The 206,107-nt window shown below is 41.5% G+C and overlaps 5 protein-coding genes, 2 long non-coding RNA genes and 1 pseudogene across 15 annotated transcripts; 6 read left to right on the plus strand and 2 right to left on the minus strand.

Moving 5' to 3' along the window:
* The first annotated feature begins 4,560 nt into the window (after positions 1–4,560).
* RASA2 (RAS p21 protein activator 2) lies at positions 4,561–48,902 on the plus strand. Of its 3 annotated transcripts, none has more exons than XM_053390149.1 (24): positions 4,561–4,816; positions 11,711–11,828; positions 15,466–15,569; positions 16,606–16,700; positions 19,422–19,498; positions 21,287–21,370; positions 22,115–22,187; positions 25,379–25,455; positions 26,578–26,676; positions 27,381–27,537; positions 28,100–28,248; positions 29,586–29,700; positions 30,650–30,724; positions 32,100–32,223; positions 33,806–33,912; positions 36,951–37,037; positions 37,123–37,200; positions 37,926–37,999; positions 39,901–40,007; positions 40,575–40,657; positions 42,729–42,937; positions 44,697–44,800; positions 45,087–45,272; positions 46,082–48,902. In XM_053390149.1, exons 1-24 carry the CDS (start codon positions 4,753–4,755, stop codon positions 46,189–46,191), a joined length of 2,556 nt encoding a protein of 851 aa, XP_053246124.1. In that variant the 5' UTR covers positions 4,561–4,752; the 3' UTR covers positions 46,192–48,902. The 3 variants fall into 3 exon arrangements, with proteins under 3 accessions (XP_053246124.1, XP_053246122.1, XP_053246123.1); XM_053390147.1 differs by having other exon boundaries at positions 4,562–4,816; positions 45,087–45,276; XM_053390148.1 differs by lacking the exon at positions 21,287–21,370 and having other exon boundaries at positions 4,562–4,816; positions 45,087–45,276.
* On the plus strand, positions 24,232–24,290 carry LOC128414972 (uncharacterized; annotated as a pseudogene).
* Positions 48,903–55,257: 6,355 nt separating the features above from the next.
* LOC128414607 (uncharacterized) lies at positions 55,258–70,371 on the plus strand. 5 transcript variants are annotated; one of them, XM_053390151.1, is made up of 11 exons: positions 55,259–55,385; positions 60,425–60,638; positions 61,961–62,113; positions 63,418–63,566; positions 64,475–64,615; positions 64,912–65,036; positions 66,549–66,656; positions 66,893–67,025; positions 67,127–67,233; positions 68,631–68,737; positions 69,477–70,241. In XM_053390151.1, exons 2-11 carry the CDS (start codon positions 60,468–60,470, stop codon positions 69,513–69,515), a joined length of 1,233 nt encoding a protein of 410 aa, XP_053246126.1. In that variant the 5' UTR covers positions 55,259–55,385; positions 60,425–60,467; the 3' UTR covers positions 69,516–70,241. The 5 variants fall into 5 exon arrangements, with proteins under 5 accessions (XP_053246129.1, XP_053246126.1, XP_053246125.1 ...); XM_053390150.1 differs by having other exon boundaries at positions 55,261–55,385; positions 66,546–66,656; XM_053390153.1 differs by lacking the exon at positions 69,477–70,241 and adding an exon at positions 69,345–69,462 and having other exon boundaries at positions 55,262–55,385; positions 66,546–66,656.
* On the minus strand, positions 65,635–66,617 carry LOC128414608 (uncharacterized). The gene is made up of 2 exons (XR_008330691.1): positions 66,529–66,617; positions 65,635–66,172 (listed from the first exon to the last, which is right to left on the minus strand). It is a non-coding gene; the product is annotated as an uncharacterized LOC128414608 (long non-coding RNA).
* A 1,119-nt stretch (positions 70,372–71,490) lies between the features above and the next one.
* Positions 71,491–77,161, plus strand: RNF7 (ring finger protein 7). 2 transcript variants are annotated; one of them, XM_053390157.1, is made up of 3 exons: positions 71,491–71,797; positions 73,747–73,794; positions 77,029–77,085. In XM_053390157.1, exons 1-3 carry the CDS (start codon positions 71,627–71,629, stop codon positions 77,083–77,085), a joined length of 276 nt encoding a protein of 91 aa, XP_053246132.1. In that variant the 5' UTR covers positions 71,491–71,626. The 2 variants fall into 2 exon arrangements, with proteins under 2 accessions (XP_053246132.1, XP_053246131.1); XM_053390156.1 differs by having other exon boundaries at positions 71,521–71,804; positions 77,029–77,161.
* Positions 77,162–77,281: 120 nt separating this feature from the next.
* GRK7 (G protein-coupled receptor kinase 7) lies at positions 77,282–129,722 on the plus strand. Of its 2 annotated transcripts, XM_053390159.1 has the most exons (6): positions 77,282–77,895; positions 78,044–81,233; positions 81,888–82,325; positions 117,972–118,243; positions 126,168–126,256; positions 128,209–128,297. In XM_053390159.1, the coding sequence occupies exons 2-5, from the start codon at positions 80,631–80,633 to the stop codon at positions 126,244–126,246; spliced, it is 1,392 nt and encodes a 463-aa protein (XP_053246134.1). In that variant the 5' UTR covers positions 77,282–77,895; positions 78,044–80,630; the 3' UTR covers positions 126,247–126,256; positions 128,209–128,297. The 2 variants fall into 2 exon arrangements, with proteins under 2 accessions (XP_053246134.1, XP_053246133.1); XM_053390158.1 differs by lacking the exon at positions 126,168–126,256 and having other exon boundaries at positions 128,209–129,722.
* A 20,457-nt stretch (positions 129,723–150,179) lies between these two features.
* On the minus strand, positions 150,180–151,417 carry LOC128413448 (uncharacterized). The gene is made up of 2 exons (XR_008330349.1): positions 151,252–151,417; positions 150,180–150,689 (listed from the first exon to the last, which is right to left on the minus strand). It is a non-coding gene; the product is annotated as an uncharacterized LOC128413448 (long non-coding RNA).
* A 365-nt stretch (positions 151,418–151,782) lies between these two features.
* On the plus strand, positions 151,783–191,267 carry ATP1B3 (ATPase Na+/K+ transporting subunit beta 3). Its single transcript, XM_053390160.1, has 7 exons — positions 151,783–152,084; positions 168,115–168,243; positions 170,460–170,567; positions 176,377–176,564; positions 177,966–178,016; positions 189,341–189,427; positions 190,198–191,267. Exons 1-7 carry the CDS (start codon positions 151,976–151,978, stop codon positions 190,366–190,368), a joined length of 843 nt encoding a protein of 280 aa, XP_053246135.1. The 5' UTR covers positions 151,783–151,975; the 3' UTR covers positions 190,369–191,267.
* Positions 191,268–206,107: the final 14,840 nt, after the last annotated feature.

The following is a 206,107-nucleotide window of genomic DNA, read 5'->3' on the forward strand; positions in this document are numbered from 1 at the left end:
TTGTTCTATAATAATTGTGATGTTATGCAGATGTACTAATAATGACCTGCTAAGGCTGCAGTCGTTGCTATACTTACCTGGAAGTAAACCTCACTAACCTCAGTGATACTCAGTTCTGGGTAGATGTGCATAAAATTGCACTGTAAATGTTGTTTCACCTATTATTATTAATCACTTTCATGAATAACAGATGACACAGTCTATTAATCCAAGCCATGTTTCATCCTTTTTACATAATATGGATAACCATCTGGTTTTTCCCCTTGCAGATAGCTCCTCTGATTCAGAATTAAACTGTGATCACTGTGACTTTTCCTTCTCTTTTAGGAACCAATCCTTCATGATACTGTCATCTTGCAAAGGAAATTAGTGTCATAGAGATATTCATCTCCTAAACAATAAATAATAAGATAACTGGATGCCTAAAATAAATAATGGGTTGGAATCTGGAAGAGGCCTAAGAAACCAAAGCTCAGTTCAAACAAGATGAGAGTACTGTGGGAGGGTGATTCACCTATGGCGTTGGTGTTCAACTAATTCTGGATGGGGAAGCACTCCCTTTTAAGGATCAAGTTTATGGCTTCAGCATATTTCTAGATGCAGATCTGCGTATAGAGACTGAGCTATTGTCTACAGCATGAAGTATCTTTACCATCTTTGGAATGCTTGCCAACTTTGCACCATTCTGGAAGAAGGTGGTCTAGTCATAGTCACTCCTGCTTTGCTAACTAATTCAGACTTCACTATTGCATTGGGTGGTACAGGGGCTGTTCTTGAAAAGTGTTCAGAAACTTAACGGGCAAGACTTCTGACTGCAGCTTTATGTTGCAATTTCATGTCATCAATATTGAGAGTGTCTTTGGCTCCATTTGTTTCTATGGGCAATTCAAGGTGTTGGTTTTTACCTTTAAGACTGAACCACCAAGCTAAAGGCTTATGAACCCGCCCATTAAGATCAGAAAGTAAACTCGAACCCACTGTCAGGTGGGTGACTACGAAAGGGAGTTTTTCTGCTTTGTTATTCTCTCCCAAGAAAAGTTTTGCCTGATGCCATCAGATTTGTCATTTATTTTATTTTTAATTCATAAAATTCGTATGACTTATATACTGCTTGAATGTAAAGAAAAGCCTCACAGTAGTTTACAAAACCTAAACAATGGAACGACCATCCTTTCCCCCCATCTTTTAATATGGCTTTAATGTACCTTTATGATCAGTTTATTTATTCCCTGCCACCCTTTTGCTTTACACTGTATATTGTGCTTGTTTTTAAAAACTGTAAGTCACTTTGTGGATATTTTTAAAAGCTAGAATATGGGAATAGATGGAATACAGTATCAGCCTGTGAAGCACATGTGGAGAACCTTTGGCTCTCCAGATGCCGATGAACTATGAATCCTCTCAGTTCCAGCAAGCATGGACAATGGCTACAGCAAAGTCAAAAATTTAATATCTAGGCTAGGGTGGCATGCAGCCCCTGAGACCTTCGCTGGTGGCCCTTGGCAATATTTGATACCCCCGCAGCCCTCGCACCACCACCTTCTCAAACCTAATTCTCCAATCTCTCTTTCTCGTGGGAGCTGCTGATATTAGTCCACACAGAAAGGAAAAATGACACATGTATTAGCTCTCCGCTTTCTGATTCCCATCTCCTGTTCTTTCCTCATGTTCTTTTTGATTTTCAGATGTGATGTGACAGAGGAAATTAACCAAAATGATTTGTGATCAGCATTTCTACTTGTGTACAGCATACACAGGATCAGGCAGTAGGATCCCAGCATCACTACCAGCCCTCATGTTTTAAGTAGAGTAGAACTGCAAAGGTGTTCAAGGCTATGATAAGTGATTTATGTTAAGTGATCTTTATTTTGTACTCCTAGAGACAGATGGCTGCCACAATGGGACCAAATCCACCAAAATATGAAGTATACAAAAGCCCTTACCTCACTAGTTTTGTAGTGTAAAATATGAAAGCTTGAGATTGCCTTTAAAGACTGAATAGAGGGAATGAATTCTAGGAGTCATATAATAATACCAAAATTTGCTGATACAGCTCCAAATATGCCCCTGTTCTTCCGCTATACCCATCCCATTGAAATGGAATCTATTCTTGCTAATGTTATATTTCTACTGTGAGGCAGCAGCATCTAACAGTTATATATCCATCTGCACTCAGTGTTCTCAAAGCTTCTGCTTATATCCTCCTACTCCTATCCTGCTAAAAATATATCTTTCAAAAACATGTGGTGTGGTGTTTTTTCTTACACCATATTAACTTGGATTCATATGCTACACTTGCAGCTCACCCAAAACAGCCATTAGATTTATTAAAGCATCTTCCTGGACGATCTTCCTATGATCTTCCTATCATAGCCGATTGCAAGCCACTAGGAAGCCGAATTAAAAATCATATTGTCGTATATATTTTGGCTGGTTTTTCGCAACTACAGCTTGACACATAGGCTTATGCAGTGTAGGCTAGACCTGGTGGAAATCATAGTGAGACTGATTAGGCCTGCACATACCTGCCTGGGCAACTGCCTTCATGGTAGAATCTACTGACCTCTGAAGAACTGGATTTTCATTCTGGAGAGCTGGGTTTTCATTCATGGCTCTGTTTGTGTCTGGGTCAGGGTCAGGAACCTCAGGATTGAGGGCTGAAAGTGGCCCTCAGGACTCATCCCAATCCACACATCTGCATCCCTAGGTTTTGCAAACAAAAAGGGGAGAGAAGTCTTCTCTCAACCATTTGTCTGCACTGGCATCAGAATATTTTTTCAGTAAAAACAACCAGGTCTTACCAAAGCTAAAGATTAGCAGCATGAAATCTGATGAACTGGGCTCTATTTTATGCTACAATAAACCTATGAATTTTTCATTACTTTTCCTTGCAGAAACTAAATGACCACTCTTTGGCATATATTTTCTGTTTTGAGTTTCAGGAGCTGCCAGGAATTGGAAAACTTGCTTGGGACACAAATTATGCAGTTTACCCTCTGCTGTTTACCCTAAAAGTTATGGCTCTACTAGTCAGATTAACAGCAGACTGGAGCTCTGGAAAGCATCACACAAATGGATTTGAGGATCAAGTTTTGTAACCCAAACTGAATTGCAGTGTAACCCAGGGTAGTTAAACGTCCCAAAGCAAAGCCCATTTTTGTATTTGAAGCAGGCCATCCGTCATCTCTTGATCAATTTTTGTATGTGCCATTTCTTTAAATCCTTTTTCAAACTGACTGGGAAAAAGACCTCAGTAGCAAAGATCAATATATGGGGGGGGGGACACGTTGGAAGGGAGCTATCTCATGCACTCTGTCTCTAATACAGTGGTACCTCAGGTTACATACGCTTCAGGTTACAGACGCCGCTAACCCATAAATAATACCTCAGGTTAAGAACTTTGCTTCACGATGAGAACAGAAATCGTGCTCCGGTGGTACGGCAGCAGCAGGATGCCTCATTAGATAAAGTGGTGCTTCAGGTTAAGAACAGTTTCAGGTTAAGTACGGACCTCCGGAATGAATTACTTAACCCGAGGTACCACTGTATAAGCATTTAAACCTGCATCAATAGATCAGTTTGGGTTGGGTTTTTTTTATAATTAAAACAAACCCTGGCTAGGTCTAAAAGCACCTGTCAGCCAGGTAAAATTCAACTGGCTACCTTAGGGTCTGCTTTTGATTTGTTTACTTTTTGTATGCTGAGAGGAAACCTTGAACGGTAAGCGGCTGAAGCCTGGCGACAACATTTACTGCTGTGTGACCATGAACATATCCTAGGAAGCTGGAGTTTATAGAATCTTAAGAGTTGGAAGGGACCCCAAGGGTCATCTAGATTCTAGTCCAACCCCCTGCAATGCAGGAATCACAACTAAAGCATCCATGACAGATGGCCACCCAAACTGTGCTTCAAAACTTCCAAGGAAGGAGAGTCCACCACATCTCATGGGAGTCTGTTCCACGGCCTAACAGCTCATAAAGGTTTTTCCGAATGTTTAGGCGGAAACTCCTTTCTTGCACCTTGAAGCCGCTGGTTCGAGCCCTACCCTCCAGAGCAGGAGAAAACAAGCTTGCTCTCTCCTCCATGTGACAGCTCTTAAGATATCTGGGGATGGCTATCATATCTCTTCTCCGTCTCCTTTTTTCCAGGTTAAACATAACCAGCTCCTTCAAGCTGTTCCTCATAAGGAGGCTTACGCTTCTACGTATGGCCGGCAAACACAAAAACAAACACGAAAAGTGCACCAGGAGGGCACTCCCTAGAGCTGAACTGGGTTCTTGGCCACGATTATGGTGATGATGATTCCGACCGGCCCAGCCTTCCTCTTAGTCACGCCTAGCCGGGCGGGGCCGGCGACTGAGCAGCCAACACAACCTCCTGCCACACAGAAGGAACGCTCTCTCTCTCTTATTTTTTTTTACCTCAGAGAGGACGAGGCGGCGACAGGGCGCCTGCGCGCGCCCCCTTCCCCGCCCCTCTTCAGCCGCGCTAACCAATGGCAAGAGCGTGGGTGGGCGTGGCTGAGCTAATCGGGTCTCTTCCCCCCCCCGCCTGTTGTCACCGGGAAGGGGAGGGGGGAGAAGGAACAGCTTCATCAGTCAGCGCGCGCAGTTGGGCGAGCGGTAGTAGCGCGTGCGGGAGACGTTTGGCCTCTCCCATCCCACCCACCCCCTCCACCCACCCCCACCCCAATCCTCGGCCGCGCGCTGTGTGCAGAAGGCGCTCTGTCCTCCCCTCAGCCCGCTCCCGGCCATGGCCGCCGGCGAAGGGAGCGAAGAAGAGGTGCGAGTGCTGCAGACCCTCCGCGGGAAGATTTGTAAGTCGTCGCGGGAAGAGGGAGGGGAGGGGGGCGGTCGAAGGGAACCCCCCGTTTGTCTCTCTGTCCGTGTGGAAGGGCGGACACGGAAAAAGGCGAGATATTGGGACGGGGCGGCAAGGGGAAGGCAGAGCCGGAAGGAAGACGGCCTTTGCCTCGGGGCGGCCTCCCTGACTCACCCGCAGCCTCAGTCGTCCAGCCCCCGCTGTTGCCCGGGCTCCTTGGAGACGTTGCTGTGCCGCTTCCCTTACCTCAAGGGAGGGGAGGGCTGGCCTTCCTCCCTCCAGGCGGGGTGGGGAGGAGGAAGGTGGTCCCTGCATGGAGGTGCAGAGTCTCCTGTGGGATGCGCACACCTGTGGGCGGCCGTGATGAGGGAAAGAAAGAGAGAAGCTGAGGGTGGGTTGGGTTGGGGGGGGTGGCGGAAGCGAGAGACAAAAGCATACAGGCTGCTTCCAGAAGGGGGGCTCTGCTGGGTAGGCGGTGGGGCGTGGGCAGGGCGACGCTGTTATAGTAGCAAAAAACCCAAAAACTCAAACGGATAGAGCATCCGTGCAAAGGGGAATAGTGATAGTGTGAACTGGGCATCTTGCACTGCAGCGAGCGCAAGCCACTGTCTTCCACTCCTTGCGTTGGTTGGGCGAAACGACCTCAGCCCCCCTGGCCTCCTAAGTTACCTCACTTGACAGAGAGACACCCGCCTGCCCCGTGCACCCAATCCTGGTTTCCCGTGGGTCTCTATGAGTGTAAGGGTTTGCAAATGTCTGCTTGTTGGGATTGCATTTTATATTTTTAGGTGTGCATGCTACATATTTTAAGCTGCATGCCTTATTTATTGTTACTTATTAAATTTGTTAGTCGCGTTACCCCAAAGTGACTTGCAGCCTAAGGCGAGTTATGTGTGAAGAAGCCCTTGGAAATAAGTCTTCCTAGTTAATAGCTGCCATTTGGATGGTACTTCATAAGGCACGTATTTCATCTCAATATTTTGAAAGCTTTTATAATACGCAGGCCATGACAATATTAAGGACATAAACTGACATAAACTGAATTTTGTGTAAAGGAGGATGGTGTAGTATTCCCCCCCACACACCAATAGTAGTAGCAAACTGGCTTGTGGTGCCAAGACTAATAAAGCTTTCAGGGACTTAAGGCCAGTTTGTCAAAGGTAGCCCACAGAAGCTTATGCCATAGTAAATTTTTTGGTGCCACAAGACTTGATAGCCATTTTATTCTGTTGTAGGAAAAACTATTTTTTTTAAAAAAAATTAAGGATGTGGAAAGCAAGGACAGAATAAAGTTTATAGAGCGTATGATGCATAGAAAGCAATAATAGAAATTCATTCAGTAAGATACGGTCCCTGGGACAGATGGACCTGGCAGATAGAAGAATATTTGCAGTATAAGGGAATAGGATATGAAGTTATTGGAGCATTTAAAGGGTTGGTTTCTGAACAAGCAGGTTGCAGGTCCAAACATATTTGCTGGATGAAGTAGGGAAGAGAGCAGAAATAGCATCATGCTAGATAGTTACCTGGTATTTAATCAGGAATGTACTGTGGTCAACAATATCCTAAAGGGAGTTGAAACCTAGCCATGGTAATTGTGTGCTACGTGGGTGATGTGAAAGCGATCTACAGTTCCTGGCACATATTCTAGGGATCTGTTCTTCCTGTGTGTGTTTGCAAGGCCTTGTCATGCTGAAGTAGTACTACACACCTGAAGTCCCAAGTGTAGTTTTGATGGAAGTTTGGTGATGGCACCAGTGACACTTTGGTTCTCTAATCCATGTTATGATAGGGTAGAAATAGCAAGCATGAGAGATGCTTGTAAGTGTGTAAGCTAGTAGACTGGGCTGTACCTAGCAAAATACTTGGGGAAGTGCATTCCTTGCAGCTAGGGGAAGATGTAATAACTTCATGGGAAGGCCTGGCTTTAGCTGAAATGGAAAATATTTAGTTTTGAGAGCCATTAGACATTACTTGAAAAAAGTGACATCCTTAGAAGTTACACTCTGCATTCAATCTTTTAAAGGTATTTCATCTTGTCAGAAAAATGCAACACATGGGATTCTTGTGAAATGTGATGTAGGGGGAAGCTTGTACAGGATGTTTTGAAGTAGTCACTTAGAACTCTTTTGGATACCTTAATGGGATTGTGGGGTAATAGGATCCATGTTAGCCAGACCAAATGTGGCAAAGAAAATTTTAAACTTGAAGGCAGAAAACCTTCTGATAAATTATAAGGGGCAAGAAAATGATAATGTTATGGGGCTGACGTAGATTTTAGGGCAGCTAGGACAAACAGGATGTAGTGGTTTTCCGATGGTGGGAGGGATCGAAGTACATTCATGTAAGTCAAACGTAACCCACTTCCTTTCTCACGCCTTTATTCAGTCTTGTAGAGAATGACTTGCAAGCATGCTTAGCTTCCATTTTGATGCGGAACTAGATTTCATAATGTTTCAGTAGAACAGCATTGACGAGAGAAGCGTTCTTATGAGGTTAAATGTGCATATTCAGCATCAAATCAACTCTCAGATTAACGACCCATAATTTTTTGTAGAAAAAATATTTTCTGTGAAAACTTATATTTTGAAAGATTCCATGTGTTAAAAATAGCATATGCTACTTGATTTTGTTTTATGTTTTTTTAATAAAAACCCATTTATTAAACTAGTATATTATCACCCTTTGGAACAGTTGCCTTAGAAATTTTAAATTGATGAATCTAATTAAAGTTTAGTACATTTGCATCTTAAGAGACGTGGGTGGCGCTGTGGTCTAAACCACAGAGCCTAGGGCTTGCCAATCAGAAGGTTGGTGGTTCGAATCCCCACAATGGAGTGAGCTCCCATTGCTCGGTCCCTGCTCCTGTCAACCTAGCAGTTCGAAAGCACGTCAAAGTTCAAGTAGATAAATAGGAATCGCTTCAGCGGGAAGGTAAGCGGCGTTTCCGTGCGCTGCTCTGGTTCGCCAGAAGCGGCTTAGTCATGATGGCCACATGACCCGGAAGCTGTACACCGGCTCACTTGGCCAATAAAGCGAGATAAGCGCCGCAACCCCAGAGTCATCTGTGACTGGACCTAATGTTTAGGGGTCCCTTTACCTTTACCTTACATTTGCATCTTACTAAAATCTCTGCCATCTTTACAAATATTGAAGGAACTTATTTATAAATAAATAAATAAATATCCTTACCTGTCATTAAAGGGAACTGCCATCTTTTAATATTTCTTTCTCATTTCCTATTGCAGTAATGCAGCAGAAGCATAATAATCTAAAATAGATGGACCTTCACACACTTGATTAATCAGTTAAAGCTCTGGTTGACTGATTTATTGTTTGGCAATTGAAGCAAGGGGTAATAATTACATGAATGCTACAAAGCACATTTTAATGCCATTGTTGCATTTCATTCTGCATGCTTATTTTGATAAACAGATGGAAGCATTGCAGTTCATACTTGTGAAGTAGGTATTTGGAAATACGACACAGACATTTCAGGCATCTATAGTACATTGGTTTATCAAGGCATCTATAATGGGCAGCTGGCCACAAGCATACCTGACATCCTAGTGCCTTAAACTTACTTTTTAATTTTATCTTTTGTTACCTGATGTGGTTATATTTAGTATTTTATAAGTGCTTTTACTAATTGATCAAAGCACTTAACACATATTATCTGAATTCTTACAACATCTCTGTATAATACATCAGTTTTATCTGAAATTTGGGATGGAAATGGCTGAAGTTGAGAGAGATTAGTTTGTGTAATGTGCAATCTTATGAACACTTAAATTGAGAGTAAATCCTACTGATCTCAGTGGCAGTTGAATGCAGTGGCATATCCATAGGATGGGGCTGTGTGGCTAAGCTAAGATAGGAAGCCCCTGGCTGAAAATGTGTAGCTAACTTTATCTGCCAATACATTCTGTACTTTAACAGCTGTTTGCTATGACAAATTAGCTTTGACTTAAATGATTAAGCCTATTATTACCATCATTATTTGTTAATTTATATAACACATATATGCTAAAATGCCCACTTCACATACATACCCATCCTCTTTTAAGAGAAAACTAGCAGTGTTCCCCATGGGAATTTGTTTGACCATGGAAAGTACCGGTAGTATCTACAGCAATTAAAAGTGATAGTGATGTGTTTCAAAAATTTAACATAGAAAAGAAGGGCCTGATCCACATGATACACTTCATAACTAGGAAATGCAGGTACATACCTACATGTGTGCTTCTTTTCTCACCCCCTCACCCCAGAACACAACACTTGAGCGTTTATGCTGATCTTCGACTAGCAACTAGTGTGGAGGTGCAAAAAGGCTTTCTTGTGCTAATGAAGCAGTTTCCTCCAACTGCCAAAATGTCTTCTTCCAACTGCCAAATTGCTGTGTGTACTACAGGCAAGAGTAACTAGCACACTTGGCTGACCGCAATTTGGAACAGCAGAGGAAGCATGCCCAGCTGCATCAGCGTACAAGTGGAATATATTGCATATCAAGGGAGGCTTGCACACATGTAGGTTATGTGATCTCTAGGCCATGCTGATTTTCACACTTTGTATCCATAGCATATTGCATTTTAAATCTTGGACTGCCTCCTCTCCCTTACGTGTATTGATAGTATGTGCTATATAGTGTCTTGAGGGCTAGAGATAGCTTTGAACAGTTACAATTAATAATTTTATGTAAAATGATGGTTTTCATCCTCGTTCCTTCAGGGAGCTCTCTCTATGTTAGCTTGTTTTCCAAGGGATTCCAGTGCATTGCAGAGGAATTCAGGGCTTGTTTTATATTAGGAATGGGGACTACCTCTCCCCATATGAACCAATCTGGACACTGCAGTCATCATCTGAGGGCTTTACTTGAGTGCCTCCTCCATATGAGGAACAGAGGGTGGCAACACAAGAAGCCTTTTCTGCAATGGCTTCCTGCTTGTGGAATGCTTTCCTCAGGGAGATTTGCCTGGCACCTTTATTACTTACCTTGAGGCGGTGCCGGACAAAAACTTTGGCTGATCATCATTCTATGGCCTTTTAAATGTGTTTGTGGGAGGGAGGTTATTGATTTTTATGTCTTGTGCTTTCATTTTGTACTCTTATGTTGTGAATGCCCTGTGATCTTCAGATAAAGGGTGTTATACAGTACAAGTTTAATAAGTAAATAAAAAAGGAATAAAACCTGTGGCCCTTCAGATGTTCCTGGACTCTATTCAGCCCCAGCCAGCTTAGCCAATATTTAGGGATGATGGAAGCTCAGTTCACAGTATCTTGAGAGTCAGGTGTTTCCCATTCCTGCTCTAGAGGTTGCACCCAGTTTATGTAAGACAGTCATCAAATCTGTTAGGTTTCCCTGTTGCCCAACTTGAATTGAGAGTATGATCTCAAATACACTCAGTACTCTGTTGCAGCTGCACTTTGCAAAGGAAGTTTGTCCACCATTACTGGTTATTTCATTGAAAATGCTGGATAAACTAGGCTTTTCCAGTTTGAAAAACCAGTAATATAAAATGGTTTACTGTTCCATACTAATCCTTGAAATCACTTAGTAAATGGAAATCAGCAAACCTTTGTGTTTAGGACAATTCTATGTTAGTTCTAGGGCTTTAACAATGAAGGAGTAGTCACTTGGAAAAGCTGATTGCTTGGAACTGGTAGGAAATTTGCAGACAAAGGTCAGTGCCATAAAGTACTAACACATTGGTGTTGAGATTTCATAAGTGAACTTACCTAAATGTACTTCATTTTGCAAAATGCTGCTGTAGAAATAAGGCTCCAAAATGGGGTGAGGAGTATGGTCAGCAGAGGTCTCAACTTGAATAAATTAATAGGGGGGGGCTGCCCCACATAATCAATAATAAGACACACTATTTGAATGTTGATGCCCATCAACTTGGTGGGCGGCCACCTCAAATATTTTATTGGGGGGTTGATGGGACCTCAGGCCCCTAGGAGTTGGCTCCTATTATGGCCAGTGAATCAAATTTGGTGGGCCTCATTTTCCCCATCCCTGCTTTAAAATGTATGTTTGAGTTTGGACAGCTCTGTTGTTTAAACAGAATGATATCCTTAGAAGCACCATTAAGGGTAGTGATAGATGTAATTTATCTTTAAGGAAAATTGATATCCCTGACTGCTTTCAAAATGATACTTTGTTTTATTTTATAAGGAAATTAGAACATTCTCCGGGCAAACTGTCTTAAACTAACTAGACTAACTTTATTCTAAGTATTGTGTATTTTGCTTGGAGCAGGGAGGAAGTTACATTGTGTTAATATTTTGGTAGCAAGTACTATGATTTTCCAATGTGATAGTAACTCAAAAGTCTGGTTGTTTACTTGATATAGTTCAAACAATTTTTTTCCAGGGTAAACATAATAACTTTATAATGGACTACTAAATACAAAATTTGTTTGTTGAAAAAATACTATACTCTGTTTGTGTTATGACTTGCGGCCATATTGCTTTCAGTTGCAATCATTAACCAGCCATGTCAGGCTTAACCGGTTACCCAGATGGAATTCGAAGGAAAGTGCAAGTGTTGCAGGAAGTGATGTTAATAAAGCCTTCACTTTTAAGCCAGTAGTGACCCTGTTCTTATCAGGTGATGCTATTCTAGAGGAAGTGGCTTCTGCCTTTTAAATGACAAAGCCAAGGTCCTGGCTATGAAGAAATATTGTATTCAATTTCCGTTTTTAATACCCAAACTTCCTTTTCTTCTTTTGTGCTTCTTTTGGTCACTTAATTCAGACAAGGATACATTACAGAGTGTGTAATATTTTGTTGCTTTCCATTCTGAATTACAACTCCATACTTTGGCTATAGAAAACCTTATAATTATTTTCTCCATGTTTGTTCAAAACTAATTTAATCTTGTCACTAGGTCAAGCCAAAAACTTAGTGCCATACTCTGGACAAAACAAGATGAGAGACTGCTTTTGTACAATCAATTTGGATCAAGAAGAGGTTTTTCGCACTCAGGTAGTAGAGAAATGTTTAAGGTAAGAGTTTTATCACAATGGCAGGCTTAGCTAGGATGAGAATATATCTTTGATTAAAATGGAATATTAACCAGTTCCTTAATATGTAAAAAAAATCAGCTGGTCTGTAATCTTATTCCCCTCCCCCCATTGCTTGTCCATTTTGGCTTAGTTTCTGATTTTTTTTAATGTATGGGTTGCAGAAACAGCTTAATAAATTAAACATTAATAATGCTGTGAAAGACTGACTGTGTTCAGATGTAATGCTGAACCATGCCTTAGTGTTAGAAGAATGAGACCTGGTGCCCCTCAAGCTCACAAGCTCTCTCTTCTGCCATGGCTCCAAGGAGACAAAGTTTCTTTTTCTGTTTTGGATTGACTGTGGCTAGCAATGTTCCACACAAACTATGGCTAATCTTAATTACTGCTAGCTGAAACAGGCAAATAATGTATAGTTGGAAGTTGGTCTATTTCAATGAACTCCTCTGTGATCATACCGGAGAGTGGGGGAACACGCCAGTCCAAAGCTTTCTTCTAAGGCCTGTTTTATAATGTTACTTTGTTTAGTTTCTCATCTGAACAAGGACTTGGAACACTGCTCCAAACTGGACTAAACTTGCAAAACTTTTACGTTCTTTAGCAATATGGGAAAAAATATGAATAACAATAGTCAGGGCTAATTGTGATAACCTGTGGTGTTTACATGATAACTTCTTGAAATGACCCCATGGATAATTGTAACTAGACAACTTAGTAGTATGTGTTACTCCTGCATGCACATTTTTTTCATGTGGAAGGTTTTATGAATTAATTCATTCTAGTGTTACCACCTTCATGCATGGAAGGGTTTATCTTCAGAAAATTATGTGAACAGCACGGACATTGATTTTGACAATCTTCTCCTACTTTTCTTGTAATTCCTTCTGTGAACTGGAGATATATTGAATATATTTTGTGTAGGCTCTCTAAATATAAAACCTGATACAAAAGATAAAATTTGAGCTAAAATACATATGTATATCCCTATATATGTTGTGCTATACCCATTGCAAAATGGTTACCGTTCAGTTTCTGAGCTCAGTTCAACATGCTGGTTTTCTCTAAAAGCCCTTCATTGATTATGACTGGGGTACTAGAAGAGTTATCTAGCTATATGTGTGTACCTGTCTTAAGAACTTCAATTGATCTTCCTGAACCAAACCAACTCCCAGAGGGATGGGAATCCCAGGAGTGGTGCCCCATTAATGGAATGTTCTCAGAGAGGTCCGCCTGGCACACCTACTTAATTGTCCTTCCAGTGCTAACTTTTTCTACACATCTGTTTGGCAGAAGCCACTTCCAGAGAGAGGGCTTACAAGCAAACATTGCACACAGGAGGCAGAGGGTATAAAGAGGAGCTACTGAATTTACTGTATTTTTCGCCCTATAGGATGCACTTTTTCCCCTCCAAAAATGAAGTGGAAATGTGTGTGCGTCCTATGGGGCGAGTGCAGGCTTTCGCTGAAGCCTGGAGAGCGAGAGGCGTCGGTGCGCACCGACCCCTCTCACTCTCCAGGCTTCAGGAAGCTATCTGCAAGCCTTGCGCGCCCGGCGGGAGGTCCCGCCAGGCGCGCCAGGCTTGCGGCCGGGAGCCTGCAGCACGGGGCGCGCTGCGGAGCACGCCCCGTGCTTCGGGCAGATGTCCACAAGACTTGCGCGCCCGGTGGGAGGTCCCGCTGGGCTCGAAAGGCTTGCAGGCGGCAGCCTGTTCTGGGGTCAGGGGAAGCTCGGGCTTCCCCCGCCCCAACCCTGCGGCTGGTGGGGGGAATTTTTTTTTTATTTCCCCCCCCAAAAAAACTAGGTGCGTCCTATGGGCCAGTGCGCCTCATAGGACGAAAAATACGGTAACTTTCTTGTCCTCCAGTCAGGCTCCAATCACAATGAAATTTAGCATGACTAAGTGACAAAATAATTACATTATCTTTTGGTTTTATTTCTTGAGTAAAAACAACAATGAAACACTTACTGATCTGAAAACAAGATAGCTTAGTATCTTTTTCTACTTCTAGAACAGGTTTGTTTGTTTTTTTGCAAGCGTGCGATCATTATTCTTTGGGCATCAAATAGCAATTTATTTGTGTAGAAAAAAGAAAATTTATTAATCTTTTTAAAGGTGTTAAGAATTCTGATGTAAGTATCTAAGTGGTGATGTGTGTTAAAGATTTAGGCTTGGACCTAAATTTTTGCTCTGTGGAAGGAGAATTGCACTCACATAAATGGTCCTTTATTCAAAAACCTAGAATCAGAGTTTTATTAAACTTAGACACTGTTCTTATATGAGGCTTGTGGTGGTTCTCCAAGGGACTGGCCAGGACAACTTCTGTTTAGTTTCAGCATTATTGTACACTCTGGGCCCTGAAGCCAAAGTTAAAGCAGAACTTACTCTTACATTTTGAATGCATTGGCCGTAAACTTGTAAGGAAACAATTTTTTTTAAAAATGATCCACAAACTGAATAAGGTAAACAAGAAAATTCCATCAGATAATGTGGCTGGTGTGAATATAAATAATAGTAAACAAAGCCTTTTGATTTCTTCGGTTTACATAAAATGCTAGTACCTATTGACTTCCTAAAAACATTTCACCATTTATTTATTTATCCAATCATTTATTTACTTGAAAATTTTTATCTTCCGCTTCCATTGCATTCTGATTGCTCAGAGAGACTTGACAACAAACCAAAATAAATCAGTGCTGTAGACTCTCATCCAAGCACTATTACCATATTATTTTGGCCACTTCTGCCCAGTGTTTCCAGGGGTTTTTTTATCAGCTCCTGAAAACATACGTGTTTAGGCGAGCCTACTTATTATTATTATTATTATTATTATTATTATTATTATTATTTATTAGTAGCATGTATTAAGTTTGTATGCCGCCCTTAATTCGTAGATCTCAGGGCAATTCACAACATAAAAATACAAGATAAAAAACCACACAAAATCTGTAATAAAAACAAAAGCAAACCAATAATCCCCTTCCCTTGTGTAAACTTGTCATATATTTTAATATCTAATTGTATTTTATTGTGTGAGTTGTTTGTGTGGGTATATAAACATGACTCTTGAAAATGTTTTGTACTGTTTAGCATTTTGGGAGAAATAACTACCGTATTGGCCTGAATATAAGCCTCACTTTTCTGACCATGAAAAGTTAAAGTGCGGCTTATATTCGTGACCTTACAGTATGCAGCCAGGAGTGTGGGGCAAACAGTACCAGGAGTGCAGCAGAGCGGTGCCCGTCCTGCACATAGTCCCCCATCCTTTCCCCCAAGGCCGGGAAGCGAAAGAGAGAGGAAGCAGAAAGGTTGCCGGCAGTGCATCATGGCTCCCCCCACCAAGTATGCAGCCAGGAGCAGTGAGGAATGGAGCGGCTTATATTCAGGAATTTTTTCTTTTTTTCTCTCCCCCCCCCCCAAGTTTTAAAGGTGCGGCTTATATTCGGGCACGGCTTATATTCGGGCCAATACGGTAATTCCTTGCAAGAGGCTTACATTCAAGAGGAGAATCCAGTTATAAAAGTTACATAAAATAGGATTCTACAGCAAGTTACAATGGTGGTGAAACATTGTAAAATATTCAGTTAATTTGCTAAGAACCTGTTTGATTTCTTTCCCCAGCCCATTTTTTGGAGAAGAGTTCTACTTTGAAATACCAAGGACATTCCAGTGTTTATCATTTTATATTTATGAGAAAAGTGTTTTACAGAGGGATCTGCGTATAGGTAAGTATAGAATCATAGAATTGTTGGGTTGAATGGGACCACAAGGGTCATCTACGCCCCTGCAGTGCAGAAATCCTTTGCCCAACATGGGGCTTAAACCCACGATACTGAGATTAAGCATCTCATATTCTGCTGACTAAGCTATGAATTGAAGTTAGGATGGTAGCCACCTAAGTCATAATCTGTGTAGACCCACTGAAATTGGTTTGTCATGTCAACTCATTTCAGTGGGTCAACTTAGAGTTTGATATGCCTCTTAATCTTCAGTGGTGGGTTTGTTTTATTAAAGGTAAAACTGTAGACAGGTATCTTATTATTTTCAAATGTATGTGTTTATTTTTATGGATTGTATCCAACGATGGCATTAGGCAAACATGTTCACATAAAGTAGGGCATCCAGTTTTCACTGATCCTCCTACCTAATGCAATCTGCTGCATCATATCTTTTATTCTGGAGGACCCCTCCAACCCTTGGGAGAAGCTGTACATTGGATAAGAGAATTAGTGAAAATCAGGGGTCGAGCTTTGCACAAGTGGAAGTTCTTACACTTGCCTTATGCCACCATTAATTGTAATTCAACACTTTACAGTGGAACCTCGGTTGTCGAACGTAATCCATTACAGAAGACCATTCGACTTCTGAGGCATGTTTGAAAATGGAAGCCGAGATGTTCGAAAACTGTTCCACTTATTACATAGTGTCTCTGGTAGTTTTCTCTCTAAATGATTGAGCAGACCAACGCTCACCCAGTAGCCATCAATCTTGCCACAACATGTGTTCCCAGTTGACCTACAGGCCCCACAGGGAGGCACTTTATTTTAAAACGTTTTTCATTTAGTTTCAAACAGTGCCAATAAATACTCCCACCCCCAACACCTGCTGCTACTGGACATCTTTGCTTAGGACACACTGTATGATGATTATTTTAAAATCTTCTCTAGAGCTATGTTAGATGCTAAAATTAAAAATAGCATTTCTACCCAACACTAAATAACATGTACTGTCAAATAGGTAATTTTATTTTCCTCCTCTTAGGCAAAGTAGCTATCAAAAAAGAAGATTTGAGCAAATACTCTGGCAAGGAAACATGGTTTATGCTTCAACCTGTTGATTCTAATTCAGAGGTTCAGGTAAAATTGAATAGATGTAAAAGTTAATGTTGTATTGTATCAATGAAAGTCTTTCTTCTCCACCCCCATGTTTATTTGTAATTTTACTTAAGATTCCCCATGCCGCATGAAATGAATGCAGTTTTTGTGCTGCATTGTTCCTAGTCCATCTGAAAAAGGGCCTGTCTGCAATGTGTCCACAAAAATCAGTCTTAAAAACTAGCATGGGACAATTGAAAACTGGACATGTATATCTTTAATTTCTTGTGTGCCAGTTCAAAATATTTCAGTTTAGATTTCATGTTCCTTCTCTTAGGGCACTTCAAAAGTTCTGAATGTGAATTAAATATATTTTACAAAAATAGCCTATAACATTTTTCAAACTACAGCAAATGTATGTATAGTTTAAAAATGCTCCATATTGTAAGACATTCTGAATCTCTTCTGTGATTACAGAGGGAAGAGGGAAGTTATATAGGAAGCCTGTGTGTGCCTCCTATTCCCTGGAATGGTGTGATTCACTAACAGTAGGCACCAAAGTTGAGTGGGGGTAATAGGGCTCGACTATGTCCTGTGTGGATCCCTCAGTTACACTTTGTCTTGCTGCAAATCATTTCTATTTTTCTGTACTCCTCCCAGAGAAAGCTACAGTACTTTACAGTCAGCGGGAGGGGTGAAGATGTGAAGGCTCAGGGAAAAAATGATTTTTGGGGGGGGGATCACTGTTTCTGATATTTTTCTTTTCATGGACCTTCACATCTTGGGGGTGGGCACACATTTCAATCCCTTTTCATAGTATAGTTGAAAAAGAAAATTCTAACTTATCAATGATGAAACAGTTTATAATTCTCTTTTGCAAGTGTTGATTGTTTTCCTGTGCATGGTAATGTATCTGTGTATATTTCTTTCTCTTTATCTGTGGTATATTGGAGGTGCTCTAATTCCAACTTAATTGTTTTAGAAATAGCATATACAGCTCTTATGAAATAAGACAGCTGCTTCTTGATTAAACAGCAGTTTTAGTTGTCCTGAAAATAGTTTAGGTATATGTGAATCATGCAGTAATGTGTATGATAACAATGGCAAATGTACAGCTGAATGTTGGAATTTCCAAGTAAATATTTTGGGCTTGGTTACAGGCAAAGCAAACTACATGGCATTGTGACATAGGTGTCATGCTGGAGGAAATGTCCCTGCTAGATTAACCTCTAATAATAGACATTGCTCACCATTCCTGAGACATGCTGGGGTTTGCCTCAGTATATATGTGCATTGCAATATCTAAAGCAAAATTTTGGTGATAATTAGATTGATAGAGGAGTCATGGAGGTTTGTTTGGAAAAATGGTATAGTAACTGTATACAATATGAATCTGGGATAGTACTGACACTAATCCAGAAAATGTATTCATTGTTTTGTTTTTTCTGGACCTTCACCATACATGTTTATTCTTTCCCCTGAACTTTTCTTTTTAAAAAGAGTAGAAATTTGCTTGCACCAAATCATTTAATTATGCAGTGGCCCCACGGAATACATGTTGTCTGGCGTATTACTCCTGTGTCAGTACAACTGTGTAAACATGGGCAGTGAAGCAGCTATATATTTTTTAAGCTTGAGTATCAACCCAGTTTGGTAGAAAAAGTGTGACCCACCAAGCTAGGCCTTTACAAGGCATGTTGACTTGACAAAGTTAAGCATGTGCTTAATTTTGACTGGATTGTGTGTCATTTTATTGCCAGGAAGATTCCCCTATGTATTATGCTTGTCATTCATTGTGTTTTGCTTTCAGGGGAACTGCTTCAGACAACTGTCACTTGATAGCCTTCACAGGTTGAATACCTAAGCACTTTAGAAAGAATCTTTAGTACACTAATAGCAGTTAATTATAGAGGTGCTCAGTGTCTGAGTCCGGAAGTGTTCTGTCAGTGACTTTTTTATTGCTTCCAAAATAACAAGCCTACCTTGTTTAGGGTGTGTTCATATAGGCACAAAGTACTACTAGCAGTTCATTTTCAAGGTGGAGTGTCTGTCTGTGTGTGTGTGTGTGTGTGTGTGTGTGTGCGCGCACACACACACACACACACACTGCCATTTTTAAAGGTGATATTATGAATATTGCATCATAGCCTAGTCTTCTTTACCTGAAGCTATTCTGAAATGATTAAGATTTGGATCTCTACAAAATGTAGAACAGGTGTGGGGACCTTTGGCCCTTCAGATGTTGCTGAACTGCAACTCCCATTATCAGTGGTCATTGACTATGCTTGCAGGGGCTGATGGGTGCTGTAGTTCAGCAACATCTGGAGGGTGAAAGGTTCCCCTCACCTGATGTAGATGATCGTGTCCTTCTTGAAGATTTTGTAAGAGCTCTTAAAATAGTGATAATTTTCATTTTTTTAAAAAAGTGCTGTCATATACAAGGAATCATAACTCTTAAAATTCAGATAATGTAATTATCTTATATTGGAAACACTGAGTAGGAAAAATTATTTACAAGTAATACCAAAATAGTATTCTAAGTTGATATCAATTTTCTGCATTAAAAAAATATAAAATACAGTGTCTAATACTTGCCTGACACCTTCTCACATACACCTTATTCAGTCAATCACATATTTCATGCTAGTGATGCTAAAGAGCCTGTCAGCTCTTGTCTTGCTCCTATTAAGCAGGTGCTAGGTTATTTTATAAATTCAACACACAGGCTCTTGCAACTGAAACTTCTTCTTTTTTAATTGACAGGGAAAAGTTCACCTCGAATTAAAGCTGAATGAGTTGATTACAGATAATGGATCAGTCTGCCAGCAGCTAGTAGTACAGTAAGAACATTTATCAATTCTTATTCTTGTTTTGCTTGCTAATGAACATTAACAGGGTAATTCAAGTCAGCTTTCAGTATTATAAAACACATGAAAACACAATTAAAAAATAGACGCTTAAAGGTTTAAGTACAGCAAACTTAGCCAATTCAGGTTGAACAAATGTGTTTTCAAAGATTCCACTTCAGCATAAAATGAACTGCCTGCCTTCCTGCTGAAGGTAAAACCACCACCAAGTACTGGACATGTGGAAGAGACTCTTGTAGACCTTTTTGGTTCTATAGTGTTGCTGAATGCTTGCAGCAATGTAATCAGTGGTGTTTTTTATACACTTTTTGTTATCATTGGTGTCATGATTAGTGTGTCTCAAGTTATACAAAGGAGTAATGGGAAAGGAAGTTGGCAATGTGTCCCATAAGATGTGAATGGACTTCACAGCTGAGGCACAAACAAGATGGTCCATCTTTTCTGCCACTGTCTTTCCTCACTGCACATGCACTGGTGCACCTCTGCCTGTGATAGGGACAAGGACTTGCACAAAGATGCATTCAAGATGAAGATACCAATGTTGTCTGACTTCTCCCTCTACTGCTTACATCAGTGGAAGATGTTCCAAGGTTTACAGCAGGTCTGCAAGGATGTTGGCTTGCATGTTGTGGGACTTCCAAGGGCCATTTCATAGAGTGATGGATATAGATATATCTTTAATAGTACAATTGAAAGCTGACATGGTAATGAAGGGAAAAGGAAATGCAACTGTTCCACCACTAACTTTCTCAAATAATAAAATATGATAATTACTTTTCAACAACACCCCCTGAATTACAGTGGCTAATAAATAACTTTTTCTTTGACACACTGTTTTCCCCATGATAGTTATAACTAATCAGTTCTACTCATGTGCTACTGTATATTCCAGGTTTTGTTCTGGCAGTTGTTAATTACCAAGTTTCTGAGCCAATTTCTGACTTTCACTAGTCTTGTTCTAGGAGCAGTCAGAAACACTAGGCTGCTAATGTAGAACAGTAGTGAATCTACTTAGATTAAAAGACAAGGCACACTCTAACCCCCAAAAGTTCTCTTTTCTCTAGTATACCATCTCCACAGTCTGCCTTTTAATAGACAAAACCAGTTTAACTGGAAGAGGAAGGGACCAAACATGCTTTGGATGTGAGCCAAAACGCTGTTGGCTAGCTTGCCGGAGGAAAGGCTTCCACGAACATTAGGAGATGACCATTCAAAGAGACAATGTAATTAAGCTTTGTGAAGTGCTGAGCAGTCACAGCTGGTTTTGCAAGATTTCAGACATTCTCTTCTGTATTCACAGGTCACACACAGGAAGGAGGCAACACCTCTTGTAGAATCCAAGAATTAATTAGCATGGTTAACTTAGTATAAAAGTGGTGAGGAAACGACTGATCTTAGACAAATAGATGGTTTCCTGGAGAGTACCTAGACCTCCAATGTAGACTAAATTGACTAAAGTTTAAACATGCAGTTGAATTCTGCAGAAGAAATAACAGGATCCCACTCCCTTTTTCCTTGTTTTAATGAAGGTAGCCACAAGAGTGATCAAGGCCAATTCAGTCCCAAAACTAAGCCTTAACCCAGAGTCTAGATAATCAGTATCTCCCAAGAGTGCCCGAAGCTGAACCAACAGTATCTTCTTGAGCACCTTATTAAAAGAGAAATTTATGACCAGGCAGTAGTGGTCATACATGGTCAGTGTGTCTTTATCCATTAGACTTGAAACTGCAACTGAATTAATTTGCATTTTTAAAATTCTAGCTTGAAGGAATGTCATGGACTTCCTCTTATTAATGGACAAAATTGTGATCCTTATGCTACAGTGTCTGTTGTGGGTCCTTCAAGGTAATACTTTTAACATACATTCACACTGTCTTAAATAAAATAGGAAAATTAGACCTACACAAATTTAGTGATGTTGAAAAGGAAATGAATTATTGCTCCAATTTTCAGTTGATTAATGTAGAGAAGCTTAATGTTATTAACACAATTGTGGAAAATTTAATCAATTTCTTGACAACTTTTGACAAAGTAGTTATGTTTGCCAAAGGACTTCCATTTGTGCAATAGGACTTCTCTCCCAGGGTGTCCCCTCTCCCAAGTCTGTTCTGGGAAAATAACTGAGGATATCAGCAGTGTGTGGAAAGACATTGTATGGGTGCCAGGTCCACCTGTAGATAGATAGCTGGTCTACCGACAGAGAAGCAACAGTAAGGTAGACCTGCAGTACAAATTTCTCAGGACAGACCCACCCTCTCCACCAGAAATGGCCACCACTCCGTGACCAGATCTTTCAGAAATGGCAGGCATATTATCTGATACTAGTTACATATGTTCCTTATTTATTTGGAATATATACTCCTCCCACATGTATGTACACCTATGTGTAACGCTCATATTGGCTTCAGTAGGGCTACACAAATTCAAGTTATCAGTAATGCATCCAGTTTACAAAGAATGGCTTTCCTGTTTGAAGATAGGCTTTTCATAAACATAGTTTAACTGCATGGTTCATTCATATCAATACAGTGTTTTTATAATTGTATGTTTTTAAGTTCTGTATGGTAAAACTGTACCATATTGGAATAGGAATGACCAAAAGAAGACAAAAGTAAAGAAGAAAACAAGCAATCCACAATTTAATGAAACATTTTATTTTGAGGTAAGTAATCTATCAAAATAAGCTTTTGGTGTGTTGTCTGTGCATTTATGCTATCGTCTCCTTTGTTAGCTGACTTAATACGGGAGGTCACCAGAGAGATAGGCAGAGTTTTAGTCAAAGGGTCAGATTTTACACAAAACAAAATAATAGAGAATGAAAACATAAATCAGAACTATTCTTGGCTAACATAGTCTTGTTTGCACATACCACTAAGCCAGCGGTTCTCAACCTGTGGGTCCCCAGATGTTGTTGGACTACAACTCCCATCATCCCTGAGCTCTGGCCTTGCTAGCTAGGGGTGATGGGAGTTGTAGCTCAACAACATCTGGGGACCCACAGGTTGAGAAAGGCTTCACTAAGCCATACTATGGCTTGGTGCAAATGCATAGACTCTGGGAATAGCTCTTTCCAGACTAACCCTGAGCTGTGTAAGCTAGGTTTGTCCTGTGCTGTGCAGATTGTCATCAAACTATAGCTTAACAGCATGCAGGAGCAGAGCAGCTGGGGAGTAGAAAAGTGGCTGCAATCTCCTCTCTGGCACATTTGCATTGAACAATGGTTTTGCTTAGCAGGAAGTACAGATTGGGCTAATGAATTTTAATAATGTTAGCAGATAAGGAGAATGATAGAGGAGGGGGAAGCTTGGAAGAAAAGATATATAGTCTAGTCTTAGACATATTGAGTTTGAGAAAGTGATAGAAAATCTCCAAATGCATATATTGAATAAGTAGGCAAAGATGGATTAGACAGGGTGGGAGACATAGAAGTAAAGCTGGATGTCAACAGAATATAGGTGGTATTGAAAACCATGAAGTTTGAGGTCTTTTAAGAAGGAGGAACTGCTGGGGACCAAGAGCATCATGCTGAAGCCTTACCCACTTCACCCAAAAGAAAGGAGGAACTGAGGAGGCATTTCCCAGTGGAAATATTGAACATGTGATTTGACAGATAATGAAGATCAATCAGAGAAAATCTGTAGTGGAGGATTTCAAGGAAGAAAAGTTAGTTGTATAAAAGGTAGCAGGCTATGAAGGACACAGGCAGAGATCTTTGGATTGGTCTGAGTTTAGTAAGAGCATTCAATGTAGACCAGAAGAAAATTGCTAGGAAGTCAAGAACAGTGGGAATGAACAGTAAGCTTCAGGAGTTTGGAGGCAAATATGTGGACTGTAAGTTGTGCACAAATCTTAGGTAGCCATTTTTGAGGCTATTTCAAATATGTGTAGCTCAAAGGATGGTTTGAATTTTCCTGCTATGAGCTCATGCAGCTCAAAATATGAGCTGCTTTATTCATCTTTTTGTAATAAAGCTTCATTTCTTCCCAATCGCTGATCAGTTTTTTGCTTCAAAAATCTTGGGCACAATATTTGTTCATAGATGTTCTCCATTATGATTTCTGCTGTATGTGGCTAGAAATGCCGTCTTTGCTTTACATATCAGTGGCTTGAATGGAAGGCTTCTTCACAGCCTAACTCTGTGGTTTGACTTTCCCCGGAATGCTTCTGTTAATGGTTGTAACTTAGTGAAGCACATTTTACAAGGTTAAAAAAAATCTGATCACCTGCCAAATCTGATTTAGCAGCAAGTGTTGCAAAGCTACATATTCAAAACAATTGATTTGTTTTTTAAAAATAATTTAGTTATGTGAATGTTGAACTATAGATTAAATCTAGTTTATAGTGTTAAAATTTAATTGTGATATTCAGTTCTGAAAGTATCCACAAATCATGGTAAGTCTTCTGCCTTTAAGGTCATCAGCTTAATCCTTCTGCAGAATAGAAAGCAGAAAATCATTGTTGCTGTGGTTGTGAATTATACTTGACTGATAACTGTACAATATTGACACTATTGTGTTTATGAAATAATATGCAGCTTGTAAAATATCCAGGAATGGCTTATAACATTCCTCTTGCTCACATGGTCAGCTGTGGTATGCATGTCTGTAATTTTTGTCTACCACACTTGACATTTCTTCATATGGGAGGAGCCCTGGAAATTGCTGGGGGAGAGGAGGAGAAAAGGAAGATGGAACAGAGTTTTCTCCATGCTCTCTTCGGCAGCACATATACTAAAATTGGAATGATACAGAGAAGATTAGCATGGAACAGAGTTTTCTCCCCTCTTTCTTCCCATCAGTTCTCAAATCCCAGCTGCTAACCAGCAATTTGGGCCCTCCGTCCCCAAAGCCAAAACAGTTCAGTTAGAAGATCAGTTTGTGACAAACAGACATGGGTTGTTTGGGAGGAAAAGGAAGGGGTTAGCTTTCTTTCACCTTCAAAGCTTCTGTTGAGTGGAGGCACTAGCTCCACAACAAGCCCCCCTTTCTTCAGAGCTAATGCCTGCAAGTTATCTACTGTTGTATGCACCACATATTGCTAGAGCTGGGTTTTGGTGGGTGGAGGAGGCAGTGATCATTCCCACCCATATTTTAAATCCTCAGCATGTCAGCACAAACATAAGGTTGTATCCAGTGTTAGCCCTGGACTCATTGAAATGAATGAATATGACTAACTTAGGTCCATTAATTTTAGCGGGTCTACTTAGTTGGATACAGCCCATAAATTATGTAGACCCACAGAGGAAATTTTGATTTATTTCTTACCCGGTGACAGAGGAAGGTGAAAGTGGCATGCATTCCAGATTATGGGGACCTGAATCACTTGAAGATTCAGGAACTCTCCAGCCTTAGCATTTCTAGTGGATCAGTTTTGAGAACTAGCTATTCTCATCCTGTTGAAAAATGGTAACTATGACAACATACAATGCAACCCTTTGCTTTTCTGCTTTCATGCTTCTTCAGTTTGATGTCTGTGCAGTTATTCTGCCATTTAGAATTCTGGGCAAGGGGAGAAAGAGTTCTTTGAGTGCAAAGTAAACACCCTTAGGCATCAAGACTTGGCAGCCTTCAAAACAGTATTGCTGATGGTAATTTATATGGTAGCTGATGGAAGGATGTGATCCTTTACTACCTTCTCGACCTTTAGTTTAATCCTTGGTGCCTTATTTCGCCAGATCCAAATTGTAGATAAGGGCAATTACAATTATAACCCTCTAAATATATTAAGAGTTTCCTCACTCAGTTTTGGGATATATTAGAATAACTTTTATTCTTTTTGTAGTAAATGTGTGGTATTGGTAGACTTCAAAATGCAAAAGGAGAAATAACTTACTTACATGAGTTTTACTTGCAGGTAACAAGGTCCAGTAGTTACACCAAAAAATCACAGTTTCAGGTGGAAGAAGAAGATATTGAGAAGCTGGAAGTCAGGTATATTCCTTAGTACATTAAAACCGATTATTCATTTTTATACAAAACTGTCAATGGTTTTTATGATGGAGATAAAAACAGTACTCAAGTACTACAGAAAGCTGTCCAGATAAATAATATCCAACTTTGGCTGGAGGCAGGGTGGGTGTAAGTCTAAAGACTTAGAGAGCTCATGATAATTACTTTCATAACTTGAACAGTTAATTTAGCAGAACATCTGACTACCTGTTTTATATAGCAAATGTGGTATATTCAGTATTACTTAACTAAAACAAGTCTTATTTCTTTGTATGCTGTAGCTGGCATTGGGCTCCCCTGCTCTCTTTGCTATGGGAAAAAGTTATCTCTTAGCTCAGTGCTTTCCCCTGGTTGGGAGGGGAGCAGGAAGGGAGTGGAAACACCCGAGTCCCTGTCTTCATCTTGACTCCACTTGAAACCCAAGGAGAAAGAATTATCATCTGAAAAGCTGAGGATAGGAATAGTTTATTTCTTAACTTGCTTGAACTATATAGGTAGGGTAATTTGGAACATCTGAGTGAAAATCACAATAGGCAACTCATTTAGGGAGGCAAGGGAACATCAATCATGCCACAACACAATGGATTTTATTTCTTTTCTTCTTAATATATGTGCTGTCTTAACAGAAATGTCAGTGAGGTAAGACTCAACAACCCACATAGAGTGCATGCCTTTGGGAGTCTTACAGCTTTTTAGGTTGTAAGAGCTTGAACTAAAAAATAAAAACCAGTGCATGTGTCATTGAAGTGTTACAGTTTAGTCAGAAAGAGCAAAAAGTAGGAATATTAATAAATGCAAACAGAACTGCAAATGCTTGAGAAGAAAATGGTAATGTCACTCTTTTCTCTTTTTTTTTAGTGCCTCAGTTCATCCAATATTGCTTTTATCTTATTGATAAAGCCACACTTTTAACCAATATGCTGACATGGTTGCCTTTTATAGAAATAGGACACTTTTTGTCTAACTTAAACTATTGCGTGTGAGGTTATAAACTTGTTTGTGTGCATGCTGAATTGGTGTGGTTCTCTATGTGATGATAATGACTCTTACAGTTATATGAAAAATGATTATGACAAAAATGGTTAACTATTATTTAACTTTCAGGATTGATTTATGGAACAATGGTAACTTGGTACAAGACCTTTTCCTAGGAGAAATCAAGATTCCTGTCAAGGTGTTAGGAAGTGATTCCTTCCAAGCATGGTAAGAAAACTAGGCAAAAGGCAGCTTGTGACATAGTTAAAACAAAAGGATAGGTTTGTTATCTGTATGACTGTATGAAAGTGTTTGTAACTGGAAACAAACAGTTGTGCTACAGTTGTTTCCTGCAGAATTGTACTTTATTCTTCTAGGCATTGCACTGCCTCACAGCATTCTACTAGGCCAAATTTAAATTTCACTATTGGTATAGAAGCCCCTGTACAAGCTTGGGATCAGTTTACCTGAGAGACCACCTCCTTTATCCCTTATCTTTTTTTCCTTATCCATTGCTAGTATTGTGATAATCTGAATATTGTTTTTTTGTTATATATTTCCTTTTTCTGCACACACTTTTGATAGCAGGATGTTTAAAAAACATGCAAGTAAATAAATGCCAGTTAAGCATATATATTTCAAATATATTAATACATTTATTTCTTGACTTGCTTACATCAAGCACAAACTCCACATCTAAAAGTGGTAACCCTTACAATAATAGTTGATGCACATAAATGCTTGGTGTACTTCAATATTAATTTAAAAAGTCAAAAATTTATCTTAATAATCAAATTTAAGTTAGCTAAAATAAAAAGAAAGGAGGAAAGGGCAAGGTTATTGCTGCTTCTTTATTCTAGACCTAACTTTACTTGGTGAACTATAAATAAAATGCAAAATGAATCTCTGTCACTTGGATTTTCTTTTTTAAGGTACCTTCTACAGCCAAGAGACAATGGAAATAAGTCGTCCAAAACGGATGATCATGGATCACTTAGACTGAATATATGTTATGCTGAAGACTATGTGCTTCCATCACAGTACTATGCTTCCCTCAGAAACTTGCTGCTAAAGTCATCAGAAGTTGAGGTAACCTGCTTTGGGGACTGTTTAACCATTTAAGAGCAAGTTATACCATATCATATTTGCCTCTTGGCCGGTATCACAATTCTACCTTGCATGGCTTTAAAAGGATACCCAGATTTGTCACTGCAGTCATAATAATAATTACAGATGGATAGATAGATAGATAGATAGATATAGATATATAGATATATGAAAAACAATACTGTTACTTATAAGTATTTATAATTCATTTACTTATATTAGTATGTGTAGTTATAGGTAACACTCTTACTTTTTAAAAATAGTTAAATGCTCTTGTAGAGGTACACTGTACAACATGAGAGTATTTAACTATTTTTTAAAAAGCCACTCCGTATGTCATGAAAAGGTGGCATTTCAAAAGCTACTTGATGTGACTGGCTTGAGAATTGCAGTTCAAAGAAAATGTTCTAGGCATGCATAATCCAGGGTGAATTTAGAACATTATATGTCTACATTTTGGAATTGATTCAAATTCTGGTGGTTCTGTTGTCTTTCCATTTGGTACAACTGGTACTTATTTCAGTTATATTTCCCCCTTTTATAGCCTATTTCTGCTTCTTCTGCTTACATTTTGGCTGAAGTATGTCGAGATAAATATGATGCCATTTTGCCTCTTGTAAGGTTGTTGATACATCATCATAAACTAGTACAATTTATCACTGCAGTGGCAGAGTTAGAATTGACGGATACCCAGTAAGTATTTCATTTCCCCTCTTTTCTCCCTCCTCCCAGTATTGGTGTCCATGACAAGTGCATATTTCTGTAATTTTAAGATGTTTTAAATGGTTTTAAATAATGTGTTTTAATTGTTGTAACCTGCCCCTGGGACCTTGGGTGAAGGGCAGGTATAAATTGTAATAACAGTAAGCGTGTAAAACTTGTAAAATTTGCTGCTTCAAACTACCTTAGCAAAAGGTATCAAACAAGTTGCTTGATGGTAATGCAAAATGTATGCTTGACAGGGATCCACAAATGAACCTGCCTCTACTATACATCGATCCCCAATATCCTAAGAAATATTGTAAACCACTTTGAGGTTTTCTATATTCTATAATCAAGCAGTATAAATTTTATGAAATAAATAAGTAAACTTAAATAAGAACTATAGTAGAACTAAACTGAACTAAAAGTCTGGCAAGGTCCATTGATCTCCTGAACCTGAGGAAGGGCAGGGAGTGTCTGCCAGACACTGTTCCCCCTCACTGCCCTATCAGTGTGGAGCACTTGGGAGACTTCTCTGAAGATCAGTATGGCCTCAAAAATAATACGTCACCCCTCTCCTGGTCTCAGGGTGAACACAGTGAATTTTACTGGTTACTAAGGTTAGCCATAGTTTGTGGACCTCTTATAGTGGAACTCAGGTGGCAGACTAAACTTAGTTGTGTGTCTGTGTGATCCCGTTACTGTGGATAACGTGCTGAACCTTCATTATTAGTTGGCTATATTGCTAGCTCTGCTTTGACTCTGAATAAATATCTAATGATACAGCACAACATTCTACTTGTAGATAGAACCAGAAGAAAGGACAGTTCATCCTTTTGTCAAATAGGAATGTACTTGTGTAAAGGAGTTGACATTTTCAGATGTGTTTTTGAAGATAGGTTTAGGGATGTTTAATTGACAGTTCACTACCAATACTACCAAACTGGTAGAAAAAGAGGTACCTAGGATGATAGGTTTGTGTCTTCTACATTTTAAAAGTTGTTAGCTTTAATCATTGAAGATATCTTTCCTAGTCTTGATTTCTGTCAGTTTGAAGTAGGATAGGTGTCTGCTTAGGGCAGATTTTTCTTTACAGCTCTATAAGGATGACTTAAAGTTTATAACTAGTTCGGCTTCCAGTAGGCATAGACACCTATTTAATCTTAGTTAGCTAAATATATCGCAGATATTGCAGGTTTTTTAAACTCTGGTTTCTGAATACCATCTGTATATGAGCTAGATTGCTAGAAACGTTTCACAGAAAACTTAGGTTATGATTTATATATTCCTTCCATCTTGAATTCTTAATGATTCATATTGCTTTGCAGGGAAGCAAATACAATCTTCAGAGGGAATTCTTTAGCTACTCGATGCCTAGATGAAATGATGAAAATAGTGGGAAAGCACTACCTGAAAGTTACATTAAAACCAATTCTTGATGAGGTACTGTAACATTATGCATTAAAGTTTACAAAGCTGGTTGGTTAAATATTATTTTTTTGGCACTGCTTCCAGCTTTATTAACCAGTGACTCAGTGCAGAGTTGTTTCTTAGATATCAGCCAGTGAGCACCACAACAAAACTGCACTTTATTACTAAGGACGACATAATACAGTTCCTACTTGCTACAAAACATCTGCATGGCGAGTTATCGTGACTCTTGTAAAGTGTAGAAGGGTCCCACTACACATATTATGGAAAATCTCTGCAGCTTCCAGACAAGTGTGGTGGCTTTCCATATGATTGTAATCTGCCTGCTGTGCCCCTTAAATACATACAGTATGCAGGCATGTTTCTCAACAGCAAGAATACTACTGGTATAGGAATGAAGTTGCCAAAGACAACTCATACCTAAATGTACTTGAAGTGATCTCTTCAGTATCATCCATCTATGTGTACGTGAAGCTGTGCCTATGTAGTTCTGATCCTATTCATATAAGTCAGTTACAGGAAGGAAACAGCTCATGTCTGTTCTTAACAATTTATATACATACAACTTCTTCATCTGGGCAGCCTGAAATCCAATCTCCAGGATCATTGGGGGGGTGGGTAATAAAACACTTATCCACAATGTTGCCATTAACTTACTAGATTGCTACTGTGGGTGCACCTTTTCAGCATATTAAGGAAGATTGAAAGAAAAGAAAATGAGGGAAATCAAGGTACCTTCCTCCTTGAAGATGCATGGTTTTGAGGTGTCAGTGCGGTCCCTAGAAACTTAAACATGCAGTGGCCATCTTTTTTTCAAAAGTTTGCAGTATGCCTACAGGCAGCTTCTGGGGAACATTGATGGGTTTTGCCCCTCTTCTTACCTCTGGCTCAGTAAAGGAGAACAGACCTGAATAATGCCCTGTCCTGATATAACTGACTAAAATTTTACTCTTGTTTTCAGATATGTGATAATCCCAAACCTTGCGAAATTGATCCTTTGAAACTGAAAGAAGCTGATAATGTTGAAATACACCAGGTGTGTTTAAGTGATTTTGTTCAGCTTATATTCAAGGACCTAGTGCAGAGGTGGGGAACCTCAGGCCTGGCCCTGAGGCAGCACTCTAAGCCTCTCTGTCTCAACCTCTGGACTCTTCTCGGCTACACCCCTATTGGCCCTGCTTAGTGCTCTCTTTGAGTGTTTTTGCCTGGCTGGAATGTGTTATTGAACTTTGATAATGCCTCTTGCTTTTCTTAATGAAGGACAGAGGTGTGTAAACCAGCCTACTGTATAAAGGTAAAATTTACATTAATTGATTTGTCCATTTTTGCCTCCAGTGTCTCCTACCACTGGCATATGGGACCTAGAAGGTTGCCAGAATGCAGCCTTGGGCTGCAAAAGGTTCCCCACCCCTGAGCTAGTGTATAATCAATTTTTGAAGTGATAATTGTTAGCCGTGCTAAATTTCAACATCAAGCAAAATTACTTAGAATCTGAGTGTAATTCTTCCACTTGTGTTGGCTTCCAGTTACCAATGTTCTCTGTATAACTTCAATTATGTAGACCTCAGTATAAATAAGTACTACTGTAAATTAGTTCATAATTCAGTTCATAATACTGAACATGCACCTTACATTGTTGGGTTCAAAACCTGGACCCATTATGGTAGCCTTGAGAGTTGTTGCTATTAAGTATCAGGTTACTCTTTGTTCAAATAAAAGTATTAGTGAGCTGCAATAAAGATAGAATTTGTAAGCCACTTTGTACCATAAAAATGCTGTTTCTAATTATTAACAGTAAGCATTGGTAGTGATATATGGATTGTCTTTTGGCTAGCTTGTACCATTGGCAGCAGTGAAAGTAGAAGATGTCAGTGCACTTTTCTATTGTGTAACTATGTATACAGGTAACTCGCAACTTATGTGTGTTTTACATGCATAATTTGAACTTTATGTGCTTGGCCGAAAAAAATAAATCAAAAGGGGTGAGCATCTGGCGGGGGGGGGGGGGACATAGGCAATCGCACCTTGGAGATCATGCAGAGGTAGAGTACAAGTTGCCTTGGGAGAGCATGGGAGGGGAGAGAGTAAGAGTGGCCTTGGAGAACGTGTGCTGTGCTTTTTATGGGGGGGCATTTCCAAGTTTCCACAGGGTTGTTTTGACTATACTCTATTTTGGCTTTACACTCTATATCTCTAGAACGTAACCCTCACATAAGATGTGATTAACCTGTACATATGCCAGTGTGTTTTATTGACCTTTAAAGTATATGATCTACATTTGCCTCTGTTCCCAAAAGATTGCCATTGTTATGCTAGAATGGAGAACTTGTATGTAAAATTTTGTATTAGATTTTTCTTTGACAATAGAATAAAACAGTATGGATTTCTGAAATAATTTGTTTGCCTTCTAGGAAAATCTGCGCTTCTATGTTGACAAAGTATTCAGTACAGTTGTACAGTCAAGTATAAGTTGCCCTAAATTAATGTGTGATGTGTTCTGTTCTCTGAGGCGCTTGGCTGCTGAAAGATTTTCTAGTAAGTGTATTTTTTTAATTAGAAACTTATGTAAGACCTCTTAAAGTCCATGGAAGTGTTCTCAAAGAGTTGTCCAGTAGCATTCATAAGGAAACTGAAATGACTAAATTTGCAACTTTACATTTTCAATAGACTTTAAAAATGTTTATTGTAAACATGATCCGCTTTCTGTAAGCTGTGTACGGAGTATATGTATTTGTTAATCTATACTATTTGGCATCAGCAGAACTGCATGCTTGTTATACCAAAGCATCAGTATGAAAAGAGCACAAGATAAGAGACATACAGTACAGTGGTGCCCCGCAAGACGAACGCCTCGCAAGACGGAAAACCCGCTAGACGAAAGGGTTTTCCATTTTGGAGGCGCTTCACAAAATGAATTTCCCTATGGGGTTGCTTCGCAAGACGAAAAAATCTTGCGTCCCCCCGCGGGTTTTTTTCACTTTTTTCGCCCTTTTCCTAAGCCGCTAAGCCACTTATCAGCTGTTCCGCTGATAAGCCGCTTAACAGCTGATCGCTGAAAGCCGCTTGACAGCTGTAGCGCTAATCCGCTAAGCTGTCAATGGGCTTGCTTCGCAAGACGAAAAAACCGCTAGACGAAGAGAATCGCGAAACGGATTCTTTTCGTCTAGCGAGGCACCACTGTATAAGAGAAAAATACAAACACAGATCGTGTTTTAAAATGTTGCATTAGACAACATTTTGAAATACAGCCATGCATCTGTTAGTGTTACTTATTGGTTAAAATATGTGAAGCTTTGAATAGCAAGTTTAATAGTACATTGTTATACGTATTCTATATTGAACATACATATACTATACAACATCTCCCCCAACATAAAAAGGGGGAAATAGCCTTCTTGGTATAGAGTAAAATATGTGTTCTCTGAAAACTATTAGAATGTATAGTTTATCTGATATAAAATATAAATAGTTGCTTCAATTGTACATAATGATAAACGATGGTTTACATAAGGGATGGGGAACCTGTTCCCTCCAGAATAAGTTGAACTCCTAACTGTAAATGTCTCTTACCATTGGTCATACTGGCTGGGGCTGATTGGTTTACATTAAAGGGCCTTGCGTTTATGAGCTCCCCATTCCCTTTTCTCCAGCACAGCTGTGAAGCAAACCAAAGTCTTAACTATGGTTTAAGTAAACAAGCCAACTTCAAATCCTGGCTTGTTTCCATAAAACATAGAGAAGAATTGGTATAGTTTTTAGTTCAGACACAATAATAAGCCATGATTAACTGAAAACAGAAGCAAACCCTTCCAGTTTCCTCTCTGCAATAGTGCTGGAGGAGGGGAGATGGAGCTCACAAGCTCAAGGTTTGTGTACATGACTAAATCATAGTTTAGGTACAACCAGATGTGTTACAGTTCTTATTTGTGCCCTATAACAAATGGCAAAAGCATCTTGCATCATAACCACACTTTCATTTCATCCTACTTGCTAGTTCTTTATTCTGCCAAAGAACAGTACTTCTTTTTCTAATGACATTATCCTGCTAAAGTTTTTCATTGTCTTCATTTCCTACCAACTTGTAATACATCTTACATTTCATGGTTTTTCTCTGCAGATGACCCTCATGTACAATATTCTGCAGTGAGCAGCTTTATATTTCTTCGTTTCTTTGCTGTAGCTGTAGTATCGCCTCATACTTTCCATTTACGACCTCATCATCCCGTAAGTTTTAATAATGTTCTGTCCAAACTCTCTAGGCAAGGTTTGTTAGGAAGATAAATATAGAAATAAGCCTAGCGTTTGCAATGTGAATGGAGAGTTGAACTGTGAGTTTATAGGCCTCCTGGATATAATTTAAATAAACTCTAGGTAACTACATAGTCCCTAAGTCCCCTACGGTCTGAGCAATTATCCTGCCTGAATATTAATAATAATAATAATTTGAAAATTGATATGAGTAGGTAGCTGGCACCCTGATCTCTTGTATGGTATATGGTTGCATTTCCTATTGACTTCAAAGTAATCTCAAACAGTGACAGAAAGCCCTAAAAGAGAAGTCTTGGTTATCTTGAAGGGGTGTATAGAAAGCTATATTGTTAATATTCTGGCAATATGTAGAGAATGTTGTTCAGGATGTCAAATGGGACAGTTATATGTGAAACATACTATGTAATCTTTCCTGCACAGAGATGTTTTCATTGTAGTAAGAACATAGCATAGAAAGTGCCCCCAAAAGCATTGTGCACTGCTCATCTCAAAAAAAGAAAATATTCCACAATAATAGCTTTCTTTTCTTGGGTTATTGATGTTCATTTATAGATTGTCTTATAAGAACTTAAAAAGAGCCCTGCTGGTTCAGGCCAAAGGCCCATCTAGATCAATGTCCTGTTCTAACAGATGCATATGGGAAGCCCATGACAACCCTCTTTTCCCATTTGTGAGTCCCAGCAACAGTATTCAAAGGCATCAGTTTTGCAACATTGCTTATGAAGTAGTAGTGGAGTGAACTACTTGGATATAAGATGTTAAACATATGGAAAAGCTATTATAAATCAATATACTCTTTATGGCCAGGGGCCGGCAAGGTTTACCTTGCCTGGGCTGGTGCACTCCAGTGGAGATCCTTCCGTGGGCCGGATTGCATGTGTGTATGAGCACATGAGCCTGCAATTTCCAGCATCTGCGCAGATGCGATTTCTGGTGCCGCAGAAGCGAGTCCCCGTGCTGCGCCAGTTTAGCACAGCACCCAGGGACTCACCAAGTGAGCGGCTCAGTTTGGGGGCGGCTTGGGGGCTGGTTAAATGACCCCTGTGGGCTGCTTGTGGCCCATGGGCCTTAGGTTGCCTCCCCCTGTTTTATGGCAGTGTTCTTTCTTAATTGGAGGATACTGAATAGTACTACTGTAGCTGCTGTTCATGTAATCAGTGACATGTGTTTTCTGGAAAACTTTGAATTGGAAGTTTTTCCTATTCACGTTGCATAGGCTAATGTGCATCAGAAACATTTTCTGATGCTCCAAAGAGTGATCTAATTTATTGTGTTTGCTTCACTTGCAATTTAGTAAACAGAGCAAAAAAAGTTAACATTCCCCCCCCCCCATATGCCACAAAGCATTTGACCACAAATATTTGAGGGGAGAAATTAATGCACACTTAATATCTATTGTTATGTAGACATTTTTCTTGCAATACTTAAAAAGATTTAAAGACTGTTAGAGTTAATTACCTGTAAAACATTATTTACAACTTTGAACCTGCCAAGCATGCCTAATACTGTGTTTGCAATTGGCATCCATTCAGTGTTACTAATGAACTTATGACACAAAACATTTTTCCAAAACATTTTCTGCACCACTGCATGTAGTTCCTGGTTCCATGTTCTTGGAGCAATGTCCTTTCTATGCTCCCCACTTCTTACCAGCACACCATGTATCCACTGTACTCATTTTCGCCTGTCACTCCTCCCCCTCACTCATTCCTCCTCTTAGGATTCTGATCCTTGTTAGCAAAAGAGGAGAGACTTAATGTCATAGAAGTGGCACCGCTCTGTCCTTAGGTAACTATGTGGTTTGGTGAGGTCGAAATACATTCCTTCATGTAGCATCCAGTCGTTATATTGGGGACCATATATCACAATTTCAGAAGGAGCATTAATAGAAGTGTCAGATTTAATTCAAGATGCTATTCTGCTACAAAATAAATATTCAGCTAGTTACATGAATTGGAGCAAAACGATATTGCTCAGTCTCTGATTCAAATATTATGTTAGGGCATAGCCTTTAAATATTCAAATAAGTGAAATTGTTTCAGTGTCTGATTATATAGGTCTGTGTATTGTAAAGTTAGCACAAATGTTTAACATCTTAAATATGGATATTTATATAAAACACTTAAAGGTTTTATTGCAGTGAACTGGTATATACATCTTTTAAATGCATTTTGATAAATGAAGTAGAATTTCTCTATGAAACCTTGGCTCCTTTTAAGCAATAAAGTACAGCTCTTTTTGTCTGGTGGAGACATATCAAACTATAGAACCAGAATCTATAATGTAAGATGTTTCATCTACTAATTGATTGAAACAGTACCTCTCATGAGGGGACTTCTGCTCACTGAAATAACTCTCATTGCCCAGTAACAGAGGGGGGACATTTTCACCTGCTCCTCATGCCCTCCCAAACAAATCCACTCTGAATGATTGAAGACCTTCCAGAACAGTATGGGAGATGCACAAGGAGCTGCAGGAGCACTGGCAAAAATTATATCCTTCCCCCATGGTGTGCCACTTCTATTAATAGGGGCTTCTGCTTGTATCAAAGGCCCTTGTGCTCATGAAAATTTGTTGGAGTCTGCAAAACACTGCTTCATGCTGTGTCCATCTCCATTATTTTTATATGAAAGCTGCCATGTGGCAGCTGTGCAGTAAAGTACTTGGTAGATGTTCTTTCATTGTAATACTATTAGTTATTTAACAAGATTTATATACAATTTAATCATCAAGTTTCTAAGTGCTTTACATAAAATATAAATTAAAAATAATAGAATCAGATATTAAAAGCAAGGTGACCCAAGATTCAAAATTTAAATCGAATCAATTTAAAAAATGTTTACATTATAAAATCACATATTAAAATACACTTCACGTGTGCATGTCTGGGTTGGCTTGCCTGAAAAAAAAAGCAGTTTTTAGCAGGGGCCTAAAACAATACTATGACACCAGTAAAATGGCAACTTTACCTGTTTCTTATATGTTTCTTTTAGGATGCACAGACATCTAGAACATTAACCCTTATATCAAAAGCCATTCAGACACTGGGGAGCTGGGGAAGTTTGTCCAAAAGCAAGCTAGTAAGTACCTGATGATTTATTCTTTTGTTTTGCTTCTGGTATCATAATTGCTAAGGTTTACTCACTTCAATTTTCTCTCTTTTAGTCAAGCTTCAAGGAAACATTTATGTGTGAATTTTTCAAAATGTTTCAGGAAGAGGCATATATTGAAGCTGTTAAAAAGGTATTTTTTATATATATACACATTCTTTTAGTTAAAGTATGCGTCCATTTTTTTTCTTGCATTCCTCCAAGGATGTCAGGAACTGTACTTGGAGGCTATCCCTTTTGATACACACAACAGCACTGTGAGGTAGGTTAGATCAATAGATGGACAAATCAGTTGCTTACAGCTGGCTAGTGGTTTGAACCCAGATCTTCCTGGTACAAGTCTAATCCTCTGTTTACTGCACAATGCCACCCTGTACCCCTCACGTGCACACTTGTTTTGCTAAAGTACAATGGCAGAAATGTTTTTAAGATGCAATATTTTAGATCAAATGTGAAGGTAAAAGGCAGAAACAACATCTTAGAACTGTAAATTAACTTTGGTTAGCTTAGACTTCATGTATATTGATTTTTTAAAAAACTTTTACAAAAGTTTCTACAGTTAAGAATGGAAAACAATTCACATTATTTTAACAAGGTCTCCATGTTCTACTTTTTTCTATTTGAAAGTAGAAGAACTTAGCTTAACAAAAGATCAGTGAAAGCTGGGGAGAAACGATCTGATCTGTTAGGCCGGAGAGAAAAGCCTGAGGGGACTGTGCCTGCCTCCCAGAGTTCTTTTTTCTCCTCCCTCCGTCATCAGCAACTGCCCTCAAATTTCATGTATATTGGTGTTTTTTTAAAGCTTCTACAGTTATGTATGGAAAACAATTCACATTATTTTAACATGTTCTCTTTTAGTTTTTAGATGAGGTATCATCTACTGAAACTAAAGAGCCAAGTGTCATGAGCGAGTCGATTCATCTAAAAGAAGGGTAACTGAAGTACAAAGTACTGTATACTGACGAGTGTTTTGCTTGAATACATTATTTTTGTCATCTCTTTGAACTAGTTCCAGCCTAGAACCTTTGCTTCCCTGACTACTTATGTGCCAACTCTCTCTAAGGCAGTAGCCTACTTACATATGTGCACAATTTCTTGCTCACATTACCATTGTATACAAAATACCCCTTTTTATCAGTACAAGATTCCTGCAAGGAGACGATAGTTTGTTATTGTAGTTAATCACCCTGTAGCATTCTTACCTTAAATTGAGGGTGGAAAGAACTTGCAGAGCTGCAACTACCAACTTGCATTTTCTTTTTAAAGTGGAATGGTGTGAGCAAGTCTGGGAAAGAGAAATAATAAAAATGTTCTCTTCATATTACTTTGAGGATAAGTGAAAATTATTTTTAAAATACTACTATAACAACTATACATAAACGTGCCCTTTATACCATTATAAATATTTCCATATTTTTAATCATATTTATTCCTAATAGTTCTGGGTTTTTTAAATTTAACTTTGTATCCTACTAAAGTCTCATATTCAACTATAAATTGTTCAATTTCTGACAAAGAAATGGTGGTCCACTTAGTGTTATAACTATATAACAGACAGGTTGAATCCTGACAAGACAGAAGTACTGTTTTTAGGGGGACAGGGGACGGGCTGGTGTGCGGGACTCCCTGGTCCTGAATGAACCAGGTGCACAACCTGGGAGTCATTTTGGACTCACAGCTGTCCTTGGAGGCTCAGGTCAATTCTGTGTCCAGGGCAACTGTCTACCAGCTCCACCTGGTACACCGGCTGATACCATACCTGCCTGCAGATTGTCTTGCCAGAGTGATGCATACTCTGGTTATCTCCTGCTTGGACTACTACAATGCGCTCTACGTGGGGCTACCTTTGAAGTCGACTCAGAAACTACAACTAATCCAGAATGCGGAAGCTAGACTGGTGGCTGACTGGGAGTGGCCACAGGGACCATATAACACTGGTCCTAAAGGATCTTCATTGGCTCCCAGTGTGTTTCTGAACACAATTCAAAGTGTTGCTGCTGACCTTTAAAGCCCTAAACGGCCCCCCATTGTTCAGCCCAGACACTGAGGTCCTCCTCTGAAGGTCTTCTGCTGGTTCCCTCACTGCAAGAAGTGAAGTTACAGGGAACCAGGCAGAGGGCCTTCTTGGTAGTGGTGCCCTCCTTGTTGAACACCCTCCCTGTCAAGGAGACAAGAACTACATAACTTTTAGAATACATCTGAAGGCAGCCCAGTAACCGGAAGTTTTACTGTTTGATGTTTTCTTATGTTTTGATATATGCCATAAGCCACCCAGAGAGGCTGGTGAGACCCAGGCAGTTGGGTGTGGTATAAATAACAAAATTATTATTATTATTTTATTATTATTATTATTTATTATATTGCTTGTAAGGACACGCAAGTCCCCTTACCAAACACAATGCATTCCCTGGAAATTGTTAGGTGAGCGTTTGTTTAAGGAGTCCACAATTTCCATTGATTCCTGTGGGAACATTTCTAATTGGAGGATTTGTCCCAACTCTTCCTGAAATTGCTGCAGCCTACCAATAAAAGACAGACAAAGGAAAAACTGATTAGTTCAGTCTCTCCTGCTCCCTGATTTGTCTGAGATTGCTTCCTGCATGGTTTCTGCTCCCAAATGGCTACTGGCCACCAAAGCACAAAGTAAGGAAGTTGGCAAACTCTGGGTGTTTGGATATCTGAATCTGTGTAGTGGTTTGAGCATAATTGGATAAGTATTTTTTTTTCATAATGAGTAGGCAGATTGAAGGACCTGTGTGTAAGTGCAACAGGGAACTCTATGGGAAGCATTTTGAAGCATTATTTTTAATAATCCTTTGTATTCTATTCACAGGGAAATGTATAAAAGAGCACAAGGAAGAACGCGTATTGGGAAAAAGAATTTCAAAAAGCGTTGGTTCTGTTTGACAGATAGAGAGCTCACTTATCATAAGCAACAAGGTATTAGTGCTGTTTATTTGCAACTTCAGCATTTTAAGTTACAGGATGTGGTCTATTTATAGTGCAGACTTTGTTCTTTCGTTAGGGTAATTAAATGAATTCATTAAAACAGAATCCTGTTTTTGTTCAAAGTGGTATAAAGTAGTAAAAATATGTTGTCTTCTATATTCTATATTTTTTAAATTCCAGCTCGTATTTCCAAACCCAGTGCTAGTCTAGAAAAAGAGGTGCCAGAACTCACCATGAACGCCTCCCTTGTTGTCTTATGATGGCAATGGTGCCCTCCTGAGAGGTGCCAGAACTGCGTTCTTGTGAGTTCTGGCTGAAAAAAAGCCCTATCCAAGCCTGCTTACTTTCTTACCTAACAGAGGCACTTGCATATATGTGTTAACCATAATAGAGTTGGCAGCCATATGTTTTTTCTACTGCTCTTGCTCCATAGGAAATGAAAAATGGAATGCTAGAGTTCAATTCCAAATTCTACTAAGATTTTGTCTCCAGCATTATCCTAATCAATAGTTTTCTTTTCTATAGTTTGTACCAATTTACTCATTCTTATTTACACAGATAAAGATCCTATTTACACCATTCCAATCAAAAACATCCTTGCAGTGGAAAAGCTTGATGAGAATGCCTTTAACAGGAAAAACGTAAGCTGGATTTAGTTTTGAAATATTAGTTAAGAATACACTTAGTTTTTAAGCTAACTGCTCCACAGGGCATTTGTTCTTGGAAAATAACATTATATAATTATCATGTTTACTTGCAATGCCCCCATCTTTTTGAAACATTTATCAACCATATTGTAGATCAGAGCTGAGCAACCTAAACTGGCTGGCAGGCCAAATTCTTATCTCCCCTATCTCTCATTGGCCAAATTTGAGAGCTCCACAGAGCTGCCATCCTGTCAATTAAATGAAATAACAATGACATCAGATGATGATTGTGCAATGCTTTGACACCCTACTGATGAACAGACTCAAAATTATCATCTTTCTGCTGATGTTGGGGGGGGGCATAATATCTGGCCTGCTTTCTGCAGGGATCAGCTGCATGATCAACTTTCCACACAGAAATCCAGTTGTGGGGCAGCTGAACATGGTTTGAGGAAACTGGCTAAATTGGGACCCATACCACGTCAAATTTAGCCTGGACAGCCCAGAGGTTCTCCACTCTTGTAGATGGAACTTAACATATAATTGAGGGAAATACCGTGAAAAGTATCCTGAGTTAATAGATTTAGGACAGGCTTCCTCAACCTCGGCCCTCCAGATGTTTTTGGCCTACAACTCCCATGATCCCTAGCTAGCAGGACCAGTGGTCAGGGATGATGGGAATTGTAATCTCAAAACATCTGGAGGGCCGAGGTTGAGGAAGCCTGATTTAGGAGGTCTAAATAGGAAACACTGGTTAAGTTGTCTAAGCAGGCAATGTGCATCTACTAAACTATGAATTGAAACTCATGAAACTCTATAACATTTGTTATCCCGCAGATAACAAAATTTCTGCTCAAATACCTATCCACCAACTATACACACACATACACATGGGGATGGATACATATATCCATATCACGGCCTAGCCAATTGTCCTGGATCCATACTGGACAACATCAAGCTTATAAATAAACTAAAGAACTGGCTTACGTGAAATAGATAATTGTTAAAGCCTCGATTAAAAATAGACTTCTAATTTGGAGGGCAAAGGTCCCTTAAAGGTAAATGCTTAATTGCAAAATAGTTGAAAAACATTACCCACAAATACTTCGTTCATATATGCAGTCAATACATTACAACTTAACAATGTCCTTATATAGCAAAAGAGTTACCTTAGCTGCTGATAACTTGATACTGTGACAGTAAAATGTATATGCAAATATCATACAACAATGGCAAGGAAATTAATACAGGCAACGGCCATTTTACCCTTGTCCAATATGTGCGCAACCACACAAACATATCCACAACCCAGAAGAGGCCAGAAAAGTGAGTGGGGGTCAAGAATGTAACCCCACCCAAAATGGTTTTTGTCTGTATAGCAAAAAGTGACCAGTTTATACATTTTTGGAGTCCTGTACTACTTTTATAGCTGCCATCCAACTAATGTCATCCTTAAGCCCACAAGGCATTAATAAACACAAGGCAGGTTCAATTTGGGGTGCACTTTCTTTCATTTTAAGGTTTTTGGTTGAGAATACTGTTTTGATTCTTCCTATTAATGATTATTTTCCAGAAGGAGCTGCTGCTTGAAATATAAGGGGCAGGGTCCCACATAATGTTAGCGCAAGAAGCAGGAGAGTTGCTGTTGTGCAAGCCATTTTGTTATGAAAGCAGGGTATATGATATATTAACACTGTTCAAGCTCTTCTGCCCACCCAAGGCGCCTGTTAGATCCAGCTGTTGCAGTACATGAGGAATGGGGCTTCTGTTAGTCACACGACTGTTGTGCTAGTAGCTGCCACAGTTGAGTCTGTTTCTTGGTTTATGATGTAAGATACGATGGACAAGGAGAAGGATGTCATGATAAGTAACAATGTGGCTGCCGAGAGAACTAAGCTGATGAAGGGTGTAGCATTGCAGTCCTGCTACTAAGCAATAGAACAGAAATTTCACAAAATTGCTAAATAAAACATCAAATGAAGAGAATTTTGTGCTGCTTGTCATTTGGAGTCCTGTGAATAAACTGTGGGTTGCTGAATAAAAAGGATATTTTCTTTCTCAGATGTTTCAAGTGATACATGCTGAAAAGCCACTCTACGTGCAAGCAAATAATTGTGTGGAGGCTAGTGAGTGGATAGAAGCTCTCTGTAGGAAGAGCAGATACAACGAAAGCAGATTGAGTGTTTATCATCCATCTGCTTTTTTGAATGGAAACTGGCTTTGCTGTAAGGCTACATCAGAGAACTCAGAAGGTTGCACACCATGCACTGTGTAAGTAACATCTGCAAAGAAAGATGTATACTTGTTTGGAAATAGAAATAAGATTGGTCTCTGCCTGTTTTTGCTGGGATTTCAGTCAGTCCCTGGCATGTTTGTTGCCCAAAGGGGCCTCATAGCAGAATAGTGTGTGTATGTTTAAGGCCACTTGTCATAATTCTTGACTGGAAATCATTAGAACATGACATTAGAGTTAAACACCCACTACCTATCGGACGCGGGTGGCGCTGTGGGTAAAAGCCTCAGCGCCTAGGGCTTGCCGATCGAAAGGTCGGCGGTTCGAATCCCCGTGGCGGGGTGCGCTCCCGCTGCTCGGTCCCAGCGCCTGCCAACCTAGCAGTTCGAAAGCACCCCCGGGTGCAAGTAGATAAAAAGGGACCGCTTACTGGCGGGAAGGTAAACGGCGTTTCCGTGTGCTGCGCTGGCTCGCCAGATGCAGCTTTGTCACACTGGCCACGTGACCCGGAAGTGTCTGCGGACAGCGCTGGCCCCCGGCCTCTTGAGTGAGAGATGGGCGCACAACCCCAGAGTCTGTCAAGACTGGCCCGTACAGGCAGGGGTACCTTTACCTTTACCTATCGGATCTGGCTACCCAAACTGCATGGGTCATAGTCCCTGCAATGTATAAATTGGTTTTGGGGCTGCCATTTGGCTATGGTAACTTGTAACCGTCAAATACCCAGCATTTTCCTTGCCAGCAGCAGGGAGCTTGAAACACTGTTGCCATTTTTGAGAGCAGCCCTGTGATATACAAAGGAAAAGGTTTCTTCTCCTCATTTCAGATGATTACCTGTACAAGTACAGTTGTACCTTGGATCCTGAATGCCTTGGTACTCAGACGTTTTGGTTCCCGAACGCTGTAAACCCGGAAGTGAGTGTTGGGTTTGCAAGCGTTCTTTGGAACCCGAACGTCCAACGGGGTTTCCACAGCTTCTGATTGGCTGCAGGAGCTTCCTGCAGCCAATCAGAAGCTGCACTTTGGTTTCCAAACATTTTGGAAGTTGAACAGACTTCCGGAATGGATTCGGTTCGACTTCCAAGGTACAACTGTAATCTGATATAGCTGCTACAGCACATCAATCTCTCCCTTGGTTCCTGCTAATCTGGAAGACATTTGAAGGCTGATTTTGGATCTTAAACCATAGAATGAAGCTGCATTATCAAGCAGAAGTGCGCCTAGGACCTACACACTCCCCTTTCCCCTCTTCTCCAGCAATGGCTCCAAAGAGGAGATTGGAAACACCCACTTCTTGTTTTAAACTAAAAGTAGCTTCCTGTCTTCTGATGTAACAATAAACTTGTAACTTTAAAAGAGGGAGTGTGGGTGCTTCTAGTCTCCTCCTCGTGGCCACACTGTCGAGAGAGAGAGAAAGGAGCATACAGAAGTGAAGCATGCTCACATAGTGCTACACTTCAGATGAACAAAAGTTCCAAAACAGGCAATAAGCAGCTGGAATCCTTTCTCAGTTTCTGGCCCAGGCCTTCTCTAGAACACAACTGAGAGTGTCAACCTGTGCAGTTAACCTAGGATTTGTAGCTAGAGAGATGTGTGCTTCTTATATGATATATTCCAGTCCTTTAGTTCACACATAGCAGGTGGAAGGAACAGGCAACATTGTAATCGGGAAAATTGATACCATTGATGGCGGGAGCCAGTTGCATGTGTTAAACTGCTTTAGATAATCGTTTGTAACGTACAGTGAAGGCTGGAGATGAATGTATATGTATATAGTTTATAAACTTTTAATTGCAGGGGTGTGCCTAATGACATCCAAATAGAGATTGATGGGGATCGAGAAGCAGAGAGAATCTACTCCCTTTTTGCTATCAACATGCCAAAGCTGCAGAAGATGGAAGGTACAGATATACTAATTCAAGTAGTGCTGACTTCTTAGAAATAGTAGTGTTGGAGGAAAAAAACATTATTTAGTAAATTGTTAAGTTTATGAGAATTGGTTATAGAACAAGTGGCAAATAGATTTCTTTTGTGTCCAGTAAAGTAGTTTTCTTTCTTAATTATTTTTTTAAAAAAACATTTTCTGTTACATATGCTTCTGCTTCTGAACACGTAGAAGAATACAGGTTTTGTTTAATAAAAATTAAGGCCTCCCTAATACTGTTGTTTGTACGTACTTATTTTTAGAGGCTTGTGAAAGTATAGCAGTCTATCAAGGTCCGCGGAAGGAACCGGATGACTATTCTAATTTCAAAATTGAGGACTCAGTAGCAACTTTTCAAACACTTAAGCAAATAATATCTGTTGTAGAAAAGTTGGATGAGCATCATGACCGACATGGGAAGAAAAGATCATCTAGTGCTAAATATGGCAGTGAGTAAGTATTGTAGGTACTTCTACCTTTAGGGTTGATCTGTCTCCTGACAAACCAAATGTACTCTGAAATATCACCCAACTTTTTTTCTCAAGGTAAACCATGCAAATTAGCTCTGCTTCTGAGAAATAGTTGACTCAAACCCAGACACATTACTATTACACATCTCCATATTTAGCATAAATAAGCTGTATCAATTATGCTATTCTTGGTTACTGTAGAAACAGTAAAATGTGGACTGGCCAAGGTAATTGTTAGGTGGATTTGTGGCTGGCTCGCTGACCGACCAAACCAAGAGTGCTCACTAACGGTTCCTCATCCTGGAAAAAAGTGACAAATGGAAGGGTTCCATCCTGGGCCTGTTGTTGTTCAATGTCTTTATAAATGACTTGGATAAAGGAATTGATGGGATGCTCATCAGATTTGCTGAAGACACTAAGCTGGAATGCCACAGAAGACAAAATCAGGATTCAATATGATCTTAACAGATTGGAGAACTGAGCCAAAACTAACAAAATATAAATAGGAACAAATGTAAGATTTTAATCTTAGGCAGCAAGAACCAGCTGCACAAATATAAGATACGACACTCTTCAAGCACATTTAATCAGTAATACACATCATTTTGCACCATTCAATATTTCCCTCTTCAGTGGTCCATTTTATATGTATTAAATAGGTATTTCCCACTAGTATGTTATCCTAAACGGACTGCAGCAAAGAGAGCGGTTGAGCTAGCATGCTTTCATATTTTTAAGCTACTTTTATCACCTAATAGACATGGTTTCTTTTTCCTCTTTTTTTCCAGAGAAAATCCAATTGTTGGGAAAATTTCTTAACCAAAGACACACTGCAACAAATGGATTTCGAAGAAACTGGAGTAGTTTTCACTTTTTAAAAATCCTGATTGTATGCTGATTCAGAGTATTTAAGAATGTACATTGCCTGGATATTAGCTGTGTACAGACAATATATTTATTATTTAATAGGGAAAAGACTTGCTTGGGAATCTGATTGTTTTGCAGGGTGAGGAACATCAGTTCCATTTCGCTTAAAGAACTAAAAGTGCCAGAAGATGAAAGTAAACAAATTTTCTAGCGCTGGAAGGAACTACTAAAGGAATAAGCTTTCTAAGGGAGGAAATTAACTACCACTGCAGAAGGGACTTTGGGTGTGCCAAGATAATAATCAATTTCATTTATGAACCATCGGTACCTATTCTGTGGACAATGAGTCTTGGCAAAAGAAATCCCAACAGGTAACAAAAGGAATTGAAGCTTTATATACAGCGCACGGCCACTTTTAAAATGGTCCTTTCTTAATCCACAATAGACATTTGTAAAGAAACAAAGTGGTACTTTTTAAATGTGCATTCATAATTAGCAATGTTATGTTATTTAAGTGATATTACTGAAGCAGGACAAGTCAGGGAGTCTATGCATCTTGTTTACAATTGGAGTGAGCAGTGAATGGAGTGACATGGGACCACTGTCTGAATTTTGTTTTTGTTTTTTTAAATAGCCAATTACTAGTACTTTATTTAGCAATCAGGGCTTTTTGGGAAGTACTGTGTAAGAACTTTGTGCTGTTGGGAAACTATTATGGGTGCATACCAAGCAACATCGACCTGCCAATCAAAACAATCGCCCTAAAGATAGGTATTACACATTGGAAATATGTCACATCCAATTGCGACTAGTTGTTTTCGAAAACCACTCCAAGCACTTTAAATATCTGGATTGCCCCCAGATTATATTTAAAGATACTTTTTAGTATCTAATCATTATGATCAGTTGAATGATCACTATTGTGGCTTAAAACAATGCTTTTGTGAACATTTTTATATCTAGTTTTTTACTTGCCAGTTGAAGTTTTGGACTCAGATTTGCATTTAGAAACTCTTAATCTTGCCTTCTTGATATATTTTTAATCATAGGCTGATAAAAATGTATGTAATGAACAGAAACATGGTATCCCACTAAGGCATAGGCTGGACCCATTGACATCAATACACTTAACTCCATTGATTTCAGTGGGTCTGCTCTAAGTATGACTAATGCTTGATATCACCCCAGGCTTCCTTTCATCAGTATTATTGAATGTGGTACTAGGAAACCTCATATTGGGAGCAATTTTCTGAGCACTGTAAAAATTGATATATTGCCACATATTTGTATATTGTTGTTCTAGTTTACTTTTCTACACTTGTTTTTCTTCTTTTTGGCTGCTATTTGCCACTGTTGTGGTTAATATTTGTTTTAATTGATAGAAATTGGGAAGAATGGATACAAGCTGCTTAAAATACTACATGAATTACTAACAGTATGGCATTGCCTAAGAAAAAATTCAAAGATCTTGCTGTAGGATTCAGCAGCCAGATTACAAGGCTTTCTGCACCAGCAAATAAATGCTTATAATCTACTCAGCTACTTTAGGCATGCTCAAAAGGGTTGCATGCAGCCAGTGGAAGTCATTTTGGAACAGCCGATACCCATGCCTTATCACTAACTGCTTTGGATAGGTCTTTTGAGTTTCAGAAATAGTTTGCCATAAACATGGGGACTATTGTTGAAGTCCTCTGGGCCCATGGGCTTAGCTGTGTAGTGCTTTGGATCATGGATCTGAGTGGATTAGCAGAATGAATGGCGCAGAAGTTATGTAAGAAGAACACTATAGAGGTACAAACAAATCTAAGAAAATTACAACTGAATCAATAATTGGGAGGTAGAAAGCTATTTTATATATGTATTTCAAGTGCAGTGACTCCTGAATCAGAGGTGTTCTTCTTTCTATGCTCTGCATTCAGCAATGGACAAAGCCAGAAGTACTGACGGAAATTATTTCCTCTAGATAAGGCTCTCCATCAGAATACCCTGTTCAGGCCTGCGTATTCTACAATCTACTATCGTCTGATAACATTTTTTAAAAATTGTACATGGCACATTTATCCACCCTAGGTTTAAACAAAAAGATTGAACTAAAATATTGGAGATGTGATTGTGCATTGCAATTTGTTTGTTCGGGGACTTGTTTCAGTGGGTTTTACTGTTTTTGATAGGCAAATGCTATTAATTCAATCATTGGTTCATCACCTGGGTGAAAGCTACATACTATATCAGTTGTAGTAGTGGGATCATGTCATATGTCACTCTTTTAATCTTTATTTAATTCAATTGGTGAAAAATAAAGATGCAAATAAATGCAAATAGTACAATCAATACAAAATAATAGTTATATTTATATTAGTTCTTAATCATGTACATAGTTTTAAACAGTGGCCTAATTTGCTCATCAAGGTAAGTCATTGCTTATCATTCCATCTTTACCACTCCTGTAGCATGAGGGAAAACGAGCCACAATCCCTGATTTAAAAGTATATCCAAATCAAAATTGCCGTTTGTTGTGCTGAAACAAACTGCAGTTGAAAAGCCAAGAACTTTGGGTTTACATCATTGTTTGCTTGAAACAAAATAAGCCACAATTTCTGGTTTGGATATAACACTAAATTGGGGATTATGGTTTGTTCCTCCAAGGGAAGGACTGAAGTGGGGGTGTTCTGCATTTTCATGGTGAGCCATTGACTATGCTTTCCCTTGAAATCTGAGCACTTAAGGTGTCCTGAGACAATCTTTCATCTCAATAATGAATTAATAAAGTTATTCCCAAGTAGTTGAATAGCATTGGCAGCGCAGTACAGCCAACAGCTTTTACTTAACGATAACACTCCCTGTTTTACATACGTGCTTTTAGATATGATATATACATTATATAAAATCATGTTGTAATATCTGACTATGACCATGAGAGCCCATACCAAAGAAGTAATAAACAATATGGGAAGGATGTCCAACTAACAATTTTAATATTCATATTTGTAAATACCATGCACAGTGAAGTTTGCCTTTTCATTAATACAGTAATGTATTACAGGAATAGTGCAAAGTATTATTTTATTTTTGAAATAATTCAGCCTAGCCACAGGGTTATCTTAAAAATCATGAGGTTGGTAAATATGACCGTACAATCCAAATCCATGGGCCTCCTGATCTATATTATATTCTGAATTACAGTCTTAAGACTAGTACCCGACTTTATTCTTACATCGCCTTATTTTTAACAGTTTCCCTCACCCCACTCTGTTTACAGCAGAATATGGTATACCTCATTTCGCATCCCAAAAAGATGTGTTATAGGAAAAATTACATTTTAATTTTAAAAGTAGGTATATAAATCAAAAACTTGTGTTAAATATTCAACCCACATTAGCAGTCTGTATGTAATAATTTACACTGGTGGTTTTTTTCTTTTGTAGAGGGGGAATTGCTCTGTTTGGAGAAACCCACTTCCTCCAGTTCCTTTAGCTGCACTAGGGAGTTCCCAATAGTGTAGCCAGATGCTCCCTGTCAGAATCATTCAGCTGAGTGGCACTGATGGGGAACCCCACTTGCAAAATAATTGGGAGCCCACTTTAAGCAGTTTCATCCGTACCTGCCCCACTCTTGCTCCATACCTGTCACATATGTCAGCTGTGGGGCAGGTGGGGATGATTTGTGGGGAACTGCCTTGCAGGCCTAATTAGGCTCACAAGCAGGGAGTTCTCCATCCCTGGAGCTGGAGTGCACCTGAAAGATGATTTGAAGTAACCCGCAGTGGCCATCCCTAGAACATAAGCAAATTGGCATGGAGTTCTTTCTGAGGTTTGAGTGTTAAAAATGTTAAAGGTATTGTGCCATCATTTTTTGTTGATAGGCAAAGTAACTTTAAAATGTATTATGCACTTGTATTCATCACAAATAGTGATACTGTCTGTAACTTTTCATGGAATCTAGATGCTTTACTTGATTAGGAGATTGCAACATGATTATTTGATTCATCAAAAAAAAAAAAAGATGAATAAGGTCTCTTAAAACAGGCAAAGTAATAAACCACCTTAAAAGACCAGTGTTCCTGACCTACTGTTAAGTGATTTTGCTGTTTGGTGTTCCTAAGCTACATGCTTAGTATTCAAGAATCTTGCTGAGATTTGACATTGGTATCATGCATCACTTTTGGATTCCTTTACATATCACACAAATGTGACCTACAACAAAATGTTGCAGGGTGAAGTGCTTCAATTCATCTTTCCAGCCACTGCATTCCATTTCCTCTTCCTGGTTTTTCATTTCCCACTTGGTTAGACAGCCAACATTTCCTGCTCACATAGCATATTGGGCTATTTGGTGGGGGGTGGGTCTTCCGTTTTGATGTTTTCCCTCTTCTTAGGGGTGTGAGGTGGCCACACTGGTGCCCAGCTCCAGCTACCTTACAATCTTGGATTTTCCCATTGATTTGCATGTGTAGTTCGCACTTCATCACTGGGACATTTTAATCATAGCTTCTCCGTGTGAACCTCAAAATTACTTATCCTGACAATCTCAACCTTATATTTCTGTCTTCTTCCATCATCTTTTACTAATTCTTACTCTGTTCTTGCTTTCACACAAATCTCTGCCTTCTTCCTGGGGGCACTAAGCATATTCAGTCTTCATTGGACTGTTTCAGTGAATCTTGTGCATTACTTTTGCTAACTTTTTTGTAATCTGCAAACTTCGGAGTTCCCATGAATCTACTGATACCTTCCTCTTCTGCTGGTGCCATTTTGGCTGTATGAGCAGTGGCATCTGTGCTGAGCATCTGAAAATATAGGGGATGGTGGACTTAAACAATCATCTGGGGCTTTTCAGTATGTTGATACTCAGTCAAGATGATTGAATTACAGTGTTAACTCTTTGCATCATAACTGTGTCATTCTACTTTGGCATTTGATGAAGCCATTTACCCTACTAAACATGTTGGTCTGTAAGGTGCTTCAAACTTTTTGTAATGCTTCTGTTAATCGTTTTGGTTCCAGTTCACATTATTTCTAAAATAATTCGCTCCTTTTTATTTTTGGAAGTGTATGCCATGATTGCACCAGAACCATGCCAATGCATAATATTTATTACTGAGGGTCATTACTCTGCAAACAGTTCTGTTGAAAGGATGTAAACTTAAATTGGGATAGTTAATATTAAGAAAACTGGGGTCACCTATTAATCAGTTCTGTCTGTATATCATATCTTCACGAAGTAACGTTTGAGTAACTTTGTTTCTGCCTTATTCTAAAAGAGCATGGTTAATTTCTGATCCTTGTGCAAGCATAGTTCTGTGGATGGAGAGGTTCAGAATAGTGCTTAATAAAGCCCCCATTCCCCTGCCTCATTGACCTTTTACTATACATAGATAGCAGCAAACCGCCCACTGTTTACCAGGAATGGCTAGTACACATCTCCCATATTAGTAATTAATCTATTCAGTTGCTGTTGCTAGAGTTATACTGGATTGCTGTGCAGAAGGAACACATTGACCTGATGATGTGAGTCATGACTGGCATTCTGTGTATTCATCAAAACATGGAGATGGACAGAGGGCTCTCAAGCAAATAAAGCTCATCATCCTCCAAATTACATTTATACCAAATTAAACCTGAGCTCTTCAAAACTATTATGGGGAATAAATGCACTTTCAAAAGTTAAGGTACAACATTGCGTAAAGTACAAGGCAGTTAATAATAAAGCAGCACTGAAAAATATTTCATGTTCCAATGAAGCGGTATCGATGTTTTCAGCATGTGGCCAAGTGCCAAAGATCTTCCTAGCCCTGACCATGCAATGCTTTTTGTCAGTGTTATATTTCAAATGCAGTAGATAACCCAGAATTAAGTTTTGTATGAACTAGGTAGTAAATATTGAAAAGGGTTTCTGTTTGGATTAGCCTAGAGATTTTTTTAAAAAGACTGCTTGCTTAATTAGCTGTGGTTGACATGTATATTTTGCAGTGTATTTTTAATTTGTCAAGATGATACGTTGAATGTATTTTTATTTAAAGATTATTTTCTTAACACAAGTATTAAAGTTTGAACCTTGCATGTTGCAGCCACTTTTAATATGTTGATTGATCATTTTAAATACTTAATACACACATAAAGGTTTTCTCAAAGAGTGGATGCTAAAAAGATATTGATCAATTGCTTATTGTTCCATCTTATGAAATAGGCAGGAAATATTAGGATTATGAATGAATTGTGCCCTTGACTGAAAGAAACATCGGTGGTTAACATACAATATAACTTCTGCAGAAAACCTGTGAAACAGGGTATGACTATGACTGTAACATAAACAAATTACATGTCAAGTACAGATAACCTTAAAAGTCAACTCAAAGAAACCAAGCAACCATATCATGACATTTATATTAATCAAGATAAACAGAATCCCTTTAAAATAATTGTGTGGTTTTATATAAAAATGCAAGGTGTGCTAGTATAGCCTAAATGAAACATTTATTTCCTTGGAAGAATAGATATCAAAAAATTTTATTCCTAAATGTTCCAGTTAGTACACCAGAAGAAAGGTTATGAGAATTTTAAAATGTGCCTTTCATATGGAATTTTAACAAAATTAAGAGGTAAACTCAAAATACCTTTGGATTAAAGGAGCTATCGGGTATCGCATATAATATATGGCTCATAGCCCTACTAGTATCTTAGCATATTTAAACACTTCAAATAGAATCCTAAACAATTTTATTCAGAAGTAAGACCCATTGAATTCAATGGAACTTGCTTTCAGTTAAGTGTATATAGAATCACAGCCTTTAATAAGATGATGATAGGGTGAGAAAAACACAAAGCTTTTAAAAATTGTTGTGAATGTAATAAAAATTTGGGACTGCAGGTGTAAAATAGCTTTGATACAGTCAGTGGCTTCAATCATAAATGAATTCAATGTAGATGAACATTTGAGAGTGTTTAGATTCTAAAGATTTAAATGTGGATATAGCACAGAATGTTAGATCTGTTTTTAAAAATGGGCAGTTTCCTTCTTAGTCATTGTATCACCTTCAAGATCTTGGGGTAGGGAGGAACTTTGTCTTAATAAGGGAAGGTACTCAAAACTACAAAATGTTGAACTTGCAGCATAAAACGTATCTTATTTTTCTGTATCCATGCTAGGCAAACTGAAGTATTGCAAAAGCGTGTGCATATTTTCATGTTCTCCAGAACATTTTGTCAGTCTAGATAGAGAGTGAACAAATTTGATGGTAGAGTGTGGGGTGAGGTAGAAGATGTTCAAATGAGGCTCTGGCAGGTGAGTATCTTCTGGGAAGCAGCAGCATATACAATGGTTTATAAGAATATTAGAAAATATAGAATCTAGCTGTTACCCAGATGGGTCTCCGTCCTTGGACAAAACATATCAGTTTCTTAGTAGGTAGAAATACAGGCAGGGTTTTAAAATAAACAAATCTGAAAGGTTAATTTCAGGCAGCGAGGTAGGTTTTTAAAAAAATAAAATTAAAAAGTAGGAGTCAAAGTGAGTTACTTCACCTAACGGCCCCTTTGGAATGGGTTGCATCCAACACAGCCCATGCATGAGCAGTACTGGTTTCTGCAATTGGGCTTCACCGTCCTCACCTCCACCCTCATGCATGCCCTCAAAATCTATTTCCAAAGGGTTGAGGGATCTTCTGAAACAGATTTTGGGGTACATGGGAGGCTGGGGGTGGGGAGGAAAGTGAAGTCTACCCACCTGATGTTGGATCCTGCCCAGTCCCCTTCCACATTGCATCTTAAGACTCAGTAAATGCAAGGTCTATCCTTGGCTCAAGCATCAGACATTTTTCTTCCACATCCTTTGTTTTCTTTGCCAGTTCATCTGATGAAGAGTCAGGGCTCTTTTTTTTTTTAAGGAAAAACCGGTGCTGGTATTCAGTGTGAAGTTGTTACAGTAAGTGCCACACTTTTAACATGGGGGTACAGAAAGTGCCAGTACTATGTACCCTTGATTACCCTTAGGGGGGAAAGCACTGAAGAACTCAAAAAATGCACACTCTTTTGTAAGATGTTGGTTGGTCTGGGATATATACTGCCCTAATGGGTGTGTGTGAATAAAATAATTTATTATGGGCCAACATGGCTACCATATATGAGAAGGTGGAATTAAGAAATATAATGATACGTATCATCATGGAAATTGCATATGATATATACAACTGATAACAGTAGATGTCTAAGGAGATTCAATCACCACATCATAAGATTATCTAGGAGATTAAGGCACTATGTTGTGATTATGCAGCTAAATTCAAAAGTTTTGGGAATCAGTCTAGATATTTGTGGCTTGGATATTACCCGATGCTTTATTATATTCTGATGTGACAATGCTGTCACTATCAAATATTCTGATATCCTTCCTTATTACATATAATTGCCAGATTGAGTTTGGCTGGACATCAGAAAATGAGGTTTCCTCATCTCCAACAGACTGGCTTAACTGGGTCTGTGTGATGTTTACTTCAAACAGACAGACAACAAATCATCAATACAATATCAAGCTGTAACTGATGTTGGGTTGTCAGTGAGGTTAATTTTCTTCTGCATGCTAATTATTATAATTGGTTATGAGGAATGTTTTCCTGTAAAAGTTGATTTTTACACATACAAATAAAGAAATTGAGATTTACAAATGTAATGTTCAATGTTAACATACATCTTTCAAATACATACTTCTGTATAATTTGATAGTTTAGCTAGGGCACATAAACTAAGGCACAAGGGAGACAATTTGGTTATGAATGTAACTTGATGGCATTTCAGTTTTTTGTTTTTTTTTTTAGTGTTCTGCAAGATCGGGGTAAAAAAAAAAAAGGTACAAAATAATAATAAAAATTATTCATATAAAATTATAAATCCTTTCCTTTCTCTGCACACTCTCAATCTCGTCTCACTTTATATTATTAAGACATCCCTGATTAAATTGACAAGAATAAGGGTTATATGAGCAGAAATGCAGGATAATCCTGGCTCTTTAAATAAAACAAGCTTTCTCTGTTCCTCAGTCATGTCACAAGGTTGCTAGGTGACCTGAAAACACTCCAGTTGTAGGAAGCGCAGGAGAAATTCAGAGAGAAATTCCAAAGGGTAAACGGGATGGGTGGGAGGGGCACTGTACCCACTCTTCCGAGAATTAACAAAGCCTACAAATTGCCAGACTTCAACTCCTTTGCAATATTTGGTGTGTTTACCAAAGTGGGTAAGTACAATTCCTTCCTCCAACTGGGCAAACTAAGCCAAGCTTTCCCCATCTTCCTTCTGAGGACTGACCGGCAGAATCCAACCAAAAATAAAACCCTGCCAGTGCACTTATTGTCAGATGCTATGGCTTCCATATTCTCCTGGGATAATGGCCATTCCAATAGCTAAATAGGGACTGGAGCAAATTTGTGCCCATTCCTGAGCTGCCTGTGTGCAGTATAGCTGTCTATACTGTGTGCAGTATAGCTGTCTATACTGTGTGCAGTATAGCAGGAACCCTACTTCCCTCATGGCAGAACTAGAGTTGTGCCCCAGCAATCTTAGAAAGTTATCGAGTGCAAGTCCTGGCCAGCCATGGTACCCAAGCAGCAGGTCCTAGGAGCTGAAATGGTTTGCATGCCTTCTTATGTCATGTAGCAGTAATGATGAATAAAGCCCGAGGGGCAAATGTAAGGAAGATGGTCTGTCAGTATGTGTGTGTGTCTTCTCCCTGTCCCAGTTTAGGGCTTTTCAGTGATTTGTTATTTCAACAGTAAATCTTGGGCACACACATTACAGAGTTAGTGACACAAATTAATAATGAGTTAGAAATGTCTCTGTGCTTTAGAACATGTGAATATGCAATTCTTATAGCTGATTTTATCAGGCGTTTTAGAGAGAGAGCCCATTTCCATGGTTTACTTAGTGTATTTTATCTTCCATTAAATCAGCCACTAGAGTCTTCCAGCAGCTGCTTTTACTAGAGTTTTATAGAGTTCCAGTCTATTGTGACTTTGAAAAACAGAGGTTTCGTCAGATCTATAAAATTATGAGGGACGCGGGTGGCGCTGTGGGTAAAACCTCAGTGCCTAGGACTTGCCGATCGTATGGTCAGCAGTTCGAATCCCCGTGGCGGGGTGTGCTCCCGTCTTTCGGTCCCAGCTCCTGCCCACCTAGCAGTTCGAAAGCACACCTAAGTGCAAGTAGATAAATAGGTACCGCTTTATAGCGGGAAGGTAAACGGCGTTTCCGTGTGCTGTGCTGGTGCTAGCTCGCCAGAGCAGCTTCGTCACGCTGGCCACGTGACCCGGAAGTGTCTCCGGACAGCGCTGGCCCCCGGCCTCTTAAGTGAGATGGGCGCACAACCCTAGAGTCGGACACGACTGGCCCGTATGGGCAGGGGTACCTTTACCTTTACCTTTATAAAATTATGGGGATAAGACTAAGGCTCTGTTCTACTAAGGCTCTGTGGCTACTAAGGTTCTGTTCTGCCTCTACTGTCAGAGGCTGTGCACCAGTTGCTGGGAATCACAAATGGGGTTTTCCCCTCAGATCCTGCTTGTGAGCTTGTGAAGATGCAGAGCTCTTCATATTGTTGCACACCATCCCTATCTTCAAGTGGTGCGCGAATCCAGGAGTCGTAGGCTCTTATCGAGCGTTCATGTTTCCTTTGGAATGAAGGCCAGCAGAGACTGCATTATCTCTATGATATATGGTTTATTTACACATATATACAACCTGAGCCCACGATGAATGGGTTCACAGCATTAACACCCCAAGAGGGTCTTGCTTCTTCACTCATAGCCACAGCCTTGGATGCAAGCAGAAATCAGGCATGTCTCTCCCTTCTACTTCTAACTTACACAAACACACAACTCACCTCTGGGTTGTGTCTTTTTTCTAACTGCCAGCAAGTTGAGGAGGTTGTCCAACCTATTTGCTGTCTGGCACAGAGGCACTTCTTTTGTTACATATTTAGATCCCCTCCCCCTCTTTCCTTTTTCCTTTTTCCTTATGTGATGGAACTCCTATTTGGGGACTTGCCTGGCTTTTTTCTGGCCCACATAGGCCCAGTCTCGATAGTTGGCCTTGGTGAAGACTTGACGTTTTCATCCCCCAAAAAGTTTTTGATTTGAGTTCCTACTGAAATGAGGCTGTATTTTCATATTTTAATGTTGTATTTTAATCTTGTTTTTAAGTTGTATTTCAATCAATTGTTTTTATACCTGGTGTCAGCCGCCCTGAGCCCGGTCTTGGCTGGGGAGGGCGGGGTATAAATAAAATTATTATTATTATTATTATTATTATTATTATTATTATTATTATTATTGAGGGCCATTATCAAGAGGTTTGCTCGTCAACCTGGGAAGGTAGCCCATCTAGGAGAAGGAACACCCTGATCCTAAACCTCTGCTGCTGCTTTGCAGGATATCTTCAAGAGAAGGAAAGGTTAAGGCGTAAATCCTACACAAAGTGGGGTGATGCCTTGTACGCCTCCTTCCAGCAACTCCTGCACCTAAACTGGTGCCAAACGTATTGCTCTGCTTTCTTTTGGACCACATCAGCAAGGCTGAGTGGTGTGTGTCTCTTGTCATTTGGGCAGCCCAGGGACTCCATACACACTGCCCAGGCTTGCATCCCAGGGAGGTCACTTCAGTGCCAGTAACGCAGCAGTTTGACTTCGTCCCCAGAGGTGCACTCCATTGCCTCTCAAGACAGGTGGATGCCAACAACACTGTCTGGCTGTTTCAACCATTTGAATCCTTGCTGGATCCATGAATCAGAACGGTATCAGCATACTGCCATTCCTCTCTCCCCCCCCCCCAACTCATAGCACTATGTTAACAACTGGCTTCCCATGTTTTCTTATATAATGAAGTTGAATTTATGACCAAGATGCATAAAAGCTTTGCAAAAAAATGAATTAGCAAACCGATATTGCCAGTCAAACACTCAAATACTAAAAACCAAGTGTCCAGCACCATGCAGAGAAGTATACAGTGGTACCTCAGGTTAAGTACTTAATTCGTTCCGGAGGTCAGTACTTAACCTGAAAATGTTCTTAACCTGAAGCACCACTTTAGCTAATGGGGCCTCCTTCTGCTGCCGCGCCGCCGGAGCACGATTTCTGTTCTCATCCTGAAACAAAGTTCTTAACCTAAAGCAATATCTCTTGGTTAGCGGAGTCTGTAACCTGAAGCGTATGTAACCTGAAGCGTATGTAACCCGAGGTACCACTGTATGTACAAGTCACAGCCACGTAGCTCTTCCCAATGTTCATCTCTCTCTCCACCAAGTGGATGGAGTCAGGGCAAAATATGAGCATTGAAAGGATGAAACAGGGATTTTGCTATCATTTCACCTCCAACATTTCCCTCCCCCTGCTCAAAATCAAGCCCCTGCTCGAAATCACCCTACATACAATGAAAATCAGCTTAAGGGGAGATTTTGAATGGGTAAGTGGCCTGAGTTGAAAGTTTTAATCAACCATTTACCCCCACCCCCACCCCAATCTTATGTTGAAGACTGCAGCCTTCTCAGCTGTGTATGAGTATGCAGTAGGGGAGAGAAAAAAACCACGGGGAGATGCATGTAACTTAATTCAGCATGTAATTTCAGCCTTGCACCATTGATTTCAGTGGCCTTAAGCACACTTACCTCTGTATTGGGTTGTGATTGGGGCTCCTTTGTTTGGTCCATTGTTCACAAAGGCAAGCAGAGCTTGTTCTGTGTAGCAGAATTATGTGCTCTGGTCTGTTGACAGAGGCAGTTACAGTAGTCCTAACATCCTACTCACAGACTGTTTGGATTCAGGGCTGGTATTGCTATGGCAACCAGTGCTGCTGTATAGAATAAATCTGCCTGGTTGGTGTATTGTGCTAATAAATCCAAATGGCAGCTGAAACGCTTGTGGGTTGCTTCAGTTTTCTGTGTGCAGTAAACTGAGTTTGGGAATTTAATGTGTTGGATAAATTTAAAGGGGGGTTCCCAGACTGGAGGTTACCCTCACATAAACCCAAAGGAAAAGGATGCAGGCTCCAAGTGAAAAGATAGGCCTTTATGGAGATACAAATGTACACAGGGACAGCCTCAAAAATAAGGTGAAGGCTGCAAAGAACCACATCTGATGCAATGTTTTTTATACACTTCCAGACAACACACGTCATTTAATTTCACTGATCAATGGATCACACCAATTTTAATAGTTCCAAGCCAATGCCATCATCCTGAAACAATCAAAATCATTTGGCTCTTCAGATCAGCCCTCATCATAATATCATGTGATTACATATAATCATTTTCAAGTGCCTTTCTTTATTAAGACTTTGACTAATTTTCCTGTACATTAAATGTCTTCCAATGTCCTCTTTCATCAGTCTACAAAACAATTCAAGATTAATCACAACTGCCATGCCTAGCTGATTCTCTTTTCATGCATACAATGCCCACCATAGATTCTAACAGTTTATTCTTTCAGTGTTCTGGAACAGACATTCACTATGTACAGTACCTAAAAGCAGCTAGTTCTGTACTGTAAAAGACAGGTATAGGCCCTTTTAGCTTAGCTAGGCCATAGACTCAAAAGAAAACAGAATAATCAAAACACAGTTTGATTAAATTATTATTTTCTCCAAAAGAATAACAATAACACAGGATCTGTTTATGAAGGCTATTGCTTCCTACTATTATATCTGTGTAAAAGTTTTGGGGTGTTTGCTGTGTGGGAACCCTCTTCAATGTCAGAGGTGTGCCCCTGCTCCTATTGGTCAAGGCACCTATCACACCATGAGGTGAAGCTGGTGGATCATCTTCCTCCCTTATTCCTATTGGTGGGCAAGGGGTGGAACACCTTGAAAGGACTAAACACATTGGAGAATTTTGAACACTAGCTTGGATGACAAAGGGACTACATTGACAGAGGAGCTCTCCATACATCCCCATAGAGGGATAAAACCCAAAGATTTAGGATTAGCACCTACACCTTCGAATTAGACTATGGGGACTCAAAAATCTGCTTCATCAGATCACTAGTATGGAGATCAATCACATGATACCCTAAAACAAACTTTTGCAGTACACACATATATAATTTATATCAAATGTGTACACAGCCTCATACCAGGACAGATGACTTGTTATTTTTTTCTTGAATCTAGCTCCTTTCCCTGATTTTGGTATAGAAGCCTAATCTATTTAAGAACAATGGATTTCTTTAAGGAAGGCCTGCAAGTTACAACCTCTTGCCTTTGCTCCTCAAACCTACTATTCTTTTTTCAGAGTCCACATTCTGTGGCAACTGAAAACATCAAGGAAAGAAGTCATGCCAAAGCTAAAAGGCAAACCAAAACCTAAAGCCGGCTTAGCTATGAATATCCTTGAAAAGTTCCTGCAAACTTATGAAAAGCATTGCACGGCATCCCAAAGTTGTGTCAGTCCAACTATCAAACAGGATTTACAGCAATGTGTAACAAATGATATGTTCATTACTAAGGTAAGAATGGATTATAAATAAAAAATTGACGTGCCTTTGTGAACTAGAACCAAATGATGTTGGGGATTATACCCCAACTGTATTTTTTAATCATCAACAACAAATTATTCCTTTAGAGGGAAGCATGGTTCTAGCTGATTAGCAACTCTATTGCCCTCTCTCCTGAGGTAGGTTAACCAGAAGTTATCTTCTCTCTTTGTATATTTGCAATTTGCTAAGGTAAAGGTACCCCTTACCGTTAGGTCCAGTCGTGGACAATTCTGGGGTTGCGCGCTCCTCTCACTCTATAGGCCGAGGGAGCTGGCGTTTGTCTGCAGACAGCTTCCGGGTCATGTGGCCAGCATGACTAAGCCGCTTCTGGCGAATCAGAGCAGCGCACGGAAATGCCGTTTACCTTCCTGCTGGAGCAGTACCTACCGTATTTGTCGCTCTATAAGATGCACTTTTTCCCTCCTATGGAGCGAATGCAGGCTGCGCAGCTATCCCAGAAGCCAGAACAGCGAGAGGGATCACTGCGCAGTGCTCCCTCTCGCTGTTCTAGCTTCGCTGTGCGAAGCCTCTTCAGGGAAGGGGGAGCCTTCATCCCGCTGCCCTAAAGAGGCTGTGCGCGGCTATCCCAGAAGCGAGAACAGCGAGAGGGATCTGGCTCCTGGGATTCAGAATATTTTTTTTCTTGTTTTCCTCCTCCAAAAACTAGGTGCATCTTATGGTCTGGTGAGTCTTATAGAGCGAAAAATAGTATTTATCTACTTGCACTTGACATGCTTTTGAACTGCTAGGTGGGCAGGAGCTGGGACTGAACAATGGGAGCTCACCCCCATCGCGGGGATTCAAACTGCCAACCTTCTGATCGGCAAGCCCTAGGCTCTGTGGTTTAGACCACAGCGCCACCCGCGTCCCTGCAATTTGCTAAAAAGTCCATTAAATTAAACCATGGAAATTGAACATCTGATGGCTCCTTTATTATGAAAGAGCACCAAAGACACACTAGTGCAGTGTGAGTAATTATATATTACATGATGCCTATGCCAAAGATGTACCCTCCAACATTTCTCGATGAAAATAAGGACATCCCATTCCATAATGATATAGAATAGAAGCTATTTACTTTAAACAAAAGGCAAGGTTGATAATTAACAGTATTGTTACAGAAAACATTGAGATTATGAAGGGCACAAGGCAGGGATGCCCTCTGTTACCTCTACTATTTATATTAATGCTGGAAGTTCTGTTGAGGAAATTGAGGGAAGAGGAAAAAATAAAAGGAATCAGTAAAGTTTTCGTGGCAGGATTGTTATCAAGCTTTTCTTTTTCTTCTCTAGTTTGTGCTTACAAATGTAGAGAGCTTATCAAGAAATGTGCATCCAGTTTATCTCACTCCTTTACTGAGGACTATCCGAGATGAACGATATCGGCGAGGGAAGGAGCTCTGTATCTGTGGAATTAACCTATATCCTCAAGATATTGCAAACCTTGTAAGTTTGAACACAAGCCATTGGTAAAGGAACCTGAGACTTTCACAACCAACTCAAAAAATAAAATAAATACAGTCTGGACATCAGCTTCTCACAGTCATTGTAGGAGAGAGCCAGTGTATTATTGAGGGTGGGAGAAATGAGACTCAGAGTCCCTGCCATCACAGCTTCTCCCCTCTTCCCACAAAGCATACAGTACCTGCCACTGGCTACAACCACAAAAAGCCTTGCTTGAATGCTGCAACACCTGTAACCCAGGTGCCAGGGACCTTGTGAAATGTAGTTCTCCAGAATGCCCGAGCCCTTTTTATGGATGCCATATTCCATCTTACACTTGGGATGATCTTTTAAGTGGGGAACAATTTGCTGTTGCTGAACTTATTCACCATCAAGCTGACAAGAGTTCACTTGTTACTAGCTCTGGACCTGGAAGCAGCTAAATTAAATTTTTTTGCAAGGAACAAAGGCACTTGAACAGTGTTTTTTGGACCCCAGAGAAACCAATGGCATTTTTCTAGCCCTGGCCCAATATGCAAGTGTGAGTAGGTTAGAGTGGGTCTAGAGGACAGTGTTGCCAGCAAATTTGAAGACTCAACCAGACACCTGTGAGTATGCACATCTGCTTACCACCAAGCATGGGACCTCAATGTGTCACAGATCGTAGAATCATAGAATTGTATAGTTGGAAGGGACCTAAGGGTCATCTGGTCCAACCCCCTGCAATACAGGAATCTCAGCTAAAGCATCCATGACAGATGGCCATGACAGATGATCTATAGCAGGCCCATCCAACTCCAAAGAGACTGCGATCTACTCACAGCATAAAAAAACTGGCAGTGATCTACCCGTTGTCACTGGAGGATTGACCAGAGTAGTTGAGCTTTTTGGGGGGAGCCAAAGTTTTTGAGCTGTTGGACAGGCCTGATATATAGCCATCTGACTTGTCAGTCTAATCCTCTTCCCTGACTAGAGTGTTGGCCACCATCTAGGGAAGTACAAGTGGAGAAATAACTGTTATTCCATGGTAGCTATTTGTAAACTATAGAGAGAGTGTATGTTAACATTTTTAGCACTGGAGAAAGGTAGAATGAATGTACATCAGGGTGAAAAATATTACATCAAATCGTATTCATACCATGTAGTTAAATACAGAACTATGGTGTCCAGGAATATTGAATGTTATGCTTTTAGTGTGGCAGGACTAAGCTAAATAGAAACACTTTCAAAGCATGCAAAGAATTCAAATTAGAAGCGTTAATCGTTTGGATAAATCTGGATTTTTGTTCTTCTTATTTGTGTTTTAGGCAATCTTGCTAGAACTGGATGGACGTACCATCTACCCCTTTTCCAAATTAGAAATAACTCATCATGTATTAGACCTTTGGAGCATGGAGAGACTTGGAATGGCTCTACCTTACAGCCGTCTGAGTTCTCTTGTTCTGGATTATTCCAAGTAAGAAAAACTATTAGTTTCACTTCTTCACCCTAAAGAAAAGAGGAGCTGTGGAAGCAATGAAGGAGTTCCTAGATTATTGGTATAGGAACTCAGGAGTGGCTTGTGATATCCATGTGGTTGAGCTGGAGCAACCAGCTCAAACCTCTTCACACGCTGAACTTCTCAGGTAGACTGGAAGAGAACAAGCTCTTACCTAGTTCTTCCCCAGGTGAAGGGAAGTGGACATAGCTAAGTCTGGCAGGACAACTTACTCTATGGTATCTCCCAAACCTCCAAAGCAGATTTGGGGGAGGCATGGAGGTAAGCTGGTGGGAAGGAGCCCCATTGCACTAATGGGAGTCTGGCTTCTGTTAATAGAACCAGGTTGTTGAATTCAGTCAATTCAGTCAAAATGTAATGTCAAGGACCAGCTGGTTGAACCAAGTCCAACTAATTTGTCTTAAACCTAGGGAAAAGGGGCTTTCTGGGGACATGGCAAAGGTGGGACCAGAGAGGGTGGATTTAGGCTGGATCCTAAGCCCATTTAGCTCTGTCATGTGACCTGGTGACCCAGCATAAGTTAAGATTGCAAAAAGGATGGTGTAACTCAAACACTATTTTAAAGGTTTGTTTTCCCTCTGCTGGACTTACATTGGCTCAGCCAGCAGTAGCCCTGCTCTTTTGGATCTGTTGTACTTCACACCAATTTAATTTATACCATGCTTACTTTATGCCAGCTTTTTGTGTATTGTTCCCTTATTTTTTCAGTTTAAGTCTTTCCAGGAATGTGTCTAAATGACTTGCTTCAATTAGAATCAAACCTATGTGCAATACTAGAATACTGGTTAAATAACTATATGTTTAAGGTAGGAGTAAACAGCCTTCTTTTAAACTGTTGTCTACCTAATTTATTATTTTCTTTACAGATGTGGTGATAACTGTGTCAATAGACTTACTGATGGATTAGATGGGAATAGAAAGCTTTTAACTCTGAGCCTCTGCTACTGTGATTTAGGGCCCAAAAGTGGATTAACATTAGCAACTCTTGTAGTCCAAACTGCCATTTGGTATGTTTTGATTGATTGATTGATTGATTGATTGATTGATTTAGAGCTGGGTTTTAACTGTTTTAGAGTGTTTTTATTCTGCTTGTGCTGTTTTTGTTGTTTGCACTGATGTTACTGCTTTAACATTTTTGATTGCTATATATCTTGTAAATAGACTAAATAAGTGTTTTCTGTTTTGTTTAAAATTTCTGTAATGGGGGAAAATCTGCTTCTAAAAACAAGAAAATATGTTGAAATAACACTTAATATTCTTTTTAACCATTGTCTGTGAAATCATTTTAAATTGTTTATTGCAGCAACTTGTTCCTGAATGGTAATCACTTGCAATGTTTGGGTGCCATAGAACTCCTCAGACCAATAGCAGAGTTTGAAGAAAGCATTGGACAAGTAAAAAAAGCAAATGCTCAACTCAGCCTTGAAGGTAGGATTGCCTTTGGGGCAATTCACTCATGCAACTTGCATTGCAATCCTGTAACATAGTAAGTTCCATTGACTTCTATGGGACTTACACATTATAGGATTTCAACCTTCTAAATGTTAAAATTAAATGGTATGATTTGCTATTTTTAAAACAACTCAAGCATTTACATATTTCAGCTCTAGGCAAAACTACACTAAAAACAATACAAACAGGAGAAAGTTCATTATGGCCATGCATTTTCTTGGGCTGTTTTTAAGACAGGTCTATATGAAAAATAGTGAAAAGAACAAACAGGAAGAATAGAAACTGAGTTTCAAAAAAGTTTCATCTTCAATCAGTTGCCATTGTTTCAAGGATCTACTCAGGCTTTGGAGAGCAATGCATATAAAGTATACATGGAAGCAAATCTTTGGTGGTTCTTGAGGTTCGTGTCCAGAACTGTGTGCAGCATCAAAGCACAGCCCGATGTTCTGCACAAGCTATTGCACATCTCTCAGGTCTGGCTTTGACAGGGAATGAATGGATGGTGAAAACTCTACAAGAACCTCCCATTGTTTTAGTTTTAAAAATAAGAGTGAAATATACTCAGAGTCCTGTAGTGAGTTCATGCTCTTTATTGAAGCTTGTAAAACAGTGAATGAGTTGCCCCCCAAACCTCAGGCTTTTATATACATTATTTACACAATGAGTCCCATCTGATTGGCTGGTTCTGCTTCCCTCCTGGAGACTGATTGGTCTTTTCCTGCAGGCCAATCAGTTGTTACATTCTAGGATCCTACTTGCCTATTGTTCTAGGATCCAAGCTTAGTATATAACAAAGAGAAAGGGAACATCATGGATTTACTGAAAATGGAGGCAAAGCTGCAGAGCTACAAAGCAAACCCACAAGCAGCAGCCAGTGGAACTGGCTCCGGGAGAGGTCAGTTAAGACAAAAGAGAAGGCCCACGCAAAGGAGGCATCCTAGCTGAGGAGCCTAAGTGCGGAAATACCAGACTTTTTGTTGCAATCCCATGATTGTCTGCAACGCTTCTGGAGAAAAGGGGCCGTTCCATATAGTTTGACTTGATTTCGGATATAAAGAGCAGTGCAGGAAGCAACAGGGCGAAGTCCTTCAGCCTGTGCTTGATAGTGATGTCTGCAAATAGCAAAATGTGCTGATGGTTAGGAGGCTGCTGCATGAATCAGAGATTCCAAATGATGCGGTCATGCAGATGTTTTGAAGGATCAGGTTTATAGGCTTGGAGTTAACTCAAGCAGTTCTTTAATTGGATTTGGGCAGTCGAAGCAGTTATAGAAGTATCTGCCCTCTACCCCACCCCACAGCATAACTGTGGCAATGCTTGATTCCAGGCGTATTTAAAACTGACTCATATAACTCAACAGGCAGGAGCTCAGAGAGCACAATTCAGGCAGGGTAGCTGTGCTCATTTGGATGCTGAACATCTTTCAGGAGGGCCTTGGGGAAATCGTAACAACAAAATTTAAACTTACTGCCTTTTCATTTTCAGCAGCCAACAAAGATGCAGATCTTCACTCAGAAGTTGCGAATCTGAACACTACTTCGAAGACAAATAGTCCTACTACAATGGAAAATAGTAGGAAGAAAAAGAAATGGAAAGGTAAAATAAGACAGATAAATGTTAACACTACCGCTTACTCTTCATCCAGTTTTCTAGTTGCAGCTGGTTTGAGGAAAAACACAACAAATTTGTCAACGAGCTACAGAATTGATACAGATTGTAGTTTACGTCATGTGAATGCAGCTTCAAAAACTAGCCGTACTGGATGCAGAGTAACCTGAAGTTGCCTATCTTCATTGTATCAGAAATAATAATTATGTGCTTACGATTTGCAGTCTCAAAGAAAAAAAGTAAGAAACCTGACCCTGGCCCATGGTTAGCTAGGCTGCATTTGGCTGATAATGCCATAGATGGAAGGTTTCGTCAAACAGAAGAAAACCTCAGAGAGTTTGTGCAGCTGTTGACTAGGTAAGGCAACTGATTAACAGGACATGGAATCACACTCTCCTGTCATTTATGGTACTGTGGAACTGTGAAACAATTTTCATTGTTAATATTTTCTATCATAGTCTAATCAGGTACTCTGACCATCTAGTAGAAGTTGATATCGATGGCAATGCTATAGGAGAACAAAGTGCAATCAACATATTGGAAGCTCTTAAGGACCGAAAGAAAGGTGGGATAATTGCAGTCAATAAACCTTTAGATTTGCCAGCTTATACAGTGGTACCTCGGGTTACAGACGCTTCAGGTTACAAACTCCGCTAATCCAGAAATAGTACCTTGGGTTAAGAACCCTGCTTCAGAATGAGAACAGAAATCAAGCAGCGGCAGTGCAGGAGGCCCCATTAGCTAAAGTGGTACCTCAGGTTAAGAACAGTTTCAGGTTAAGAACAGACCTGCAGAATGAATTACCGTAAGTTCTTAACCTGAGGTACATGTATTGATACTGCACAACTATGTTGGAATAAGCCCGAATGAACCAAGTGCAACTATTCTGAGCAAATATAAGGTACATTCTTTCACCTTTGGTGGACGTGCCCAAAGATTAAGGCTTTCTGGGAGATGATCTATAATGAAATGAAAAAGGTATTTAAATATACCTTCCTGAAGAAACCAGAGGCCTTTCTCCTGGGCATGGTTGGCCAATTGGTGCCAAAGAAGGATAGAACTTTTTTTATGTATGCAACAACAGCAGCAAGAATACTTATAGTGAAGTATTGGAAGACACAAGATCTACCCACCCGGGAAGAATGGCAGATGAAAGTGATGGACTATATGGAACTGGCGGAAATGACTGGCAGAATCCGAGACCAGGGAGAAGAGTCGGTAGAAGAAGATTGGAAGAAATTTAAAGACTATCTACAGAAACACTGTAAAATTAAGGAATGCTAAAAGGATGTTGGAATGAAGTAATGTGGTTTTGTAATGTGGTTATATAGGGTTAAGGAAGAATGGATTGTCAACAGGTCAGAATGTAAAGTTACAATATATTAAGATAAATTAATAAGATAAATACAACAATGGAAAGGACTTGCTGAAATAATCAATTGAACTAGAATACAAAAAGGGAGGTGTGAGGAGGTCAAGGAAATAAGTAAATAAAAGACAAGTCATGGAAAGATGGATTTCTTTTTAACTGTTTTTACTTTTTCTGTATTTTGTATTTTCTGTTTTTTCTTTTTCTTTATTTTTGTAATTTTTTTTGAAACTTTAATAAATATTATTTTTTAAAAAATATTCTGAGCAAATATATCTAGGATTGCACCATAATACCTTCTTTGCTCAGACCTATCCCATTTGGAACTTTCTCTCATTTAACCAAATACTGATCCCTGTGATAGTGACAACCCAAGAAAAAATTGAAAGTTATTTGTAATGGCTTATCTTTATGTGTAGGCTTTCCCTGATCCATACGGTCAGACTCTGTCATCACCCAGGGATGAAAACTTGTGTGCAGACCACTCTTCATTGTTTACTATTAAATGTTCTTCATGGTTATGAGTATTTATGGAAAATGATTGTTTATGGTATACTGACTGACTGATTGAATATTATTATTTGTCTCTATAGACAAAATGCCACACATAAACATTGAGGTAACACCCCAGATGTCATCAGTGACCTTCAGGGAAATTTTCAAGAATTGTTCAAAAACAGCAAAAAAGAGGAAGAAAAAGGTGTGATAATTTGATTCCCCCTATTTCATTATTTATTTATTCACACATATTAACACACATACACCATTTAATGTATATGCCACATTTGTCCTATTGAAGATTTCAGGGTGGTGCAGAAGCCATGGTTTCACAGTACAAATACAATAATCAAACAACAGATAAAAATCCTAAAAGCTAACATTCTAACAAGTTAAAATGCTTGCATGAATCATATTTTTGCCTGGCACTGAAAGAATTGTAGCACAGGCACCAGGCCTCTTTAGAAAGGGCACCCCATTGCCAGGACACTACTAATAAAGCTCTTTCGTTAATACAAAGATGCACTGAGATGCTGCTGTTTGCTTAGAAACAAAGGTTACTGAGCTAATGATAAATGAAGATAAATAAGACCTTCATGGACTGTACTGTCATCAGCATAATAGAAATACTGCAGTCTTTCCCCAAAGTATAGATAAACCTTGATCCCATAATCTTAAGTAACAAATAATTGATGGAGAGCTGCAAACCATGGGAGGAAGGGAAAGGAACAAAATCCTGTGTATTAAGTCTCAGAACTAAAGTCAAACTAGTAGAATATCATGTTTATTTTCTGAAATTCTTTCCACAGTCATGAGTTGCACTGAGTGGAATAATCCATTGGTGGCCATTCCATATAGTGTCATCCAAGAGAGTTGTAAGAATAATGTTGATTCCATCTGCTTAATTGGAAACAACTGTCTTTTGGCATCCCCTCTCCCAGAACTCTCATTTGCAGCCATTTCTCCTGGCTGCCTCTTGAGAATTGAGGCAGCAAGGGCCTCTAGAGGGGAGTGGCTTGGACTGAGAGCCAACCATCCTGATCTGTCTTCTGCACTGTGGTCATCATGTAACAATTTCTCCAGGCTAAAAAGTTGGATCCAGGAGCTAAGGATGTGTGGAAATGGTTGGAAGAGGGTGTAGATGGCTAGATCAGGTTGGTCTTCCCTTTTCCAACGGAACAATGACTGACGATAGTGATGACAGCCTGAGTGTGACAGTGGCAGCTGGTCTCCATTAAGCTTGGTGGGGCAGAGGCAGGGCAGTGTATGGTAGATGTCACCACTCCCCAACCCCATTTTTTCTATTGGTCCCACTCTTGTACTTTAATAGGACATTGTGAAGGGCACTGCCCTAGTTGTCCAGACTGGGATTGTACACATGGAACCCCCATTCCTGGACTGGGCTCTTAAGGTGAGAGAAATGCCTGCAGAGTATCCGCTTCGAATCACAGAACTGTAGAGTTCAAAGGGATCCCAGGGGTCATCTAGTTCAACCCCCTGCAACGCAGGAATTTTAACGAAATCATACATGATTGATGGCCATTAATATCTGTTTAAAAACCTTCAAGGAAGGAGAGACCACCACTTGTGTGTACACTTCCTCTTGTTGGATTGGTGTGTTAGACCTTAGTATCCAGCTACTTTCGTTTGTTCCACATACAATTGCTTCTTACTGGAATCTTCTGAGATGTGTTTTGTTTTGTATTTTACAGAAAACCAAATGATGAAGTCTGGATTTGCCTCCTGCAGAAATTAGGTTCAAAGAAGTTAACATACTTCAGCAATTATTTACATGATGTTCTAATCTTTGAAATACTACAAAGACGGTTTATACTACTTTATAACTATTTACAACCACTTCCATTTTATTGGATTAAAAGTATGCAACTGCCAAAAAAACCCTACATTTGTATCATTTCTTCTTCTTTGATTTTCATTGCTATTTGGAGATGTATGTCATTCACAGATCATCTCTAAATGAATAACTTCAGATATACACTTATGGAGCTAGAACTGTCAGTGCCTAATCATAAAAAGATACTGGGGTCATGATGGGATAGCTCAATGAAAATTTTGACCTAGTGTGAAACAGCTGTGAAAAAGGTGAATTCTTCCAAGCAAAACTCAGACTTTCAGAGGTACACCGGAAATATAACAAATTATGGCAGAATTTTGAAAAGGAGAAGTTTCCTGTCCTTGGTCTCAAAGCAAAACCTCCTGCTTTACTGGCATCTTACACATGAGCAGCCACTTAAGTGGTTAGTGTGTTGGACTAGGGCCTTGAGAGACCAGGGTTCACATCTTGACTGGGGATGACCTTGGGCCAGTCACTGCCTCTCAGTCTAACCTACCTCATAGGGTTGTTGTTTGGATTAAATGAGATGGGGGGATAACCACCTTGTCCGCCACCTTGAGCTCCTTGGAGAAAAAGGCTATAAATCCATTACACAGAGTAAATAAACTTGGCAACACACTCTGGTCTCGTGGTAAAAGGATGCACCCTCTTTTTCCATACATATATGTAAGCAGCTCAGGGACAGATTTAGGTTTGATGAGGCCCTAAGCTACTGAAAGTAATGGGGCCCTTTATATGTCCAGCTGTCTTTTGTCAACAACAAATTGTCGATGTTTTTTTTTGTGTTGAATATATGCTGTATGGTAATTTATGGACCTCATACAAAACACAAAACACTATTGCTGTATGTAGGTTTTATTTTATTTGTTTTTTATCTTATATTTTGGAAATGTACATCCAGGGTTTTTTTTCCCCTCTTTAAATCAAGAGAGTGGGTCTATAGCTTGTTTAGCTAATACATAAATCCGGCACTGCAGTTGTGCATATACAAAAGCTGGAGACGGCGGCACGTTTCCCTGCTTATTTAACACGGGCTATAACGGAGGATTTTGCGCCTGTGGCACAAGACACCGCCCGCCCCCCGCACAGAGCCCCGTCCCGCGTTAGGCCTCAGCCCTCTCGCCACCGCTGGGTGGTGGTAGAGCTCCGCTCCGCCGCTCGGGGAGCCAGGCGGGCGGTTAAGCGAGCATCTGCTGCCGTCGCCTCCGCCGCCGCCTCCTCCTGCCGCCCCCAGCCATGGCCGACGTGGAGGACGGGGACGAGCCGGGTGTCTCGGCTCCTCACGCGGGTTTCTCGGGCTCGAAGTCGGGCGGCGTTGACAAGATGTTCTCGCTGAAGAAGTGGAACGCCGTGGCCATGTGGAGCTGGGACGTCGAGTGCGACACCTGCGCCATCTGCCGGGTGCAGGTCATGGGTAAGACGAGGGAGCGGCGAAAGCCGGGCCCCGGAACAAAGGCCTCGCTTCGGAGGCGGCGGCGGCGGCGGCCTCCTCCGTCCTCTCCCAGAACCCGGCGCCCTGGGCTGGGTTGGGCCGGGCTAGGCCTCGTCTCCTTCCCGTGAGGGGTTCCTGAAGTGTTTCTTTTCACACACCCCAACCCGGGCAATATTAGTGTTTTATTTTCTCGTGTTTTTTTTTTTCGAAGGCCGCAGGGCGCCGGCGTTTCCTCCCCCTGGGTAGGAGGGAGGGGGAACGGGCCTTTTTGTCTGCTGCTTCAGGAAGCCCTGCCGACGCTACCGGCAACTAAACTGTGCCTAAACATGGGCCTTGATGAGATAAGGCCTGCCCTGCGCCCCTTCCCCACCCTTGGGCCAGAGGAGAGGTTCCTGGCTACTTTCCTATGCTCACGTATGGGGCCTTCCCCCTGAGCATCTAGGCCGCTGTAGACAATGAGAGAGCTAAAATTAAAATGGTTGGAGCATTTCTATTCTTTGTTTTAAAGAGAAGAAAATGCTGCTTGCTCCTTTTCGATCCTAACACAGCCATAGGATTCCGAGGTTCTAACTGAGGAAGCAAACCACCACCACTGCCTTCCCTCTTTTTCATAAGACTCTCTGGATAGACTCGATGATTCTGTTCAGGATAAGATTATGAAAGGTTATGCCTGGACGTTAACAAGTCTTTTATGTATTCACTTAAGAAGATATCACCATGGGAATGCAGTAAGATTTGTTATAATGTGCATGCCCATGAGTAAGCTTGTGCAGAATAAATGAATTGGCTGGTTTTCCCATTTGGTAACCAGATATCACCCTTATGAACTGTACATATTACTAGAGCAGATCCTATATCCTATCCTTCAGTGCACTTTTACAAGTCCTTTTTTTCTATTTGCTGTTGTTCCTGAAGATATATGTGATTTAATGCGTCTATAATAAAAGGATGCTGTCTCTGACTTTGAGCATCACTATGTGTAGGATGCTTTCTTTGTGCTGTATCTGTTTTTCATGTTGGCACATCCCACTCCCTTTCTGGCCTGAGGGCGGCTCAGCTTTCTCTGTGACCAGTGCCTATGGACAATTGGCTCCCTAAATTGGTAGAATGCCCATTCATCTTTTCACCAGAAGCAGTATTAATTTTTTTAAAAATAATATGTATGCTTAAATTACGCATCCGGATGACAGCAATGAAACCCTGTGGAGTTGTTTCCGAAATGTTTCCGAATAGATATCCTCCAGTTACATTTTCTTCCATTTGAGGTGTTTTTGTAATAACCATAGAAGTAACAATATGGCTGTGTTTGGGGGCCAATTTCCCAAAGCAGTCCAGTGTACCTTACACAGAGGCATACTGTCTGCATGGAATAGATCATAGATTTGTAGAGTTTGAAGGCGTCAAGAGGATCATTTAGTTCAATCCCCTCCGCCAATGCAGGAATCTTTAGGGAACTCATGGGGTTCAAACCCACAACCCTGAGATTAAGCGTTTCATGCTCTACCAACTGAGCTAACTCAGTGTATTTGTTCCAGGGCATTCTTCTAAGAAGTGATGTGTTAGGAAGAGGAATTACTGCACAGTGAATTAAGTTACTACTGGATTGTTCACTACATTTCTCCACATAGTCCTTCAGACAAAGATGAGATCACAAAGAAAGCAAACTATTAATTATCAGTGTGAACCCTAAATTTTCTAAAGTAAGTTGGAAGAGCCAAGCTTTTGTGGTGTGAAAGTGGCTGAGTTAGTGGAAGGTCATGTATTAGGGTAAGTTTTAGATTAATGATCTTGAGGTGCTTAGATTACATGACACAGTATGCGCGCACCATTAAATGTTTGTCAGTGACTGTAGATGCTTTGGAAACACACTTTTCAGAGCTGCTTTCAGAACATCATACTTAGTCTTGTCCTTGTTTACATCTAGATGCCTGCCTTAGATGTCAAGCTGAAAACAAACAAGAAGATTGTGTTGGTATGTTGTGATTTCATTCTCTTGTTATTCAACCAAAGGCTTTTTCTTAGTGGGGTGCTTTTTAAAGTTTCAGCTAAATAGCTCTTATTTTTGTGCAATAAAATTCAGGAAAGCTTCATTAATGTAAAATGACATACATTTGTATAAAATACTTGGCCATAGGAAATCTGCAATTTGTCTTTTATGTATGGGTATGTAGCCATGAAATACTAGTTACATAAGCTAAAACATTTGATTTGGTAAGGACTGTTGTATCTTCAGGCATTTTTCATAAAAATGGTTTGTTGAAAGAATTCTTGGGATCTTAAAACAAAATACATTTGGTTTCACAACTTACTTTCACTTGCTGATTTTGAGGTTTCAAGGGTGCTGTTTTTGTATTGTGCTTTTTATTAAAATGAGCATTAAAAAGTTGAATTCTTAGCACCACTTATTTGTATGGATTCCAGACTGATCTTGCTTTTAAAATACAGTAGATGTAGCACTATCAACTGCTAAAATGCATTAACCAAGAAAATGAAAAGTGATGCTGGGTTGAAATCTTCACATAGAAGAAATTTGCAGTACTTATTTTTAACATAAAAATGTATACCTCAGGTTTTAAAAGTAAATAGTGCAGGTTCTGCCTGGTATTCTGGAAGTATATTTTGGATGGTCTCCACACAATAATAATTTGGTGCTGATAGCAAAATCTGTAAAAGTGAAGTATTTGAGTAAGAAATGCTAATAAGCCTAGACAACAATTATTCATGTGCTATAAAGTCTTAGGCTACTTTGAACTACTTTGGCACACCCAAATTCTCACATGCTCAGTCAGACTCTTGGCTTCCTTTCTTTGAACAAGTAGATTTATCCCACCATTCCAAGGCCATATCACAAACCATTCTGTGTCATGCTGGGTGGCATGAACGCCTGCTGTTCAGGAAAAAAAGGTATTTCATTATATTTGGAAGACACTACTTTGGAGCATAGCTACAGTGATGGGAAAAAGAAAGTGCATCCTCTTTGAATTATGTGCTTTTACATATGAAGACATAATAACAATCATCTGTTCCTTAGCAGGTCTTAAAATTAGGTAAATACAACCTCAGATGAAATGGAAAAACTATGTGTGTAAAACTAAGTACACCTAATGATTCAATTGCTTGTAGAACTACCTATAGTAGCAATAACTTGAAGTAATCATTTTCTGTAGGACTTTATCAGTCACTCACATCATTCCATTCTTATTTACAATGTTGCTTCAGTTCATTGAGGTTTGCTGGCATTTGTTGATGCACAGCTTTCTTAAGGTCCTTCACAGCACTTCACTTGCGTTGGGGTCTGGACTTTGACTGGGCCATTGCAACACTTTGATTCTTTTATTTTTCAGCCATTCTGTTGTAGATTGCTGGTGTGCTTAGGATCCTTGTCCTGTTGCATGACTCAATTTCAGCCAAGCTTCAGCTGTCGGGCAGATGGCCTCACACTTGACTGTAGAATACTTTGGTATACAGAGAAGTTCATGGTTGACTCAATGACTGCAATGTTTCCAAGTCCTGTAGCTGCCAAACAAGCCCAAAGCATCACCCTTCCACCACCGGGCTTGACAGATGGTATGAGGTGCTTGTGATGATATGCTGTGTTTGGTTTCCACCAAATGTGGCGCTGTGCATTATGGCCAGACACCTCCACTTTGGTCTTGTCTGGCCAAAGGACATTGTTCCAGAAATCTTGTGGTTTGTTCAGATGCAACTTTGCAAACCTAATCCGTGCTGCCATGTTCTTTTTAGAGAGAACAGGCTTTCTCCTGGCAACCCTTTCAAACCAACCATACTTGTTCCTTCTTTTTCTAATTGTACTGTCATGAACTTTAATATGTAACATGCGGAGGCCTGTAGGGCCTGAGATATAACTCTTGGGATTTTTTTGCAATTTCTCTGAGCATTGCAGGGTCTGACCTTGGGGTGAATTTGCTGAGGCATCCACTCATGGGAAGATTGGCAACTGTCTTGAATGTTTTCCACTTTTGAATAATCTTTCTCACTGTAGAATGATAAACTTAAAATTGGTTGGAGATGGCCTTAGAACCCTTCCCAGTTTCATGGGCAGCAGCACTTGCTTCTCTAAGAGCACTGTGTCATCTTTCCCCCTTGGCATTGTGTTATAACACACCTGAATGCTCCAGACCAGCAAACTGCTAAAACTTCGGCTTTCATAGAGGTGGGCACACTTACTGATGGTCAATTAAGCAAGCACATTTGATTAGCAGCACCTGTCTGCTACTTGGCCTCTTAATTTCTATGGAAGCAGTAAGGGTGTACTTAGTTTTTCACACATGTTTTCTCCATTTTGGCTTTATTTCTGTTAAATAAATCAGGACACGGTGTGATATGTCATGTGCATGACATATCTGAGGTTGTATTTTAAGACCTGCTAAGGAACAGATGGTTGTCATTACGTCTTCATATGTAAAACCACTGAATTCAAAGAGGATCACTTTCTTTTTCCCATGACTGTATACCGTATTTTTCGCCCTATAGGGCGCACTTTTTCCACTCCAAAAATGAAGGGGAAATGTGTGTGCGTCCTATGGGGCGAATGCAGGCTTTCGCAGAAGCCTGGAGAGCGAGAGGGGTCGGTGTGCACGGACCCCTCTCGCTCTCCAGGCTTCAGGAAGCTATCCGCAAGCCTTGGGAGCTCCGCGGGAGTTCCTGTTGGGCTCCCAAGGCTTGCGGATATCAGCCTGCATCCCGAATCCTGGGGCGCACTGCACAGCGCGCCCCGGGCTTCATGCAGATATCGGGCAGCCCCACAAGCTCGGGGGACAGCGGGGAGGCGGAGCGCCGCCATCCCGCTATTCCCCGACCTGGTTTGTGGAGTTGCCTACATCCCAAAGAGAGATGCCTGCATCCCGAAGCCTTCGGGCAGATATCCGCAAGCCTGGGGAGACCTGCGCGACTTCCCGCGGGCTCCCTAGGCTTGCGGATAGCAGCCTGTTCTGGGGTCGGGGGAAGCTCGGGCTTCCCCAGCCCCGCGCCTGGGGGGGAAATAATTTTTTTCTTTATTCCCCTCCCCAAAAAACTAGGTGCACCCTATGGGCCGGTGCGCCCTATGGGGCAAAAAATACCGTAGTTGTTTACAAAAAGCAAAGTCCTACAGCAATACTGCATATATATTGAGATAAATGCTAGGAGTTTGTAATAGATCTAACCATTTCTAATTTGCTTAGTTTTCTTCTTCTTTTTCTTTCAGTGGTCTGGGGAGAGTGTAATCATTCCTTCCACAACTGCTGCATGTCACTGTGGGTGAAACAGAACAACCGCTGCCCCCTCTGCCAACAGGACTGGGTGGTTCAGAGAATAGGCAAATAAAAGCACTGGCAGTTCTTCTTCGGACTTCTTTGGAATGATGTGCAACCAAAGGCATATTCCCCCATGAACAGGGGGAACATTCACAATATGGGAGAGTCCATTTTATTTATTTAGGTCTAGGTTGACACAGGTTTTATGGAGTTGGATTTGAAATCTTTGTGTTGGTCTGTGGGATCAGCGTGGTTTCATCAAAAATGTTAGATACACAGCATTGAAGAATGTATCTAAACATTTAGTGTGAACTCTGTACATTTGTTTAGGAATGCTTTGGAACTTATGAGGCCCACAGTTATCTGTGTTCAAAGCAGTTCCAGCTAGAAATGCCACTTATTTTTGTCTGAACTGAGGAATTCAACTGAAATAAATAGTTGTTGGTGATGCATTTGTTTTTGCTTTTTTTGCTTTCTTTCATTAAGATAAAATATTTCCTTTAGGTATTTATAAATATTTGTTACTTCGGCACTAATAAGGTTAAAATTGATATTCTTAAATATGTGTTTCTCACAGATTTCTCGTAAGAACATAGGAAGCTACTTTATATGAGGTGAGAGCCTTGGTCTGTCTAGTTCAGTATTGCCTACACATACTGGTAGTGGCACTGCAGGGTTTCAGGCAGGAGTCTCTCCCAGCCCTACCTTGAGATTGAACCTGGGACCTTATGCATGCAAAGCAGAGGCACTGCCACTGACCTATGGCCCTTTCTCCAACACTAACTCTTGAACCTTTAACCCTGTGAAGTGCTCGGATTGTTTTCTTCCGTAAAGCAATATATCGGAAAATGCAAACATTAAAAAGTCTTGTTAGTTGAAGACTAACAGAAATGACTGATAGTTAGCAAATAATTGCTGCTCTATGGTATATGTAACACCCCATATATATATATATATATATGCCAGGATCCAGATACTTGCATGTGTATGAATTTTCCCTTCTGGTTATATCCCATTGCAGTGCAACAATTCCTATGCCAGACCTGCCCCTTAACCTTCAGAAACACTTTTGGATAGCAGGACAGGTTGTTGTGGAAAGGGGAGGTGTAGGAGAGCCCCAGTGCATTTCACGTGTAGCCCTTTGGATCATGATAATCATTTATTACATATTTGCCCTCCCACCCCCTTAGCAAACAAATAAGCAAACCCTGTTCTTAATTATAATCAAGATGAGACCAATGTGAAAATATCTTATCTTTCCAGATAGATAGCCCAAGAGGAGCAGCAGAATAATGGGAAAAATCAGGCAGTAATATTGACTGCATGTGACCTACAGTATGTATTTATTTATTTAGACTGAGCTCCTTTAAATCTCTTTGGTTTCAGAAACTTAAGTGAGTTTAACCTGCAGCATTTAAAATACTGAAAACAGTGCTGAAACAACCATTTTATTTTCTGGCACCCACTTCAACCTTGAATGAACCATTTCACCATTCATACAAATCCAGGCTTAGAATACCAGCCCCTGCTGAGTAGCTTAAATGAAGGTTGAGGTTTCCATCCTTGCATGGACTTGAGTTCAAAACTGCAGTTTCATAAACCAACTTTCTGTCTCACCTCTACAACAGTTCAATCTCATGAAAGCTGCTACATTTGCTATAAGCTTCTGAAGAACACATTTTCCCCCCCATAAGAATTGAGATGTGCAAAATTGTTGTATTCTTTACATAAACCTGGATCAAGTAGGCACAAGTTGGTATACAGTCTAAGCAGTGGTGGAACTTACTGGCTGTCCCCTGAATGTTTGCCATTGGGGTGCCCATGGGCACAATGATGCCCTTGAGGGCTTCCATGCTGCTTACGAAGCCTCTGAGCCCCCGTTCCCTGCTGCCGTCTTCTACATGTATCTCAAATGATCCTGGATGCCACAAGATGAACACTTCACTACAAATATACAGGAAACTATTCAGTTTAACTATCGATCAAAAGTAAGTCAAGCTTCATAAGTATGAACAAATTTGGTCTTTATAGGGTTGTTTTGGAATTGGTCTGAACCTCTGAGCCACTGACTAGTTTTGAAGTGGTATTAATTAATTTACTAACTTTGTTCCAGTTTCTGCTACAAAAATATAGTACAAAGTGTTCCTGAGCAGAAATCATGTTTCAGGAGCTGTATGTCCACTGGCAAGCCTTATGAATGTATGGTTGTTTTGGCTACATGCCTGAGACTGCATTGGGACTTGTAACTTGCTTAGACAGATCACCACAGTGTGCCTGATAAATGCAAATGAGAACAGGAAAAATGACCTTTGAAAATGTTTTCTTCTTCTAACTGGAACACAGCAAAGGCTGGTCCTACTGTGCATACTGACCCCTTGGGACAATTGGAGAGTGACCCCTCCCCTCTCCGCTCCCCAGCACTGGAGGTGTGAGAGTTATTAAAATAAATCACAGCAATCCTTTGTAAAGAAGTGTTAGGACATCTAAATATAGGGGTCACTATCAGCTCCCATTGTAATCCCATTAGTTCTGTCAGAATCACGGAAGAACTGAAGTAAAAACTTAGTTTCAAGTGGGCTTTTCAATTTCAGGAGCCAGAATTGTGACACCCGAGTTATATTTTGGAAATGAGAATCAACTTCTGCCATGTTGCGAAGGAAACAGACTCTCTTGTTCTGATTGTACATGGGATCATCCTTATTTTTAGAGCACCAATTATTCTTCACTTGCTCTTTGTCTAAGCCGATTTGGGTTCCTTCAGAGGGAGCTGTGCCATGACAACAACGAAGATTTTGTGCAGTATAAAAGTGCAGCTCACAATACTGTTATTTCCCTGGATGGCATCTATCTGTATGTTGAGGTAGATTTTCACTCTAGGACTGAATGGTGCATTTTAAAAGAAATCTGACTAAAGCCTTTGATACTTCCTTCTCAACTTGCCACTTCAAATAATTATGTGGTTCCGAAGATAGCTGTCATTTTTGCTGAATGTTTTCTTTTGAAGCACTGCAAAACACAGAAAATCTCAAATTCCCTTTTAAAAAGCCAGCTTCAGAGCCTGCAGACTGGTGGACGTGTTTTGGAGAATCAAGGTACCAGGGATGGTGGGCAGGAAAACATATCAGCTCTCTGAAAGGGCATGATGCCATGTGTTCTCTATGGACCTGGGGTTGAAACTGAGGTCAGAGTGGTCTCAGGCCTGTGTGGGGAAGAGTAGGAGCTGAGTTGAGAAATGTACGCCAGATAGTTGTGGCAGCCGTGATGAGGTTCTCCTGGGCTGTCATCCATTTAGCTATAGATAGCAAACTCAAAGCTCCTTAGAGAGAAACCTCTTACCAGCCACTTTCCACAAATGGTACATACACCTAAAGGTACTTAGTGAAAATCCTTGAGAGGTATTTAATGCTAAAGTAGTCGGTCTCCCTAACATGTGTTTGTAGCCTGCACTTACACTCAGGCAGTGGCGCAGGGAAAGCCATACCAAGGCAGCCACCCCAAGGCAAGCCAGTGTTCTTGCCCCAGTGAGGCTCTGCCACCCTAGTACATCGCCAAGATGTGTGACATGGGGGGACTGGATAACCTGATCGCCAACACAGCATACCTTGAGGCCAGGAAAAGCGGCGATGTGGATGCCAAGGAGATGCAAAAAAGACGCAGGAACCTAGCTCTGCCCAAGATTGAGGAATGTGCGGAGATCAAAAAGTCGATGACTATGGATTACGAGTCCATTTGCGACCAACAGCCCATTGGCAAGAGTTTTTTCCGGGAATTCTTGGAAACGGTGCCTGAGTACCTGAAGGCCAGAGAGTTTTTGGACGAAGTGGTCGCTTGGGAGCTGGCAGAGGACCACATCAAGGACAGCTACCTAGAAGGCATAGTCAACATGTACTTGAAGAATTGCAGCAACAGCTACCTGAAATTTCTCAGTGCAGACTTGTCAAGCAAGTGCCAGGCAGCTAGCAAGGATGATTTTGAAAAAGTCACATTATCAGCCAGGGAAGAGACAAATGCCTATCTCAAGGGGAAACCCTTTGATGACTTCCAGACTAGCCCATTCTTTGATAAGTTTGTGCAATGGAAAGGCTTTGAGCGGCAACCTATAAACGAGAAGCTCTTTGACGAATTCCGAGTACTAGGCAAAGGAGGCTTTGGAGAGGTAAGGAGCTATTCTTTCATCTCCTGGGCAAGCAGATAGGCCTAGGTCATGCAATGAATGGCCTTTAGCAGGCAACAGGCACTGGGCAACTTGCCAGTCCTTTGCATGCACAAGATCTCTTGTGACGTAAGCCCATATTCAGCCTTTTCTCTGATAATCTCCTCTGCACTAACGTGTACTCAGGAGCATGAGGCGGGGATTCATTTATTTTTCACAACTATCCCTTCCTCCTTGTTCCTCAAAATGTCTCACATGTGGTTCGTTTGCTTGTTTAATTTACAGTATTTTTATACTGTCCAATAAAAAGTTCTCTGGGCAATGTACAGTAAGTGTTAAGAACATAAATTATGCAAATAAGACATGAGATGAAATAGGTTTCCCAATGGAAACACTTATGGCTGCTACTGCGGCTCCATTCATTCCTTTCAAATAATCTACAGAGCATAGTAGAGAACCCATAAATGGCATAATAGTCTCCACGAATACAGTGTATAATCTAAGTAAGGGGTTTTGTGTGCGTTTTTAAAAAAATCAAAACTGAAACCAATGGATATTGTGATAAAAATAGCAATAAGGGGCATATAGTCTCTCCAGTTCCAAGTCTGCATCGCTTACTTAAGACTTTTCCTTTTTTCATTCAACTTGCTGCTTTAGGTTTGTGCCATTCAGGTGAGAAATACTGGCAAGATGTATGCCTGCAAGAAACTGGACAAAAAACGACTAAAGAAAAAAGGTGGCGAAAAGATGGCTCTGTTAGAGAAGGAGATCCTTGAGAAAGTCAACAGCCGTTTCATTGTCACGCTGTCCTATGCCTATCAGAGCAAAGCTGCCCTGTGTCTTGTCATGAGCCTGATGAATGGTGGGGATCTTAAATATCACATTTACAATGTGGGCGAAAGAGGCTTGGAAATGGATAGGGTCATCTTCTACTCGGCTCAGATCACCTGTGGGATGCTGCACCTCCACTCCATCCAAATTGTCTACAGGGACATGAAGCCTGAAAATGTCCTCCTGGATGATAATGGCCACTGCCGATTGTCTGATCTTGGCTTGGCGGTGGAAGTCAAGGAAGGCAAGTCCATAAACCAGAGGGTAAGTGAGAGTTCACTGTGCAGGGCTGCTTGGCTAGTTGGGAGAGCTTGTTCTATTTCCAATGCACTGAGCCCCCCCTTTAATTCCTTTGGGATTTGTTCTCCACTAAATATCTTATGTGGTCATTTCATTCTAAGTGACAGATGGAAAGAGGATTTACTTTATTAACTATTTGGATGCACGGTGAAGCAATTTGACTGGCACGCTTGCTTAAAAAGAAATTATACCTTGCAAAAAAGAAAACACTGTTAGGTTTTGAGGCATTATGCAAGTCAGATGTTTCTGTTAACAGCCTACGAGGAGTTCCAAAAATGAGGAATTGTTGGGGAGTGAAAGCCTTAATGTAATGAGTGCCAATTCTACCGGATAAGGAGACACAAAGCAGTGGAAAGGTTTTCTGTGCAAGCCCCATTGAAATGAATGGGAATGGCACAAGAGCATTTATTGTTTGTTTCAGTGGAGATTCCCTCTTATTCTTCACCCATATTGTAAAGGATTATCTCATCTCATCTCAGTTTTTCCATATTATTCTTATTGCAGCAACCTACCACATACTCACTTGCACATTCTGGATCAAAATGTACGAAAACTCCTACCAGTGGCAGGGAGTTTGGTAACATGTCACATTCAATTGTATATTTGCAAACAAAAAGAAGAACACCATTGGCCATTAGTATAGAGCTTTAATGGCCCTACCTGTGAGGGTTATGAACTGATTCTGATACAAAGCGCTCAAGGTTTAAGTGGGAATTATACAATAAATTTTGGGTAACGTAAATATGGTACATAATGTGCTGTATTTGTTATCCAATTTACGTTTCTTGTGTAACCGCTGTTAAGACAGGTTAAATAAGGATCAGTTCATAATCACTGCAGGTAGCCCTGATAATGGGACGCGGGTGGCGCTGTGGGTTAAAGCCTCAGCGCCTAGGACTTGCTGATCGAAAGGTCGGCGGTTCGAATCCCCGTGGCGGGGTGCGCTCCCGCTGCTCGGTCCTAGCGCCTGCCAACCTAGCAGTTCGAAAGCACCCCCAGGTGCAAGTAGATAAATAGGGACCGCTTACTAGCGGGAAGGTAAACAGCGTTCCGTGTGCTGCGCTGGCTCGCCAGATGCAGCTTGTCACGCTGGCCACGTGACCCGGAAGTGTCTCCGGACAGCGCTGGCCCCCGGCCTCTTGAGTGAGATGGGCGCACAACCCTAGAGTCTGGCAAGACTGGCCCGTACGGGCAGGGGTACCTTTACCTTTACCTTTAGCCCTGATAATGTAACGCACATGAGAACGACAGCAGCAAAAAATAGCTTGCTGGAATTCTTTTCCTGGTTTGTATATAGCATGTAAACCTAAACAGTGAGGCAAATATATTTACCATATTTATATTTCCCTGTACACCTTTCTTATTGAATTTTATTGTGCAACCACCATCTTATATATGAGCAAATAACAGGTGTGCCAACTTAAATAAAATATTGTGGGGGCCCAGGTAAACCCTGCTTTGCATAATCATATTTTATTGTGGGGGCCAAAGCCCCCAAGGCCCCTAGGAGTTGGCTCCTGTGGCAAATAAGGATAACTATTCAATTTAACACAAAAAAGCTCTAATCCAGTTTATAGGGTTATGTTGAAAGTATCTGTCGTCAGAATTTGAGAGCATTTTGCGCTTTTTTTAAACTTCCCACATAAAAGATCTGTTAACAGGAATGTCAGTATGCTTTATGTTGTATAAACCTATATATTGTTTGAATGTTTTGATTTGGGATTCATGAATACTGCCCTCCTTTCCTTATTTAAATAGATTTTAGTGGTGTTGGATCTTTCATCAACTGTTTTATGAAATGGAAGCTTGTATGCTATAACAGAGCTGCATGTGATGTGACTATTTTACAGTCAAATGTCTATCATTAGAAGTGCTGGCTCAATTGTCATGAAAACAACCTAGAGTAAGTCCTAGTCATACTTCTGTATATAACTTCCCAGAAATAAGTAGGCCCTTTTGAATTTGCAGGTCCATAGTTTGTGTGGAAGAGTGTACTCCAGGTCTAAAGCATGTCTCTTTTTGGTACTGGTTGATAGGTGTGATGCATAAGTTAAGCAAGAGTGTGGTTTAATTCGATAAAAAGCTGTATTTCCTGCAGGAAAAGTAACTGATGAGAGATCAAAAGAGAACTCTCAAAATACTAAAGGTAAAGGTAAAGGTACCCCTGCCCGTACGGGCCAGTCTTGACAGACTCTAGGGTTGTGCGCCCATCTCACTCAAGAGGCCGGGGGCCAGCGCTGTCCGGAGACACTTCCAGGTCACGTGGCCAGCATGACATCGCTGCTCTGGCGAGCCAGCGCAGCACACGGAAACGCCGTTTACCTTCCTGCTAGTAAGCAGTCCCTATTTATCTACTTGCACCCGGGAGTGCTTTCGAACTGCTAGGTTGGCAGGCGCTGGGACCGAACAACGGGAGCGCACCCCGCCGCGGGGATTCGAACCGCCGACCTTTCGATCGGCAAGCCCTAGGCGCTGAGGCTTTTACCCACAGCGCCACCCGCGTCCCCTCTCAAAATACTAGCCCTGTGTTATTATGAAAGTTGGGGGGGACCCCTTATTAAAACAGAATAGTTAGAAGATCAGCTTAATAATGGCTTGTATGCAGAAGACAGACTCTCAAGGAGGGTTTTAACTGCTATTTTAGGATAAATGCTCAAGGCTTGCAATACATTATCTGTGACTTACTGGTGTAATAAGACTATGGTGTACTCAAAAATAGGAAAGCGGTGGCTGTTTCTAGTTGGGCTGTAAAGTGTAGTTAAGTTCTTTTTATGGTATCTGAGTGGGGAGGTGGTACCTGTTGACACTGGTAGAGCAGAAGACAGGAAAACCAACAGTAGGTGGAGCCAGACAGGCACCTTCTAGTTTTGTCTCCATCTTCTACCTGCTAAGTTCTATTACCAATGTTGCAACACTTGAGACTAAGGGGGAGGTAGATGACAGGCAGTGCCACCCCCTGGATTGGTTGTACATAGGTCAGCAGGTGGGGCTTGTTAAGGATAGACTGAAGTTGGTGGGGCTCGTTTTCTGTTTGTGCTAATGCAGGGTTTCCCAAACTTAGGTCTCCAGCTGTTTTTGGACTACAACACCCATCATTCCTAGCTAGCAGGAGCAGTGGTCAGGGTTGATGGGAATTGTAGTCCAAAAAATGGCTGGAGACCCATTTAATGTTTCATCCCATCTTCCTGCCAGAGGCCACATCCCCTCTCTTACTCAGCCTATCATGCCTGTCAGCATTTGACAGAAGGGAAATGAGTCCATTATAGTGTGACAAGAGCAAACAGTTCACGAAGTCGCATTTCACAAGAATGAACCTCCTCCACAGAAACATTTTCATGTATGTCAGAATTCAAGTATTCACATCCATAAGACCATAAGAAGAGCATGCTGGATCAGGCCACTTTTGGAAGTCAGAACATGTTAGCCAAGTTGAGAGATGTGATTCCTAAGGAAGGCAGCATTATGCCAAAGGTAGGCAGTATTAATGCCAGCCAAAAAGACTATTAACCTGAAGTCAAATCTATTGATGTATTATGGTACAAATTGTATGAATGTCAATGTGGTCTCTTAGTGAGGAAAACAGGTATTGTGTCTATTAAACAGATGCAACTGGAGTGTGTGGACAATTTGCATTTCACCTGTATCTAACAAAATGGGCCACTGCTGGATTGCCTTTTGATAAAGGGTCATCCTTCATGTTATGAGCTGCAGGAACTGCTAAGCTGAGGTCAAGGAGTAAGGGGAAATGCCATAGACCAGCATAAGGACTCTAATTTGACAACTCTATTAAATATGTAGGGTGGCCATGTATACATCATTCGCCCCATAAAAAGGAGGACACAGGTGTGCATAAAATGTAAACATGCTACTTTATATGCATGGATGCAAATACTATAATTTACTATAGAAATATAGTGCATCTCCAGGTGCTAACTTGATGGGCATGCAAGGCCTTGCTCTCCCTTCTTACAGTTCATTAAAACTGGACTTGGACCAGCTCTGCAAATAGAAGACAGCTTCAAATAGAAGGCTGTTCTTTGTAATAAAGGACACATCACATTCTAGATCACAGTAGCCATTCGGTAGTGTTGAATTAGCTGTGCTGCTATATAAATAGTGTAACCCTATAAATTGGAGCACAGAGAGATATTATGCCTGCTCTGCCACTCCATACCCCTCAACTGTCCTGATTTAATTGGGGCATCCCATTTTGGGGCACTGTGCTCTCATGCGAGATGGTAGCCCTGAAAGGCATGCATCCTGGTTTTCCTCTGGGACATGTTGGAGGGTGTGCAACCCTTTTTTCGGCTCCTACAATCTTTCTGTAAAGATTCTGATAGTGTTTTTTTAAAAAGGATATTCAGGGTAGGGGGGAGCAGGAAAGAGTTGAAGATTTATGAAAGGAAAGACTAAGAAGACCACAGAAGGAATAAAAATTAATACCCAGAGAAGATAGTGAAGAAGAAATAGTCTTCTTCCCTCGCACAACAATAACCAGTAGCAGCTCCACAGCCAATGAGGCTACAGCTGCACTCTAGTCCAAAATCATGTTGCCGAAAGCAAGTTGTTCACCTATAGATAACTATTTTATTGGACTTCAACTGTCCCCCATTTTTTTGGTTTTGTTTAGATTTGTCTTAAATTGAACAATTCTCTGAGTTGTTCCTCTTGCTTCCTGCTCTCCTTCCTCTTCTTATTAAATAAATGTCTAGTCCTTGCTTTATTCTATTAAGAATCTTGGGTTCTGTAGTTTACCCCCAACATAGCTCCATTTTCCAGCCCTCTAACCAACTACAGTTCCCAGGATTCTTTGGGGTAAGTCATGTGCTTTAAATGTATGTTGTGTACACAGACTTAAATTGCCTCCTTTATCTTCCCTTCCCCCACCCTTTTGGGAAAGGGAGAAAGGGAGGGACTTATTGTGTCGTTCATGTTTCCGTGAAAAGATGTCCAGCCCATTTCCACTTTAGGAAGAGTGGCTAGTGAGAAAGCTATAGCCAAAAAATTGAACTCTGATGATGAAGACTGTTGATTATCATAAGTACCCTTCATTCAGAAACCATACAGGTTTTTGCAATTTGTAATCTCTGTTTGCTCAAGGAGGTGATCAAACTATTGTTTGGAATCACTAGTTTTCAAATGTGGTTTTGGGGGATCGTGAGATTTCTCCAAAGCTTATTGGGAGTTCTTCAGTACAGTGGTACCTCAGGTTACATACGCTTCAGGTTACATATGCTTCAGGTTACACACTCTGCTAACCCAGAAATAGTGCATCAGGTTAAGAACTTTGTTTCAGGATAAGAACAGATATCGGGCTCCGGCGGCACGGCAGCAGCAGGAGGCCCCATTAGCTAAAGTGGTGCTTCAGGTTCAGAACAGTTTCAGGTTAAATACGGACCTCCGGAACGAATTAAGTACTTAACCCGAGGTACCACTGTAATGCCAAATGAGCTTCCCCAAAAGATTGCTTGCTAGCTTTGGTTGCTTGCTACAATGTTCAATGGTAGAAGAGCTTTGGGTGTATGTCATTATCCAAAGATTATTATCTTCCACATATAAAGCCAGATTCTAGTCCTTACCTATGGTTTTTAATTTCACTAACATTAAGATATACATTATGCTCATAGTTAGAAGTCTTGAAATATATTCACTAATGTTAGTGGGTTTGCCATTACCGCCATTGGTTGCGCTCTCAGTAAACTCATTGCTGAGTGTGTAATGACATTAATATTGGCAGGCATTCTGATGACAGGGGAAGGGCCATCTCAGTAGTACAGTGGTACCTCGGGTTAAGAACTTAATTCGTTCTGGAGGTCTGTTCTTAACCTGAAACTGTTCTTAACCTGAAGCACCACTTTAGCTAATGGGGCCTCCCACTGCTGCTGCGCCGCTGCACAATTTCTGTTCTCATCCTGAAGCAAAATTCTTAACCTGAGGTACTATTTCTGGGTTAGCAAAGTCTGTAAACTGAAGTGTATGTAACCCAAGGTACCACTGTAGAGCATCTGTTTTGTAAATCTAGGAAATTTTTCTGGGTACCACAAAGCATCCATTTCACAGATGATTTTTATTTTTTTAATGTTTATATGCTGCCTGCTAAGTGGGCAGCTCAAGATGGTGTACAACAAAACAAAACACTGTACAAGAAACCAAAATACAATTAAAATACAACCAGGCTGTTGGAAAAATCAATAAAACTATACAGCTGGTTAAGTTAGATCTTTGCGGGTCCAGAGTTTTTGAGGAAGCAGGCAAGATGACAAAGATATTTCTTTTCCATGTAACTCCCTCCCAAGCAATAGGCAAAACACCAGTGGGTGACATAGGACATGGGTGCCATGTTGGGAACGTGCAATGTCAAAACACTTAGGAATCTAAGCACAGGTGTCAGTGTAACTTGTACAGAGCGTCATCTTATATGTTTGAAGACAGGGCATCATAATATTTGAATAGGACAAAAGCATGCTTTGGTTAAACTCATGCACAAAATGCCCTTATCCCTCGCCCTCCAAAAACCCCTGCTGTGGATTTATTTTAAGGATTCTACGGGTGACTTGTATTAGGACCGTACTGTAAACGAAATTAGTATCAAGAGAGAACTTTGATACTGGAACAATAAAAGAAACGAGCTAAAGTGCTATGCTAGCCTGAGGGTATATTCACATTTCTGCCTTAGAGCACAAAGATGTTGTCCCCACCCCTGGTGCATTTCACAGTTCTTTGCCCTCTAGCAGTTCACATCAGCACAGCTTCATTAGTGTCAGATTTATTTCTGTTTGTGTACACGCCAGGGGGCATTGACAGGGCAGGTACGTCTTTACCCAGTGTAAAAATGCTCACACCTTGCCTAGGGATGAATTAGGAATGGCTTAAGAACTCCAACTGGTGTGAAGCTGGTTTGAGAAACAACACATCAGACAGTAGCATTTTATAAGGAAGTACAGGATACATATGCATTTGGGGTAAAGTCACTTAAGCACAGATTTTTAAAAAACCCATCACTGGAAACACAGCTAGTAAACAGGAGGGTAAAGGTAAAGGGACCTCTGACCATTAGGTCCAGTCGTGGCCGACTCTGGGGTTGCGGCGCTCATCTTGCTTCATTGGCCAAGGAAGCCGGCGTACAGCTCCTGGGTCATGTGGCCAGCATGACTAAGCTGCGTCTGGCGAACTAGAGCAGCGCACGGAAACGCCATTTACCTTCCCGCTGGAGCAGTACCTATTTATCTACTTGCACTTTGACGTTCTTTTGAACTGCTAGGTTGGCAGGAGCTGGGACCGAGCAACGGGAACTCACCCCGTCGCGGGGATTTGAACCGCCAACCTTCTGATCGGCAAGTCCTAGGCTCTGTGGTTTAAGATACAGTGCCACCTGCGTCACAGGAGTGTAACAGGAGTGTAAACACAGTCAAAGATGGTATAGAAGAATTCTGCAATCTCTGGCCCCAGACCAGCTATAGTTCCACACAACCAACCTCTTGCAGCAACGTATAATCCCAGATGGGAATACACATTCCAATCTGTATCCAGTGGGGCACAGAAGAGCATTGCGATGAGGATGTTCCTCCAGATAAGTGGTTGCATGCGGAGATCACCTTATCTGTATCTCTTGTATTGTCCAGCAGGGGGAAGCACCTTTCTCTCTAGGGAAGATGCCCACATAGCATGTTACTTCAATCTGTGTTAAGACTCCAGGGACAGCTTTTTGGAATGTGGAGTATCTGGAAATCTGGGTGGTGTGTGCACACTTATACAGCAGAACAGAAGAGATTTGGTACTGATTTCTGATTGTTGTCCAATATCTGATTGTCCACCTTAACCACAAGTATTTGAGCAGGGACGGAGGGGAGATGGAGTTTAAATGTGAACGTACCTATCTAGTTTACACTTCTAGCACAATATGCAGACTTGAAATAAAGCAATCTTTTGAAATTCACACTTCCCCAAATTTTGCAATATAGTAGTGATGTATGGAAGTGAAAGCTGGACCAGAAGGCTGATCGCCGAAGAATTGATGCTTTTGAATTATGGTGCTGGAGGAGACTCTTGAGAGTCCCATGGACTGCAAGAAGATCAAACCTATCCATTCTTAAGGAAATCAGCCCTGAGTGCTCACTGGAAGGACAGATCATGAAGCTGAGGCTCCAATACTTTGGCCACCTCATGAGAAGAGAAAACTCCCTGGAAAAGACCCTGGTGTTGGGAAAGATTGAGGGCATAAGGAGAAGGGGACGACTGAAGACGAGATGGTTGGACAGTGTTCTTGAAGCTACCAGCATGAGTTTCACCAAACTGCGGGAGGCAGTGGAAGACAGGAGTGCCTGGCGTGCTCTGGTCCATGGGGTCACGAAGAGTCAGACACGACTAAACGACTAAACAACAACAACATTTCCAGCCACGCAATATGTACAAAAATGCATTGACTAGGTTAACATGTGCGTACATGTACTTGAAAATAACATTAAAAATGCATTAATTCAGGTAAAATTGATTTGCATAAGTGCACATTAGGTAAAACTGCATATACAAATGTGTATATTAGGAGAAATGTGCACTTAAATTCTGATTAATAGGACTTCTTTTTTTTTTTAACCAAGCTGATGTGGAAATGTGGAGAACTGAACTAAAGACTGAAAAATTAGAAACTGACAGACTAGCTCAATGTTATATATGAGTTGTTTTGGAAGTTAGGTTCCTTGAATATGTATTTTTTTCTCCAAGGTTTTGGTGTTTAGTCGGAGTTGGTTTGTGTTTTGCCAAAAAAGCATGTGTTCAAACAATTCAGAAATGAGAGGGAGAGAAATACAACTCTGGAGACAGCTGGAATTTTTGGAAAGTGTTAAAAGAGAGCATCATTTGCGATGGTGTGCCCACCAATGTGTTTTCTGCTGCAGTTATCTCTGGCCAAATGGTTTTTGCAGCATGATACTGAGATTGGGGAGAAAGAGACTGCTCACACTAGAGGAAATTATGGCTCTATCAGACAGAGAAGGAAAACGGTCCCAAAAGCCCCTTTCCCAGTCCTCAAACGATTGGTGGGGGGTGGGAGATATGGGACCCCTTGAATTCCACAAACCACACTTATTGACTCTTTGCAAATTTAGTCAAATCATGGTCTCCTCTAATTTCTAAAAACAGTAACTAAGAGAGCCATCTGGTTGTGAGGCTGTGTACTTAAAGGATACAACCCCAGGACACAAATTTGCATAAAGTGTACATATTTATATGTATAAATTATATGTATAAATTCCTCTAGGAAATTAAGATGGGAGGTAGCTGGGTTCTTATCAGGACTATGCTTTGCAGTTCCCTAAGTCACTCTTTTTATTTTTTTAAAAAAAGCAGGGGGAAGAACGAACAGGAGATCCAGGTCTTGCCCCTTGAGCAACACCCCCCAACAATGCCCCTGGTCAAACCAATGAAACACAGGCCAGAAAAACAGAAGTTAAAGCATTTTGGCTTAAGTGGGAGTGTCTAGTGTTTCCTCACATTGTTGTGGCCCTTAAATTTCCTTAATAGAAATTTATCTTTAAAATTAGCCTAATTAGTTACAGGGTTATGCTATGGTTCGGATTTTTCTCTACCCTGATCATGCCCAGATGAAGAGCCTAGTGGACCATTAATCTTTGGAATCCTGTTCCTTCTGCACTTCCAGGACACAAAACCAAAATGCATTATTCATTTTTAGTCAGTCGATAGACTTAAGCCACCACCTGCCCACAGAAGAACAAATAAACCCCAATGGCTGTGTTTAAATCCAACTTTCCCTTTGCACCATTGCAAAATTGGACATTTGCAAAACAAATGAATGAGAAATCTCTGCTGAGTCAACAAATGAATTCAGATAAGAAGCAATATAGCATTGGATTGCTTTTGTACCAGCAGACATTGATTGGCTGGTTCCTGGATGCATAGCCACAGGCTGTTGTATGTTGGCTACAAAATGAAGCTGTCTCATATTTACTAGAAATGCTAAAAACAAAGGAAGACAGTGCAAGCCCTGTCAACAGACTAGCACCTGAGGGAAAATAATTGTGACTTAATGACAGCTGTGAGCATTCATATTTATATAATTCTGATCAGCTTAAGGGAGCTATTCACAAGCTAACCACATAGTTAGTGTATGATCTATAGTTGCACAATCTCTTTTCATGCAACATTTTTGTTCTCACAATAGCCCATTTTAAATTGTACCTTAGTTAAGAAGGTAGGAAATGGGAACAGGGAGGAAACCTGATAGTTACCATGCCTCCAGAGAGATTGTTCTTCTTCTTGTGAAGTCATCCAACGAAACTAAAGAGTGGGAGATTCGAGGCAGACAAAAGGAAGGACTTCATGCAGTGCATTGTTTCAAGTATAGCATTCACTACCACAGGGGCATAGTAGGGGGGCGCTGCCGGGGCAATGGCCCCGGGCACATTTTTCTGGGGGTTGCTGCTCATTCTGCCCTGCCAGCCCTTGAGATGCTTTGCGAGGCTGCGATCATATCAGCCTTGCAAAGCGGCTTGGGGCTGATGTCACTCCAGCGGCATTGGTAGTAATGGCTAGGCTGGCACAGCAGACTCCATTCATCCTCTGGCCCCTGGTGTGTGAATACGTGCCCTGAGTACCAGCAAACCATGCTATGCCACTGCACTACCACAATAAGTTGATGGCCACTTGCATAGTCAGCTTTAAAAGGGGTTAGATAAATTCATGGAGAACCAGCCTGCTAATAACTACTGAACATACTGACTATATACTGCTTCCAGGATCAGAGGCACCCATGCCCCAGAACACAAGTTTCTGGGGAAATGACAGTGGTAAAGGACTCTTACCTTCATGTCCTGTCTCAGGGTGTCCCCAGAGGCATTGAGTTGGTTACTGTGGGCATCAGTTGCTCCACTAGATAGATCTTTGGTCTGATCCAGCAGGACTCTTGTTATATCAATGAACATATGAAGCCATATGTCTGTGAAACAGGAAAGGGGATGCTCAGACACAGGGGCCAAATGTGGACCTTCTGTCTGGCCCTCTGGACTGAATGCTTTAGCTGAGATTCATGCATTGTAGGGAACTGGACTAGAAGACCCTTGGGGTCCCTTCTAACTCTACAGTTTAATAATAATAATAATAATAATAATAATAATAATAATAATAATAATACAGTTTAATAATAATAATAATAATAATAAAATAAAATTTATTATTTATACCCCGCCCATCTGGCTGGACTTCCCCAGCCACTCTGGGCGGCTTCCAACAAAATATTAAAATACAATAGTCTGTCAAACATTAAAAGCTTCCCTAAACAGGGCTGCCTTCAGATGTCTTCTAAAAGTCTGGTAGTTGTTCTTCTCTTTGACATCTGGTGGGAGGGCGTTCTACAGGGCGGGCACCACTACCGAGAAGGCCTTCTGCCTGGTTCCCTGTAACTTGGCTTCTCGCAGTGAGGGAACCGCCAGAAGGCCCTCGGCGCTGGACCTCAGTGTCCGGGTAGAACGATGGGGGTGGAGACGCTCCTTCAAGTATACAGGACCGAATCCGTTTAGGGCTTTAACGGTCAGCACCAACACTTTGAATTGTGCTCGGAAACGTACTGGGAGCCAATGTAGGTCTTTCAAGACCGGTGTTAGGTGGTCTCGGTGGCCGCTTCCAGTAACCAGTCTAGCTGCCGAATTCTGGATTAGTTGTAGTTTCTGGGTCACCTTCAAAGGTAGCCCCACGTAGAGCGCATTGCAGTAGTTCAAGCGGGAGATAACCAGAGCATGCACCACTCTGGCGAGGCAGTCCGCGGGCAGGTAGGGTCTTAGCCTGCGTACCAGATGGAGCTGGTAAACAGCTGCCCTGGACACATTCTATAACTTCATCAGGCCACTGACATTGCCTTGCACTCTCCTTGGGCATTTTTGCTTGCTTGGAATGTATCATTGGATGCTCCTGCTACTGCTGATTTTTGTCTGGGTGGAGTATATAGAGGGATGTGTGAGTGTGTCAAGAAACTAGCCGCCTGTAAAAATCACATTTATTGCTTTGCTCACTCTTACCTCTGGCCCCACCCACCAGAACAAAATGTGGCCCTGTGGCTGAAAAATGTCCCTCATCCTCAGGTTTGAATTGTACCTTGAATTGCATCACAGAAAAGCAGTAAGGCTATTTTAAAGCTGGTGAGAGATGTTAGGGCTGACTTGTGTCAGTCGGCAGCATAGCTGTTGCATTTCGAACCAATTGAAATTTATTCGTAATCCTGTTGTACAACACATTTCAGTAGTCTAAGCCGGATAGCATTAACCAAGATACCTCTGTCCGGGATGGGTGGGTGGGGCGTGTCACACCCAGGACATGAGTGGAAAAAAGTGGAAAGGTACTTCAGATGACAATCTGTGTGAGAAACAAGAGCGAGTCTCAGTGTGGAAGGTGTGGGTTTTTCAAAAAAGGGTGGCTAAAAAATGCATGCCCTCCCATCTCAAAAAAAGAAGTGAGTTTAAAAAAAGGAAGCAGGGAAAAGTTTGAACTCTTTTGCTTGTGTTGGGGACATTTTAAAAAGACAGTTCTGTTCAGAATTGTTGCTTGCACTTCGTCAGAAAGGTAGGACAGAAGTCTGCCCACTGGATGTGCTCTGCAGTGGGGGAATAAGCCTGGGTCCCTCACCCCACCCATCCCTGCTTGGAAAGGGAAGTGAAACAATCAGATGTTCGTGAGTGCTACAAATAGTCTGGGAGGTTTTGCAATACCCTGATCGCTTTGTTCACTCCCCACAAACATTTTTGAGCACTCAGCATCTTTGCCCATCCCTAATCTTTAGTGTCCCCTTCATGGATCACTGCCTTGCCGTGGCGAAGGGGGTTGAGGAACTCAGAGAAGCTATGAACTATGCCGAGCAGGGCACCCAAGATGAACAGGTCATAGTGGAGAGTTTTGACCAAACGTGATCCATCTGGAGGAGGAACCGGCAAGCCACTCCAGTATCCCTACCAAGAAAACTCCATGGACAAAGACAACAGGCATATAAAAGTTATGACGCTGGAAGATGAGCCCCTCAGGTCAGAAGGCGTCCAACATGCTACTGGGGAAGAGCGGAGGACAAGTACAAGTAGATCCAGAGCTGATGAAGCGGCTGGGCTAAAGCCGAAAGGACGTTCAGTTGCGGATATGCCTGGAAGCGAAAGGAAAGTCCAATGCTGTAAAGAAAAATATTGCATAGGAACCTGGAATGTAAGAACCATGAACCTGGGTAAGTTGGATGTAGTCAAAAATGAGATGGCAAGAATAAATATTGACATCCTGGGCATCAGTGAACTAAAATGGACAGGAATGGGCGAATTCAGTTCGGATGACCATCATATCTACTACTGTGGGCAAGAAACCCGGAAAAGAAATGGAGTGGCCCTCATAGTCAACAAAAGAGTGGCGAAAGCAGTACTGGGATGCAATCTCAAAAATGATAGAATGATCTCGATACGAATCCAAGGCAGACCTTTTAACATAACAGTAATCCAAGTTTATGCACCAACTACTGGTGCTGAAGAAACTGAAATTGACCAATTCTATGAAGACTTACAACACCTTATAGAAGCGACACCAAAGAAGGATGTTCTTCTCATTATAGGGGATTGGAATGCTAAAGTAGGGAATCAAGAGATAAAAGGAACAACGGGCAAGTTTGGCCTTGGAGAGCAAAATGAAGCAGGGCAAAGGCTAATAGAGTTCTGTCAAGAGAACAAGCTGGTCATCACAAACACGCTTTTCCAACAACACAAGAGACGACTCTACACGTGGACATCACCAGATGGGCAGCATCAAAATCAGATTGATTATATTCTCTGCAGCCAAAGATGGAGAAGCTCAATACAGTCAGCAAAAACAAGACCTGGAGCTGACTGTGGCTCAGATCATCAGCTTCTTATAGCAAAATTCAAGCTTAAACTGAAGAAAGTAGGAAAAACCACTGGGCCGGTAAGATACAATCTAAATCAAATCCCTTATGAATACACAGTGGAAGTGAGGAACAGGTTTAAGGATTTAGATTTGCTAGACAGAGTGCCTGAAGAACTATGGATGGAGGCTCGCAACATTATACAGGAGGCAGCAACGAAAACCATCCCAATGAAAAGGAAATGCAAGAAAGCAAAGTGGCTGTCCAATGAGGCCTTACAAATAGCGGGGGAGAGAAGGCAAGCAAAATGCGAGGGAGATAGAGAAAGATACAGGAAATTGAATGCAGATTTCCAAAAAATAGCAAGGAGAGATAAGAAGGCCTTCTTAAACGAGCAATGCAAAGAAATAGAGGAAAACAACAGAATGGGAAGAACCAGAGATCTGTTCAAGAAAATTGGAGATATGAAAGGAACATTTCGTTCAAAGATTGCCATAATAAAGGACAAAAGTGGTAAGGACCTAACAGAAGCAGAAGACATCAAGAAGAGGTGGCAAGAATACACAGAGGAATTATACCAGAAAGAAATGGGTGCCTCGTACACCCCAGGTAGTGGGGTTGCTGACCTTGAGCCAGACATCCTGGAGAGTGAAGTCAAATGGGCCTTAGAAAGCACTGCAAGTAACAAGGCCAGTGGAAGTGATGGTATTCCAGCTGAACTATTTAAAATTTTAAAAGATGATGCTGTTAAGGTGCTACACTCAATATGCCAGCAAGTTTGGAAAACTCAGCAGTGGCCAGAGGATTGGAGAAGATCAGTCTACATCCCAATCCCAAAGTAGGGCAGTGCTAAAGAATGCTCCAACTACCGCACAATTGCACTCATTTCACACGCTAGCAAGGTTATGCTTAAAATTCTACAAGGAAGGCTCAAGCAGTATGTGGACCGAGAACTCCCAGAAGTGCAAGCTGGATTTAGAAGAGGCAGAGGAACCAGAGACCAAATTGCAAACATGCGCTAGATTATGGAGAAAGCCAGAGAGTTCCAGAAAGACATCTACTTCTGCTTCATTGACTATGCAAAAGCCTTTGACTGTGTCGACCACAGCAAACTATGGCAAGTTCTTAAAGAAATGGGAGTGCCTGATCACCTCATCTGTCTCCTGAGAAATCTCTATGTGGGACAAGAAGCTACAGTTAGAACTGGATATGGAACAACTGATTGGTTCAAAATTGGGAAAGGAGTACGACAAGGCTGTATATTGTCTCCCTGGTTATTTAACTTATATGCAGAATTCATCATGCGAAAGGCTGGGCTGGATGAATCCCTAGCCGGAATTAAGATTGCTGGAAGAAATATCAACAACCTCAGATATGCAGATGACACAACCTTGATGGCAGAAAGTGAGGAGGAATTAAAGAACCTTTTATTGAGGGTAAAAGAGGAGAGCGCAAAATATGGTCTGAAGCTCAACATCAAAAAAACAAAGATCATGGCCACTGGTCCCATCACCTCCTGGCAAATAGAAGGAGAAGAAATGGAGGCAGTGAGAGATTTTACTTTCTTGGGCTCCATGATCACTGCAGATGGTGACAGCAGCCACGAAATTAAGAGACGCCTGCTTCTTGGGAGGAAAGCAATGACCAACCTAGACAGCATCTTAAAAAGTAGAGACATCACCTTGCCAACAAAGGTCCGTATAGTAAAAGCTATGGTTTTCCCAGTAGTGATGTATGGAAGTGAGAGCTGGACCATAAAGAAGGCTGACCGTCGAAGAATTGATGCTTTTGAATTATGGTGCTAGAGGAGACTCTTGAGAGTCCCATGGACTGCAAGAAGATCAAACCTATCCATTCTTAAGGAAATCAGCCCTGAGTGCTCACTGGAAGGACAGATCGTGAAGCTGAGGCTCCAATACTTTGGCCACCTCATGAGAAGAGAAGACTCCCTGGAAAAGACCCTGATGTTGGGAAAGATGGAGGGCACAAGGAGAAGGGGACGACAGAGGACGAGATGGTTGGATAGTGTCTTCGAAGCTACAAACATGAGTCTGACCAAACTGCGGGAGGCAGTGGAAGACAGAAGTGCCTGGCGTGCTCTGGTCCATGGGGTCACGAAGAGTCGGACACGACTAAACAACAACAACAACAATCTGTAGTGTGATAGCAGTGTTGGTGTCTACACAGTATCAGAACTGGCCTTTTATCCTGTGTTATTTCTCAGTAAACCTTTTCATGGGATGGTGCTTCTGGAGTCCTTACAGATACAGACAGTGTGAAAGATTTTTTTGCAAATAACTGTTCTGAGTCTCTCCTGATATCTAGAGCTTCTGTAAGTGAGAAGGAAGGAGTCACACCCTCCTTGCGTTAAACTGTATTTAGTATGACCAAGATCTGAACCTTTGCACCTTCTTTTTTAACAGAGGCTTCTCACCTCTACAAAAACGATGAATGTGTAAACGCACAAACAATAGAACTGTAACTTGTTTGGTTTTACAAGATAGGAAGCAAAGAACACCTAGAATGCTCCCCCCCCCAAGTATTATTTATTTAATTGTGGCAGATTCTAATCGTGATGGGAATTTTTTTTCCAGTGACGAGATACCAGGAAATTGTCAATCCTTATATTGTTGGACAAAAGCCAAACATATTATTACCAAATTGCAATTGAAATGAAAGGCAAAAAGCAGGCTAAGAGTCTGCTGTTCTGTTAGGCAGCCCATGGCAAAGTAAGTGATAAGCAGAGGGAAAGAAAACCAAACACATTGGACAGCTTCCTGTGGTCCAATGTTACATTCCTCCAAGGTCTGTTAAGGCCACTACTGAAGGGGGGGAATGGAACAGCTGGAATGGAGAACAAAGCAGTCAGCGGCACCCCGTGAAGGGAGGAAGGAGTGAGCTCTACAAAACAGCTGATAGGGCTAAATTCAGCTTGTTTTTCCCCCTGTTCAACAGTTCTTGTGCCATGGCAAATAAAGGATGGACACACAGATTTGCATCTCTGTTTGGTTTACAAGACTCGTCGGGTTTGTTTTGTAAAGAGCTGTGGGAAAAGGTAGACATATCTTAATCACACTTTCCTTATGCCGACGGACCCTGTAGGGAGGGTTGCATTGTGACTCTCCCACTCCACCCCAGTTCTCTTAACTTAAATACCACACTGCTTCTGCCAGGACATGAGCAATACAATGCACTCAGCTGGACATTTTCTCTCTCTTCAGTGCATAAAACAATTTTCAGCTCTGGATGCCTTGTCTTTCTAAAAAAAATAAATCAGTTTGCTTGAACTTCTTTAGTGCTACTAAATGCAAGAAGCAGAGCATGTGTTATAAAAAAAATGGAGCCACTTTTTAAAAGAGAGATAATGTTTATTAAACAAAATCAAGCTACATATCTAAATCTTCTACTGCCTCTTGCAACATGTGATAGATGTTGCCAGGGTTACATTGTGGAAATGAACTTTGCAAATCTATAGGGCATCAGCGAGGAATCAACATGCTTTTGTAACATTTGAAAGTATAATCAAGTCAGCGTTGTGTACATCTGGTTATGTATATAAGATTGTTTATATAGATACTAGTTCCTAGTTTCCAACTCCTTGTCCTACTCTAACATAGCCAAGAAATGGAAGCAGAGATCAGGGTTAGGAGCTGACTTCTCAATGGATCCCACTTTACTAGGGGCAAATAGGTTGCTATCTGGGTTATAGCATGACCTGCCCCCTAGTACCCAGACACTGGGGCCACCAAAGGAACAGGCCACTAATTGTTGGAAGCCATCTGGTTCACAATATACGTAGTGTAATATGTTTCCCTCCATATCTGAGCCACTGTTTAACCCTGAAAGAATGGGTGGAGTTTCACACCTGACCTTTCTCAAACAATTAAAATGCCCCTCTAAGGCAGGCGCGCGCGCGCACACACACACACACACTTAATTAAACTTGTTTGTCTATGCAAATAGTTTATTTTCCCTGTAAATACTGCTACCGGTAAGTGAGCTGCAAAGCAATGAAACTCTCCCAGCAAGCTGTAAGAGAATGTGTTTTTTGTTTTGTTTTATTTAACATGTTTGCTAGCTCATGTACTTGACTCCATAAAGACTTCCTACATGACTATGTGGATGCCCCCCCCCCCAGATAATGGGGAGGAAATGTAAATGAAGAGGGGAAGAAGACTTAAGATAGCCCTCAATTCATGCTACATTTCTGCATTATTTTGATGCAGGAGGGGATATTACTGGGTGTGTTTTATTTTGCAGATCATGTGGTACTGGAGATGTGGATAAAGAAAGCTTCTGCTTGGTACATTATCGGATCCCTTATGTGTTCCTTCCCGCTGGTGACTTCATGATATATGAATGGTCAGGAGATAGTCAGTAATGAAATAGCCAATGTCTTCTTCCAGTCTTCTCCCAACCCAGATGAAGGGGTGACCTGGGATAGAAGATATAACTCTCACCTTAACTATGGCCTTTTCTCCCTTAATGATTAGCAGCCTTCATTTCTGTTTCCAATTATCACTACACTTGGGGCTAACACTATGGTGAGGGCAAAACCTCATAGATAACCCTTGTCTCTGAGAAGCTCTGCTTCTACTGTCTCTGTATGCCAAGTGGACAGAGATGCTTTATGTACCCCTAGTAGTCCTTGCTATATCTATGCTCTCCCATTTTTCTGCTGACACCGTAACAGCAAATATTATATAAAAGAGTGTTATATAAAAGAGAGGTAATGTAATCTGTGCTATTTTTCTAGAAAAAGAGGTGCTGGAACTCTTTGTTCAATATTTTTTTTATTCCCTGAGAGGTGCCAGAACCAAGTTCCAATGATTTCTGGCTGGGCAGGGGGACGACGACCCTGAGTATAATATACAAACGTGGGTGTGATCCCAGCTGTTTGTTAATTATACGTAAAGTAAAAATGTTTAGGATTGAACTATATACTAATAGTGACTTGGGTTTTCTTATGCTCCACACACTTGAGAGAAGTACCAGCAGTCTCGGAAGAACCTGAGATATGTGCAAGTGCAAAACAACAACAACAACAACACACCCCTAGATGAGGCAGAAACTCTAAAACAAGATCCATAAAAGGAAAGTGGCAAGGGTTCAAGCGGAAGTGTGGATGATCCCTGAGTGGGGGTGGGACAGATAACTAGGTGCGGTAGTTGAACAGGAGTAGTTGAACAGGAAGCCGGAGAAGCATAGATATACAAAGGGTAGAATGAACCATCTGATCACCCGGCTAGGTCACTTTCTGGTTCACATTTGAAAGCTCTTTTTCACGTTGCCAGAGACAGAACATAGCAGTGTTCCTTTATATGAAGTCGTGGCACTGCTCCATCTATCTCAGTTCTGTCTGCAATGACTGACAGTCGATCACCAGGGTTTCAGACAGGCCTCTGTCTCAACCCTACCTGGAGATGTTGAGGAAAGAACCTGAGTTCAGGACTGAGGACTGAACCTGAGTTCTGCATGCAAAGCACCTCGCCTGAACCATCCATGATCCTTCCTCAAGCATTATTAGGAGACCTCCTATTCCAGGCTTCCTCAACCTCGGCCCTCCAGATGTTTTGAGACTACAATTCCCATCATCCCTGACCAATGGTCCTGCTTGCTAGGGATCATGGGAGTTGTAGGCCAAAACCATTTGGAGGGTTGAGTTTGAGGAAGCCTGTCCTATTCCCTCCACAGAGCTACAATTTTCAGAGTTCCCTGGGAAGAGGGATTGATTGTTAAGCTACTCTGATAATTGTAGCTCCTAAGAATTCTGAACATCCTTTAAAAACTACAGCTCCCAGAATTCTTTGGGGGAAGCTGTGACCATTAAAAATGGTATAATACTGCTTTCAATGTACAGTACAGATGGGGAAGATGGAATAGAACAGAGTGGTTGGAATCCTACCCTAAACAGAAGCTTTCCATTCTGCAATAGTTTGTTGCAGGGTAGGACTGTTAAATATCTAATTGGCCGGCAATTTCCCCCATCCGTGTTTCTATGATCAAATTAGATTAGTGAAGTAGTTCTGCCTTCTTTTTAGAATGGGAGTTTTTGAGGAGCCAATTTGTTAACACAAAAAGAAAAGCAGGTTCTGTTGCGCGTGCCTCTCTCTCCCTTTCCCAGTGAAATGGTAATGGTGCAGAAGATGGAAGAAGGAAGCAGTGAATAAAAGAAGAATGTGGGAGGCAAGTCATGCTTGCATTCCTACATTCTAGGGATACATAGGATGGTCTCTCATGTTCCTATCTGTCATAGTCCTTGCAGTGAAGAGGGGAATTTGGAGAAAGGCTACCAAACGATCATCAGCTAGAGCTATGGATGGAGGAGGAATTCCATTCAGTTCACATTTAAAAGTGAACGTACCTAATTCACAATTTCCAAAGCAATATGTGAACCAAACAAACCTAGCCTTCAAAATTCACACTTCTTTGAATTTTGTAATGTTGTCATTCAGCCAATTAGCATACAAATGCATACATATAGAAATGCATGTATTAGTGAAAATAACAAAAATGCATTATGCTAAGGAAAACTGCTTTGGAAAGAATGTGCATATTGTGTTATTAACTTAATAACTTTCAGAATCCAGGATGGCCATAAACATAAGATAAACTTGATTAACTATTTGCAAAATGAGGAGTCCCTATTAAAGGAAGCCATAGCTTCTCTATTGCTGAATCAGTCTCCTGCTTAGAGGTCCCTTCCAGTCTCATCTGATTCACTTAAAGTGATAGCATCCTCACACATAATAGGAGAAATGTGCACTAAAACGCTGTTGAATTTTCAGCAAATGGCTACAATCTTTTTAGGCCTAAGCACTCATTATATTCATGATGTCATTAGCAACCACATAAAGATTTTTAAAACATGTACAAGAGGGCTGGTTCAGTTGTCTTCAGGAACGCAGCATTCCTGAAAATTTATTCCCCACCACCACCACGGTGCAGAATTTAGCATTAAGGGGAAAGGATCTCATTGGCACCAATGGAATATTTTCCCCTAATACTAATTTGTTGGGGTGTGTGGTTTAACTGATCTCACAGCTGGGAAAGGATGACTATTATTATACCATTCCACGCTCTGCATTCCGGTGGGCAATTCCCCACCCAGCTCCTATGCCTAGTATTGAGTTGTTGTTTTCTTAAAATACATTAACAATGCGATTAGCAATTGTGTTGTGTAACTTGTAACTTGGAAAAGATCCTGATGTTGGGAAAGATGGAGGGCACAAGGAGAAGGGGACGATAGAGGACAAGATGGTTGGACAGTGTTCTCAAAGCTACCAACATGAGTTTGACCAAACTGCGGGAGGCAGTGGAAGACAGGAGTGCCTGGCGTGCTCTGGTCCATGGGGTCACAAAGAGTCGGACACGACTAAACGACTAAACAACAACAACTTGTAGTCAGGTCCTTTTTAAAAAAGCAACAAACATGATAGAGGTTTATCTGGACAGATTGGGGAAAGTGGAGTTTTCCTGCCCAGTAGGAAGAGAGAGGGCGAGTTGAAGTCACTGTTGGACAAATAGTATGAGTACTTGGGCAATTCTCACATGGGCAATTCTCCTCAAGGTAACAACACAAGTTGGGGGCATGTTGAAGCTACAGCAAGGCTTCTGTCTGTTTAAGAGCTCTGGAATGGTATGGTGTTTCAACAAATGCAGGGTGTGGAGAACTATACTTGCCTTCCTCAGTTTATAGAAGAAGAAGAGTTTGGATTTGATATCCCGCCTTTCACTCCCTTTAAGGAGTCTCAAAGCAGCTAGCATTCTCCTTTCCCTTCCTCCCCCACAACAAAGACTCTGTGAGGTGAGTGGGGCTGAGAGACTTCAAAGAAGTGTGACTGGCCCAAGGTCACCCAGCAGCTGCATGTGGAGGAGCGGAGACGCGAACCCGGTTCCCCAGATTACGAGACTACCGCTCTTAACCACTACACCACACTGGCTCTCCAGCAGGACTAGCTATCCTGTGGTCTTCCAGAAGGTGCTGGTCTTCATCCTGTCATCTCTGAAACATTAGCCAGGCTGTCTAGGGCTGATGAGAGCTGGAGTCTGACAAAAATATGGAGAATTACACATTCACCACCCCAGGTTTATGTGGAAATAAACCTGATTTATTTATTTTTAATCTATCTGCATCATCATCATCATTTGCATTTATAGTCCACCTTTCTTCCAAGGAGCGTAAGGTGACATACAGAGTTATCCCCATCTCCACTGTATCCTCACAAACAACCCTGTGAGGTATGTTGGGCTGATATATGTGATTGATAGTCGCCTATTTAATTTAGTGGAGTGAAGTTTAAATGCTTGAGGAGGCTCCTTTGGGGGGAAGAAAGGGGTGTAAATTCAGTAAATAAAGTTACTTAAATAACCGGTCCTATCACTTTTCAACATAGGACCAGTTATTTATTTAACTTTACTCATTGAATTTACACCTCTCTCTTCCTCCCAAAGGGGCCTGCTTGACACCCAAATGACAATGAACATATTAAACGGCCTGATTTGACCAGCCAGCCCTTTATTGCCTACTTCGACTGGCAGTGACTTTCCGCTATCCCAGGCCTTTTTCATCACCTGTTACTTTTTAGTTAGAGATGCCCAGAGGTTGAAATGGAACCCTTCTGCGGAGGAAAGAGGCGCACCCCTTGGCCTCTGTGGGAATGCTTTCATTCCACCTGCCACACTCTCTCAGTTCCTCAGATCCTATTCACTTGTCCTCTGTCTCCCCAATACTTTTGCTTCCTTTACTGCCCTATCGTTTTTTTACAAACAATACCAAACCAGTCTGCAGCTTTTCTTTTCTCTTTTGACCTGGAAGGGAGCAACTTAACTGGCTTTCCTTTAACTTACTCTTGCTTTGGAAACCAGTGGCTACGTTCTTAATACACTGTCTTTTAGCCATCGGAATCTGATTAACACTAATGAGACTTATGCAGTTAAAAATGTACCGCCTCAGCCTGCAAATGTGACCCCTTGGTGCTATCTCTGACTTCATAAGCACCTGCTATTTTGAGAGAAAGGGTCAGCAGTTCTTTCTCTGATATGACCATTGAAATTCAACTCCTGCTGTAGAATGGTATGCTAATATCCAGGCAATCAGATTATGATATACCATATTTTTCACTCTATAGGATGCACCGGACCATAGGACGCACCGGACCATAAGAGGGGGAGAACGGGGGAAAAAATTCTCCCCCTCTCTGCTCAGCGCCCCTTCAGCGAAGGGGCAGGAGAAACAGAGCCCCTTCCATTTCTTCTCCCGCTTCCCTGAAGAGGCACTGCGCAGAGAGGGAAAACCGTGCAGTGCCTCTCCAGCGAAGCGAAGCCTAGAGAGCAAGAGGGATCGGTGTGCACCGACCCCTCTCGCTCTCCAGGTTTCAGGCGGCTATCCGCGAACTCCCGCTGCGCTCTGAAGGCTTGCGGATAGCTGCCTGAAGCCCCCGGAGCGCAGTGGGAGTTCGCACTGAGCTCCGGGGGCTTCAGGCGGCTTCAGCGAAAGCAACGCAAAGCCTCCGGAGCACCGGTGGAGCTCTCCCTCTGCACTTTAGAGGCTTCGCGTTGCTATCACTGAAGCCAAGGAGCCTACATTTGCTCCATAGGACACACACACATTTCCCCTTAATTTTTGGAGGGGAAAAAGTGTGTCCTATAGAGCGAAAAATACGGTACACTGCGTGTCCACTCCAGATGTGAGTCCCATTGTGTTCAGTGAGACTTCCTTTTAGAAGTTTTTTGGGCTTACAGCCACAGCCCATTGAGGGTAAAAACAATGGCACTGTTCAGACAATCGTTCCTGGTTCTGTAAACCATCATAAACCTCGTCAGTCCTCCCCTCCTGCAATTCTACACCAGCTTCAGTGTGATGATTCTGGTTTATATTAAACCAGGGCTTCCCTATTACATCCAAGCATCCCAGCTTATTTTCCTGGTTTGTTAACTAGCATTAAGCCAGAATTCCCTGGGTCAAATGTCAAGTGGAACTCTGGCTTAAAACAAGCCAGGCTGTTTGTATTGAAGCTAGTATACAATGGATGGGTGCATGCACAACCCCACTGGAGGAATTCACTTTTTCAGTTCCATTCCCTTTTCTGAGTAGCAGATTTCAACTGAAACTGAAATCTGGTGTGCTACACTCACATGTCAATTTGTTCGCAGTAATTTAGTTGTTCACTTTAACTGAACGCTCCAGATGTTTTTGTGCATGTGTGTTTGTTTTGCTCATGGTTTATCGTAATTGCATCATACATTTTGTAGTTTGGAGCCTCCCTAAAAATTTATTACAAATGTGTGCCTTACTCACAGTTTTGCTGCACCAAGGGTTATTATAGGAGTGAAAGTGGTTTGGGTTAAGTTCATCAAACGGTTACATATATATTGTGATAATGCATGACGCTTATTCATAAAATAATAAATATAAATCTATTTTTTAAAAAATGGCAACCAGAATTTGACTCAAAAAACTTAATCTGTGCCTAAAGGTAAAGGTACCGCGGACTTCCGGGTTGGCGCCATTGTTTAATGGCGGATTCCCTCCGAGCTCCGGAGGGAATTGGCTCCGTAGCGTCTGGGTCTGGCCGCTGCGGCGAAGCGGGGACCCTTAAAATCACAGGCGCGGATGCCTGTGAACACAGAGACTCGGCGGGCACCATTTGCGCCCCCCCAATCCGCGCCGGAGCCTTTTTAAAGGCTTCGGAACGGAGGCAGGGTGAGGCGTGGTGCTGAGAGTACTCCCTCGCCTACGGAGTGAAGCCGCAAGCCATAGACAGAGAGCGCCAACTTCTTCCAAGACCGACTGGACTCTAAAATATAAACCCGTGAGTAATACGGAGATTGGAACGTTTAAAAACTTAATTCTGGATTTGGAACGAGCGGGAAGGGGCTAAAAAGGAAGTCACCCCCCCCCTCTTTGTAAACAATTTAAAGCAAAGGACTGGGCAACTAAGGTCGAGAGAACCTGTTTCTTAGTGAAAAGATCTTGATTTCACGGTTTTGACACTATAAGGATTTACTGGAGGATAAAAAGAATTTGGGGGCTGAAATTTCACCCCCCCCCCCGAGACCCGGGAACGTCCTAAGAGAAAGTCTGTTGCATGGAAGATTTTGACAGCTGTCAAGAGAGCTGCGAGTCAGCTAGTTGCCAGCTGGAAAAAGAGAACATTGTTTCTGCTGTTTTTGTTGTTTTATTTGAAAATAACGAGGGCTGATACAAATTAACTGGACTTTTGGTTTTGAGCTGAAAGGAATATTAAGGAACTAAAATCCCCCTAGAGGGGTAATAGGGATACTACATTACAAAAATGGCTGGAGTACGTAAATTTCAAGCAGAACTGGATAGAACACTCGCTCTCTTGGGAAACTTGAAAGATGAATACAATGTTATGTCTACAAAGATATCACTACTACACTGGACAGTGAACAACAGTTTTGAGCCTGATAAGGACTTGAAACAGGAAGCCTACTTAACTGAACAAGTAAATGAAACTGAAAGCGCAGAAATGATGGAGCAAGGTGCGGTCTTTGAAGAAAATGAAGGAGAAGCAGGAGATGTGCAGGAGTTAAAGGAGAGTTACAATATGAGGCCTGACATGATGATAAAAAAGGACAATAAAAATTGGATGTGGAAAGCCTGGTCTGAATGGGAGATTATAAATCTGCGGAAGGTGAAAGTTGGAGCCTTGGGGACATCTGGATCTGTAAGAAATTTGAAACAAGAGTTGGAGCCCCCCATAGGCTTTGCGTTCAAGTATGGAAGACTGGCTGGAAGCAACAAGGATTCTGCTGGGCCGGAGCCCCTCCGAGACTTGGGGTTTAACATTACGGACCATCAAAGAGACCGGCAGAAAGGAACTGAGAGAGATAAAAGGGCCTCGGACGTGAGGTCTCCAGGCTAAATAAATAATATAAAGACTGATGGACATTGGTTGGGGACTGGAACCGGGAAAAAGGGCGGGTGGAGGTTGGGAATCCAAAGGGTACATAAGGATAATTTGTTTTTCTTTTCATTTTCAATTAGTGGTAAGGAAATTGGGTAAATCGTGGAAGGGAAATTTTGGTCGACTTTAGGAAAAAGGTTTAAGAACAATTAATGAGGTATAAGTATTGATGTGTGTTTTCAATAAGGTAAAATTGGTTTCTTCTTTTTTAAATTAATTGAAAATAAGATTGTAAAAAATAAATGGAGGAAATGGAAAAAAGAAGCAAAGTAAAATAATGGTATGTTAGAATAAAGGTATAAATTAAGGTAAAGAAATAAGTTAAGGACTTGCTGAACTGATAATTTAAATTGGAATACAAGAAGGGGAGGTGTGAGGAGGTCTGAGAAATAAGGTTAAGAACAATAAGTATGAATAATTTTATGTGTTTTCTTCTATTTTTTCTTTCTTTGTTGTTTAATTTTGTTATGTATTTTTGTATCTTTCTTTTGTTTTGTTTATTTTTTGTTCTTGTTTAATTTTTGAAAATGCTAATAAATATTTAATGAAAAAAAAAAAAACTAAAGGTAAAGGTACCCCTGCCCATCAGGGCCAGTCATGACCGAATCTAGGGTTGCGCGCTCATCTCACTCAAGAGGCCGGGAGCCGGCGCCGTCCGAAGACACTTCCGGGTCACGTGGCCAGCGTGACTAAGCTGCATCTGGCGAGCCTGCACCAGCGCCGCACACAGAAACGCCGTTTACCTTCCCGCTATAAAGCGGGACCTACTTTATCTACTTGCACTTAAGAGTGCTTTCGAACTGCTAGGTAGGCAGGAGCTGGGACCAAACGACAGGAGCTCACCCCGCTGTGGGGATTCAAACCGCTGACCTTTCAATCGGCAGGTCCTAGGCTCTGTGGTTTAACCCACAGCGCCACCTGCGTCCCTTCAATCTGTGCCTACACACCAGTAAATTCTTTCCTATGAAACATGTTGGAGCCTCTATTTGAAGATCTTTTATTGATGAATGGTGAATTTCAGGTCAGCAAAGATTGCCAGAGAAACTCCAGTGTGAAACTGCTGAACTAGAGCAGTGAACACACCATACATTTAAAAATACATTTAAAGCATATGATTTCCCCCAAGCAATCCTGGAAACTGGAAGTGAAGTGAAAGATATTTCTAATTAAAATATTCCCCAAATGCGTTTTCCTCTCATTCCTCCTTCTAGGTTTTCCTCCTTACTGTGTCTTGGCTATAGGATGAAAATTAATCACAGTAGAAAAATGATGTACCAATGGCAAAGGTAAAAATGTAAAGGTAAATGACTGCTGGACAGTTAAGTCCAGTTAAAAGCAACTATGGGGACGGCACTCATCTCACTTCAGGCCGAGGGAGCTGGCATTTGTCCACAGACAGCTTTCCGGGTCATGTGGCCAGCATGACTAAACCGCATCTGTCGCTTCTGTCACTTCAGGCCAACTAAACCACTTCTGGCACAATGGGACACCATGACGGAAACCAGAGCGCATGGAAAAGCCTTTTACCTTCCTGCCGCAGTGGTACCCATTTATCTACTTGCACTGGCGTGCTTTTGAACTGCTAGGTTGGCAGGAGCTGGGACAGAGCAACAGGAGCTCACCCTGTTGTACGGATTCGAACCGTCGACCCTCAGATCAGCAAGCCCAAGAGGCTCAGTGGTTTAGACCAGAGCACCACCCAGAGGGTAGGACCCAAACCAATCTCTTCAAGTTACAAAAAAAGGAGATTCTAACTAACTAAACAGAGAAGCACTTTCTGACAGTAAGAGCTGTTTAACAATAGAACAGACTCCCTTGGAAGGTCGTGGACACTCCTTCTTTGGAGGTTTGTAACCAGAGGTTGGGTAGCCATCTGTCGGGCATGGTCTAGCTGACTTTCCTGCATTGCAGGGGGTTGCATTAGATGATCCTCGGGGTCCCTTCCAACTCTATAACAACTGTTATTCAGTTCCCTCACTGCGAGACGTGAAGCTACAGGGAACCAGGCAGAGGGCCTTCTCGGTAGTGGCACCTGCCCTGTGGAACGCTCTCCCATCAGATGGCAAGGAAATAAAGAACTATCTGACTTTTAGAAGACATCTGAAGGCAGCCCTGTTTAGGGAAGTTTTTAATGTTTGATATTTTATTGCTTTTTTATTCTGTTGGGAGCCGCCCATAGTGGGTGGGGTATAAAGAAATAAATTATTATTATTATTATTATTATTATTATTATTATTATTATTATTATCCCAAAGCTGGTGATATATGTAGCAGAGCAATGCCCCCTTTTTAATTGGCAAATTAATCTGAAAAAAATAGGGGTTGTATTGTTGTTTGTTCTAAATTATTGTACTTTTTTAAAAAATCAATTCCCGTTTTTGGATAGCTTTTATCTTATTTTGAGAACCTTTTTTAAGAAAACCATTCTTAGTGAATCTGCAAAAACTTGGAGATACTGCAGAAATTTGTTCAATTAAAAAGCACCTATAAGACATTTCCCAATCAGTTATGAAGCTCAATGGCAGACCTTTCAAGGCATTAATAGCCTATCCTAGCCCACAGTGTAGCTGAGATACTAAAAGGAATATAGGAATAGGAAACCGCTGGAACAAGGAAATAATAATTATGTGGAACAGAAGCACAGAATACTTTTAAGATTTGTCTTGGCACACACAGGGTTTTGGTACAAAGTATAAGTGGCACTTATTCATAGCAGCTTGGGTTGTGCTTGAAATGCCATTGAAACAAACTGCAGAAGCCTTAGGACAGTTTAATGCCTGCAAACATCTTTAATTCTTCAGTACCATTTGTGATGGGACGCGGGTGGTGCTGTGGGTTAAACCACAGAGCCTAAGACTTGCCGATCAGAAGGTCGGTGGTTTGAATCCCCGCAATGGGGTGAGCTCCCATTGCTCGGTTCCTGCTCCTGCCAACCAAGCAGTTCAAAAGCACATCAAAGTACAAGTACATAAATAGGTACCGCTCAGGGGTCATTTGTGAAATTGAGATTTGGGGCAGATCTACACTCGTTTATAACGTTAAAATGTGACACCAGAGGATGCTGCAGAGCAGCAAGTCACCGACAAAGGGAAATTGCCATTGAACCTTATAGAACATTCAATTGAATAACGTTTAGCAGATCAATGGAGATCCAGTCTTGGAGAATAGCTTGATTCCAACATTCCCATTGGAAATACAGATGTGGTCATTTTGTACTAGAATTCACAAAGATCTAATTCCTCAAGCATTCCTAGCTGGGACTAGGGATGGGGGAGAAATGTGATTCAGTTCAAAGCTGTATCTATCAAATCTATCAAACAATATGAGAACCAAAACATGGTTCAAAATTTTTACTTATCTGAATTGAATGCAGTTCTCCAACCAGTGTTTACAAGAAATGCACATTTTAGGGGGAAGCATGTATATATAAAAAAGAAAAACGGGAAAATAGCATATGATACAAAAACGCATACTATGCGGAGTTATTGCTTACAACTATGAGAACATTCATCAAAACTGTATACAAAGGTGTGTCGATACGGAGAAAATTGCACTAAAATGCTGGCGAATTTTTTGTTGACTGAACTAAAAAGTTTCTTGAGCCCAATTAAAAAAACACACAGCTCATATTTTTGTCATTTTGTCACCCCCCTCAGTGTTGACACCGGGGTTGGCCCGCACCCTCCGCACCCCCTTCCTCCGCCACTGAGAGTTAAAAAATCATTTCCCCTTTCTTTTATTGAACCTCACACTTCCAAATCTAGGAACAGTGCTTTCTCTCACATTTTCTCTCTTTCCTTTTGTGCTCTTATGAAAGGTTTTGTTCATGATTTGTATGCATGCTAAGGTTTTTTCAGATATGTTCTTTTCTGGAATTCCAGAAAAGTATGCACGTGGGGGGGCGCAGGTGGCGCTGTGGGTTAAACCACAGAACCTAGGACTTGCCAATCAGAAGGTCGGAGGTTCTGATCCCCGCCACGGGGTGAGCTCCCATTTGCTCGGTCCCTGCTCCTGCCCACCTAGCAGTTCGAAAGCACGTCAAAGTGCAAGTAGATAAATAGGTACCACTCCAGCGGGAAAGTAAACGGCATTTCCGTGCGCTGCTCTGGTTCGCCAGAAGCGGCTTAGTCATGCTGGCCACATGACCCGGAAGCTGTACGCCGGCTCCCTCGGCCAATAAAGCGAGATGAGCGCCGCAACCCTAGAGTCGGCCACGACTGGACCTAATGGTCAGGGGTCCCTTTACCTTTACCTTATGCACATGGAAAAACCCAACAACAAAACTGAGCACAACAGACACACAACTGTGGCTAGCTGTTATGCATGCCTAGTTATGAGTCTAATGGAAGGGGTGAGTTTAACTAATTGGCATGTTTGGAGGTTCTAGCAGGGGAGCGCAGCTATCGTATACCCTTGACCGAAGAACGGTACACTCCTTCTATCTGGGATGGTCATCCTCTTCCACCGAGCGTGCAGCTTTGGGAGAGACGCACATGGAGCAATGAGGGAGGAAGGGGACACTCACCTAGCCAGCCAGATCAGCTGAATCAACCTGGGCGATCAATGGGGTGACAGATGTCACAGCCAGATCGCCCTCTGGAAACCTGCAGAAATGAGGCGGATTGCTTGCCTCTTCTGCCCTTTGGCGGGTGACTGTGCCGTTGGGTGGCGACGACATCGCAGTGGCCTATCTATTCTGAATGTATTCTGAATGTTCTTATGTGATGCCAATAAAGGTTATTTGACTTGACTTGAGTAATTGGCAGGTGGGATAAGATGAACGCAACGTGGATTATGTCAAAAGAAGGGAGTGCCTACAAGTGTGATCTGTAAGAAGCATATTTGCAGCTGAAACAAAGGCTGAAGCAAATGCGCACCTGAGCGCATTAGGAAGACAAATGAGAAAACAGTGGATTCTCAGCAATACATAGCTCTCATATGGACATGTCCATAGAAAGGGGTGGGGGTGGGGCTCCCTTCCATTACACAACACTTTTACAGCTTATCCCAGCACACGTGGGTCTATCAACAAATGCTCAACTGGGGCTGCTCCTCTTTGCTTCTGGTAGCTACAATTGTGCCTTTCTATTGTTCTTGATGGTTTCAGATGATGGATTTTAAATGCAATTTTAAATACGGTTTTATTGCATTTTAATCTGATTATTTTATTAGTGTAATCCACTCTTGGAGCCAGCTGGCTGGAAAGCAAAATGAAAATAGAATGAATTAATGATTGAATATAATATTTTGAGGAAAAACCAGCCATTACTGTTTTAAAACACATAGACGCAGATTTTTCTCCCCACGCTTATAACAAGTTTCCATTCTTTAAATAGAAGTCATCTTATAATTGTTTGTTTGTTTGTTTTATTCTTAGTTGGAGGGTCAACCAGTCAGCTGGCTATGTGTTCCACTTTACAGAGGACTATCTAAAGGGGACATCTCTATGAAGCATTGCCTAGTCTAAGTCCAGTTTAAAGTATACAGGAATAAAAAGGGAGAGAGGGGCCTTGAAGTTGCCAATCAGACTAAGTAGGCCCAAGGGTCAGTCTTTCACCAGTATGGAGAGATGTATTTCCACTGAAATGATAGCAACAATGTCTAAATGTGCATCTGAACATATAAATATTAAAGGGACGACAGAGGACGAGATGGTTGGACAGTGTTCTCGAAGCTACCAGCATGAGTTTGACCAAACTGCGAGAGGCAGTGGAAGACAGGAGTGCCTGGCATGCTCTGGTCCATGGGGTCACGAAGAGTCGGACAGGACTAAATGACTAAACAACAACATATAAATTAACATAGGCAAATATTTGTGGTGTAAACCCCCTAAAGTACCTGCAAAGTTTGCAAGCAGCCCATCAGTCACATTAAAGGTAAAGGTAAAGGGACCCCTGACCATTGGGTCTAGTTGTGACCGACTCTGGGGTTGCGGCGCTCATCTCGCTTTATTGGCCAAGGGAGCCGGCGTACATCTTCCAGGTCATGTGGCCAGCATGACTAAGCCACTTCTAGCGAACCAGAGCAGCACACGGAAACGCCGTTTACCTTCCCGCCGGAGTGGTACCTATTTACCGTATCTACTTGCACTTTGACGTGCTTTCGAACTGCTAGGTTGGCAGGAGCAGGGACCGAGCAACAGGAGCTTACCCCATTGTGGGGATTCGAACTGCCGACCTTCTGATCAGCAAGTCCTAGGCTCTGTGGTTTAACCCACAGCGCCACCTGCGTCCCATTCTGCTCAGAATAGACCCATTAAATTAATGACCCTATGTTCAGTCATGCCCATTATTTTTTATGGGCCTACTTTGAGTAGGACTAACATTGGATGCAACCTTTTGTCCCCTTCCTCCTCCCCCCCATGCATTTCCTTTCTATCTGTGATGCATAAATGACCACCCTGGCAACCAGTCCTCCTGGTGAGTCACTGTCTTCACCCTGGCTACAGAACTGAGATTAGGAAATGGGCTATGACGTGAGGATATCGAAAGAGGCTATGTGATGAAAATAAAGGCCTGAAGAAGGAAGGAGAGAAGATGCAGCGAATGGAGTAGAGGAAAGCAGAAATGAGAAAAGGTGACTCAGGGAGGGGGGCAGGAATCTTGTGCAGAGCCCAAAGGAGGAAATGCTTTGTGCTGATGGTAAGAAGAGGCAGTCAGGCAAGAGTAGTAGCAAGACAAAAAGGAGCCCAGAGCTCAGTTCAATACATTGATTGAACGAACCCTTCAATTCTCCATACGCGCATCAAACCGAACCCAGAAGTGACCAAAAAAGTATAAAAAAAATAATTCAAGGAACAGGGCAGGGCATAGGTGGGGCAGGGGCACAACAGGGTGTTTGCAAACTTTTTCAATTGTATATGATTTCACTGACATGTGCGGTGCCTTGAAATGGGGATGTAACGAGAACTTCCGGGTTAGCGCCATCGACTAATGGCGGATTCCCTCTGAGCTTCGGAGGGAATCGGCTCCGCAGGATTGGGTCTTGCCGCTGTGGCGACGCGGGGACCCTCAAAAATCACAGGCGGTGAAGCCTGTGAACCTGGTGACTCGGCAGGCACCATTTGCGCCCCCCCGACCTGCGAAGGAGCCTTTTTAAAGGCTTCGGAATGGGGGACGGGGTGAGCGGCGCGGTGCTGAGAGTCGACTGCTTCTCCTGCGGAGTGAAGCCGCGCTGCCATGGTCGGAGAGCGCTGACTTCTTCTTGTAAGCAATTGGACTTTAAAGTAACAACCCGTGAGTAGTATGGAATTTGGAATTGTAAAGAAAATTTTCTTTTGAATTAGGCACAATCGGGGAAGGCGCAAACAGGAAGTCCGTCTCCCCGTCTTGTAAACAATCTAAAGCAAGGACCTGCTAACTAAGGTCGAGATAACCCCTTCTTTTCTACTTGGTAAAAGACATTAATTTCACGATTTGGCAGTATAAGAAATCTTACTGGAGGATAAAGAGCTAATCTTGGGAGCTGAAGTGCCACCCCCCTGGACACGGGAGTGCTCCGCGAGAGAGCCTGTTGATGAGGTATTGAAGAGTTTGACAGCTGTCAAATTAGCTGTCAAGACGGAAAAAGAGAACTTTGTTTCTGTTGCTTCTGCTGGATACATTTGTTACAATTTGGTTACAATTTGTTGAAAACAAGGAAGAACTGATACAAACTAACTTGATTTTTGGATTTGAACTGGAAGGAATATTAAGTAACCAAAATCCCTCTAGAGGGGGTTTTGGGACATTACAAGAATGGCTGGAGGAGGGAAAATTCAAGCTGAATTGGACAGAGTTTTTGTTCTCCTGGGAAAGTTACAAGGCCAAATTGATGTTTTGGCTACAAATGTTACAACTCTGGACTTAATAGTAAATAACATCACTGAATTTGATAAGGATTTGAATCAGGAAGTCCATGCAACTGGACAAGAAGAGAAACTTGAGAGCTTTGAGAGTGTGGAGAAGGAGATATATGTTGTTCCTGAAGAAAAGGAAGGAGGAGCTGTAATTTTGCAGATGACAAAGGAGAGCCAGAGGCCTGACATGATGACAACAAAGGAAAATAAGAACTTGATGTCGAAAATCTGGTTTGAATTGGAGATTGAAGAATGGAGAGATCTCCTTATGTGGAGATCTGAAGACTTAAGGATTACAAATTTGCTTAAGGTGGAAGTTGGAGCTTTGGGGACATTTGGACTTGAAAGGAGTAAGAAACAAGATTCGGGCTCCACTTTTAAGTATGGAGGTCTGGCTGGAAGAAACATGGATCCCGTTGGGACAGAGCTTCTCCGAGATCTGGTGTTTAATATTAAGGACTATCAAAAAAACCGGCAGAGAGGAATTGAGAGAGAATTAAGAGCCTCGGACGTGAGATCTCCAGGCTGATAGTAGACTAAGACTGATGGACATTTGTTGGGAACTGAAACCGGGAAAGGGGGGGGTGGAGTTTGGGAATCCAAAGGGTACATAATTACAATCTGTTTTGTTTTTACTTTGTTTTGTTATTTGTATGAAAATTGGGGAATTCGTGGAAGGGAATTTGGGTCAACTTTAGAAAAATGTTTTAAGAATGAGTACTGATGTATAAGTATTGATGTTTAAGTCTGGATAAGGCAAAATTGGTTTTTTTAAATGAACTAAATAGAAATAGGTCAAAAATTAGGGATAAGGACTTGCTGAACTAACAATTTGAATTGGAATATAAGAAGGGGAGGTGTGGGGAAGTCAGGGAAATATGTTATAGAAAAATAAGGATTGTGAACTCTATGTGTTTTTAAACTTTTTTGTTTTTTCTTTTTTGATTCTTTTTTAATGTATTAAATTTGAAAATCTCAATAAATATCTTTTTTAAAAAAAGGAAAGAAATGGGGATGTAACGTAACCGGGGGTTGTCTGTATAATGAAAGCGCCAGCCAAACCTCCCTGGGGAGAGCATTGCGCAAACGGGGAGCCAGTGCAGTTTGTGTGTATGTGTGTGTTCACCATTGGTAAAAGGGATGCGGGTGGCACTATGGTCTAAACCACTGAGCCTCTTGGGCTTGCCGATCAGAAGGTCGGTGGTTCAAATCTGCGCAACCGGGTGAGCTCCTGTTGCCCTCTCCCAGCTCCTGCCAACCTAGCACTTCAAAAGCACACCAGTGTAAGTAGATAAATAGGTACCACTGCGGAGGGAAGGTAAAAGGCGTTTCCATGTGCTCTGGTTTCCGTCAAGGTGTCCCGTTGCGCCAGAAGTGGTTTAGTCCTACTGGCCACATGACCAGGAAAGCGGTCTGTGAACAAATGCCGGCTCCCTCGGCCTGAAGCGAGTTGAGCGCCATGCCCCATAATCACCTTTGACTGGACTTAATCATCCGGGGGTCCTTTACCTTTTTTTTACCTTACCCTCTAGAGCAGGAGAAAACAAGCTTGCTCCATCCGATGTGACAGCCCTTTATATATTTGAAGACTACTTTTGAGTGTGAATATATTGGGTATTTTTCCTTGAACCATTGGTGAGCTTTATGCTCCCTTATATTGGGATGTGTGTTAAGTGAACTGTTAATTGTTGCCTTTTTTCTATGTTCTATTACAATTATTATACTTTTCATTATGTATCATTATTGTATTCCTGTATTTAGACTTCTTTATGTGAATTGCTTTCAGCACAGATGCATTTGTGGAAAACATGGTATGCAAATAATTTGGCTGTAACTATGATAGACATCTGTATCAAGAGATGATTGTTTTCATTACTAGTAATTGCAGCTGAAAATGCAATTGTACATGATTAATCAAGATAATCTTTCCCCCCGCCTCAAAGACATTGCTTTTTTTAGGATTTATTGTCTTTTTATTGTCACAGGCTGGAACTAATGGATACATGGCTCCTGAAATCCTCAATGAAGAGAATTACACGTACTCAGTGGACTGGTTTGCTATGGGATGTAGTATTTATGAGATGGTTGCTGGTCGAACTCCATTCAAGGATTTCAAAGAGAAAGTTGATAAAAGTGAGGTTAAAAGAAGAACCATAGAAGATGAGGTGAAGTTTGAGCACGCTAACTTTGATGAGCCAACAAAAGATATCTGTAAAGCGTTCTTGGCAAAGAAACCAGCAGATCGTTTGGGAACCAGGTACGTTCTATTTACCTTGATTGAAAAAAGAAGTTAAGGAGTAATGTCATCAATTCATTTTAGGGAAATGAGGTTCATAGGTTCTATAGAGTTTTCTAAGACTGTCCAAATGTGTCTCATTGTTAATGTTGGCCAGAAAGCAAAATGGAGCTATCATAAATTGTATGTACGTTTTACCCTATGTAAGTGTCAGGGAACTGACATCAGAGCGAGAGGCGAAGGGGAGGCTCCCAGATTCTGCTGGCGAAGGACCCAGCACCAGGGGGAGAAGCAGCTCGGTAGAGGGGGAAGGAAATCAGCGCAACACCAGGGATAAAGGGGGGCAGATGGGGGAAGCGGAGAGAGAGCTCCGGGACTCTTCACTGGACATCAGTGAGGAGAGCACAGGTCCCCCACTACCCACGCCCTCCCTGCGCAGAAGACTCCCGCGCAGTGAGAGAAGGAGGAGACTGGGAGTCAAACGGCTTTTATGCTGGAAGAGGTTTAAGAAACGCCCACAGACAGATTCTGCTAGCGACTGAGACAGCCAGCCGGAGCTGGGCTGTGCAGTCAAAACGGTTTAACAAGGCAATTTAGCCTAGAGAGGCGGCAGTTTACGCACGAGTAACTCATACCCATAACAGCAAGTTTTGTGTTCTCTTACAGCAGAGCAGACACGGGAAAACTGACTTCATGTATCAAAATGCTTTAAATGTTTCGTTTAACTCAAGGGTGGCTATCCTATTGGAGTTCAATAACACCTGGAATTTAGTAACCATAAGTGGACTGAAAGGAAAACACTTTAACTTTAACTGGGCAGGGATATTATCTCAAGTCTGAAGTTCTTCTCTGATGGTTGTGGTCACATACATTTCAAGCACATTTAAGGCACACGTAGAATGCCAGCAACTGTAATTTATTAAGGGTGCAGGGAATTATGGCTCTGTGAGGAGTAAACTACAGTTCCGATAATTCTTTGTGGGAAGCCATGTCTGCTAAATGTGCTTTAAATCTATGGTGTGTGTGTGGCCAGGTGACTTTTAAAGAACAGGGAGAAAAAAATACTTTCCATAATTATTTTTCTCCGAAGGCATAGGACGGAATGCATTCTTAGAGCTGCTTTGCTCTTTTAATGAACTTCCAATTCGTGGCCAGTGCACTGAAATACAGTTTCTTGATTATGTCTTTTTCCTTTGTTCCCTTGTGTGCAGGTGATTACCAGTAATGACACAACAATAAGGGCTGTACTTTGGTTGTAAAATACAGCCTATGTAAACTACAGCACACAATCCTTAATCTACCCCCATCAATAATATTATTACAGGCCACCCCAGTCCGTGCTGAGCTGTGCACAGGATTCCAGGGGGCTTGGCCCTCAACCAGTGTCTGTGCTCCTTTGTAGAACTGAAGATGTGGCAGAGGCTGTCGTGCCTTTAAGAAATATGATTTGTCCACATATCTACACCTGGATTTAGATGGAGGAAGTCTACTTCCTACAGCATGGTCATCTCAAGAGGGTCTTGTTCTCCACAGCAGGGCAGCACTGGAGTTCAAGGCATCTCTCCCAGCCTGCCTTCAACCAACCAGCCAAGATTGCTCTGCCCTTTTTTTCAGGTGCCAAACTCTTCCTGTGACATCACACCCAGTTACCTTGGCAACCTTCCAAATCTCCTGTCTCTGTTCACACCTCATGGCAGGGGAATTCTCTTGCATTCCAAATGCCCCCCCCAATGGCCCTGTATTTATTTCTTAATGACCTTAGCTGGCCCAGGTATTCTTGCATAGGTTAGCCCAGAAATCCCTCTGCAGCTTGTATTTCCCCTTCATATCCCAAATAATCAAAATCCTGCCATTTATTAATGTTTAGGGTTTGGGAGAGGATCCCCCAATGAGCCTCTTGGGCTTGCCAATCAGAAGGTTGGCAGATCAAATCCCCTTAATGGGGTGAGCTCCCGTTACTCTGTCCCAGCTTCTGCCCATCTAGCAGTTCAAAAGCATACCAGTGCAAGTACATAAATAGGTACTGCTGCGGCGGGAAGGTAAACGGCATTTCCATGCGCTCTGTCTTCTGTCACAGTGTCCTCTTGTGCCAAAAGCGGTTTAGTCCTGCTGGCCACATGACTCGGAAAGATGTCTGTGGACAAACGCCGGCTCCCTCAGCCTGAAAGCGAGATGAGCGCTGCACCCCATAGTTGAATTTGGCTGGACTTAACAGTCCAGGGGTCCTTTACCTTTTTTACCTTAAGCAAAATCCTACCATTTATTAAGGGACGCGGGTGGCGCTGTGGGTTAAACCACAGAGCCTAGGGCTTGCCGATCAGAAGGTCAGCGGTTTGAATCCCTGCAACGGGGTGAGCTCCTGTTACTCGGTCCCTGCTCCTGCCAACCTAGCAGTTCGAAAGCACATCAAAGTGCAAGTAGATAAATAGGTACCGCTCCAGCAGGAAGGTAAACGGCGCTGCTCTGGTTCCGTGCGCTGCTCTGGTTCGCCAGAAGCGGCTTAGTCATGCTGGCCACATGACCTGGAAGCTGTACGCCGGCTCCCTTGGCCAATAAAGCGAGATGAGTGCTGCAACCCCAGAGTCGGCCACGACTAGACCTAACGGTCAGGGGTCCCTTTACCTTTACCATTTATTAATGTTGGGGGGGGAGGTCCCCCCCAAACCTATAACACCACCCCTTTTTGGAGAAAGGTTCATATTTCCATAGATGTGCAAAAGAAATAACAGAAAAGTAGCTAACAACATTTAGAACAATACATCAAAGCAGACCATAGCACAGTGACACGTTTAAAAACACAATAGCACTTCCTCTCCAAGTGATTCCCCAGCTAAGGGCGTAACAGCAAGGGTTGTGCTTGGGCTGATAGGCTCCTCTCTGTAAATTATGATGCACAATCCTTAATTCACCCCTATAATGTGCCTTGAGAAACTAAAGTATTCCAATGTGCCATTTGTGTATGTGCCACTTTTCAGAGTTGCATTAGCAGCACATGCAGTTCTCTGCTTCCAATCTGCCGGGGAGAGAGAGTGAAAGTGGGATAGCTAAGAGAATGGAAGGAAGAATTTGGCCAAATTCATACGTACTTAAACCTTGGTTATAGTTGGGAATAAGTATTAAGAGGGTAAACCAAACGCCACACAGAAAGGTGGGTTTCAAGGAAGATTTGAAGGAAGGGAAAGACTTTAGCATTGAAAACATCAGTGGCATAAATTTTAATTAATGTGCATCTACATCAGATCTTCGTATTGTTTGGGGCCTATGGACACATTGGGAACCTGGAAAGACTAGCATGGGCAGGGCCGTCTTAAGCATATCCGGCGCCGTGGTGCAAAGCTCCCTTCGGCGCCCCCCCATTTCCCAGGGTCGTTTAGGGAGGATGATGCTGCCCGCAGGGCTGGAGGAGGTGGGCAGTGGCTGGAGGGCGGCTCCTCCCGCGGGGAAGAGGCGGAGGCCGGATGTGGTGCCCCCCGGCTGAGCTGGCCGCTTTGTGCCACGGTGGCCACGGCAGACGGAGGTTCTGGCCGTGGCGCTGCTTCGGCGTGGTATGGCAGAGGCGGGCGAGGGCAGTGAACTGATGCCAGGAGGCACTGCATTCAGCCTCCACCTCTTCTCTGGCGCCTTCCAGAACTTGGCGCCCTGTTGCCCTGCGCCACTAGCCTCTATGGGTAAGACGCCCCTGAGCATGGGCACAACACACACTTCACAACCATGAACACACCACATCCTGTTCTACTGGCTGTGCTAAATGCTTCACCCTCCCCAAATCCTTGTTCTCATTTGTTCCTTCTGCTACATTTACAACCCCTGATCTATGTGTTGTTCTAGTCAGCAGTCAGGATTTTCAGCGAGCCTAAAACTGGTTATTTGCTCAACGGCAAACATATATTGCAAATAATATGTATTCCTATGTTGTTTCTGCAGGAGAGTTTAAGGCAGAATCCTGCAGCACACCCTGCAGAATATCACATAGGAATATACAGCTAGAAGTGGGAGGGGTTTGCATGGGTTTTTTAAGTGATTTGATTTTTCCAAAGGTCTTGGAGCAACGGGTGCATGGCTTCTTGAACTCAGGGAACTCTTGAACTCATAGCATCATTTCCTTTTGTCAGAAGGCCAAAGCGTACAACCTTGTGCGCTGAGGTATAGTCTCGTTTGGATCACCCTGTACTGTTTCAGTGGGGAATTCTAATGTGTCCAGAGGATGTGATTCTTCCCTTCACAGTATGAGTAAATTCAACTATTTCTAGTTCTGTGTGACACAATTCAAGATGTAAAAAGTGTTAGGCAACTTCCCTCGCTCCAGTTCTGTCACTTAAAGAGAAAGCAAGCTTTCAAGTTTTTGTTATTTTGAGGCTGCATACAGCAGATGTCAGGATATATACAAACGCACGATCTAAATGCTTAAGTCACTTCAGCCAAATTGTCAACCTAATCATAGGTCCCTTGTCCAGGGACAACCAAAGTGGTGCCATCCAGTTGTTGCAGCGTCATATAAATATATTTTATCTTTAAAAAATCCTGCTTAAAGAAGAAACATGCAAGACTTATCACTTTTTTAATGTGTGACATTTTAGTGTATTTTTGGTCTTTGTGGAAGCCGCCCAGAGCAGCTGGGGAAGCCCAGCCAGATGGGCGGGGTACAAATAATAAATTAATATTATTATTATCATCATAATCTAATATTGGGGCCCCTTCCAACTTTTCAATTCTATGATTCATGACTAATTCTCTGTTACCAATGAACCATGCTATCTGAATGAAACCCAGAGGCAAGGTGAGGTAAAATAAGGTTTTGTGCTACTTTTTGGACAAAAGGCCCCTATAAGCAGGAGAGAAAGGGTTAAGAATAGAAAACGCAAACCATCAGATGAAATAAATACAAATTGCAGCAGATAATGTCAAGGACAGCCATGAACAGTAATGAGACCATAAAAAGCATAAGATTTAAGCACAAAGCCAGGGTATTGGAATAACAAACTCGTATATAGACAGGCAGGAAAAGGTGGTCTTTGTCATTATGAAAATAAGAAGAGTCCTGCTGGATCAGGCCAAGGGCCCATCCAGTCCAGCATCCTGTTCTTACTGTGGCTAGCCAGAAGCCCTTGGGAAGACCACAAGCAGGTGTCATAGCATTTCATTTTTTTCTTATCAACCTAAAGATGTCAAAAGAACCTAAAAAAGAACCTGCTGAATCAGGCCAGTGGCCCATCTAGTCCAACAACCTGTTCTAACAGTGGCCAACTTTATGCCTGTGAGGAAACCTGCAAGCTGGACCTGATCAAAACAACCCTCTCCCCTCCTGCGGTTTCCAGCAAGCCGTATTCAGTAGAAGAGTTTGGATTTGATATCCCGCTTTATCACTACCCTAATTAGTCTCAAAGCGGCTAACATTCTCCTTTCCCTTCCTCTCCCACAACAAACACTCTGTGAGGTGAGTGGGGCTGAGAGACTTCAGAGAAGTGTGACTAGCCCAAGGTCACCCAGCAGCTGCACGTGGAGGAGCGGGGACACAAACCCGGTTCACCAGATTACGAGTCCACCACACTTAACCACTATACCACACTGGCTCTCAGTGTCAGTGGAGGTTCAGCATAGCCATCATGAGGCCAAACACACCTTCCAAGGAGGAATGTCCCATAGCAAAAGGAACAACCTACCTTAAGAAAATAAGTTCCATACTCTGTACATTTCTGCCTGTGTTTTATAACCTGTCATTCAACCCCACCCTACGTTTTACATGTGGTAATGTTCTTCCAGCTAGTCATGAAGTCTGCAAAAGGGCAAAGGAACCTTTTTTTTTTATTACACCACATCCGTGTTCCTGATCCTGTACGATCCTGCTGCAGCTTGCTAAATGTTATATTAACCTCTGAGGGAATCGGAGAACCGCCTCGTAACCGTTATTTGTGCAGATGTTTTTCACGCTGCTGTTGATATTCCGAAATATGCTGCTTTAGCATTCCTTGCTAGTGGTGGTATTTTCTGCATGAGTACGAAGAGGATTCCACTCCCTGCCCCCTCCCCCAGTCCCCTTCTCACCATCCAGCAATAAATTTGTTACTCTGAGTCTCTCAAAAGCAATATAATAAGATAATTCACAAAGAAGCACTGGAACAAAAGTAAGGGGGGAAAGACAAATTCAAGGGATAGACCTCTAGTCTTGTTTTACGCATTGTTGTTAGTGCCAGTAGTGGAAACACATATATCAAAATCCATGAATGGTCTTACAGGGTTCGAAAGGACCATAGATGTTGTCATATTATGTGAAGTAATTTGAAATATTCAGATGGGGTGGGAGAGAGAAGCTACCCACAGTATACTGGAGGTAGCAGAAAACCTGTCTATGCCCATTATACTGGAGATATTGTTGAAGAACAGCTCATCCTTATTGTAAAGATTAGCTAAAGATTCTAAGGTCATTGAGACCTTGGGTGATCTATTTAAGTACTTGTTGCGTAAGTTAAAGCTTCTCATAGGCAGCTTTAATAAGCACACCTGACCATTTAAAAATGTTCTGTTGTTTGTGATCAAGAGCCAGCATCAAAAGAGCTAGGGTCAGAGGAGATTAACTATTTCATCTCCTAGGAGATTTGTATAATTATATTTTGTACTCTTTGCCATGTGCGAACAAAAATAAACACAAAACCCTTCAGGCAAGTCCATCTCCCAGATGGGAAAGATAAATGATGAGCACAGGAAATCAATCATCCACAAAGAGATATAATTTATTTGCCTTGCAATGTTTATATAGTGCACTTCAAAATTAATTTACAGAGCCATATAACATACAAAATTATGGCAAAGTAGCACAATGCAACAACTAAAGAACAATAAAAGCAACGTAATAAGCAACTAAAATTAAAACCAGCAATAAATTTTCAAGCAATGGCCTCAAAGGCTAGGAGCAGATACTTGTCCCACCCGGTAAAGCAACAAGTGTTGCTTAGGGTCCAATGCACGTCCCAGCGGACAGCATTCGCCTTTGTGGAAGCAACTACTGAGAAGGAGCAGAGGAGAGAGACAGGAATATTTTGAGAATCCTTTTAAATTGTTTGTCAGTGTGCAGGTTTCCTGAATAATAATAATAATAATAATAATAATAATAATAATAATATATTTATATATATATATTTATACCCCACCCATCTGGCTGGCCCTCCCCAGCCACTCTGGGTGGCTTCCAACAAACACCAAAATACAATAGTCCTTCAGATATTAAAAGCTTCCCTAAACAGGGTTGCCTTCAGACGTCTCCTAAAAGTCTTGTAGTTGTTTTTTCCTTTGACATCTGGTGGGAGGGTGTTCCAGAGGGTGGGCGCCACTACCGAGAAGGCCCTCTGCCTGGTTCCCTAAAACTTTGCTTCTCGCAGTGAGGGAACCGCCAGAAGGCCCTCGGCGCTGGACCTCAGTGTCTGGCCAGAACGACGGGGGTGGAAACGCTCCTTCAGGTATACTGGGCCGAGGCCGTTTAGGGCTTTAAAGGTCAGCACCAATACTTTGAATTGTGCTCGGAAATGTAAAGGTATAAATCAGTCTGTTTATGAATTTGGTAAATTATAACATCAAATTATAACATCAAATTCAATGGCTTCTGTTCAGGACAAATTGGAGTTGTGCTGTGTTTATTTGCCAACAAACAAAAAGATACAGAGCTGGATCTCATGGAAGAGCAAGTGATATATAGAGAATGAGCCCTGTTTAGGTAAATGTGCCTGCAAGTTCTCAAGCAGTCTTTATCTGGAAGGGGGAAAGGGAGATCCATCAGATACCAAATCCTGGAAAATCTATGGCTCTCCTACTCTTTACTCCTATAAGGTCCCTATGGCCTCTTGTTTACTTTTGTACATGCATGTATTTCAGCCTGGAGGTGGTGCTAAAATGCCACTTTGTAAGCAGGGGGTGATAGCTCTTGAATTTGTTTAAATGTTATTCCCTACCACAGCCTGCAGGCATTCAACTCAGCAGCAAGTAGGAGCTGGAGTGGGGTGGAGCCTGATGTGTTCCTCCTAAGCTGGCAGTAGTCATTTTCAGGTACCACATTTTATTCCTGGCCTGTGGGTCACACATCTCTGAGATTCTATGCATATCCACCAACATTTCACAGAATAAAAGGGAGGCATGTTTATAGCATCCCAGTTTTCTAACTGAAAATCACCACCCAAGACCCCGCTGCAACTTACGCATTGCTGAAAGCCCTGCTCTGTTATATGCTGCAGTGTCAATGCAGCATATTAGCTATCGACTAAAAACAACACAGGGACGCGGTGGCACTGTGGGTTAAACCACAGAGCCTAGGACTTGCTGATCAGAAGGTCGGTGGTTCGAATCCCCACGACGGGGTGAGCTCCTGTTGCTTGGTCCCTGCTCCTGCCAATCTAGCAGTTCGAAAGCATGTCAAAGTGCAAGTAAATAAATAGGTACCGCTCCGGGGGAAGGTAAACAGCGTTTCCATGCGCTGTTCTGGTTCGCCAGAAGCGGCTTAGTCATGCTGGCCACATGTACACCAGCTCCCTTGGCCAATAAAGCGAGATGAGCGCCGCAACCCCAGAGTCATCCGCGACTGGACCTAATGGTCAGGGGTCCCTTTACCTTTACCTTACATTTGCATCTTTTTAAAATCTCTGTCACCTTTACAAATATTGGAGGAACTTATTTATAAATAAATAAATGGCCAGGGGTCCCTCTACCTTTGGCTTTAAAAACAAAAAGAATGGCATCTCTTGTGTGCAAAATGGCATGCTGTGCACCTAATGGTGCCTTAGCATTAACATGCATGCAGGTATATGCTTGCATACCAGATATACAATGCTCCCACTCCACGCTCAGAAATGTAATGTGTAGAAACCCTGGGAAGGAACTGAATCCTGAAGAATGACAACTCTAGCAACTCACGTTGACAACGTTTTAATGAGGCAGCCCTAAAGGCAAAAATGGAAACATCAGTTTTCTGGGCTCAGATTTCAAAAATTGGAGCTGTCTCTGGTAATCAAGGACAGATGAGGGAAGTGTTAGATCGTGATTCTCAGTTTATTCCCCAAAAAACAATTCTAATGCAATTTATATACTGCTTGATCGTAAGAACGGAATGGAACTGAAAGTGGTTTACAAAATTATATTATTACAAATAATAATTCAGGGGGAAAAGAGTAATAAGAATTCTTCTTGTACATTCTTATTGCTTTGTATTATTATGATACAATAATAACTGTAGCCTTGCAGTTCCTTAATCACAAGAAGGCTTTAAACACTATAGTGTAATATCCATTTGACATTGACTAAGTTCTCCAGGTGATGGACAGTCCTGACATTTTCAGTGATCAGAAAATGGCTGAACAATGTCAAATGCATTTTTGTCTTTAAGACTGTTGGAGTCTTCTCAAAGGGACTACCTGGGCATCCTGGGCAGACTGTCCTATGCTTCTTGGAGAAAAGGACAGAAGGAATTCCATTTAAATGCACAAACATACACACCATTTGGTATTCAACGAGTTTGCATTAGAGCTGCTTTTCGATTCTGATGCTTTTAGGGCGCCTGCATATTTAACACATTTTAAATTGCCTCCTGATTCCTTTATTATTGTAAGCCACACATGAAAGTGTCTGAAGAATTAGGTAAAAATCTCTATAATACATGAACATGTTCCTAGGGCTGCTTACCAGCATCTTTATTAATATTGGATGAATTTTATGTCTAGTTTAAATAGTGCAGTATATCAAAAGTCTAGTGTTAAGACTGACGTTGATGCTTACGTTTCCAAAACATGATGGTTTGAAGAGACCTACTTCCAAGTAGATATTCTTCAAATTTGCTTTTCAGCCTGATTAAAACTTGGTCCGTGAAGTAGAAAAGCCTTTTGTACCTTGAGCTAAGAATACATCAAACTAATTTATTTTTGATCACTTCTCTCTGATTTAGCAGTTGAATATACCTAAGATCTGTGCATGTTTGAATTTAACCTTGAAATTCTCTTGTCTTATTGCAGGAGTAATGATGATGATCCCAGGAAGCATGCTTTCTTCAAATCAATAAACTTCCACAGGCTGGAGGCAGGCCTTATAGATCCTCCCTTTGTGCCAGATCCCAGCGTTGTCTATGCCAAAGATGTTGCAGACATTGCCGACTTCTCTGAAGTGCGGGGGATAGAGTTTGATGACAAAGACAAGAAATTCTTCAAGAAATTTGCAACAGGTGCTATCCCAATACCTTGGCAAGAAGAAGTCATTGAAACAGGACTGTTTGAAGACCTGAACAATCCCCACAGATTAGTTGCCGACTCGAAATCTGGAGTTTGTTTGTTGTTATAAATATTGCACCAGAAATGTAAGGGTGGGAATGCACCATTGAACCTTCCATTATTTCAAAGACTCTAAGGTGTGTAGCAAGAACTCATTGTCGTCATAAAGGCAAGCCGAATAAACTGTTCTCTTCCATTTTCGTATTTTATTGGAAATTTTCAATGAAGAATGAGGATTATTTTAAAATAGCATGATGGCTTAACAACTCATGGTGATTTCTGGATAAAATACACAAAATCATTTGGATATATATTTTCCTCCCTTGAGACTGCTTCTGCTTTGTTAGGTTTCAGTAGTAATACATCCAAGTTCTTTATGAAAAAGACTTATCACTGGAGTGACACAGTGGGTCTAAACTGATTGCAGTTAAGTAGGAAACTCAATAAAAATGTATATAGGCTATGCTTCTCCATTTATTAAGTATTAAAACAATAGTCAACATATTTTTGCTACCGATTGCAACTTCCTATCAGATTTCCTGATAGTATCTTTTCACTCTGATGAAAGCTGTAGTTTAAATTAAACTACAAAATGAATCACACCAGTATGTAACTGGTCTTTAAAGAGCGAATAATATAAATGCAATAGGAATGTTTATTCAGCAAGCAGTGGGATTAAGAGAAATGGTTAATTGTTTTTACAAGTGCTTTTAATGTTGGAAACTAATGTACATAACGTGTCTAGCTTAAATGTGTACTACTTCCGGTTCTTTTACAAATCTTTGTAAATCTCTCATTTTGACATTTCTTTTTTGTGTGTGAGGGTGTTCTGAAGCTGGTTAACTTAGGCAGGCAAATCTTAGATAAAAATGTCTAGTTACTGGGGGTTCGTCAACAGCAGAAGTTCATTTATGCAAGTTATGTCCCACCCTAAATTCTCAGATGAAATTATTTCTGTGGCCCTGCAGAACTGTATAAGCTTAAAAGCGAGCATGCAATTGAACACTTGTGGAGGTTCATGATTGGAGAAAATCTCAAAACAGATGGCACCAAATTACTCACTGATAAATGTAATTTTAAAAATTATGCCATTTACAATCTTGAACCTAAGCCTGCCTCCCAATCAGTTTATCCATGTGGTTGCCATCCACCCAGCAGTGTGACTTGAATTCTGATCGCATTCTGAATTTAATCCAGTAAAACTTTAATTAGATATTGTTGTGATCCAAAGTTTTGTATAAAACTGAGTTAATTTACAAAGAGCTGTGTTTCCTCTGTTTATTCCTTGCTATTTCAGCTTTTTTGTTTTGCAATCTGCACATCCTATCCTCAATAATACTGATACTTGAAAGTGAGAAAAAGCCCTACTTCAGATGAAGTGACTTGAGGAAAACAGGCAGAAGCCTGAGCCAAAAAGATCTTTTGTTTCTGTGCATTCCTTTAACTGAAGAGAAAACATTACAAAAAATTAAAAAATTAGCCCAGACTTATTTCAGACATCCTCCCATTTGTGGCTGCTGGAATTACAAGGGTACAGAACCAGAATTCAGGCCTAAGTTAAAACCACAGGAGACCTGCTTATTAAGATATGACAAATTCTATGTTTTGCCCTGTATACTGCAATGTTCTATTTTCAGTTCAATGGTAATCTTAAATTAATCTCAGAACCATCTCCCATGAGGCAGGGTGAAGCTGTTGCCTCAAGTGGCGGAATTTCCAACAAGATCTCGCTGAAATCTCATGAGATCCCACGGAGCACATGAAATCTCATGAGATTTCAGCAAGATCTTGCTGGAAATTGGCACCAATGCTGGCGCTGCTTCCCTGGCGGAGGCAGTGGCAGGGTAGCACTGGCCATTTCACATCAAGCAGAAAAACAGGATGTGCCGTCCCTGTGTGTGAGCGGCTATGCTTATCTTTTGCAGAAGTGTCAGGGTTGGGAAAAGGGATTCAGGTTCCAGATCCGATTTTTTTTTTTAAATACTAACTTAGAAGATACAGGGGAGCCCAGAGCTGAAAGTGGAGTTTGGTGACATGTGGAAAGCAGTGGGAGAGCCCATCCAGTTATTGGAAATCCTTGCAGGTTAGAAGGTTCGTGAATGGACTGAACAGCAAAAATGCATCATTTGACTGTGTTCCTGGAGAAGCAGACAGTATGTCTGAAACGTTAGTTGCTGTTGTAGGAAATCAGGTTTAAGATTAGACTTCTAAACTAATTCTGGTGAACTGAAATTATTGGTTAAGCTTCTTATTGAATGCATACTAAAGAGTTATTTACATATAAAAATGGAGCTGAAAGTCCTGAGTCTCCTGTGCTGCATCAAAGTTAGTGAACAAATGAAATCACTCTTTGGGGATTATTGTGGTGATGAAATCCCAGCTGAGCATGTTTATGAGTAGCTGCATCTAAGAAAACAAGCTCATCTAACCAGTGCACTTTAAAGCAAGCCACTTCTGTGGTAATCTACAATTTTTTTATTATGGACTGACAATTAGATGTTTGAGTTAGACAGTATGCAGATTCATGTCAAACCAGCAGGACTCAAGTAAATTAAATTTTCTAAACAGCTCTCTTTCCAGCATACAGGCATAAGCAAATATCCGCTGGAAGAAGATGAACATTCAAATTAGAATTAAACCAGTGTTCTTTTTTCCTAATGCGGTCTTCATGTTAGTAGATTCTGATGAACTAAACTGGACAACATAAATTAACGAAGATTGTCTTCATTTAAAGTTTCTTTCTCATATCGGAACAATGCCATTACAAAAGTACAAATTCCAGTGAAACAATTTCCCCTGTAATACTTTTGAACTACTTCAATTTTTAGTTTGTTGGATAACAAAATTACAGGGATTTGCATATCCATAGTGACTCTCTGAATAATAACAGAGGATATAATTAATTCACATTAGCCCACCATTATTCCTTTCACGAAATAAAATTAAATTGCTTAATTTTCTTCTTTCACAATTAATTTTCACAAATGACGAAAGGTGAGAGACTATGAGAAGTAATGGGAATGGGAATTATTCCTTGAAATATTCCCCTCCCAATGTTTGTGAAATTAGTGCCATCTCTTTACACCTAAAGCATCAACTGACAGTAAAGAATTCCTACAGGTATCAAAACAGGAGTTACTGTAATTTAAAACTTCAGCTGCGGGAAGGCACCAGATTGGGGAAGGCTGCTCTGTAGCAAAATAACATGGCTACCATGAGGTAAACTAAGGCAGCAGTCTTGCCAAATGTTAAATAACTGACTCCTGGGTGGAGGAATGTCTTGGTGTTTTGTTCAACTATGTTTATTTTTAAGGCCAACAACAACTATACAAGACCTGGGGTTGGGGTGGGGGAAGCCACAAGCTTCAAAGGAAACACTCTGATGATACATTATGGATTTGTCAAGTGATGAAAGTTGTGCATCACCCCGAATCTAGCAAGATTCCAGGGGGTTCCGGTATTGTATTTCCGTTGGGAATCATGATGCGTCAAGGACTGTCATGTCTTTAAGAAACATGGTTTCTTTTACACATATTTGCACCTAAAGCCTTCAGCGGAGGGGGTGCAGAACATTGCACCCCAATAGTGTTCCTTGTTGCTTCTCTCATCGCAACAACAACAACAACAACAACAACAACAACAACAACAACAACAATTTATTATTTATACCCCGCCCATCTGGCTGGGTTTCCCTAGCCACTCTGGTCGGCTCCCAACAGAATATTGAAAACACAATAAAACATCAAACATTAAAAACTTCCCTAAACAGGGCTGCCTTCAGATGTCTTCTAAAACTCATATGATCGGAGGGCGTTCCACAGGGCGGGCGCTGCTATCGAGAGGGCCCTCTGCTAGGCTCCCAGGAACTTCGCTTCTCACAGTGAGGGAACTGCCAGAAGGCCCTCAGCGCTGGACCTCAGCGTCCAGGCTGAACAATGGGGGTGGAGACACTCCTTCAGGTCTACTGGGCTGAGGCCATTTAGGGCTTTAAAGGTCAGCACCAACACTTTGAATTGTGCTCGGAAACATACTGGGAGTCAATGTAGGTCTTTCGGAACTGGTGTTATATGGTCTCGGCGGCCACTCCCAGTCACCAATGGCCTCTGGTCTCTCAGTGAAACCTTTTCCAGCCAGTACATGTGGAGTTTGCCCTCTGGCCAGCTTAGTTCTTCTCCCTCTGGTTTGCACATTTCTTTTCTATGTAATGCTTCATTCCCAGCTTGAAAACTGCTGCCTTTAATAGCAAGAGATCCCTGTCCAACTTTCCAGAAGGCAAGCCCCAATAAGGTTGCAACTGGTTTGGAGAAACCTTGCTCCTTTGCTGTTTATAGGTCAATTACAAATAAGGCATGCTGTTACCAATAGGATGTGAAAAATCATTGATGTTCCATGTTTCCTCTTTCCTCCCTTTCCCACTGGTTTGAGAAACATAGGCCAAAGCCTATGTAAGTCATATTCAGAGTAAACCCATTGAACTCACTGAACTTATGCTGACTATGCCTTAGTTGGGTATCAACCATTGTACTTAGGGACTTTATTCTGCTGTGTTTACTCAACCTGCCTAGAATGATCCTTCTTTTGTAGATTATATTTTCTGATTCAGTGAACTACCCCTAATGCTGCAGTAAAAGAAACGAATATTATTTTAGCACCTTACGTAATGCTGCATTGTTTGTGCTTTATATGTTATGCCAAGAACAAAATGTTTTAAATTTATCACACCCTCATCCTTCCTCTTCCTCATAAAACTCCTATATGTTAACCTCTGTGACCTAATTTCTTGACACTGTGAACACAATGTCAAGATCTGCCCAGTGTATATTTTGCTCACACACCGCAGGCTGGATTAAGGCTACTGCAATGGATTGATGTTTTTGCAAAGAATACCAGAGGGATGACTCTGGTTACTTGTCATAACTTGTAACCCAGTTAACAATAGTAGGCTAGTTGTTTAAAACAGCAACGACTGAAATGGATGGTTCCATTGTCCCCCTGTTCCCCTGCTGGAGCTGTGTAAAAACACACTAAATGGATGTACTAGATGTGTCACCTGACTTGGATTCCCAGAATGAGCGAAATCAACGGGATGGTTGGAGTTCTTACTTGCCAGCTCTTGAACTGACACACACTATGTGTGTGGTAAGCCTAGTTAAACCAGCTTAAGCAATAATGTTAAGCAATACAGGAGTTTTCTCTTGTTGCTCTTATTTCTGTTTTCTTCTTCTTCTTTTGTTTTTTGTTTTAGTTACACAGCTTGTGTGCTCAGTAGTCCAGCACTAAATTGCTTTGGTAAATGCTGATTCCTTTAAAAGTGGGAACTCTCATGGCTTTTAAATTTTTAACATCAGTCACATTATCCTCTAAATGCACATAATGGCTACACCGCAAACTGTTCCTGTGGCTGTAATAAACACTTTTAAAAAATACTGAATTTTAAATTGTAACCTGCCCTGGTACGGGTAATAAACAGCAACAACAACAAAACTGATGATGGGAAGTCCTTCTTCACACAATGCAGAGTGAAACTGTGGAACCCTCTCCCACAGGAGGCAGTGATGACCGCCATCTTGGATGGTTTAAAAAGAGGATTAGACAAATTCATGGATGAGAGGGCTATCAATGGCTACTGTTACATGGAAGATGGAACAAGCTATTTTTCTCCCACTCTGGAGGGTAGGCCTCAGACCAATGGATTCAAGTTACAGGAGATTCCAACTCAGCATCAGAAAGAACAGTCAGAGCTGTTTGACAGTGGAACAGACTCGCAAAGGAAGTGGTGGACTCTCCTTCATTAGATTTTTTTTACAGCAGAGGTGGTTCTTTACTTGAAATTCCTGCCTTGGACTAGATGACCCTCAGGGTCCCTTCCAACTGTAACGTTCTGTGATTCTATGATAACAACCACAAAATGGGAAGGGAGAATTTGAACACCTGAGAGGTGACTAATTGTAGAAGGCGGGTGGCTAGGATAATAATAATAATATAATAATAATAATAATTTATTATTTATACTCCACCCATCTGGCTGAGTTTCCCCAGCCACTCTGGGCGGCTCCCAATCGAGTGTTAAAAACAATACAGCATTAAATATTAAAAACTTCCCTAAACAGGGCTGCCTTCAGATGTCTTTTAAAAATAAGATAGCTGCTTATTTCCTTGACATCTGGTGGGAGGGCGTACCACAGGGCAGACGCCACTACCGAGAAGGCCCTCTGCCTGGTTCCCTGTAACCTCACTTCTTGCAATGAGGGAACCGCCAGAAGGCCCTCGGCGCTGGACCTCAGCTGGACCGGGCTGAACAATGGGGGTGGAGACACTCCTTCAGGTATACAGGACCGAGGCCGTTTAGGGCTTTAAAGGTCAGCACCAACACTTTGAATTGGTTGGATAGAGGAGAGCATCGGATCATCAAGATGCTGGCAATGAAAAACAATAAACAAATTACTTGCAGAGGAAACCTCTGCACATATATACTCAGAAGTAAGTTCCACTGGCATTCAGTGGAGCTGACTTCCAGGAAAGTGTGCAGCCTAAGGACAACAAGCAAGTCTAGAAAGCTGTTTATACTGAATCAGAGCACTGATCTATTAAGCCCAGTATTGTCGCAGTGGGTCTCTGGGGCTTCAGAGAGGAGTCATTTCCAGTTCTACCTGGAAATGCTAAGGACTGAACCTGTAGACCTTTTGCATGCAAACCTTGTGCTCCACCACTGAGCATCAGCCCTCCCCCTGACCTATGGCTCTTATAAACATTCCACACACACCCTACCATGTACACAAGTTAGCACACTGGCAATTGGCAACCCAAAACCGCTGGCATACTCGTTCTACATATGAATGCATCGCCTCACACTGTGTGCTCCCATGCGATAGAGAGAAGACCATTTGCATGGAGCAACGATGCAACTAAGCACTTTCCCCACGGCCACTGTCAAGCCTGCTATGTCCCAAACTGAGTCTGCAACAAAACGCTCTGCAGTAAAATTGCTTTAAAATATTTTCAAATAAATAATAGTCAAACAATAATATGCAACCTAGAACAGAAGGGTGTGTATGCAGAGTGGTGTAGTGGTTCAGAGCGGTGGACTCGTAATCTGGTGAACCAAGTTCGCGTCTCTGCTCCTCCACATGCAGCTGCTGGGTGACCTTGGGCCAGTCACACTTCTCTGAAGTCTGTCAGCCCCACTCACCTCACAGAGTGTTTGTTGTGGGCGAGGAAGGGAAAGGAGAATGTTAGCCGCTTTGAGACTCCTTCGGGTAGTGATAAAGCGGGATATCAAATCCAAATCCAATGTGCTACCTTGACCAATATAGGGAGGCATATGTCTGAGATTCTGAAGAAGCATGTGGTCAGAAAAAGATGGGGTTTACAAAGAACCACTCAATTAGCAAGTTGTTGTGCTTCATTTCCCTGTTCCCCTTCACCTATATGTTGCAACAAAATATGAAGATGGGGGGGGAGGAAACACACCCTGATGAGTAATGTTAATAACTGAGACTTTTGATTCACTGTGATGTCTTAAGCACTGTAATATGCTATCTTCCAAAATGAAATCCAAATCAGCACCTATCAAAACAAGTGTTGTAGGGAAGCAGGTCTGAACTTATATATTATTTGCTTTCTTCTCCCTCCATAGGGCAACAAAACGTAATTAGGTTTTGCATGAGTTTTAGAAGGAGAACGTGCTGGCAAAACAAACAAGAATGTTCCTGCTTCATCAAACCAGCATAGGCAACTATGACTGATCAAGGCTGGTTCACATGACCAATGGTGGCCATGTTTCTTTTCAGCTCATAATGACTCGTGGGCCCTAGAATTGATTGGTACGTTTCTCAAGTGGTGGGCCATTTTGCACAGACGTTGGGTCACAACAGAAGGCAAAACTGGCAGCTTTTGCTTGGAGAAAAGAAGACAACCCCCTCATGGCAAGCAAGGAACCTGACTCATAAAAGGAAGGCAAGAGTAGTTCTCATGAGCCTGGTGATAGATGACTGTCCCAGACCCTCCAAGTGTCCCTATATTCCAGGGACATTCCCAGATATAGAGGAGCCGTCCCAGTTTCTGATTTGATCCCGGAATGCCCTGCTTTTCCTTAGGCTGTCCCTGTTTTCATTGGAGAAATGTTGGAGGGTATGGAATAGGATGTCCCTATTTTCACTGGAGAAATGTTGGAGAGTATGCTGTCAGTTTGGAATAATCCCAAATGTGAGAAGACATTGACATGAAAAGCTGTGCCTGCTGGAATTCCCTCCTTTGCACGATGGTGAAAAGGTAACAGAGCTGCATCCTATTTTGCATTTGGCTACCCTACAACCACTTGTTTGTTTGGACAGGCAGCAAGCAGGCTTCAGGTGCAGTGTGTAAGGTGAGATCAGGGGTGAATAAAATATTGGAGGTGGGGTGGGTAAGCCCCACCTGACATAATCACATGACACGGTGCACACACACCATTTGAATGGCAATGCTCATCAACTTGGGGTTGCAGCCCCCAAAATATTTTATTGTGGGGGCAAAGGGACCTCAGCCCCTAGGAGTTGACCCCTATGGGTGAGATACTGAGGACAGAGCTGTGTGTGTTGCATGGATTGGATTGAATTGGCTGGCACCACTAAGCTTTCATGCTGTCCTCGGATGCAGCAGGGGATGCTGTCATATCACCAATGTTGAAGTAAGTTTTAACTGCAAGTCTGCTGAGCTTCAATATGTAGAACTGGAGGGGGTGTAACTATTTGCCCCAGGCAGAAAAATGTTGTCAGCCAGCTCTGGGGCATATGACTCATCAGCTGATTATAGCACGAGGGGACGCTAGTGGCGCTGTGGTTTAAACCACTGAGCCTCTTGGGCTTGCTGATCTGAAGATCGGCAGTTCGAATCCACACGATGGGGTGAGCTCCCCGTTGCTCTGTCCCAGCTTCTGCCAACCTAGCAGTCCGAAAGCACACCAGTGCAAGTAGATAAATAGGTACCGCTGTGGCGGGAAGGCAAATGGCGTTTCCATGCGCTCCGGCTTCCGACACAGTGTCCTGTTGTGCCAGAAGCGGTTTAGTCATGCTGACCACATGACTCAGAAAGCTATCTGTGGACAAATGCTGGCTCCCTCAGCCTGAAGCAAAATGAGCGCCACAACCCATAGTCACCTTTGACTGGACTTAACCACCAAGGAGTCTTTTCCCTGTACTGTACCTTTTACCTGTAGCACTAGTACTTACTGAGAACCCAAAATTAACTATCATGAGTATAATTTTAATATCATCCAAAGTTCAGTATTTTTCAATGAGAGTGTTCACACATTCATCTGAGTCTCAGTCAAGTATAGAGTAATCCTGAGAGATCAAGTTTGTACTTGCATGTGCGAATCAGACCAAACAGTTCCACTAAGCCCCATACACGTTGACTCAGAAGAAAATACTGCTGCATAGAAATGACTAATATTAAACCTGTAACTCACAAAGGCAACTATCATGGCCCAGTATAGCTATAAATCAAGGAACACTTTGGAAACCTTCAAAGTTTATTGTGCCTTGGGATGTCAGAAAATCCATTCATGGTTTGGCATAAATGGTTTCTAATTATCTGTTAGTCTCAAGATCTTCCTGTAAGGAAGTATCCCATTATTTGAAAGGAACAATGACAAATTTAACAATAGTAGAAAGGAAATATTATTGTGACTGTAAAAAGCATTCATATAATTTGTGCTCTGATGGTGTTTCCTGCTTGGCAGGGGGTTGGACTCGATGGCCCTTGTGGTCTCTTCCAACTCTATGATTCTATGATTCTATGATTCTATAATTCCTATTTTTCTTTACCTAATCCAGAAAAAAATGTTTAGATGCACTTAGGTTGTGCAACAGAGTATAATGAATATTGCTATTGGTTTTCAGTTAAATAACAGAGAGGCATGCCATGCCTTGGTCTACTGCAGAATATGGTGGGAATATCGCTTTATCACTGACAGGGCCCTGTAAATCTTTCATAATTGACTTCATGGATGAGTCTATTTGCAGGATCACAGCCAAAATGTGCATTATCATAAAACTATAATTACCTGGATAAGACATTGACTAATGGGGAACAGTCCATGAAAATAAATTTTAGATGGCGGTTATGACTACAGCACAGTTTATAATATGGGAGGGATATTATTTTCCCCATACAATCCCCATACAATTTCCCCCAATCAGATCAGAACCTCGCTTTCTTCCACAAATGATGCTCACATCTTCCTTTTGCATTTCCTGTTTCTGTAAAGTACCGTATTTTTCGCTCTATAACACCTACCTGACCATAACACGCACATAGTTTTTAGAGGAGGAAAATCCGTAGGCATGCCACCCGTAGGGATTTCCTCCATAACACGCACAGACATTTCCCCTTACTTTTTAGGAGGAAAAAAGTGAGTGTTATGGTGCAAAAAATACGGTAAATGAAAAGCTTAAGTTAACGAGGGACTCATACATACATTACTTCCTTCTGTACCACACCAGGCACAGTCAGGCAAACTCACAAAAAATGACGTAATTGTCTCAAAGCATCATCAAGAATATTGAGAGGGGTGGAATTCTAAAACAAGTTAAAAAATAAATAAATCTGGCCTCTATGGAATAAAACGTAATCCAGTTTAGGATTGTACCCTTCCCCATTAGGAAGGGATTACAGTGGTACCTTGGGTTACATATGCTTCAGGTTACGTACGCTTCAGGTTACAGACTCTGCTAACCCAGAAATAGTATCATGGGTTAAGAACTTTGCTTCAGGATGAGAACAGAAATTCTGCTCCTGTGGCGCGGCGGCAGCAGGAGGCCGCATTAGCTAAAGTGGTGCTTCAGGTTAAGAACAGTTTCAGGTTAAGAACGGACCTCCGGAACGAATTAACCCGAGGTACCACTGTATTTCAACAGAGGAATCCCCACAGAGCTCTTTTTCTACCCATTTTAGATTTATAAGTAAATAACATCACCCTGATTAACTGCTGACAAATTTTATAACATGTCCCACTGCCATTTTCCCCTGCTTGTACCAAGCAAAGGTTAGGTGAGACTGGATGTCAGTCAATACGGCTGCAAACACTCTCTTACCGTTTTTGAAAGGAATTGTATTACTAACTGATGAACAAACGCAACAGCTAGCAAGATCTGACCAGTCTGTCCCAGTCTTAAACTGGGCATTACACAATCCCATTATGCTTGTTTGGCTACAGAATGAAGGGCTCTTTGCATACTGCAAATGTTCTTGCTTCTTAGCCTGTATTCTGAACAAACCATTTAGCAAATTAATAAAAGATGAAGATTGAATAAGACTGTGGCAGCAAAGCAGCCATTAGAGTTACCACAGGGCAAACTGTTACCGGGAACCAATTTGCAAAACACCAATATTGTTTATGAAGATTTTTTAATTTAGAGGTCAAATATACATTCTCTTTGAGTGCTTTGAGTTTGAAGGTGCTTGCTAAGTTATGATTCCATATGTGCATCTCCTTTTCTGACTTGCCCTAGCATGTTTATTAGGCAGATTGGAACTGCTGGTGCATGTGTGTACAAAACAGGACCTTTCAGCCATTACCCTGAGGCTGCAAAATGATGTTCCTTTTACAATATAAGGAAACCAATTCAGTGGTACCTCAGGTTAAGAACTTAATTCTTTCTGGAGGTCTGTTCTTAACCTGAAACTGTTCTTAACCTGAAGCACCACTTTAGCTATTGGGGCCTCCTGCTACTGCTGCATAGCCGGAGCCCTATTTCTGTTCTCATCCTGAAGCAAAGTTCTTAACCTGAAGCACTATTTCTGGATTAGCGGAGTCTGTAACCTAAAGCGTATGTAACCTGAAGCATATGTAACCTGAGGTACCACTGTACAGGGTTGGATAAAAGCAACAAGAGCAGCTTAATGTATATAACACTTGAGATCATCTTGTTTCTCAGTGGCTATCCTGATGCTTCTGAGAAACCTGCTGGCATGGACTGGCTGGATGCAGAGATGTGTGGGGAGGCACCAGCTGGGGAACCCCCAAGGAAACCCCCAAGGGAAGAAGGCTCAAGGCCAGGGGATTGGTGGTGCGAAGACGATGAATCGTCAGAGGGAGAAGAGGGAGCAGATTGAGTGCAGGAGGTGTCGAAGCTGAAGAGGTAACAGGGTTCAGTGAGCAGGAAGAGTCTAGAACCAGGGGCAGAAGAGGAGGCAGGAAAGGAGAGGATGCAAGAGGCAGTGATGAGTCAGGCTGGTGAGGAAGCCAGGCTGTCCCCCACTCTACTGCGATCAGCTCGCCTCCCCTCAGTTTCCCACAACCTGAAGCGGTATGAAGAGGGCGGAGCAAAGACAGATGAGATGATAGAGCCTCAGATTGCTTGGTAAGGAACTGGGGGAGGAGGGGAATTGGGGAGCTGTGGGAAGGCAGGGACCTTCAGATCCCACTGCTGCTTCATAGGGGCAAGATTTACCAGGAAGAGTTGCTGTGCCCTCCTGAGCTGTCTTGTTTCTCTGAATAAAGAGTTAACTTCACTGTGTGAGTTATTGCTGACCTGCTCTTGGCACCCGCTCCTGACACCCACAAGCAGAGCATAAATGCTATAGCCCTCCCCGACTGTGATCCCAAAGAAATGGTATTCAGAGGCAAAGTGCCACATGAAGTTCCACATAACCTTAATTTGGTAGACCTATCTCCCATGAATTTGATCCAGGGATGGCTCCAGAATGCTGCAGGCTCCTGGCAAAATGACACACAGCCAGCCCCCATAGCAGTCTCACACACACAGGTGGTGGCAGAATCTCCTCTGCCTGGCCCAACTGCATGGGCTGCCAATTCGTTTCTGGGCCCAAGTCAAAGTGCTGGTTTTGACTTATAAAGCCTTAACAGGCTCAAGCCCTCAATAGCTCGAGGAATGCCCCTCCCCATATAAATCAACACGGACTCCGTGATTATCATCTGAAGTCCTTATTATTATTCATTTATTCAATAAAAATAAAATAAAAACAACAACCCAATGTTGTTGTTTAGTCGTTTAGTCGTGTCCAACTCTTCGTGACCTCATGGACCAGAGAATGCCAGGCACTCCTGTCTTCCACTGCCTGATTTCCTTAAGAATGGATAGGTTTGTTCTTGCAGTCCATGGGACTCTCAAGAGTCTCCTCCAGCACCATAACAACCCAATACCCCCCCCCAAAAAAACACATTTTAAAAGGGCATAATATGTCAATCAAATCAACCAAAGGCCTGGTTAAAAAGGAACATTTTTGCCTAAAGGTGTATAATGAAGGTGCCAGGCGAACTTCCCTGGGGAGAGCATTCCACAGACGGGGAGCCACTGCAGAGAAGACCCTTCCTCGTGTTGGACATCTCGAGGATGCACACAAGGAAGGGCCTCAGAAGGTGATCTCAAGTTCATATGGGAAGAGGTGGTCCTTGAGGTATTGCGGTCCTGAGCCATTTAAGGTTTTATAGGTCAAAACCAGCACTTTGAATTGGGCCTGGAAACTAACTGGTAGCCAGTGCAGTCAGACCAGGATCAGTGTAATATGCTCAAACCATCTTGCGAGCAACCTGGCTGCTGAATTCTGCATTAGCTGAAGTTTCCGAACCGTCTTATCCTTGAGGTTACCAGAGCATAGACAACAGTAGCTAGGCTATCCCTGATCAGATAAAGGCGTAGCCGAAGCTGATGGAAGGCACTATGGGCCACTGAGGCCACCTGAGCCCCGAGCAACAGCAAAGGATCCAGGAGTACCCCCAAACTGCTCCTTCTTCTTCTGCCTCTTCTGCAAGAGGTCTTCTCTGCAGGGTGACAACATGAGAACGGGCCTTTTCTGCTGTGGCTCCCTGCTTGTGGAATGCTCTCCCCAGGGAGACTTGCCTGGCTCCTTCATTACTTATCTTTAGGTGCCTGGCAAAATCTTTCCTCTTCTCCCAGGCCTTTCACTAGTTAAACAATCTATGTATGGTCTTTTAAACTGTGTTGGGGTAGGGGGTAATTGGTTTGATTTGTGATGTAGTTTTGTGTCGTTTATATTGTATACCACCCTGTTATCCTTAGCTGAAGGGTGGCATATAAATTAATCAAATGCATAAATAAATGATAGACGCAGCAGCTACTTGCCACGTTTTTTCTCTGGGCAGCAGCGGCTATTCCTACCACCTGTTGGTGTTGGCTTGCCTGCTTCGAAAAGCAAATGAGCGAATGGAGGCAGCAAGCCCCAGTAGTCAGCACATGTACCTCTTCTGAGCTATTTTTGCAGGTAATTTGCCCAGGCAACCAAGTGAGCAGCAATGGGAACTGGGATCAGAAACTGCAGCTAATTTGCTCCCCACCCCCTTCCCCTTATTGTCGCCAACCCTCTGTCCAGAAGAGAACAAGACCCTGGCAGAGGTGGCACAGCACTGTGTCAAAGAGGGGTGTTTTGCCAGATCTTTCTGGGTGGGCTGATTCCATTGCCACCAAAACCCAGAGAAAGAAGGCAGGTAGGGGGTTGAAGCTGCAGGGAGACAGGTCAGGAGTTGACAGGGAACCCAGCAATTGCCCAACAATACCAACCGCTGGCTCTGATTTCTCCAATCCCCTAATCAATCAAATGATAGTGGCCATCTCCGCATCCTGTGACAACCAATTGCATTGCACAAATTAACTTCAAATCTGTTTAGAATTATTTTATTCTGACCATCCTAGATCCTCACTGCTCAGTGATTTGATTGGATTACATTGTGTTTCTAGTATTGTGAGGGATACAATATTATTATATCCACTGTCTCAGCACCGTGTTTATGTACATACCTGTCCATAGCTGTCAAGTGTCCCGTATTTGAAGGGACAGTCCCTTATTCCATCGCCATGTCCTGCTGCTGTCCCTTATTGATGGATGTCCTTTAAATGTCCCTTAAAGGATGTCCCTTAAATTTCAATGGAAGCAGCTCCTCTCCCTCCCTCCCTGCCAGCCAGGGAGGAGGGAGGCTCCAACTGTGTTGCTTGGCTGTGTTGCTCACCCAATAAGAAGTCTAAGAACGACGGGGGGGGGAGCTTGTATGCCTTGTGTGTGGCTAGTTAATGCAAGCTGAGGGGTTTTTTGAATGCTGGACACCATTTTGTTGCACGTGCTGCTGCAAACTTTGCAGTGCAAAGCAAGGCCGGGGAGCCATCTTAAATTGAGGCTGCATAGGCCTTGTGGTGCATGTGATTCAGATTCTATTCAGTTGAACCTCTGGTTACAAAGTTGGTTGGACAGTGTTCTCGAAGCTACCAGCATGAGTTTGACCAGACTGCAGGAGGACAGGAAGACTGGAGTGCCTGGAAGAGGTGAGGCTGCAGGTCCCTTATTTTGGCTGCTGGTCCCTTATTTTCAAATCTGTAAATTGACAGCTATGTTCCTGTCATTTCTTCTTAATCATGCTTTTTCTAAAACTCTCTTTCTCTCTCTCTCTCTCTCTCTCTCTCTCCCTCTCTCACTCACAGCTTTACAATTTCCTTGCTCAGAAGCTTCCCCATTCCCCTGTTCATTTTGGATGTCATTACTCTTGCAGAATGAGCCTTTTATGGTGTCCTTTTGGTTTTCATGCTATCCAAGGGGCTCCTTTGATCCTTTAATGCATTCAAAACAGATAATGTCTTGTTCTACTGGGGAAGGGTTGTAGCCTAGCACTAGAGCGCCTGCCTTGCATGCAGATGGTCCCAGGTTCAATCTTCAGCATCTATAGGTAGGGCTGGGAAAGACCCCTGCCTGAAACACTGGAAAGTTGCTGCCCAGTCAGTGTAGGCAATACTGAGCTGGATGAACCTACCATATTTTTTGCTCTATAAGACTTACTTTTTCACTCCTAAAAAGTAAGGGGAAATGTGTGTGCATCTTATGGAGCGAATGCAGGCTGTCCAGCTATCCCAGAAGCCAGAACAGCAAGAGGGATTGCTGTTTTCACTGCACAGCGATCCCTCTTGCTGTTCTGGCTTCTGAGATTCAGAATATTTTTTTTCTTGTTTTCCTCCTCCAAAAACTAGGTGCGTCTTGTGGTCTGGTGCGCCTTATAGAGCGAAAAATATGGTATGTTCTGCCTAAAGGCAACTTCCTTTGTTCCTATATGCCACTATTAGGACACCTCTCCTCCTACTCATCTTCTGCCTTTTCCCATCCCATGTCTAGATTTATGAAAAGGCATCATCTGTTGGAAGCTTTGATGCCCCTGCAGCATGCACAGATCAGCTAAATTTTTCAGCATAAGCAAATATTCTCTCGATGAGCAGCATCTGGGGCAGCTGAGCTGACTTGGAAAAACTCGAGCATTTCAACGTCCACACGGCAGTGTTTAATTCCATTATTATACGTTTATTAAAATTAATTAAATATATATGGTTAAACAGTTTTCACAGGCGCGGGCTTGCAGTGTTTAGGGTTAAGGATCCAAAGAGCAAGGCCTTTCAAAACAGCAAACGACGCACATCTCACAGTTAAATGAATAAATCTGAGAGAGGACAATTTATGCCAGTGGCTCATTCAATCCAGTACAGCGATCTTCCTTCTGACTCTACTACATAAAAGCTAACTTTCACCAATTAAACCCTCGTTAGGGGTGCTTGCATGCACGCAGGGTCTATTTATAGGTCCTCTCTGACTCACGAGCATTCGTTTAGAGTGCCACTCAATCGTGCTGCAAAAACACAGCAGCCCAGCAAAAGTTTGCATTATACATGTTTCAGACTGAATTTTATCAGTTTCTTGTCAAGTACCACACTGGCTTTCAAATATGGCACCTCATTTACTACTTATATTCAAAACAGCCCAAATGATGGGGAGGGCTAAATATATAATTTCAGAAATATATCTGCTGTCTCCTCCTCCTCCTTCTCTTTGTTGTTTATATAACCATTTAAACTTGCAAACTACTTGACAAAATTGTCTTAACAACAGCGCTGCAAAGTCCGGGCCTTCCATTGACCAGCAACATCCTATAATTGCAAATACAGATGGGGGCGAGAGGTTTAGAGCAGAATAGTTGCCACATTTGACTTACTATCAAAGCCATTTTCCCCCTCTTGGTTACAGGGCTCTCTCACCATTGTTCTGATGCCAGAAAAGAATCTTGCCTGAGTGCGTAGGGAGTATTTATGGGAATTTATACAATGATTCCATTTTGCTGTGCACTACTCATCTGATTCAGTGGCAGCCAGCCAGACCTTTGCAATCACTTTGCTTTCACAGTGACACAGACATTTTCATCCTCGCTTTATAGCGGGAAGCCTTTTATCATTTTTGATAGTTTGCAGAAGCATGTGTCTGCTGTTTCTTACAGTTAGGCAGAAAGCAATTTTTCACAATTTCACTTTCGCCACACTGGTTATAGAGCTAATCTTTCTGGTTTGTGCCATGTTGCTTTACATTTTTCTGCTTCCCTTTCCAATTCCATCTATGTGAATTTCATAAAAATGCATTATCCACACATGACAATCTAGATGTGTGATGCATGCTATTACTACACAGGAAGAGTAAAATCGTCCTTTATTAGGATTAAAGGTAAAGGACCCCTGACCGTTAAGTCGTGTTGCAAATGACTCTGGGGTTGCGACGCTCATCTTGCTTTACTGGCCGAGGGAGCCGACGTTCGTCCACAGGCAATTTTTCCGGGTCATGTGGCCAACATGACTAAGCCGCTTCTGGCAAAATCAGAGCAGTGTAGGGAAACGCCGTTTACCTTCCTGCCGGAGCAGTACCTAATTATCTACTTGCACTTTGAAGTGCTTTCAAACTGCTAAGTTGGCAGGAGCTGGGACCGAGCAACGGGAGCTCACCCCGTTGCGGGGATTCAAACCGCCGACCTTCTGATCGGCAAGCCCTAAGTTCTGTGGTTTAGACTACAGCACAAAACAGCATTTTAAAATAGATTAGGATCAGCCTGTGGCAGCATAATTACAATGACTAACCAGCCAAATACTTGAGTCCACCTCTATCCTCTTTTCAACATTGTTTAATTTTTCTCTATTTCTACGGCCCCCTAATAACATGTGACCTCTGGGTGGCTCAGATAGAATTTTAAAAACCACAACATTAACATACATCCTCTGTCTGTTTAAATTTCTGCCTTACAGTAAGAAGCCATTGGAATGCAATAACACATTCTTGTTGCAACACCTGTGTTTTGCTGAAGCTGCAGACACCCTACACCATTAAAGGAAATCTGAAGCACATTTTCCATTCAATGAATTCTGAGAGCTGTAGTTAACCTCTCTCAGAAGTATAATTCCCAGCAACCTTCAGGGCCCAGAATTATTTGAGGGGGGAAATATGCTTTAAAGGTACAGGGTGTGTGCAGCTCCTGTGCTTTACTTGGTATGCATGTTTGGATAATGTGAAGAGAGAAGAGAAGGATCAGGAAGCTGATCAGAGGGCTGCAAGGCTCTGCAAAGGACCATTCATATAAGTGTGCAATGGATACAGTTAAATGAGGGAAGATGTTTAAAGCCATGTTGATGGGTGATGATGCTCAAATTATTTTTTGCATTCCCTGCATCTGAAATATATAAAGCTACATTGGTTAATGCATTAAACACACACACACGTGTTTTAATGTGTGTTAGCAAGATCCAGCAGTGATACCTTCTAGAATAAAAAGTGCTACCCGTGCTACTTGTGAAAAACGCCCATCCTTTCTCAGCAAAGAGGGATGGGATTTTGCAGGAAGAGCTGCTTGCCAAGAGATGAGGGAGGGAGAATTCTCTTTCTATTTTTAACTTGTTCTTTAACCCCTGGCAGTGAGTGTCCTCTTGCACAGCATAGGATCTCTGTGTCTCTGAATCCTTTTTCTCCACTAGTACGTTAACAGTGTGATCCTATACATGTCTGCAAAAAAGCCCTCCATGGGCTTATTCGTGGGAGAGTGGGTGCAGAATTGCAGCCAGTCTCAGTCTTTAGCTGCAGTAAAACCCAATTCCATCAGCTGACCAACAAAATAATTGTTTTGCATTATGTTCTTTTTTAAAAAAATGCTATTTGCTACTTTTTTAGTTTTTTCATGTTGGAGCAAAGATAAATGCTAAGTTTGATTTAACTCCATTATGGGGATTTGATATAATTACCGTATATTAGGCCATAATTTTTCTTGATCTTGTATTCAATGTTTGTGTTTTCATATATGAATATAGAAAAATGTGGTTTCTTGGTCTCAGCTAAAAATTTAACGTTGACCTGAGGCAAAGCTCGGAGACTCTTGTACGAAGTAGTCCAAATGACATGGAAAATAATTAGGGTGTGTGTGTTCGTGTGTGTGTGTGTGTGTGTGTGTTTAGAGGACTGTGAAGAAAGAAAGAGGGAAGAAGTTGTTAATATTTTTAATTCCAAGAACAGTACGTATAGACATTTCAGTATGACAGCTATTATTTTAAGATAAGTCATCAGACTATTTAGGGACATAAATATAGATTCAAGTACATGCTTTCAGGCACCTTTAGTTTGGAAATGTCTTATGTGTCCTCTCCAACTCTATAAACAAAGGTCTTCTTTCTCAGCAGGATTTCAGCTCCTGTATTATTTTTAATAACTGCCACTCATACAAGTAGGCTTTCTTTTGTTACAGTTGTACTAGAACCAATTTAATTGTGGTGCATTTCCCCCCTGATATTTCTCTTTCTGTCTCTGTCTCTTTCAGACATAACATTTTCTCAGAGTGACTCCTTATCACGAGACTTTCAAAAGAAGGCTGCTAGTATAGGAAACTCTTTTGCTTGTATCAGATTGCCATCTGGACCAGCCTTAATCTGCAATTTTCTCTAGTGCTGACAAAACATTCTAGATAATTGCATGTACATATAAATCTGCATGGCAAGAGGGCATACACACAGTAGTTTTAATGATCCTTTCCTTGGTGGCCGTATTGCATGAGGCTGTCCAAGAAGTTCCATCAGTCCTCCAAAGGCTACAACTTTAACATTTGCTATGTTCCTATAGCCAATGAAAGTTGGACAGTTGTATCATGACTGCAAGACCTGCATCTGCAGTGGAAGACACCATTTTGCTCTGTGTCATGTACCAGTGACAGCAAAATGAGTTGTCAGAAGAAAACAGCTCTGAGTGTCTGCATGCAGAGATGCCATATAACAATTAACACTGTTACCTATTAGCATGCAAAAACCTTAACCGTAATTTGCCCACATTGTTTTGCTTCTACCCAAAACACACAGACAAAGGCTCTTACTTGGGAGCAAGAAAGGGATATTTATTTAGGCAAGTAATAGAACAGACTTGGCAGCAGACATAGAGCTCAGGGGACATGATTCAGGAGTTCTGGAACAAGGCAAAAAGTTCATCAATAGATGGAAATGACAATGGTGTCAACTCTCCATGCCCTGCCTGCCAAGCTTTTAAAGATGAGGAATGGCACACTCACTTGCCAAACTTACTCAAACTAGCGGGGATATCAGGATTACAAATGTGTGCCCTGTTAGGGTGAGTGGGTTCAGTCTAATCTGCAAAGACAGTACCTGGTTCTAGGTGACAGGATTGCACCCTGCTGTTCACATTCCTATTTATTCACTGCTGCCTCCTGGCCCTCCCCAGTATCCACTGGGGCTCTCTGCTTTGCAGGAAGGCTCTCCTTCCAAAGAGGCAAAGGTTGGGGCAGAAGAAGGAGGTCTCCCCTCCTCCAGCTCAGGTTCCCGCCATTCAGCACCTCCACTTTAATTTTCCTCCTTCCTCCTCTTGCCGATCCAAACTCAATTGCAGCAGCACTCTGGGTCTTGTGACACACACAGTTCTGTGTGTAAAATGGGCATACTGGGAAGGCTTCATAGGAGGAGGTAGAGTTATCAGTTTTCCTATATACATAAAAATCTAAGGCTGCCATCACGTTTCAGTTTATGTGGCCAATGGTTTGTGTGGCCATGCCAACTCCAGCATGATGACAAAATGGCAGGCGGGCAAATAAGCAAGAAGTACAAGTTGCCCAGGTGAGCTGTTTAATGGAGGGAGGTTGGCAAAGTGCTTTCTGAAGCATGCTCACACTACTGTAAATGCAGCCAAGACAATATTTAACGGAGGGGGAGAGGCACCTCAGAAAGAGGTCTGCCAAACCCCTCTGAGGTGCCTTCCCCCCATTAAACATGGCTACAGTGAGACATGTGATTTGGAGGAGACTGTCCTATGGACAGTGGTGAATTAATGGAAGCTTGCTATCTATATTTGACAGTATGGTTGAGTCTGCAGAAGCTTTCCTTGACATACTCCCCCCCCCCCAACCATTTTTGGTGCTTTATATGCTTGCCCCTCACCCTTTCTAAACCAGTGCAAGACTATAATCTGTGCATCCTAGGGATGAGGAACCTGTGGTCCTCCAGAGGTTCTTGTATTTCCTCATGGCCTTTCCCACAAAGACACTTTGTTGCAAGCCTGGTCCTCCTCTTTTATTCTGTTAACACCTAGAGCCAATGAGTGCCCCATAGGTAACATTGGGAAATTTATTTGTTCTGCTGTGAAAGTCCCAGTTCGTATCCTGCTTATAATTGGAAGTAAACCTAAAACAACTTATTCATGTAGGACTACTGCTACCCACCCAGCTATGACAAATAGCAAGTGATCATACACAATCTCCACCTGCACTGTTATCCATAAATTGTTTGCCAGAGAAAGGTGCTGAAGTCAAATGCACACCTAAGGAACAAAAAGTTCTGGTAAGAGAGCCTTCAGGGATCTGGTGGAAAATCAATGGGGAGGGGTGTGCAATACCCACAAGCCCTTTCAGAGCAAAAGGGCAATCAAAGTGAAAAAGAGGATGAAGCAACTCCACTATGAGGAAAGGTTACAACATTTGGAGTAAGCAGTGGACTTAATATAGCTTATATAAGGTTGGATAAAGTCCCTCACTTGTAAGACTAGGTTTGGGGCCTAGACAGTGAAGCTGAATGTTGGATGATTCAGGACAGAAAAAAACAATGTACTTCTTCATATAGCACATAGATAAGCCATAGAATTCTCTCACGCAAGATGTAGTGAAGCCCATCAACTTGGGTGGCTTTAAGAAAGGTATAGAGAAATTAATGGCTGCTGGTCATGATGGCTATGTTCTGTCCCCATTGCCTGAGACAGTACTGTATGTTCTGAATTGCGCTCAAGTACTGTTTATGGAGTTCCCATAGGCATCCAGTTAGCCACAGTGAGAACAGGATGCCAGGCTACATGGACCTTTGGCCTGAGCCAGCAATACTTTTCTTATGTCATTGATGAGGAGTTGCTTGTGATTGACAGGAACATTCCAAGGCAGTGATTAGAACCTGAAAAAGGAAGAGACACTTAGAATGAGTGAGAGGTCATGAGGCATGGCAGTTAATAGTCTAGGAAGAAATAAATTAAAGTGAAAGAGAACAGGAAAATATAGAGAGACTTTTCAGTTTAGCGTCAGTTTAATATTTGGATGGGAATATTGGTTCATTGATAACACGTTTATTTTTCAGTTCTTTCAGAACTGCAAACTAGTTATTTGCCAACAACTGATACAATTGCCTCTTCAGTGGGTCTGAATTATTGTGAAAATAAGAAATATTGAGGGCCATATTACCAAAGTATGCTCCAGGTCAGATAGTACACCACCGTTGCCATTTTAGGATTGTTAACTTTCATCTTCTATCGGTTTTGCTTAGAGGCAGAATTTCAGATATTCACACCAGGAAGCGATTAAAAGTCTTGAATATATATTTGCATGTACTGTGGGTGTTAAACGCCCAGGGCCTCCGTCTACCGCTCTAGTTGCCAACATGTAATTCTGACCTCAGGCAAACATCCTGTACAGTTCTGCATGAAAGAGCTGGGAGGAAGCCCATGCGTTTCTTTACGTACCGTTTTCTAGGCTACAACATTTCGCAACATCAAGAGCCTGGAGGCACAGATGAAGCGCGCATCTTTAACCATACTTTTTCCAACACGCGTATTGCAACATTTCATGCCATATATGGTCACGGGACGGGAGTTGTCCCTCAAAGTGTGAAAAATTGAACATTTGTCTCTTGTCCCGTTGACATGGCATGAAGCTGCTCTTTCGGCGGGAAGACCCTCACGTGATGCATGGGGGAAGAATATTAAAGGATGGAGTGCTTGAGACTCCGCATCCCTGACACGCAGGAGGCGGGCACTCGTGGGCCGCTATGAGCGCTCGGGCGCCTCCTGACCAGCCGGCCTCCCCCCGCCCCGCTCGCTCGCGCGCCCGCCGGCCTCCTGCGCGCCCAAGCCCTTTCCGCCGCCATATCCCTCCAGCAGGTGGCGCTGCGGGGGTGCGCGGTGGGCGGGCGCGCTCGGGGCGTCCTCGGCCGCGCGGCGATTGGCTGGGGCAGGTTCTGACGTAGGAAGTGGAAAGAGGCGGCGCGAGTAGTTTTGCTCGGTGCGTGCGACTGGCCCAGCCCCTCTTTCCTTTTCCTCTCTTCTGCTCTCCCGCCGGGCGCCTGAGGGAGAGTTACTTAGCGGTTCTGAGGAGCCGCTGTTGTTTCGGCAGGGGAAAAACCGCCGCCCGCGAACCGCCGAGCTCCCTCTCTCTTCCCAGCCTCTCTCTCTCTCTCTCTCTCTCGCTATGGCCAAGGAGGAGAAGAAGCCCTTCAGCCAGTCTATGGCCGAGTGGCGGCGGTTCATCTACAACCCCAACAGCGGCGAGTTCCTGGGGCGAACGGCCAAGAGCTGGGGTGAGGAGGGCGAGCGAGCGCGCGCGGGGAAGGGAGGGGAGGGGGCGGCCGGCACGAGGGGCGGTGGGAGGCGAGGCGAGGCGAGGCGCTTGCCTTGCCCACCACGCAGCTCTCTCCTTCTCCTTCTCCGTCTCTCTCCCTCTCCCTCAGCTGGCGAGGGGGCCACGAGGCGGGCGGCGGCGGCAGCAGCAACGGGCCGGGAGCGGCTCTTGCGCGCGCCTTGCCCACGTCTAAAAATAGACCACCCGAACGTGACAGCGGGAGGAGGAGGAGGCGGCGGCGGCGGCATCATCATCTCCTCAGACCCACCAAAGAGGTGGCTTCGCCTGCCGCCTTCCCCCTCCTCCCTCGCCTCGCCGCCTCAGGGGAGCCGACTAGTAGGGGCCCGTTGTGAGGGGGGGGCTGTTTTCTTAGCTCGTGTCCCCAGCTGACTCTGACTGCCTTCCTTATCTTTTCCTCCCTCCCCCCCCCCCGCTGCTCCCCACCGTCGGGGGTTACGGAGGGACCACCTTCTGCCGTTGCCAGGCTCCTCCTTCCTGGCAAGCTGCGTCAGCGTGGACGGGGCAGGGTCCTCTTAGGGAGTCCCCCACCCCCCACTCCTCTCGCCCCGTGTCAGTGAGAGAGAGGGAGAGGGGCGGTGGGGCGGGATAGGGAGGAGGAAAGGATTTCCCCTCGTGGGTGCGCTCCTCCCGGGGGCTGTTGCATCTCTTTTTTCGCGCCGGGAGCTCTCGCCACGCTCCTGCCGCCGGCGGGGGGGAAAGGCTTCAGAACGGGATGTCTGTTTTCTCTTTTATTTTCTGCAGCGTTTTTGGTTCCACCAGTAGGTAACTCCCATCCAGCTTAGGCTAACTCCCGTGGGTGTTTGAAAAGCCGCCAAGCAGGCATGTGCCTTCTTCCTTCATCAGAACTTCTCAAGCGCTCTTTTCTTCCCTCATTATTTTTCAAACACGCTTTTGTTCTGTCGACGTTAGTTAGTTTGGATCCTCCCTCCCTCTCTCTCTCTCTCTCTCTCTCTCTCTCTCGCGCGCGCGCGCACACACACACACACACACACAGAGAGGAGGGATGGGTTAATACTTTCGTCCAGGTTATAGTTGTGTTCCCCCACCCCACCCCTTCCTTACCCAGTTTTGTCCAAAGGGCGAGGTTTCCTTGGGTTTTGTTTTAAAGGAAGTATAAATTGAGGAACTTGCAGAGAATTGCCTTTAGAATCATGGGAGAGAAATTGCTTATTTAAAGTACAGTACTTCCAAGCCCCCATTCCAGACAATGCCCATCCAAGGTGGCTTATAAATTATATAAAAACTGTGCAGTTGAGGTGTAACAAACCAGAGTCAACGAGTATTTGACTGTTGGGTACAGTGCAGTGTGGTCTATACTCTTGCTCATTTTGTTAGTATACAGTATGAGCTTTGGGCACATGCTCTGAAATAAGGAAGAAGAACCCAAAGCAGAGTATACATGTCAGGCAGAAGAGGGCTGGCTGTGTTGTGAGCCTTTCCATTCACATGGAAATAAAATCCTTCTAGTTACTTTGCAAAATGAAGAGTGGAGAGGAAATTTCCACTATCCACTCATCTCAGACAGGCACACCAATCACTAGGTTTCTTTCAAATGTGTGGGTTGAGCAAGTGGGAAGTGGTAAAAAAATGAGGACAGGAATGCATGCTGATACAGTTTCCACTAATTATGAAAAGTACTTAAACACTTAACATGTAATTGATCATACTTCTTGTGCAAGCAGTGTTGATCTGTGGCTGTGTTGACTGGGATGTTTATATTGTGATGTTTGAATAATTTGTTACTTTGGGAAAATGATATTTTATAATTTAAAGAATAAATTTCATAAACAGTACTTTGGTTAATTATTAATTTTTACAGTATTTTTTTAAAGTGATGGTAAGTTTTATGATAGGATTGCTGTACGTTGCTGGCATTGATGATGAGGGATTATTCCATGACACTTTAGAAGAGTACAATTCATGTTTAATGTCTATTGTACATGTGGGCATGGAAAAGTTGAATGATGAAGTTTGAGTAGCTCAGAATACTATATATTTCTAAATATGACTAAAGTACATTTTGCACACACACAGTGAGAAAAACTTTGAATTTGATGGGTAGAATCCAATTGGGATTCTAATTTCTGGAATTTTTGAAATACTTTTTAATTAACTGGAATTTTTGAAATAAACTTTTTACAGAAGGTGGGGAGAGAAATTGAGAGGAATTAGAAACAATTCCTCATAGGAGGAAAACAGTTTTGCCTGTACAAACTGAAACTGTTCTCAGTTCTGTGTTGCTGCTAAAGGAGAAGGGAAAATTTCCAGTAGCTTTTGGCTTATCTGGAGTTATGAAGTTGAAACCTCAAAATGTGATTCATTTATTTAAAACACTTCAACCATTCCTATCATTGTGTAAGATGCTTCCAGAGCAGCTTACGCCTAAAAGCAGTTTACAGTGGTACCTCGGGTTAAGTACTTAATTCGTTCCAGAGGTCCGTTCTTAACCTGAAACTGTTCTTAACCTGAAGCACCACTTTAGCTAATGGGGCCTTCCTGCTGCCGCTGTGCCGCCGGAGCACGATTTCTGTTCTCATCCTGAAGCAAAGTTCTTAACCTGAAGCACTATTTCTGGGTTAGTGGAGTCTGTAACCTGAAGCGTATGTAACCTGAGGTACCACTGTACCTACACTTGCAAACTTGTAGTGTATATAGATGAGAAAATAAAGTTCTGAGGGTTCTGCATATGCAGGTTGTGGGTGCTGCTTAAGCAGTACTGTGTAAGAGACAATGTTAACTTTCCTACTGCAAAGGCCCCCCCTGCCAATTTTTTTAGCCATTCCTCTTGGCTATTCTATTTTAGTGGATATTCTCAACCTTATAGAAAAGCAGATAGCCAAGATAAATTATTTATCAGCCAGGGGTTGTGTATCCCTTGAAATCTCACAGTAAATGACGTAATAAACCTCAACTTTCCAGCTCTGTTATCTTTTCATCCACTTTTGATCTTCCTGCTGCTGTTGAGGATCTGTGGGGAAGGAGAAACTCAGTCAAGGTGCAGGGGGATGGGGAAGGATTAAAAACAATCTTTACTCTGTGAAAGGGTGTTAAGTAAAAATGCTTGAGGTGTATTGCATAGCACAATTTTCAGTCTTTGAGCACATATATTAAGCCCAAGTCATAGTTCAGCTTTTCTCCTGCTGCTTTTCTTTAAGCTGTAACTTTTTTTGCTCTAACCATGCCATAGTGTGTGTGTGTGTGTGTGTGTGTGTGTGTGTGTCATGCATTTGCTGTACCCCACAACTCTTTACATCCACAGTTGCTAGAGTTTTTAAATTCCTAGAGTGCCAGAATTAAGTCATTCCCATACATGAACCTAAGTGAAGGCAGATGAAGGAGTTACAGGTTCCTGAGGGGATCTTCCTCTTGCTGTTCTGGCAGGGAGGGAGGGACCCCTTGACCCACTGGAGGGTGACCAGGCCAGATAGGCAGGCATGCTTCTGTGGCTTTGGGAACAGCCTGCCTGCCATTGACCCAGCATGTTGCAGAAGTGAGAGCCTATTGCATCTGCTCAGAGCCCCGCCTGTGCAGTGGTTGGGAGTGCTCCCGGGGTTTGGGTGGGGCATATGGAGCAGATAAGAGTCTCTGGCTTGGCCACCAGCCTCTGCAGCTCCTTGTTTTGGGCATGAAGCTCTGTGGGTAGAGCTGCATCCAGCACTGGACAGGGGTCTGGGCTCCCCTTGTTACTTGTTTCCTGATGGGAATGTTTATTCTACAAGAGCCATCTAGATCCTCTTTGGTTCAGGAGGGTTTGGAACAGACTACCTCGGGAGGTGTTGGACTCTCCTTCATTGGAGGTTTTAAAGTAGAGGGATGGCCACCTGTTAGGAATTCTGTAAGCTGTGATTCCTGCACTGCAGGAGGTTGGACTACATGATCCATGAGGTCCCTTTCAGGTGAATTATGAATTTAATCCATAAAAAATACTTTACATGCACTACTGGATTTAAAGAGAGATGGTGTAATGCCATGAAAATGTTAACCTATAGCTCCATTATTCAATTTCATATATAATTAACATGTTTTACAGCCAGAGCAGGTGCTGCAACCTTCCAACAGCTTGACCTCACCCCCAAAGGCACACTCCTCCATTGTCTCCCAAGACAGACAGATGCCAACCATATAATTTTAAAGATATTTTTCAGGGTTTCATTATCTGGCAAAAGTTTTTGCAAATGGCATTTTTCACGTGCGTAAAACAGCCAGAAGTATAACATGCAAGATGACTCAGAATTTCTTTATTTTTCCCCTCTAAAGTTCTGTGGCTGTAGAGACCAATATGGGAGAGACATATTTTATTGTAGCTGTGGGCCTGGGGCAGATGCTTCAGGGAATCCTGTAAAAGGTTGAAGACAGCCTTGAACACAAAGTGTTACTGAAATTTCTAATACAATTTAAAATAAACACCACAAACACAGGAAATTCCTGTGGCATTTCTCTCACCTGCCAATGATGATAAATGTTGGGTTTAAAAAGAAACAATTAGAGTGTTGCCACAGTTAAGCATAAATTAGTAGTTACCATACGGACTTGATGATGACCTGAAATTTGTGAATGCATACTAAAGTGTCATATGCACAGGGTCTTGCTTTGGAGGCATTTATTTGTGGGTATCTATAAATGAATTCTCCTGCCAACCTAGCAGTTCGAAAGCATGTCCAAGTGCAAGTAGATAAATAGGTACCACTCTGGCAGGAAGATAAACCGTGTTTCCGTGTGCTGCACTGGTTGGCCACATGACCAGGAAGCTGTACACTGGCTCCCTCGGCTAATAAAGTGAGATGAGCGCTGCAACCACAGAGTCGGTCATGACTGGACCTAATGGTCAGGGGTCCCTTATACAGTGGTGCCCCGCAAGACGAAATTAATTTGTTCCGCGAGTTTTATCGTCTTGCGGTTTTTTCGTCTTGCGAAGCGCGGCTTCCGACGCAGTTTTTTAAAAGCTGCAAAAAGCAACAAAGTGTTTCAAAAACCTCAAAGAAGGCTACTGCACCGCGTGCTAAGAGTTGCTCCTCGAAGTTACAGTTTTGTAGCGGTTTTTAGAAAACGGAAACAGTCTTGCAAGACGTTTTCATTTCGTCTTGCGAAGCAAGCCCATAGGGAAATGCGTCTTGCGAAGCGGCTAAGAAAACGAAAAACTCTTTCGTCTAGCGAGTTTTTCGTCTTCCGAGGCGTTTGTCTTGCAGGGTACCACTGTAAATGAATTTGGTCACAGGACATTGGTCACAGGTCTTGTGCCAGAAAACCTTCCCCCCCAAATTTTCCAATAAACATTGCCATATATCGGACATATATTCACGAAACATTAGCTCTTTGTGCATATTACTTGCAGGTTGAATTTTTATTTTTATTTATACTTTTAGATAAAACAATTACCCAAGTTGCGGATGAAATATTGAGGTTGCAAAACTGTTATATGGGTCACAGCTTTTAAGATACAATAAAACGAAAGCATTTAAACTGCCTGTGACATCTTATTGATTATTTTTGAAGGGATGATCAAGCCAGTTAACATACCAAGATAAATGCTTTAGACCAATCAGAAATTTGCACAGCAGGTGCGACTAATATTGTGGTTCATAATGTGGTTAATATTGGGAGCCAGAAACTTGCAAGTTACATGTAGTGTACTTGGCTTCTTGAAATAACTTCCTGTACCTCATCAGCATTATCTATTGAGTTCCTACAGTGTTGATATTGCTCAGTGCTTGACCTATTCAGTGTGCTCACTTTTCAAATTATAAATTAGTCTACCAGCCAATCATTGGAACAAATGCTGCTTCCTTCATCTACCAAAAATTGAAGGGTGCTGAGTGCTGCACAGGCAGGAGCCTTCAGTTCCCCAGGGATAGAAATGTGAAGAGGCTGAAGGAAAACATGAGGCCAACCTGAAGCCTAAAGTGAGTGTATAGGGAGCTGGGCTTGGAGGGCACATTCCCTGTGGATTCATCTCAGGCTAGAAGCCGGGAAAATAAATGTCTGCAAGTAAACTACCTACAAATTAATGGGAAGTTTGCTGTCTAAAAATGATTAATGAAGTGCTACTTTTGAATGGCGGTCTTACATCTTGCAGAAAGATACTGATCTGTCCATTAAATTCCCAGCACTTGTTTTTGGAAATATCTATGCATATATCAATTCCATGCAAATGTTTTTGCTTGGTGCCCTTGTTCTCATCTCTAAACAGCAATTACTGCATGCCAAAAGGCATATGGGCTGTATAAACAAAAAATGTGATTTTTAAAGAAGTAATTCCTAGATAGTATAAAACTATCTGTATATCAGTGTCTGAATTATTATAGCCCGTTAAAGTGCACTTTGGTTAGGAAATACCTGAGTTATAAAGAAGGAACTTGATTTAAATGGTTGTTCTCATGGTGGTTTGAGTTGCTGCTTTAAATACCTTTATTTTTTTCTACTCTTGAGGCTAGATTATGGGAAAGGTAACTTCCTTATAGTTAATAGACTGGGGAAGGGCATTTGTACCCAACCTAGGGCATTTGTAAAGTTATAGAGTTGTAAAGACTGCATGTTCCCTGTCCAATAAACTCACCTGGAAAGATGCCAAAGCTGTTATATTGGGTTTTAATGACTTTTGGGGGAAGTATTGCTTAAGGTGAAAGGGTGTCAGAGCAAAGGCGGCATATCGGCTCAGCTACTATGATTATTGAGACAAAAATGGCATTGATACGTACCAGCTCCAAATTCTCTGCCTATTGTAGCATACTGGTTGGCAGCACTGATCACTAGTCTTTCAGGAATCTTGTATGAGTTTGGGAAATGTGTGATACAGCCTTGTAAACAAGCCTGCAAAAATTACTCGCCTGCAGTCTTTTCTATTCTTTTTTTCTAGCCTGCTAGGGGACTAGATGTCCATGTGTCCTTACTGGCTGTTTCTGTGACTAGTATCAAAATGCAGGATACTAGCCTATTAGCAGCGTAGTTTAAAATGCCTATTAACAAACAGCCTGGGGAGCAAGGGAATAAAGCTGAGGAACGGGTTACCAGCAGGGGCCAGGTGGACTGAAAGAGGGTATGGAGTGATCTGTCCTTCCCATTCTGTCAGCTGCATTGAATTCCTAGTCATACAGTGGTACCTCCGGTTACAAACTTTAACTGTTCAGTCCTGGAGGTCCGTTTGTAACCCGAAACTGCTCATAACATGAGGTGCACTTTCACTAATGGCGCCTCCCGCTGCTGCCGGCGTGCAACTTCTGTTTGCATCCTGGGGCAAAGTTCTCAACAAGGGGCATCTACTTCCAGGTTAGCGGAGCTCGTAACCCGCAGCGTTCGCAAGGAGGACAGTACATAACACGAGGTTCCACTGTATATGGCTACCCAGGCAGATTGTTAAATACAAGGCTTGTGTGGTCTTTCTGTCTCCATTTACTTTGCTTGCTGGAGATTATGCTGCAAGAAGCTCAGTGATGTATAGGAAGGGAAAGAGTTTAAGGTGGGTAGTTCGCCCATCTTCTTGTTCATTGTTGAGTCTATTATCTTGGCTTGAAAGAACATTTATCCATTCCAGATCAATTCCTTGAACCAGCCATGGCCTCCAGGGAGCATTCTGTCTGTGCATATGCACACATGCACATGTGCTTTATTGGGAAAATGCTGGTTTCTTTTACCCTTTGATTTGAACCTAGCTTGTGGTCAGGTGTTTTATCAGGGAAGCTCCCACAACAACATTGTGCTTTACTTTTTCTCCATAGAAATTAACTGAAACTGATACAGATAGGGACTGAAGAGGATTCCAGCCATTTTAAAAGAGGTTTGCTCATATCTGTGAAGCTTTATACCATTCCTTAGACATTTCTTAATTAACCTGGCTGGTGACAGGCCCTTTCCATGCCTTTCAGATTATTATTTTCAGCCTATGTTGGCTTGTATGCTGTGTTGGTATATTTACTTACTGGTTTTATATATTATGATGGAATAGTGGAAGTTATTTCAGAACGTTGGGAACTGGCATGATACAATATATAATAAAAATGATTGTCACTTGTTTGCTGTTAGCATCATCCAAAAATCTTAGAACTGTATATATGTTTGTTTTCTGTAACAATATGTACAGTATGTTTGCTTCTACTTTCTGTAGAAAACACTTTCCTAGCCACAATTTGAGAACTTGCATCCTAGTTAAAATGGTTTATTTAATTCAGATTATTCTCTGATTGTGGAGTCCCTGGTCAGTAGATGATGCTATCCCACAAAGATCGTTTCCATTGGTGTCTGTGCATTAGTAGAGCAGAGTTCTGCTTCTGCCGTGGGACTTCCATTCCTCTTCTCCCTCCCACCCCCCTGCCACCGGAGCCCCTCACTTCCACTCCAGAGGTTTAAGAGACCCTATAGAGCAGATTTGGGGGTGGGGCTGTGAGGAACTGTAAGAGGGAGGAAAGGAAGGTTGCATAAGCTGAACACATTCGCATGATGATGGATTCAGCCCAGTTATATAGTAAGCAGTGATTTGTCTTCTGTACTTCACTGCATGAAAGCATCCATTTTGAGAAATGATTTGTCATACAAAATTAGTAGCTTAACTAAGTAACATGTCAAAGTATTTCATGGATGCAATAACAGTCAAATCTATTTTAAAAAATCTAGGTGATTCCTAGGAAGCACACACCAACATTCAGAGCTCCTCAAGCAAACTAGAATTGCTATGTTAACAGTTTTCAGTGTCTCATTTTTTTCTTTGCTAACTAATATACGGAAAGTATGCTATTGCTTACAAGGATTTCAGTAAAAATAACTAAAGTTCTGATTTTGTTTGAATGTAACATTGAATCCACATTAAGCATGAGATATCTATCATCTATCTATCTATCTCAAATATTTCTGTACCAATACTCTTGGCTATTTTTTCAGACCTATCCAGCATGTAAAATTAACCTGGCAAACTTCAAAGCATCCCCTCCCCCCACTTAGCCAACGTTGAACATGCTAAATTAAATCTCAGTCTTTTTAGGGCAGTGGATTCCCCCCCCCCCCCAAAAAAATCCTGTGTTCCTAAGAACTGATAAAACCAATTAATAGATCTTCATGACTTTTTATCATTAATTACATATATCCATAGGATACTGGTGTTTCCATTGTTCTGCAGTCAATGCAAAACTCTTCACGTTCTTGTTGAAACTGCCTGCCGAAGAATGCAAGCCCAAACATTTGCTGGTAGGGAATGAAAGTGCACTGCAGAGTGTCTCGTGGCACCTTAAAGACTAGGACTACATCCACATCGTCAGTTGCTGTAGTCCGCAAAAGCTTAGTCCACGATCTATTTGCCTTCAAGGTTTCACAAAACTTTTTGTTTCAACAGACTAACACGGCTATCCTCTGGAAAGTCTTAACATCTACTTAATAAAGCTGACCATCCAGTCTGGATAGCAGCGGAGCTATGTATGCTCCATTCCAAAATGCAGCCTTTCCTCTTATTTTCCTGTTGTTAATCTCTCCCCTTGTTTTGCTTGTTTTGGCTGGGGGAGGGTTGCCACATTTCCCTTGAAGTGGGGAGTTTGCAAGCTACAATATTTGTTATTGTAGATGTGTCCAGAAGAGTTGCATGGTCAACGTCTGAGTTGCAGTGTGCCTTCCTGAGGCCAAGGATCTTGGCATTGTTGTTCATACGTTGGTAATTTCCTTGGATTGTTGCATGTAGATCATAAAGAGCTTAGGGACCGTTAGTTTGCTTCTAAACACAATTCATGGCGATGCTTCTGACCTATAAAGCCAGCTTTTAACTGTTAAATTACTTTAAAGTTTAAACATACACTTATCTTCCAGTCCCATTTATAAGTACAGTTACTTCACCGTTTACTATATATCTAGAAAAGTGAGCTTTCATGAGAGATGCTTTACATCCTATGCAAGAGCCATCATTATTTCATTGCTGTATCCAATAGTGAACTTTTCCCAACACAGCAGTGAAAGAGGGCCACCACAGACAAGCTGAGGATTTTGGCAAATTTTGCAGATTCAGCAGGTATTCAGAAAGATATTAGTTTGTGAACTTGAGGAAAAAGAGGGAAATGAACAAAAATATCTTGACCAGCCTGAGACTGCTTATTGCACAACCACAGTTACCATGGAGATTGTGCATTTCATTCTGGTGTTCAGAAGTTCAAGATCAACCTTCAGCAAGTTGCTGAGGTACACAGCCCTGCCTTTAAAAAAAAGCAACTGCTGGTATGTTAGAGCATCAGAAATATCCCCACAATCCTACAGAGGAGCGGCTTGTACCATTTTATATCTTTCTCATGCCTGCTTTTTTCTGCTGTTCTTTCCTGTAATAAACCTCCTCCCTTTCCTGAAGCCCTGGGCTTGGAGCAGAATTCTGTTGCCTCTCTTCTCCCCTTTTTCGCTAGGAAAGAAAAGGAAGTTGCAAGATGCTGTATTCTGCATTGAGGCTGATTTTAAAGAACTGGTTCTTGAGTTTGCTTCTCTCCCCCCCCCCTTCATTCCTATCCTCTGTTCCTTGTGCCATGTCTTTCAGGTAGTCCTTGCCACCTGCCTTACAACCTTACTTCTTATTTTTTTAAGCTTCTCTAGGAGCATTTTCAGTTAAAGAGCAGGGTAAAAATGCTTTTTTAAAAGAGAGTTGGAGGTAGAGAGCGGAATCTGGAGTGGGCTTTTGTGGAAGGAAACACTATGTTTACTGGCCTTTTCGCCTTAGTATTAAAAATGGTTCCTGTTGGGCTGTAGCCAGGCATGTTTTTAACACTTGATGTTTTTATTATGTTTTTAGATATGCTGTAAGCCACCCAGTGTGGCTGGGGAAACCCAGCCAGATGGGCGGGCTATAAATAATAAAATAATAATAATAGTAAATATTACTATTAGTACTAGTACTAGGGACGCGGGTGGTGCTGTGGGTTAAACCACAGAGCCTAGGACTTGCCAATCAGAAAGTCCCTGCTCCTGCCAACCTAGCAGTTTGAAAGCACATCAAAGTGCAAGTAAATAAATAGGTACCGCTCCGGTGGGAAGGTAAATGGCATTTCCGTGTGCTGCTCTGGTTTGCCAGAAGCGGCTTAGTCATGCTGGCCACATGACCAGCTGTACGCCGGCTCCCTCAGCCAATAAAGCGAGATGAGCGCCGCAATCCCAGAGTCAGTCACGACTGGACCTAATGGTCAGGGGTCCCTTTACCTTACTACTAAAGGCATGATTAGGGGTGAGTGAGGCAAGGGAGTTGAATAATTTGAGATGGTAAAGTGTTTATAGAAAGCTGTTAGACAGGAATTTGTGGGAGGGAATTGTGTATGGATGTTTGGGGGGCAGGAAGACTGTGTTAGTTTCCCACTAACAATCAGTAATAATAAATTCAACAGTTACATATTAGTTAACTTGTGAATTTCAAAATGCGAAGAACAAATTCCACCTAATTTTCCTTCCCTCTCTTTACTAATGTTGCATACATTTTGCCGTCAGCAATAGTATATGCGTTGCCTGCCTCAGCTAGCATGACCAGTAATCAGGAAAGATGATCAATTAGATCAACCATCAACTAGAGGCCATCATGTTGGCTATCCAGTAGTTGCTATTTCAGGCTCTTCAGTTACTTAAATCTCCAATTCTTTATATTCCTGTCTTACAAAAGCTTCAGTATCCAAAGAGAAGAACTAATAGGAATGATTAAATATTAAATTCTGTACTAGCCCCATCAATTCCATTGAAGAATGAGAAGTGAGGGCAAGTATCACACCTGTTCTGACTATTTGAATGACATTCAAAGTGTAATTAGGAAAACCTTCAGAGGCTGCCACTGTTAGTTTTGCTGTCATTGATAACACCCAGAAACTTCAGGAAGCAGCCCCTTTAACCAAAAGCATTAATGAGAAATTTGAATGACTATAAGTGGTGTGTGTTGGGTTATGAATTATAGGTGCGTACTGCTGCTCCGTCATGACAAATGCTACGTAAGAAGAGCCCTTCTGGACAAGACCAAAGGCCTATCTAGTTCAGCATTCTGTTCTCACACTGCCAACCAGATATCTGTGGGAAGCCCACAATCAGGATAGCTGTGTTATATAGCACATCTGTGATCCCCAGCAACTGGTACTGGATGGAATATAGATATAGCCATTGATAGCCTTAACCTTTAAAAAAACAGCACAAAAAGCCATTAAATTTTTTTTAAGCCACCCAAGTTGGTTACCATTCCTACAGCTTGTTTTAGCAAATTCCATAGTTTTAACTAAGCGCCGTGTAAATAAGTACAGTAATTCTTTTGCTTTGTCCTGAAGCTTCCAGCATTCAACTTAATTAGATGGCCTCAGGTGAGGTGGTATTATTTGAGAGGGAGGAAAGTCTAAATGGACATTCTCTACACTTTCCATAATTCTATACATCTCTATCAGATCTCCCTTACAGCTTTCCTAAAAGAAAGGACAGTCAGTATGCTGAGACCCATTAAGATGGGTCTCAGAGGCCCTATTTTGTGCATGCCCCCCTCACTGTAGTGAGTGGGTGATGGCTGGAGACAGAACATTTCAGTCGTGGCACTTTGGCTTTAACACTCTTTACAGAGGCTTGCCTGGAGATACCCTCATATATTTTTTTGTGGAAGACATTTTATTTGCCCTGGTTTTTTAATTCTGATTTCTGCTGGATTTTGAATGGCCAGCTGCAGCTTGGTGGTTTGGATTTTCAAAAAATGTTTAATGTTTTTATTTGTAAACTGCTCCCAGAGTCATGCTGAATAGCAGCTAGTGGTTTAAGCAGAGAGTTAGCTAGACCAGCGGTTTTCAGCCAGTGTGCTGTGGGACCCTGGGTTGCCTTGAATGATAGTTAGGGGTGCCACGGGCAACACTGGCCATTGTTCCTCCCTCTTCTGGTGCCCTCTCATCTCTCCCCCCCCCAAAGGCTTGTGTGGCTGTTTGCTTCATGTTTAGCTTTGGCTAGTCTCCATGGGGCTGCTTAGGCTGGGGGCATTCTCTTCCCGGGGCCCCTGTGGGGCGGTGTGAGGGGGCATCTCTCATGAGGGGGCAGCTCAGAGAGGCGGTGGCTACCTGGAGTATTCCCAAGAAGAGGAGCAGAAGAGACTGGGGGAACACTCCACAAGGGAGGCTGCCTGCTTTGAAGGCAATGGGTGATATAACTGGGTTTCTGAGACTCAGAGCATGTTTCCCCACAGGGGAGCCACAGAAAGAATGTAGTAGTTGGTCAAGGGAGCCGTGGAGTCAAAAAGGTTGAAAACCTCTGAGCTAGACTATAGGGTGAAAACTTGTGTAGCAGTGAAGATTCCAAAACTTTGCAGTGGGAGAACTCAAGGCACCTAAACAGCACAAGCTGAAACAACATACCACAACCTGTCAAATGTCTTCAAACCAAACTAGGGTACTTTTGAGTTTTTCCCTTGCAACACTAACTAGCTCTTACAACATACTTAAAGCAATATTCAGCCATCTGAAGGTGGGAGATTGTAAGAGATAATATATGCAGCTGTGTATGAATGAGCTTGTACTCCTGTCCCACCTGGATGACTGACAAACAGCTGCAGCTGAATATTATACTAAACCCTGCTTGCTTCTCATAGGAACATGGGAAACTTCCTTATACCAGGTCAGACCATTAGTCCAACTATCTCAGTACTGTTAAGATTGACTTGAGAGTGACTTTCTAGGGTTTCAGGCAGCAGTCTTTCCCAGCATTACCTGGAGAAACCAGTAATTGAACCTGGGGCCTTTTACATGCAAATCATGTGCTCTTCCACTAAGCTATGGCCTTCCCCTGGAATGGCTATGAGGAAGAGTTTGGAGGTTTTTGTTTCTTTTTTCCATTAACCACAGCTGCCTGTGTCAGCTGCACCAGCAAAATGTATTTTTTAACAAGTCAGCTTGTTAACCATGAGTGATCAAGCTGGCTTGTATAAACAAGCCATAGGTAACATTAATTATAGTTTATTGCAGGGGCTGCAAACCTCTTTGGGAGCTTAGGCACATTTGCAGACTTGTGCACACACACTAGAGTCATACACAGCTGCACACAGGCATGCACACACACACACATACATGCCAGTAATTAAGCATATGTGTTGCCATAGTACAATACTATCAACTTCCTTTCATTTATGGTTCTTCCTCCCCCCCCGGAATTGAGCATGTGATTAAAACAGCAGTCAAGGCCAGATAATAACCCGACTCATCTTATCTCTGCTGTCTCTGCCCTTCAAGGCTCCAAGAAACAGCTGCATGGCCATCTTGCTTTGTCTTTATCAGACTCTGTGTTGTAGAATCTATGTCTGCTTATTTCATTTTTTTGTTCTTTCAAACTTTTTAATATATTGCTTTTTAAGAGTCTTTACCCTAAATACACTTGATTTGAATATTTAAGTATGTTTTGTGGGTAGACGATCTCTGATAAAGGTCTGTGTTGCATTAGATGGAGTTGTGGCACTTTCTCTTATATGATCTTCTCTAATGAAAATGTTCCCTCCTCCAGCTGCTTTTAGCCCTCCAGTGGACAAAAAGGCATGTGTTCCACATTGTACCTCACTTCCCCTTCCTCCCCGCAGTAGGGCTATTAGGAGCTGGACGGGGGCAAGAACAATTTTTGCCAAGAAAGCATTGTAAGAGCAAATAGCCATATCTGGTTCTTCAAGTCATGTGCTAGATCAGGTAGCCAATGTGGTGCCTTTCATATGTTGGACTACAGCTCTCATCATCCCTGACCACTGTCCACGGCAGGGGCTCATGGGAGTTATAGGCCAGCAACATCTGGAGGGCACCATGTTGGCTACCCCTGTGAATTTTATGTTTCCCTAAACAAGTTATTGAGCAAACAACATATTAAATATTAACCCTTATTATATGTTCCAGAACACATGTATGGTGGAGGCAGCTTACTTTACCCCCACTGTATGTGTGCTAATAGATATGTTGCATGTCCAGTGGGGGCAGGAGGCTGCAATTGTAATGGTGCTGTCTTATACATTTCTGTTCCCCAAAACCTGCTCATGTTTTCCCATCAGTGCTGCAATGGACCATTGACATAAGGGCTTCATTAGTTGGGGCAACCAAGTGGCAGAGCTGCTAGATAACACAGTGTTCATCTTGCCCAGTAGCATTTAATTGCATTTAATTTAATTTAATTGCAGAACTATTTCTGCCCACCAGGTTGGTTGGTAAGGTATGCACAATACTCGGGGAGTGTTGCTGTAGCAGAAATTTTTCTTCTTCTGCATCTACTACAAAATCATTTCTAAATAATACAGCTTCAAAAACTGAAATGTCAAGTATGGAATTAGGGGAAAAAATATTAAAAGTTAGCTCAACCAATGTTGTTGTTACCTGCTGATTTCAGTATGGTGAGTGTCAGGTTTCAGCTGAAGTAAGCAGCATTACTAGAGGGCCAGGTAGCATCAGTAGCAATACTGCTGCTGCTGCTGCTGCTGCTACTACTACTTCTATAAATGCTAGTTCACCAGCTACGGCCTTCCTAGGTGGGGATAGCCTAGCCGTAGTATTTTATATACATTACTGTAATGTGCTCTGTGGACCTACCCTTGATTCAGAAGCTGGGTTTAGTTTCACAGCATCTTCACTGGTTGCCTGTTTGCAAATGTGTGAATCATAAACTATAAAATCCTAAACAACTTAAAACTCAGATATCTGAAGATGTGTTTCTCTGTATCATCAGCTAGCCCATATGCTTAGATCTATATGGTAGGCTCTTCTTGCTGTCCTACCGATGAGTGAACTCTGCAGTGTGGTGATATGAGATAGGGTCTTCTCTGTGGGAGCACCATATCTGTAGAACTCCTTTCCCTTGGAGGTATGGCTGGCACCAACATTATTCACTTCTTAGCATGAGTTAAATATGTACCTCTTTACTTAGGCCTTTGCAGGAAATTGATCTGTTTAATACTAATAGTAATGATGATTGTATGCTGTATTGTATTGTATTGTATTGTATTGTATTGATGCATTAAATATATTGCTAACTTCTACATCCTGTGTGCTTTTTTGCAGGCTTAATTCTGCTGTTTTATCTTGTATTCTATGGCTTCTTAGCTGCACTCTTTACATTCACAATGTGGGTTATGCTTCAAACATTGCGTGATGATATACCCAAGTATCGTGACCGCATTTCTAGTCCAGGTAAGTGTGTATTCGTCTTCTTGGATAAAATTTGCATTCAGACTCAAACATCAATAGATCTTTTGTTATAATAGGCAGTTTTCTTAAGTTGGAAGCATTTATCATTGCCAGCATTACTTTGAACTTCTAGGTTTCTTTGCTCTTGTTACTGCCACTCATCTGAAGACCTTCACATAAGCATTAAAATAGCAAACGAAATAAAGCAGATTGATAGGCAGCTGTTTTCTTACAACAGTTGACACAAGTTAAACATGAAAACAAAATAAGATCTGGTCAGTAATTATATGGCATAAGGAACAGAGGCATGCATTTCCTTATGTATTATAATGCAAACTTCATTGGTTGCCTTTGATTTGGGGGAAGTGGTGTTTCTGATTTGCAGATAACCCCAAGTCCTTTTTTGGACCCAAATCCACAGTGTTAGGGATTTTATTTTATTTTCCCAACTCTGGTGCAATGAGTCGGTTAACAAGAAACATTTATGATCTTCCAAACTGTGGTTGGAAATACTAGGAACAAGTACAGATTCACCAATCATAGAGGCTACATGCCAGGGCATAGTGTGAACCAGCACTTGCCAATATCTTAATCATCTTCAGTTTCTGCATGTCAGTGGAGAATGCCTGCCATTATATGGCCAAAATGGTAGCACACATAGTTTGCAGAAGTTTTTTTTTTAAAGTTAGGAAAAAATAGTATGGGGAACAGCCTCATAAGGATTTGATGACACTGTGTTTAGTCACATCTGCACCATGTATTTAAAGCACTGTTATACCTCGTTAGCAAAGTAATAATAAATCCTGGGTTACAGTAGTTTAAAGGTGCTGGGAGTTGTTAGGAGACCCACCTATTCCCCTCACAGAGCTACAGTTGCCAGAGTAGTTTAACCACCAATCCCTCTTCCCAGGGAACTCTGGTAGTTAAGTTAATTGGGGGAAGCCTGAGTAAACAAATACTTTTAAAACAGGCTCTGAAATAACCATGGAATTGAAGCTTGCCTAATCTTGAGAGGTAGGGGGCTGAATACTGCAGCTTGGGTTCTGAGTGGTTTATATCGACCCTGCAAGGGTTTGACGGTTGGGGGTTTGCCTGGAGAAGAGAGAGTACCTTACAACATCCCTGCAGTGTTATCCATTGCTTTTATCCTTGCACTGCAGGCTGGGCCTAGAGAATAGTATATAACAACCATGCAATATAGCTCACCAATATGCCTCTGTTCCAGGTAAGAGGACTTTGGTGAGAGTAGTGTACAGCAGCACTGCAATGTAGTCCACTATTATCGCTTGCCAAAGGTGGGGTTACTTAAGTTGCTCCCTCGGACCTCTGCCCAGGGAAATAAAAGCATTAGTTGTGTGGAGAAGCCTCACCCTCTGTTTACTTCTATGCAGACTGGTTGTACTTTCTAAATGTGTTTTTTTAAAATTACACGTGAGGTAAGACCCAAGCTAAGCAGGGGCCGCTGCCTTCAGTGTTTCTTGAAGCCCTTTAGCTACAGACTCAGAGACACACATCCCACACACCATTTTGTTATGGGGCCCCACTTGTCTATTTCTTTAACATTTCTCATGTGCCTTAATTTCCTAGGGTGATATAAGGTGGCATCAGACCACAGAAAGTGATTAGTGAGGGTAAGCAGGACTAGTCATTTTTACACAGCGTGGTATGTAGACTGGACAGCTAAACCCAATGTTGACATCTTGACTCAACTTGCATTAGCCCTCCATTAAACAATACATGCAAACAAGTTTGAAACAGAGTAAGATACAGGCTAATGCTTAGTGTGGCTAGGCCTTCAATTTCAGTGTCTGAGTACACGAATGCAGCATTGGTGTTCTGTGGGCCTCACTATCACGGGCTTCGGGGAGTTGATTTGATTGAAGTTATTGTTTCTTGGATTGCTCTGTTATCACCCCTGCATAAAAAAGACACACCTTAAATGTAGAAAGTGAAATGTAATCTCAAATCAGTAAAACTATAATGCTGCCATTTAAATCATTTGAGTATTGAGGGATACATTTTCTAAAATTGACCTAAATACTGTAATTACTTTCAGATCATTATGTACAATAGAGGTGAACAGGTCATTCCTTCATGATTTCTATAAAGTCCAGATAAATACATTTTGGGGAGGGATTTATGTGTCAGAATAATTCTTTCTGAGAAGTGTTATGAATTAGCAGCTAGCTTTGTTTTCCTTTTTTTGTTTTTTTTTGTAGGACTAATGATTTCACCAAAGCCAGATACTGCACTGGAATTTTTCCTGAGCAAAAATAAGTCAGCAAGTTACACTGCTTATGTGACAAAACTTCACGAATTTTTAGGAGGTATGTATAAATATATTTTTCAAGCAACTTATTTAAAATATTAACAGTAATGAAAAGTAGCTCCCTTCCATCTGTTAGGTCTAGAACGTGATCAGGTCATTGTATTTCCCCCCTTGGAACTTTTTAGGTTCCAGAAAAATTTAAATTTTTATTGTGTATAAAAGAGTGAGGTAGCTTTGTTCAAAGTTTTGAGAACTACTGGCAATCTGAACAGCAAGTCTTCTGAAAGTCAGTAGGCAAATCCTCTGTATTTAATTGAAACATGTCATAAACTGTGTATACTCTGTGCTAAAAAGAAAAATGGATTCTGTGCCAAGTCAGCTTCTATTCTGCATTAATAATTTCTTACTGAAGGTTCTAGGCCTTACCCAACTTTTAGAAAATTATGTTGGTGGCTTATTTCTTGCCTACATATGCTGCATCTTTCTTTGAGAGTGGAGACCTAGTTGCCACCAGTCACACCTCTTTAGATGCTCAAGATTGGTCACTGCTGCAGTCGCCATGAGACTGGTCTTGAAAATATTTCATAAATGTCAACTGGTAGAGAATGCTGCCTGCTGTATGTTGAAGGGAAATGGAAGCATATTCCATACCAGGAGACCGAGGTGCCATGAGGCAGTGTGTCACTAGTGGATGTGAAAAGGTTCTTGTATGATTGTCCAGGGTCCTTCTGGTGAACGAGACTGGGCTGCAAAGGTGTTCAGGAGCAGTGAGAAATCTCCTAAAACCAGAGGGCTAACGCTGCACTGTAAACCATATTTGGGAACCTTGGAGGAAAAATGCACAACTATGTATTCAAATAATACAAGGCTGTATAATCCCAACCATTTTAGCATGTAATAAACCTGTGTCATTGCAGTCTGGAAGCTGGAGGTAGTTGTATGTTATTTTGGTTGAAAGCCACTGGGCTGGACCTTCTGTCTCAAATTAGTACAGTGCCTAGTTCTGCCATCTAGCATCAACAAGCTTTCTTCTGCCATTAACTGCCATAGAAATATGTCTTGAGTGAAAAGCATGCCAAAAAAAAAAAAAAAAAGCAGCACATTTGGTACATGGATAGCACTCGGGGGGGGGTCATTTGTGATCTAAATGGCCACCCTCCAATTACTAATCTGTGGGCTAGAACAGTCCAACCCCCTGCCATACATGGTTATAATGTTGGCATTGTTTCTATGTATGAAATGTATGCCCTGTGCTATGAGGTTACTGACTCGTGGAAAGCTAAGGAGCAAACATACTTTGAAAAATCTCTGCAAGGGGCAGGCCAACAGTGTTCTTGTTGCATTTCCAGAATGCATGCCATTCCATGTGCAATTGTATTTATATGAGAGAACACATGCAAGACTGATTTCTGCCTTTCATTATAAATGAAATTGAGCAGACGTAACACACCCTAGTTAATATTTGGCAAAGCCGCCAGTTCTTTGGAAGCCGGATCTAGGACTACTGGTCCTTCTAGACAGGGAAGGAAGTCAGGGAATTGCATTTGAAACTGGTGTGATTTTCTCTGCTGTATTCTTGGATAGAAAGTTGCAGGACACTTCACACTGCCAGCTACAGTTTATAAGCGAGCATCTGGGATACTTGTAGCAGTGCATTTGGGTAGCTGAGAGGAGGGAAGATTGGCAAATTGCAACTGTACCTTGCCCATCACCCATTCACAGCAAACAGAAGCAAATTATCCACAGTTGCAAATTTCATGATGAAATGGCATGTTTTCCACAAGAATATTTTTAACAGTATTCAGACTTTAGTTCAGACTGAAAATCTGCCTTGAACTGCTACATGCACATAAACACCAGTGTGCTACCCTTTGTGAATCCATCTGTAACTGACATTGTGATAATTGTAGGCTGCGAAGAAATGGATAAAGTTTCTTGGTAAAGTTTATTTAATGCAATCTTGTGAATAATCCCACAAACATTATGAACCTTCAGTTCTTTACTAGTCTGCTACTATCCTGTGTTTCCTTACTGGCTGTGGAGGAGGTAGAGGGTCAAGGTAGAGGGATTCCTGTTTGTTGCCAGCATATAAACAGAGTACAGACTTGAGCTAGGCAGAGAAGCAAGGACCAGGTTTTGCAGGACTCACAATTAGATTGCTTCTCCTAGGTAAATGCATAACATTAGAGTTGTAGAAAGAAGGGTAATACAATTTGTCATGACTGTAATAAGTATTTGGTTGGGTTTGATTAAAGTGGTAAGACATTAATGATTTAATTAATGAATGAACTGTTGAGATGATTTATGTTTTCTAGGTCTTGGCTTTATAAAAATGTGATTGCTTTATTATGTTTTTTGTAACTTGATTATAGCCAAAATCAAAATAAAGTATGTGTATAAAATATATATTTAAAAGAAAGGAAGGAAGGAATAAGAGTACAGTGGTACCTCTAGATGCGAACGGGATCCGTTCCGGAGCCCCGTTTGCATCTAGAAGCAAATGTAACCCGTGTCTGCGCGTGCGCCGGTCACGTTTTGGCGCTTCTGCGCATGCGCATGACGTCATTTTGAGCATCTGCGCGTGTGCAAGCGGCAAAACCCAGAAGTAACGCGCTCCGTTACTTCCGGGTTGCCGCGGAGCGCAACTCGAAAGTGCTCATCCCGAAGCATATTCAACCCGAGGTATGACTGTAACTGCCCTTGCTGATGAAAGGGAACAAAACTGGTTTGGCCTTTCCTGGAGCAGGTTATATTGGGATATGGATGTGCACTTGATTCCTTAGTTTAGCCAAGAACCTGTTTACACAAGGTACACCCTCCTCCATTGGATTTTCTTAGTGGAAGCCTATGCATATTTATTCTGCAGCAAACCCACTTGTTCGTTGCTTTAATGTAAGTGTGCATAGAGTTGCAGCCTTAATTTTGCAGCACTGGGGACACAGGAATGGATGAAAGTAGTGGAACTGCCCTGCATCAAAACTAGAAATCTGATGGTTGGGAACTTAAGTAAAGAGATGGTGTTAAGTAGCTATGCTCTGCTTCCCATGCTTAGGCATGCTCATATTTATTGTTTTACATGTTGCAGGTGAGAGTAGAAAGAAGGGGGGCAAATAAAGGTGACAGAAGGTGAAAAGTGAGTTGACAGAGCATAAGAGACAGAGAAAGGTGAACGAAGGTGGCAGAGGCGATGACAGGAGGAAAGTGAGAGGAGAAATGAATAGAAGGCAAACGAGAGAGGAGCTAAAAGTAAGAGAAGGTGACTGAGAAAGCGAAGGCAAGCTACAGTGGAAGGAAAGATGAATGAAAGAGGAGATTGCAGCAAGCGTGGATGCTTTTTTTGATAAGAACAATGCAGACTTGAATGTCCTGCTGACATGCCTTTATTCAGTATGAAACACAATCTTCACTGCAGAGAGATATCCCAGAAAGTAAAAAAGAACAACTAGTAAGTCTGTCTGCAAGTTTAACCATTGTTGTATTAAATATGGTCTTATTTGTATTGAGAAAAGTAACTTGCCAATAACACAGCGTGTGACACATGCTGAAAGAGTAGCAACTAAGTTGGAAACCATCAAATTTGTATAGGCACTTAGAAACACTGCACTTAAGCTGTAAAAAGAAAACTGCTAAATTCTAGAACTTCATTGGAACGACACGAAAAGCCTCATTTCTGGTATTGTATTGGAGACTTTTATTGGCAACTTCCATTTTGTGTTCACTGAAATACCTGGTATAGCAATGGATACCTGGTATAGCAATGGCTTTGAAGCTGAAATCTATACCTTTGTCAGGCACCACAATTGATTTTTTAAAAAGGCTTATCTCACAAGATAAAACTATAAAATCATGAAAAATTTACAACTACACTTGATGACAATCCTGTTTTAAGACTACAGATAGCTCACTATATATAAAACAAAGCAGGCATTTTTGAATGCTACTGGATGTATCAGTGGATGCTTAAGTATATTCTTCTTGCAGCTGTGATGTATGTTTTAGCATATGGATGGTTAAGACAGAGGAATCTTTTGTCTCAGTTCTTAACATTAAGCACCAAAGCACTAAGATCAGTAAGAAAATTTGCCTGGTCTTCAAAAGTAAAAGGCAGCATTTTCAGCTACCTCCACCTTAGTGCTGAAATAGGGAGGACTGGAAATGCTGATTTTGTGTGTTGATGTATAAGAGCATGTGCACATAAACATTGGCCGTGCCCACTGCTGATGTATGACTTTTGGGAGTGGAGTGCTGATAGTTGATACATTCCTTGGGCCAAAAAAGTTTAGCCACGTCTGTTTTAGAAGAACAAATGGATATTGTTTTATTATGCCCTTTTTATTGTGTGTTTTGTGTTTTCGTAAAGTAATATTTTCCCTAAGTCTCAAATATTAATATCAGATCTATAATTGCATTCAGTTATTTACTCGGTAGGGACGTGGGTGGCACTGTGGTCTAAACCACTGAGCCTATGGCTTGCCAATCGGAAGATCAGTGGTTCGAATCCCTGCAACGGGGTGAGCTCCCGTTGCTCAGTCCCAGCTCCTGCCAACCTAGCATTTCGAAAGTACGTCAAATTGCTAGTAGATAAATAGGTACCGCTCCGGTGGGAAGATAAACGGCGTTTCTGTGCACTGCTCTGGGTTCGCCAAAAGCGGCTTGGTCATGCTGGCCACATGACCCAGAAAAACTGTCTGCGGACAAACGTCGGCTCCCTCAGCCAGTAAAGCAAGATGAGCACCGCAACCCCCGAGTCGTTCGTGACTGGACTTAACTGTCAGGGGTCCTTTACCTTTTTATACACTTGGTAGGTAGGTAGAGGAACAAGAATAATAATAAATGAAACTTAAGTTTTCAAGAAGACATACTTTAAAGTTACCCTAGCAACAGCTGAGATTGAAAATGCCACCTAATGGCTGAAGATTTATAGCATCACCTGTCTGCTCTTCCAGCTACCGCTGATACATTTGTACTTAATCTATTGGGGGTTTGCTCTTTTATGTTTATTTTTGTGTTTCCTGTCACCTGTCTGGTCCCCATATCTCTCAGACCCTTGAGGGTGAGCAAGTTTAAAGCTTCTGGATGGGAAGCTCTTATTTTCCTCCAGCAGTTACTGAGCTTCTAGTGTTTTGCATATGTCCAACATCTGCTATCATTTCTTGTGGGCCGCAAATGGGCCCACACCAGGCCTTAGAGTTGTAGCCCTTATTCTAGTGGGAGTTTGGAGAGTGGGCAGTGAGGATCTCTTGCTCTTTTGAGTAGATCAAAGCTCTTTACAAATCATCAGAAATTTAATCAGTGCAATGATAATAAAGCACGTTGCACCATGCTTGGACGTTAATGAGTTTAAAATTCTAAATCCAGTAGGAGACATCAGTTTTGCAATGAATTAAAACCAGCAGCATCTGTTACCATTTGGTGCCAGCTACCTTTTGAGCTAGTTTTCAGCAAAGATGACCTTGAGATTGCTAACAGGTTCCAGCTCCAGATGCATGGACTTTTGAAACTTTTTGATTCTCATGTTGCAGCTAGGCTTCTAGGTGGATTTCAGCTATTAACAAACTGAAGGCCACTGAACAATGCTACAGCAGTGTTAACTGCACCGCATGGCCCCAGTGTCCCCACATCATACTTTTCCAGTAGACTTAAAGCAATCTATATTTCACTAGTTTTTTCTGTCCTTCACTTCAGGAAGAGTATTTATTGAATGTGTGTTGTAGTCGTCTGGGTGAATACTGAATATTGAATGTGTGTTACTTTATTTCAAAGCTTGGAAATCATTCTCCAAATTTTTTGAAGCTGTTAAGTCAATAGTTTTTATATGTATTGAATTAATGAGTGCATAATGTGATGCATTGAATTCTTTCCCCCAGCGTATAATGAATCAAAGCAGGTGGATAACATCCCATGTACTCCAGGACAACTCTTTGTACAGGATTCTGATGCTGAAAAAAAAGTATGCAAATTTAATCGTTCTAACTTGGGACCATGCTCTGGACTACAAGATGCAACTTTTGGTTATGCTAAAGGAACACCATGTGTTATTGTAAAAATGAATAGAGTAAGTATATTGACTCTTTATAGCTTTCTAAAATTTACCTATGTTTCTGCTGGCAACTGCGTTTCAAGTGGAAGGATAGTTTGTAGTGACCGGCTGGCCCTTGCAATCAGGCAGCATCACTTAAGTCATGTCTGTGTTCACTCCAGTGCACCTATGGAACACCTGCATGAGCAAGCTTCTTAACTGATACCCATGTTGGAGTGCTTTATAGATGCCGTTAGAAACGCCTGTGAAGCTACCCTCAGTTTTGAATTTGGAGAGAAAGCAATTGCATACCTGTGTCATTTCTTTCAGGCTAATTTTATTACATTTTTACTGCATAAAGGAGCAGCATTTTGTCCTGTTTTCCCTTTGTATCCCCAGGAGCTTCGAAATCATGTAACTTTTGTGCTTAGAGCACTAAACTATTAGCAGTATATTTCTGGGCTGAATGCCAGTACTGCTACTGCTAATAACAAGGGCCCTACCTGCGTCATGCAAGAGATTATCTGCCAGTTGGCCAAAATTGTTCGTCACAAAACTATACAAAACCGTTTTAACGTGTCTTGCTAGAAAGAAAGATAAGGGCTGTGATTTGACTTACTGCAACCTCTTGCTGCAGACTTTTTAGCTAAAATATTTCATTATTCGGCAGTTGACTGCATGTTATGTGACATGTCTCTTGCATATGCCATCTGGATTCAGCTATTAATGTTACATGCCTAATTTGAAGTAATGAACTGCTGCTGCTCAAAATGTCATGTGGAAGTGGAACCCTCTGAGTGCTGTTGTGGCTGTACTTTAAAACAGGGCAGTTCTGCAGTACCTGATCCTGAAGACTCTGCTTATTAATATTTTGCTTCCTTATTGAGAATTCTCTTTTTCTGTACAAAAACCATTGCATAGGTAACACAGCTGTTGGATAAGGCACACATTTGTTGCACATCTTACAAAACTGTTATGACTGAGTTGATTACCTTAATGAGATTGCAGCAGAGCCCAACTTCTGCCTCTTGTCAAATCTTATTGGCAGTGATGTTAGGAAAGAGGGAGAGGGGCATTGCATGTGTGTTCAACATGCCAAAGCTGCTTATTTTCAGCAGGCACATTAGGAGACAATATTTGTGGATTTGTACATTTGGTGTTTGCGAGTGGGCCTACTGAAAATAAGCAGCTTTGGCATAGTTGAACTTGAAAAGCTGCCTTTCATTACCCTTTCCCCTGAACCTCTGAATATACAAACTTCTTAATTTGGGAACAGTAACTTTTCTGTAAAGTGGATCACAGAAAAATTAACCTTTTGATAAAGAGAATTCCTTGCAGCCTTGCTATAATTCGCTTTTTTCCACATTTACAACATAAGTAATAATGTATTCCCTTCACCTACGAAAAGGAGTTTATAGAGATTCTTCTACATTTCAGATAATTGGATTAAAACCTCAAGGAATGCCAGCTATAACATGTGAAGCTAAGGTGAGTATTTTCATATAAGAATGTGCATATATTCATGTTGTTAAAGCAAGTTTAGGGAAGCAAATTTACTATAAAATCATAGATGTTGTGAGTATTTTTAGTCCTTTGTTCATTTATAAAAGGTAGCAATTTCCCTTTTATCTTTGGGTCAGTTAGTTGCTCAGCTTGAAAGTGTTGTTTTTATAGTTTTCATTTAGAATAGATATTATGGGTTCCTCATATTTACTTTTTTCTTTTGTTCCATTTCATAACCAACCTTTTGTTTTTCTCTGCATGCTGCAAATGCACCTCACACAATATATTTATGGTGGGTAAGAAAATGAACACTGAAGTAGTTTAGATTATAACATCTTAGCATTTGAATTGTTCATCTGTAAGCACACTCCATTTTCTTCAAAATCTGTTTCTTTGTTATAAATGTTCCATGTGCTTTAAATGTTTATCTGTATGCAGATTTGTGTGTGAGAGAGTGAGAGAAAGTAAATGCAGGTTCCATGCCCTCCAATTCAGAGTTGAATGAATTTGTTTTTCAGAAGTATGTGTCCTTCTCATCCCTTATTCCTATGTAGCAAATCCTTCCCTGCTCTGAATCTAAATCAAAGCTGGGTTCTCAAAGTAATTTTAGATTGAATCAGCTTCATTAAAAAAAATATTATTGGTTTTTAAAAAATTACAAAAGAATCAGTTTTAATTTGAATTGTGAGGGCCACACAGCTAAGGTGAGGGAAGTGAGAGAGCAGGGTGTATGTGTGACTAATATCTTGATCTCAAAAGCAAGGCTCAATTAAGACTAGATACTTTAGAAATGAGCAAAAAAGACACAGATATAATTATTGTTACAAATACATATACTATCCAAGTGAAACTAATAAATATAGTATTATCTGCATATATACTATAAGAATATTATATGTGCATGTGTGTATGCCACCTGTACATATTTTTCTTACTGCTTTGACAGTGGCCCAGATTGCTCATGCTTTCTCTTCCTGATACAAGCCAGAGCAACAAACCACATTTCCTGGTTTAGAATTTCATCCGAACATGGTTATTTCACTCAGACCATAATTGGTAAGCTAAGAACAAACCTTGGCTTCAAATCATGGTTTGCTTGGTGCAAAACAACCTGTGCGGGGGGAGGGGGAGCAAAGCACATGCTCATTCAGAGTAAACCTTTAACAATAGTTTACTGTGATGTGTGAACACTGCTAATATTGTATCTGTAAAACCTTTGCACCCTTTTAACCCAATTTAGCAATGTGTTCTAGGTGTGGAAGTGCTGGCACAAAAATTGTTCTGGGTGTAAAGCTGGTGTGGATTGTAGCTGGTGTGGGTTGTTTTCAGAAATCTAAAGTCCTTTTTTTGTGTAGATGTGTTTACATCCATAATTGTTTTTACATGGGTTAACACTTGTCATGCATGTGGCTGGCAGATTAAAAAGAACATTAATAATGGCCCCTGGATGACACCTTGAGATGTGGTGTAATGGTTAGAGCAAAGCTTTCTAAACTCTGTGTTGTGACACATTAGTGTGTCAGCTGCAGTGTCGCGTTAATGCTCCCATTGCTCTTCCCGGGACCGAAAAGGGGCTAGTTTAACCTCCGGTTTGTTGGTAAAACTGAACTACTGTGTTGTGAAATGATGCATGTCTAGAAAGTGTGTCATTGACATGCAAAGTTTGGAAAGCTCTGGGTTAGAGTGTTGGACTATAACCTTGGAGACCAAGGTATGAATTCCTACTCAGCCATGAAGCTCACTGGGTGACCTTGGGCCAGTCACTATCTCTTAAGACTAACCCACCTCACAAGCTTGTGAAGATGAAATGGGGTGGAGAACCATGTACACCACATTTTAGTTACTTGGAAGATAAAGGTAGTATATATAGACTTCCGGGTTAGCGCCAGCGCTGAATGGCGGATTTCTCCCGGAGCTCCGGGAGAAATCTGCTTCGCGGGTTCGGGTCTTGTTGCTCACGGCGGAGCAAAGACCCTTAAAAGTCACAGGCGCGTAGCCTGTGAACCGGAGACTCGGCGGGCACCATTGCCCCCCCCCGACGTTGTGAAATAGCCTTTTTAAAGGCCATAGATCAGCGGAGGGGTGCGTGGAGCGGTGCTGAGAGTCGCTTTCACCCAGCCTGCGAAGCGAAGCCGCGTCGCCATCAGCGGAGAGCGCTGACTTCTTCCGAAAATTTTGGATTAAAAAAGAGCAACTTTCCGTGAGTAGGATTGAGTTTGCACTACAAATTGGACGTTAAGATTAATGAATTTGGACTCCGAGACGGATAAGTACTAAAAAGGAAGTCTGCTTACCGTCCTGCAGCAAGATTAAAGCGAAAGACAGTGAAGCTGTAACTTTTGACAGGAGCTTTTATGAGCTAAGAAATCCAACACCAAGCAAAGAACTCCCCCCCAAAAAGGCAGGAGAGGGGGGGAAGAAGATTTTAAAGGGATTTCCTGCCTATTTCAAAGGAGATTGAACTGAATACCGCTGCTTACCTACCTGGGGGTCGGACTGCCGGAGGAAAGACACCGGCTAAGGACGGCTGTTATAAATAAGGTTAGAAAGTAACTGATATATAGACTTTGGTTACTCTCAACTTGAAACATCGTATTTGGTTACATAGTAAGTTATTTGCAGTATATTTTTGACTTGGATCTTTTACAAAGTAAGGGATTTGGAGGGCTTTTGTTTTTTGGAAGTGTGGGAACAATTCAAAGTTCAGTAACTGATTTTGCGCCCTCTAGAGGATTTGGTCAGTTTCAGCAACCAAGTGGAATTTTAAAACCTGAGAACTCTTTATTGTTGACAGCTTAAGAGTGTGGGAATGACCTTGAACGAAAGACTTTGTTATGGCAGATGGTAAACAGAAAGAAGATTCACAAGAAACAACTTTGAGATCTGGTAGACAATACAAAGTGGACTCTTCTATGCAAAGAAGGGCCTCTGTATCAGGGGCCTCGGGAACTGCAGCTGCCACAAAGGCAAGAGTGAAAACAATGTCTTCAGAAGATGCGTTTACAAAGGCCTTGGGAAAAATAAGTGAATCCTTAGAGGAATTAAAGAAGCAAGGTGCTGAAACAAATAAGAAAATTGAAGAAATCTCTGGGAAAATTGATCTGAATACAAAAAGTATAACTGACCTTGGAAATAAAGTGAACTCAAATGCAGAAGCAATTGGGAAACTATTGGAAGATTCATCTACAACGCGAAAGATAGCGGAAGAAGCTAAGGAAATTGCTACTGTTGTTGAAGGGAAACTTCCACCGGTGTACAGGAAACTGGATGAGTATGAACTGGCACTTTCAATGCAGGATATGCAACGCAAGGAGAAAAACTTAAGGATTAGACTTGTGCCGGAAAAAGAAGAAGATAACCTGGTGGACTACTTGACAAAAGAGTTTTCTGACTTCTGGAAGCAAGATTTGAAAGAAGAAGAGTTCAAAATTGAGAGTGCATTCAGGTTGGGAATAAGGCAGAAGAAGAATAGACCCAGAGATTGCTTGATAACTCTAAGATCCAAAGAAGAGAGGGATAGAATATTGAACCTGCATTACCAAACAACCCTTCGAATTGAGGATTTCTATATCGAGATTTTTAAAGACATCCCTAAAAGTATCTTGGATGCAAGAGGACCTTACAAGGATTTGGTGACACTACTGAAGAGGAACTACATACTATTCAGATGGGAGTTCCCCCAAGGCTTGTCTTTTAAATACAAGGGAAAGAAAAGAAGAATAAAAACAGTGAGTGATAAAGACAAGTTCCTGGGAGAACACGAAGAAGACCTACAGAAAGAGATCCATCCAGGAGAAGGACATCCTTCAAGATTAGACAAAGACACAGAACCACCGACAAAGGACGAACAACAATTGGGAGCTGTAGGAGGAATTAAATAACCCCATCATGACTTTGCAACTTCTAACTTGGAATTGTAATGGTCTAAACAACCCCCGAAAAAGAAAAAATATATTTCATGCTTTAAAGAAAGATCATTTGGACTTGATTTGTTTACAAGAGACCCATGTGACAAGAGCACATAGAAAATTGTTAATAAATAAGAGACTGGGACAAGAATTTATATCTTCAGATAAAGTAAAAAAGAGAGGAGTGGTGATCTATGTAAAGGAAAATCTGCAGCCGAAACAAATCTTTAAAGATGATCAAGGAAGATATTTGGCAATTGAAATTCAATTTCAAGGAGAAAAATTTCTGATAGTGGGGATATATGCACCAAATGAAGGGAAAACAGAATTTTTTAAGAAGTTGCATGAGACTTTAACGGACTATATGGACTATAAATTGATTATGATGGGAGACATGAATGGAGTAGTTTCAACAAATATGGATAAAGCACAAAGACAGGTAGTCACCAAAGATGGAAGACTACCAAAGACCTTTTTTGAAATGACTGACAATATGGATTTGATTGACATTTGGAGAACAAAACACCCATTAGAGAGAGAGGGAACCTTCTTTTCTGAAGCCAAGATGACATGGACCAGGATCGACCAAATCTGGGTGACTAGCGGTATGGCGTCGAATATAAAAAAAGTGGAAATCTGCCCAAAAACTCTCTCCGACCATAACGCAGTAAAGATGGAGATGAAGCAAACAACAACTGGTTCCTTCAGATGGAGAATGAATGACACCTTATTTAGAGACGAGGAGATCTGCAAAAAGGCCCAAAAAACTCTGAAAGATTACTTTGAAATCAATTTAAGGACTAAAGTAGAAAAAAGAATAGTATGGGATGCAAGTAAAGCCGTGATGAGAGGGTTTTTGATACAACAAAATACATTAAAGAAAAGAAAGCAAAATGAGAGGAAAGAGAAAATTTTGGAAAAGATAAAAGAAGGGGAAAGGAAATTAAGACTGAAGCCAAAATCGCAAGAGATTCTAAGAGAAATTAAATTGTATCAAACACAATATATGGAACTGATGAATCAAGAAATAGAATGGAAAATTAAACAAATGAGACAGAAATCTTTTGAATCTGCAGACAAATGTGGCAAGTTATTGGCTTGGCAAATAAAGAAGAGACAAAAACTCAACACGGTAACAAACTTAGAAGTGGAAGGAAAGAACATATGTAACCCAGTGGAAATTAGGAATTGTTTTCAGAACTACTTTAGACAATTGTATACACAAGGGCCGCAGAATGAAACAGACATACAACAATTCCTCGAGAAAAATGGGCTGAAAAAGATTTCGCAGGAAAGTAAGACAATTTTGAATCAGGAGATATCACTACAGGAAATAGAAGATGCCATTCAAAACATGACGTTGGGCAAATCACCTGGACCAGATGGACTGACTTCCAAATATTACAAAGTTTTGAAGGAAGGACTTATACAACCTTTGAAGGAAGTCTGTAACGAGATTATGGAGGGGAGGAAGGCACCCGATACGTGGAGAGAGGCCTACATTACACTTATACCAAAGACAGAGACTGAAAAGACCCAACTTAAGAACTACCGACCCATCTCCCTATTAAATGTGGATTACAAAATCTTTGCTGATGTTTTAGCAAAGAGACTGAAAAGAGTTTTGATGGAGGAGATTCATGGGGACCAAGCGGGCTTTCTCCCGAAAAGGCATTTGTCGGAGAACGTAAGGAATATAATTGACATTTTGGAGAAGTTGGAAGTGAATATAAACACTAAGGCTGTTTTGATATTTGTGGATGCCGAGAAAGCCTTTGACAACATTTCTTGGAGTTTTATGTTGAAGAACCTCCGGGGGATGGGGGTAGGCCAAGGGTTTGAAAATGGTATAGGTGCAATATACTCTGAACAGAAAGCAAAACTAATTGTAAATAATGTGGTAACAGAAGAGTTTAAGATTGAAAAAGGGACACGTCAGGGGTGCCCTATCTCCCCATTACTTTTTATATCGGTCCTGGAGGTTTTGCTTAATATGATCAGGAGGGACCAGTTGGTTAAAGGGATTCAGGTCGGAGCCAAACAATACAAATTGAGAGCATTTGCAGATGACCTGGTACTTACATTGCAGGAGCCAGAAGCTAGCACGAAAAGAGTTTTGGAAATAATCCAAGAGTTTGGTCAATTGGCAGGATTTAAATTGAATAAGTTAAAGACTAAGGTATTGGAGAAAAACTTAACACAGATAGAAAAAGAAAGGTTTCAGAATGAGACGGGGTTGAATGTGGTTAAAAAAGTGAAATATCTGGGTGTGAATATGACAGCTAAGAATGTGAATCTATTTAAAGACAATTATGAAAAAACTTGGACAGAAGTGAAAAAAGATTTAGAGATATGGTCAAACTTGAAGCTTTCCTTGTTAGGTCGAATTGCAGTTATAAAGATGAATGTATTGCCAAGAATGCTGTTTTTGTTTCAAGCATTGCAAATAATGGATAAAATGGACTGTTTCAAGAAGTGGCAGAAAGATATATCTAAATTTGTCTGGCAGGGCAAGAAGCCCAGAATAAAATTTAAGATATTAACGGATTCAAAGGAAAGAGGGGGGTTTGCCCTGCCAGACTTTAAACTGTACTATGAAGCGGCAGCTTTTTGCTGGCTGAAAGAATGGCTGCTTCTTGAAAACACAGACATTTTGGATTTGGAAGGATTTAACAACATTTTTGGGTGGCATGCATATTTGTGGTATGACAAGGTTAAAGCGCATAAAAGTTTCAAAAATCATATTGTCAGAAAAGCACTGTTGAATGTTTGGGTTAAATATAAGGACTTGCTGGAAAATAAGACTCCAAGATGGTTATCACCAATGGAAGCTAAGGCAGTTAAAAAGCTAAACATGGAGTCGAAATGGCCAAGATATTGGGAAATTTTGGAAAAGGAAGGGGATAAACTGAGATTGCAGAGTTTTGAAAAATTAAAAGGAAAGGTGAGAGATTGGTTACACTATCATCAAATAAATGAAGTGTTTAAACTAGACAGAAAAATAGGCTTCCAGGTGGAAAAGTCAAAATTAGAGACTGAACTGTTAGAACCCAGTACTAAGAATTTGTCAAAAATGTATAATTTGCTGCTGAAATGGAACACACAAGATGAAACGGTTAAATCAACTATGATTAAATGGGCTCAGGACATTGGTCATAACATTATGTTTGCTGACTGGGAAAAGTTGTGGACCACCGGGTTGAAGTTTACGGCGTGTAACGCCTTAAGAGAAAATATAATGAAAATGATTTACAGGTGGTACATAACCCCAGTCAAGCTTGCAAAGATTTACCATTTGCCTGATAATAAATGTTGGAAATGTAAAGAAAAGGAAGGTACATTCTTTCACCTCTGGTGGACATGCCCGAAGATTAAGGCATTCTGGGAAATGATATATAATGAACTGAAAAAGGTATTTAAATATACTTTCCCCAAGAAACCAGAGGCCTTTCTCTTGGGTATTGTCGGCCAGGGGGTGCTAAAGACAGACACAACCTTTTTTATGTATGCTACAACTGCAGCTAGAATACTTATTGCAAAGTACTGGAAGACACAGGATCTACCCACACTGGAAGAATGGCAGATGAAGGTGATGGACTATATGAGCTTGGCAGAGATGACGAGCAGAATCCGAGACCAGGGAAGAGAAGCGGCGGAAGAAGAATGGAAAAAGTTCAAGGAATATTTAAAGAAACATTATAAAATTGGTGACAGTTAGAATGATGTTGGATTAAAACAAATGGTTACTATTAGTAATGGTTATGATAAAGAGAATAAGGGTGAATACTATAAATTTATAATAAAATAAGGCAAGATTTCGCTGAATAACTGTAAGAATTTGGAATACAGAAACGGGAAGTAAGGGGAGGTCGAGGAAGTAAGGTTTAGAAATTGGGTTATGAAATGGTACTTGTTTTATGTTTTATTATTGTTTGATGTTTGCTTATGTATGTTTTGTTTCTGTTATATAAAAAATTGTTCAATAAAAATATTATAAAAAAAAAGGAAAAAAAAGAAAAAAAAAAGATAAAGGTAGTATATAAACGTAAATAAATACGTTGGAGAATGGATATCACGAAGGCAGTGTATCATATGCAGCATAATTCTTTTAGATACTCCATTTCCTCTTTGCCAGCCTATGCTGTTCTGTATTTCTGAATCAAAGATATGTGTTTCACCTTATGTGACCCAATAGTGTAATAACATTCATTTTACCTCCTCCTGCTTCTTTCTATCCAATAGCTTAAAATTAGGATCACACCAGAAAGCAGCTGTTGTAACTAAAGTGAAATATACTGTGTAATGTTTTCCCCAAACATTTTGTACTATATACGGCATGCTGACTACTTGGAACAGTTGAAGTTTTATTCCTGTGGTGAGATACAACTTGTTGCTTGACATGCTTTCCACAACTGAAGTTCTCTGCTAAATTCAATCAACAGAAAATTTAAAGTGCATAGTTTTCATCCAGCTTTCCCCACAATGGTTTAATTTATGCAAATTAAAAGAACACCAGCTCTTGCTTCACCATAATTTTTCTGTTCTTATTTTTGGTGATGGAATATACTGGCTTTGATGCATGTATCATGATGCATTAGTTGCAAGGCTGATTCAGGCATTATTTGGGAGCATTTTCTTTCTTTTTCGTGGAGGATTTTGTTATACACCAGGCCAGACTTGGAGGGTCAGAAGAGTTCCATCTCCTTTATCAGAAAACTTTATTCATGTTGCAGCAGGCTTAGAGGCTTTGCTCCTGGTGTTGGGCCAGAGAAACAGATTGCAGATGATTGATGCTGAATGTCCTTTCCAGCGTTGATGAGCCTGATAGACTCCCTTGTGTTCTAGGAAGCTGTGGTCCATGAATCAGGCTGCATGAAAACTAGAGTGCAAGTGGTGGAAGTCTCACCATGAAATGGAATGAACACTGGTTATGTTAGTGCACATAATCATGCCTAGCATATGGTAGTGTGAATAGCAAAGAAGGTGCTCTTCACAGTCTGCATTGCATCCTCAAGCAGAGACTATTTCAAGTATTCTGCACCTGACAGTGTACACCAGTAATCTGTATGCCTCATTAACTGGTTGAGTTCTATGTGCTGTAAGCGCTTCATTGCATAACTTGGAAAGAGGCAGTAGTTTGGACTTAAGTATCAACCAGTCATAAATATCCCCTTTTTAGGGATGGCGATAGACAATATTGTGGAGGAGCAGTCAGACTTCCTTGGATGATACGGATTATCACCCATTCCATTCGTGGTTCAGTCCTGAAACAGTCCTGGTTGCCCTGATAGATACCGTATTTTTCGCTCCTTAAGATGCACCTAGTCCGTCCCTCCTCCGCGCAGCATTCGCTTTGTAAGATGCACAGACATTTCCCCTTTCTTTTTAGGAGGAAAAAAGTGTGTCTTATGGAGTGAAAAATACAGTAATCTTTATTGAGAATGGGACAAAAGAAGTGTGACCTTGCTCTTTTTTCACAGATTTGTCTGGTTTCTGGACCAGCTTCATGTGACAGGTATTAGGGATCCCTGTGTTAACAGTGGTTCCACTACTACCTGTGTGGAGGATTTTCATCCCCCTGGAGTGCTACAGGGCACTAATCCCCAATGCCATTTAATACCCACATGAAGCTGTTGAGAGCAAGGATGCTTATGACAGAATCAGAGGTGGTCATAGAGACCCTGAACCAGGGTATTGGTGGGCCAGAAGAGGGGAAATAACTGAGCTTCAATCCTGATAGACAGAGGAACAAGAGAAATCTGCTAATTGCCTGTTCTGGATGTAGTTGCACTCTTTTTGAAGGATCAGATGCATAGTCTGGAGTTGCTATTGGATCCAGCTTTGTCACTAGAGGCCCTGGTGGATAGGAGAACCTTCTACTTACTTCACTAGTATACAACAGCTGTGGCTGTTCCTAGACCAAGATAGCTTGACCATAGCAGTCCATGCATTGGTTACTTCAGTGCATTCAATGTAGGCCTTGCCTTGTGGTTGGTTCAGAAACCGCAGTTAGTGCAGAATGCTTCAGAGCAATTGTTGACAGCAGTGGAATCCTGCCAACCTATTACACCACCTCTGCTCAAAAATCTGCACTGGATACTTATTTGCTACTGAGTTTAGTTCAAGGTTTTACTGTTTGTGTACAAGGCCTTTCATAGTTTGGGGCTGGTGTACTTGAAAGACCACTTTGTCCTGTTCATTCTGTGGAATATATAATGTTCTTTCTACATTTGTGAAGTCTGTTTTCTAGTATGGCAGCTCATTAGCCATATACCCTTTCTGTACTGTTTTAGACACCTGCTAAAAACTTCTTTATTTCAGCAAGCCTACCCAGACATATAATTTAGTTAAGTATACATGTTTTAAAATTTTGCAGATTCATGTATATGTGGATTTAATTATATTTTATGTATACTACAGATTCTTTTGATTGAGTGGTTTATATTGTTTTCTCAAATTAAGATTGCAGGCAGCATGGAAACACATGGCATATGCTTCCAAGTGCATAATATGTCAGTGGCCAGTGTTTTTCTTTTCTTTTTCCAAATACGATGGACACTGTCTGCTTAAAATAAGTAGGTTCTTTGGAAGCTGAACAGTTCAGTGATTTGGACATTCCAAAAGATGTCTCTTCCAGTAGATCTAGAGGTGATCAAAGTCTGAATTGAGTCTAGACACATAACCACATTGCTGGGGTATCAAGAGAGGCAGGCTCTGAATGGATAATGCCTGACACAGTGGCACTAAGAAAATGGGTGGTGTCATCCCTGTGGTCATTGCAATGACAGGAAATCACAGCTTTTATGACATCCATGGAAGCATTTTCTGTTCTGTTTGTGCAGTTGTGAAATGTTGTGCAAAGCCTGCTCAGGTAGCATGTGCTGTGGTTGCAAGGTCTGTGAAGTTTGTTGATGCTAGTATTTCACTGTTACACTTGTGTGTTATGGCACACGTCTTTTTATTTGTCATTTATTACTTACATGCCTACCCCCTTCCCACCACACAATTATTGAAGTTTTTGTACTTTACATGAGGAGGTATTTTTGGCTTGGACTTACCTGCAACTATTGTTTTACTGGACAAGGAGTAGCACTGACGGGCATGGCTTGCTTTTTACTTTGTCCTGCTTAGTAACTACCATCAGGTATTTTATTTGTATGGCATTGCTGGGTACACTTGACCTGATAACAAAGGGCTAAGCAAGCTTAACTTTGTGTGTCTGGCTTTCTGAATATTCACTCTAACATCATTTTAAGCGAACAAAATAAAGGGTTTAACTATATTTATTGTGCATTTATTTTTGCTTGCCCACAAACTATATCTATCTATCTATCTATCTATCTATCTATCTATCTATCTATCTAACAAAGTTTTTTTTAAAAAAAAATCTCCCATCTATAGGAACAAGGCAAGGCTATGATAACTACTTTTCCTCCTGAGGGAAAACTTGATTTAATGTATTTCCCATACTATGGAAAAAGATTACATGTGAGTATATCTTAATCGTGCTGCTTTTCCTCAAAACAATTTACTGAATACAATCTTTTGAAACTGTTATTTAAACTAACTATTGTTATTTAACTAGACTGCCTGCAACTGAACATCACTCCCTGTGCACTTCTTTAAATTTGTGAGGGTGGGTTGGTAGTAAGCTAGCATTCAGACTTGATACTGCCCAGCCAAGGAGCCACAATTCATCCCTTTAGGCCTCTCCACCTGTTGGTTCAGATGTTATACGAGAGTTCTGCTATTGGGCCGTAAGGTGTGCCCAGGGCTAAAGGGGCATGTTGCAGTATAGTATTCCATGGGGCACTGAAATTGTAAATGAGGCTCTTGCTCATAGGAGGGCCCTGTGACCCTATGGATGTTGCTGTACTCCCACTATCATCCTTTGTGACCATTGGCTATGTTAGCTGGGGCTGAAAGGCACTGGCATCCCCGATATATGTTTTACCATTTAATCTATTTTCTGTCATTTTCCAGTAAGAAAGAGTTGATTGCTGAGACTGCAATGTTTTATGCATGCTTGGGAACAGGAGGTGCTTGCTTCTGAATAAGCAATAATAGATAAAGTTGAAAGTCTCACAAGCCCATTTGCCAGTGCTGCTGTGTGCCCAACATTTGCTTGGTCTAAAAAGCTATAACGAAGACACATCTGAGATGTGATTTGGGGCAATTAGGGCGCCTTCAGGAGAGTTAAAAGCCTGCCTTTATTATTTTTAATTAAAAAGATCTTCTCTCTCATTCTCTCTCACTAGCCAAACTACTTACAGCCACTAGTAGCTGTTCAACTAGAATTTAACACAACCAATACCAAAGATGATGTAACGGTTGAATGCAAGATCACAGGATCAAGCAATTTAAAAAATGAAGATGATCGTGACAAGTTTCTGGGACGCGTTTCCTTCAAATTTCTGATAACTGAATAGAAGTCAACAGTGTCTTCACAAAGTAAACCTTGTGTGATTTTTTTTTTGTATCAGCGGGACCTGCCATTCTAGAAGATGAGACCACCTTTGAGAAGCATAGGGTGGGACGTGGCATTCAGGGTAGCATAATAATGTGCTTCCAAATCATGTTTTAAATCCTTCACAAAATAACTGCATGTCATGCTTTTGCCTGCCCTGTTGGACCAGTGTACAGACATAGTTTGTCATTTTAGGGACCTGTAAATAACTTGTAATCATGGTGGTCTTTGTCCTGTTCCAAAATGTGGGCTTTATCCCCAAGTGAGTGTCTCAAATGTGCTGTGCTATGTAAATATTGTATTGGTTTAACACTGGTTTAACTATCATATCAATACCAACACAGTTTTAGGAGAAAATTTCAAACTTCCCAACCTCTCATAGTGAGTTGTGTTTTGTGCAGGGATGCCTTAAGTCCTGTATTGGGTTGGAGGAAGTGGACTTTAAGTGTCAAAAATCAATACTAACATTATTTAAATACTGAACTAGTCTGTTGTGCTTGTCATCATGCAGGTATTGTGTGTTTGTGTAAAGTTTGGTCTAGATTTGATATTTTAGTTGAGAAACTGATTGTCATCGTATTAAATGCTTGCTGTTATGTGGAGCACAGATAAAACCAATACAATGTCACTTTTAAAACATTTTTAGTTGAGAACTATTGGTATGAACATTTCTTTATGTTTATGGTTTAGAAAATTGGTAATGGTTGTACTGCAAAGCTGCTTGGAAGAAAAGACCTCACTATGTGGGAGTAGACTTACACTTTCCAATAAAAAAAAATCCCTGGAAGGAGAAATGTCTGTTTAAAATTTTAAAGCTCAAAATAAGGACTGTATTGATTAAACATTCCTTTGTTTAATTTATATAGTTTGAGATGAGTTATGTTCTACGTTTTGCTGTTGGGTACACACAATCACACACTAACAACCTTTAAACACCAAACTTTGTTTCAAAGGCTGAGAAGTCCTCTCTTCATTCTCAGATATAAGATCTTTTAAGCCAGGCCTTCCTAGGAAGGGAGCTGCTCAGAGCATGGCCATTATGAAATTTGCAACCAATTCCAGTAGGTGTGTGTATATGATAGAGAATTTGGAAATGGATGTGCTAAATGGCCAGAAAATGTAAAAAGATGTTGTTGTTGTTTAGTCGTTTAGTCGTGTCCGACTCTTCGTGACCCCATGGACCAGAGCACGCCAGGCACCTCTGTCCTCCACTACCTCCCGCAGTTTGGTCAGCCTCATGTTTGTGGCTTTGAGATACAGTCCGACAATTCTGTGTAGAGCTTAAATGTCTACAAGATGAGCACAAGGGACCATTTCAAGCAACATTCATACTGGGGTTTTGTTATATAGGTGTGGCAGGAGAAAACATTGGTCTTCAGCTCTGAAACTACTAGAATCAAATTAATTATGTCCTAGTTCAGCAGTTTTACAATAGAAATTCCCATGACCTTTCCTTTGTAAACTTGTGCCCTCCAGAGCAAAGCTGTTAGGCAGTTGTGTCTAACTAAATAACTACTGAAGCACCTTGAAGACTACCTCCACTACAGCTCCGGAAGTTGTTTGCATGGAAGAGACCAAAAAGGAAATTAAGTTCCCTCCTGCATTCTCAACCCTTATTTTTAGTCTGGAATCCTTGCCTGCTCAGAATGATTAGCACAGATAACTACACAAACATTCTCCTACAGAGTGACTTGCTCAGCTTTGTGTATCACTACCCCTTTTGGATTTGAGCTAATTCCTACAAACTATAGTTTAAATTTGGACCTAAATCTTGCCCTTGTTGGAATGGTTTGCTTTTCCAGGGAGAGAAATGGTTTACATGGTGAGTACATTTGTGGATTTCTGTTAAGGGAATATCTGTCCTTTACTAATGCTATATAATTGTGCAGCAATTGGCTGGATATATAGATTGCAAATGTAAGGAATCTGCTCCTAGGGCAACCTCTGCAGTCAGTAAATTTGCTAGTTATTCCCAGGCTTGGCTTACCATAATTTTCATTAATTACAAAGTTTAAAGGGGTGAGGGGTCCATATATGCATCTTTATGCAGCACATTGCAACTGAACTTGTAAAGCAGTGTGGATAGGAGAAGAATAAAATTCAGGTTAAAAGTTATGTAATGTGCCATTGCTTGAAATAGCTGTGGGCCTCTTCTGTGCATACAGCAGATGCATTTTGACAAACACAAATGCAATCGTAGCTAAAGCAGAACAAAATCCACTCTGAAGCCTCTCCAGCTACTGGAGGTTTTAGAGGCCCATGAGCCCACCTCACCCTATTTATCATAGCTTTTGCATTTGTCCTATTTATAAGGGGGACTAACAAGCAGCAGCTTTACACAGTATCAACTTGCTGAAGTCACACACAGAAGAGTGGCTAAACAGTCCTTTCCTCCCTCCCCTTCTCTCACTCAGCTATGGGAAATAACACTTGCGTGAGTGATTAATTGAACTGAGATAGATCAATTGAACTAAAAGCCAGACCTGACTTTTAGTGCAACTAATTTAAAATTTTTTTTAAAACGTACTTGTCTTCCTAGCGAGAAGGTAAATCTTTACTACTCCAGTATGGACACGTCCAGATTTAGTACAGGGGAGATGCAGGGATTACTTTTCCAGACACAATGATAAAGTCATTGACGAAAGAACATTCATGCAGCAGGGGAGTGCGGCTGGAGATGCAGATGCCAAGGAATGCTTTTTATCTAAGAAATCAGCTGAAACTATTCCATGATTCTCAGGAGCTGGCCACTGTCATTTATACTTGACACACTACCAGGTTCAACTACCAGAGTGCATTCTACAGAGTGCTAACTATTCTAAGGCTAGTGTTGCTCATTTGCTGAGAACAATGTACATACTGTGCTTCTCACAGGCCTGTTAGCTTTCGTGTTCAATACGAAGTGTATTTAAAAAATTTACTTTAAAAAGCTCAATGTAGCTACCACCAAAAGTTCCAGTTACTGCCTTCTTGTTTTATCATTGCTGTATCTGCCAACCTAGACTCTTTGGGAGGAGAGGCAAGATACAAATCGAATTATTAACAGTAATTATAAAGCCCCAAACCAGTAAGGGCTGGTATATATTGGATAACAGCATTGCCCTTACAAACCTGCTCTCTCCTTGAGATGTGAAGGTGAGGATATGCTTAGAAGGGCTGGTCATTTATAAAATGAAGTCCTCTAGAGCACACAGCAGGATGTGCTCTCTCTTGACACACCTATTTGAGTCAGAATCAGGTGGCCTTGCACCACCCAAGTCAGAATGGGGTGGTGTTGGCTGGTGGGAATATAAGTATGGAAGCTCCAGGGGTATGCCAGGGGAACAGGAGAGCTCTGGATCTTGTGAATGCAAAATATTCCCTACCTCCTTTCCTCCCAATAATTACTGAAGCACCAAGGGCTGAAGAGGGATGGATGATGGGGGATGGACCTCACTCTGCAAAGAGGTAAAGACCGTTAAGACTGTGCCCATAATTACTTTCCTCTTGCTGCCTGTACTTGTCAGTACAACTTACAGTAACTTGTAATCTGTTTTTTTGCTCTGCCTACAGATTATTCAGCTTTCAGGTATAACATTCTGTATTTCTACTCTTGAACATTGGAAAGGCGACTGCATGTGCTTATATTATCCCTGCCCTATAATTTAATGGCTACATCAAAACATTAACATTTTCTCCCATGTAAATCTTTCTGCTGTCAGTGATGGGATGAAAGGTGCCATTTAGCAGGGCAAAGAATTTCAATAAATGGGAAAGAGAGGTGTAGAAAGAACACTAGTGTAACTATGGCTAAGCTCGAGGATGTGAAATGAATGTTTTTCAGGGTGTAATCCATAACTACAAACTTCTTAGATTTCTTGCTTCTCTGCAAACACTTTGACGCTGTAACTGCAGTTGCTGAATTCATACTTGTATCTGCGCATTTACTGCAGTATAATCTGAAACTACATGTATCTTCACACCATGAATTAATGGTGTAACTGAACCCTGCAGCTTGAAAGGTTTGTCTGATGCAGCAACCCCCCCCCCAAAAAAAAAACCAAGTCTTGGAGCCCAGTATTTATGATAAAAGCTTTTCTGGATTAGAGCCTACTCCACCAGGGCATTCAGTGTTCTCCTCACATGGAGAAGAAACTATAGTCTCAACTCAGGACTAAATAACCAAATGTAATGATCAGTTCTAGTTCAGCAATTCATAGTGGTCTTAGAATCATAGAATCATAGAATCATAGAATCATAGAATCATAGAGTTGGAAGAGACCACAAGGGCCATCGAGTCCAACCCCCTGCCAAGCAGGAAACACCATCAGAGCACTCCTGACATATGGTTGTCAAGCCTCTGCTTAAAGACCTCCAAAGAAGGAGACTCCACCACACTCCTTGGCAGCAAATTCCACTGTCGAACAGCTCTTACTGTCAGGAAGTTCTTCCTAATGTTTAGGTGGAATCTTCTTTCTTGTAGTTTGGATCCATTGCTCCGTGTCCACTTCTCTGGAGCAGCAGAAAACAACCTTTCTCCCTCCTCTATGTGACATCCTTTTATATATTTGAACATGGCTATCATATCACCCCTTAACCTCCTCTTCTCCAGGCTAAACATGCCCAGCTCCCTTAGCCGTTCCTCATAAGGCATCGTTTCCAGGCCTTTGACCATTTTGGTTGCCCTCCTCTGGACACGTTCCAGTTTGTCAATGTCCTTCTTGAACTGTGGTGCCCAGAACTGGACACAGTACTCCAGGTGAGGTCTGACCAGAGCAGAATACAGTGGCACTATTACTTCCCTTGATCTAGATGCTATACTCCTATTGATGCAGCCCAGAATTGCATTGGCTTTTTTAGCTGCCGCGTCACACTGTTGGCTCATGTCAAGTTTGTGGTCAACCAAGACTCCTAGATCCTTTTCACATGTAGTGCTCTCAAGCCAGGTGTCACCCATCTTGTATTTGTGCCTCTCATTTTTTTTGCCCAAGTGCAATACTTTACATTTCTCCCTGTTAAAATTCATCTTGTTTGTTTTGGCCCAGTTCTCTAATCTGTCAAGGTCGTTTTGAAGTGTGTTCCTGTCCTCTGGGGTGTTAGCCACCCCTCCCAGTTTGGTGTCATCTGCAAATTTGATCAGGATGCCCTTGAGTCCATCATCCAAGTCGTTGATAAAGATGTTGAATAAGACCGGGCCCAAGACAGAACCCTGTGGCACCCCACTAGTCACTCTTCTCCAGGATGAAGAGGAACCATTGATGAGCACCCTTTGGGTTCGGTCAGTCAGCCAGTTACAAATCCACTGAGTGGTAGCATAGTCAAGACCGCATTTTACCAGCTTCTTTACAAGAATATCATGGGGCACCTTGTCAAATGCCTTGCTGAAATCAAGGTAGGCTACATCCACTGCGTTCCCTTCATCTACCAGGCTTGTAATTCTGTCAAAAAACGAGATCAGGTTAGTCTGACATGACTTATTTTTCAGAAATCCATGCTGACTATTGGTGATTACAGCATTCCTTTCCAGGTGCTCACAGACTGTTTGCTTAATGATCTGCTCCAGAATCTTCCCTGGTATTGATGTCAGACTGACTGGGCGGTAATTATTTGGGTCCTCTCTTTTCCCCTTTTTGAAAATAGGGACAACATTTGCCCTCCTCCAGTCTGCCGGGACTTCGCCTGTTCTCCAGTTCGCCTGTTCTTTAGGGCTGGACGATATATATATATATATATATATATATATATATATATATATATAGATAGATATAGATATATATAGATATATATATAGAGAGAGAGATAGCAGTTTCATAATTTTTGACCTGGCAATATATTGCAAATCATGATGTGTGTGTTTAGGGAAGTTTTTAATATTTGATGTTTTTTCGCGTTTTTAATACAGTGGTACCTTGGGTTACAGACGCTTCAGGTTACAGACCCAGAAATAGTACCTCGGGTTAAGAACTTTACTTCAGGATGAGAACAGAAATCACGCGGTGGTGGCAGTGGGAGGCCTCATTAGCTAAAGTGTTGCTTCAGCTTAAGAACAGTTTCAGGTTAAGAACGGACCTCCAGAACGAATTAAGTTCTTAACCCGAGGTACCACTGTATTCTATTGGGAGCCACCCAGAGTGGCTGGGGAAACCCAGCCAGATGGGCAGGGTATAAATAATAAATTATTATTATTACACATGATGCAACAATCATGATGCAGGGGGAAACGTGAAGACAGTCAATGCCTCCCTAGTCTTCTTTGAAGTTTATTTGCTAATGTTGCTGCCTTAAGTCATTATTTATGTCTAGGACACTGAAATGTTCCCGAGCAGTCTCTAGAGATTACATGTTTTGGTCAGATTTCAATTGCCTCTAGGTCACTCTGCTGCTAACTGTTCTCTAACAAAGGAACTTCAAAGGGAGACTGCAACATAAAACTGCTGCACTAGCTCTTATCAGTAAGTTGCATTTGTTTTGCCCTGAAATGAGACAATAGTTTCTCCTCCACAGAGGCTATTAGTGAACACCTGTTAGTGGTTTTTGTCATTGCTCACCATGTTTATACTGTGTACATTTAAGCTTTATAAGTAGCTGACAGTACCTTTTGCAGATCATGGTATACAGTTCTTCTCTGTCCTCATCCGTCAAGTGAGCATAACCTTTCATGGCTACAACTGAATTGGTTCTAGTCCAGAATAGTTTAGGTGCATTTGTAACTGGCTGACTCATCATTTGTGGGGAAAAGTGAGTGTCACAAGGTTCTGTCCTGGGCCCGTTGTTGTTCAACATCTTTAGAAACAAATTGGATGAAGGCATTAGGGGGATGGTCATAAAATCTGCAGGTGACCCCAAACTCTGAGAGGTAACCAATGCTGCTGAAAATAGAATCTGGATTCAATATGACCTTAATAGTTTGAAGAATTGGGCCCAAACTAATAAAATTTCAATAGTGACAAATTTAGGAAGAACCAGCTGGACAATATAAGATGGGGAACACTAAGCTTCAAATGAGTCAAGTCTTATGAGGAATGCTTGAAGGAGTTAGGTATGTTTAGCCTGGCAAAGAGGAGATATGATAGCCGTTTCCAAATATCTCAAGGGCTGCCACATGGAGGATGGAGCAACCTTGTTTTCTCTGGAGGGTGGGACCCAAACCAGCGCCTTCAAGTTACAAGAAAGGAGATTCAGACTAAACATCAGGAAGAACTTTCTGACATTAAGAGCTGTTCAACATTGGAACGGACTCGCATGAGAGGTGGTGGACTCTCCTTCCTTGGAGGTTTTTAAGCAGAGGTTGGATGACCATCTGTCATATATGATCTAGTTGAGATTCCTGCATTGCAAAATGTTGGACTAGATAGTCCTCAGGGTCTCACCCAATTCTACAATTCGCTGTTTCTATGATAAATTTGTTTGTTTTACAGATATCACAGAATGTGTCCGTCCCCCCCAGCATCTTCATATCACGTTTCATCTGAAGAGGATCATAGGCTCCTATTGAGAGGGAGAGAGGACTATACAAAGCGCTATCACAGGCTAAGCAAAATTGTCCTCTGCTCCTGGTTCATACTCTTTCTTAGGGGTGGGGGATTTTTTTCAGCCTGAGGGTCACATTTCCTCATGGGCAATCTTCCAGGAGTTGCAAACCAGTGGCAGGCAGGACCACATGCAAATATGGGCAGAGCGCTGAATTGACTCTAGTCATGCAAAAATCAAGGTTTCTGCATGATGTCTTCCATCCAAGAAAAAAGCACCATCACAATGTAAGGATACTTCCTAGCTAGGCAAAAGCTCTCATGGTGGGACTGGGGAAGTTTCAAGGGCAGCATTTACGTCCACCCCCCCCCCAAAAAAAACCCTGTATCTTGGTTGGTAAACACCCTGGGATTTCCCCGTCAGATTATTCAATGCAACTGCACCACACTCTTACTTTGGGCATCTCTTTCTCTTTGCCATCCATCCTGTGCTATACAGAGAACTACTTAGTATGCATGTGGCATTACAGGAACCCGTTTTCATGTCTCATTTTTAATGTGAATGCCGGCTTTACTTTATCTGGGATTACTTCATTATTGTGTATGCGTCTAACCCTGCTGCCGCTGTGCCCTCCCCCCAAGCTGCCCCTCATATTTTAAGTAAACCTCTAATTAGCACTTCACTGAATGAAGGGATGAGTAGAACAAACATAATACTTACATTCAGGCATCTTTCATCCATGAGAAGCCAGGCCAGCAGCAAAAAGAAAAATGAAGCTCTGCTTCTTCTCTTAGGGCACTGCCATATTTTGCAGCTTGGATCACCAACTCCAATATTGTAATGACTCATCGCTCCTGTAAACTTCAGAATTAAAGCAGCTGTATGAAGCAGAAGAAAAATAAATGTCCTCTCTCCAGACATCTATCTGGCAGTGATATGACTAGTAGGTCAACAATTTTTCTCAGCACAAAGAAAGTAACTTTTCTCCCCAAAATACACACCACTACTGAATTGCTCTTCCCTGTGCTGTTTGGGTGCTGCAGCCTCCACACTTGGTTCTTTGAGATCCCTACTCTAGAGCCTGATCTGGTATCATCAGTAATGTTAAGAATGGAATGATCCAATTCTCTTACACAGCCACCAACAGTTACCATTATTTGCTTACTACTGTTTCCATGTATCCAAGCTTCTCTTAAGCATTCTCCCTACTTTCTCCCCCCCCCCTTTATTTTGTATAACTGAAAAAAGCTTTTAAATAGTTGTTGAACTGTTTCTAATGTCCTATCACTGGCTGGTGGCTGGCATCTTTAAACCTTTTTCTGCTGTTGTCTGTCTCTCCTTCTGCTGACAGAACCGGACCAGAGGCTAAAGACAGGGCCCTAGACTACTGCTGGACTTAACTCCCATCATTCCTTGACCATTGGCCATGCTTTTGCAAGAGAAGGGGAATGGAAATTATACTCATCTGGCCAGCTGAAAGTTCACTACCCTAGGGTAATCCTAACATTTCCTCCCATCAGCTGGATCCTCCTTCAAAATAAAAAGTAGGAATTCAGAGCTTCAAAAGCCCACCAAAAAGCACAATGAACCTGTTTGTGATTTTTTTTTAAGTAAAAGGAGTGAAAGTGGTATGCATCCATAAAAGCAACAGATTTTTCTTGTAGTGAAAATTTAACTTGCAATTTTGGCAGTGACCACAATAATAAATCCCTCTCTCTCAAAACAGTCATTTTGACTTCTTAATTAGGGTATACTTGAGTAATTGTAGAGTATGAGAAGCCAAAGCTATACCTGCAGGTTGGGACACTGCTCCCTGGCATCGAGGTTTAAAACAAGTCTTAAACTGGTACAGATTTCAGAATGTTCCAGGAAGAACACACCTTTTCTGTAACTGATTCTTGATCCATGTAATTATCTTGCCCATGCCAGAGGCTGTGATAACTGTTCTAACTTGCCTCTGCCTGTGGCACTAAGTACTGTAGTTTTCAAATCAGTGAGGAGATATTTCAAAAGCACAAATGGTTAATTAAATAAAGCTAAATCTTCTGAGTCGTTTCCTGTACCTTCTCATTCCTGGTTTATAGCTGTCCTTGCCGCCTCACTTTCACCTAAATGGAACAACAGGACAGCCATTTTATAATATTCACATTTCAGGTTGGGAATAGAATTAGCAATATGCACAAATAAGGAGGGCTCTTAAACCAAAACTTGTTACTAGTATGGCACAGCAATGTATCTTTGCCATTCCCCAGGACAGGGCTGTGGAAACCTTGGCTCACCAGATGCTGCTGAACTTCAACTGGCTTCATCTGTGATCTTTGGCCTTGCTGTCCCAGACTGATGAGGACTGGAGTGCAACAGGTTTCCCAGCCCTGCTGTAGGACCAGAAAGGTCCACTGTGGGTTCACAGGGGCTACAATCCAGGGAGCAGAAATGCATTTAGAAGTTGACTGTTGCTATATAGAGCCTGGTCATCCACAAAGTTGCCATGATCTAGCAGAAATGATTTGATAGTAATGGGGCATATCCAGGTCATTACATACAAAATTCAGAAAGATGTGGAATGGCAAAGAGTGGACTTTTTCCTGACTTGGAAACATTTTGTTTTTGAACTGCATGGCTGTGCAATTCAAACAGGGATCTCCTCAGTCCCATTCCAACATCTTAATCACTTTATCACACGGACTCTACTTTTGAGTGAACTTGAATGAGATTGAACTGTTCACTTTCTTTGGATGACCGAGTGTGTTATGCCTGTTCAGATATTACTATAGAAACAGCAGCAGGTTTTTTATAGGTCCAGCACAAGAGAACAAAAGAATAAAGAAGCATTTCAGAGAGTCTCATATGGAGAGCGAAAGAAGAGTAGTCCATGAAACCAACAAACCTGGGTAGAAAGAGGTGAGGCAAATTACCATTACATACAAATCTCAGTGGTAACAGACAAAAATATTTCTTTGACACACAAAATCATGTCACCAAAAAATAACACAGGGTCCAATACCCTGCACAGAACATGCCCTGAGGAATAACCTACACATATCACACGATGTAGGTAGTTGAACAAACACCCCTGCATTTTTAAATTAACATGTCCTCCCCCTACACTGGATTCCTACAATGCTTACAAAGAGGACATTGTTTGAATCCGACCCTTTATCCTACATGTAGGGTTGAAGCAGAGTTTAATGAACAATAAGCATACACAATTATTTCTTTGCTGCTTCTGACTTTGTACTTTTCCGCTGATTTACTGTGAATGACAAAACCAATCCCCAGTCAAGTTGCAAAATTAAGCTCCTCCTAACCAGAAGTGTGGCTAAAGATGAACATGCTGCAATGTATTTATCTCTACTACTTTGAAAGCCACAAACAGCACACAGTGTATCTGGAAAAATACTATACATAAACAGGGTTTCATATTAGTCTTCCAAGGGCCAGTTTCAAGCTTCATTCCATCAACAGAAACCCTCCATCCCACCCTCTGGTACATCCTACCTGCCATTCAGCCAAAGTCAACAACTATTCCTTCAGGTGTTCAGCTACATAAAGTCAACTTGTGGCCACTCTAGCAGGCCAGACTATTCCCACTATGGACAATCCTGGTCAAAGAATCCTATAGAGCAAACAATTTAATTTCTCATAACTGCAATAGAATTAAAAATGTCAGTGTAACATGAAAATATTATGTTCTTTATGGCAAGAGTGTGTATTGATTTGCAGCTGGGATCAGGACTAGAACACGGTGGGTGAGGGTTAACCTTGGGGAAAAAACAATCCCGCCGGAGCTACTGATTGTCCTCCAATTGGGTCAAGGAGAACAAACAGCACCCTATCCAGAACCACTATTGAAATCCAGCTGTCAGAATTAGTGACTGAAGGCCAATTTTAAGAACTGGGTGCCTTTGCAGAAAATACTTGCCCCAATTCACTCCATAGTAACAGTTACCACTAATAAGCAGCTTTAGGGTTATATGTTTTTCAAAAAGTGTTATGGAGCCACAGTTTACCATCAACACGACACTGGGATCAGAGACTGGTACAATCCTGAGGTAGTCTCATATATGAGCCACACAAGGAACAGATACTCTACCCTAGGAATAACCAACATGCTGGACCCCAGTTCCTATCGCCTCTGATCACTGGGCCAAGCTGCTTAAGTCTGATGTGAGCAGAAGTTCAGCATCATCTTGAAAGTACCATCTTGGCTAATCCTGCTCGAGCCTTTCTCCAAGAACTACTCTGCTTTCTTGACTGTGACACAGAAGATAGGCACTTGCCTCCAAAACACAAAAGTTGGCTGGGTTTTACTGCTTTGCATATCACTTTCCTGATGAGGCAATTTGCTACAACAGCACATGGAAACACTGCTGAAAAGTTTCTCCTTAGGCAAAATGAGAAGGTAAGCTTGCGTTATCAGATTTCCTAGCATTTCCAACAAAGGAGTCAACTTTAGAGAACTACACCTTCCTAATCAAGTAGTGAGAAAGGAAAAAAGAAGAGATGAACATAGAGGCAAAGGTTAAGAAATGCTGCCAGTTAAATACATTTTAGCATTTGATGCAAACTGTTCCATGCAGTGTGTTGTACTTAACCTTGGAGTTCTAAATGTTCCTGAACTTAGACACACAAGCATTTCTGCACAGTACACTTGAGGCAGCACTGTATGGCTCTTAAATGAATGAGTTTTATACTATTTACTAAAAGTACCTACTGGTGTAGTCACATGCAATCTCTGTAAGACTTACTTTCCAAGTAAACATCATTAGGAACCTAGAAAATGCTTTTCCCAGTATTTGAATTGCCAGCAATACACACAATATCGTTAAGAACTAAGAAGATCAACTGGATGTTGTGCTAGACTCCAGTCCAGAAGAACCTACTAAGTGTTGAAATTAGTTATGCTTTCTATTTATTTTGAAAACATCAGTTCAACTTGACCCTGTTTCCCCTGCAGTTTACTCTGTAAGATGTATTTTCTGAAATGGAGAACACATGCTATGAACACTAACCTTTGACAGCTTTCCTCTGCTGCAGTGTTTGCTTAAAAACAAGAGCAACCCCAGTTGTCTTTAAATTATTTTATTCTGTTCTACAGTTTAGCTTTACTTCTCAGGTCACAAACAGCAGGATATTATTTTTCTTCAAAGTATGCATGCTTTTCATTTCAATCAGATGCAAATACTTGCACTCTTCTGCACAATCCTTACTTGTAGCGCTTTAATAAAATACAAGATCACTTGAAATATGCAGAAATAGATTCTTATATAAAATTTCCATAAAAAAATAATGGTGTTTTTTTTAATAAAGTATGTGATATACTACAAGGTAACATTTTTCTATTAGATCAAACATATTACATTGCTAGTAGCAACAGTCTTAAAGTGTAAGAGTTTCTTTGCGTCTGCCTTCTTTCTCTTAAGACATACACAAGACTACCACATTTTTCACACTTTAGTCACACAAACTATATATTATGCGGTAGTAAAAAAACAAACACAAGCAGAAAAACCCAGCCTCTCTACAAAATAGCATAAAACAGATTTTAAAATATCTGGTAGCTAAGTCATGGAACATTACATCTTCTGCAAGTTCATTTACAAACTACAGACTAAAGTTGCTGCAATGTGCTGGGGTTGGTTTAAATATTTGGATCACTACACAAAGGCTACTTGAGACACAGCTGTTCTGTGTGTACAACATTGCCACATGAATCATTACTATCATCTGACAAGTTTCTTTGCTGCTGGCATATCGATGTGGTGAGAAATAAATAGGCCTTTAGATCATTTGGAGAAAACAGACTATCAAGGTTTTGGTAAAGACAAGAATACTTTCAGGCCATCAGAAATTCTTTTAGGAAGAGAGGACAGAGTCAGAAGTTCTCTAGTGGAATAAAATGGTTGTACTTTTCAGATCATAATCTTTAACCAATTTTGCTCAGGTGTGCACACCAGACATTTATTGGTGTGTACAACACTATGCAGTTCATAAAAAATGGTAGGAAGAAACTTAACATTGTGCCAGACTTAATTCATATGGGTAGCATCAAAGCCAACCATACTCAGAATAGACTCCCTGAAATACCACTACTCCAAATATGATTTGGCTATTTTATTTTCACCTGTGTTAGTGACAGTGGGTTCGCATGATGCAAATTCCTGTTTTAATTAAGACATTTTTGTCAAAGAAACATATATTTCCCACAAACACAAAACATATAAACATTGCATATAAACATTGCATTGTGGTTCCAGTTTAAAAGCATTAAGGATCTTTCATATTTACTTATACTTTCTGTACGTACCCACATAGCAAAATTTGACAACTACAACAAACAAACTTGCGAACATCCGTATTGCTTTAATTGATTTTCCTGTATTTGTTGTTTTCAAAGAAGTCTGAACTTTCCCCAACCATTCAACCATTTCTCTCCAAAACTGGTTCCGAAGGATAACAATCAAAGTGCTCCGTAATATTCATGCCATATGGTCAGCCTCTTTGGTTACTGTGAATTTTCTCTCTTCCCCCTTCTCCCAATTCAGATTGCCAGTTTAATCTGATGAAATCTCAAGGGTTCACTCTAGTCCTACTATGAACTATGAATGCAGCACTTGGCATGAAGGAACCATAAAAGGCATAGCAGAACCCCATCTTTTCCCATCTGCTGTTAATGTGGAATAAGATGCTTGTCCACTCCTTGCATATCACTGTCCCATCCACCTGCCCCCATCTTCTTGGTCAAGAAACATTAATCTCTCATTCCCTGTAACACCCTACCTAGCATGGTGGTCATGCACACACACTAAGTGAGGAAGAGCAGGAGAACAGTGTTCTGTTATGTTGTGTGAGGAACACGCTTCATGAAAATGCTGTTATTTGCAGAACTGGGTTGAGCTCTAATGACACAAAAGCTTCCCATGGACTCTGATGAACAAATGTAGGCAGAATTATGTTCCAATTTCATAAAAGTGTGTGCGCATCTGTGGGGCAAATCTCAGGATATGGTTCTGGGGTACAAAATTCAGCTTTGAAAAAATCTCATCAAAACACACACAAAACAGCAAGTTTGCAGCCCTTTTATGCTGACGTGCTTGAAAGTTGTGGATAAATGCCTGCTTGAATCTTGCGGACCAAGAGTTCCAGTGGCTGAGGCAGGGCCATAGTTCCCTTCCTAACTTTGTGCCTCTCTCTAACAAAACCAGAATAAATTAAGAGGCAGAACAGTAAATCATTTCAAATACGAACAAGAGAAATAATGAAATGAAACTCTCTCTGGCACAGAATTTGAACTGTCTCTGTACATATGTAAGGGAAACATCCTCTTGAACCACATAATCTGCCATTCTAGTTTCAGGTAACCATTCACTTCAAGATGTATTGCCCTAAAACGGAGATGGGGAAGTTGTGATCCTCCACTATAGCAGGTGTTGGAATACAATTCTTATCAGTCCTAGCCAGCATAGCTAACTGTCAGGGGTAGTTCAACAACAGCCGGTGGGCCAAATTTTTCCCGCCCTTTCCCTTAAATATATTTAATGTCTAAGACCTAAAACTGCTTATAAGTAATTGTGCTGGTTATAGGCCATATTATGCACTTAAGACATGGCAATAAGTCCATGCATCCATACAAATGGAATACTTTGGAATAGATTCATAAATATATGCATGCAATGTGGCGATGCCAGGTTTGTGAGTGTGTGTTGTTTAGTGGAGTGGGAGGAAAGAGATGTGCTACAAGGCTGAAATGGTCAAGGGAGAACAGCAGCTTTATAAACATGGGTCTGCAATTTTTTGTAATGCAGGGAATTGGGGGTGTGATTTAAAAGGCCAAAGGAGCATGCAGGTAAGCTTCTCACAAGACCTTCTTCCTGTCCTCAGCTTGTTCCCTCAAGTGCCTTTCTCCCAACCAGTTTACTTCTGGTACTAAAAGCCAACTGGGAGAAAAGACCTGGAAAGATAAGCTACTAAGTAGAGTTTATCCCCCAATCCTTGTGTTTACAGTGAATGGATGGACCCACATTAAAAAGACATGCATCTCCTACCATGAGAAAGTTAGAGTGAAGGTGAAAATGACTTTGTTTTCATTCTACCACATCTCCATGTTTTCGTTCATAGATTGAGCACCTCCCTCCTCATTTGGTCAGCAATTCTGACACAGGAAGGCTTGCTCAATTTAAGTTCTATTCAGAGCACTAGGCCTGGAACATAGTGAAATCCTGCATTCGATATATGTGAAAGACTGCCTAATG

The sequence above is a fragment of the Podarcis raffonei genome, chromosome 5 (assembly GCF_027172205.1).
Source record: "Podarcis raffonei isolate rPodRaf1 chromosome 5, rPodRaf1.pri, whole genome shotgun sequence".
Classification (NCBI taxonomy): domain Eukaryota; kingdom Metazoa; phylum Chordata; class Lepidosauria; order Squamata; family Lacertidae; genus Podarcis; species Podarcis raffonei.

Excerpts from the sequence above, each read along its gene's own strand:
- RASA2 (XM_053390149.1), top strand. The coding sequence starts at position 4,753 with ATGGCCGCCGGCGAAGGGAGCGAAGAAGAGGTGCGAGTGCTGCAGACC. Across the intron at positions 21,371-22,114 it reads TCTGTTGTGGGTCCTTCAAG|GAATGACCAAAAGAAGACAA; the intron begins GTAATACTTTTA and ends ATATTGGAATAG. Across the intron at positions 30,725-32,099 it reads ATAATGTTGAAATACACCAG|GAAAATCTGCGCTTCTATGT; the intron begins GTGTGTTTAAGT and ends TTTGCCTTCTAG.
- LOC128414607 (XM_053390150.1), top strand. The coding sequence starts at position 60,468 with ATGCCAAAGCTAAAAGGCAAACCAAAACCTAAAGCCGGCTTAGCTATG. Across the intron at positions 65,037-66,545 it reads TGCTCAACTCAGCCTTGAAG|CAGCCAACAAAGATGCAGAT; the intron begins GTAGGATTGCCT and ends TTTCATTTTCAG. Across the intron at positions 67,026-67,126 it reads TTTGTGCAGCTGTTGACTAG|TCTAATCAGGTACTCTGACC; the intron begins GTAAGGCAACTG and ends TTTCTATCATAG.
- RNF7 (XM_053390156.1), top strand. The coding sequence starts at position 71,627 with ATGGCCGACGTGGAGGACGGGGACGAGCCGGGTGTCTCGGCTCCTCAC. Across the intron at positions 71,805-73,746 it reads CTGCCGGGTGCAGGTCATGG|ATGCCTGCCTTAGATGTCAA; the intron begins GTAAGACGAGGG and ends GTTTACATCTAG. Across the intron at positions 73,795-77,028 it reads CAAACAAGAAGATTGTGTTG|TGGTCTGGGGAGAGTGTAAT; the intron begins GTATGTTGTGAT and ends TTTTTCTTTCAG.
- GRK7 (XM_053390158.1), top strand. The coding sequence starts at position 80,631 with ATGTGTGACATGGGGGGACTGGATAACCTGATCGCCAACACAGCATAC. Across the intron at positions 81,234-81,887 it reads GCAAAGGAGGCTTTGGAGAG|GTTTGTGCCATTCAGGTGAG; the intron begins GTAAGGAGCTAT and ends TTGCTGCTTTAG. Across the intron at positions 118,244-128,208 it reads GCAGATCGTTTGGGAACCAG|GAGTAATGATGATGATCCCA; the intron begins GTACGTTCTATT and ends GTCTTATTGCAG.
- ATP1B3 (XM_053390160.1), top strand. The coding sequence starts at position 151,976 with ATGGCCAAGGAGGAGAAGAAGCCCTTCAGCCAGTCTATGGCCGAGTGG. Across the intron at positions 170,568-176,376 it reads ACTTCACGAATTTTTAGGAG|CGTATAATGAATCAAAGCAG; the intron begins GTATGTATAAAT and ends TCTTTCCCCCAG. Across the intron at positions 176,565-177,965 it reads TTATTGTAAAAATGAATAGA|ATAATTGGATTAAAACCTCA; the intron begins GTAAGTATATTG and ends TCTACATTTCAG.